This window comes from Eptesicus fuscus, chromosome 10 (assembly GCF_027574615.1).
Source record: "Eptesicus fuscus isolate TK198812 chromosome 10, DD_ASM_mEF_20220401, whole genome shotgun sequence".
Classification (NCBI taxonomy): domain Eukaryota; kingdom Metazoa; phylum Chordata; class Mammalia; order Chiroptera; family Vespertilionidae; genus Eptesicus; species Eptesicus fuscus.
Window position 1 is genome coordinate 7259538 of NC_072482.1, and position 256062 is coordinate 7515599.

Consider the following 256062-nt stretch of genomic DNA (forward strand, 5'->3'; position numbering starts at 1 on the left):
GGGAATGAATGTTGTGAAATAAGATCTCTTGCTAGTGTGAAAATTAGTTGGGTGTCTCGGAAGAGGAGGAAAACCTATCCTAGGGAAGGGCTTGGAGCAGGTTCTTTGAGAAAAGGTGGAACGGAGAGCCGGCGATCAAAGCCGCGTAGGGTGGGTCACCTGAGCCGCTCAGCCTAACCAACGACAGCCTTTCAAAACTTGTGACTGGGGCCTGTGGTTTGTGTTTATTTGCCCTTGGAGGACGCTGGGCTGGGCTGCATTTTTTTGTATTTAACAGTTAATGGCTGGTCGGATCCTCCCATGTTTTTTTTTTTGCTTTCGAGTCTTTGCTGCCCCCTGGTGAGCACCAGAAGAATGGCCCCTACTTTTTTTTTTTTTACAACCCAAAGTTTGTAAACAGGAATCACGTGGTCTGAAACCAGCTCTGCAGATCTGTCTACCTTTCCAGTGTGGGGAGGAAAGGGTGTGGGTGTCTGCCCCTGCACTCAGAGGGCGGGAGGAAGGCCTCCCAAAGGGCACCCTGACGTAGGATATTGTGCAAGTGCCCTCACCTACATCATATCTGAGATGAGAATCTCACCCTGGCTCCTGGGCAACCTTTAGTGCCGTTTAAGGTTTGTCTGTGGGGTACCTCCCCTGATGGTGCAGACATTCATCCCTTCATCCCCTGTGGGTGGTCCTGCCACATACAGGCCTCAGGCGCTGGGTCTTCGGCCAGACCCTTGGTTTCTTGGAGCAGCTTGTGAAGACTCAGTTTATGGTCTAGGCTGGTAGAGAGGTGGGTAATGCTTTGGGTTGGAGAGATGCCATAAGCTGCTTATCCATAAACTCCTTCAAGCTTAGGGAGGTAAATTGAGTTCACCAGCTCCTGAGGGAAGGGCCGGGTGCCTTTTGTTTTAGAGTTACTCAGCATACCACTCAGGTGCTTTGTGTTTTATTTTTGCTAAAAGCGTGTTTTCCTTCCTATTCCCTTGGCTCACAGGGACCCGAGTGTATAGTCCTCCAGAGTGGATCCGCTACCATCGCTACCACGGCAGGTCGGCAGCGGTGTGGTCCCTGGGGATCCTGCTGTACGATATGGTCTGTGGAGATATTCCTTTTGAGCACGATGAGGAGATCATCAGGGGCCAAGTTTTCTTCAGGCAGAGGGTCTCTTCAGGTAACTTCTGGGGAACCCCTTGTTGAAGAGAAGCAGGAACACAGTCTTTGAATTCTGGGGAGCTTCACTCTCCAGGATGTGGCCAGCCTCTGACTCCGAGTCCTAGGCCAGCAGTTCACCCTTGAGAGCTGACCCCCAGGAAGCCAAGGGCTTGCAGTTGAGCGTTCTTTGGGAGGTCAGAGGAGGGGCAGGTGTGAGACTAGTAAGAACAGACATCTAGTTTCACTGAGAGGTTGTTTAAAGGACCAACAGAATCATCCTGGTCCCTCAATGCCTGGCTGGTTTGCCAGGGAGGAAAACCTGGAGTGCTTGGCGAGCCTCTCCCTTAAATTAAGGCAGGCGCTAAACATTGTGGGCCCAGTGACCTCACCGGGGGTGGTGTTCAGATTTGTAAGTTGGTAGGTGAATTGAGTCACCTCCTGCTCACTGATGTCTCATCAAAATCCCTAGTCCTCCTCCTCGTATTTCTGATGAGTGGGTGTCGTGGGAAAGGCTCTAGCTATGGAAATTTGAAACCACAGATTTAAGAGGGGCGCTGTTTTTTTTAGCTGAAAGCAGACAGTTGGATCCAGATGTTAATATATTCTCACTAAAGAATGTGAGTTCTAGAAAGTATGTGGTCTCTGTTGGACCTCAGACTGGTGGGTCCCGGGGAAGGCCCTTGCATCACAAAAACAAACTGAGTCATTCATAACCTTCCTTGTTTCCTGCAGAGTGTCAGCATCTCATTAGATGGTGCTTGGCCCTGAAGCCATCAGATCGGCCTTCCTTTGAAGAAATCCAGAATCATCCGTGGATGCAAGATGTGCTCCTGCCCCAGGAAACTGCTGAGATCCATCTCCACAGCCTGTCGCCAGGGCCCAGCAAATAGCAGCTTTTCCAGCAGGTCCGCCCCTCCTGGCAGATGCTCCAGGGAGGGGAAGCTTTTGTACCAGTGACACTTCTCACCAAGCAGCACAGTGCTTGATACAGGAACAACATTTACAACTCATTCCAGACCCCAGGCCCCTGGAGGAGGCCTCGGACAGGGGAACAGAGATTCCTCTGGGTGTCCTAGGCCTCAATTCCTCGTAGATGCTCTCTCCTTCTCATAGGTGTGCAGCCAGCATCGCTGGACTCTGCAAAATCCCGGGGGTGGGGGTGGGGGTGGGGAGGGGGTGTGGGTCAGAACCCTGTCATGGAACTGTTCCCTTCACTGAATGCCATGATGGTCAGGTTAGGGGAAAACGGGTTGGGGTGGGATAGGACTAGCACCATTTTTTAAGTCCCTGTCACCTCTTCCTTGACTCTTCTGAGTGCCTTCTGTGGGGACTCCGGCTGTGCTGGGAGAAATACTTGAACTTGCCTCTTTTACCTGCTGCTTCTCCAAAAATCTGCCTGGGTTTGGTTTTCCCTGTTTTTCTCTCCCGTCCCCTTCTCCCCATCCTTCCTATGAAAGGTGCCATGGAAGAGGCTACAGGGCCAAACGCTGAGCCACCTGCCCTTTTTCTGGTCTTCCTTTTTGGTTTTTACGTAACCGTTTCAGAGCCAAGACCTCACACACACAAAATGCACAAACAATGCAAATCAACAGAAAAACTGTAAATGTGTGTACAGCTGGCATGATAGTGTACAAAAGGATTGTAGTTGATCTAATTTTAAAAATTTTTTGCCTTTAAGTTATTTTACCTGTTGTTTCCTTTTTTTTTTTTTTTTTTTGAAAGATGCGCATTCTAACCTGGAGGTCAACGTTATGTATTTATTTATTTATTTATTTGGTTCCCTTCAGCTCCAAGCTTCCACAGCTGCTGCCATAGTTTTCTTTTCCTCCTCTGACTTGGGGACCTTTTGGGGGAGGGCTACGACACTTGCTCTGTTCTTAGGGTGATGGGGCTCAGGCGGGACTGCTGCAGGCCCCTCTCGCCGGCTTACCTAGTGGGTGGGTGCTGTGGGTGACGGGAGGGGAGTTGCTGATTGTGTATATAGGGTAGATGCCTGAAAACCAGTTCTGGACAGCGTGCCTTCCGGATCCTCTGGGGCTGTGTTTGAAGCAGCGCGTAGCCTGCTGGTTTTATCTGAGTGAAATACTGTACAGGGGAATAAAAGATATCTTATTTTTTTTTTTTTTATACCTGGCATTTTTTGAATAAAAACCTTTTATCTTAACTTGTGGCTTCTAAGTGTTATCTATGCAGACATGCTAATGTGCCTTTATTAACCACTTGGTAAGTGTCAAAATCTAACATAGGAGGGAAAAGGGAACTTCAGCCTAAATCAGGTTCCTTCAACAGGACTTCTGGGGATAATCGCTTTTCTGAAACAATGTATGTATGGCCAAAGGCGGGGAGGCAGTCTTATGTGGACACATTTGGCTTGAGGGGCCCCGTGTAAAGTCCCAGTCTGTTTCTAATGCAAATCTAGAGTTTCTCTAATACAGCGCGGGGGGCCCTATCTCCCAGTTGCACTAGTCACATTTCATGAAATAGCTGCTTGTGACTAGGGGCCCAGGAAATAGAGGACATTTCCATCATTGCAGAAGGTTCTAGTGAGCAGGGCTGAGCTGTCAAACAGCCCTGTCCCCCACTAGTAAAACAGCATGAACCCTTGCTATATATTACAGTTATTGGAAAAACTAATTACTCTTAGTTTACTGATTCACGTTTCCTTCATATGCAGTGTGGGGTTTGGTCATGAGTAATGTGGATGAGGGGAAATGTGCTTTTTGACAAGCAGGATTTTCCCCTCCAATGTGCTTGACAACAGGTTTATAAACAATAGGTGCGATGTTCTTCAATTTTCTTCCATTATCCCTGGTTGAGATCATTGGGGTTTGTAGTATGTTGTTTCTTTGCAGGAATCTTTAAGCCCCTTATTCATTTATATATACATTTTCTTTTTTTCATCCTTACCCAAGGATATGCTTATTGATTTTACACAGAGTGGGAGATAGAGAAATATCCATTGGCTGTCCTCCCCTACCCCCATACATGCCCGGACCTGGGACAAATGCGAAACCCAGGAATGTGCCCTGACCAGGAATCGAGTCCCATGACCTTTTGGTTTACGGGATGATGCTCCAACCAGCCGAGCCACCCGGCCAGGGCCCTGTTCATTTCTTGAGTTTCGTTTAAACGGGATGGTAGATAAGACCATCCCGTGCAGGCAGGCCCGCTTTGCTGAAAGCACACTCCGTTTGCATAAGTATCAGTAAAGGTGGGCTTCTTGCTTACGAGCATCGGCAGCGGCTCTAACATCCCCCCCGTGGGTCATCTTGTCCCCTCCCCTTGGTGCACGCACACATCCTTTGGACACTGGCCAGGATGCTGTCTTATCAAGATGCTTGAGCGTCCAGGCTGTAATACCCACCACTTCTCACTGTCTACCCTTCAGCTTGGATTAGATCCCAAACCCTAGCTCTACCCCTGTGGCTGCAGGAGAGGAAGGAAGGATTTCTTGGTTCTGGGAGCTGATTTTCTAGGTTCCCCTTTTCCCTCCCTCCCCCCAACTCACAACCTCTTGGAGCACGAGGGTTGCATGCCTCATCCTTTCCAGTAAAGTTGACACGTGAACAATTAAAAATTGCTCCAAACTTGTAACGAAATCTAGTAAAGCCCCACCCTTGTTCCCCTTGAGTTTCTGGCAGTTCCCCATCCGCTATTGAGACTACTAAGGGTCTCTGAAGAAATACATATCATGCTTCTATTGGGTACAAAATACTAGGGGTTGTATAGGAAGGGTGACAGATCATATGTAGTCTCCTTTTTAAAGTCTAGTGTGGAACGGAAGTCAGATAACTAATATGACTGTGTGGCCACCAGGATATAGAGGGAGCAATCTTTAGGAGCTCACCTTGGGAATCCTCCTCAGTCTTTGAAGCCTACCACCACTTACTTGCATGCCTTGGACAAGGCACGCCCTCTGAGGCTAATCTCTAAACAGAGCTACTCCTAGATTGGAAGATTCTTTTTAAATAATGGGAAGATTGAGTTAAATATGAGAGTAGTTATGCAAACAAATACTAGCTCCCGCTTATGGGTGCAGACATATATGCAATAAAAGTACTAAGAAGTACAGGGCAATAAAGTCCCAAAGTCAGGATAGTGGTTATTACTTCTGGGGAGGAGACAGGGAGGTTGGGATTTTGGGAGGGATATCTGTAGGGGGCCTTTCAACTGTTTGGGCAAGCCTTCATTTCATAAGCCAGACGGTAAAGACGAAGGTGTTTGCATTATTCTTTTTATTTTTATTGAGTTTATTGGGGTGACATTGGTTAATAAAATTATATAGGTTTCAGGTGTACAATTCTATAATACATCGTCTGTATATTGTACTATTGTTCACCACCTAAAGTTAAGTCTCCTTCCATCACATTTATCCCTTCTTTACCCTCTTCTACCATTCTTTATTATTATTATCATTATTATTATTATCATTATTATTATTATTGATTTTTAGAGAGAGGAAGGGAGGAAAGGAGAGGGAGAGGGAAACATTGATGTGAGAGAGAACCATCGATCGGCTGTCTCCTGCACACCCCCTACTAAGGATTGAACCAGCAATCCCTCCATGTGCCCTGACTGGAAATTGGCTGCCCTCCCCTACCCCCATACATGCCCGGACCTGGGACAAATACGAAACCCTGACCGGCAACCTTTTGATGCCCAGGACGATGCCCAACCAACTGAGCCACACTGGCCCGGGTCACCCTGCATTATTCTGTATAGATTTTTTAATCTTAAATATTTCATGATAAAATTTTGTTTTATTATATTTATTGATTTTTAGAGACAGTAAGAGAAAGAGAAAAAGAGAAACATTGACTTGTTCCACTCACTTATGCATTCATTGGTTGACTCTTATAACTGCCCTGACTGGGGATCGAACCAGCAACCTTGGCATACCCAGGACAATGCTCCAATCAAGTGAGCTACCTGTCCAGAGCCTCACGGTAAAATGTAAAAAGTAATGAACAAATTAGTGATTATCACATAAGAGACAGTGCCTCCTTGGCTGAGGTGATCTGGGAAGGCTTCATGGAGGAGGCAACATTTCAACTGGACTTGAAGGATGAGCCTCCATTTGTTCGCCTGTAAATTGAACATGCAGATAGAGCAGAGGAATCCAGGAGGGCTAATGTTTTCCCCCATTATATCAGGGATCAGCACAGTATGGCCTGCTGACCACGTCTGGCAGACCACCTGGTTTTGTACGGCCTGCACACTAAGACTGGGTTTTACATTTGGAAATGGAAGAAAAAGTTCAAATGAAATTTTTTTGTGTGTGAATCCTTACCCAAGGATATTTTTTTCCATTGATTTTTAGAGAATGGAGGGGAGGGGGAAGGGAGAGAGCGAGAGAGAGAGAGAGAGAGAGAGAGGGAAAGAGAGAGAGAGAGAGAGAGAGAGAGAGAGAGAGAGAGAGAGAGAGAGAGAAACATCGGTGTGAGAGAGAGATATTGATTGGTTGCCTCCTACATGTGCCCCAACCAGGATGGGGATGGAACCTGCAACCCAGGCACATGCCCGTGACCGGGAATAGAACCCGTGACCTTTCTGTGTGAAGGCCGATGCTCCAACCACTGAGCAACACCGGCCAGGGCAGAATATTATTTTGTAACACATAAAGATTATATAAAATTCAACTGTCAATATTCATAAATAAAGCTCATCCAATTGTGAATTGTTTGTGGCTGCTTTAGTGCTGTAGGGGCAGAGTTGAGTAGTTGTGACCTTATAACTGGCAAAGCCAAAATATTTGCCATGTGGCCCTTTATAGAAAAACTTGCTAACACCTGCACTAGACCACGGTCTCTCTGATTCATTTGCATCTTTTTTTTTAACTTAGCCATAACAGCTAACACCAGCTTTGCCCATATTAATTTAATCTTACAACAAATCTCCATGAGGTAAATGCTATCATTTATCCCCATTTAACAGATGGGGAAGACTGAGGTGCAGAGCAGTTAATTCTCATGTCAAAAGTCACATACCTAAGAAGTGGCCAGGTCAGAATTTGGACCCAGGCAATCCATGCTCATTATCACTCTGCTAATTTGCCTCTTAACAAATATTTGTGAAGGTCCCTTCAGGGCCAGGATCTGGAGGTCAGGGCAGGTCTTCCCCAAACTCCAGAGAGCCAGGTAAGCAGTTCGATATTCACTGTTGGCTCTCGTGGGCTACCCTTCACTTGGGCCTGGGCAGGGCGGAAGAGTTGGAGGCGGCAAAGGGAGGAGAGAGGGGACCAGGGGGAGGGGTGAGGGGTGGGGCAAGCACACATTTCTTGTAAATGTTGCTCAGCTCCTTCAACTGCTCTGCTGGTTCTTGGAAACCCTTACCACAAAGGGCCTATCGAGAACAGTGTTGTAGCAGATATGGCCTCATCCCCCAGTTCACTTCCTGCCCAGCCTTGTGCTAGTAACCCCGATTGCAAAGAGCAAGGTTACAGTGACCCCCAGCATCGCTGTGGGAGGAAGTGCAAAAATAAGCAGAACTAGGGTCAAGCTGAGAGGACAGACTTTATTTTTATTTATTGTAACAGGACATATGATGCCCAGAATTGGACTAATCATAATCCTTGGTTCCTAAATATATTCTCACCCCTGGTCCAAGCATGGCCTGCTGTTATCATCATATTATGTTGGGTAGTGAGCCTACCACCCAGCTCAAGAAGCAGACATTGACAGTGATATCCATCCACCTTTACAATCCTCTCTTACTCTATCCCTTGCCTCCATCCGATATAACCTACTGTCCTAAATTTTGTTTAGCATTCTCTTAGATTTCTTTATATAAATATATTGATTTCAGAGAGGAAGGAAGAGGGAGAAAGAGATAGAAACATCAATGATGAGAGGGAATCATTGATGGACTTGTCTCCTGCATGTCCCCTACTGGGGATCGAGCCCACAGCCTGGGCATGTGCCCTTGACCGGAATCGAACTTGGGAACCTTCAGTCCACAGGCCGACGCTCTATCCACTGAGCCACACCGGCTAGGGTTACTCTTAGATTTCTTTAAAAAGTTTTTACTTTATAGGCATGTGCTCCTAAATTATATAGTGTTTAATTAGTTGTATTAGTTGTTCTCGAACTTTATAAAAAGGAGTATCATGCGTGAATGTAGTGATCTGGAACTTGCTCTTTCCACTCAGCATCATGTTGTGAAAATTCATGCACGTTGTAGGACTTGGTTCATTTTCACTAGAATATTCCGTGGTATGGACAGGCATTTGGGCTGTGGCCAGTCTTGAGGGGCCCCTTGGGTTAAGCTGCTTAGGAGGCCAGCATGCCCAGCAAGCTGTAGCTCTTGCCCAGTATCCCAGGGTGAGAGCCAGTGACTGTGTGGATTCCAGATTTCTCTTCAGAGCACCTACTATGCATAGGAGGCACCATGCCAAATACACAGAACTCCTTCTCCACGTGTGAGTAGACAGAACCAGGCTCTTCTCATCTGCACCCTTTAGGGTTCAATGTGGCGACAGCAAACAGGCAAGTGTCACAGCAAAGCAAAGGTCCGACTGCACGGGCTCCCCGTGAGATCCACGGCTCAGCCGTGACTGTTGTGTGTGAGGTGTGTGTCTGATGTGGTGTAGGGTGATGATATGGTGTGATGGTGTGTGTGTGTGTGCGCCCACATGTATCTTTGGTGTGTGTGGTGAAGCAGGGTGGTGTATATGCACTTATGTGTGTGTTGGTGTGCACACATAGTACAGGGTGTGTGTGTGTCGTCTGCGTGTATGATGTGGATGTGCTGGTATGCATACACACTCATTCTCGGGGCTACTACCTGCTTACCCCACCTGACTAAAGGCTCCTATGTCCTCACTTTGTGGCTTGGCTGCCTCCTTTTCCTACCTCTGCCCTGATTCCTCTGCCCCACTCCCTCCTCAACTCTCACACCTTATCTTCTTTCCGATCTCCAACTCAGATCCCTCCTCCGATAACCACCCACCCAATTCCCTTCATTCCCTTCACAGTTCCTCCTGGGGGGGGGGGGGTGCCCATGCCAACTGACCTTTGAGACCTCATCCTCAATTTGACCTTGCAAGCAAGCTTCATAAAACTGTTGGCCCCGCCCGCCTTGAAACGCCTCCCCTGGCTTCAGGACCCTAGGTTTGTCTTCAACTTCTCTGCCTCTAGCAGGAAACAGATGGCACTCTCAGACTGGGCGAGTGACGAGAGTGTGAAGAAGAACTCCTTCCAAGGGTGTGGGGCAGGTGTTGGGAAACCACGAGGGGCCACCACCTGAGGGGCCGAGCAGCAGCTGGAACGCAGGTGTGGGGAAGCCTGCCTGATGAGATCTGTGCCCTTCATCCCAGAGGCAGTCCGCCTGTGGTAACCCCAGGGAGCGAGCCAGAGAAATAAATACCCTGGCCTCCCCGCCCCTGATCTCCTCCCACGGCCTCCCAACTGGTGTGAGGCTTTCCCCAGGTGATGATATGCTGTGATTGTGTGTGTGTGTGTGTGTGTGTGTGTGTGTGCGCGCGCGCGCACAGACCCAGCTGGGAGTGACTGCAGAGGACAGGGAAGCCCAGCCCAGTGGCCGCAGGTGCCCTCTCCCAGCTCCACCGCACATCTTCTGCACGGTGGTTCCTGGAAGCCCAGCACAGACCCCTCTCCTGAGCTCCAGGCCTGGTGACCAGTAGCCTAGGTCCCGCTGCCCAGGGTCTCCCAGGAACTGAATTTCACTGGTGCCTGCAGGGCAACGTGAGGCCTCCAACCCGAGTTCCCACCCGCCACTGCTCACCTCTCAGTTCCACTCATGAAGTTCCCGAGAGACACGGATGCCCACAGATTTTCCAAGTGCAAGTAGTATTTTTAAAAACCACAAATGCTTTTTAGTATAAATAATGGTATAAAGTGAAATAAGTGATGTGATCTAATGCTACCACACCAGAGAGAAATACTCGTAGGACATTATATATATCCTCCTATATAATAAAAGGCTAATATGCAAATTGACTGAATGGCGGAACGACTGGTCGCTATGATGCTCACTGACCACCAGGGGAGCAGATGCTCAACGCAGGAGCTGCCCCCTGGTGGTCAGTGCGCTCCCACAGGGGGAGCGCCGCTCAGCCAGAAGCTGGGCTCACAGCTGGCGAGTCCAGTGGCAGTGGCGGGAGCCTCTCCTGCCTCCGTGGCAGCGCTAAGGATGTCCGACTAATGGCTCCGCGACATCCCCCAAGGGCTCCAAGACTACAAGAGGGCGCAGGCCGGGCTGAGGCCCCCCCCCCCCCGCTGAGTGCATGAATTTTGTGCACCAGGCCTCTAGTATATATATAATATTTTTATACATGTATATTTTCTTTATGTAATTTTACAGAGCAGAGCTCATATTTTTGTAACCTGTTTTCCCCCCACATTTAGCAATGTGCTATTGGAGTGTTTCCATTTCAAGAACTATAGATTTAATATGGCTATAATACAGATGTGCATTATTCATTTGTGTAATTTCCAATTTTCTACCATCATATATGAACTACTAGAGGCCCAGCGCACAAAATTCATGCATGGGTAGGGTCCCTAGGCCTGGCCTGCAATCAGGACGATCTTCCCCATCTGCCGGCAGCCGGGCCTGGTCCCTGCTGCCGACACAGGTAGCCCTCTGTGTGGGGGGCAGCCAGTGGGGCAATCGGGACCCTGCTTGCTCGCACCTGCCTTGGCCTGGCACCGCCTGTGTCCACCGCCACCCACCCCGGTTCCCCATTCCCCATTGGGGGATTGGAGCCTATGGGCTGGGGGAGGGACCAAGAGGTTGGCCATTCCTTCCCGCTCACCGGCACCACTCCCCACTGCTGGTTGCCCTCTGTGTGTGGGGTGACCGGTGGGGCAATCAGGGCCCTAGCTCGCTCGCACCCGCCTTGGCCTGGCACCGCCCGCATCCGCCGCCACCCACCCCCAGTTCCCTGTTCCTCATTGGGCGGTCAGAGCCTGTGGGATGTGGGAGGGACCGAGAGGTTGGCTGGCAGGCCTCATTTGGGTGATTGGGGCCTGCAGGCTGGGGGCAGCTCCTACGTTGAGCATCTGCCCCCTGGTGGTCAATGTGCATCATAGTGACTAGTCCTTCTGCCATCCAGTCGATTTGCATATTATGCTTTTATATATATAGACTAGAGGCCCAGTGCATGAAATTCGTGCACGGGGGTGTGTGTCCCTCAGCTCAGCCTGCATCCTCTCCAATCTGGGATCCTTTGAGGGATGTCTGACTGCCCGTTTAGGCCTGATCCCAGTAGAATCAGGCCTAAATGGGCAGTCGGACATCCCTCTCACAATCTAGGACTGCTGGCTCCTAACCACTTGCCTGCCTGCCTTCCTGATTGCCCCTAACAGCTTCTGCCTGCCAGACTGATCACCCTCTAACCACTCCCCTGCCAGTCTGATTGATGCTTAACTGCTCCCCTGTCAGCCCGATTGCCCCTAACTGCCCTCCCCTGCCAGCCTGGTCACCCCTAACTGCTCTCCCCTGCAGGCCTGGGTCCCCCACAACTGCCCTTCCCTGCAGGCCTGGTGGCTCCTAACTTCCCTCCTCTGCCGGCCTGGTCACCCCTAACTGCCCTCCCCTGCAGGCTTTATTGCCCCCAACTGCCCTCCCCTGCTGGCCATCTTGTGGCAGCCATCTTGTGTCCCCATGGGGGCAGCCATCTTGTGTGTTGGAGTGACAGTCAATTTGCATATTACTCTTTTATTAGATAGGATTCTGTTACCAGATAGGGCTTTGGGCAGAGATTAATTGTTGCCAATATCCATTCTCCTTTTCTTCCTTAGTAATAGAATCTCTCATTTTTTGCTGATCATATGATTTTCCTTAAGAACAAAGACTAAATTCCCTTGCAGCTAGCTGTGGACAAAAGACAAAGTTATGCCCAATGAAATGTAAGTAAAAGTGTTGCTCGAGCAGATTCCAGGAAAACTCCTTAGCACACCAGTAGGTGCCCTTGACCCTGAGAGGAAAGGCGGAGCTTTAGGAGGAGAGGGCCATAGGGTGGTAAGGAAACAGGAGCTGACAAAAGTGAAAAGCTCCCCGAGGCCACTCCATCGCTCTCACCTTGTTTTGTGACAAGTTTTTAATATTTCACTGGGGAAATATTTCCCCTCTTTAACTTAGTTACTTTTGGATTTTTTTCATTCTCACCCAAGGATATGTTTTTTTTATTGATTTTTAAAATTTTATTTTAGAGAGGAGAAGAGAGAGAGAGAGAGAGACAGAGAGAGAGAGACAGAAACATCAGTTGGTTGCCTCTCATACTTACCCCAACTGGGGATCAACCCACAACCTGGGTGTGTGCCCTGACTAGGAATCAAACCTGCCACCTTTCAGTGTATGGGAGGATGCTCCAACCAACCGAGCGGCACAGGCCAGGGTTTTTATTGAATTTTTTAGAGAGAGAGGAAGGAGAGAGAGGGAGAGAACCATCGATGTGAGAGAAAAACATTAATTAGTTGCCTCCCGGGGACTGAACCTGAAACCTAGGTATATTCCCTGACTGGGAATTGAACCCAAGACCTTTTGATGCACAGGATGATGCTCCAACCAACGGAGCCACCTTGCCAGGGCTTTGTACTACCTATAAGGGTGCTTTCATTGTATCTTGATCCCTGTGTCCTGCATGACACATCTCTCCAATTTTATAATACAAGTCAGTTAAAAAGTGAGATTTGCCTGGCCAGTGTGGCTCAGGCGGCCAGGGCACATGCCCGGGTTGCGGGCTCAATCTCCAGTGTGGGGCATGCAGGAGGCAGCCAATTGATGATTTTCTCTCATCATTGATGTTTTTGTCTCTCTCTCCTTCTCTCTTTCTCTCTGAAATCAATAAAAAATACACTCTTTAAAAAATGAGATTTAATATTAAGGCAATTCTCATTTACTTACATCAATTCATGGGAGAATTTATATGGTGATATGAATAATGTAAAATGAAAAAACTGGCCCTGGCCTGTAGAGGGCCCCCTGGGAAGGCACATGGACATTTCTTTAAATTGTCAACTGAGCCTGAGGCACTGGCAGAGTCGTGTCCCCGGTTACACACCCCCCCCCCCCCCAAGAAGGTGGGGGGTGTTATTCAGTTCTGACTTAACCTTTGTCCAGGTGTCGGCAGGGGCAGGTCTAGATATGTAAATCCAGGAATGCTGGGGCCTACTTAAGAATGCAAATAAGCTCCTTTGATCCTAAGTTTTGGTGTTACTTCCTGGATTTTTGGGATATAAGATAAACCTGCTGCATGGCTCAGGGTGCTCAGGGCCTCTCCATCAGAGAGAATGGCACCCACCTAGCTCCCAGCTTATAAATCTATTTCTGCGTCTTGCTCTCTTTCTTTCTTTAATTTCTTAATCCCCAGCTCCTCCACTCAGCAACCGGACCAGTTCCTTTTCCGTGATGGACGTGGAAAAGAGAGAAAACCCCCCACACTGGCCGGTGTGGCTCAGTTGGTTGGAGTGTCATCCTGTACACCAAGCATGTCGAATTCAAAGTCCAAATAACATGGTCTAAATAAACAAGGTTAAGCTTATGCGGGCCGCAAAAAAACAAAAGCTTCAATTTTCATAGAAATGTAGGTTTATTTCGATAGAGACACGCTGAATACAAAGGGCTGAAATAAATGAGTAATTGTTAACATAAAATAATAGAACATTTTAATAAAATTAATATTTTTTCTTGAACATTAACTTACCAGACACTGAATAACAGCAGAAATTAATAAACGTGACACAAATAAACCTATTTTCTTGTTCTCTGAAATATTTCCTGTTGCGCACACCAAACAAGTCAGTCCAAGACTAATGATGTGGCAATCGGCTGCTAAAATATTCGCTGCTAGTATTAGTGGAGAGAAATGGTGCGCCTGCGCGTAAGGCACATAAGGGAAATGAATGCAACACGATTATAGTAATCAGTCATTAGCGAATGTTGTAGTTCGTTATTAATAATTATGTATAATAGGACATTGTAAAAATTAAGTTACAAAATTTTTATGAAAACATTTCTTACATACCATTATATTGGCTGGGCTGCAAAAATATTCATTGTGGGCCACATGCAGCCCGTGGGCCATGAGTTTGACATGTTTGCCATACACCCAAAGGTCATGGGTTCGATTCAGTAAAAGCACATACCTAGGTTTCAGGTTCAATCTCTGGTTGGACTGGGAATGGGAAGCGGCTGATCAATGTATCTCTCTCACATCAATGTTTCTCTCTCTCTTTATCTCTCTCCCTTCCTTCCTCTAAAATCAGTTAAAAATAAAATAAACAATAAAATGAAAAAGAACTTAAAATGTTCTGAAATGAGTTCCTTAATCCAACATATTTTCATTGGTAGAGAAAGGAAGGGAATGAGCTTTTTTTAAACTAACTTTGTTGAGGGATAATTTACATCCACTAACTAACACCCGTGTTAAGTGCATGATCTGATGTGTTTGGACAATTGTACACACCTGTGTAACCACAAGCACTATCAAGATAGGGATTCCCAGCCCCTCCAAAGGTCCCGCCCCCACCGGCCCCACGCAACCCCTGATCCCCTTTCTGTCACTCCTGAGTAGTTGTTCCTGTTCTAGGATTTCACGGAAATGGTGTCGGACAGCGTGTGCTCATTTGTGGGAATGAGCATTTATTGGGTGCCTACCACGTGACAGACACTTTACCAGTGTACAATCATTTTTCGCTTAAAAATGAGAAAACCAGACTCAGAAACTCAATAATTTACCAAAGTCACATGGCCAATGAGTGGCAGAGAAGAATTCTGACTAAGTTCTCTCCAAGTTTAGGGTCTTTCTTTACACACCACACTGTCACTGCCCTTGGCTTTGTGCAGCCCTAAAAGATGAATATTTGAGGTGTGAGGTCAAGGTTTATAATCTCATGAAAAGGGGAGATTAAGGCACGTGGGACACCTGGAGTGTCAGGAGCCAAGAGTTGGTCAAAGGATTAACTCTGACCTTCAGTAAGTTACTGAAACTAGGCCCACTTCCTCTTGCCTGAGGACAAAGCATTCCTTCTGTAGCCGCCCTTCAACTGCCACACCCTTTATCTATAGTTACGACTTTAGCCGATTATCTAGGTCAGCCCCCACCCCTCCTAGGCATCCACCCTTCTAGAAATCACATATAAAGAACGCTGTAAAAATAAAATTTCGAGGCTTGATCAGAATCCCTTTTGTCTTGCCTCCATTCTTTGCGTCCCTTGTCTGTCTCTCATTCTCTTAGGTGCGCCGCCTCGGTACCCCCGTTAGAAGACCCCGCTGGCCGGGGCACTGGAGAACAGACGCGAGGATCCATAATAAAACGTTAAGGGTAACCAACCACCAACAATAACAAGCTGCCTGCTTTGTACTAGCAAAGAGCGACTGGAGGCTAAGAGACTGTTGGCTGAAGGTGCCACGCGGGTTGTTAGTGGGCAGGATTTCTATCGGCCACCCTCGGCATTTCCTTCAGACAGAATCATGAAGCGGGACTGGGAGCATCTGAGGTGGAGGGGGCCGGATCTCAGGTCTTCCTCCTTCCTGTCCAGTCAAACCTCTGGGGCACCTGAAGTTTAGAAAGTCAGTTGTTCCTTAAGAAGGGAAACGCAGACTCAGTCCCCTACTCCCAGAGCGGAAGCACCAGGAGGGCAGCGGGGATGCCTCAAGGAGTTTAAGAACAAGTACAATGAAGAAGAGACAGTTCTCCAGCCTCTAAGGGGTCGTGTTTCAAAAGTTTATCATGGGTTTGAAATTCAACACCTCTGCCCAGAGAACCTCGTTGCCAGTGGAGGTTGGGCTCTCAGATCCACATGCAAAGGCTGAGGCGACACGGAGCGGCTGAAATACCATGCAGCCGCGTGAGACCTCAGCCAAGGCAGTGGGCTGTGGCTCGCAGACAACCTGAGTTGTTGTCTAGACTGCTCTCCTACCTGCCACGGGGCTCGGCTCCGCCACATCCCTATCGCGTGGCATTCTGCCTTAGCCGCGTCCAGCCCCTTTCAAGACGGAAGATTCTTCCTGGCTCCAAGCTGAAATTCGTTTTCTGCTCGTCCCTCGCTTGGTCCTAGCTCCACTCTCTACCTCAACATGAATCTGATTGCTCTCCCGGGACAAGTCTCCAAGAGTTGATGGGTAGCTGAATCCAGTTTGGCTCAGTGGATAGAGCGTCGGCCTGTGGACTGAAGGGTCCCAGGTTCAATTCCGGTCAAGGGCACATACCTTGGTTGCGGGCACATCCCCAGTAGGGGGTGTGCAGGAGGCAGTTGATCGATGTTTCTCTCTCATGGATGTTTCTAACTCTCTATCCTTCTCCCTTTCTCTCTGTAAAAAATCGATAAAATATATTTTTTTAAAAAAAGAGTTGATGGGTATTCATTTTACTATTTTTTTCAACTTTTCTATATGTTTGAAAATTTTCATTTTTATTTATTAATTTGAGAGAGAGAGATGGATTTGTTGTCTCACTTTTTTATTCATTCATTGATTGCTTCTTGTATGTGCCCTGACCAGGGACTGAACCCCCAACCTTGGCATATTGGGACAACACTCTAACCCAGTGGTCGGCAAACCGTGGCTCGCGAGCCACATGCATTTCTTTGGCCCCTTGAGTGTGGCTCTTCCACAAAATACCATGTGCGGGCGCGCACGTACAGCGCGATTGAAACTTCGTGGCCCATGCGCAGAAGTCGGTTTTCGGCCTGGGCGAGTCTATTTTGAAGAAGTGGCGTTAGAACACTCAAGGAGCCAAAGAGCCGCATGTGGCTTGCAAGCCGCCATTTGCCGACCACTGCCCTAACCAACTGAGCTACCTGGCCAGGGCTTATGTTTGACATTTTTTATAATAAAAAGTTGCAGGACATTTGTGAAAAAAAAAAAAAATTACAATGTCTGTCACCTCAGCCTTTCTCTCTGAAACTGACAAGGATGAGTATAGTCATCAGGAAAAATGATTGGCCTCCTTGAAAATAATGTGACTACAAAGTGCCCAGGGAATCTGACACCTGTCAGAGAGAGAACATGGCAGACGCGCCAGCGGCTTCTTCTCCACTGAGTGAGGACAGGAGCCTAAGACAAAACCTGTTCTCTAGGATGTTGTAAGACCCATCTGAGACTATCTCAAAGAAATAATAGGGTGGGCCAGGCACATGGGAAGTGCTACTACATATAGTCAATGCTCGTTACTCACAGTAATGTCTATAAAGTTGCTGTGAGCACTGAATTAGTGAATACTGAGTCGCTGCTACAGGGGAGAGACAGGGTCTGGTCCCTGCAAGCCTCTGGTCACAAACCGTTTATGTGTGTTTCTCTTTAAACACATCTTATGTCATATACACTGAGTGGCCAGATTATTATGATCTCTGAACACATAATAAACTGGCCATTCATTATATATATATGGAGGACTCGCGCATGGGTGGGGTCTGGCCAGTCTGGCCAGGGGGAGGGGACATAGGCAGTTGGCCTGCCTGCCTGCTGGTCGAACTCCTGGTCAAGGGGACAATTTGCATATTAGCCTTTTATTACATAGGATATACACTGAGTGGCCAGATTATTATTCGTTCAGAGATCATAATAATCTGGCCACTCAGTGTATATGAAGTAAGTCTTCACTTAATATGGTTGATAGATTCTGTGACTTTAAGTGAAATGCTATAAAGAAACCAATTTTATCACAGGCTGATGGATATAAACAAGGGTTAAGTTCCTATGGCCTCTCACCTACAGTGTAAGGAAATAATGTTGAACAAAACTAGGAGGTTATTGTATTGTTGACCTATTCATGGAACTCCTGGCCAATCGCCTTACACCTTGGGCCCCAGGGAAGCTGACCTATCAGCTGTGTTGTCTCTGAGGGGCTGTCACTGCCTTCCTGGCTAGGAGCACTAGGTAGCACTCAGCACTTCATTTGAGGGCAGTTTTATGTATTTATTTTTTATTTTTATTTTTATTGATTTCAGAGAGGAAGGGAGTGGGAGAGAGAGAGAAACATCAATGATGAGAGAGAATCATTGATCTGCTGCTTCCTGCATGCCCCCGGCTGGGGATCGAGTCTGTAACCAGGGCATGTGCCCTGATCAGGATCGAACTGTGACCTCCTGGTTCATAGGTCGACGCTCAACCACTGAGCCATGCCGACCGGGCTGGGAGCAGTTTTAACAGCAACGTCACCAACAAAAAGCACAAACATGTGGGAAAAATGGCACAGAAAGGACACTTGTTTAGCGTATGAAAGCTGCAACCAGAAGGCAGCGGAAGCGCCGCTCGTCCCACCTTGTTCCACCTGCACGTGGGCACGTCGTGCGCTTCGGGGGACTCGGGTTTTTGGTGCTTTGCCCAGGTCTGCGATGACCAGGAAAGCACTGTGAGCATTGACGTTGGGTCACAAATAAACTTCAGTGAGAAGGCAAATTCACAAATATAGAGTTCATTAATAATGAAGATAAGTGTCCTTAGTGATGAGGGGTTTTTCGTTTGTTTGTTTGATGGTTTTTGTAATCTTTCTCTCATATACTTTTATTTCTTTGGAGAATCATGAGGTAGGCAAGGTAGATGGTCTTATCCCCGCTTTATAGATGTAGAGGTGACAAGACTGCCAGTGGGCTTTGTTCCAGCCAGGCCCTGGCGGCGTGGCTCAGCTGGCTGAGTGTCGTCTGGTGCACCCAAGTCACTGGTTCGACTCCAGGTTGCAGACTCAATCCCTAGGCGTGGGGAAGGCAGCCGGTTGATGTTTCTCACGTCGATGTTTCTCTCTCTCAAAAAAAAATAAAATTTAAAAAAGATAGTGTGATTATTCAAACCTACCCAGCTGCTACTCAATGTATTTTTTTTAAAAGAGTGGGCTCTATGTCTTTTTTCCCCCCTTTTAATTCTCACCCGAGGACATGCGCTTAATGACTTTAGAGAGGAAGAGGGAAATGTGAGAGAGAACATAGATCAGCTGCCTCCTGCACACGCCAAGACGGGGGATCAAACCCACAACCTGACGGGGAATCGAACCGGTGACGTTTTGGTGCACAGGACGATGCTCCACCAACTGAACCACACCGGCCAGGACCCTGGTACTCAGTTTGAAATCTTCATGTTTCCAGTCATCTAGACACTCAGTTAAGGAAGTAACTTTTTATGCAATTACTTATTTATATCAGAATGGACTCATGGATATTAATTTTATTCTATGGGTTATAAAATCCAATACTATTGTTGCCCATGCCATTTCAGCTTTGGCCATTGGGAGCGACTTCAGGTTGGTTCCTGTGTCTTTAAGGAGCTCCCGTCTTTTTCTGAGTATCTTCCTACTTGCTGCCACAGCAAGATGGGCCAGATTCACCCTGTCTTTCCTCTCCAGCCAGGACTCAACCACTTCTCCAAAGCACCGGGGCCTTTGATTGAGGGATGGTGTTTCCTGGGTCCGGGGGTGCTCATTGCTCCTGGGGAGTCACTGCCTCACAGCCTCTCAGGTCGGAGCTTGGACATATGTGTCTGCAGATCCAGGCAGGAGCACAGCTCTATGCTTACTTCAGTGTCCTTCATGATATCAGTAAGGAGCTTTTTATGAAGGTCGCTCCTATGTCTTTACAGCCTAGTATGTAGTAGGTTACAAAAAATATTTGCTGAATTGAATTGAACTAATTAAAAATGTAGGGAACAATGTGGTGCAGAAAAGTGTTGGGGGATTGAAAGAGAGAACAAGATAAATGAATCTGTGTCACCTGGTGGCACTGAGGAGCCAGGGCTTGATGATCAAGGACCAGCTCTGGCCACTGAGCCTCAGGACCTTGAACCAGTTACCTAACCTCTATGAGTCTGTTTCTCATCCTTAGGAAGACTCATTGGGCTAAGCGATCCTCACATTCCTTTCGGCTTGGGAGTACACATCTCATACTATCACTCACTTGCTTTAAATATCTTTGAAGGGCAGGCAATTTCTCTATCTTTTTAACCACAATCTACAGTAATAAATATAATTTACAGAATGAACTGGTATGGTTGTGTGTATAAACATATATATGAACACATACACATATATACATATACACATACACTGTGTGTAGTACGGATAGGTCTGAGATAATGTAATAAAAATGTAAGTGTGTCTTAAATAAAATAGAAATTAACTTCTCTTTCACATAACTTGCCTTCTCCTTTGGAGTCTGAGCGTGTGCTCTTCAAAGCTCGAACACCTTCAATAACAGCTTCCCTGTCCGAGCCCCAGGTGACTGCTCCAGCTCCCGCCATCATGTCTGTATCCAGCCAGGGGGAGGGGAGGGGAAGACACAAAGGAGAGCATGCCATTCCTCTCAGGAGCACAACCCAGCAGTGGCACACACCACGTCTGCTCAGACTCCGTGGGCCAGAGCTCAGCCACGTAGCCACACCCGACTGCAGAGAGCCGGGAGAATGTAGTCTCCAGCTGAGCAGCCAGGTGCCAGCACTTGGGGGCCTCACTAGTAAAGTGAACGGAGGAGAAAGGGTTGATGGAAAACTTGCAGCATCTGCCACAACATATAAGACTGAAACATTTGCACAAAATTGTACTTACTCTTAATACAAAAGCATTGGCTTTCTCTCTTTTAGTCTATTCCATTCAATTTCTTGTTCATTTTTTAAGTATTGGTCTTGACCTTCTAAACTGACTTCATCATACTCGGATGGATGGGAACCCTCCTGTTGAAAAACACTTTCCCTGAGCAAAGGGCAAACTCGTCCCCCGCACAGCCCGGTGGAGTCAGCTTCCAGGCAGCTGCTGTCCCTGCACTGCAGGACCCCTCTGAGCTCCCCCTTCCTGGACACACCACAGCATTGCCCCCCCCCCCCCCCCCCCCCCAACTTGCTGTTCCCTCCACCTGGAATGCCTTCTGCACAACACCTCCCCGCCCCCATACCCAAACTATTGGTCTGGCAAACCATCTTCATTGTTCAAAGCCCAACTGTGTCCCCTCATCTAATAGGCCTTCCCTCTGTCTAAGTCACCTGTAGAGTTGATCCACTCCTTATTACCCCACGTCCCAATTAATGTTCTTAGCGACCAGCTTCCCCGCCTACTCTGTGAGCCCCTCCAGGGCAGGACAGCAGGTCTCGCTCATCTTGGATCACCAGGCCCTTTGTCAAGGCCCAGCACAAAGTCCAGGTCCAATGCTCATTTTCTGAGTTGACCAGATAGACGACTTCTTTCGGAGGAGGGGAAGCCGACCCGATCCCCTTAGCCGGAGTCACCTCTACCTCTGCTTTGCTCTCCTAATGCTTTCCTTGTGCCTCACACACCGCCTGGTTGTGATGAACCGATTAGCTGAGGGGCCCTGGAGCCAGGCTGCCTGGGTTCAAATACCGGCACTGCCACTTCATGTGTGACTCTAGAAAAGTGATTCAACTTTCCCAGGCCTCACCTTCCTCATCTGTAAAGTAGGGAAAACAATACACTTTATCTCACGGAGAATTAGTTCATTCATTTGGAGCAATACCTAGTAAACGCTCCATCTATATATCTCCACTAGACTGTTAGTACTGGAGGGAAGTTTTACATCTCCCTCAGTGCGTTTTGTACAGGCCTTGCTCATGGTAGCGCTCCACACGTGTTGACTTAATTGGCAAGTCACATCCAGTATCGTTCCCATATCTGGCTACCCTGTGGGAATTGTAATAAAGAGCAGGTCAATGAACGCCTAGCCAAGTGTAACCAGACTCAGGGAAAAACAGCCAGAAGGAGCCACGCCTGCCACATCGACTCAAATTCTCTGAGCAATTCACCAGCGTGGCAGACAAAGAAACATGTAGACTTGCTTATCAAGGCTGCCAACACTTCTTTCACCACGTTAGAACTACCTGAGGTAGCAAGGGGAGATGTTTGTTGTTTTTAAATATTTTTATTGATTTCAGAGAGCAAGGGAGAGATAGAAACATCAATGATGAGAGAGAATCATTGACCAGTCGCCTCCTGCACACCCCCTCTTGGGGATCGAGCCCACAATCTGGGCATGTGCCCTAGACCGGAATCGAACCCAGGACCCTTCAGTCCACAGGCTGATGCTCAATCCACTGAGCCAAACCAGCTAGAGTGGGAGGGGAGATATTTTGTTATGAATAGGAAGTTGGCTCGGCCCTGGGAAACAGAGGTAGGATTAGATGGCTGCCTCTCTGTTTAACCGTGGGGTCTCCGAAACATGAGAGCTGGGTGTCCTAAACCCCATATCTTTGAGGACCAGCTACAGGAAACCAGAGGCCACCCCAGGTATTTGAGGCAGAACGGGACTGAATCTAAGGGATTGGTGCGGGTCTCTAAGAATGACTCCTGCATAATGCCATTGACTTTGCCTGCCAGGAGAGCTGCTGCCACTGCCCCCTCAGGAAGCTGGGGACCAGGGGCTCACCTTTGGGATTGTTGATTCCCAGAAAACACCACAAAGCCACCCAGGGATTGGGAAACCATGACCTTGTTGGCCAGCTGCAGCCAGTGCAAGAAGATGGCCTCTGCCTCACTTCCGCTGTCCCAGATCCACACCTACACCCAGCCTCTCAGGACCACAGCTGCAAGGGAGTCTGGCACATTTGGTTTTAGCTTTCCACCCTGACACAGAGGTAGATGCATAGGGGGGTTGTAAGAGATGCTGGACCCATCGACCCACCCCATGCCCTCGCTCACCCCGTGCTCCAGGCACTGGCTTTCTGACTGCTCTTAGAACACAACAAACTTGTTCCCACTGCTTGGAATGCCCTTCCCTCAGATCTTCCAGTCCTGTTAAGCATCACCTCCCCAGAGAGACACTCCTCATCGGAAGGCCTCCTAGAGGCCTGGGTCTTGGGCCCGCTCCGGAAACAGTCCATCACAAGAGGCTGGAATGATTAGGAGTGGCTAAGTCTCACTAGCTGAGCTAAAACTATATTGTATCACCTTGTTTGCTTTTCTTTTTTGCACCTATCAGTAGCTGAGGTTATGATATATATTTAGATGTTCACTTGCTTATTACTTGTCTGCCCTGTGTAGAATGTAAGTTTCATGAGAGCAGGAACTATATCTGTTTTCTTCACCCCTGTTGCTCCAACATCTAGAACAGGGCCTGATGTATAGCATGTGCTCAATAAACATTTGTTGAACAAACCACTGAGAGATAGAGATAACACCACACTTTGGACTTACCTCTGTTACTTCATTTATTATATAACATTGCAATTACTCCCTCACAAACCCCCTTCTTGATTCAAGGCCAAGATCACATCCTTTTTTTAATTTTTAAATATATTTTTATTGATTTCAGAAAGAAAGGGAGAGGGAGAGAGAAACATTAATGGTGAGAGAGAATCATTGATTGGCTGCCTTCTACATGCCCCCTACTGGGGATCGAGCCCGCAACCCAGGCACATGCCCTGACCAAGAATTGAACCGTGACCTCCTGGTTCATAGGTCGAAGCTCAACCACTGACCCACGCCACCCTGGCCACATCCTGGTTTTTATTTTTGTCTCACTTATTAGCATACTAACCAGCAAATAGTTGACAAGCCATGCATTTTGATAAATAAATATAGGGAAGAAGGCATGAATGCACATGTTTAAGAAGCATAGGCGTGTTTCAGGATGTCAGAGGAGTGAAAGGAAGATGATTATTGTATAAACACGACCACATGCTAAATAAAATCACTTCAATCCGGCCAGAAAACTCGAGATCTCGGATCGGAGGTGGGCCGGTGGGTGGGCTGAGGTCAGGGTGCCGGCAGAGGCTCAGCCTGGCAGAGGAAGATGCAGGAGCTGAGAAACTTTGAGAAGGAGCTGCCAAGTGTCTGTCTGCAGAAGTGATAGGATCTCCAGTTGACTGGGCACTTTTTTTCCCTAATTAATTTCAGAGCCGAAGGGAATGAGAGAGAGAGATAGGAACATCAATGATGAGAGAGAATCATCGATCAGCTGCCTCCTGCAGACTGGGAACCAGCCCACAACCCGGGCATGTGCCCTTGACCGGAATCGAACCCAGGACCTTTCGGTCTGCAGGCCGATGCTCTATCCACTGAGCCAAACCAGCTAGGGCGCCTGGGCACTTCTTACAAGTACTTCCTCCCAATCCCTCTGAAAGGCATCCTCTCTCCCCCTAATTCTCTGTCTGGAAAGGAAGAGGGCCTCAAGTCCCACTCTCCAGTTCATTCATAAAATACATCTTGTCAGTGTCACGCTGCTGGGGCGAGGGAAGCACCAAACATCCCCTTTTCTAAGGCGCACTCTTGTGTTGCCCCTCAGGGAGTCCATTTCTGAATGGAAAAGGCAGCCTTGGTAGGAGGCAAAAGGAGATTTGGAAAAAAACATGTTGACCTTTTTATATCTTTAATATATAAGTTATTTCTGATAATCATCAAATGATTGTCTAACTCAGCCTTCTACATGTACACAAACAGGCAAGCACACACATACACAAAAACACACAAACACAATGTACGTAAATAGAAACATCAATATACACAAACACAGGTAAACACACACAGTCAAGTGCACACACACTCACACATCAAGCCCTTGTTTAGGAAACAAAACGAATAGTCAGAGGGCATTTGCAAAGCCTATTTCCCAGGGAAGACAATCACAGCCCACTTATGGAAAAGACAATGAAGCATTTAAACAAGTTTCTGTTTACTGGCAGCTGGTGAGGAGACGAGAAGAGGCGAGGGGAAGGAAGCCGAGGAGGTTTCACAAGCAGCGGCCACGTGAAGGCTGTCTGGCCGGTCGGGTGTCGGCCTGTTGCCGCCGCCGCAGCCTGGCCCAGCCACAGGCTCTCCGGCAACCGCTTGCTGGGGGCAAATCGGGGAAAACGAGCAAGGCCTTAGCCCATATGTACAGACCAGTCGTCAGACCAGACCAAGAAAGAAAAAGAGGGCCAGAATAGTAGCAATCGACCGATGGGGGAGTTCTGGGGAAGGCAGCAGGGAAAATGAAATAAACAGACAAACATTTGTTTCGAAACCAATGGGAGAGGGCCACACAGAATGAGTGTCCTCCGCGGGACACGCTGCCCGGAGGCCCGGAGGCCGGGTGGTGGCAGTGAGGTGCATCCTGCTGAAGCCGTGGGAAAAGGGGGCCCTCTTCTCTCTGGGAAAGTTCGTGCCTGCTTGCTTCCTCTTGACAGCATCGTCCCCTGAGCTGGAACCTTCCTTCACCCTCAGCTGAGAGTTTACAGCGTGGCTATCCCAGGGGAATGGGCACCTCCTCAAGCCCCCACCTTTCCATCCTCCCTCCCTTCTCAGGGCTAACTCCCATCCTCTCCTAGGACCCGGCCTACAGGTGTCCTCCTCCAGGAGACTTCCCTGACTCCACCTCCAGGAGCGGAGACTTGTTCTGCGGCCCCAGCACCCAGCGCGCTGGGTAAAAGCGGCCTGAGTGACCCAGCGCCTCGGTAGGCGGGGCGCCCTGCGAAGGTGGCTGTGTCTTGCTCTCCAGGGTATCCCACACTTCCTAGCTCAGGGCCTGCAAACCCAGCGAGGCGGGGGAGGCTGAGAGCTGGGGCCCCACAGGCTGCGGCTGCCCTCAGCGCTGCCCCTCCCAGGGCCTCTGCCCTCTCCCAAAGGCTTTGTTTTAGGCCTGGGCAGGTGGGGCCGGGAGGTGAGGTGTTCCGAGTGTCAGCAGCTGATGCCAGGGAAAAGGACTGGGAAGGAATGGAATGTAGGGACAGGAAAGCGGAAATCAGGCCCCGAGGGTGTTTTCCCACGGGAGGCTCCAGAAATGAGGGAGAGGAGAAGGGAGCAGGAAGGGAAGGCTAAAGAGCAGCAGGGATTTGCCTCCCACTGTCACCGCTGTTTGGAAAACAAGGCACAACGGGCTGTTCGGTTCTGCTGAGGGTTTGTGTCCATTCGTTCCACAAATGTTTGCTGAGCACCTGCTGTGTGCCGGGTGCCGTTCCAGGTGCTGGGGAAGCGGCAGTGAAGAAGTATGGTGCTCGCTGGCCGGGGAGCGCAGCTGGCTAGAGCGTTGTCCCGATACACCAAGGTGTGGGCTCCATCCCTGGCCAGGGCACCCACAAGAAGCAACCAGTGAATGCATCCATAAGTGGAACAACAAATTGATGTTTGTCTCCCTCCCCCCCCTAAAATCAATATATAAAAACTAAAGAGAGAAATATGGTGCTTATATTTCGGGGGGGGATGAGGAATAAGTCAGGTGACAGTCCTTGTTATGAAAAAGTAAAGCAGGGTAAGTGGCCTAGAGAAGAATGAGGAGGGAAGGGCTGCTCCACACAGGCTGGTGGGGAGGCCTCTCTGATGACTTTGAGCAGGCCTCTGAAAGGGGCAGCAGGAAGCCAGTGGTCACCCAGAGTAAGTACGTGCCAGGCTAAAGGAACAGCGTGTGCAAAGGCCCTGAGGCTGGAGTGTGCTGGGTGTGTAAGAGGAACTGCAAGGAGGTCAGTGTGGCTGGGGCAGAGGGAGGGAGGACAGAGTAGCTAGAAAGGAGATTGGAGGGAAGACAGGGAACTGGATCGCTTAGCACGCCCTGGTAAAGACTCAGGGTTATTACTCCGAGAGCGGAGGAGAGCCGTGGTAGGACATGGTAACACAGTAGAGGAGACATGAGCTGACTGAGGGTTTTCAGCAGGGTCCCTGCGGCTGTGGGTGGAGAACTGGCATAGAGAGAACAGGGTGGCATGGGGACACCAGCTGGCACACTGCGGGGTGGGAGATGGTGATGGCCTGGGCTTGGGTGGTGGCAGCGGAGGCAGTGGGAGGTGGTGGATCTGCAGTGAAGATGAAGCTGGTAGGTTTGTTGGGGTCCAGCCACATTCCAGGGGAGGTGATGAGTGTGCAGGGCTAGTTGGGAATCGTGCACAGTTCAGGGGAGAGGTCCAGGCTGCAGATGCCCCCTGGGCCTTCGCACAGGGGCCTGGGCAGGAGCTGGAAGTGACGGAGACGGAGGGGAGAAGGGGACCAGGGACTGAACCCGGAGCGCTGCCACGTTTGGAGCTCAGGGAGGTGAGGAGGAGCCTGCTAAGGGGAGGGAGCGCGAAGGCAGCCCTGGTCGCCATAGGCCGAGGGAGGAAAGTGTTTGCAAACAGGGAGGGATCCGCGGGTCACAGCCACGGAGAGGTCCCGCCAGAGAAGGCTGAGAACTGAGCCTGGGATTGGGCAGGTGGAGGTCACCTACAAGGGCAGTGTGAGTGGAGGGAAGGGGTCTAGACAGAACGGGAGGCCGGGAAGTGGAGGCAGATGCTAACAACTTTGGAGAAGGGCTGGTGTGAAGGGGCACCCGCCTTGCTTCTGAGTCTTCAGTTGTTCTGCATCGGGCAGCTCGTAGTTCTGCTCTCCCTCTGCCTGTCTCTACACAGGTCTCCCGTCTCCCAACCTCCCACCACCTCCCCGGCTGGGACCAGCAAGTTACACTCAGTCAAGGCACAGCTTGTGAAACTAGGGTGGAACCCATACTATTAGTCCTCAGCCCTCAGCTTGAGGCTCCCTAAGTCCCAATTCAGCCATCCCCTGGAGGATCTGGCCACCCCCACAAACAGCACCAAGCAAAAGCTTACTGCTGACTGCCATCTGGTGGTCATTTTGGGAACTGGCCTGACTCCAACTCTCACAGGCAACGGGAGGAATTGAGTGAAGTGTTAGAACAGCACCATGGTTCGGGGGCGTGTGGTTAAATCAGTGTCCCTTGACTCCACTCCCAATATTTTTTGAAGGAAAGGAAATATCCTAAAGGGAGGTGCCCCCTTTTAAATCTTGGTAAAAGTAAGAGTGCTTCAGGGAACCAAATAGGACATTCGTGTATGAAGTCAGAGGATCTAGATTCAAATCCTGCTTTTGCTGCTATGTGACCTTGATCGCATCATTTAAGCGTCTTGGGTCTCAGTTTCCTCAACCATAACCTGGAAACCTTAGGGCTAAAACTACGCAAGGTGGTGAATGTAGGGAGAGCTCTCAGTAAAGGATGCTCTTCGTTAGTTAACAGAAGTGACACCCCAGCTTCCAATGCTTTAAAATAACGGTTCTCAACTGGGGGGGGGGGGGCACATCTGGCAATGAGATACTTTGTCACAAAGGTGGGGGGATCTAGTGGCATCTGGTGGGCAGAACATCCTACAGTGCATAGGACAGCCCTTTAGGAGACAGAATGTCAGTAGTGCTTAACGTGAGGAATTCTGGAACTTTCTGAAACGGGGCTTCCTTGAGCCACCATGGGGAACTGTTTTCTGAAAAGTCTATGGGAAGCGGATGCTGGCGCTGGAAAGGGGTTCTTTCCATGGCTACAGGCAGGAGCAACGCGAAGCTCCGCGTCACTGTGCCCTCCAAGGCGGCAGCTGCGAGCCAGCAAATGTGGCCACTGAAGTGGAAATGAAAGAAAATGTTGAAAATCTGGGCTGTAACGCCACAACCAAGTGCTCAGCAGCCACAAGCAGCTAGCGGACAGCACGGCGACGGAACATTTCTATGGGCAAGTTCCGGCGGACAGCGCTGCTCCCAGAGGCTCGGCAGAAGCGGGCCTCCCTCGGTGGAGACACACTGGGAAGCGAGGAGGCAGCGGCAAGCACTAGCAGGCACAGAGGCGGGATGTAATTTAATGCTAAAACAAGTCGCAAACACATGCACAGTCATTGGTCTGTGCCACCCTCCCTCCCCCAAGAATCACTCTTAAATGCGCAAAACTCAAGAACCCCGAAAAGGCAAACAGAATCAACAGGGAGCAGGCAGGGACGGGGGACTCCGCTGTTGGGGGCCACTGGCCCTCTCTCCCTGGCACCGTTCAGTTTAACTTGCGGTACATCATTCCCGGCGCGACAGGTGACCACGAGTCGAGTGTAGTGATGGAGGAGAGCCTGCGCCGGCTTATCTTGCTGAAAGTCTTGGGGTCCCTGTAAAGGTTGTAGGTGTGCTTGATAATAAAGGGCAGGCAGAAGAAGTGCAGGAGCATGCGGGAGATCTGGAAGACCAAGTGCACGTAACCCAGCTCCTTGAACTGCTCTTTGATGATTGCGTTGAGGAGGAGGACCATGGAGAAGCTGGTGAGCTCATAGGAGATGATCCACAAGGCATAGCACAGCAGCCCCTGGTAGACGTTCAGGTGGATGCTGTAGAGGAGGAAGGCGCTGACCAAGATGGTGATGGTGGAGAGGCTGATGCTGATGTTCTTTTTGTTGGTCAAGACCCAAGTGGCTATCACAGACCCGTCCATGTAGACGCTAAACCTGTCCTCGTAGCCAATGAACGTGAGCTCGTTCAAGTCAAAGATGAGGAACTGGATGGTGTTGAGGATGGAGAAGATGCCCACCAAAAGGGAGAACAGCTTGTCATTCATTTTGTACTTGTCTTACCAGAGCCTCTCCTGCAGGGGAAAGAAATCATGGAGATACATGACAATACGGCAGAGCCAGCCCTAAACAAGATCCCCGAACCGCTGGGCAAATGTGCTGCTCAGGGTAGTGATGGGATGTGGCCGGGCCATGGCGGGAGGGGCCGGGTTGTGGTCCTTGCTCTGACCTACCAGCTGTAGGTGACCATCAGCGGGAAAGCGGGCATTGCTGGCCTGGCATACTCCCCAGGGAGCCCCCAGCCCTGCCGCCAGCTCCTGTCTCTGCCATAATGATCAAGTCCCTGCTGGCTCCCCTCTAGGATGTTTGCTTCTCTGAGGTCAGAGACACATGGCTCCTCGAGGGCCCGAGGTCATCCCCGACCCTCCCCCACACACCTGCCTCTCCTCCCAGCCCTCAGAATGGAATTCCCCTGCTTTGCTCTCTGCGTCTGACCCAGATTTGTTCCAAGGCAGGGTTGAGCCAGCAGTGAGTGGAATGGGGGAAGGTTTAAGGGTCTGACTTACTTACTACTTCTCAGGCCAGGGTCATAGAGGTGAAGGCCCAGCAGGCAGACCTCCAGCTGCAACCTAGACTGGACCTGAACTCTAGAGGCCGCTCCAGCCTTTGGGAGAGGCCCAGAGCCCCAGCAGACCCGCTGAGGGCACACTGATTAGGGAGGACCCAAAGCTGGGGTAGGCTGGCCCAGTGCAACGTCCCTCCCAGCCCAGATCACCTTCAGAGAATTCCAGAGCAAAGCTCCCTCCTCTTCACTCCCAACTGGTGAGCCGCCACTGTGAGGGGAGAGGGAAGGGGAATGGTCACATGTGAGGGGGCTGCGTGCAGTCCCTGGGCTGAGCCTGTCCGATGGCTCGGCCTCTTTCTGAGGCGACCGGAGCAGGCCTCCTGCTCTGTCCTGTTGAGCAAAGACAGGCCACCATAAACTTCCCTCCAGCCTTCTCACTCACTCTATCAATTTCAAATTTTCTCTTCTTTTTTCAGTCAGTAGCATTTTTTTTAGTGTGCTGAAATATACATAACAAATTTTACCATCTCACCCTTTCTGTGTGTGCAATTCAATGGCATTCAGTACATTCACACTGTTGTGCAACCACTGCCACCACCCATGTCCAGACCCGTTCATATTTCCTGAGGAAAACTTTGTCCTCATCAAACACGGACTCCCACTGCCCCTCCCCCTGCCCGTTAACCATCTCTTCACTTTCCGTCTCCATGAATTTACTATGCCGAGTACCTCATAGTGGACTCACACAGTCTTTGTCTTTTTGTGTTTGGCTTATTTTACTTCGCATAATGTTTTCAAGGTTCATCCCAAATATGCTCACACTGTGTCCCCATTATCCTTCCACTCTGTGTGACTCCGACATGTAGTCCAGGATGCACGAACCGCTTGCTGCACCCAGGCCCTGAAGGGTCCCCGTGGGGTGGGAGAGTCCATGTCCCCCCGAGCCCATAGCTGCACTGATCCTTCCCTGTCCCCAACAGCTAAACCGCACCCCATCCCTGCCCACAGAGCAGCTTCCAGAGCAGCCACTACCCACGGGTGCTTTCCTGCACCAACCCAGATAGGGCCCCACACCACACAGGCGCATTATTGTGGCTTAAGCCTGGGTTGCAGATTTCAAGGCAATGTCTTTATCAAGCCCATTGTTTTCTCATCCCTGCTGCTCTAGCCTTGGTTTTGACCCTGTCACCTCCCTCCTGAATCACCGCTCTAATAACCGCCTCACTTCTCTTCTGTCCTGTTGGGCTCCTCTACATCCACTCCATATTCACTCATCAAGCAGCTCCGAGCATCTGCTCTGTGCCGGGCACTGAGCTTGGAACTGGAGATACACAGGTGAACATTCTAGTGAGGAAGCTAGACAGAGAAATAAAATGTTAAAAAGCAAACTTACAATGCAACCTGGGAAAAATGCTGGGATAGAGGCGACCCATGTCCTGAGATGTAACAAGATCTAACCCCGAGTGAGAGCCGGGAAGGCTTTTCCGGAGGAGGCAACCAGTGAGCTTAAAGAACGTGGGTAAGAACTGGGCAGAAAGGCAGGAACTGCACCCCAGCAAAGTGGACTACATCCAGGTAGGCCCAGAAACAGGAAAAAGCCATTTTGGAAACAGTAAGTTTGGTGTGGCTTGAGCAGAGGGGTCGGCTGCTTGCGTGGACAGAGGGTAGAGAAAGGAAGGGGCCTTTCCTGCCAGCTGCCCTGTGGAGGTTTCTCTGGAAGGCACTGGGGAGGCCTGGAAGGGTCTTGAGGGGTGTGTGTATGAGAGACAGGATCTGAATTGCATTTTAGAAAAGTATTTCTTGCTGGGACCGTGGGTCAGAAAAGGAGCAAGAGTGGAGGCAGGCAGAACAGTTGAGAAGCAAGTTAACAGAGGGATGTTGGGGGGAGTGACTTTGCATTTGGGGACTGGAGCTGTGGGAAAGGGAGTCTGGAATGAACACCTGGGTGGAGGGTGGCCCCTTCACTGAGGTGGGGAACCGGGTGGCAGGAGCACTTAGGATGCAGGTGGGGGAGATGAGGAGGAGGACAGCTTTGGAAATGCTGGGTCTGAGTTCCTCAGGGACATCTAAATAGGCACGTTTACTATATGAAGTCACCTCTGCCAACTCAGACAGAATCCGAGCATTTGCTGGATATAGGATTCTTGGTTAACAATGTGGTTATTTTATTTTGTTAATCCTCACTGGAGGATATTTTTTTTCCATTGATTTTTAGGAAGGAAGAGAGAGATGAGAGATAGAGAGAGATAGAGATAGAGAGAGAGATAGAGAGAGAGAGAGAGAGAGAGAGAGAGAGATTGGTTTCTTCCCATAGGTGCCCTGACCAGGACTGGGGATCAAACCTGCAATCCAGGTCCATGCCCTTGACAGAGAATCAAACTTGGGACCCTTTGGTGCATGAGCTGATACTCTAACTATTGAGCAACACCAGCCAGGGCAATAATGGGTTTTTGAAAGAACTTTATTTTTTTAAATATATATTTTGAGTTTTATTTACTGATTTGAGAGAAAGAGAGAGAGAGAGAAACATCAATTTGTTGTTCCACTTATTTATGCATTCATTGGTTGATTCTTGTATGTGCTCTGCCTGGGTATCAAACCTACAACCTTCACTATCAGAATGGTGTTTGGCGTTCTAACCAAATGAGCCACCCGGCCAGAGCTGAAACACTTTAAATAGGTTATCCTGCCATCTGGCTTCCATTGTTTTTGCTGAGAAATCAGCTGTTAATCTTATTGGGATTCCCTCCTAAGTGACGAGTCATTTTTCTCTTGCTGCTTTCAACATTCATTTTTCTTCTTCTTTGACTTGAGCACCTTTATTATACAGGGTTGTTTGTGGAGCCTTTGCATTTATCCTAGTTGGAGTTTGTTGAGCTTACTGGATGTAGGTTAGAGTTTTTCAATAAATTTGGGAAGTTTTAAGCCATTATTTCTTCAAATATTTTTTTCTGTTCCTTTCTTCTTCTTACTAACATTATACATATTTTGGTTGGTATGCCTAATAATGTCCCACATTCTTCTGAGGCTCTGCTTGTTTTGTTTCATCTTTATTCTCTGTTCTTTAGATTGCATAATCTCTGTCATCTACCTTCAAGTTTACTAATTCTTTCTTCTGCCAGTTTAAATCTACTGTTGAGCTTCTCTAGTGCATTCTTCATTTCAGTTATTCTACTTTTCAACTAAAGAATTTCCACTTGGTTCTTTTTATAGAATTTGTACGCCTTGATATTCTCTACTTAATGTGGCATTGCCATTACATTTTTTCTTGACTTTTTTAAAATCATGGTTTCCTTTAATTTCTTACTTTTATATTTTTTAAAATATATTTTTATTGATTAGAGAGAGAAAGAGTGAGACAGAAACATCAATGATGAAAGAGGATCATTAATTGGCTGCCTCCAGCATGCCCCATACTGGGGATCGAGCCCACAACCTGGGCATGTGCCCTGACCAGGAATTGAACTGTAACCTCCTGGTTTCATAAGTCGACACTCACCCAATGGCTAGGCTCCTTTAGTTCTTTAAACATATTTGTAATGGCTATTTTATTTTATTATTATTTTTTTTAAATCCTCACCTGAGGATATTTTTTCCATTGCTTTCCAGAGAAAGTGGAAGGGAAGAGAGAGAGAGAGAGAGAGAGAGAGAGAGAGAAGAGAGAGAAAATCAATGTGAGAGAGACATATTGATTGGTTGTGTCCCAACTGGGGTTAGGGAACCTGCAACCGAGGTACATGCCCTTGACCAGGAATCCAATCCACCACCCTTTTGTCCATGGGCTGACATTCTAAGCAGTGAGCCAAACTGGCCAGGGCTGTAATGGCTATTTTATTTTTAATTTTTTACATTTTAGTTATGCAATTATTTTTAAACCTTTATTGTTGAGAATATTACAGATGTCCCCTTTCTCCGCTCCCTGCCCCAGTTCCTGCTCCACTCCAAGTATTCACCACCTTATTGTCTGTGTCCATAGGTAATGCATATAAATTCTTTGGTTAATCTCTTCCCCCGCTCCCCCCTTCCCTCTGAGATTTGTCAGTCTGTTCCATGTTTCCATGCCTCTGGTTCTATTTTATTCATCAGTTTATTTTATTAGATTTCTTATTTGTTTAATTTTTAGATTCAATTGTTAATAGATATGTATTTATTGCCATTTTATTGTTCTTTTTTATTTCTTTTTCTTCTTCCCTCCTCCTCCTCCTCCTCCCCCACCCCCTCCTCTTCCTCCTCCTCTCCTCCTCCTCCTCCTCCTCCTCCTCCTCCTCCTCCTCCTCCTCCTCCTCCTCATCCTCCTCCTCCTCCTCCTCCTCCTCCTCCTCCTTCTTCTCCTTCTTCTTCTTCTTCTTCTTCTTCTTCTTCTTCTTCTTCTTCTTCTTCTTCTTCACTGATTTTAAGATTCTCTCTTTGTCTTTAGCCCTTGGCATTTTAATTATGATGTGTCTTGGTGTGGGCCTCTTTGGGTTCCTCTTGTTTGGGGCTCTTTGTGCTTCCTGAGCTTGTAAGTCTATTTCTTTCATCAGGTAATGGAAGTTTTCTGTCATTATTTCTTCAAATAGATTTTCAATATCTTGCCCTCTCTCTTCTCCTTCTAGCATCACCATCATGCAAATGTTGGTACATTTGAAGTTGTCCCAGAGGCTCCATACACTATCTTCATATTTTTGGATTCTTTTTCCTTTTAGCTCTTCTGATTGGGTATTTTATGCTTCCTCATATTCCAAATTGTTGTTTTGATTCTCAGAATCCTCTACTCTACTCTTGAGTCCCTGTAAATTATTCTTTATTTCAGTTAGTGCATACTTAATCTCTGATTGGTCCTTTTCCTTATCTTTGAAATTCTCATTAAGATCCTTGAAAGTCTCACTAAGTCCCTTGATACTCTCATTAAGATCCTTGATCAACCTTATAACCATTGTTTTGAGCTCTGTATCTAGTAGTTTGCTTACTTCTATTTCAGTGAGTTCTTTTTTTGGAGATCTCTTCTGTTCTTTCATTTGTGACATGTTTCTTTGTCTCTGCATTTTGGCTGCTTCCCTGTGTTTGTTTCTATGTGTTAGGTAGAGTTGCTATGTCTCCTGGAATTGGTAGAGTGGCCTTGAGCAGTATGTGTCCTGTGGGGCCTCCCCAGTCACCTGGGCTGGGCCCTCTAGGTGTGCCCTTGTGTGAGCTGTGTGCACAGTCTTGTTGTAGTTGAGCCTTGATTGCTGTCACTGGGAGGAATATACCTCTAGGCCAATTGGCTGTTAGGACCAGCTGCAACTACAGTGGAAGAGCTGCTGTGCAGGAGACACCCTATGGAGCAGGACTTGCTTCAGTGGGGCTTTAGTGCTTACTGAGTTTGCCCCTTGGGTGTGTTGCTTGTAGATATGTAGATTGTAATCTGGTATGGTCTGAAGCTGCCACCAGGTGCACTGGCTCTGGGGCCTCCTTGGAGGTGCAAAGTCAGCCCCTCCCTGGGGCCACCCAGCAAGAGCTACAGAATAACCTGCAGGTGGTTGCTACTGTGTTGGGCTTGGAAGTTTCCTGGGCGAGGCTAAGGTATCTCGGGCCTCTTTTTGATAGATATGGGGCATGCTGACACCAGCTGCTGCTTGTTTGAGAGATTTTATGAAAGTCTGCAACCTGAGCTAGGATAGGCCATTCATATGGAAAATCTGCTGCAAACAGCTTGGGTGGGGCTGCAAATTGGATTGAATGGGGTCTCAGGGAATCACCAGGGTAGAATAAACAGTGTCAGCCAGGCTGATGGAAGCTCAGATATGGCTGCCAGTCAGCTCTGCAACAGGGAAGATCTCAGCATAGAAATAATGAACCCTGTGAGCACCCCTGTCTGGGAGAAAGCCACCCCCGAGTTCTTGCTCCAGTGCCAGATAATCCAGTCCCTCCTCCTCCCACCCCACCCCCACCCCCATATGCCCCTGGATCCCCCTGAGCCATTGCCCCAGTGCTGGAGCTCAGAGGGAGGGAGTCCATGTAAGTTCCTGAAGGGGCCCTTTAAGAGAGACACCTGAGGTTCCAGCAGCCTTCATGTCACTCAGCCACATCCCACTGGTTTTTACAGCCCAAAGTTATGGGGACTTCTCTTCCAAGCTCTGGAACCCTGGGCTGGGGGTCTGGTGTGGGGCTGGGACTCCTTGCTCCTCACGGGAGGCCTCCACAACCAAGATATCCCTCCTGTTTAAAAAGTGCCACACGTGGGTGTTGGACCAGCCCGTTCTGCACCTTCACCCCTCCTACCGGTCTCGATGTGTTTTCTTCTTTACTTCTCTCATTGAGGACTTCTATTCAGCTAGATTTCAGGAGGTTCTGAATGATGGTTGTTCTGTATTTTAGTTGTAATTTTGATGTGGTTGTGGGAAACGGCGAGTACTGGTGTTTACCTATGCTGCCATCTTGGTTCTCCTCCTGTAATGGCTACTTTAAGACTTTTTCTATCAAAGCTGATATCTTGTCACTCCCACAGGCAGTTTCTGTTACTTGCTTTTTTTCTGGTGTATGGATCATACTTACTTTGCTGTTTCTTTGCATGTCTTATAATGTTTTATTGTTGTTGGGAACTGGGCATTTTAGATAATATATTGTAGCAGCTCTGGGTACTGAGACATCCCAACCATCCACCAGGTTTATTATTGCTATTTGCTTATTTACTTGTTTAGTAAATGGCTGTATTCTTTTAGTAAATTAAACCTCTCCATGCCTGGCTGGTGTTGCTCAGTGGTTGAGCATTGACCTATGAATCAGAAGGTAATGGTTCGATTCCCAGTCAGGGCACATTCTTGGGTTGTGGGCTCAGTCCCCAGTAGGGAGCATGCAAGAAGCAGCTGATCAATGATTGTCTCTCATCATTGATGTTTCTATCTTTCTCTCCCTCTCCCTTCCTCTCTGAAATCAATAAAAATATATTTAAATCTCTTCCCTCTCCAACCTCACACCACAGGGTATAAAACCTCTGATATTGCTTCTCAGGAAAGTGCAGTTTGGGTATGCCCACACCCTAGGATGACAGTGGTTTTGGGCAGAACCTCAGCTGTTAAGGCCTATATAATTGTTGGCTGATTGCTCTATTGTTTTTAATAATGTCCTTGGGCACACATTGCTCTACAAACTAATCCAATAAATTTTGAGCTCCTTTGAAGGAATAGTTTCAAAATTCAGTGTTTGGTCCTGGTCAGATGGCTTAGTTGGTTGGAGCATCCTCCCATACACCAAAAGGTTGTGAGTTTGATTCCTGGTCAGGAAATCAAACCAAGGTTGCTGGTTCAATCCCCAATTGGGGCACATGTGGGAGGCAACTGATCAATGTTTCTCTCCCTCTCTAAAATCAATAATAATTACTATATATATATCCTCCTCCGGTGAGGACTATAAGAAAATAAAATCAGTGTTTGATATTTGTTCTTCTCCCAGGAGGGCTTCTACCAGTGGTTTTCTTTCCCGTTCTCTCCTAAAAATGAGCTGGCCTACAGTTTAGCCTGTATTTTCCTTGGATTACAAATCTCCTCACAAATGCCTTTTGTCACAAACTTCACTATTTTTTTAGAGTTCCTTTAGGCTTGATCTTCTCCATGCTCTGTTGTAAATGAAGCCAGTTCCTTTGGGAAGAGAGTTCAAACTATCTGTTTTATGGCCTACTTCTCCCATGCCCCAGCCAACTCTCTGGGCCAGGGCTCTGGAACTGTGGGTAGGGACGATTGTCAGCTCTGTCTTAGTGACACTCCTGCTTTAGAATGTGAGTGCTCGTGAGGGAGAAAAGACAGTGGCTTAGGGTCTTCTTGGATTGCCTCCCCTGACATTGAAACCACCACCTTACAAACTGGGGCAAGGGCTATTAGGGCCCCAGTACTCTTAGCAGTGCCACATCCAACATAGTGCCTCTCTCCCTTGAGTAGGGGCTGGACAACAAAGGGAGCCCCACCTTTTAGCTTCAGCAACAGGCACATGAAGCTAGAGTCAGAAATGCCAGTGTCCTGCTCCTCCTGGGAAGAAAACCCTGACTGTGCATCAGGAAAGAGAGCCTGTGTTCTTGGCTGCACCAGTTGGGAGTAGAGTTTCTGCCGGTTGAGCAGGAAGAAGGAAGGGAGAAAGTGGTCTTGGTTCAAATGCCAAAGAATCTCACTTTTCTTACCAAATCTTTATTGATTTTCTTGAATAGATGTTTCTTTACTTACTGTGTAACCTTGGGACCATTACTAGATGATTTGTGTGTGCGTGTTTTGATAATTTTCACCAATTTCACTGGAAAGCAGATCCAGGGAGCTCCTCAGGCTGTCATACCATGCGGGAAGCCACCGCTTGCCAATACTGTCAGTGCACCAAGGAACGCAGAAGGCCGATGAACCTTGGGCATTAGCAGGGCTGACACTAAGCACCAAGTGTTGAGATAGTGGTGGCTCAAGGCAATTCCCTAAACTGATAATCCTTTTACTGTTTACCAAACTTTACCTTTGATATGCCTGTATGCATTGCTAAAGGGAAAATGTGTATTCAAGTAAATAAAAAACAGACCAGACAGAGGTCAGTGTGCTCTTCATGAAAGAGACACCTCCTGGCCCCCAATGCCTTCTAAATTCATATTTCTTGTATAGCATTTTCATTTGTGCATCAGCCCCTCCTTCAGATCCTGAACCCCACCATGCAGGTCGTGGCAATACCAGAAGTTGATTTCCCCACAATGTTTGTTGACATATATTTGGCTTTTAAAAAACACATATATATCCATTTGAATGCACTTAAAACATACATATGGAGGAAAGACAAAAAGAGGGAAAATGGAAGAGAAGTTTTATCATTTATCTGGACATGACTATTGGTATCTCATTTCTTTCATTAAAAAGAAAGCAATGCCTCCTATAATTTTGTCAATTATACCTCAATATAGCCACTTAAAAAAATTACAGTCAGTGAACCCTAGTAGCTATGATGTTTTGATATATCATGAATGCTTTGTAGAATATTGTCTTGTCTCTTTGTCACATATTAAGTCAGACTCATCTTTCAGGACATATCAAGCCTCATCTCCATATTAAATTCATTTGTAACTACTGCAATCCTGACTTCTTATGCAGACTTCCTCTCATGACCCCTTTATAGTTTCTTTTATTCACCTTAGTTCTCACAGACAGAATATCATAATTCTCCCCTCTTTGAGAAGGAAATATCTGAAATTAAGAAAAAATCCCCCTGTGAGAAGAAAATCAGGGTGGATTAAGGAAATACTGTGAATCAACATCTTGTACTTTTTATTTATCTTGTGCTTTATTTATCTTGTGCTTTTTATTGCTTTACTGCACTGCAGTAAAGGTTGTATACTCCAGAATGTTTATAATACCTTCTGAGGTACAAAGCCCCTAACTTCCCTCATTGGGCTAAAATCAAGCATCCTCATTCATATTTCAATGTGCTGTACTTTCTTCCTTTTTTTGAGTTTTCAGTAACCTGAAAGCTTCTGACATATATGGTTCCAGAAAATAAGAAGACCTGCCAAAAGTATACTGAGCCGTGTTTATCTCTTTTAGAATGTAATCCCCAAACCCTGGTTTGCATGATGTCCGTATTTGTGAAACGTATTTTAAGTAATTTCAGGAAGTTATACAACATGGCTAGTGTAGAACTCTGGTGATCTGCAAAGGGACCCCTGTGAGTATTAACTGACTAACACATATTAACCTTTTGCACTCAGATGTCGAGTGTGACTTGACACGGTTAGCATTGGTAGCAGCTCTTTTTATACTCTTTGAATGTATCAATAATTTGAAATATTAAAAAAATCCAAATAAATAAGTTTGTATGAAAAGAAACTCCAGTTTTTTACTCTACTGCCGCGCTTTGTAAAATCTGGGGTATTTAAAAAATTAAATCCCGAGTAGAATAAAGGAATCGAGAAAAAAGCTAGAGAGTGCAAAGGGTTAAAAGTAAGACCTAGAGGGAAGGTAGGGTGGGTGGGTGGGAAGGGATCAACCAGGAACTTGTATGCATATGTGCATAATCCATGGACACAGACAATAGGGTGATGGAGACCTGGGGCAGGAAGGGGGAGCAGGCTATAAGCTGTCCATGGGAGAAAAAAGGGGACATATATAATACTTTCAACAATAAAGATTTTTTTTAAAAAAGCAAGATCTGAAAAGATAAAGCTGTCTCTGACTAACTTAACTGCATCCCAGAATAAAGCTCAAGAATATATATAAGAATACAAAAACATCCAGTGCACAACCAGGCAGAAATCTCAATGTCTAGCATCCAATAAAAAAAAACAGCAGACATGCCAAGAAGCAAAAACTATGACTCATAAAGAGGAGTAAAATCAATTAAAAGCAATCCAGAATTGACACAGATGTTAGAATTAACAAAGATACTAAAACAGTAATGACCATATGTTCAAAAAATTAAGTAGACATGGAAAATATTAAAAAATTCGAGGATTATATACCATGACCAAGTGGGATTTATTCTTGGAATGCAAAGATGATTCAGTATATGGAAATCAATCAATATAATACACAACATTAACAGACGAAGGGGAAAGCATGTGCATTCCAGTTGATGCAGAAAAAGCATTTGATAAAATTGAACACCGTTTTATGATAAAAACACTCAACAAACTAGGAATAGAAAAAAACTACCTCAATATAATGAAGGACGTTATATCACAGTTAACATCATACTCAATGGAGAAATACTTTTTTCCCCTAAGTTTTTCACCCTAAGATCAGGCACAAGACAAGGATGCCCTCTTTTTCCACATCTATTTAATATAGTACTGGAAGTCCTAGCCAGAGCGATTAGGCAAGAAAAAGAAACAAACGGTATCAAAATTGGAAAGGATGAAGTAAAATGATCTCTGTTCACAGATGACACAATCTTATATGCAGAAAACCCTAAAAATTCCATCCGAAAAATGTTAGATCTAATAAGTGAATTCAGTAAAGTTGCAGGATTCAAAACCAACACACAGAATTCAGTTGTATTTCTGTACACTAACAATGAATAATCCCAAAAGAAAATTAACAAGTTTTTACAATAGCATCAAAAGGAATACCAGGTAGCATTTGAGATCAGTTTGTTGTCAGTTTGGTTCAAAGAAAAAACTCCTTTTTCAAAAATATACTGTCTTTTTATTGATTTCAGAGAGGAAGGGAGAGGGAGAGAAAGATAGAAACAATAATGAGAATCATTGATCAGCTGCCTCCTGCAAGCCTCCTACTGGGAATCATGCCCCACCAGGAATCGAACCGTGAACTCCTGGTTCATAGGTCGATGTTCAACCAGTGAACCACACTGGCCAGGCTCAAATAAAGTCTTATAAAAGTTCTCTATCGTCTGTAACAACATGGATGGACCTAGTGGGTATTGTGTGCTGAATGAAATAAGTCAAACAGAGAAAGACAAATGTCATATGATTTCACTTATATGTAGAATCTAAAAAAAAACATAATAAACAAACAAGCAGAATAAAGCAATTCTCTATAGGTTTGGATGTTTCTTACATTGGCATTTACTTGGTACAGTCAGAAGGAGTTTGAAGAAGCCTACCCAGGACCATCCTGTGGATCCCCTGGTGTAAGGTACACACAAGGGCCCACTGTGTCCCACCAGCCCCCCACTTCATAGCAGGTAAACTTGGGTGAGGTCCTCTGGTAATTCTGGCCCTCCTTGCTTTAAGTAGCAGCCATGGCTTTTTTGAGCTATTCTTAGAAAATCCTGGGGTGGATCAGTGTTAAGAAAACCCAGGGGTGGCTCGGGGGCAACAGGTTGCTGCTTTAATTTTGGCTTTTTAATTGGATTGCTTACTGAGAGACGAAATACAATCTTTGCTGATTAAATGAGACTGAAAGAAAAAGGACACTTGCTTCCCCAACTGGATAGTCAATGGGGTGCTGATATTTGTTCAAATCCCCAAATTCAGAGTGGTAAAGATGGGTGCCAAGAGTCATCCAGTGTGGTAGTGCAGCTGATCCCAGAGAAGCTGGCGGGAGCCATAGGGAGAAGGGCAGGACGCCCTGCAATGGGTTCACCCCGAGAGAGCAGCTGTGCCTTGGAAGGTGTCGTGGTTCTAGTGGCGTCCAGTAAGCTCTCACGGCCCTTGCTTGGGTGTTCTTAGGTGACTAAGAATCTTTGTGGGGTTGCCTGAGGGAAAATTTCCTCGAGGGCGTGCAGCAGTCCTATATGGATAGCCACCGCATTTGGTTTGTCTGGAGACATGCACGTGAGGAGTGGTTTTCCTAGATACTAGTGTGGGTTCAGACTCCACAGATCTCAGAATTAACGTGGGAAATCGTGCTTCTCAGGCCAACAAGGCCCGCCACAGTCAACCTCCCATTTATAGCTAAGATGACCAAGATGAGGATTGAAAAAATTTTGATTGATTAATTGATTGGAGAGAGAGAGAGAGAGAGAGAGAGAGAGAGAGAGAGAGAGAGAGAGAGAGAGAGAGAGAGAGAGGTTGATTTGCTATTCTACTTATTTATGCGTTCATTGGTTGCTTCTTGTATGTGCCCTGACCAGGGTTTAAATCTACAACCTTGGCATATAGGGACAACACTCTAACCAATTGAGCTACCTGGCCAGGGCAATGAGGATCTTTTGATACTTCTAAACTTTTGTGTGCACAAGTAGAAGAAGCCAGCTAAAAAATTAGGCAGATTGCATGGAAAACATATTTGTCTTTTGAAGATTCAAAAAGAGGATTTAGATAGATGGATCAACCTATAATGTCATTTAGGTGTCAACTCAATTCTTTTTTTAAAATATATTTTTATTGATTTTTAGAGAGAGGAAGGGAGAGGGATAGAGAGATAGAAACATCAATGATAAGAGAGAAAATCATCAATCAGCTGCCTCCTGCACGGCCCCCACTGGGGATAGAGCCCGCCAACCGGACATGTGCCTGATCTAGAGTATGAGACACCAAAGGTAGACAGCTATCCTAAGCCATCAACAAGGTCCATATACCTATGCACTCATATTGAACTCAGAATCCATTTTGTTTGTCTTTACCTTTCTGCTAATATTAGTCATAATAATAGTTATACTTATTCTTTGAACTTTTCTATGTGGTCCTACTGTTTATGATTCTAAACGTTTCTAAGATAACTGTTAATACTCTTTTCATGATTTATGTAAATGTAATACTAGATGCCAAATACAGAAAATTGACTCAGAAGGCAAACACTCAAATCATGATAATTCACAGGATAGAAATAATCAAGAGTGTTTTTTCACAGTGAAGATCATAAGACCTGACTGCCTTCCATTTACCTGCCCTTCCCTTTTTGGGGAAAAAAACCCGGCCTCAACTCAGATCCCATGGTTACAGTATTGTCCCATCCCTAGTGGTCAAGAAGACAATGTTGATATTGAGACCTCCTAGGAATGAGCCTTCCTAGCACTGTGAGAGAACACTGTCTGACCAAAAGGTTCGTCATCAATGCATCCTTCAGATTGGTCTATGGCAAGGGAGAACTGTGGAACTGTGGCAAAAAAAGAGATTCTGTGAAAAGTAACCTCACAGTGTAATTTCATTATAAATTCCTAACTGGGCAGGTCATGGGTGGTAGTCCCGCCCCAGGCATATAACTTTTTAGTAAAACGTTTATCTTTGCCCTAAGCAAGCCCTGTCCATTGTTTTGATGCTAGGTTAACAAACCTTTGAAACAAGCACCCACAAGAGAGTACATAATCTTATTAAATACACTGTAATCCAATCCCCACCTTGCTTTCTCCCATCCCCATGTAACATTCTTTTTTTTTTTTTAAATGCTCACCTGAATGTTTTATTGATTTTTAAAGAAAGGAAGAAAGGTGGGGGGAGAGAGAGAGAGAGAGAGAGAGAGAGAGAGAGAGAGAGAGAGAGAAAAGGAAGGAAGGAAGGAAGGAAGGAAGGAAGGAAGGAAGGAAGGAAGGAAGGAAGGAAAGAAAGAGAGAAACATCATTTGGCTCCTCCCTTACTCACCCGGACTGGGGATTGAACCCGAAAACTAGGTATGTGCCCTGACTGGGAATCAAACCTTCAACCTTTTGGTGTACGGGATGAGTACACCATGATACTCAACCAAATGAACCACACAGCCAGGACTCCATGTAATCTTCTTAATGATACCTTCTTAATTTCAAATACATAAGAGTGTAAAACTGTTATTATTGGGTATATTTGAGATCTTGCTCCTCAGCATATGTTATCAGTTTGGCTCAAATAAACTCATAAAATTTTATTTATTTATTTTTTATGTTTCTGTTAATCCTCACCTGAGGATATTTTTCCATTGACTTTTAGAGAGAGTGGAAGGGAGGGGGAGAGATAGAGAGAGAAACATTGATGTGATAGAGACACATTGATTGATTACCTCCCCCATGTTCCCTGACCAGGGCCAGGGATGGAGCCTGCAACTGAGTTACATGCCCTTGACTGGAATCAAACCTGGGACCCATCAGTCCATGGGCTGAGGCTCTATCCACTGAGCCAAACCAGCTAGGGCCATAAAATTTTTTTAAAAAGAATAAAATACTTAGAAATAAACTTAACCCAAGGAGTTGAAAGACTTGTACACTGGAAAATAGAAAATATTGTTGAAAGCAATTTTAAGAGACACAAATAAATCTGTACATGGACTGGAAGACATTGTTAAGATGGCAATACTACCTAAAGTGACCTTTAAAATCCATGTAATCCCTATAAAAACCCAACCGCATTTTTTTTAAGAAATAGAAAAATTAATCCTAAAATTTACATAGGATCTCAAGAGACCTCAAATAGCCAAAACAATCTCAAAAAAGGATGAACAAAGTTGAAGGCCTCAGATTTCTTGGTTTCCAAAGTATAACAAAACTATAGTAATCAAACAATATGAATGTCTGGGATAAAGGCAGGCATATAGAAGAACCATGGAATAGAACAGAGCTCAGATATAAATTCTTGCATATATGGTATTATGGACAAAATTGTATCCAAAAAATGCATATGTTGATGTCTTAATCCCCAATGTGACTATTTGAAGATAGGGCCTTTAGGGAGGTCATAAAATTTAAATGAGGTCATAAGGACGAGATTCTAATTCAATGGAATTGATGTCCTTATAAGAAGAGGAAGAGACACCAGAAAGTTCTTTCTCTCTTCACATGCACACAGAGGAAGAGCCATGTGAGGACACAGAGAGAAGGTGGCCATTTGCAAACTGGACGAGAGCTCTCAACAGAAACTGAATTTTTCTGGCACCTTGATCCTGGTTCTAGCCTTCAGAACTGTGAGAAAATAAATGTCTCTTGTTTAAACCACCCAGCCTGGTATTTTGTTATGGTAACTTGCGTAGACTAAGACATATGATCAAACAATTTTCAACAGGGGTGATAAGACCATTCAATGGGGGAAAAGGACAGTCTTTTCAACAAACAGTGCTAGGAAAACTGGATATCCACATGCAAAAGAATGAAGTTAGACACTTACTTTACACCACATACAAAAATAAACTCAAAATGAGTCAAAGACCTGTAGTAAGAGTTAAAACTACAAAACTCTTAGAATTAAAAATAGAGGAAAAGCTTCATGGCATTGAGTTTAGAAATGATATTCTTGGATATGACACCACCACCACCACCACCAACAACAACAAATATGTAAATTGGACTACATCAAAATTAAAAATTTCTGTTCATCAAAGAGCACAATCAATAGAGTGAAAAGGCAACCCATAGAACATGAGAAAATATTTGCAAATCAAATATATGATAAGGGTTAATATTCAGAATATATGAAGAACTCCTACAATGCAGCAACAACAAAGCAACCTGATTTTAAAATGGGCAAAGGACTTGAATAGACATTTCTCCAAAGAAGATATACAAATGACTAATAAACACATAAAAAGATGCTCAACATCACTAAGCATTAGTGAAATCAAATAAAAAATACAATCAGATACCACCTCATACCTATTAGGATGACTACTATAAAAAATAATAATAAATGCTAGGGAGGATGTGGAGAAATTGGAAATTTTGAGAATGTAAAGTAGTACTGCTGTAGTTGAAAACAGTATGACAGTTCCTCAAAAAACTTAAAAAGAGATTTATCATATAATTCAGCAGCTCCACTTTTGGCTATATACCCAAAAGAATTGAAAGCAGGGTCTCCAAGAGACATTTGTACAACCACATACATAGCCAAAAGGTGAAAGCAACCCAAGTGTTCATCAACAGATAAATGGATAAACAAAATGGGTTATATACATATAATGGAATCTTACTCAGCCTTAAAAAGGAAAGAGACTCTGAGCCATGCTACAACATGGATGAACCTTTAGGACATTATGCTAAGTGAGAGAAACCAGTAAAAAAGACAAATGCAGTTTGCTTCCATATATATGAGTCCCCTAGAGTAGTTAATTCATAGACACAGAAAGTAGAATGCTGGTTGCCAAGGGCCAGGGAGAGAAGAATATGGGTAACTGCTGTTTAATGGGTATAGAGCAGTGGTCCCCAACGTAGGGCACATGCCCCACAGGGGGGGCAATTTGATTTTTATGGGGGCAATTTGAGAATGAGTTATTAACAGTGAATTTTTTGCATTTCTTATAGTTCTTAGGGCCTCATATACAGTATATAAATATATATTGTGACATATTTATGCATTTCAGTTCTCTATTATATGTTTTGAAACTTTATTTGCTATTTTTTCATATCACTTCATATTATTATTTTTTAAACAATTTCTTGGTGATTTCTTCCTCAGTACTTCAACTATCCTTGTGTTCTTTTATTTTTCTCTTTCATGGATGCCATGTTCTTTGGAAGCTTATTTAGACCAAGTTAATGGCCTTTTAGGCTTCCTCCATGTGAATAGGACTTCACTTTTTGAATAATTATATGTCAAAGAGGAGGCATCAGGATTTTAGAGATGCTTAGGTGGGGCATGGCCAAAAAAAATTTGGGAATCACTGGTATAGAGTTTCAGTTTCAGTTTTGCCAGATGAAAAGAGTTCTGGAGAGCTAATGCATAACACTACTAACTCCACACTTAAAAATGGTTATGATGTTAAGTTTTGTTATGTTATGTATACTTTACCACAATTAAAAAGTTAAAAACATTATAATTTTATAAATTAAAATGAAATAATTTTTTCATACATAGAAAAGCCAAAAGAATCACACTACAAGAAATGTTAAAGGAAGTCCTTCAGGCAAAAGAAAAATGATATCAGAAATCTGCATTTATACAAAGGACTGTACAGCATGGAAATGGTAAAATATGGGCAAATATTTGATATTTTTCTTGTCATTTAAAGCTCTTTAAAAAATAATTTAAGCAAAATCAACAATGTAGGTTAAGGTTTATAACCTATAAAAGCAAAATATGACAACTATAGCACAAATAGGTGAGGAATATTAGAAGTTTTCTATTGTAAGGTTCTTATACTATATATGAAGTGGCATAATATCATCTGAAGCTAGACTCTGATAAGTTAAAGATGCACACTATCAACTCTAAAACAATCACTAAGCATTATCCTAATATATAAAAACCCAGGGTCTGTAACATCCAAAACGACCGAAGGCTCGACCGACTGAAAGTCAGTGCTGGGTTGCCATGGTGACTCAGTACTGACTGCCTGCTGCCGTGGGCACTGTGACCCAGCACTGACTGCTGAGGGGGCTGCAGATCAGGCCCAGAGAGAGGCCTGGACAGAGAAGCAAGGTCTGATCCGTAGCCTCCATGGCAACTGTTGATCAGCCCTTGCCTCTCTCTTTCTCTCAGGGCCTGGCCAGCAGCCACACCTCTCTTTCTCTCAGGTCTCCACTGAGGCTGCTGATCAGCCCCGCATCTCTAATTAGGCCCATTGATAGGCCCAAAGATGCTACTGGCATAGAAACCTACCAATCAGAATCAAATCTGGGTGAAGTGCAAGGAGCCAATGGCTGCCTAGGAGGCAGAGTTTTTGACACTGACTGGCATAGAAACCGACCAATCAGAACCAAATCTGGGTGAACTGTGAGGAGCCAATGGCTGCCTAGGAGGCGGAGCTTTTGACACTGACTGGCATAGAAACTGACCAATCAGAACCTAATCTGGGTGAACTGCAAAGGCAGAATCTAAGGTGGGGGCTGAGGAGGGGTTTTAAGGGCAACAGCTGTTTAGTATAAGGTGTAAGAAAGTGGTTCAATTTTTTAATGACTGGTTTGGCAGTATAGTGCATATGGCTAACTATCAGTCCAGATGTAGGGATTATGTATTTATTGTCTGCCAAGAGCATCTCCTCCTGCTGAAAAAGGCTCCCCCACCCCCCCCCCCCATTTAAGCAATCCTATCCTATATAATCTATCTATACTACTAAAAGGGTAACATGCTAATTAGACCAGGTCGACTGGCCATCTTCCAGATGTTCTACTTCCTTCTGGACAAAGCCATGGTGGTGGGGACCAAGGCAGAGGCCGTTAGGGGTGATTAGGCCAGCAGGGGAGGGCAGTTGGGGGTGACCAGGCCGGCAGGGGAGGGCAGTTGGGGGCAAGATCAGGCCAGCAGGGGAGGGAAGTTGGGGGCAAGATCAGGCTGGCAGGGGAGGGCAGTTGGTGGCGACCAGGCTGGCAGGGGAGGGCCATTAGGGGCAATTAGGTCGGCAGGGGAGAGCAGTTTGGGGCAATCAGGCCAGCAGGGGAGCAGTTAGGGGCAATCAGCCAGACAGGCAGGTGAGCGGTTAGGAGCCAGTGGTCCCAGATTGTGAAAGGGATGTTCCCGATTGGAGAGGGTGCAGGCTGGGCTGCACCAGGCCTCTAGTATATAATAAGGTCACAAAGGAGGTAATATGAAACCATAAGAAATATTAAATTAATCCAAAAGAAAGCAGAAAAAGAGAGGGGGGGGGGAAACAAAGAAGAGATGGAACGAATAGAAAACAAATAACAAAAGGACCACTAGCCCTAGCCGGTTTGGTTCAGTGGATAGAGTGTCAACCTGGGGACTGTAGGATCTGGGGTTCAATTCTGGTTAAGAGCACATGCCTGGATTGCAGGCTGGATCCCCAGTAAGGAGCATGCAGGAGGCAGCCAATCCATGATTCTCTCTCATCATTGATATTTCTATCTCTCCCTTTCTCTTCCTCTCTGAAATCAATAAAAATATATCCTATATAATAAAAGCCTAGTATGCTAAGTGTCTGGTCGTCCAGTCAGCCGTTCAACCAATCAAAGCGTAATATGCTAATGATATGCTGAGACCGCTCAACTAACTGCTCACTATGATGTGTACTGACCACCAGGGGGCAGATGCTCCGACTGGTAGGTTAGCTTGCTGCTGGGGTCTGGCTGATCGGGACTGAGTGAGATGGGCCGGACATGCCCTGGAGCCCTTCCATGGTCCCTCCCCAGCTGGCCAACCTCCCGCATCTCTCCCTAGTTCCAATTGTGCACTGGTGGGGTCTCTAGCCTGGCATGTGCCCTCTAACAATCTGGGACCCCTCGGGGGATGTTGGAGATCTGCTTTTGGCCCTATCCTGCAGACCAGGCTGAATTTGTGCACTGGGCCTCTAGTATATATATAAAAAGGACCACTAAATGTAAATTATCAAAATACTCCAATTAAGAGATCGTTAGGTTGAATAAAAAAAGCAAGCCCCAACTTTATACTGCCTATAATAAACATACTTTAAATGTCAAAATATAAATTGGCTAAAGATAAAAAGATGGAAAAACATATATCAAGTCAACACAAATCAAAAGAATTATGGAGTGGCTGCATTGATATCAGACAAAGAAAATTTCAGAGTAAAGAATAATCCCAGAAGGTCATTTCATCAGAAATGGGTTAATTCATCAGAAAGATGTAACAATCCAAAACATTTATGCACCCATTATAAAGTTTCAAAATACATGAAGCAAAAAGGGATATAATTACAAAGAGATCAAAAAAATTTACAATTATAGTCAGAGATTTCAATACCTCTCTCTCAGTGGTTAATAGAATAAGTAGACAGAAAATTAGAAAAGATATTAGATTTGAAGGATCTATCAATTAACTTAATCTAGTTGACATTTTTAGAACACTGCACCCAACAATAGCAGAATAAATATTCTTTCTATGTGCATGTGGAAGATTTATCAAGATAGAACATATTCTGAACCATAAAACTATTTTTTAATATATTTTTTTATTGATTTCAGAGAGAAAGGGAGAGTGAGAGAGAGATAGAAACATCAATGATGAGAGAGAATCATTGATCGGCTGCCTCCTGCACGCCCCCTACTGGGGATCGAGTCCACAACCTGGGCATGTTCCCTCGACCAAAATTGAACTCGGGACCCTTCAGTCCACAGGGATCCACTCTATCCACTGAGCCAAACCAGCTAGGGCCATAAAACTATTTTTAATAAATTTTAAATGATTTAAATCATGGAAAGTCTGATCATACTAAAATTAAGTTAGAAATCAATAACAGAAAGATTTCGGGAAAATCTTCAATATTGGAACAAAGTAGCACATTCATAAATGACTCATAGATCAAAGAAAAATTCAAGAGGAAATTAGAAAGTACTTTTAATTGCCTAAGAAATGAAAAAACAACATATCAAAATGTGTGTGATGGCATTAAAGCAGAACTTAGAGGAATTTTATAGCACTAAGTACCCATATTAGAAATAAGAGGTTGCCGAAACCGGTTTGGCTCAGTGGATAGAGCATCGGTCTGCGGACTGAAAGGTCCCAGGTTCGATTCCGGTCAAGGGCATGTACATTGGTTGCGGGCACATCCCCGGTAGGGGGTGTGCAAGAGGCAGCTGATCGATGTTTCTCTCTCATCAATGTTTCTAGCTCTCTGTCCCTCTCCTTTCCTCTCTGTAAAAAAATCAATAAAATATATTTAAAAAAAAAAAAAAAGAAATAAGAGGTGATTGCGGTGGCGAGGGGGGTGAGTGGAGGTCTAAGAGGGTATAGGGGGAATAAATGGTGATGGGAAAAAATAAAATTATAAAAAAGATCTTAAATCAATGACCTTAGCTTCTACCATAAGAAAATATAAAAAGAAGAGCAAATTTAACTCAAAGTAAGTAGAAGAAAATAATAAAGATCAGAGTAGAAATCAATGGAGACATAAGATAGAAAAAGAAAAGATAAAATCAATGAAACAAAAATATTGGTTTCATTAAAGCATCATAAATCTCTAGTCAGGCTGATCAGAAAAAAAAGAGAGAAACACAAATGAATATCAGGAATGAGAGCAATGATTTCACTACACATTCTATAGATATTAAAAAGATAAGAGAATATTATGAACAGCTTTATGGCAATAAACTCAACAACTTAGATAAAATGTATGACACAAACTATTAAAGCTTACCAAGAAAAAATAGTTAACTTAAATAAACCCATATCTTTTTAAAATTTTAATTTGTAGCCCTGGCTGGTGTGTACAGTGGTTAGAGCACTCACTTATGCACCTAGGGTCCCAGCTTTGATTCCCGGCCCCAGTTACCTTTAGGAGGTAACCTATCAATGTCTCCCTCTCACATTGATGTTTGTCTGTTTCCCTTCCTCCCTCCCTTCTACTCTCTAAAATTCAATGGAAAAAATATCCTCAGGTGACGATTAACAAAACAAAAAAAGAATTTGTAGTTAAAAACTTCCCACAAAGAAATTCCAGGTCCAGATGGCTTCAGTGCTGAAAATCCTACCAAACATTTATGGAAGAAATAAATACCAATTATACATAAACTCTAACAAAAATTAATAAGGACAAAATACTCCTTTCTATGAAGTAAGCATTACTGTGATACCAAAAATGAATGAAGACATTATAAGGAAAGAAAACTACAAATACCCCCTATGAACATATGCAACATTTTTAGCCCTAGCCGGTTTGGCTCAGTGGATAGGGCATCGGCCTGGGGACTGAAAGGTCTTGGGTTCGATTCCGGTCAAGGGCACATGCTCATGTGCGGGCTCAGTCCCCAGTAGGGGGCATGCAAGAGGCAGCCAATCAATGATTCTCTCTCATCATTGATGTTTCTATCTCTCTCCCTCCCTCTCCCTTCCTCTCTAAAATCAATACAAAATATATTTTAAAAAGGATAATCTCTTAAGAATTAGTGTTGGAACAACTAAATATCCAGGAGCAAAAAAACAAAAACAAAAAACAATCTCTGATCTACATCTCTCACTATATATAAAAAAAACTCAAAAGGATTACTGTATTTTCCCGCGTATAAGACGACTTTTTAACCCAGGAAAATCTTATACACCCAGTTGTCTTATACGCCAGAAAATACGGTATATATCTAAGTATAAGACTTAAAGCTATGACTTCTAAAGGAAACATAGGAGAAAACCTTCTTGACCTTGGGTTAGGCAAAGATTTCCTAAATATGATAACCAAATGTATGACCCATAAAAGAACAAATTGATAAATTGGACTTCATTGAAATTAAAACTCTCTGTTCTTCAAAAGCTGCCGTTACATGAATAAAAAGACAAGGCACAACATGAAAAAAAATTTACAAATCATATATCTGATAAAGGACTTGTATTCAGAAAATATAAAAAACTCCCCAGTGGGATATGGGCTAGGTGGAGGGGGCCAAAGGGAGGGAAAATGAGGGACATGTGAAATACTGTCAATAATAAAAAATATATGGTATATATTTTAAAACCACTCCCCAAATGTAAAAAAACAACCTAATTTTTAAAAAATGGGCATAAGAAAAAATAAAAATAAAAAATGGGCAAAAAATTTGAATGCTTTACTAAAAAAGATATAAGAATGCTAAATAAGTACATGAAAAGATGCTCAACATAATTTATCATTAGAGAAATGCAAGTTAAAGCCACAATGAAATACCAACATGTACTTACTAAAATGGCTAAAATAAAAAACTTATTGTGCAAGGATGTGGAGGAACTAGAATTCTCATATACTGCCATCTATATATATATAAAGCCTAAGCAACTGTTACGATGAAATGACCGGTCGCTATGATGCGCATTGACCACCAGAGGACAGACGCTCAATGCAGGAGCTTCCCCCAGCCAGCATGCCCTGATCACTGACAGGGCCTGCCGGCCAACATCCCGGTCCCTCCCCCAGCTGACAGGCCTGGATCACCTGATCAAGGCTGGGCTCTGGGGCTGGGATGGGGAACCAGGGGTGGGTGGTGGCAGACATAGCCCCTTTCCCAGGGGGACCGAGAATCAGCTCCCTCCTCAGGGCTGGTGGCCAATATCCTGGTCCCTCCCCAGTTCCTCTCCTTCTGCCAGCAGGCCCCGATTGGCCTGCCACCTGCCCACTGCAGTGGTGGTTGGCCCCTCTCCCTGGCTGGCAGGCCCCAATAGCCTGATCGGGGCCGGGCCCCGGGCTGGGACAGGGAACTGGGGATCAGTGGAAGCGGACATGGGTGGCTAGGGAAGGAGGAAGTGGGGAGGCAGGGAGGCGAGGCTCCTGATTGGCCCTGATCACTGGCCAGGCCTAGGGACCTCACCTGTGCACGAATTTCATGTACCGGGCCTCTAGTTGGGAATATAAAAATGATACAGCTGCTCTAGAAAAAAATTCCAGTTTTGAGATAAATGAAATCATAAGTCCATACAAAGGTTTGTGCACAAATGTTTATAGTGTTCTTATTCATAACTGCCCCAAACTTCAAACCAATAGATGTCCTTCAATGGGCAAATGGGTACACAGTGATACATTCATGCCATGGCATCTTACTCAGCAATAAAAAATGAACTATTAATACACACAATATAGATGAACCTTAAAGCATTAGGCTGAGTGAAGGAAGCCAGACCAAAAAAAAAGGAGCAATACTCTATGAATCTGCTTATGTAAAATTCTAGAAAATGCAAACTAATGTATAGCAAATCAGTGCCTTGTGGTGGGAATGGGGAGTATAGATGGGGAGGCAGGAATTATGAGGAAACTTCTGGAGGTGATACCTATGTTCATGAACTCAATTGTGGCGACAGTTTCACTGGGATATCCTTATGTCAATTATATACTTCAAACATTGTGTTATTATATGTCAACCAGAGTCCCAGTGCACGAAATTCATGCATGGTAGGGTCCCTAGCGGCTGTGCTGGCAGCCGGCTGGGACATCCCTTACCCTGGCTGCCTGCTGCCACTGCCGTCCGGGGCCTCCCTTTCCCCGCTGCCTGCCGCTGCTGGTCGAGACCTCCCTTCCTGAGGTTGGCCAGCTGGCCCTGCCCTCTGGTCAAACACCTGGTAGAACTCCCAGTCAAATTCCCGGTTGAGGGGATGATTTGCATATTAGGCTTTTATTATACAGGACTAGAGGCCCAGTGCATGAAAATTCATGCACTGGAGGGGATCCATCAGCCCAGCCTGCCCCCTCTCATAGTCCAGGAGCCCTCAGAGGATGTCCTACTGCAGCTTAGAACCACTCCTGGTGGGAGCGGGCCTAAGCCACAGTCTGGCCTCCCTCTGTGGGAGGCAACCGGGCTGATCAGGTAAAGGTACCCCACCGCTTCTGCTGCTGCCGGCCACTGTGGCTACCTGCCCTCGGCCCTCACAGCTGCCATGGCTTTGTCCAGAAGGACATCTGGAAGGACATTCGGCTGTCCGGTTTAATTAGCATATTATGCTTTTATTATTATAAACTAGTGGCCCAGTGCACGAAATTCATGCACTTGGTGGTGTGGGGAGGGGTCCCTCAGCCCAGCCTGCGACCTCTTGCAGTCTGGGAGCCCTCAGGGGATGTCTGACTGATGGCTTAGGCCTGCTCCCCCAGGAACATCCTTAGTGCTGCCATGGAGGTGAGAAGGCTCCTACCACCGCTGCTGTGCTCGCCAGCTGTGAGCCCTACTTCTGGCTAAGCAGTGCTCCCCCTGTGGGAGTGCACTGACCACCAAGGGGCTGCTCCTGCATTGAGCGTCTGCCCCCTGGTGGTCAGTGTGTATCATAGCAACCAGTCGTTCCACTGTTCGGTTGATTTGCATATTAGCCTTTTATTATATAGGATTATGCTTCAAGAAAGCTATTAAGTAAAACAAACACAACATAATGTCTAATGTTTGAAGTAGAAGTTTGCTCAATTTGTTTTCTATCCTGGCTTAAGCTACTTTTGACAGTTTTTGAACCTAAATACAAAGTGAAGTTTGTTCATCCATGATAATATGTAATCTTGTACTGTCTTATACTATTGACTAATTGATTCATAAACAGTAATTTAGTTTCTCTCACTAACCTGCAAAATCCTCAAAGTTAGGCCTCATATCTTATTTTGCATCCTCCTACAGTATCCAGACACAGTGGGAGACACAGAAAAGTTTAACCAATACCTTTTAATTAATTGTCTTTTGTGTTATTTGACAAATTTGGAAAAAAGGGGACTCAGAAAAGGAAAAGTGATTTTCTATTTTTATTCTTTTACTTATCTGGATGACATAGGGAGAAAAACAATGGCACAAAGCCACCCCAAGACAACAACAGTATCCTTTGTGCTTCAACAATCTAAGGTATAAATATAGATTTGCCAGTCCCAGGGTTAAATTAGAGAGCTATGGGTTGAAGGTTGATGAACGGATTGCCAGAGTGCAATTCAACTTTGTTTCATTCCCTTGCCCTCTTCATGTTGCCCAAAAAGATGGTAATGACCAGAAAAAAGAAGGAGCCACTCAAGGAGTGCTTGATAAATAACAATGACCTTTAACTAAACATCCTCAATGAACAGATGTTCCAGGTGTGACCCTAATCACATTTCTCTGCACAATCCCCAGAAAGAGTGGCAGTAGGGTCTCTACTTTCTGAATAGACGAAAAGGGAAGAGATGAAAAGAGAACTACCATGGAGAATCTGGGAGACCCGCCTCTCAAGAGAGAAAAGGGCCAAGGTTATCCATTCATTCTAGTGTCGGATATGGCTGATTATCTTTGATTTCCGCCGTGGGAAGTCTCGGTTGCTTGTAGAAATCCGTCTGCTGTAGGAAATGATAGTGCCCTGGCTATTACTCTTGTAGATTATCTGGGCATAAGTCATGACAAAGAAGATCCAGAAACAGTGCATGATTATACGGGACACCAAGCCAAACCAGCGCATGACTCTAACCTCTACAACGCCCGTGTTATTGGTGGTGAGGATTTGTATTACAATGTTCACGGCTTCATAGAAAAAGATCCAGATGATGTAGATCACCATGCCCTTGTACTTCTGGGCATATACTGAGTATATGAGCAAGCAGCTGATGATGATGGTGATGCAAGACAGGAAGATAATGATATTGAAACCCCAACAGGCGATGAAGTGACTTATTAGGGAACGTATCCTCCTGTCCCCTGGGTTAATGTCAGTGCAATTGCTGCTCCTTATGTACTTCTGCTCGAAGATGAGGTACATGTTGGTGGCTATGATAGTGAAGACCCCTGATAACACGGTGCCCATTTTGGCGGTCATCCCACACCAGTGTTTCGGTTTCATGTTGAGATTTCCTGTGAAGACAAACAATATAAGGGAGAATTCTGCTTTCTGCCAATGTGGCAAATTATCAGGGTTTCTGCCTCCTGTCCCAAAGGAAAAACAACTAAGTATGGAAACCAGGAAGTAACAACTCTGGGAAGATAGGAGATGGTTTAAAATTGATTGGAGTATGAAAGGGGAAGAGGGAGGATGCAGTCTGGCGGCAATGAGCAGGTAAATTAGAGAAGTGCTTCTCAACCTTAGAATCACCAAAAGTACCCAGGACCAGGTGCTACCCCAGACCAATTAGAACATTCTCTGGTGAGACCCACATACCAGCATTTTCCAAAACTTCCTAGTGATTTTCATATGTAACCAAGATTGGAAAACACAGAGCCAAAAAAGGATAGATTTGCCTTGGGCAAACATTGCTGTTCCCTACTGGGGAAAATTGGCTGCACTTGGCCAGACCTTTCCCCTCAGGAGAAAAATCAGGACAGCACAGTATCCTTGCTGGGGTGAGACATTGATGAAAACAGGTGGCTTTGAGCAATTACTCCTCCACTAAGGAACACAATGTAAGGTGTACTTTAAGGGAAATTCAGAGCCTTAGGATAGAATAGCCCTAGAAAAGAAAGAGCAATAATTAGCTAAGTGCAAGAAGTTAGGGAGAAAACCAACAATAAGAACAACAAAAAACAGGATAAGGAAAATAAATAGAACAGAAATCAATGAAAAATTAGAAGGATTTCTGATTGGTTAGGTTATTGGGGCCAATTTACTGCTAAAACACAACCAAAAATGGTGAATAAAATAGATTTAAAATAGTCTCAGAAGCACAGAAATGCTGTCAGGGCAGGAGGTAAGAGGTCAGAAGCCAAGATCTATAGGAGTTTAAGAGCTGGGCCTGGCCAGTATGGCTCAATGGTTGATCATTGACCTATGAACCAGGAGGTTACAGTTCGATTCCTGGTCAGGGTACATGCCCAAATTGTGGGCTCGATCCCCAGTAAGAGGCATGCAGGAAGCAGCCAATCAATGATGCTCTCTCATCATTGATTTTCTATCTCCCTCTCCCTTTCTCTCTGAAACCAATAAAAATATAAACAACAACAACAAAAAGAACTGGGATAGGTAAACAAGCATAAAAGTTAATTTTGCTCTGAGGATATTTGCCAATCTGGCAAAAGTTGAATTTCATTTATGAGAAAGCTTTGTGGAGTAAGAAGAAATGAAATCAAAGCTCAGGGTTCACACCAAGAAGGGGAGTCTATTAGAAGACCTTCCCTTTTTAGTCAAAGGGCTATGACTAAAGATGAATCAGAAGTAAACTTGCCTCCACAACTTTCTCTCAAGAGAGTCTATGGAAAGTTAACTTAGTATACTGAATGTGTGTGTGGGAAAACTCTTCTCAAGACATTGTTACCATAGCTAGTCTTTTGGCAGATTTGTAGCCCAAATTACATTTTAAAAACACACATTTTTAAGTCATAAATTTAAAGTAGTCCTGAACTAGAAGTGTCTCTAAGTACCCGGCAGAAGCAAACTCAAATCCTTTGTGTTGGTCCTCAAAGAATCTCCATCAGTCATTTTACACAGACAATGACTAATATACAGTAAAAAATAACCAAGCACCAAGGAACAAGGTGCTATAAGTGAGAACCAGAAGAAATAACAAACAGTAAAAACATAACTGCAAGAATACCAGATTATGAAAAAACTGGCCCGATGCATGAAATCTGTGCAAGAGCCGGCCTTCCTTCCCCCAGCTGCCGACACAGGCTTCCCTCTGGCACCCGGGACCCGGGCTTCCCTCATAGCCCCAGCTTTGTTTAGAAGGTCATCTGGAAGGACATTTGGTCTAATTAGCATATTATTCTTTTATTATTATAGATTATGATTATTACATTTTTTGCATTATTTAAAATTTTATTTTTGATTGTGGTAAAATATACATAATTTTACCATCTTAACTATTTTTTTCTAATTTTTATTTATTTGTTTTATTTATTTATTTTATTATTTTTTAAATTACTTTATTGATTAAGGTATCCCATATTTGTCATCAACCCTCCCCCCCCCCATTCCCATCCCAAACCTCCCCACACACATGCCCCCATCTCCCTGTTGTCCATGATCACTGGTTAGGCTCATATGCAAGCACACAAGTCCTTTGGTTGATCTATCTCCCTTGTCCCCACCCTCCCCTACCTTCCCTCTGAGGTCTGACAGTCTGATCAATTCTGTTCTTGTTCTTCAGTCTTTGTTGTTCATCATTTACCCTAGATGAGTGAGCTAATGTGATACTAGGAATACACTTATAGGAACTGAAAATGAGACAAGCAATAATGGTTATGCTGAGAGGCAAATGAATCAGTCTATAGTGAGTTTCTTTCTGGGCCAACAGTTTGTTTGAGTCCCGATTTCTATGTCCAACAGTTGTTTATGTGTACATAACAGCAATGATATTTCAGTTCTGGATGGTGGACAAATGGTGGTAATGCAGGTCCGACCCTCTCTGGTTTGGTCCTGGGCAATCTGCAGTGACGCACATCTGCTGACTGCTAGTATGGCAAGGCATGGTCAGAATCTTCCATCTCTGGATTAACTATTTTTTATGTAAAAATGTTTTTATTGATTTTAAAGAGAGAGAAAGAGAGAGGGAGAGAGGGAAACATTGATGAGAGGAAAATATCAACATTAACTGGCTGCCTCCTGCATGCCCCCTGCTGGGGATTGAGCCCAAAACCCAGGCATGTGCCCTGATCAGGAATCGAACCGGTTACCTCTTGGTGCATAGATCAACAACCACTAAGCCACACTGGCCAGACTACCATATTTTAATTGTACAGTTTAATAATGTTAATTATATTGATACTAGAGGCCCAGTGCACAAAACTTGTGCACTGGGGGGGAGGGGTCCTTCAGCCTGGCCTGTGCCCTCTCGCAGTCCAGGAGCCCTCGGGGGATGTCCAACTGATGGCTTAGGCCCACGCCCCACGGTGGGCGTGGGCCTAAGCCATCAGTCAGACATCCTTAGCACTGCCATGGAGGCAGGAGAGGCTCCCGCCACAGCCGCTGTGCTCGCCAGCTGTGAGCCTGGCTCAGGGCTTCTGGCTGAGCAGCGCTTCCCCTGTGGGAGCGCACTGACCACCAGGGGGCAGCTCCTGCATTGAGCGTCTGCTCCCTAATGGTCAGTGCACATCGTAGCAACTGGTCAGCTTGTCTTCTATCTGCCCCCTGGTGGTCAGTGAACATCATAGTGAGCAGTTGAGTGGCCTTAGCATATCATTAGCATATTACTCCTTGATTGGTTGAATGACCGACTGGATGACTGGACACTTAGCATATTAGACTTTTATTATATAGGATTGTTGTGCAGCCAATCTCTGGAACTTTTTTTTCTTGCAAAACTGAAATTCTATATTCATTAAACAACAATTCCCTATTTTCCTTTCTCCAAGCAAGCTTCTGCAACCACCGGTCTACTTTCTGATTCTATTAATTTTTCTACTCTGATATACAGAGTAGTAAAATGGAATAAAACTGTATTTGTCTTTTTGTTACTGGTTTATTTCACTTAGTATAATGTCCTCAGGTTCATCTATATTGTAGCATGTGTTAGAATTTATTTTCTTATCACATTTAAACAAATAAAGGACAATATTGAAAATATATATAGGAACAGGAAACCATAGAAAATAACCTCGCATATTTGAAAGAGAACCAAATAGAATTTCTAGAGATAGAAAACTCAATATCTGAAGTTAAAAATTCAGGAGGCAAAGTATTTGGTAGATTAGACACAGATAAAGTGATATTTACTTAATCAAAGGATAAGTCAGGAGAAATGTAGCACAGAGAAACAAAAAGATGGAAACTATTGATAAGAACTTTAGAGACATAAAGGATATAAGATGTTCTGACTCATTGGCCCTGGCTGTTTAGCTCAATTGGTTAGAGTGTTGTCCTGATAAGTCAAGTTTACAGGTTCGATCCCCTGTCAGGACACATAATCCTATCTAATAATAGACAAATATGCAAATTGACCATACATCTGACACACCCACAAGCCACGCCCACTATCCAATCAGAGCGAGTATGCAAATTAACCCAAACCAAGATGGCTACAGCCACAGAGAGCAAGGTTTCCTAGGTAACAGAAAGCCAACGTTTCCGCCTGCCCTTGCCAGGCCTAAGCCTCCACTCAAGCTACAAAGTTTCAATTATAGAAGGTAAACAAATTCAAACAAATGGCGGCAGAATGGAGCTTGAGAGAGCAGGCCAGGGTTGCCACTGGCAACAGGGGAAGCAAAGCTTTCCGCACACCCTGGCCGGGCCCACCCGCTTAAGGCAACAAAGTTTCAATTATAACCCCAACACAAATGGCTGCTGGCCTCCTTGGAGGGAGCCCCAGGCTTGGCTTCACTCCAGGCTACAAAGTTTCAATTGTAAAAGGAAAATAAATTCCAGATACCAGGGCCTCCACTTGGGTTGCCAGGGGGCGTGGCCAGCCTGCAAACCACCACAGGACCCTCGCTCAGGCCACCCCACATCCCAAGGGAACCCCCACCTGATCTGCGACGCCCTTCAGGACAAACCAGCTGGCCCCCACCCCTGTACCAGGCCTCTATCCTATCTAATAAAAGAGTAATATACAGATTGATCATCACTGCAACACACAGTATAACTGCCCCCATGTGGTAAAAGATCCTGCCCCCATGTGGACACAAGATGGCCACCACAAGATGGCCAGCAGGAGAGGGCAGTTGGGAGGCACCCGGCCTGCAAGGGAGGGCAGTTGAGAAGGACCAAGCCTGCAAGGGAGGGCAGTTGGAGGTGATCAACCCTGCAGGAGAGGGCAGTTAGGGGTGACCAGGCCGGCAGAGGAGGGAAGTTGGGGGCAAACAGGCTGGCAGCAGAGTGGTTAGGGGGTGATCAGGCTGTCAGGCAGAAGCGGTTAGGGGCAATCAGGAAGGCAGGCAGGCAAGCAGTTGGGAGCCAGCAGTCCTGGATTGTGAGAGGGATGTCCCAGATTGGAGAGGGTACAGGCTGGGCTCAGGGACAACCCCCCCTCTGTGCACAAATTTCGTGCACTGGGCCTCTAGTAAGAAATAACCAATGAATGCATAAATAAGTGGAACAACAAAGCAATGTTTTGCTCTCCCTCTTTCTCTAAAATCAGTAAATAAATTTAAACACACACACACACACACACACACACACAGCTCAGAGAAAGGGTGGGGGAGAGAGAGAGAAAGAAAGAGGGAGAGAAGGAAGGAGGTAGGAAAGTGAATAGGGTAGCGTATTTAAAAAGAGCTGAGGATTTGCACAACTGAAGAAAAACACCAACCCACAGATTCAAGAATTCTAACTGATTGCTAATAGGATAAATAAAAGGAAATCTACACCTATAGTACTCATTCTGTTGAAACAGATAGCAGACTTCCTTTTTCTATTCCTTAAAAAAGAAATCTCATAAAAATTTTGATTCCCATTGGTTTGTCTTCAGCAAAGACCATTAATTGTCTCCCAATATCCATTTCCCTCTTCTTACTTTTTCTTGTAGCTAGACACATGACCACTGGGCTAATGACTGCATTTCCCAGGCTCTCTTGCAGTTGTATGTAGCCATGTAATAAAAACTATGTGAGTGGAAGTAATGTGTGCCACTTTATAGTGCTATTCATAAGAGGATTAGGAGTGCTCTCACCGTCTCCTTTTCCTCCTTCCTGATTCTTGGCCATTTTCAGAACTGATCTTTGACCCAGACTCTGGAAGCCTTTGTTGAATATAGTAAACACCCGATCAGCCGTGGATCACTGTTACATGGTAGAGAAATAAACTCCTATCATAACTAAGCCACTGTCTTGTGGGGTTTCTCTGTTACAATAACTTAACCTGCACCATAATATGTCTAAACTTCACTTCATTGAAGCTAAATCCAACAAGGACTAGCAATCCACTGGGATCTAGCACCTCTCTTGACTTTCCCTTTTGAAGAAACCAGCAGGTTCTCCCTGTCCGTATGTCTATCTCACTAAGTTTATGGTTCTACTCACTATCCTATATACTAGTAATAAAAGCCTAATATGCAAATTGTCCGACTGGTAGTTCGACTGATCGCTATGACGTGCGCTGACCACCAGGGGGCGGCACGGAACATGGTGAGCATCAGTGATGTGGCGCTGGCAGTGGGTGGCAGTGGAGGCGCTGCCAGCCCCCATAGGCCCCAACAAGAGCGGGACGGCAGCGGGATGGCGGAGCAAGTGAGCGGGTGGCGCTAGGCCAAGGTGGGTGCAAACGGGGGCCCAATTGCCCTGCCAATCACCCTGCAGACGGAGACCAGTGGCGGTGGCAGGGAGTGGGACCACCACCTGGCTCCCAGGCACTGAGGGAGCTGGGCGGGGGAGCGGGGCGGGGTGGGGGGAGCGGCCCTGATAGGTCACCCTGCAGGTGGGATGGTGGAGCAGGTGAGGGGGCGGCACCAGGCCAAGGCAGGGTACCAGGTGGGTCTGCAGGGCTGCAAGGCTGGAGGCGCAAGGTGGGGCCCGATTCCCGCAGGCCACCCCGTGCACAAATTTGTGCGTCAGGCCTAAAGAGTCACAGGGTCACTATTGTCTTTACAATTAAATGGATAATAAACCATGTATTGTCTTAAATAGCTATTTAAATATTTTATACTTATAATAATCATCCTAATGGCTACCAATGGGGACATTAGAGTTAGAGAAGTTAATTAATTTGCCTAAAACTGTAATCTGGTCAGTGGCAAAATCAGGATTTTAACTCACATCTGTTGGATCCAAAACCAATCTCAACATTCAACCCACTTGTGTTTTGTCTGCCCCTGATATCTGTGAGTTCAGTAAACCCAGATCCTCCATCCATCCCAAAGTTTCTAACAAAGGGCCTTAATTAGAGCAGGTTCTTGATAAATATTGGTAATTCTTCCCCCACCATCTCTCATCTGACTTACCTGTTCTCAGTAACTCTGAGGACCATAATGTTCTTCTTTACTTTTTCTCCCTCTCTCCCATAGCTTCTCTCTTTTCTTGCCTTCCCTAGGTAATGTCACTCTTTCACATGGTTCAGTTGCCATCTCTACTGATGACTCCCAAACGCAGACCAGTTTTCTATTTAGAGGTCCAAACATGCATATTAAAACAATTTTGCCTCCATTTGGGTCCCCTGGACTGCTCAAACTCAACATGTCCCGAACTGAGCTTACAATTTCTCCCATCCTCACTCCAACCTGCTGCTATTCCAGTGTTTCTTATTTCAGAAAATGCTATCAGTATCCATCTACCCATTTCCCCATGTACCTTCCTCTTTCTCATCCCCTACATCAAAAAACACTTTTCATCTACTCTTCTCTCATATGAATCAGTCATTGTTTTTCCCATCTTCACTGCCACTGCCATCATTCAATTACCATTATATCTCTTCTGGGTTACTGCAACTAACACTTCTTGTAAAATTATAGTCTTCATATATCCATGAATGATAATATAGCCATGTTGGGAGTTTGGGAAGGCAGAGGGTATGTGTATAGAGGATAAGAAGGGTATGTGAATAGAGGATAAGAAGTTCTCATCCATCATGATGGGAAGTCAGTCAGTAGATAATGTCTAAAAATGATTAATTAAGAAATATAAAAAAGTATATAATTTAGAGATAAAAAGGTAACTCAGAAGGGTAATAGAAGAACTGAAAATGGTTGCCTGTGGAAAGTATGACTATGGGTAGAGAGAAGGAGCTGAGGGCTACTGTTTTTATCATAAGCCTTTAAATATTATTATTATATATACACACAATTTTAACAAAATTAAACTTCTGAAAATATATTATTTCATGAGTTCCTAATAAATGCAGATCATTGAATTAAACCCATTGGCTGCCTTTATGCTGATGTAGCTTTCTTTTACACAGTATCTGCTTAGCCTCAGAAATGGTTAAAGCTGGAAACCTGGAAAGATAGCTGGATAACTCTGCCCTGTGTTAAACCAAGAGCTAAGAGTGTTATCATAACTAGTAGTTGGTGATAGTGTAGTCTTTTTGATTTATTTGTGAAATTTCCTAAAAATGATACATTATTTCAAACATTTCACAGCTAGAAGTGATTCTGATTCCATCTTTGAATATTTACATTTGGGCTTCTTCACAGCCTACTGACTGGCTTTCCCAGAGTGAATGTCCCCAAAGGAGTGAGTCAGTGGAAGCTATATGGCCTTTCCTCAACTTAGCCTGAGAAGTCCCACTGTATCGCTTCTATTGCACTTGATTCTTCAGTCACCCAGGGCAGCCCATATTCAAGCGGCAGACAATTAGATTCTACCTTTTGTGGGAGGAGTGTTAAAGAATTTGCTGAGGTGCTTAGGATTCTGGTTATCCCAGTGGTCATGACCTAAGTTCCCACAGTTGCCAAGTTGCCCAAGAAGGCAAAAGTGATCTATTAACCTAAAAATAAAAAGTCTTTCAAAGTGAGAGGCAACAAGCATCTACTGAGATCAATAAGAATAGCTACTTGGGACACACGAATTCAGGCAGAAGCCCCTGTTTTAACATTCCAAAGATTTGAGGTATAAGAAGTGCATAGCAGCTCCAGCTCCATTTTAAAGTGTCTCATTAATGAACTGGCATTCCCCACCTCCCCTCCAATATTCCCCTTGGCTAAAACCACAGGTGCTCTATGTGCCCTACATCCATCATTGATTATTTGATGGTCAGCTCTCTAGCATGATTACAAGTCAGAAGAGGCAGGATCTCATGCAGCCATTAGCAAATGTGGATGTGACAGAGTTAGACCAGTTAATAACCAGTAAAGGAAAAAATCATAAGTATGTAATAGGTACTTCAATAAAGAATGGCTTGAGGATAAATAAACTGCTATGTTTATTCCCACAATGGGATTTTAAATGGTTGTTAAAATAACTGTAGTAACACACAACAATATGGATGAATCTTAGCAATGTACTAACAAGTGAAAAAAAGTACCAAAAGAAGATAATACAGTTAAAAACAACCTTAGATACATATTAAACACACATACACACTTTTTAGGACTAAATATAGATGTAATAAAACTATAAAAATCTCTCTATATAAAAGCCCAGGGACCAAATGGTGGAACAACCAGAACAACCAGTCAACCAGTCGCTATGATGTGCACTGACCACCAGGGGGCAGATGCTCAATGCAGGAGCTGCCCCCTGGTGGTCAGTGGGCTCCGACAATGGGAGCACCACTCAGCTGACCAAGATGAGCAGCGGTCCCACAGTGGGCTGATCCCTGCAGACCACGTCCCCCACCAGTGCACAAACCCGTGCACCAGGCCTCTAATTGTTTTATAAGAAAACTACATAAGGAAAGTAAAGAAATGATGAAGTTAGAATTCTGGGTGATGATCACCTTGGGCCAGGGGAAGAAGTGAGATAGGTTGGGCAGATAGTCTGAATTGAATTACTGATAATATCCTCATTTTATTTTGGGTAAAGAATTTGAGAGTAACTATTAAACTATTAAAAACTAGAAGCCCGGTGCACGAAATTCGTGCACGGCGGGGGGGTTGTCCCTCAGCCCAGCCTGTACCCTCTCCAATCTGGGACTCCTGGAGGGATGTCCGACTGCCCGTTTAGGCCCGGTCCTAGTGGGATCGGGCCTAAACCGGCAGTCAGACATCCCTCTCACAATCCAAGACTGCTGGCTCCCAACTGCTTGCCTGCCTTCCTTCCTGATTGCCCCTAACCGCTTCTGCCTGCCAGCCTGATCACCCCCTAACCACTCCGCTGCCAGCCTGGTTGATGCTTAACTGCTCCCCTGCCAGCCTGTTTGCCCCCAACTTCCCTTCTCTGCCAGCCTGGTCACCCCTAACTGCCCTCTCCTGCAGGGTTGATCACCTCCAACTGCCCTCCCTTGCAAGCCTGGTCCCTCTCAACTGCCCTCCCTTGCAGGCCTGGTCCCTCACAACTGCCCTCCCTTGCAGGCCGGGTGCCTCCCAACTGCCCTCTCCTGCTGGCCATCTTATAGTGGCCATCTTGTGTCCACATGGGGGCAGGATCTTTGACCACATGGGGGCAGCTATATTGTGTGTTGCAGTGATGATCAATCTGTATATTACTCTTTTATTAGATAGGATAGGATAGAGGCCTGGTACAGGGGTGGGGGCCAGCTGGTTTGCCCTGAAGGGTGTCCCAGATCAGGGTGGGGGTTCGCTTGGGGCATGGGGCGGCCTGAGCAAGGGTCCTGTGGTGGTTTGCAGGCTGGCCACGCCCCCCAGCAACCCAAGTGGAGGCCCTGGTATCTGGAATTTATTTTCCTTCTACAATTGAAATTTTGTAGTCTGGAGTGGAGCCAAGCCTGCTGCTCCCTCCGGGGTGGCAGCCATTTCTGTGGCAGTGAATTCACCTTCTACAATTGAAACTTTGTAGCCTTAAGCAGGTGAGTCCGGCCAGGGTGTGCGGAAAGCTTTGCTTCCCCTGTTGCCACCAGCAACCCTGGCCTGCTCTCTCAAGCTCCATTCTGCCGCCATTTGTTTGAATTTGTTTACCTTCTATAATTGAAACTTTGTAGCTTGAGTGGAGGCTTAGGCCTGCAACGGCTATGGAAATCTTGGCTTGCTCTGTTACCTGGGAAACCTTGCTCTCTGTGGCTGTAGCCATCTTGGATGGGGTTAATTTGCATACTTGCTCTGATTGGCTGGTGGGCGTGGCTTGGCTGGTGGGCGTGGCTTATGTAGCAGAGTGATGGTTGATTTGCATATTACCATTTTATTAGAGAGGATAACTGATACTATCCTCGCCTGTGTGGCTCAGTTGGTTGAGCATCATCCTGTGCACCAAAAGGTCATGTCTATCAGCCTTTCCATGATGGCCACGGGAGAGAGGCTGGTCCTGTTCCTGACACTAGGTTCTACATCTGGATTCTGAGGCACCCCTGAGAGCCAGAGGAGCCCCAGGAAAAACAGAGGTTGGATCTCCTTCTAACCTGGCAGTATCAGACCAATTTAATTAGTTTATGGTTTGTTTTTTTTAATGAAAATGGTTACTCTGTATATATACAAGCTTGATTTCTTAGAGACATAACTTCTACATTTTCTTATAAAACATCCATCCACTTAATAGAAAGCTACTAAGATAATTTATGATGTCTTCTCACACCCTTTTCCTTGACATGTTTATTAAAAAAAAAAAAAAAAAGTAAGATCTGACTCAGTCCTCTTCCTTAAGGAGTTAGAAATTCTATCCCTTGCTGGAGTCACATAGAACTCCCAAGTTCAGCAAATCTTGGAATCCTAGGGAAGGGTTTGAACTTTGTGTTGGTGTTATCACTGTGAGAAGTTTCACGTTCAAGCCTCAGTTGTCCTACAGCTTAGTCCCAAAGGCAATGGTTTATAGCTCAGTTAACCCATGCAGCTAACCCATTACACATCCTGTCCCTCCAGAGTCTGGGAGGGAGTCAAACACAGGTCCCAATGTGGGCAGAACCAGACACCTCTCCATTCCCTCAAGAGCAGGAAAATCCCACTTGCTGTAGGAGTTGGGATCCATTTCCTTCTCCCTCAACTTTTTTAAGTCAACACCCTCCCACTCACCCACATAATCTAGACCTCTGCTTTAAGAGCCTAGATTGTCCAAAACTCAAAATGGATAAATGACTTAAATGTAATTGGAAAACCATAAAGTGGAAGAGATGGGCAGTCCTTTTAAATCTACAAAGAGAAAATGCCTGTCATGCTTTGGTAGTGAATCAACAAGCAGGGAAACCAGCCCCAATTCTGAATGAGGTCATCGTGACAGTAAATCACATTGCTGCGTACAAAGTCCTCATGATCAGACTCTGATCCAGCTTTCCTGGGGCGTCTCTCAGCATTGCTTCTCATGTTTTCAATGTTCTCACTTGCTCAAACTTTTTTTCTCCCCTTCTCCAACTGGCTCACCCTTACTCATCCCTCAGCGTCATTTGAATCCTCAAAAAGGTGTCAGGGCTCTAGGTTGGCATCTGTAATTCTCTTGGCCTCTGTAATTCCAAGTGGGAGTGTGCCAGGAAGCTCTCCTCCATGTTTATCTCTTCCACAGGAAGGAAATAATTTTTCCAGAACCCTCAGCAGTCTTCCCCTCAGCACTCATTGGTTAGAACTGGGCCATGTGGCTACCCAGAGCTGCAGGGGAGGCTGGGGAAGCAAGTTCCCAGCAAAGCAGAGTAGGATTGCCATATGGTTTAGACCAGGGGTCCTCAAACTTTTTAAACAGGGGGCCAGTTCATTGTCCCTCAGACCGTTGGAGGGCCGGACTATAGTTTAAAAAAAACTATGAACAAATTCCTATGCACACTGCACATATCTTATTTTGAAGTAAAAAATCAAAACGGCAAAAACACCCGCATGTGGCACGTGGGCCGTAGTTTGAGGACGCCTGGTTTAGACAAATCATGATTTATGCCCAGACTGGGAACACAGTTGCCACACCTCTCTAAAAAATGAGTCCCCTTAACAAGGAAAGCGGGAGGAAATGGCTACTGAAGTCTACCATAGAGATCTTGCTCCATTAACTGTCCCTTCTGCTTCATTAACATGGCAGGAAATCTTATTATCTGTTTGTCCCTTCTTCCACAGACACACAACTGTGAGATATACACATGGTTGGCCATATGTTTGCTTTTCCCAGATTCTCTTGAAGCTGAGTGTGGCCATGTGACCAATTTTTAAGGATGAGTCGAAAGGGGAAGAAATAAATATAACCACCAAGGATTATGTAAAAAGTCATACCCTACCTTGCCCTCATCCTGATGGCTAAAATGTGGATGTGGTGGGAGGCCATGTTGGACCAACTGGGTGAGGACATGATGGGACATAGAGACAAGGAGCCCAGGCCCCTGAAAATTTCACAGAGCAGAGCTGCTACTCCAGCTTCAGCTTCTACATGAGAAAAACTTTAAACATCTATTATGTTTAAAACACTGTTATTTTACAGCCACACTTATATCCTAATAAACAGAACTCCCTCCAATGTCTGACTATATGCATGCTAAAGTCTCTCCCACCTCAAACAATCTCTCCCTTGACCCTGTTTTCTTCCAATTTCCAGTCCATCTTTCTCTGTTAGAGCAAGCAATAGATATCAACTCTTGGCTGATTTAAGCAGAAAAGGATTGTGGAAAGGGCTAGAGACATATTATTTATTGCCACAATAATGCCACATAAACAACCACAAAAAAACCTCAGTGGCATCTAACATGAACAGTATTTAGTTCACAAGTCTGGGTTTCAGCTTATGTGGGGCTGCGTTGAGCTGGGCTGATCTCAGCTGGACTTAACTCAAATGTCTGGGGTCAACTCCTGGTTAGCTGTAGAGCTCTGTTGATTTTGGCTGAGCTCATCCATGTATCTGAAGCTCATTTGGCTGTTGGCTGACTAGGATGGCCTCTGCTGGGATAACTCTGCCACATGACTCTCATCATTCAACAGGCTAGCCAAGACATGTTCTAAAGACAATGGCAGAGGACAGCAGTGAGAGTGCTTCAGATTGAATGTGTGTTTCCCCAAAATTCAGATGTTGAAAACTTAATACCAAAGGTGATGGTATTAGAAGGTGGGGCCTTTGGGAAGTGATTAGGTCATGAGGGTGGAGCCCTCCTGAGTGAAATTAGTGTCTTTATAAAAGAGGTCCCAGAGAGATCTCCTGCTCCCTCCACTATGTGAGAATACAGTGAGAAGTCAGCAGTCTGCAACATGGAAGAGAACCTTTATCTTATTTTTTTAAATATATATTTATTGATTTCAGAGAGGAAGGGAGAGGGAGAGATAGAAATATGAATGATGAGAGAAAATCAGTGATCGGCTGCCTCCTGCACGCCGCCTACTTGGGATTGAGCCTGAAACCCGGGCATGTGCCCTTGACCAGAATTGAACCCAGGATCTTTCAGTCTGCAGGTTGATGCTCTATCCATTGAGTCAAACCAGCTAGGGCTGGAAGAGAGCCTTAATGAGAACCTAACCATACTGGCATCCTGATCTTGGACTTCCAGCCTCCAGAACTATGAGAAATAAATTTCTGTGGTTTATAAGCCACTCAGTGAGTGGTATTTTGCAGTAACAGCCCAAAGGGACTAAGACAAAGAGCAAGCCCAATCATACAAGTGCTTGTCATACCTTTGCTTGTGTAAATAAATGGATATTTGCTAACATCCATTGACCAAAACAAGTCACAAGGGTGAGTTCAGAGTCAATATGGGAAGGTCTGACAAGATAACGGATGTAGGGAGAGGTGAAGAATTGAGTCCATTAATGCACTCAATCTACCACACCACATTCAGAGGTTTTGCTTTTAGGATAGTAGCCAACATCACACCACAGAGCTGGGCCACTGAAGACATTGTTACTGCCACTGATGAGCATTTGATGCCATGGTTACAGAGAGACCTGTTAGTACCAGACCCTGGGTGTTGCTGCCACGACTGGCACTGTCCACCAAAAGAATGGATTTTTTTCTGCTTCTGCTTCTTTGCATTGCAAGCTCCTCCTGATTCAAAGTCTATGTTGGGCAGATTTTATTAGCAGAGCCTATGACACATGCACATGACTTAGTTCACAAGGGAGGTTGGAAAAGTGGGGAAGGAGCTGGTATATTTAGCTAGAATACTGGGAGGTGGGCTCTGCTCCCCACAAAGTTTCATACAGTGGAAAATTGTCACATATGGAAAAGGGACTTATGTCATGAGCCACTAAAAAAACAAAAAACCAACAAAACAGAACAAGGAGGAAGAGGAAGAGGGGGAGGAGGGAGAGGAATATGCTAGTCTCTCATTCTTTTCACAAATAAGCTTCTTAAATACTCCTATCTCACTTTCTCCTCTATTTCACTTCTGTAATAATTATTGCCACACTAATAATGTAAAATTCAGTGGTTTACAAGCACAAGCATCTGTTTTTCTAGCTCGTGCTTCAGGATGACTGGGCTCGTTTCTAGGCTTCTATTGGGCATTTGTCTGCTCTACTCTTCTCTTGTCCTCCTTGGACCAGCAGCCCCCGCCGCCCAGGGTATGTTCTTCTCATGGTGAATAATAGGAGTACAAGAGATGAGTGGAACATCACTTTTGCTCACATTCCATTGGCAAGAAGTCTAACAGGGAAATATAATCCATCCACCTTCATGTACTGCAAGGTCATGTGGCGAGAAGGAGTGAAAATGTGAGAAGAATAATCCAGTCCACCACAACTCTTCATCGGCTTCTGACTCCACCGAGCCATTTGGGTCAACAATAACCCAATTGCCAAATCAAACAGACAGTTTCCTGTTTGGGGTGTCCGTTAAAGCTGAAATTCCATTATATAGTAAAGTAGGTGTTAAAAGTTTGACAAATTAGTTTACCTGTTTTTACTTATGTAGACACATTTGTGTAATTCAAATTAAGTATCCATGAAAAGTTTAATTTCACAGAAAAGTTTTCCATAGGCATTTACTGTAATTTTGAATTTTTGCTGATTAGGTCTAGTAAATGGATGCATTCACCAGTCACTGAGAGTAAACAAATGCACACAGCTGGGTGGCTTAGCACATGTGGCAACATCGGGGGCACATATTAAAACTACTGCAGAAAGTCACTCCACCAGAAAACAGAACCAATTACTGTGTGATTCAGTGTCATCACGTACTAATCATTCACTGAACACTATTTACAAGCAGTGACTCCTTAATTTAAATATGTATACTATAGTTGTAGATATGTAATATTTATGTATGTCGGTGAAATTACTACACGGCTTTTTCCAACATATGGCCTATTCACTAAAGTTTGTTGAAAATAACAGTGAATGAATAACAAGAAAAAAACACCTGTTAGTTTAATTATAAGCAAATCTTGTTAAAAGCATTTAAAAATTAACAGGGTATTAATTTTCACATATGAAATATGGACCAGAAATTTTGTCCATTAAATCCAAAGTTTGTTAAATTAAGGTCTGCAAAATCAAGGGTGTGTGCCTGGAATATAAAGATCCTCAATAAAAGCTAGTTGGATGGAAGCATTCATTTCTACTGATAGTCTGTCAATGACCTGGTGAAGTGCTTTACTGAACTGAGGCCAACCTTAAGTGAAATCATAACAGTTTTTATAGCCCTTTATCATCTCCAGGTGTTCCCCTTCTTTCATTTACCCAGTACCCTTCTCTTCTCTCTCCCTATCCTAATATCAAAATCTGCTCCTAGAGACTTCTTTTATATCAAAGGAGCACAAAACCAAGAGATGGGAAACCTGGGTTCCTGGTCATCTTTATTATTGACTAGCCTGACGGTCCTTGGGCAATTTCTTCCTCTCTGAGCTTTAGACTCCTCATTTGTAAAACCACTTTGAATGTCCCTGCCAATTATTAAGGGGCTCTGTAAGAATCTCTCTAGAAGGTGACACATAAGGAATTGCAACAGAGAAGGGAAAATGGGTGGCTATGGGCCAGGGATGGAGGGAGACCAACTCTCCTAGAACTGCTATAACAAATTGCCACAAATTTGGTGGCATAAAACAACAGCAATTTGATCTCTCACGTTCTGGAAGCAGGAATACCAAAATGAAAGTGTTGGCAGGGTCACTCTCCCTCTGAAGGCTTTCGAGGAGAATCTTTCCTTGCCTCTTCTGGGTCCTGGTGGCTTCAGGCATTCCTTGGCTTGTGGCTTCATCACTCCCTCTGTCCTCATGTTCACATTGCCTTCTCCTTTTCTGTCTGTGTCTGCTCTCTTATAAGGACACTTATCATTGGATTTATGGTCCACTGAGTAAACCAGGATGACCTCTTCTCAAAATTCTTAACTTAATTATATCCACAAAAACCCTTTTTCCAAATAAGGCAATATTCACATGTTTCAGGGATTTCAATGTGGACATATCTTATTTTGGTAGATCACCATTCAACCTACTATATACTTATTTGTACGTTTTGAATTAGTATCATGTACAAAGTTATGAAAGAAAGGAAGGAAAGTAGGAAGGAAAAAAGAAAGCTTATATGTAACTGAACAGGCACTAAAGTTTCTACTTTCCTGCCTCATGTTCAACCCAATTTTGTTCTTAAAGAACCTGGCTTTGAAACAACTCCCCACCTCCTGTCCCAATTTTTATTTACTGTTGAAACCATGTTCTAGGAAATGAAAATGGAACTCTCATCCCAAGCAGGTGGAATAAGGAAGTAATAAAACCATTTTGAAAAACAACTGGGTTCTATTTTGCAAAGTTTAATATATGTATACATTCCAGACCAGCAATTCCACTCCTAACACATCAATATCCTAGAGAAACCTTTCTACTTGTCCACTTAACCAGGAGACATGGATACAAATGTTCATAGCAGCAGAGTCCACAGTAGCACAAAACGTGAAACAACTAAATGCCAATCAATAATAACATGGATAAACTGTGCTATTTAGAAAAAGGAGTATTATACAGTAGTGAAATGACTGAACTATAGCTACACTCAATGACATGGTTAAATCTCAACACCATAATGTTGGTTAAAAGAAACAAGCAACAGAAGAATAGATACAATATAATATCATGAATATAAACAATATATTATTTATGGTTACAAACATAGCTGAAAAAACATAAAGAAAAACAAGAGGATGAGGACATCCAAGATATTGGCAAAGTAGGTGGAAGATACATTCACCTCCTCCCAGGACAAAAATGCAATTACAACTAAATTATAGAACAACCATTCTGAATAACCAACTGAAGATTAACTGAAGAGAAATATTATAACCAAGGATTTACAGAAGAAGACACATTGAGACTGGTAAGAAGGGCAAAGGGCTGGCCCTGCTCCCACAGGCAGTGGCTGAGGTTCCAAAGTGACTGTATAGCCTGAAAAGCTGCAGGGGGTTCCCCTGAGAAGTATGGGAGTCTCAAGGCAGGCTCCCCAGCCCAGAGCACCAGAGTTAAGAATTACCCACATAACATCTGGCTGTGAAAATCAGCAAGGATTCTGTCAGGGAGAGACAGAGGTTTGCTAGAAAAATAGGAACCTTTTTAAGGAGCCAACACACAAAATTTTGTTCAAAGCCTCCGGCAGATTGGTTAGGGTTAAAACTTGGGGGAGTGAGCCTGCAAATGAGGCATGTGCCCTTGACCGGAATCAAACCCAGGGTCCTTCAGTCTGCAGGCTGATGCTCTATCCACTAAACAAACCAACCAGGGCATCTAGGTGCCTTAAAGCAGTGGTTTTTAAACTTTCCAACAAAAGCACTTATTAAGAAATATACTTTAATTACAACCAAGTATACACAGAAACACATACACACAAATGTATAAGTCTATATAAAGTTGAAACAAAAATTTTACAGAACTATTCCTATCCACATGCATGCAACAACACTCTGATCTTTTCTATTCCTGTCTATTCTATTTCATTGAAGGTACCGGCCTTTAAATTTCAGACAATTCTCCAAGAGTTGACAAATTGTATTTTGAAAAAGGCTGCATTAGAGACGATTTTGTGCATGGTAATTGGAAAAGAATGTTAACTGGGCACTGTTTGAATTAAAAATAACTGGGCACAACAATTGAAGAATATTCACATACTGGAAAACGATATTGCATTTAAGTTGAGTAAACTAAAGCATCATGCATCAACAGAATGCTGAATGAAGAAAGCCAGTTGCTGAAGCATATGTACAGTGTGATGCTATTTTAAAGTTTCAAAACATGAAAAACATGTTGTTTATGGATATGCACATATGTCGTGAAAGTCTAAAACATGCATGAGAATGCTAAGCACACAACTCAGGATTGTGGCTTCCACTGGAGAGAGGAAGGGAAGGGGATCAAGGAGAGGCAAAAGGGGACTTTAATTGTACCATAAGATTTTTTGTTTTGTTTCTTAACCTTGTTTTTATATGTTATTTATTCTTTATTCGTTAGGGGTTGGCAAATTGCCACCTATGAGCCAAATCTGTTTTTGTATAGCCTGTTAGCTAAGAATGGTTTTTACATTTTAAAAAAAATTTATTGATTTTAAAGAGAGAGGAAGGGCAGGGGTGGGGAGGAAGAGAGAGAGAGAGATTGACTGATTTGTTGTTCCACTTATTTATGCATTCACTAGAGGCCTGGTGCACGAATTTGTGCATGGGTGGGGTCCGGCCGGCACGCCTCAATCGGGGCCTATTGGGCCGGGCCAGCTGTGGGGAGGGGATGCAGGAGGTTGGTCGGCTGGCCCTTCCCCCAATCAGGGTGGGGGGCAATCGGGGTGGGGTAGGATGGGGGGAGGGGCCATGGGCATTGGCCGGTCAGCCCTGCCCCCTGGCTGAACTCCCAGTCGAGGGGACGATTTGCATATTAGCCATTTATTGTATAGGACTAGTGTCCCGGTGCATGAAATTCGTGCATGGGGGGGCGGGTGTCCCTCAGCCCGGCCTGTACCCTCTCCAATCTGGGACCCCTTGAAGGATGTCCTACTGCCGGTTTACAGGGATCAGGCCAAAACTGGCAAGTCAGACATCCCTCTTGCAACCCGGGACTGCTGGCTCCTAACCGCTCACCTGCCTGCCTGCCTGATTGCCCCTAACCACTCTGCATGACGGCCTGCTTGCCCCCAACTGCCCCCCGCCACCAGCCTGATCACCCCCAACTGCCTCCTGTGCCAGCATGCTCACCCCAAACTTCCCCCCCACCGCTGTCCTGATCAACCCCAACTGACCCCCACTGATGACCTGCTCATCCCCAACTGGCCCCCCTGCTGGTCTGCTCACTCCCAACTGCCCCCCCCTGCCATCCTGATCACCCCCAATGCGCCCCCCCGCACTGGCCTGATCACCCACAACTGCCATCCCATCCTGGCCTGATCACCCACAACTGCCCTCCCCTCTTGGCCTCTAACTGCCTCTATCTCGGCCCTGCCACCATGGCTTTGTCCAGAAGAACGTCCGGAAGGTCTCCTGGAAGGTCTCCCAGTCTTATTAGCATATTATCCTTTTATTAGTATAGATAGAGGCCTGGTGCACAGGTGGGGGCCGGCTGTTTTGCCCTGAAGGCTGTCCCGGATCAGGGTGGGAGTTCCCTTGGGGCATGGGGCAGCCTGGGCGAGGGGCCTGTGGTGGTTTTCAGGCCGGCCACACCCCCATGGGGTGAGGGTCCCTGCCGGGGGGCGTGGCCAGCCTGGGTGAGGGGCTGAGGGCTGTTTGCAGGCTGGCCAAGCCCCCCCAGCGGGGACCCTCACCCGATGGGAGTGTGGCCAGCTGAGGGCCGTTTTCAGGCTGGCCATACCCACCGGTGACCCAGGCTCCCAGCCCCTCCTTCAATGGCGGCCAGGGCGGGCGGGAAGCTTGGCTTCCTCCATCGCCGGGGGCAACCCAAGCATCCTGCTTGCTCCAGCTCCATGGCCACCTCCATCTTTGTTAGGTTAATTTGCATACCCACTCCTGATTGGCTGGTGGGCATAGTGGAGTGATGGTCAATTTGCATGTTTCTCTTTTATTAATGTAGATTGGTTGCTTCTTATATGTGCCCTGACCAGGGATCAAAACGCACAACTTTGGCATACTGGGAGAACCCTCTAACCAACTGAGTTACCTGACCAGGCAGGGCTACATTTTTGTTGTTGTTGTTGTTGAAAAAATTAAAAGAAGAAGATTTTGTGAGATGTGAAAATTACATAAAATTTTCATGCCCACCAATAAAGTTTTGTTGGAACACAGCCACACTAGTTTATTTTCATATTGCTATGGTTGCTTTCATGCTTCAACAGCAGAGTTGAATAGCTGTATCAGAGATTGTAGAGCCTGCAAAGCTGATAATATTTACTGTCTGACCCTCTAGTTTGCCAGTCCCTGGTTTATTGTGTAACATATAGTTCACAATAATTTAAGAAGTAGTAGCATTAAAGAAAAATTCCAGAAATAAAAAGACGTATAATTCTACCATCTAACAAAATTTGATTATTTTTTTTCTAGTCTTTTTTTTTTTAATATATTTTATTGATTTTTTACAGAGAGGAAGGGAGAGGCATAGAGAGCTAGAAACATCGATGAGAGAGAAACCTCGACCAGCTGCCTCCTGCACACCCCCTACTGGGGATGTGCCCGCAACCAATGTACATGCCCTTGACCGGAATCGAACCTGGGACCTTTCAGTCCGCAGACCGACCCTCTATCCACCGAGCCAAACCGGTTTCGGCTCTAGTCTTTGACAAAACCAATATATTTTTATTGAAATCAGGCAAAGACATTGTGCATTCTGTGCCCCCCACCCCCGTGCATCATCTCATAAACATTTTTGATGTGCTATGTAGCATTCAAACTTACATATTTTAATGGCATAGCATGGTTCAAGATTACAAACCACACAGCATCATTTGTGAAACTACTACCTCATGTTTAAACTTTTATATTCCTTTCAGTTTCCTCCTGTTTATTATTGGTTACAAGGCAAGGAACATCTTTATACACAGAGCTTCACCCCCCTTCTTTTGATTTATTTTCTTAGAATAAATTCATAAGAAAGAAAATTAAAAATATATACATATATATTTGTATTGATCTCAGAGAGGAAAGAGAGGGAGAGAGAGAGAGAGATAGAAACATCAATGATGAGAGAGAACCACTGATTGGCTGCCTCCTGCACATCCCCTACTGGGGATCAAGCCCACAACCCAGGAATGTGTCCCTGACCGGAATTGAACCCATGACCCTTCTGTCCGCAGACCAATGCTCTAGCCCCTGAGCCAAACTGGCTAGGGCAAGAAAAAAAATTATTAATCTTCCCTCCACCCACCCTCACCCCCAAGTCTAACCACTCTCTACTTCCTCTCTTTACTCCAATAACTTCTTGCTTCTTCAGTCTTTTTTTTTTCTTTCTTATCTCTTTGCCTTCTATCATACAAGCGATCTCTCTCATTTGGCTCTTCCTAGTGTTTGCTTAGCTATCAAAAAAGCTCCCTTCTCTTAGATCCCAGCTTGACTCATCCCTTGGGCTGTCCAACATTCTGCAGTGCATTGTGAGAGCTGATTCTTGCTCTAATTTCTTAATCCTTCCTCTCATCACAAGGTCCACTCCACCCCCTTGCTGAGGTTAGAGTCTGCCAGTAGCTAAGTAATTGTTGGTAACAAGTCTAAAGGCTTTTTTCTCGATTCTATCTTCCCCATGGAGCTCATCCTCTGAAATTTCCTCTCTACTGTTCTTCAGGCCTTTCTTTCTTTTCCTGAAGGTCTTAGAACTTACCTCTTCCATAGAATTTTCTCTAAGAATTGGAATATACCCACTTCTTTTGAGTTCAGTTTAACCCACTCATAGCTCATCCCTTTTACTCTGCTTTGCCCTAACCTAAGTTGTTTTACTCTCCTTTGAGTGAATATGAACTTAAGGAAGGAAAAGTAAAAATTTGCAGGTGGACCACATTGAGAGTCTTCAATTTAAAGTTTCAAAATAACGAAACACTTGAGATAAATTCAAGAATTACAGGCCATACTGTTCTAGTAACAAAAGATCTACAAAGTGAGGTCCACAGAGCAGCAGCGTCATTGTCACCTGGGAACTTGTTAGAAATGCAAAATTTTAGGCTCCACCCAAAATCCACTGAATCAGAATCTAGGCTTTTAACATGATCTCCAGGTGACTGACATATATATTAAAGTCTGAGAATCACGTGTCTAGTGGTCCAGCAAATACCTGCCACTAGAGCCTCCATCAAAAATGTTCCAAGCACCACCTGGTAAACTCAAACTGATGAAGTTTACCTCTATGGGGCAGAGTTTGGGGTGAGGGTGATCTGGCTGCCACACCTAACACCCCTGTGATGAACAGGATTGACTCCATCGATCTCCTGGCTGGGTGGTGGCTTCTTTCCCTCATCATCCCAGGTACAGGTTCATTCCTCTAAAGCTACAAAGGGGTTTGAAGAGGACAATCTTTTCCAAAAGTTTAGGCAAGCTTCAACCAAGAGTATAGGCAAGCTTATAGAATCTTTGGTCAAGTGGACACATCCTACTGGAGGGTTAGAAAACATTTTCTGTAATCCTTTCCAACAAAAAACGGGCACGAACAACATAAAACCAAAAGATAATAATAATTTATACTCTCCATTATCTCACTCAATAAATATTAAGCGCCTACCATATGCCAAGCACTATTCTAGGTATTAGGGTTATAGCAGAGAACAAAACAGACACAATCCCTGCCTCAGTGAGTTTACATTCTGGGGGATGGAGATGGACAACACACAAGTACGTAATATAGCAGGCAGTGACAGTGCTTTAAGGAAAAATAGGGTGGTGGAGCCCACTATTTAAGACGCGTGGTCACAGAGGGCCTCCACAGGGTGAAGATACTTGGGAATATACCTACATGAAATGAAATCATCCAGGTACTTAGGAGAAGAGGAGGACATGGCTAACGCAAAGGCCTTGAGGTAGGAACACGCTTGGAGTGTTTAAGGAACAGCGAAAAGACCAATAAGTGCGGTTGGGGCAGACAGATTAAACAAGGAAGAGAGTGGAACCAAATCACATAGGGTCTTTAAGGAGCTTGGATTTTTAAAAAAATATATTTTATTGATTTTTTTTTTTAAAGGAAGGGAGAGGGATAGAGAGTTAGAAACATCGATGAGAGAAAAACATCAATCAGCTGCCTCCTGCACACTCCCTACTGGGTATGTGCCCGCAACCAAGGTGCATGCCCTTGACCGGAATCAAACCTGGGACCCTTGAGTCTGCAGGCCGACGCTCTATCCACTGAGCCAAACCGGTTAGGACAGGAGCTTGGATTTTATGGTAAGTGTGATTTTATGTCATTTCAAGGTATTGCACCTAGCGGAGTGATGTGCTCTGACTGAGAATTTAAAAGGCTCTCTCTGGCTGCTGTGTGGGGAATGGACTAAGGGGGCGGGAGTGGAGGCAGGGAGGCCTATAGGAGGCTGCTGTCAGGGTGTTGGTTGGTTTAGATTTGGGTGGTCATAGTGGTGGTGAGAGAAGTCACAACCATCTCAACTTCCCTGATAAAGTCTATAAGTCATTGCTAGATGACTTGAGTGATTTTTTAAAATCTTGGATGGGAAACTGGCTTAGATGTCGAAAACAAAGAAGAGGAATAATAGGGCTTCTTTGGGTTGAACACTGTTAACAGTATCCCCAGGGAATCTGCGTTATTTAACGTACCATAAAACATTAAGAAAAGGGAATAGTGTGAGACATTTTTTGGTACACAAATTATACTCTGCTTTCCACATGTGAACTAGCAAATCAACGGGGAGCTCCGCTGGAACATTTGTAAAGCCGTGTGAGGAGGCTAGGAAGGGACAGGTGACCTGCCACACGGACAAGTGTGAGACAGCTCACATGGTGGGAGACAGTTCTGATGACACCTTTAAGATAATGAACTCTGAACTGCCAAGTTGCAACTGAGGAAAGGAATCTAGAAGTCTCTACAGATTATTCCGTCAAGATATCATCAGATCTTGTAAAGTCCAAAATGCCAGTAATAAAGACAAAACATCTGCTTCAACAAAACCTCAGAAAACCCATCTTGGAGTTCAGTGTGTAGTGCTGGTCACTGTATTGCAAGAAAAAGAACAGCTAAAAAAAGAGCTAAAATGATGAAACGATAAGATTAAAAGGCTAAGAGTTTTTTTTTTTTTAAAAAAAGGATTAAATGCCCATAAAAGGTAACTATCTGAGACGAGATGAGATGAAAGTCTATAAAAACATGTAAGATCCAGGAAAAGTAAAAAAAAAGCCCTTTTCATACAATCCCATGATGGTGAAATTAAGGGGCAAAAGAAGCTGGAAAAGGGGAGTAATGCCTATGTAGAAAGAGGTTATTGGAGGGCATATAAGAGAAGGTCCTTTTTAGACAGGGGGTCCTAAATTGTCCTCCCATATATGAAAGGACACGTGTAGCTGTCAGCAGCATGGAGGACAAGGCCCCTCCGCAGTCCTTTGTTGGGACAGAAACTACGCTGGACTGGTGTGTGCTTCCTGCCCACGCCCTAATCCTGGAATATAACCACAGCAACTGGAAAAGAGCAAAAAACACAGTCATGACATTCAAAGCATTCAAAATGCTAACATTAAATCTCATTCTGAGTCAAAACTGGACTTAAATTCAAGAGTGAAAGATGTATAATAGGTTAATAAGAGAAATTCAGTCTGTTTGGGGACATATACTTAATCTTTGTGATTCATGACATGGAGATACACGATGTCCTCACAAGAAACGTTCCTTGGTAGTCTGAATCGGATGAATAAAATAAGAACATTTCCTGAATATTGTTTGTCAGCATCTGGTTCTCATAGTCAGAAAGCGGCAGTTACTGGTTGAAACAGGCGGTAGATCATTCGAATTTCACCCCCAGCACAAGGCCTTCAATAGCGTTCAATTAACAGAGAGACTTGCGATCCAACCGTTACTCACGTGAACCGTTACCAACCTCGGGCTATCGATCCTATGGGTCTTCGGTCACAGATTTAAAACAAACAAACAAACAAACAAACAAACACACAAACAAACAAACACACAAACTAACAAACAAAGCAAAACCCCAGCCAACCAACCAACCAACCAACCAACCAAACAAACAAACAAATAAACAAAAAGTCCCGGGTACAAAGGAAAAGGAAAAGCGGAGGCTAATAACCAGAGGTGTCGTTAAGTTTCAGGTCAAGACTTATGTATATAAAACATGTGCTCTCTTTTTCCAAACATATTAGATGCAAGGACCTCATTCCCCTCAAAAGAAAACAGTACCCCATCCTCCCCATGGGTCCTTTACCTGCTTCTTCCCCTCTCTAGCGGTGAGGAACTTTCAGCCCCGCCTCCCTGCTGTCCAAGCACCGCCTTCCCGTCCACCTGTGTGCCCAGCCCTTGACGTCACTGTTCGGCTTCAGCGGCCTACAGGATTCTGGCTCCTGATTGGTTCTCCCAACCACGGCCGGGCAGCCCACCAATGGCAGCGGCGCTGGATGGGGGCATGCCCACATCCAAGATGGCGCCCCCAGGACCTGGGAGCCGTTGACCGGCGGCGGGGAAGCGGCCTGGGTTGGCCCTCCGATTGCGGGATCCTGGGGGCATCTCGCCGGGTACCCCCCTGGCCCGCCTAGAAGGCCTTCCCTGGGCCCGAGCAATGGCGGCCGAGAATAGCAAGCAGTTTTGGAAGAGGAACGCCAAGCTGCCGGGGAGGTGAGCCCAGGACGCTGAGTGGAAGAGGGGATCGGACAAACCCTTCCAGATCCCAAGCCCTAAATCCCGCGGGCCTGGGGCGCCACCGACCCCGGGAGGCTATTTTGGCAGCCTGGGCTGGGGGAGCTGGAGCTGCTTGGTGGTGGCAGCGCAGCTGTCAGGCAGAGGAGCAGGCAGTGGGCTTCGGGGTGGCTGGGAGTGGGAGCAGACCGGATCTGGGGGCGGAGGGCTCGGGAGGGGCTGCCCTCCGCCTGGAGGTGGCTGAGTCCGGGCGTGAAGGAGTTGGGTGAGTAGCCATTCCCCGTCCTGGGTGAGGGGGGCCATCCCCAGACCTGCTTCTTACTTTAAACACAACTCCCTCTTGGGGGTCTCCACACGCACAGGTGGTGGTTTGCAGGAGGATGGCCCCTTCCCTACTCCCCCAATTCAGCACGTACGAATATTTTCCCTGGACTCCCTCAAGGTTCTGCTGGGAGCCTGGGACCGGCGGGAGGTGTGGGGGAGGTAGAGAAATGAGGAAAATTCTCAAGCTTGACCTTATTTCATCTTGAGTTGGCCCTTTCCCATTAGGAATTATTGCAGGGTGACCCAAGAATGGAGGTTATTTCTTTGACATTTTCTAAGGATTTGTTCAACCCCATGTGACTCCTTACCCCCATGCATTGTGATGTTCTTTTTGTGCAAAAATTTTTCATGCACTAAGTTTTTTCATTCTTCAGTTGTTGAGCTACTTCCTCCCCACCCCCTTTAGGTGTATGTTGAAATGCTTAGCAATTGTACATCCATCAATCTGCTGTTGGTTTACAGTTTCAATTTGCTTTGGGCAGAGTCCTGAGACGTATAAGGACAAGTGTATGTTTCAATTGTGAATTCAAGATTTCTGCCAGCTACAGTCTACTTGGTGATGAAATTCATGTTGTGCCCCACATGATACCTTTCCTAATTGATTCTGGGATAATCCTTTGAACTGTGGCTTTTTTTTTTTTTTTTTTAATATAGCAAAAGAGTAAAGAAGGTCAGTGTTGGCTATATAGCAGCCTTATTTTATTTAGGATCCTATTAGACATATGGAGAATAGAGTGGGAATCAGCTTTTAGTAATACAATATTAAAATAATACAAAGAAATGCAGAGATAGCTTTCAAATTAAAGTGCTGTGGAATTACAGTGTTAATATTAATGCTAAAGACTTCTATGTTTTTAGATAAACACCACTTCCTGCCAACTGATTCCTTTTCCTTCCTGATCTAGTGAGCTCTCCAGCCTCACTAACTGTTGTTCTCTGGGGTTTTCCATAGTGACATCATTAAATTTTGACATCCTAAGGTTATAAGCGGAATCAATGGGGAAACTGTTAAATGTGGGACATGGCATGGTATTTTGTGCCTATTGACTGCTAGTTGTTATTAACAGTCTTTTGTTTTCTGTATTTCCTCTTTTGGACTATAGGAATAGTCACCTTTTTCAAAGCACTACTTGTGTAAGATAGAAAGGGGAGGGTGTCTTTTTAGTTTCTACAGGTTTCTGGCTTCCTTTTTCATTTTGAAGAGGAATATAGAGAGGGAGAGGAGAAACCATTTGAGTTCAGAAAGACTTGGGGTATTATTTGGACTTTTACCTGTACAATGAGGGACAGATGATTTGCTCAATCTCTCTAGGCCTCAGTTTCCTTGTCTATGAAAAGAGGATAAAAATACTTTCCTCAGGGTTACTGTGAGGACTAAATTAAACACCCTGTTTGTAAAGAGCCAGGGACAGTGTTTATTTAGCACATTATAGCTGCTCAGTAAATACTGGTTATCACTATTACTGTTATTGTCAGAGCCAGTAAACATTTAAAAGAATGTTTCCCAGATCCTTACCCCAGCAGGAGGTATTTATATTCATTGTTTATCTTAAGGCATTAAAATGTTGCCACAATTCATAATAGTTTTTAGTACTTGCTTGTTGAAGGGGAATTTTATTTAGTTGTGTGCTTTTAGCAAGGAAGTCCCATGAGCCCCTGGTTGTGGGAGAAAACTACTTTGAGACGGTAAGTGCTTTGATTTAAGGAAAATATGAGGGCATTTTCTCAAGAATAGAATTTTTGCATTTGTACTCTTTCGGTCTGAGTGAAGAAAAACTTTCTCCTTGGTGGTAAAATGACATAGGTCGAGGTCCATTAATACCTAGAAGTGAAACTAGTTTACTCCTCTTTGCAAATTGAAAGGTAAAAATTCAGTGATGGTAGGTTACTTTCAGTTTCTTTGATTAAGATCTGTCAACGTTCATGATAACAAATAGGAATTTTATTTAGTAAAATAGCCTAAGTTCACAATGAATTAAGCATCCTTTTTCAAAACAGATTTACTGAGATATAATTCACATACCATAAAAATTCATGGATGGTTTTGTAAAACCATCATCACTAATTTCAGAACATTTTTACCACCCAAAAAGAAACCCCATATCTATTAGTAGTCACTCTCCATACACCTTCCCACACCCCAAACCCCTGCCCCTAGCAACCACTAATCTTTCTGTTTGATTTATCTATTCTATACATTTCATATAAATGGAATAATGTAATATGAGACCTTTCTTGATTTATTAAGCATGTTTATTAAGCATGTTTTCAAGGCTCATCCTTTTTATGGCTAAATAATATTCCATTGTATGGATATATCTCATTTTGTTTATCCATTCATCAGTTAATGGGCATTTGGGTTGTTTCCACTTTTTGGCTATTATGAATAATGCTATGAAATTCATGTGCAGGTTTTTGTGTGATTGTATGTTTCTCTTTTAACACATTGCGGATTAGTAGTTTTATTGCTAGCTTTACCCAGTGGCCAAATAATTTTCTATTGAATGAGTACAAAACGTTTTACATAAATGTTAAAGGCACGCTTTAAAATTAAATACCCATTGCATTTTGAAGTTATTTATTACATGTTCTTACAAGATAATATCTTTTTAAAGTATGATTGGCCACAAGCCTTGGAACAGAAAACACGAGAATTCTCGTGATCCGTCCACAATGTGTTAAGTATATGTAGCATGGAATTGCTGGGTCTTATGGTAACTTGATAGAATTAAACTTCTCTTTATTATATTTTATTATATTTATATATATATATATATGTTTATATATATATATATACAGAGAGGAAGGGAGTGAGAGAGAGAGAGAGAAACATCAATGATGAGAATCATTGATCAGCTGCTTCCTGCACTACACCCCCCCTACTGGGGATCAAGCTTGCAACCCGGTCATGTGCCCTTGACTGGAATTGAACTCGGGACCCTTCAGTCCGCAGGCCAACACTCTATCCACTGAGCCAAACCAGCTAGGCCTTGTTTTATTTTTTTAATTTTTTAATCCTCACCTGAGAATATGCCTTTATTGATATGCCTTTATATGCCCCGACCAGGCATTGAACCTGCAACCTGGGTATGTGCCCTAACCCGGAATCAATCCTGTAACCTTTTGGTGCAGGGGACAAAGCTCCAACTAACTGAATTAACTGAATCACCTGGCCAGGGCAAATGAAACACCTTTTTAAGTTCTCTGAGTTATTCATAAGAGCCCAGTGTACTTTTTTTTTATTCTTGATAGTTTTACAGATGTCTCCCATTTTCCCCTCCTTTACCCCCCTCCTCCCAGCCCTTACCCCTTCCCCCCCGCCCCAGGTCTTTACCACCCTATTGTCGTGTCCAGTGTACTAAATATATCAAGTAGTCCTGGGAAGATAGGAGGCAGCATGCACTATGTGGAAGCTTGCAGCTAGTAGATAAATCCTGGAGATCTAATGCACAGCATAGTGATTATAGTCAACAAAACTTTGAAGTTGCTAAGAGACTAGATCTTAATTGTTCTCAGCACAAAAAAGAAATGATAATTATGTGACATGGTAGAGGTGTTAGCTAACATTTTAGTGGTAATCAATTACAATATATAAATGTAGGAAGCCAATACATTGCACATCTTAAACTCCTACAATATTTATGTCAAAAAAGAAAAAGAAAGAAAGAACTTACTGCCCAAGTTCAAATCCAAGCTCTGCTACTTTCTACCTGTGCGACTTTGGGTAAGTTACTTAATCTCTGTGCCTAGTCTGCTCATCTGTAAAATGGGGGTAGAGTATTTAACCCATAAGGCTATTATGAGGGTTAAATGAGGTAATGCATAGAAAGAGGTACTCAATAATATTAGCTGTTATGAAAATGACTAGAGGCCTGGTGCACGAAATTCATGCATGGGGTGGGGGATGTCCCTCAGCCCAGCCTGCGCCCTCTCACAATCCAGGACCCCTTGGGTAGGGTCCCTAGGCCTGGCCGGAGATCAGGGCCTATTGGGGCTTTCCTTCCCCTGGCTGCTGGCAGCTGGCCTTGCCTCTGCCGCTGCCACTGCTTGCCATCTGTGCGGCGCTGCCCCCCCGCCCCCCCCGCCCCCGCCACCGGTTGCCTCCCTCTGTGGGCAACAGGTGTGTGGTGCGATTGCTTGGCTGGCCTGGGCCTCCCTCTGCGGGGCGATCGCTGGCCGGCCTGCACACCGCCACAGCATTGCTGGCCAGTGGCCTGGGCCTCCCTCTGTGGGGCAATCGATCGTGGGGCTCCACAATTGATCACCCAGCAGAGGGAGGCCCCACCCACCCGGCCAGGGTTTTGTGATTGATCGCCGTGCTGAGGGTGGCCTGGGCCTCCCTCTTTGGGACGATCATGGAGCCCCCACCCCCATCCCCTGATTGATTACCCCGCTGGCCAGTGGCCTGGGCTTCCCTCTGTGGGGCGATTGTGGAGCAATGGCAGGGCCCCCTGACCAGTCGCATTGCACCTGCCTTGGCTGGCCTGGCGCCAGTGTGTGTCATAGTGTGGTCGTCCAGAAGTTCGTCCAGATGGTTGTTCTGCTGTTCGGTTGTTCGGTTGATTTACATATTACGCTTTTATTATTATATACTAGAGGCCCGGTGCATGAAATTTGTGCATGGGAGGAGGGGTCCCCTCAGCCCAGCCTGCACCCTCTCCAATCTGGGACATCCCTCTCACAATCCTGGACTGCTGGCTCCTAATCACTCACCTGCCTGCCAGCCTGGTTGCCCCCAACTGACCCCCTCACCGGCCTAGTCAGTTGCACTATACTGACTGCCCCCCTTGACAGCCTAATTGCCCCCAACTGTCCCCCCTGCCGTCCTAGTCGCCCCCAACTGCACCCCCACCCCCCGCCAGCCTGGTCACCCCTAACTGCCCCCCCTGCCGGCCTGGTCGCCTCTTACTGCCCTCCCCCCCCGCCTGCCTGGTCACCCCCAACTGTCCCCCTCTGCCAGCCTGGTTGCTAACTGCCCCCCCCCACTGGCCTGGGCGCCCCCAACTGTCCCCCTGCCAGCCTGGTCACCCCCAACTGCCCCCCCTGCTGGCCTGGTCACCCCACGCAGCCTGCTGTTCAGTTGTTTGGTCGTCCCTCACTAACCCCCCCTGCTGGCCTGGTTGCCCCATGCAGCCTGCTTGTTCAGTCATTTGGTCGTCCCTCACTAACTCCCCTGCCGACCTGGTTGTAGGCAGCCATCTTGTGAGGGCATGAGGGTTAGTTTGCATATTACCTCTTTATTATATAGGGTAGAATAGTTGTAATCACAGTATGTCCTGTTTTTATTTGTTTTTCCCCTTGCTCTAGTTTCTGAAACTGGAATTGAAAAACTTTGATCAGTAGTGTATCTGGACCCCCCAATGAATCTTGGGTGGAAAAAAACCCCCAACCTATTGTTAATTAGGTAGAGGGTTTATAGAGGCACCAAGAAGCCTAATGTGGGACAGTTGTGGTGTCAGGTGTTCGTTAGCCATGAGGAGTATGCTTTTGAGCAGAGATTCTCAAACCCTATTGAGTCCCCAGGAGAGCTTATTAAAACGTGGATTGCCAGGCCCACTTCCAGAGTTTCAGATTCAGAGGTTGTAAGGGGGGACCTGAAAAGCTGAGCTTCCCAAGTGAGACTGCTCCTGCTAATCTGGGAGCTGCACTTTAAGAACCCCTGAGAAAAGAGTCCTGAATTGAATGAAAGAAACCTGAGTTCTAGTGCTGAAAGCTTTCGCCATATGGATCTTGAACAATTAACGCATTTCACACTTAACATGTCCAAACAGAACTTGATTTCCACATGTGCCCACAAAGCTATTCTCCCTCCCCCCAGCCCCGCTCCCCACAAAGCTATTCTTTCCATCTCACTTAATGGTCCCAACATTCACCAAGTTCCTCAGACCAAAAATCCTAATGTCTTTATTCCTCTCTTTCCCTTCCTGCCACCTCCAACTAATCAGCAAATCCTGTTGGCTCTTCAGATATATTCCGAATCTGAGTAGTTCTCACCACTTCTACCCCTACTGTCATGGATCAATCTGAGTCCTCTCTTGCCTGAACTACTGCTGTAGCCTCCTAATTGGTTTTCCTGATTCTCTTCTGGCTCTCTAACACCTCTCATTTATAGTGAGAATAAAATCCAAATTCTCTGAGTCTTCCAGGAACTTCATGGTTGGAAAAATAGGCCAAGTTATGGACTTTGATCTTTATCCCAAGAGCAGTGGGATGCCATTAGAAGGTTGATGGGGGCTGAGACACGATCAGATTTGCATTTATGAAAATACTAGAGGCCCGTTGCACTAAGAGATTCATGCAATAGGCCTTCCTTCTCTTGGCTTCCAGCACCGGTTTTCCTCCAGCACCCGGGACCTAGGCCTTTGCTCCGACCAAAGTCTGCCATCTTCATCTTTGCTGTAGACTCTGGCCAGTTTGTCTTTGCTGCTTCGCTGCAAACTCCGACTGGAGTCTGCTGTCTTCGTCTTTGCTGCAGACTCTGGCCGGAGTCTGCCGTCTTCGTCTTTGATGCAGACTCCGGAGTCTGTAGTCTTGTCTTTGCTGCGGCACTCCGCTCCTGTAGATCCCTTCACCCCCCGCCCTCCCTCTCATAGCAGGTGTCCTGCCCCACCTTGCCACTCCACGCCTGGAGCAGCTGGGTGGCTGCCATCTTTGGCCTTCTAATTTGCATACTCACTCTGATTGGCTGTGGGCGTAGCAGAGGTACAGTCAATTTACATGTTTGTCTATTATTAGGTAAGATCATTCCGGGTGCCCTGAGAAAAATGTCTTGGACCAGTGTTTTCAACATTTAGGGGTGGAGACACATGGTTGCTGTTTTGGGCGGGTTAATTCGGTATTGTATTGAAATATAGGATGTTTAGTATCTCTGGCCCTTGTCCACTAAATGTCAGGAAGGCCCACCAGTTATTAGGACAATTACCCTTCTCACCTGCACTTACACATTTCCAAACACTTGAGTCCCTCCACCTCCCTGACTCTTCCACCCACTACTGCACCTCTGCTGGGAATCAGAGTGAATATAGTTAGGGGGCTACTGCTGTTAGTAAAGGGAGAGGCTTAGACTAGGGCAATGGTGAGTAGAGGTCAAGATTGAAAATACCTACATGTAGCCTTGGTAAATTGCTGGATTTGGGGAGTGAGGGAGAAGGAGGGACTAAGGAGGTGTCACTCCCAGGTTTCTGGCTTAGGTAATCTGGTAAGACTTGGCTTAGAGAAAAAGCCAAATTTTAGGGCAAATTTAAATTTAAAACTCCATGCTTGATTTTCTACTTTATGAAATGAGAGGTTTGGATTAAGTGAGCTCTGAGGCCCTTACCAGTTCTAAAGTTGAGTGGTAAGTTTTAATTTATCAGTTCCAACTCATGTCACTCCACTCACAACCAGCAAGATTCCTAGTAAGAGTGGGAGAAGTGGGGGGTGCTGGTGGTGGGCTTTACTGTCTGGTGGGGGGGGGGGTGCCGGTGGGGGGCTTTTGTTTTTGAAAGTAGTGACTGAACGAACACTTTCAGCGCTGCTGAACATCTGAGTGTCATGAAATTTTAGAATTGACTCTGAAGACCACAGCTGGCGAGGAAACTGAGGCCAGAGAGGGGTGGTGGCTTGCCCCAAATCACACTGCAGATTTATTGACACCTGGTTCATGCTCTCTCTACTCCTGTTTCCCCTTCCCCCGCCCTCAATCTCTGCTAAGATTAAGACACCCTCTGTCAGAGCACCTCAACCATTCCAAGGGTGTGGACTTCCAGTGAAAAGATGCGGATGAGACTTGGAAGAGGAGCGACGAGCGTGAGCCAGAGCCTGGCTCATTTCCCATATTCTTATTTCCAATCTTTCTGGGAAGGGCTTTTCCCTCTTTTTAAGCAAAAGTGTCTGTTGTGGAGCATTGTCCCATACACCAAAAGGCTGCAAGTTCGATTCTTGGTCGGGTTTGATCCCTGGTTGGGGTGTGGCCTCTCTAGCGCCCCCTTCCTCTCTGTTGGTTTTTAATCAATTAAAAAACTACAACATATCCTTAGGTGAGGATTTTAAAAAATGTGTTTGGCCCTGGCCAGTGTTTCTCAGTGAATAGAGCACCAAAGGGTTGCAGGTTCAATTCCTGGTCAAGGGCACGTACTTGGATTACAGGTTCAGTCTCTTTCCCTCTCCCTCGCCCCCCACACCACCCTCCCTCCCTTTCACTCTCCCTTAAAAAAAAAAAAAGTGTTTGTTAAAGTCAAAGAACTCTTCTTAGCATTAAATGAAGTTGAGAAAAGTGTGTAGTCACTTGAATTATGTAGGAGCCTTCTCTATCATTTGGTCATTTTTTCATAATATTAATGAATCTGATAGTAGACTCGGTGTAATGGTCCAAGCCTGTTTGGGCAGGTACATTACATCCTGTCCTTAGCCTGGATATGTTTTACTAATAAAGTAAGTGAAGATACTAAATTATCACTGAAACAGTGTAGATCCCCCCCTTTCTGAAAGACTTGGATCACGTGGGTGTGTGAACCTGAATTAGATGCCAACACTTGGTTTCAAATTGGATAGTTCTATTCCCGTATTTGCTTTAGCTCATTTGTTAGTGCTAAGCAAACACCTGTTGATTTTTCCTACCAAGGTTTTTGCGCTGTTCCAACTACCTAAGCCAGGTAGGCCAGTACACTCTGTGGTGTTGGTTTTATTAAAGGGATTGATGGAGTTTTGACAGGGATTTTTGCTCTTTTGTCTCCGTTGCAGCATATCCTGTGGCATTCTTTGCTCTGCCTAGCCAATGTGGTTTCTCTGAGATGTGGCGTGTTTGCCTCTAGCTTTTAGGTCTAACTTAAAACAGAGGCCTGGGTTTTGTCGAGTTCCAATCTTCACTCAGTAAGTTTTGTTAAGTGCCTGCTGGTGTGTCGCCCTCTGCCCGGTGGTAAGGGAGTACAGACAGAGACATGCACCACCACTGCTCTTTAGAAGCTGAAAATCGGCTTGGCACCCTTCCCCTGTGAGGATGCTGTGTATTAGTGACTTTCCGGTTTTTCCACTAAGCATGTGTTACTTTTGTGATCAGAAAAACTTAAAAGTGGGGCTGGGTTAAAACATATTGCTGAGTGAGAAAAGCAAGCTGTAGAACAATACATACAATGTGCAATCTTCTGTGTGAAGTTTTAAAGCATAAGAAGTGCTGTATGTTGTTTATGGACACATGAATATATGTCAGAGTATGAAAACAGATGGGGAGGATTTCATACCCCCTTTAGGATATTGGTTATCTCATGGGGAGAGAGGGAAACAGGACTGGGGACTGCCATTGGGACTTAAGTAGTATCTCTCTAATGCTTTAATTTCTTTAAAAAAAGGAAGGAAGGAAGGAAGGAAGGAAGGAAGGAAGGAAGGAAGGAAGGAAGGAAGGAAGGAAGGAGGGAGGGAGGGAGGGAGGGAGGAAGGGAAGGAAGGAAGGAAGGAAGGAAGGAAGGAAGGAAGGAAGGAAGGAGGGAGGGAGGGAAGGAAGGAAGGAAGGAAGGAAGAAAAGAAAAGAAAAGAAAAGAAAAGAAAAGAAAAGAAAAGAAAAGAAAAGAAAAGAAAAGAAAAGAAAAGAGAAATGTGGCACTGGCCGGTGTTGCTCAGTTGGTTGAGCATTGTCTCATGCACCGAGAGGTTGTAGGTTCGATTCCTGTCAGGGCACATGCCTGGGTTGCAGGCTTGATTCCTAGTAGGGGGCGTGCAGGAGGCAGCCAGTTGATGTTTCTCTCTCTCCCTCTCCCTTCTTATCTCTCTAAAATCAATAAAAACATATTTTTAAAAATTTTTATTGATTTTTAGAGAGAGAGGAAGGAAGAGGGAAAGACAGAAACATGAGACAAATATCACATCATTCTCACTTATATGTGATGAGAGTGAAACATCCATCAGCCGCCTCCTGCACACCCCCTTCCTGGGGATCGTGCCCACAACGCAGGCCTGTGCCCTGACTGGGAGTCAAACCAGAACAATGCACAGGCCAGCACCCAACCAACTGAGCCACATCGGCCAGGCTAAAAACATATTTAAAATAATAAATGATAAATAATAAATAAATAAATAAATAAATAAATAAATAAATGGGTATTTCTTCTCCTGAAAGATGAGGTGAACACTGAAAAGAAATGTGACAAATGTTAACCTTTGTTAAATCAGAGTAATGGGTTCATAGATGTGTGTTATAGTTTTCTCTGTATTTTTATTTGTGTTTGAAAATGTGAATTATATGGTTTTTATACTTTTTTGGAGCATATATTTTTTTTAAGTTTGTGTCAGGGAGATCAGACAGCTAGCTATAAAATTAAGTAATATTTAAAGTAGGATTTATGATTGAGAGTCAAAATAAGTCATATATACAGTGTGCTGCCATTTATATAGTTTTTTCTTTTTAAAATATATTTTTATTGATTTCAGAGAGGAAGGGAGAGGGAGAGATAGAAACATCAATGATGAACTATCAACAATTATATATATAATTATGTGTGTGTGTGTGTGTGTGTGTGTATAAATATATATATGTATCTGTGTGTGTGTGTATATATATATTTAGAAACTGCCCTGGCTGGTTTGGCACAGTGGATAGAGCGTTAGCCCACGGACTGAAGGATCCTGGGTTCAGTTCTGGTCAAGGGCATGTACCTTGGTTGCAGGCTCGATCCCTGGCCCCAGTCAGGATATGTGCAGGAGGCAGTCAATCAATGTGTCTCTCCCACATCGATGCTTCTCTCTCTTCCCCTCCCTGTCACTCTCTCTAAAAATCAATGGAAAAATATCCTCAGGTGAGGATTAACCAAAAAAAAAAAACAACAACGAATGATGAGAGAGAATCCTTGATTGGCTGCCTCCTGCATGCCTCCTACTGGGGATCAAGCCCTCAACCTGGGCATATGCCCTGACTGGGAATCGAACAGTGAACTCCTGGTTCATAGGTTGACACTCAATCACTGAGCCATGCCAGCTGGGCTCATTTATCTAGTTTTTAAAACATGCAAAAAATACTATACATAGAAAATAAAAGCGTAAAAACAAAAACTGAGGCTGAAAAAAGCCAGATTCAATAAAATGGCTTCCTAGGAAGGAAGGGAAAGGCTTACTGGTGCTTCAGGCCTTTAATGCCTTAATTCCTATGTAGGTGTTGACCATAAAGAGCCTTGTATTATGATCTAAACCTAGTTTCTTTTTTAAATAGTTTATTTTTTCTATTGATCTACATATGCCTGCTCTTGTGCATTTACAATAGCTAAGATCTGGAAACAGCCCAAGTATAGATGAGCGGATAAAAAAACTGTATATATTTACATAGTGGAATATTATGCAGCTCTAAAAAAGAAGGATCTATTACCCTCTGAGACAGCATGGAGAGACCTGGAGAGTATTACGCTAAGTAAAACAAGCCAGTCAGAGAAAGGCAAATATTACATGATCTCATCTATATGTGGAATCTAATGAACACAGTAAACTGATGAATAAAATAGAACCAGAGGCATGGAAACATGGAACAGACTGATGAATCTCAGAGGGAAGAGGGATGGGGGGACAGGAGGAGATTAACCATAGAACTTATGTGCATATATGCATTGCCCATGAACACAGACAGTAGGGTGGTAAAGGCCTGGGGTGGGGCAGGAACCAGGTGGTGGGAGATGAGGAGGAGAAAAAAAGGCGGGACATCTGTAATACTCTCAACAATAACATTTTTTATTTTTATTTTATTTTTAAAAAGTAGTATAAGCCCTGATTTATGTATTTAGGGAACCAGAGAAGGCATGGGTTATTGGATGCTGGTGTAGGGTCAGAGAATGTCTCCTGGTCAGGGGAGTTGGAGGGGGTGTGGAATTTGAAGGGAATGTTTCAGTATGGATACACTTTTGAAAAGGGAGTATGGAGAAGAGCCTGATTTAGTAACTTAGGTATGTTTGGGAGGCAGAGTGGAGACCAGCTTGCTCTAGAGTTGAGTTTGGATTTGGGAGAAGAAGGGATGGTACAGGTGAATTATAAATGCCAGGAAATTGAGCACCTTAATTGCCAGGCTTTTAGTCTGTCTTAATTTAATCTCTGTGATCACCTCAGTTTCTCTTTTCTAGCTTCTTGCCTGTCCTTTTTGAGATTCAATAAACTAATTAATTATACAAAATGTTTGAGGTCTAACACTGTTTGGTTCAAGAATATGTTAACAGATTTCACTTGGGCTCTGATACCTTTGCTGATGAAATCTGTCATCAATCATGGTCTTTCTGGCTGTGCTGACATCTTTAAAATACAGCCCACTATGATTTTAAATTCCTTTTCAGCATAGTAATTGATGGTCTTTGGCCCAAAGCCTGCACAATTGGGATTGCTTTTTTCTGCATAGATTACTGACAAGTGGTAATACTCTTTTTAGGAGAGGATCTAAGGATCTGAAAATAAGGGGTCTTCTTTTTCTACCCAGTCAGCTAACCTAACTGGCCTGTTGATATCTTCTTGAAATTTATCCTCTGATCTTTATATTGTACTCCAAAGAGGCTTGTGAACATGGAGAGTTCAAGTGTACTCCTCTTAGAGTATTTGCAAATGTTAAAATACAAATCAGTGGCTCTTTTAGTGTTTTTGTTTAATTTTTGTTTTGTCTAAGCCTTTTCTCTGGAAGCCAAACTTTCACATTATTCTTTGATCCCTCTTATTTTCTCTCTCCTTTGCTCTGCCTAAGAAACTGTAAACACATTAAAGTTGCATTGTTTATATTTCTAGAGTAGTATATGAAATGGTTGTTTATAGACTACTTAATAACTGTCCAGAAAAGTTTAGGAGTAGGGAGAAACCAAGATGGCGGCATAGGTGAAACACCTAACCTGCAGCCGGGCACAACAATTTCAAAGGCACAACTAGAGGTCAGAACGGACATCGTCCAGAACCACAGGAGAGCTGGCGGACTGAAATGCCCACAGCTGGGGGGAAGGAGAAGGCCACGGGGACAATCGGGGGAGCCGTAAAAGCCTGAGGTATGGAGAAACTGGCGGAGACACGAGCACGCGCGCCTGCGGGGAGGATGGAGCCGGAGAGGAAGGGGCGGCTGACGGCCTGGCCGGCGTTCACTGGCAGGAAGGAGATAAAGGCTCCGGAGTGCGCTAAGCGCCGGCTCCGACTGCACTGAGCGCCAGTTCCGGGCGAAACCCTGGGAAGCCAGGCGCAGGCTGGGGGAATGAATCTGGGCTGTGGGGCGCAGGCACAGAGGAGCGGGGGAAGGCAGAGCTCCAGAGGCGCGCACGGGAAGGGGCGCAAAGGACGGACTGTTGCCTGCGCCACTGAACTGCCCTAGCGGGAAGGAGACATAAGCTCAGGACCGTGCTGAACCCCAGTTCCGACTGCACTGAACCCCAGTTCCGGGCGAAACCCTGGGAAGCCAGGCGCACGCTGGGGGAATGAATTTGGGCTGTGGTGGCGGAGGCACAGAGAAGCGGCGGCTCCAGACGCGCGCACTGGAAGGTGCGCAGAGGACGGACTTTTGCCTGCGCCACTGGGTGGCCCTGCTGGGAAGGAGACAGGGACGCCAGACTGCGCTGAGACCCAGTTCCAACTGCACTGAAACCCAGTTCCAGGCGAGAATCTGGGAGTCCAGATTCATTAGGGGAGGGACTGGACTGTTTGGCAGTGGGCGAAACTCCAGGGCGCGTTTCTCTCAGAGGTGTTTGCAAGGAATACAGAGGGACACAGACACAGGAGCCTCATAGGGCGGGGCTGACAGGAAGCCAAGGTTGTAGGCTCCACCCTGTAGCTCCGCCCCAGCCAAGCTGAGCAGAAGCTTTTTCCTGCTGAGTGCCTCAGGTAGTGGCTGACCCACACTGCATTGGAGACCCAGAAACGAGGGCATCTAGTGGTTGGTGGGAGATGACACCAGATTTCAATCACTTGCATAAGGGAGGCATTCTAGAGGCAGACTCAGTGAGCGCCAAGGCATTGCTGCATCAAGACCCGGCCCACAAACATGTCTCCTGCACAGCAACTCTTCCTATATGGACAAAGAGGGTCCTCACGGCCAATTGGCCTGGAGGACAATTCCTCCCAGTGACACCAACAACAATCAAGACTTAACTGTACAAAGGAGGACCAAGATGGAGACATAGGGCGGCAGCCTGATCGTTGCCTACCACAACAATATTGAGACTACGACGGGAGAGCAGAGCAGACACCAGCCAGAAAGACCGGGGGGCTGGCTGAGCAGATGCTCTACAACTAGAATAAAAGAGAGGGGTACGCAGGATGATGCTGATGCCGGTGACCCAAAGTCCACACTTTAAGAACTATGGCTCAGGCGACACAATGGTGGCCAGGAACGTGCTCGGCGCAGTTTCCCCGGCGGTCTCCGGCTGAGGGGACGGCTCCACTCGCTGCCGAGCACGGACAGACGAGCCCCTGGGAGACATGGGGTGGGAGACTCCGTGCTTGCTGACCTCCGAGTCCTTCAAGAATCTCAATGCCCCGAAGTGGCCAGGTGCGCACGCTCAGCGACTGGCCACCGTTGCAGACCCAAGGGCCGACGCAGCGACACCGGACCAGCCCACCGCCGGGCACCGGGCACACCGGAGCCTTGCCGAGCCCGCCGCCCAACGAGTTCTGCGGCAGCCGCCCTGGAGCTCTGAGAAAATGACCGAAGGAATTGCTGAGAGGGAATTGACCAACAGGAATTGGGATCAAGAAGACGAAACCCCGCTGAGACCCGAGTCCAGGCGAGCCTGCGAGCCTCTGGGCTCAGATGTGGTCACACGCCTCTGGGTCTAGGTGAGGCCTCACGCCCCTGGGTTTGGGTGAGGCCACGCGCCCCTAGGTCCAGGTGAAGCTGGATTCCGGGTTCGGGTGAGGCCATGTGCCCCTGGGTCCGGGCGAATCTGAACCCTGGGTCCGGGTGAGACCATGTGTCCCTGGATCCGGGTGAGGCCGCGTGCACCTAGGCCCGGGTGAGCCCAAGTGGCCCTGGGTCTGGGAGAGGCCAAGCGTCCCTGGGTCCGGGTGCGACCATGTGTCCCTGGAGCCGGATGAGGCCTCGTGCACCTAGGCCCGGGTGAGGCCACGTGCCCCTGGGTCTGGGAGAGGCCAAGAGTCCCTGGGTCCGGGTGAGACCATGTGTCCCTGGATCCGGGTGAGGCCTCGTGCACCTAGGCCCGGGTGAGCCCAAGTGGCCCTGGGTCTGGGAGAGGCCAAGCATCCCTGGGTCCGGGTGAGACCATGTGTCCCTGGATCCGGGTGAGGCCGCGTGCACCTAGACCCGGGTGAGCCCAAGTGGCCCTGGGTCTGGGAGAGGCCAAGCGTCCCTGGGTCCGGGTGCGACCATGTGTCCCTGGAGCCGGATGAGGCCTCGTGCACCTAGGCCCGGGTGAGGCCACGTGCCCCTGGGTCTGGGAGAGGCCAAGAGTCCCTGGGTCCGGGTGAGACCATGTGTCCCTGGATCCGGGTGAGGCCTCGTGCACCTAGGCACGGGTGAGCCCAAGTGGCCCTGGGTCTGGAAGAGGCCAAGCGTCCCTGGGTCCGGGTGAGACCATGTGTCCCTGGATCCGGGTGAGGCCTCGTGCACCTAGGCCCGGGTGAGGCCACGTGCCCCTGGGACTGGGAGAGGCCAAGCGTCCCTGGGTCCGGGTGAGACCATGCGTCCCTGGATCCGGATGAGGCCTCGTGCACCTAGGCCCGGGTGAGCCCAGTGGCCCTGGGTCTGGGAGAGGACAAGCGTCCCTGGGTCCGGGTGAGACCATGTGTCCCAGGATCCGGGTGAGGCCTCGTGCACCTAGGCCCGGGTGAGCCCAAGTGGCCCTGGGTCTGGGAGAGGCCAAGCGTCCCTGGGTCCGGGTGAGACCATGTGTCCCTGGATCCGGGTGAGGCCTCGTGCACCTAGGCCCGGGTGAGCCCAAGTGGCCCTGGGTCTGGGAGAGGCCAAGCGTCCCTCGGTCCGGGTGAGACCATGTGTCCCAGGATCCGGGTGAGGCCTCGTGCACCTAGGCCCGGGTGAGCCCAAGTGGCCCTGGGTCTGGGAGAGGCCAAGCGTCCCTCGGTCCGGGTGAGACCATGTGTCCCTGGATCCGGATGAGGCCGCGTGCACCTAGGCCCGGGTGAGCCCAAGTGGCCCTGGGTCTGGGAGAGGCCAAGCGTCCCTGGGTCCGGGTGCGACCATGTGTCCCTGGATCCGGATGAGGCCACGTGCACCTAGGCCCGGGTGAGCCCAAGTGGCCCTGGGTCTGGGAGAGGCCAAGCGTCCCTGGGTCCGGGTGCGGCCATGTGTCCCTGGATCCGGGTGAGGCCTCGTGCACCTAGGCCCGGGTGAGCCCAAGTGGCCCTGGGTCTGGGAGAGGCCAAGCATCCCTGGGTCCGGGTGCGACCATGTGTCCCTGGATCCGGGTGAGGCCTCGTGCACCTAGGCCCGGGTGAGCTCAAGTGGCCCTGGGTCTGGGAGAGGCCAAGCGTCCCTGGGTCCGGGTGAGACCATGTGTCCCTGGATCCGGATGAGGCCTCGTGCACCTAGGCCCGGGTGAGCCCAAGTGGCCCTGGGTCTGGGAGAGGCCAAGCGTCCCTCGGTCCGGGTGAGACCATGTGTCCCTGGATCCGGGTGAGGCCTCGTGCACCTAGGCCCGGGTGAGCCCAAGTGGCCCTGGGTCTGGGAGAGGCCAAGCGTCCCTGGGTCCGGGTGCGACCATGTGTCCCTGGATCCGGGTGAGGCCTCGTGCACCTAGGCCCGGGTGAGCCCAAGTGGCCCTGGGTCTGGGAGAGGCCAAGCATCCCTGGGTCCGGGTGAGACCATGTGTCCCTGGATCCGGGTGAGGCCGCGTGCACCTAGGCCCGGGTGAGCCCAAGTGGCCCTGGGTCTGGGAGAGGCCAAGCGTCCCTGGGTCCGGGTGCGACCATGTGTCCCTGGATCCGGATGAGGCCTCGTGCACCTAGGCCCGGGTGAGCCCAAGTGGCCCTGGGTCTGGGAGAGGCCAAGCGTCCCTCGGTCCGGGTGAGACCATGTGTCCCTGGATCCGGGTGAGGCCTCGTGCACCTAGGCCCGGGTGAGCCCAAGTGGCCCTGGGTCTGGGAGAGGCCAAGCATCCCTGGGTCCGGGTGAGACCATGTGTCCCTGGATCCGGGTGAGGCCGCGTGCACCTAGGCCCGGGTGAGCCCAAGTGGCCCTGGGTCTGGGAGAGGCCAAGCGTCCCTGGGTCCGGGTGCGACCATGTGTCCCTGGATCCGGATGAGGCCTCGTGCACCTAGGCCCGGGTGAGCCCAAGTGGCCCTGGGTCTGGGAGAGGCCAAGCGTCCCTCGGTCCGGGTGAGACCATGTGTCCCTGGATCCGGGTGAGGCCTCGTGCACCTAGGCCCGGGTGAGCCCAAGTGGCCCTGGGTCTGGGAGAGGCCAAGCATCCCTGGGTCCGGGTGAGACCATGTGTCCCTGGATCCGGGTGAGGCCGCGTGCACCTAGGCCCGGGTGAGCCCAAGTGGCCCTGGGTCTGGGAGAGGACAAGCGTCCCTGGGTCCGGGTGCGACCATGTGTCCCTGGATCCGGATGAGGCCTCGTGCACCTAGGCCCGGGTGAGCCCAAGTGGCCCTGGGTCTGAGAGAGGCCAAGCGTCCCTGGGTCCGGGTGAGACCATGTGTCCCTGGATCCGGGTGAGGCCTCGTGCACCTAGGCCCGGGTGAGCCCAAGTGGCCCTGGGTCTGGGAGAGGCCAAGCATCCCTGGGTCCGGGTGAGACCATGTGTCCCTGGATCCGGGTGAGGCCGCGTGCACCTAGGCCCGGGTGAGCCCAAGTGGCCCTGGGTCTGGGAGAGGCCAAGCGTCCCTGGGTCCGGGTGCGACCATGTGTCCCTGGATCCGGATGAGGCCTCGTGCACCTAGGCCCGGGTGAGCCCAAGTGGCCCTGGGTCTGGGAGAGGCCAAGCGTCCCTCGGTCCGGGTGAGACCATGTGTCCCTGGATCCGGGTGAGGCCTCGTGCACCTAGGCCCGGGTGAGCCCAAGTGGCCCTGGGTCTGGGAGAGGCCAAGCATCCCTGGGTCCGGGTGAGACCATGTGTCCCTGGATCCGGATGAGGCCGCGTGCACCTAGGCCCGGGTGAACCCAAGTGGCCCTGGGTCTGGGAGAGGCCAAGCGTCCCTGGGTCCGGGTGCGACCATGTGTCCCTGGATCCGGATGAGGCCTCGTGCACCTAGGCCCGGGTGAGCCCAAGTGGCCCTGGGTCTGGGAGAGGCCAAGCGTCCCTGGGTCCGGGTGCGACCATGTGTCCCTGGATCCGGTTGAGGCCTCGTGCACCTAGGCCCGGGTGAGCCCAAGTGGCCCTGGGTCTGGGAGAGGCCAAGCATCCCTGGGTCCGGGTGAGACCATGTGTCCCTGGATCCGGGTGAGGCCGCGTGCACCTAGGCCCGGGTGAGCCCAAGTGGCCCTGGGTCTGGGAGAGGCCAAGCGTCCCTGGGTCCGGGTGCGACCATGTGTCCCTGGATCCGGATGAGGCCTCGTGCACCTAGGCCCGGGTGAGCCCAAGTGGCCCTGGGTCTGGGAGAGGCCAAGCGTCCCTCGGTCCGGGTGAGACCATGTGTCCCTGGATCCGGGTGAGGCCTCGTGCACCTAGGCCCGGGTGAGCCCAAGTGGCCCTGGGTCTGGGAGAGGCCAAGCGTCCCTCGGTCCGGGTGAGACCATGTGTCCCTGGATCCGGGTGAGGCCTCGTGCACCTAGGCCCGGGTGAGCCCAAGTGGCCCTGGGTCTGGGAGAGGCCAAGCGTCCCTGGGTCCGGGTGCGACCATGTGTCCCTGGATCCGGATGAGGCCTCGTGCACCTAGGCCCGGGTGAGCCCAAGTGGCCCTGGGTCGGGGAGAGGCCAAGCGTCCCTGGGTCCGGGTGAGACCATGTGTCCCTGGATCCGGGTGAGGCCTCGTACACCTAGGCCCGGGTGAGCCCAAGTGGCCCTGGGTCTGGGAGAGGCCAAGCGTCCCTGGGTCCGGGTGCGACCATGTGTCCCTGGATCCGGGTGAGGCCTCGTGCACCTAGGCCCGGGTGAGGCCACGTGCCCCTGGGTCTGGGAGAGGCCAAGCGTCCCTGGGTACGGGTGAAGCCAGATCCTGTTTCCGGGTGAGGCCGTGCGCCCCTGGATCCATCCGGGTGAGGCTGGGTCCCAGGCCCGGGTGAGACCACGCGCCCCTTGGGTAGGGGTGAGGCCACGTGCCCCTTAGTCTGGGTGACGCCGTGCCCCTGGGTTCGGCCGAGACCAAACCAGAGGGAGTCGGACCTCCATTACCACCATTTGTCCACCATCCAGAGCTGAGGGGTCAGTGCTGACATGTACACATAAGGAACTACTGGACATTGAAATTGGGTCTCAAAAGAACTGTTGGTCCAGGGGGAAGCTCGCTACAGATTGATTCATTTGCCTGTCAGCATAACTATTATTGCTCGTCTCACATTCAGTTCTTATTAGTATATATCTAGTGACATATGATCTCGCTCATCTAGGGGAAATGATGAACAACATAGACTGAGGAACAAGAACAGAACCAGAAGCAAGGAGGCATCGATCGGACTATCGGGCCTCAGAGGGAGGATAGGGGAGGGTAGGGGGAGGGTGGGGGGAGGGGGAGAGTTCAACCAAAGGACCTGTATGCATACATATAAGCCTATCCAACGGTTAAGTTCAACAGGGGATTGGGGCATGCGTGGGGAGAGGGGTGGGATGGGAATGGGGGGATGAGGACAAATATGTGACACCTTAATCAATAAAGAAATTTAAAAAAAAAAAAAAAGTTTAGGAGTAGAGATTTTTATAGCTAAAAAGGTAGGGAATCCTATATAATAAAAGCCTAATATGCTAAGTGTCTGGTCATCCAGTCGGCCATTCAACCAATCAAAGTGTAATATGCTAATGATATGCTAAGGCCACTCAACCACTCACTATGACGTGCACTGACCACCAGGGGGCAGACAGTCAACCGGTCAACCAGTTGCTATGACCTGCACTGACCACCAGCGGGGAGATGCTCCGACCAGTAGGTTAGCTTGCTGCTGTAGTCTGGCCTATCTGGACTGAGTAAGATGGGCAGACACACGCAGCCCTCCTGCGGTCCCTCCCCGGCTGGCCAACCTCCCGCGTCCCTCCCCGGCCCTGATCGTGCACCTGTGGGGTTCCTTGGCCTGGTCTGCACCCTCTCGCCATCTGAGCTGAGGGACTCCCCTCCCACACCCCACACCCCCAGTGAATGAATTTTGTGCACAGGGCCTCTAGTGTATTCATAACTAAAGATCTGTTCACAAGAACATTCCCTCTGGAATCTTAGTAGAAATCAATATGAAAATGATTAAATTGGCTACATTTTTATTTAAAAGCAACTTTAGGATCACATCAGTGATGTCAATAAGGTACCTGGTAAACTTTTTCTATTTTCTAAATGTTGGGTAAGGAATAAATTACAAAAATGGGAGGTAGATAGAAAATCATTTCTTGGGCACTGAGTGTGTCCTGGGTAGCATTTTAACATTTGCAAATCAAACTCACTACCTGCTAGTATTATCACCTGCCAGGAATTGTGTTAAAAGGGCTTTTTGCACATTGTCCCATTTAAACCTCCCAATCCTCTCAAGATTGCTTAATTTATTTCTTAAAAAGGTGATACATGTACATGATACTAATTGAGAAAGGTACAAAAAGGTTTGCAGTAAAAACTAAATCTCTTTGCCGCTGGGTCCTCCAGTCATCCAGTTCCTTTCCAAACCACTTGCTACTGCTATCTTGTGTATTCTTTCTGAGATACGTTATAAGTACATAGATCTAACTTTCTGAGATACGTTATAAGTACATAGATCTAATTCTATGTGAATATGTGGATATGCTTTATGTTAAAGTTTTTTTTACAAAAACGGTGGCATGGCCTGGTGGTGTGGCTCAGTGGTTGAGTGTTGACCTATGAACCAGGAGGTCATGGTTTGATTCCCAGTCAGGGCACATGCCCGGGTTGTGGGCTCAATCCCCAGTAGGGATATGCAAGAGGCAGCTGATTAATGATTCTCTCCCTCTCCCTTCCTCTCTAAAAATCAATTTTAAAAAAATTAAAACAAACAAACAAAAATGGTGGCATGTCCTGGCCAGGTGGTTCAGTAGTCCTGTACACCAAAAGGTTGCAGGTTCGATTCCAGGTTGGGGTGAGTACGGGAGGCAACCAACCGATGTTTCTCGTATTGATGTTTTCTTCTCTCTCTCTCTCTCTTCTCTCTCTCTTTCTCTCTTCACCCTCTAAAAGTCCATAAAATCATATTCTCGGGTGAGGATTTAAAAAACAAACGGTGGCATATTATGCATACAGTTCTGCATCTTTTTTCAATGAATGTTTTAGAGTTTTTCATGTCAGTGGATATAGAACTACCTCAATCTTTTTAACAGGTATACTATAATTTATTTAACCAGTCCTCTGCCCTCTGTTAATATTAATTCTCTTTATTTTAATAGGTAAGTTCAGTCCATTTACATTTATTGTAATGATTAATGTACTTGGCCTTAGTTCTATTTTTAATATTTTCTTTAAAATTTTTTCACTCTAAGGACTGTACATGCTTTGAAAGGTGGGTGTGCATGTGTATATTCTGTTAATTTGGAAAGCTTATCCTTCTATCTTAGTGTTTGTGTTTATATATATAACTTTATACCATATTTCTTCAGACAATATCTATTGACTCCTCTCCACCAGGAGCAGTGATAAAATTAGTAGTTGTATTTCCTATCCCCTCCCCACCTGTTTTTATTTGGCTATGTTATTTTTCTTAGGTTTATTTTATATCTTAGAATATACTTATGCCTCTATTACTTGAGCTATTAGCCTTCAATATCTTTTGAGTCTTTTCAGTAAAAGATGAGGAAATCATTGTACACACTTATTCTTCTACTTTTACTTCTATCCCACTTTAACATTTGCCAATTACTATTATTTTTATATTCTCTTCTTTTTTTGGTATATAATTGCTATATATATATATTTTTAATTTTATTTTTCAATTGCACTTGACATTCAATATTATTTTGTATTAGTTTCAGGTGTACAGCATAGTGGTTAGACAATCATATAATTCACAAAATGATCCCCTTAATATTTCAGATACCCACCTGGCATCCTACATAATTATTACAGTATTATTGACTATATTCCCTGTGCTGTATTTTATATCCTGTGACTGTTTTGTAACTACCAATTTGTACTTCTTTTTTTTTCTTACTGTTGAAAGCATTACAGATATCCCCTTTTCCCCCCCATTGACCCCCTCCAGCCCACCTCCACCCCCAATTTGTACTTCTTAATCCCTTCACCTATTTCACCCAATCCTCTGGCAGCCATCATTTTGTTCTCTGTATCTGTATGTCTGTTTCTGTTTTGCTAGTTCATTAATTTTGTTCTTTAGATTTTGCATATGAGTGAAATTTGTCTTTTTCTGTCTGACTTATTTCATTTAGTATAATACCCTCTAGGTCCATCCATGCTGTTGCAAATGGTAAGATTACATTTGTTTTTATGGCAGAGTAATATTCCATTGTATATATGTACCATAACTTTTTTATCCACTCATCTATTGATGGGCACTTGGGTTGCTTTCATATCTTGTCTATTGTAAATAATGCTGCAATGCATATATCTTTTGAATATATTTTTTTCTATTGATTCTTAGAGAGAGTAGAAGGGAGGGAGGGAGGAGAGAGAGAGAAAGAGAGAGAGAGAAGAGAGAGAGAAACATACATGTGAAAGAGACACATCAATTGGTTGCCTCCTGCACATGCCCCAACCAGGGCCAGAGATTGAACCTGCAACCCAGGTGCATGCCCTTGACCGGGAATCAAAACCAAGACCCTTTGGTGCATGGGCCAACACTCTACCACTGAGTCACACTGGTATATCTTTTTGAATTAATGTTTTGGGTTTCTTCAGATATATACCCGGAAGTGGAATCACTGGGTCATAAGGCAGTTCCATTTTTAATTTATTGAGGAAACTCCATACTGTTGCCCACAGTGGCTGCACCAGTCTGCATTCCCGCCAGCAGTGTAGAGGGTTCCCTTTTCTCCACATCCTCGCCAGCACTTGTCATTTGTTGATTTGTTGATGATAGCCATTCTGACAGGTGTGAGGTGATACCTCATTATTGTTTTAGTTTGCATTTCTCTGATGATTAGTGACATTGAGCATTTTTTTATGTCTCTTGGTCATCTGTATGTCCTCTTTGGAGAAGTGTTTATTTAGGTCATTTGCCCATTTTTTAATTGGATTGTTTGTTTTCCTTTTGTTAAGTTGTAAGGACTTTCTTTTTTTTCAAGAGTAGGTTACTATCTTTTGGGGCTGGATTGGATACAGTTATTGGAGGTGACCTGTTTCTCAAAGTTCCTTCCAATTTGTGATGCAGGTGACACTCACCCATCATTTTTAGTGTCCTGACAGCCTCTTCCCTTTTTTTTTGCTTTTAGCATCCAGCCTGTGTATGGAGCACAGCACCCTCCTCTGGACCCTCGGCTCACCAAAAAGTAAGTTGAGTTGTTTTTCCTTTCATTTGAGTACTTCTTTCATCACCCCCCCAGCACTCCCCTACCTTGTTGAAATGACACTTTTCACTTTGACCTTTTCTAGCTTCTCCTCTGCTCTCTTTTGGATCGGAAGATGAATAATTTTACCTCTAAACAGTCTGTTATTAAGTGGGAAATTAACTCACTTAAAAGATTTCTTTTCTACATTGGTAGTAGACATACAGGATATCCAAAAAAAATGTATACACACACTTTGAATAATGATAAAGGCAGTGTTTATTAAAATACATTTATGAGCATAACCAATGGACACAGTTGGAGGGTGGGGTGAGGTGGGGTGAGGGCATGTGCTGAGGGTTGGGGGCAGCTGGGGAGAGGTCAATGGGGGGAAAAGGAGACTTATGTAATACATTAAACAATAAAGAATTTAAATAAAAAATACATTTCATTTTCAAAATTGAGCTATCAGCTATTAAAGTGTGTATACATTTCTTTGAGACACCCTATGTAGGATTTGATGTTGGATTCTCTATTCTGGTGAAAAAGTCTTTATTGATTAACTATTGTCCTGAAATTGGATGATTGAGGGCCTCCTTCAAGCAAGAGATCTGGTTTCTGGGGCTCCTGGCTTCAGAACATAGATAGGTCGACCTTTTGTGCACTTGTACCCTGAGAATTAGGGCACAAAGAATATAACTCTAGGGCTGGCTTTCTTCTCATCCTCTTTCTGTTTGACACATTCAAGGAAACCCAGCCATACAATAGAACTAAAAGCTCCCTAGAGACTATTTCTGTAGTAAAATTCTAATAAAGTATTTTCAAACACATAGAGACCCTAGCTAAATCCAAGATGTATGGATGTGTATCAAGACCCCTAAATATCACTTTATCACAACTTTCTCTAATAGGCCAACTCAGCCACAATGAGAATATGAGTCATCTTCTCAGATTTTCTAAGAACTTTGGCCTCTATCTTTGAGTATAAATGTGGTACCTTTATACTTAAATATTAGTATAAATATTATTTCCATTAAGTATAAATATTAGTTTGTAGTAAAAGCTGAGAGCTGCAGGAGACCTAGGTTCTCATCCTCCTAGGGCCTGTGAAATAATATCCACCCATTCTTCCTTCACAGTCAATGGGGAAGTAAAGATAATGTACATTAAAGTATTTTGAATACCTAAAAAAGTGCTATATCAACTATACATTACTAATATTTTATTTTTTTATTGATTTTCTAGAGAGAGAAAGGGAGAGTGAGAGAGAGAGAGAGAGAGAGAAACATCAATGTGAGAGAAAAACATCATAGGTTCCGCAGCCTGGCTGTGTGCTCTTATCGGGAATCGAACCCGTCACCTTTTGGTGTATGGGATGATGCTCCAACGAACCGAACCACAATGGCCAGGGCTACATTACCAATATTTTAATATTTAAAAAATAACTTAGTGTAATGTATGGTGAACTTTCTGTAATTCAACCTGGTCATGTTTTGTTTTTGTTTTTTGTTTGTTTGTTTTTTGCAATTTGGCCAGTATGTCGAAGTACAGTCTTACTTTGGAAGTATGACTGCTGTTATTTTCTATAAGACAGACAACTTTATATCAGAAACCACTGGACTGTAAGCTCTTTGAGGGCAGGGGCTTTGTTTGTTCACCACTTTACTCTTCAGACTGGGAGCAGCATGTGGCACATAGTAGGCACCGAGTAAACATTTATGGAATGAAAGAATGTAATCCTTCACTTAGACAGTGGACTTTTCTTTCATGTTTCTTAGTGTGTACTTTGTATTAGCTCTTAAGGAGAGCATGTTTTCTGTGATATTTCCATTAAGTAGAATGAATTCTATTTCCTGGTTTTACCAACAACAGACTACCTGGTCTTTGGCTAGTAAAGCAGGCACTGTGGATTACCTACCCAACAGTCTCTCCTGGCCCTGCTTTTTTAAGAACCATAATTTTATTCAGCTATTAATAAGGTGACAGTATACTTAGAGCAGGTATCTGGATTAGTTTACGTCTTTTACAGTAATTTCTGATAATCCCAATAACTGGTCTATGGTGACCTCATTTCATGGACTCTGGCCAATGAGACATAAGAAAGTCCCCTGAGGGAGAGTTCTTGAAAAGATTTCTTTTGATCTGGGAGAGATTATTTTGTGAAGAAAGCCTCTTTTTGCCTCTGCTCACATTTCCTGCTTTTGAATGTGGTAGTGTGAAACTAAGATGCAGAAACTATTTGTAACTGGAGGGAAAGAGCTAGAGAATTGCGGAGACACCAACCAGCCCTGACATTGTGGTCTTTATCACTTAAGCATCATAGTTGAAAATTTAGTTCCTTGCAGCCAGTTTTGTTCACAACTAGGATTTGTTGATTAGTAATAGATCCATTCCAGTATATTTTATTTTATTATTTAAAATATATTTTTATTTATTTCAGAGAAGAAGGAAGAGGGAGAGAGAGAGAAACATCAATGATGACAGAGAATCATTGATTGGTTGCCTCCGGCATACCTCACACTGGGGATCAAGCCCACAACCCCAGGCATGTTCCCTGACTGGGAATCGAACTGTGATCTCCTGGTTCATAGTTCGACACTCAACTACTGAGCCACACTGGCCAGGCCCAGCATCTACCTAATGAAAGAGTAACATGCTAATTGACCGAACCTTTGTGGCGCCCATCAGCCAATCAGGAGTGAGTATGCAAATTAGCCCAACAGAGCTGGCAGGTTAATTTGCATATGTGGGCACTGAGCAGCCAGGGGCAGGGCGGGATGCTTGTGTTGTTGCCATGGTGACAACGCAAGCGTTCCGCACCACCTCAGCTGCTCTGGGCCTCTGGGCAGCATGGGAAGGTGGAAAGGCGGCTTCAGGCTGGAGGGGAAAGGCGGCTCTGAGCAGGAGCAGAAAGGCAGCTCCAGCCAGAGCGAAGGTGGTGCCAGCAGCCAGGGGAAGGAAGGCCCATTCTTGCATGAATCTTCATGCATCAGGCCTACCCATACATAAGGCAGTGGAGTGTACTATCCCACTTTATGCTTGGGTTAAAGTCACGATACCTTGTCTGCACCAGTCATCAACTGTGTTTTCTCTGATTCTGTACTTAAGACAGGTCAATCATTCTGTAATTTGTCTAATACTACACTGTTTTACTGATATGGCTGTTCACGTGAGTAGTATCACCATATCCCAAACTGCCAAGGCCAGCTTTATATACTCTTGTCTTCCACCTGTTAGTGATGTGATATAAAACCATGAGTGTTTTAACTGATCAGCAGAGTTGCATTCATACTTTCAATAGAGGTAATCACCTAGCTCTGCAATTTGGAAGGAATATAATTGTCACTGAATAAATCGTGTCCCCTTTTCATGCACGTGGTGGTTTGGTATTAATAGTCTACAACCTGAAACAACATCTAGGTTTGGATCATTTTACAATTCCAGATTATTATAAAACATTTATTGTCCTTATTTTAGTACCTTTGCTGGGACATTTTTATTACTTTTCCCACTATATGACTATTGTTCCACTTCAGACTGCCGTTAATTGCTGGGTGGTTAATCGCCATTACAGCAGAAACCTTTACATTGGGTCTTCAATCATCCAAACGTCATGAACAAGTAACATTCCCGTCTGTGTGTATTGACTTCAATTTGCCAAATTATTACCAATAGTGGTAATATTGCCTGCAATAATTTTTATAGCTCATATAAAACTACTGTTATTGCAGAGTGGCCCCATTGGCCACTTGATGGCAGGACAAGCTTCTAAATTTATTGTTCTCTGACTTGATATCATTGTTCCAAGTATAAGGCTGGTTCACACGGAGCCACACTAGCTATTGTGATAACTGGATTCATTTGATTGTTAGTAAATCCCCCACTTGCTTCACATCCCTTACCAATATCAAACATTATTTTTCTAAACAAATTTGTATCGTATTTCTATTGCGTGAACAGCCATATCAGTAAAACAGTGTAGTATTAGACAAATTACAGAATGATTGAACTTTTGTTTCCTAACCAGTATAACCTGTAGCCACTCCTTTTCAAAATATCTGTAGGTGTCTGTGTTAACACTGAAGAAGTTATTCTTCACCAGACGACTACATTTCTCTCAAATGTGCCATTTATTATGTTTTTTGTGTTTTCGTTTTACCCGCACTTCTTGAATTGCTTTTTCTTTACTACTTACTAGCTCCATGATCTTGGGCAAATAACTTGGAGCCTTAGTTTCCTCATCCATAAAACAGAAATAATAAGACTCAGCTCACAGAGTTGTGAGGATTAAATGAGTATCTATGAAAATGCTTTTTAAACTGTAGTTTGGCACAGTTGTGAGGCGGTATGATGGAGATGTCTATCTGAGGCCAGTTCGGTTGTAACTTTGATGTACTTCTGTTTAAATAATCTTGGTTAAACCTTAAGACACACTGTGGCGCCGAAACCAGTTTGGCTCAGTGGATAGAGCGTCGGCCTGCGGACTGAGGGGTCCCGGGTTCGATTCCGGTCAAGGGCATGTACATTGGTTGCGGGCACATCCCTGGTAGGGGGTGTGCAGGAGGCAGCTGGTCGATGTTTCTCTCTCATCGATGTTTCTGGCTCTCTATCCCTCTCCCTTCCTCTCTGTGAAAAATCAATAAAATAAAATAAAATAAAATAAAATAAAATAAAATAAAATAAAATAAAATAAAATAAAATAAAATAAAATAAAATAAAATAAAATAAAATAAAATAAAATAAAATAAAATAAAATAAAATAAAATAAAATAAAATAAAATAAAATAAAATAAAATAAAATAAAATAAAATAAAATAAAATAAAATAAAATAAAAAAAAATAAAATAAAATAAAATAAAATAAAATAAAATAAAATAAAATAAAATAAAATAAAATAAAATAAAATAAAAATAAAATAAAATAAAATAAATAAAATAAAATAAAATAAATAAAATAAAATAATAAAATAAAATAATAAAATAAAATAAAATAAATAAAATAAAATAAAATAAAATAAAATAAAATAAATAATAAATAAAATAAAATAATAAATAAAATAAAATAAAATAAAATAAAATAAAATAAAATAAAATAAAATAAGACACACTGTGGCATTATTATACCTTGGGCTAGATATAACTTAGTTGGGATCATGTTAAAATGAGACCCCCAAGCTAGAATTACCTGGATTGATTTTTTACTGGGACTGCTGGAGTTCAAGGAAAGAGAGACATTTCTCCTCCAATGACCACACCCCTAGAAGTGACTGCTATCCATTCTAACTACCGACATGCACAGTCTGTTTAGTTATTCCTACCAGACGAGAGCTAGGGCTATCAGCGTGCACACTGGGAGCTATGATAGCTATGCTGTTACGTGCTCAGTTTGTGTGGCAACTCCTCTTCCCAGGCTGCAGATCCCACTAGGCCTCAACTCTCCCCTCCCGTTTTTCTAGGTGGAGTAGTTCAAGAGCATGCGGGCTCTGCAGTGAGGTGGGCCTGGATTTGAACTCAAACTTTGCTGCCTGCCCAGGACCTCAGTCAGCCTCAGTTTCCTTATCTGTAAACTAGAGGCCCAGTGCACCGTAATCGTGCACTTGGTTGGGGGTCCCTTAGTCCAGCCTGTGCCCTCTAAGCCGGCAGACGGACATCCCCCGAGGGGTCCTTAGTGCTGCCGCAGAGGCAGGAGAGGCTCCCGCCAGCACCGCTGCACTTCCCAGCCATGAGCCCAGCTTCTGGCTGAGTGGTGCTCCCCCTGTGGGAGTGCACTGACCACCAGAGGGCAGCTCTCGCATTGAGCATCTGCCCCCTGGTGGTCAGTGCGCGTCATAGCAACCAATGGTTCTGCCTTTTGGTCGATTTGCATATTAGCTTTTTATTATATAGGATGGAAATAATAATAATAGTACTTATAGACTTATGGATGAGACTTAATAAGAAAATAGGTATCCTATCTAATCAAGAGGGAATATGCTAATTGACCATCACTCCATCGCAAAGATGGCTGCACCCACAGCTGAGGCCAAGTTCCCATAAGGAGCCTTAACAAGCAGAGCAATCAGCAGGGACCTGAGGCTATGCTCTCCCCTGCCCCTGTGGGGCTTGACAGGGGACTTCAGGCTGTGCCCCCCACCCAGCAGGGCTTGACGGGACCTCAAGGTGCGCTTCCCGTCCTGGTGCTGGGCTAGGGGACCTCAGGCTGCTCCCCCCGCCCCAGTGCCAGGCCAGGGACCTCAGACCACACCCCCCGCCCGGCGGGGCTTGACAGGGGACCCCCCAGTGCTGAGTCAGGGGAACTCCGGCCGTGCCCCCCACCAGGTGGGGCTTGACAGGGGACTTCAGGCCGTGCCCCCCATCCTGGCACCAGGCCAGGGGACCTCAGACCGCACCCCCTGCCCAGCGGGGCTTGACAGGGGACCTCAGGCTGTGTCCCCAGCACCAGCACCGGGCCAGGGGACCTGAGGCTGTGCCCCCTTGCCGGTGGGGCTTGATGGGGGACCTGAGACTGCGCCCCCTTCCTGGTGCTGGGCCGGGGGACCTGAGGCTCTGCCCCCCCCCACCTGGCAGGGCTTGATGGGGGACCTCAGGCCATGCCCCCACCTGGCGGGGCTTGACGGGGGACCTCAAGGCATGCCCCTCGCCCTGGTCTGGGCTGGGGGACCTCAGGCCATGACCCCCCATCCTGGCGCTAGGCCAGGGGACCTGATGCTATATCCCTTGCCTGACGGGGCTTGACAAGGGTGGGACTAGCTGGGTCTAGATCTAGCCCAGGGGAGCAGGGAACGGCTGGGTCTGGGTCTCACGCGATTTTGAGGCACATGCGGGGACTTGACTCTGGGTCCCATGGTGCATCCCAGACTCTGACAGGAAGAAGGTTTTCATATACATTTTACTACTTTTCTTTCATCTCTGACACTTCTATTATAGAGAAAGGGCAAATAGCAATATTAAATTATTTCCTCTAATTAATCCCCTTTTAATGTGCACGAATTTCATGCACCAGGCCACTAGTATGTAAATATTAGCCCAGAGCCTAGCACCTAGTAAATAGCCCATAAATGTTAACCATTATGTATGCATGAACTTATATTATCCCCTCTGGAGAGAACAAAATTAATGAACATGGGATATCTTCAAAACCTTAAATGTTCCAATCATTATTGCTGGTCTGCAGAGTTTTCTGCTTTCTCTCGGTGTTACACGTGACACCTTCATTCTTGCTCTCCTCTTTCATTCTGTCCTCAGACTCCCACTGCTCTAGCTGATACCAACTGCTTTCTCCACAAAGGCCTCTGTTCTCAGGACAGAGCTGTTTTAACTGGTTAGTTGAGTTTTGGGTTTTGTGGGGTAGGTAGACCTAAAATAATTTCTAGCAGTCTCAAAATGGTCTGCTTTGAATGTCTCATGTCTTTCTCACAGGGAATGGCAGCCTTTCCTCTTTGTTGTGTGTGAATAGGTCCTTCCTGTTTCGATTTGCAAAGCCTTTACTAGTATTTGCGTAAATTCCAATTTTTAATCTAGTTCACTTGTATTGAATCTTCACCTGCTTCAAAAAATATAATGAAACTAGAAGCCAGATGCACGAAGATTTGTGCTAGAATGGGCCTTCCTTTCCCTGGCTGCCGGCACCACCTTTCCACGCCGGCCCGGCCCCGGAACCACCTCTTTCTGCTCTGGCCCCACCTTCCCACATTGCCCAGAGGCCCCGCACCGGTCACTTGGCGCCTGTGTATGCACATTAACTCACCATCTTTGTTGGGTTAATTTGCATACTCACTCCTGATTGGCTGTTGGGAGTCACGAAGGTATGGTCAATTTGCATTTTTCTCTTTTATTTGTGTAGATACTTTAAATGTATAAAAAGGTATAAAGGAAAATATAGCAAAATATATGCATGTTCCCAGCACTCAGCTAATTTACCTCCTTTGTAGAGGAAGCTCATTGTCTGTTAGAACCTGACCCTCAGTATGGCCCATTTCTGGGTGTAGATTGTAATCTAGTCCAAGTGTGCATATGCTTCACCCAAGGTTAGACTTTAGCATCCAGTCAGTTGTTTGACCTGAGTTAAAATTCAGCTTCTTAAATCGATGGTTTATTTAAAGAATTCTCAAAATATCAAGAGGTATTTAGGAAACATCAAACAGAAAGGAAAACAGTAGTTAGTTAACCTTGTGATCCAGAGTGCTCCATATCACGCTGTTGGATTTGTTATGTGCAATCCTGAGGTACACTTAGCCACCAAGGAGGAAAGCAGCAATAATAACCACGTGCTCCTATACAGTATTTTATTGGTGACAGAACTTTCTTATACATCTGTCCATCTGTTCCGGACAGTGGAGCCTCTGCGGTTGTGGCTCCTGGACCCTTTTACAGAGGAGAAGCAGCCATAATGATGAGGCTGGAGCAGGCAGCCTCAGAAGGTCTGCAAAGGAGTCATTTGCCTTCTGACTCAAGTGGATTTAAAAAAAATTGTTTTTTGTAGTCCTCCCTCGAGGATATGTTTTCATTGATTTGAGAGAGACTCATCACTGTGAGAGGAAAACTTGGATATGAGAGAGAAATATCGATCGGTTGCCTCCCTTACAATCCCAACCAGAGATCGAATCTGAAACCTAGGTACGTGCCCTGACTGGGAATAGAACCTACAACCTTTTGGTGTATGGAACAATACTCCAACCAACTGAGCCACCCAGCAAGGGCCCCCATGGATTTTTGACATGCAGGTATTTGCACTGCATTGCCTCAGTTTCATTTTCTTTGATTTGGACTCTCGTTCATTTCCACTTATTCAGTTAGTAGGTTTATAAGTATTATTACTTTGGGGATTGATGAAAGCCAACAAAACATTTATTTCCCACTGAATAATAAAAATTATATGCTCAGTTTAGGAAACATGAATAATTCAGAGGAGTATAAAAATGAAATTAAATATCACCTGTAATTCCATAACCCAAGAGATAAGCACTCACTGTTAGCATTTTGATATGTTTTCTTCCTGTATTTTTTTTTAAATAAAGAGACCATTAAAATATATAAATTTGGTTCCATTTTTTACTTTCTTTAGATTGTTTTCAAGATATGATTTTCACTGGCAGTATACATTCCATCTGGTGGCTGAACCATATTTATTTCATCATTTCCAATTTCTAGATATTTATGTTATTTGCAGTTTTTAGCCAAAATAAATAATACCACCCTGGCCAGGTGGCTCAGTTGGTTGGATAGTAGTCCCATACACCAAAAAGGTTGTTGCGGTTTCAATCCCCTATTTGAGGCAACCAATCGATGTTACTCTATCACATCAATGTCTCTCTCTCTCTCTCTCTCTCTCTCTCTCTCTCCCTCTCTCTCTCTTTCTCTCTCTCTCCCCCTCTCCCTCCTTCCTCTCTCTCTAAACATATCCTTAGGTAAGGATTAAATCAATAACACCATTATAAACTGTTTTAGGTCATTTTTGTTTGACTTCTGATTATCCTATATAATAATAGACAAATATGCAAATTGACCATACCTCCGACACACCCAGAAGCCACACCCACAAGCCACGCCCACCATCCAATCAGAGCGAGTATGCAAATTAACCCAAACCAAGATGGCTACAGCCACAGAGAGCAAGGTTCCCTAGGTAACAGAGGAAGCCAAGCTTTCTGCCAGCCATTGCAGGCCTAAGCCTCCACTCAAGCTACAAAGTTTCAATTATAGAAGGTAAACAAATTCAAACAAATGGCAGCAGAATGGAGCTTGAGAGAGCAGGCCAGGGTTGCCGCCGGCAACAGGGGAAGCAAAGCTTCCCACACACCATGGCCGGGCCCACCCGCTTAAGGCAACAAAGTTTCAATTATAACCCCAACACAAATGGCTTCGGGCCTCGGAGGGAGCCCCAGGCTTGGCTCTGCTCCAGGCTACAAAGTTTCAGTTGTAGAAGGAAAATAAATTCCAGATACCAGGGTCTCCGCTTGCGTCCCAGGGGGCGTGGCCCACCTGCAAACCACCACAGGCCCCTCGCGCAGGCCGCCCCATGCCCCAAGGGAACCCCACCCTGATCAGGGACACCCTTCAGGGCAAACCAGCTGGCCCCCACCCCTGTACCAGGCCTCTATCCTATCTAATAAAAGAGAACTATGCAGATTGCTCATCACTGCAACACACAATATAGCTGCCCCCATGTGGTCAAAGATCCTGCCCCCATGTGGACACAAGATGGCCACCACAAGATGGCCAGCAGGAGAGGGCAGTTGGGAGGCACCCGGCCTGCAAGGAAGGGCAGTTGGGAGGCACCCTGCCTGCAAGGGAGGGCAGTTGAGAGGGACCAGGCTTGCAAGGGAGGGCAGTTGAGAGGGATCAGGCCTGCAAGGAAGGGCAGTTGTAGGTGATCAACCCTGCAGGAGAGGGCAGTTAGGGGTGACCAGGCCAGCAGAGGAGGGAAGTTGGGGGGCAATCAGGAAGGCAGGCAGGCAAGCAGTTGGGAGCTAGCAGTCCTGGATTATGAGAGGGATGTCTGACTGCCCTTGGGATCGGGCCTAAACGGGCAGTCGGACATCCTTTGAGGGGTCCGAGATTGGAGAGGGTATAGGCTGGGCTGAGGGACAACCCCCCTCCGTGCACGAATTTCGTGCACCGGGCCTCTAGTATTCTTATAGTTAGAGATGAACCATTTTAAGGCTCATAGTGTATATGTTCCCAGATTGTTTTCCAGAAGGTTGTACAACATATACCTCCACCTGCAATGTTAGAGAGCTGGTCTCACTACATTCTGGTCAGCTGAAGAGAATACATTTTTAAATGTTTGCTAAGTTAGTGGGTAGAAAATGGTATCTTGTTTTTATCACATTTGAGCTGTTACATCTTGTAATGTCGTGTTCTCTCTTGTATTCATGTGATATATTTTCCTTTACTCTGTGTGAGACTAATATTTGCAGATAATGCCTCAGTGATATCTTACTTCTTCCTTGGTGTTAGTAACAGGGACATTCCTATGAACTGTATGAGTTATCAGTCTTATTTATCAATGTTAATAACAATTATCTTTCAGAATAAATATTGGACTCATCTAGGGAGATGGGGTGGGTTATTAGACCACCCACCTCTATCCAAAGGAAGAAACATCTCCTGGAAATGGGGCACTTCTGCTCCTCTGGCCCAGCGTTTCACTCTAGAGTTTCCCTGCCTTCCTGGGGAAAGCAGGGAGACTTTTTAATGTTTTTACCCATTGCATTCCAGTCCCCCAGCGTAAACTTACAGAAGGCCATACTCTGTTTCCCTATTTGGGGTATGAGGGATGCTATGTAAGACTGAGTTAGAAATGTCCCAACCACAGTCCCCTGGAACTGGATTAAGGGCACCCAGACCTTAAGCAGGAGACAGAGGAAAAGTTCAGGGAAGTAGGGAGATTCTACATGACTCTTAGGGCTAGGCTCTTTTCTCAATGAGTTAATCTAGTGTTCCCCAAATCATGATTTTTTAAAAATCATTTTCTATATTACTATTTACATTAAAAAACTCATTTTATTTATACAACTAGATTTTTTTAAAAATCTTATCATTTCTATAAATGGAAAACCAATACTGTTTTCCAAAAAAAGAAAGTAACCTTAAAAATAAACAGTGAAAAATTAGCCCAGCCACGTGTGACTTAGTGGTTGAGTGTCAACCTATCAACCAGGAGGTCACGGCTCGATTCCTGTCAGGGCACATGCCTGGGTTGCAGGCTTGATCCCCAGTGGGGTGCATGCAGGAGGCAGACAATCAATGATTCTCTCTCATCATTGATGTTTCTGTTTCTTTCTCCCTCTCCCTTCTTCTCTGAAATCAATAAAAATATATTCGTTAAAAAAACGAAAACAATCTTAATTAAATTATAAGCCAGGTCCTATTGCTTTACAAATATGTCAGTTCTGACACTGCCCTCACTTTTTTAAGAAAAAAAGTCTTATAGACAGACTAGGATCAAACTGAGACCATCTCCTCACGGCTAGCAGACGGACTTTAACAGAATAAAAAAGGACGACGTGTTCATTTTGGAATTCAATGTTTAATGCTATTTATGGTCTACTTGAAGTTACCTCTCTTATTCTAACAGTAGTTTATGTCCTACTCTAAGGAGTAGTTTAGGTTATGTTGCCATAAGAAGTTAAGTCTAAAATTTCGGTGGGTTGACACACAAAGTTTAGTGGATTAGGGTGGGAGTGGAGGGCAGGCTGTGCTGCAGTACTCACGCTTTTGTCCAGGCTGAGGGAGGCGCCGCCATCTGGAGCCTCCTCAGTTACTGTGGTAGAAGAAAGTGTATAGAGAACTCACACTTGTTCTTTTATGTTTAGGCTTAGAAATGATCTGCTCACTTCTCTCCTCAGCCCCTTGGCCAGAACTAGTCATGTGGCCTCACCTAAGTGCCAGGGGACTGGGAAGTATAGAGGAGCACATGGAATAGCTGGTGAACGTTGCTGTCTTCCTACATCTGCTGAAGCATTGGGCTGGTCTAGATGCATCTAGATGAGGAATGGATATGGGTGTTTTTTGTTTGAAGAAGGTAATGATGGTGTATGCAATCGCTTGTAAAACTATTAGTACTACGTTAAGCAAGTGGTGAGATGTGCCAGACCATTCCTTGGTAATAGTGTCTCTTTTCTTAAAGCTTCATTAAAGAACGGTCAAAAGTCAACGCAGTTCCTCTGAAGAATAAGAAGGCCTCCAGTTTCCATGAGTTTGCCCGGAATACCAGTGATGCTTGGGACATTGGCGATGATGAGGAAGAGGACATTTCACCCCCTTCTTTCCAAACTCTGAACTCAAAAGTTGCTTTGGCAACTGCAGCTCAAGTCCTGGAAAACCACAGCAAGCTGAGGGTGAAACCAGAACGGTCCCAGTCAACAACATCCGACATTCCTGCCAACTACGTCATAAAGTCCAGCAGTGATGCCCAACTGTCCAGAAACTCCAGTAAGTCCATCCTGCTTACCTCCATAGCCTCGACTGTTTTAGCAGAGTTCATTTAAAATAAAAACATTTTTTCTTTAGGGCATCACTCAGATTTTCCATTGGATGGTAAATAAGCAAGCTCAAGCCTAAGGTATGACATCAGTGAGCCTAACTGGTCATAAGCTGTACTTGTTCCTCCCATCTGGGTGGCTACCTGGCCCTGTGACCGGAGGCTTCACTTCCTGACACTCAGGTGTTGCCTGCCAATCTCTTCTTTCTTTCCTGTGCTGGGGTCCAAAACTTTGATTGCTTCACATTGCTTTAGGCCTGGTTAGGTTGAAGAATATTGACTAATGTATTTAAGGTTTGGTGCTATTGGTTGGCCTCCTCAGGGTGGGGAGCAGCCACTAACATAGGTTGTCTCTCCTGTTCCTGAAGGCCCTGTGTCCCAGCTGCCTGCCCATCAGGGTGGGGAGCAGGAGGAGATGCCCCTCTGTGTCTCTTCAGGAGGCTTCAGTAGCTGGTTGAGGTGATGTGGCTTTATCAGATATTGGGAGACTCTCAGTGTGCACTTTTTTTATTGTTAATCATCACCCTAGGATATTTTCCCATTGATTTTTAGAGAATGGAAGGGCGGGGAAGAGACAGAGAGAGAAACATAGATGTGAGAGAGACACATCAATTGGTTGCCTCCCACACTCGCCCCAACCGGGGATTGAGCCTGCAACCGAGGTTCATGCCCTTGATTGGAATCCAACCCGAGACCCTTCAGTCCTCTGGCCGGCACTCTATCCACTGAGCCAAAACGACTAGGGCTCAGTGTACACTTTTAAATGTGCATTGCTGTATTTAATGTATCCCTAATGGGTTTTATGGGCACCAGTTATTCTGAGCTAGAGAGGGAAGTGCTGTCATTTTAGTGAAAGTTAAAACAGCTGACTGGTAAAGGGTGAAAAGGAAGTAGAAGAATGCAGAGCCCTGGAGCATGTCCTGGCTCAGGTCCTAAGAGAACTTCTTTCACAGTTTCAGATTAAGCATGTGGTCATGAAATTAGCCTGGAAGGCCTTAAAAATCATTCCCCAGACACTTTCCGTAGCTGTTCTGGGCCCCAGCTTGAACCTTCGGTGCCAGGTGCAGGCGGGCATTTAGTGTTGGTTGACCAGGGGCCACAGCTACAGACAGTGTCTGTGCACCGTGGTTGAAGTGTTCTAGTGTGAGGAAGAGCCCTCCACGATCCCTAATGAGCTACCTTTGTGCAGCCAGGACACCCTAGGGCCTTCCCTTTATGAATCTAGCATCTGTCTGTCAGTCGCTGCTGCCAGACGTGCACGTGGGCCTCAGCGCTGCAATGTGAGCCAAGTACCTGCGGCCCTTGTTCCTGTAAACCTGATGGTTGTGCTGGTTGTCACTCTTCACTGGTGATTCTTATTGTGACTTAAGCTTATAAGGCCCTGATATAGAAAGAATGTGAAACGTCATGAAAGCTCAGCCAGAGTTTAAAACAGTTTTGTTTGGGATAGTAAAATAAATAAGGGTTTGGGAATCAGAAAGATCGAGGTGGCCTCTCAGCTCTCCCTTGTAAATTACTTAACCTCTCTGAGCTGCAGTTTCCTCATCTGAGGATTAGTAATAAATTAATCAATTCCCACTGTATGTTGTAAGGATCAAAGGAGAGGTATGTAAATGTGACCAGCATGAAGCCTTATGCATAGTAAGCACTCAATGATGTTAGTCCTATACTGCTTGTTTCTCCCACCTTACCGTCTGATGTAGAAATGTCTAGAGCCAGACAAAGAGTTCAGCTAGAGTTTAATTCTGCTGGGATATGCCATTTTAGTCATATCCCAGCAGAATTAAACGCTGGGAGACATGTGCAGCCACCAAAAGTGGGATTGCTTTCGGCCAGAGCGTCTCACCCCATGCAGGGCACATTGTGCGCCAAGAAAGGGTGAGAGTAGGGCCAGGGACACCAGGGCAGCGGCGTGGGGCTGGGTTTCAGGAGAGCCACCTCCTTGCATTGCAGTGTGCTTTATGGTGTGGTCGTTTCTTGTGTGCTCTGTGATGTGGAAAGGGAAGGTGAACACGTGTTGCCCCAAAACTCATTATTAGGCACCAAGAAGAGTTCCAGGTTGGGGAAGAAAGAAAACATTAGTTTGCCATCAGGGGTTGCCAAAAATGTTCTCGAACTTGTGCAGCATCTGAGTCCCCATCTTACCTAATAATAGAGAAACATGTAAAATTGACCGTACCTCCACTACGCCCACAGCCAATCAGAGTGAGTATGCAAAATAACCCAACAAAGATGGTGGTTAATTTGCATACATATCTGGGTCCCAGGAACCTCCTCGACACCCAGGTCACTCCCAGCCGGCCATCAGGCAGAGGCTTTAGGCTTGGGAAGAGGCCGAGCCTGCGATTGGAGGTGCAGGGAGCGGGGGGGGGGGGGAGGAACCCCTTCCCAAGCATAAAGCCTGGGGTGGAGGCTTTAGGCTTGGGAAGGGGCTGAGCCTGCGATCGGAGGGAAGGGGAAAAAAATCAATGGAAACATCCTCAGGTGAGGATAAAAAGAAAAATAAAGAAAGAAATGTCATATCCTATGAAAGACACATCTTGAAAATGCTTAAAGAAAGTTGTCATTTTCCATGGTGAAGGGACTGGAGTCCCTGTTGATGAAAATACCTTGGCGGCTGCCGTGACTGGCAGTGGCTGCAGCAGCAGGGTGATGGGGCTGGCACCTTCCCCTGATCAGCCCGGTTGCCTCCTGCAAAGGGAGGCCAGACTGCAGCTTAGGTCCGCTCCCAACAGGGAGCGGGCCTAAGCCATCAGTAGGACATCCCCTGAGGGCTCCCAGTATGTGAGAGGGGACAGGCTGGGCTGAGGGACTCCTCCCCAGTGCACGAATTTCATGCACCGGGCCCCTAGTTAGCACATAAGATGCCTTGTACGTATGTATGATAAAAAAACGCAGCCCATCCTCTGGGCAGAAGAGTTGAGCACAGCTGGGTTTCCATCCCTCGTGCCCATAAGCTGGGCACCCTGGGCGCACAAACGGTGCTGCTGAGGCTCGTGGAGGAGACCATACTGAGCAGTTAGGTTACTCAGAGTCCATGCTCTTCACACAGCCCGTCTCTTTCTCTTTCGAATTATCTCAGGTGATTCATGCCTAAGGAATGCACTCCACAAACAGCAGTCACTCCCAATCCGACCCATCATCCCCCTTGTTGCCCGGATCTCAGACCAGAATGCTTCTGGGGCACCCCCAATGACTGTCCGGGAGAAAACCCGCCTAGAAAAATTCCGTCAGCTTCTCTCCAGCCACAACACTGACTTAGGTGAGTCCCCGTGAGCCCTGGGCAAGATAGGGCCTCTTGGTGACTGGAATTCTCAGAGCCCTGGAAGCTATTGCTCTTTATTCTTCCTTCTTTTACTTTTCCAGCATCTCCTGATCTGGTGCCCATTGCAGTGACATGCAGGTATTAAGTCAGAAGTATGTTACTAGAAATTAGGGACCAAATTAGGTGGGACTGGATTCTGTGGCCTGTAGACCATAGTGCAATTATTCTGGCGTCGGTCTCTCCCACCTCAAGGCGATTCTATTGAAATCCACACTGGTCTTTCTCTTCCCCTCTAACCTCTGAGCCCTGACTGGATCCCTGCTGTAGAGCGTGTCCTTGGCACTTTGCTGCTCGGGGCTGTTGTTTTGGGCTTTCTCCTGGTGCTTGTCAGTAGCTGGTGGTGGTGGTGATGGTGATGATCATTTACTGGAACGGTGGGAGGCATCAGACCATACTGGCTGAGGTTTGCTTTAGGGCATTTGTAGGAAGAGCTCAATCCAAGGAGCTGTTATCTGTTTGCAGATGAACTGAGGAAGTGTAGCTGGCCAGGTGTTCCCAGGGAGGTTCGACCTGTAACGTGGAGACTCTTGTCGGTGAGTTCTACCCCCTGTGTAGAGCAGTGTGAGCCTCACACGGCCCTTCTTACCCGATGAGGTTAGTGTGGGCACATTAGTCTTACTCCCTAGACTTCTCTAGTCCTTCTGGAGATGACAGAACTGTGGGGCTGCAGTCCTGTGTCTGTGCACGCAGACACACATTCTGGAGAGTTTATTTTAACCCACATGGAAGAGCACACGTTGGTTACCACAGGCGCAATCTCATGTTCTCAGCACCAGGGAGGAAGAAGAGAGTGAGGCCTGGGCGTCCTCGCGCTTGCCCCTGTGCTTCGCTCCTTTTCCGGAGGAATGACCACAGTGGTTGACACCCACTGTGCGACTGAGAAGAGCTGATGAAAGGGCCTCCCTGCCAAGCCTGCGTAGTCCCACTTTCACTGAGGGCAGAACACTGGCCAGCACTGTAACAGGAGCACTTGGCTTTCCTGAGCCCGTAAAATTCCCTCATTCTTCTAGCAAGGATTTACTGAGGGCCTGCTGTTCACCAGGCACGGCGCCAGGTGCCGGGAGGGTATACAAAAATGAATCGGCCACAGTCCCTGCCTGCCAGGCATTCACTGTGGAATGTATTGCATGAGTATCTGGGAGAGGAAGGGTCTCCCTCCTGGCTGCTCCCTACCCCCAGTCCTGCAACCATGAATCATTGCCTCTGCCATTTCTAATTAAGTTCAAGAGCTGTGAAGAATAGATTGGTGAGAACGGAAGGAGAGCAGGAGGTGTAAGAATTGGGAGTGGGATCTAGACCAGAGACAACAATGGAAGTTGGCCTGGAGCTTGAGCCAGGAGGGAGCTGCTGCCAGAAGTTCTGTGTCTGGACATTGCAGCTGCTATGTCACAGATTCCATTCAGCTTCCCAAGCTGGTAATTCCGAATGCTAACATGGAAAAGAATACTTACATGGCACATACTTACATGGCACATCACTGAGATTTGCCGTAGACACGACCGTCTCCCTGTGATTCTCAGAAGTGTTGCCTTGTACACACATAGCCCTCAGAGTCCTGACTTGGGTCCGGTTCCCCCCACCTGACCTACATGCACTGCTCTCTGTGCTAGCTCACCAGCAGTGCAAGCTCTAAGTCCAGCACAGGCTACAAGAGGAAATAATCCTGGGAACACTGGCCTTGGCTCATCTGCCCACATATGGGTCTCACTGAATGAGGGAAGGCAGACACGGTGGCCGAAACCAAAATGGGACCCACCCTTGTTTTCGTGGCAGTTTTCCTTCCATTTCTCTGATAGTTTCCAAGTCACTGCTCAGACCAAAATAAAAATTAAGGATTCCTCCAACCAGCATCTGTCCCCATCTGACTAGCCGTCCTGTCCACAGGGCTATCTCCCAGCCAACACCGAGAGGAGGAAGCTGACCCTGCAGAGGAAGCGGGAGGAATATTTTGGCTTCATTGAGCAGTATTATGACTCTCGAAATGAGGAACATCACCAGGACACCTACAGACAGGTACAGTTATCACCTGCTGCCCTTTGCTTGCTAGTCATAATCTTAAGGTGTGTCTTCTGGGAGTGCTATCAGGGAACAGATTTCCCAAGTCTTCAGGCTATGGTGTGCTGCTTAGGAATGCTATTTATTCCTGGGAGTATGCAGAGTAGGTTTGGGGGGTCTGGGAAAAATTAGTCCCAGAACTGCTTTCCCTTTTTCTAATTCAGTAGCTCTGGTTTTAATCATTTTAAATAGATTCCCTCACCCCTACTCCCTCACCCCACCCCAGGCCAATGGCAGTGCTTCTCAAACTTTAATGTGCATACAAATAACCTAGGATTTTGGTGAAATCGTACTTAGGGATTATGATAAAATGCACATTCTAATTTAGTAGGTCTGGGGTGAGACCTTCACTTCTAATCAGCTCCCAGGTGAGGCCAGCGCTACCGTTCCACAGACCTCATGCAAGTAGTAAGGATTATGGGGCACAAGATGAAAGATGCGTTCACTCACGAGTGGTCCAGTCCCCCTGGACAGTGCATCAGTGCCTGGTTAGCACCCATGCCTCTCTGTTTGTCTGTAGGAGTTGTCGCCATCAGCAGCCTTGGCAGGGAGCGTTCCATCATTCCTCATAGTGGTCCCCATGCCTGTGGGAAGGTGGAGGGGGAGAAGAGCAGTCTGGTGGTTGCAGAAGAGGGAAAAGAGGGGAGGCAGCTGTCTACAACAAGCCCTAAGAACGGAAGTACCCTCTGCCGCTGCCAACACAGTCCTTACAATTGTTAGACTGGGCACTGGGGAATCCGAGGCCCAAACCCACTTAGTGCCCTCTTTGGAAACAGAAGTCAGAACTTGCGGTGCCAGTTACTGAAGGTCAGCTCCCCCAGTTTCCCCCTCTTCTGCACAGTGACTTCAGGAGCAGGTCCTTCTTGGTTCCCTGTCCTGGCACATTTTTGCAGCTGTCAGAGCTCTTACCGGTAGTTCCTGGAAACTGCTGATGACTAAGATTTGGAAAGAAGGGTCCACATTTTGATCATAACTATTAAAGAAGTGAAACAGACTTCAGAGCAATAGGAAGTTAAAGAAGTGAAACAGACCCCTGAGCCCGGCTCACAGCTGGAGAGCACAGCAGCAGTGATGGGAGCCTCTCCTGCCTCCGTGGCAGCGCTAAGGGTGTCCAGCAGGGGGATCTCTCAAGTGTGAAGCCTGTTGCTATTTGTGATAAGTGGTTTTGGGGGGAGTTTTCCTCACTGTTCAGTAACCTGTTGCTATTGTGGAAACGTATTTGAGATGGACAGGTTGGTTTAACTAGACTTTTTTTGTATGTCAGTTAGTTCTTTCTAAAGATAAATTGTGCTCTCACTCTTACTCCCTTGACACTAGTTCTTATAAGAAAATAACATCTCAGAAAAATAAGGTGGCATTTGTGTTTGGCCATGGCTTCTCTTTTTCAGATCCACATTGACATTCCAAGGACGAATCCTCTCATTCCATTGTTCCAGCAACCACTTGTACAGGAGGTGAGGGAAGTACTTAACGTTCTCAGCCCTTCTCCCCTCATATTTCTGCGGCCCCTGTTCTGTGTGGATGGGTGCTGGAGCCTTCTCCCTAACCACGGCAGGTTTACAGCTAACGTGGTGTACCTGTGTGCAGATGTGGAGCTGTGGCCCCTTCCGAGCACTTTCTTGTGTATTCTCATGTTCTCTTCCTAACAGACCCTTGGGCCAAGTACTGCTGAGAGTTTAAGGGGCTTGCCCCCAGTCTTGAGGCTACCTGGTGACAGAATGAACTCTAGAGCCCACATCTTAGAATTCCTAGTCCGGTGTTTGTTCTGCTTTATCAAGCTGAGATAATGATTTTGATTTTTCTTATTATTGTAAATATACGTAACGAAACAACCATCACCACCATCCATCTCTAGAACTTTTTATTTTCCCAAATTGAAACTGCCCCCATCTATCCTATCCTATATAATAAAAGGCTAATATGCAAATTGACCAAACGGTGGAAGGACTGGTCACTATGCGTGCATTGACCACCAGGGGGCAGACACTCAATACCGGAGCTGCCCCCTGGTGGTCAGTGCACTCCCACAGCGGGAGCGCTGCTCAGCCAGAAGCCCTGAGCCGGGCTCACAGCTGGAGAGCACAGCAGCGGTGGTGGGAGCCTCTCCTGCCTCCGTGGCAGTGCTAAGGGTGTCCAACTGCCCGCTTAGGCCCACTCCCCATGGGCCTGGTCTGCGGATATCGGGCCAAAAACGGCAGTTCGACATCCCCCGAGGGGTCCCAGATTGTGAGAGGATGCAGGCCAAGCTGAGGGACCCCACTGGTGCACGGATTAACTAGGCCTCTCGTTAAACAATAACTAACTCTATTCCCCAGCAGCCACCATTCTACTTTCTTTCTCCATGAATTTGACTCTCAGTACCTGTAATAAGTGAGATCATACAATATTTGTTCTTTGGTGTCTAGCTTATTTCACTTCACATAATAACTTCAAGGTTCATCCATGTTATAGCATGTGCCAGAACTTCCTTCCTTTTTAAGGATGAATATTTCATTATATGTATATAACATATATTATTGATCCATTCATCTACAGTCGACAGTTCATAATGCTGCTATGAACATGGGCAGGCAAATATCTGTTTGAGTCCCTATTTCAATTTTTTTTTTTTTAATCCTCACCCCAGGATATTTTTCCCATTAGTTTTTTTAGAGAGTGGAGGAAAGGGGGAAAGAAACAGAGAAATATTGATGTGAGAGAGACACATCAATTGGTTGTCTCCCACACGCGCCCCAACCAGGGCCAAGGATTGAACCTGCAACTGAGGTACGTGCCCTTGACCGGGAATCGAACCCACAACCTTTTTGGTCTGTGGGTCAACACTCTAAACCAGCCAGGACCTGTTTTATACTCTTTTGGGTATGTACCCAGAAGTCTCTACTGGGGGAACCCTCATGACTTACCAATAGCATCAAGAAGATTTAGAGGTTGACACGATTATTTTACCTGTAAGAGCTAAGAAGAAGCTAAAAACCCATTCAGGATCCCTCTGTGTCTCCCGTACAGTTTCTTACAAATCAGCTCTGCTTATTCTCCATTTTAACTTGGGGACGTTCAGATACTTCTACCTGTGCATGTTTACTCTAAACTTGGAGACAGGGGAAGTAGCTTGTAAAAAAGGCTTCTCCTAATAGTGCAACCTGAATACAAAGAAGGAAAAATCAAACTGTAGTCTTTTCAACTTTTCTCAAATCACCTTTCTGTCTAGCAGGCTTTAGTCCTGTTTTTTCTTTTCTTTTTAATATGTTTTTATTTATTTCAGAAAGAGGAAGGGAGAGGGAGAGAGGGAAACATTAATGATGAGAGAGAATCATTTATCGACTGCCTCCCATACACCTCCTACTGAAGATGGAGCCTGAAACCCAGGCATGTGCCCTGACTGGGAATCAAACTGTGACCTCCTAGTTTATGGGTTGACCCTCAACCACTGAGCCACACCAGCTGACAAGTCCTCTTAAATAGAGTAAACTGCTAACCAGGGAGCAGAGAACGGAGTAACCCTGAATACTGAAAGACTTGCTTTGCAAACCTGAAAGGCACGTCGGCATTAACTAAAATAAGTCAGAATTACCCACACTGGTAGAAGAGATGTAGAAAAACCTTCAGAGGTTATCCTCTCCTCTCTGCAAGACCAGATCATCCCAGACTTGTTCCATAGTGAACATGCCATGGTCTCCTGTGGTAACCAGAATACTATTCAATTTCCACCTCTTTGACATCTTCACTGGTTCGGGGTGAGTGTGTCTGCATTGTCCCATCCTTCCTGTAGAGGACTGGCCAGAGTTAAAAGCAGTCCCCAGGATTTGTGTATTCACAAGGGGCTGGAAGTGTGGAGTATAGGCCTGGTTAGCCCTTCAGAAGGACTGACCTGGAGGAGCTTTTAACAGAGACATCCAGACAGACACAGGCCACAGGATGTGTGAGGAGACAGACTGGGGTAGATAATCCTTGGCATCTTCCTGAACATGGCTGGTCTAGCTTGACCTACAGTTTCTAGTGTCATTTAGCAGCAGAGAGGAAAGAATGTAGGTTGGCCCCCATTAGAGTGTTGGGTCTAACACAAATGAGGACACTTTGCCCTTCCCTCAGCCCCAGAGAGCAAGTGGGCACGGGTAGGGCAGAGGCAGAGAGGCCAGCGCCTTCCACCCAGGGCTCTGTTCTCACTCCTGGAAGTGCAGGAGTGTTGACAGTGGGAGCGTCTCAGCTCGGCCAGCTGGGAGGCAGGCTCAACACATGTCTATAGATTCCTGGTAGAAGAGATTCCTCCACTAGCTACCCTACTACAAACCATACAACCATTTCCTTTTTACCTTTCTCCCTGGGAGCTTTTTTGTCCCTCTGCCTGACCTCTGAGAGGGCCTCTTCAATTTGCCCCCAGAGCCGACTCTTTGGGGCTCTGCAAGCCCATGTGCTATGGAGGCCCTGTAGTCTCCTGTCCCTCTGTACGTCACCAACACCTCTGTCACCCTCCGTGTGATTCATGGAGACATGGACAGTCCATGTTGAGCCCAGGAGCTGTGGTCAGTGGGATGAAGCCAGGGAGTATTAGCAGGCTGAGAGAAGATGGGGAAAGCTCAGGGGGCCTAATGGAAGCAGAGGGGAGTGTGCTGAGTGGGACAGGGCCAGACTCTGTGACGGGACCATAAAGATCTCTTCTTTCTCCCATCCTAAGCCTCTGGCCTCTTGTGGCTAATATGCTTAACCCCAGAGGCTTTTCCATGGAGGCTGTGGCTGATTTCTCTGTTCTCAGATTCCCAGCTGTAGTAATCCATAGAATTTGATTTATTTAACTCCCTATCCCTAGCAAATGTCTGGGTTGCTTCCTGATATATGAAGTGACTTCCTGCATTTATCGTCTATCACTAGATCTTTTTCTGTCTCAGCGGGGAGAAAGGAGAGGGTGGTAGAGAAGGTATTTCCTATCTACATCCTGTAATGACAAAAAGGATTTAGCAGAAGCATCAGAACTTAGATGTTTTGAGTAACGACATCCTGAATCAATGACATCATTGTGAACCTTTTTCTAAGCCGTTGGGTCACTCCCGCCCCCCAATTTAATATCATAGTGACTAGATACTGAAAAGACAAAGGGAAAGAAGTATTTACCTCTACTTAAAAACAATTAGTGTCTTAGAAATTTTATATTCCTACTAGTGACCCGGTACACGAAATTCGTGCACATTAAAAGGGGATTAATTAGAGCAAATAATTTAATATTGCTATTTTCCCTTTCTCTATAATAGAAGTGTCAGAGATGAAAGAAAATTAGTAAAATGTATATGAAAACCTTCCTCCTGTCAGAGTCTGGGGCACACCAAGGGACCCAGAGTCAAGTCCCTGCCCACCTACATGCACCTCAAAATTGCATGAGACCCAGACCCGGCCGGCTCCTCCTGCCCCCATTGGGCTAGATCCAGACCCGGCCAGTCCCACCCTTGCGGGCAGGGGGCGTAGCCTCGGGTCCCCTGGCCTGGCACCAGGACGGGGGGCGTGGCCTGAGGTCCCCCAGCCCAGACCAGGGCAGGGGGCGTGGCCTGAGGTCCCCCAGCCCAGACCAGGGCGGGGGGCGTGGCCTGAGGTCCCCCAGCCCAGACCAGGGCAGGGGGCGTGCCTTGAGGTTCTCTGTCAAGCCCCACTGGGTGGGGGGCGCAGTCTCAGGTCCCCCAGCCCAGCACCGGGAGGGGGGCGCAGTCTCAGGTCCCCCGTCAAGCCCCGCTGGGCAGGGGCGCAGCCTGAGTTCCCCCAACCCAGCACTGGGGGTGCACCTTGAGGTCCCCCGTCAAGCCCTGCTGGGTCGGGGGCATGGCCTGAGGTCTCCTGTCAAGCCCAGCCAGGCAAGGGGGCGCAACCTCAGGTCCCCTGGCCCAGTGCTGGGGCAAGGGGGCGTGGCCTGAAGTCCCCTGTCAAGCCCAACCTGGTGGGGGGTGCAGCCTGAAGTCCCCCAGCCTGGTGCCGGGATGGGGGGAGCAGCCTGAGGTCCCCTAGCCCAGCACCAGGACAGGAAGCACACCTTGAGATCCCCCGTCAAGCCCTGCCGGGCGAGGGGTGTGGCCTCAGGTCCCCTGGCCTGGCGCTGGGGCGGGGGTCACAGCCTCAGGTCCCCATCAAGCCCTGCTGGGCGGGGGGCGCGGCTTGAGTTCCCCCCACCCAGCACTGGGGGTGCACCTTGAGGTTCCCCCGTCAAGCTCCACTGGGTGGGGAGCACGGCCTGAGGTCCCCTGTCAAGCCCCGCCAGGCACGGGGGCACAGCCTCGGGTCCCCTGGCACAGTGCTGGGGCGGGGGTGCGGCCTGAGGTTCCCCGGCCTGGTGCTGGGGTGGGGGGTGCGGCCTGAAGTCCCCTGTCAAGCCCCACCTGGTGGGGGGTGTGGCCTGAGGTCCCCCAGCCTGGCGCCAGGGCAAGGGGCGAGGCCTGAGGTCCCCATCAAGCCCTGCTGGGTGGGGGGCATGGCCTGAGGTCCCCAGCCTGGTGCCAGGGCAGGAGGTGTGGCCTCAGGTCCCCCAGCCTGACACCAGGGCGGGGGGCACGGCCTGAGGTCTCCTGTCAAGCCCTGCCGGGTGTGGGGTGTGGCCTGAGGTCCCCTGTCAAGCCCCACAGGGGCGGGGGAAGGCGTAGCCTCAGGTCCCTGCTGATTGCTTGTTAAGGCTCCTTAAGGGAACTTGGCCTCAGCTGTAGGTGCAGCCATCTTTGTGATGGAGTGATGGTCAATTAGCATATTCCCTCTTTATTAGATAGGATACTTTATCTTGTAGTACTTAAAATATTTTCCTAAAAATTCTGCAGCAACTTTAAGATGAATTGTGAGGTAGGTAAATGGAGGGAGGGAGTGTATCCCCATGGTTTAATAGTCATGTCTCTTTCTTTCCTAGATCTTCGAAAGAATTCTATTTATTTGGGCCATCCGACACCCTGCCAGTGGGTATGTCCAGGGAATTAATGACCTGGTCACTCCGTTCTTTGTCGTCTTCCTCTCAGAACATGTGGGTAAGAAGCATGAGTACCAAGTTGAACAAGCTATTGTTCTTTCTCATCTTTGGTCTGTTTGTTCTCCCCGAGTGCAGCCAGTAGGCCTGTCTTGCTGAGAAAGGACAGTGACTTTAGAGTACACAGCTAAGCCTATTTTTTGTTGTTGTTAATCCTCACCCAAGTATATTTTTTTCCATTGATTTTCAGAGAGAGTGGAAGGGAGGGGTAGAGAGAGAGAAACATCGATGTAAGGGAGACACATCGATTGGTTACCTCCCACACACACCCCAACCGAGACCAGAGATGGAGCCTGCAACTGAGGTATGTGCCCTTGACAGGAATCGAACCCGGGACCCTTCAGTTCGTGGGCTGATGCTCTAACCACTGAGAAAACTGGCTAGGGTCACAGCTAAGCCTATTTTAATAGCAATAGCAGCCTGAAATTTCTCTCTTGAAATGGTCGCAAATCTCATCTAAAAAGACCTGCTTTGTCACAAGAATGACCAAATTGATATGTTCTGTAATAAACAGATGGTTTGATGGTTTATTTGAAGTCGTTTTAGGGTTATTTTGAAGTTGTTTGAAACATGCCCTCATCCATGAAAGCTGGAATTTTAGATTGTATATAGGACTTCCCACTTTGGTTCACATGCTTTTTTTTTTCCCCCAAATCCTCACCCGACGATATTTTTCCCATTGATTTTTAGAGAGAGAGTGGAAGAGAGAGGGAGAGACAGAGAGGAACACATCAATTGGTTGCTTCCAGCATGCCCCGGACCAGGGCCAGGAGCCTGCAACTGAGGCACATGCCCTTGACCAGAATCGAACCTGGGACCCTTCAGTCCTCAGGCTGACGCTCTATCCACTGAGCCAAACCAGCTAGTGTCACATGCTATTTTTCAGTGGCAGGATGTAGACATGTAGAGGGGTAGGTTGTGAGAATCTAGCTCACATTGGAGGTAATGGAATGGACTGAGGCACTCACCACACCTTGATTTCTTCCCTTCCTCCTCCACCTCTTACCCACTGGATTCCTGTCACTTTGGGTAGAGTGATTAGATGTCACGGTGGCAGTGCAGCCCAAGCCTCCTCCCTGGTCAGGCCTAAATCAGGCACAAGTCTTGAAAGGATTTGAGGATGCTCCTCTTTTTTTGGTTTCCTTAATCACTTGTGCTTAGAGGTTCAAAGGAAAACCCATCTGTCATGGCCTGATGCTTTGTTCTTTTAGTTAAAGAGAAGCTCACAGGGAATCAGAATATTGAAAAGGTTCTTAGAAAAGCATCCATTCAATCTGCTCACCTCACAGATGGGTTGTAAGATTCTCTGCCTTCTTACTAGTGGCAGAACTAGGACTAGAACTTTTTTTTTTAGACTTGGAATAAGGGGTAAGGGGGTGGGTAATTGTGGTTTTTGGAGGAGACCATTGTAGGGGCCAGGAGAGTAATGAGAAGTGGACTAGAGTGGAGACCCTTGACATGGGAGGGGCTAAGAAACATCTCACTTGATTTGTCCTATTCAGGTTTTCTGAAAGGACTTAGAGGGATGGTGTTTTAGTCCCCATGAGGCAGTCTCAAAAAGTAAGACAACATGAGTGAAATAAGTCAGACAGAAAAAGCTAAGAACCATATGATTTCACTCATGTGGAATATAAAACTGAAACTTCAGGGGGAAAAACAAACAAAACTGAAACCTATGAATACAAACAGCAGAATGGTGGTTGCCAGAAGGAAGGGGGTACAGGGTAAAGGGAGTCCTAATATGAGGTGACAGGAGAAGATTTGACTTTGGGTGGTGGCACATGGTACAATATACAGATCTTGTAACATAGAATCCACACATGAAACCTGTATGTTCATGTTGACCATTATCACCCCAATCAATTTAATAAATAAAAATATTTTTAAACGTAAGACAACAAAATGACATCATCCTGGTTCCCCTTAATTAGCAGCAACCAGGGCAGAACTGGAGTTAGAGTGGAAGGTCACTCTTGCCAACTCTGTCAGGTGAACCTAAGCAGAAGCGTGACTAGTAAAATTTAGCCACCAGAAGTGTATAAATAAAGCTTTTGCTAGAGGACTTCTCATTTTCCCCTCACATTAATAGGTCAACTATTGGAAGTAGCTTAATTCTCGGTGTTTAATTTTTTAAGAGCAATGCAACTCATGGGATCTTTTTGGTTGCTTCTTGCAATTCTTTGATAGATAGGACTGCATTCTAATCTTGGTATTTGGCTTGTCAGCGCCCCCTGCTGACCCACCGTGTTTATGCAGTGCAGCGTGGGCTTCTGTGGCAAGCCTTCCATAGCTGTTTCGCCTCTGCAGCACACTTCAGATTCCCTTCTCCTAGACCTAGGAAGGCGGGGCCCATTCATTTTTTACTAACATTTTAACCATGTTATGTTTTAAGTATATGTAAAAGTAGGTAAAATAATAGTACAAATCCCCATATAATTATTACCCAACTTCAACAGCCAGTCTTGTGTCATCTGTACCTCTGTTCATTCTCCATCCCCTCAGCTTTGGGAGCTGATCTCAATATCAAGCATCATATTTCATCAATAGATATTTTCATATGTATCTCTAGAACATAATAATGAAAGAAACCCACAGCCATAATGAAATTATTACATCTAAAAAGTAATAACTCCTTAATATAATCTCATAGACAACAGTATTTAAATTTTCCTGATTCTCATAAATATATTTAACAGTTTGAATTAGAGTCCAAATCAGGTCCACGCATTCTAGTTGGTTGATACATCTCACCTGTTCCCATCCGTCTCTCTTCCCTTAGGATTTTGTAGGGTTAGCCCTTGTTTTTCCAGTTTCCAAACCTAGGGAGGGGCTTTGCCATTACCAACCAGGAATGTCACCCTGATTTTTAAAGCACTTTATCATTTGCAAAGTACTTTGACATACCTGATTTCATCTAGTAGGCCCCAGGCTCTCTCTTTTTAAAAATCAATTATCTTTCTTTTGTTGTTGTTGTTGTTATTTCTTCTTGATTTTTAGAGAGAAAGGAAAGTGGGGGGGAGAGTAGAACATTGATGTAAATGGGAAACATTGATCAATTGCCTCCCGTATGTGCCCCAAGAGGTATCAAACCCACAACATTTTGGTGTACAGGACAACATTCCAACCAACTGAGCCACCCAGCCAGGGTCCAATATATCTTTAAGGTAGGTGTATCAGCCCATGTTACAGGTGGGAAATCCAAGGTTCAGAGATTTAATGAGCTTTTAGAACTCAAACCCAGGTCTTTTGACCTTAATACCTGTGCTCTTTATATGACGCGGTGGTATCTCATTTCAGATATACTTGTCCTTGGACCTCAATAGCTCCCTCTACTCCATTCTCTGCTCCAAAGCAGGTAGCAAGCACATTTCTTATTGCTCTCTGCCTTTAAAAAAAATTGCAGTAGAAGTACATGCTCATTAAAAAAATCAAAACAATTTAGAAGTGTTATTACCCTCCCCCCACCAGAGATAACTACTATTATTGACCTTTGGTGTATATTCTTCCAGAACTTTTCCTGCGTGTGGATAGACCTGCTTGTACTATTTTTCTTTGTTGCGGTTGGAAAAATGGGATCAAACTACCCATATTTTTCTGTATCTTGCTTATTTTCATTCACAAACATCATGGCTTCCTTTCCAAGTCTGTACATATAGATCTACCCCACCTCATCATTTTCATAGTATTCATGAATATTTATTTTCATAATAAGACTTTACTGTAGTTTATTTAACAGTTCTTCTATAGAAGGACATTTAAATTATCTACACTTTTTAACTGTTAAAAATGACATTGCAATGAATATCCTGTACATATTTCCTTGTGTTTTTGAGTTCACGGATTCATGCACATTGAAAGGAAAGTAATTAGAAGGTGGCTGGACACGCCCTGGAGCCAACCTTCCGTGGCCCTCCCCGCTGTCTGGTGTCTGTGGAGTGAGCGGGGTCCCTCTGGCAAGTGGGGTTCCTTGGCCTGGCCTGCGGGGATCGGGCTGAAACCGGCTCTCCGACATCCCCCGGGGGGTCCTGGAGTGCAAGAGGGCACTCTGCAAAGTTGCTGTCTTACAGGGTGTGGAACGCAAGCACAAGTGTGCAGTAAACCAGATTCGGGGCCCTGCCCCGGCAGCAACATAACCCAGGGCCGAAGGTGGAATTGCTCAGCCCCGCAAGGAATCGAGCTCCCTCCTCTCCAGTTTTGGGGTGTGTCACCTGAGAACTGCTGCTGCCAAGTCACTGCAGCTTGCTAGCTCCTGCATTGAGCATCTGCCCCCTGGTGGTCAGTGCATGTCATAGCGATTGGTCAGATGGTCGAACACTTAGCATATTAGCTTTTTATATATATAGATTTACTCCTTGAGCTCTGATTCTTTGCATCTAGTGAGACACTCTGCTGGGCAGCAGGCCACCTTTTAAACACACAGAGTCTTCCAGAGCACACAGGGCGGATCAAACATCAGGAAGGGACACTTAGAAGTCTTAGCAAGGCTGGCGCAGCCATCTCCAGATGTCTAAGCTCCGAGTGTCAGAGTACAGTTAGTACATGGAGAGCACCCCTGAGCCTTTTCCATGGTTACCCATCTTTACTTGGAGGGGGAACAACAAAATTATAATAGCTGCCATTTATTTACATGTGAATGCTTACCATGTGTGGACTAAAGCCTTGTTAATCATTTTATTTAATCCTCATGATAATCCTGTGAAGTAGGTACTATTATCCCCATTTTATAGATAAGCCAGCTAAGGATTAGAGAGGTTAAATAACTTTCCCAAAGTCAGATGGCCAGAATGTTTGGGAGCCTTTATTTAAATACAGTTCACTTAGCATATTTTTGTTTCATCTATATTGTAGCATTGTCAGTACTTCATTCCTTTTTAGTATTCAATAATATTTCATTGTGTGACTATACCACACTTTATCTGCTCATCAGTTGATGGATATAAATTATGTTTCAAAGAAACAAAGCATATAGATTTCTCGGCAGCCTCAAGGCCTTTCTTGGACAAAGATACAACATTGTGGCCTTCAAGAATAGTTCTCTTCTCTGAGTAATAATCCTTCTCTTATCCCCTTCGCTAATGGTACCATATCCTAATAAGGCAGCTGCTAGGAAGGTTTGTGCTATGACCTCTGTGATATGATGCTCCCTAGGTCAGGAGGCCTGAGTATCCTATGCTCAGGGATCAGGCCAGGCAGCTGCCCTCGGCCTCCTGTGCACATGTCACCAGGCAACCTCAGCCCACTGCCCATCTCACTGAGCTGTAGCATGGAGGATCTGCCCTGGTAGGGCTGTGGGACCCACTTGCCTCCCGGACATTATTTGGCCTCTCTACTAAGACCTTCCCCATCTGTTCTCTGTCACTTTCATAAATTAGTACCTGAGCTTGCTTCATGCTTTGTGTCATGTTTTCTATAAAATAGTTGAAAACAGATCCAGACACCCTCTGAGTCGATAGAGAAGTTGTCCATACTAGCCTCGCCCTCAGGCAGCTTCTTTCTCTGACAGAAGCGGGGCCTCTGCGGATAAGCCCGTGTCTGGGTCCAGGGTGACTATGATCCCTGAGACTGCAGAATACCTCTAAGTCTGTAATCTCTAAACCTTTGGACTTAGACGATATTATTGAACATATTAAGTTAACATGTAATTGATAGTGAGGTCATCACCAAAATAAGCTGCTTAACAGCAACTACTTAAGTGACACATATGAGGAAATCACACAGGGGCTCAGGGCGTGTCCTGTTTTCAAAGGAAGAGACAAGCCTGATTTCTTTCGCTGCACATGGGCCAGCGTGGAGCTACTCCCTCTTCTCTGCGTGACGCAGCACAGGAGCGTTTGCATTTCAGGTTGTTGAGAAGCACAATGGCACCGGAACTCGCCGAGGGCAGGCTTTCCCCTACTTCTCACATGCACCTGGTTCCCTGCGTGACATTCCCACTTGTCATGGATGCCCATCTAGGAAGGGCTACATGTGGCAGGGAACTCCAAACACCTTAAGTACCTTACCCAGGAGAGAAAAGCTGCTTTCTCTCACATTAAAGGTCAAGAGGTTAGCAGTACAGGGCTTACACGCTGCTCGCAGACATCAGGGGTCCAGGCTCCCTTCTCTTGTTCTACATTCTCAGCGCGTGGCTTCCTTCTCGTGACCCAGCGTAGCTGTGAGTTCTAGCCGGGGTGGAGGAGAAAGGGAGAAAGGCTTGCTCCTTCGCTTTAAGGACACTTCTGAAGTACGTGATGCTTGGGCTCAAGTCTCTTTCGTCTAAACTTAGCCTTATGTCTGTAACTGTCTGCAAGTGCAGCTGGAAAACAGTCTGTATCCCACGTGGCCAGTACCCTTAGGGGCCCTGTCACCAAGGAGGAAGGGGGACAGTTGTTTGTGGACAGCTGGCAGTCCTTGCTTCCCCTTGGCTCCTGAGATGCAGTGTTTGACTCCTCTCCTCCCCATACCCAGCCACCCCTTCCCCTCAGCAGCATTTCTGTCTCTTAAGTCAGAAATGCTAAGAAGTGTTGGTAATTCTTTTTTCTCATTCTTCATATCCAGTAAGTTACAAAGCTTTGATGATTTTATGTGCTAAATATTTCTGGAAGCTGTTTCCCTCTCCATTTATCCTATGACTGGTCTAGTTCAGGCCTGGACTGCTGAAATGGCCAAGTGTGTTTCCTCATCTCCAATTACATCCCCTTCAAACCCATCTTCCACACCATTTAAGCACACACTTGCCCATGTAGCTCCTCTGCTTAAAGCCCTTCAGTAGCATCCTATCACCTACGGGTGAAAATGTCCAGGTTCTCTAGCTGTTGTCGTGCTAGGCCCTGGGTGAGCTAGGCCCTGGGTGAGCTAGGCCCTGGGTGAGCTAGGCCCTGCATCACCCCTTAAGCTCAGCAGTCCTGCATTGACATTTTAAATCATTCCTTGTTCTGCGCCATCCTTTTATCCCCTAGGCTAATCCTTGTGCTCCTTTAAGACTCCCCTTCCCCCTGGAAGCCTGTGCTGAGACTTCCCGCCGGCCCCCACCCCCCAGTGGCACGCTTTCCGTAATAACCCTTCCATTGCAGTTGTAGCGCTTTCCACAATGCAAGTTACTGTTTGTGCTTCCCTCCTGCTCTCTGCCACCAGACTATGATCCTTTGAGGCCAGAGACTGTTTATAAACATCTTTATATTCCCAGTGCCTTCATTTTGTCTCCCAAATATGCATTCCACATATCTAGAGCAATGAGAGAATGAAAAGATTGTGAGAACTTTGCAAGATGTCCAGGAATTAGTATGGCTTTGCTGGGCTTGGCCACTGGAGGGCAGTGAATCACATCCAATGCTCCGGTACTGTGCTGGGTTAGCCAAAAGTTCTCCCTGCTGAGGGCTGGAGATGGAGAACCATCACTCCTCAGCAGGTTTTTATTGAGCACCTGTCCTGGGCTAGGCGCTGGGGGTGTGCCCATAAACAAAGTGGCAAAAATCTGCCGTTTACTTCTAGTTATTTATTCAAGGAAAAGGAAAGCTTATCATCCTAAAAGGCTGTACAACAATATTCACAGCAACTTTATTCATATAGACAAAAATTGTAAACAACCTAAATATCTGTTAACAGGAAAATGGATAATCATACATTGGAAAAGTACTCAGCAATAAGAAAGGACAAACTACTGATTAAAGGCAACAACATGGAAGAAACCACGACCAAACCATTATGTTGAACAAAGAAAGTACACATTGTGTGGTTTCATTTACGTAGAGTTTAAATGACCTGTGGCCATGGAAACCAGAACAGTGCTTGACGGTGGAGGCTGCCTGGGAAGAGGCCTGGGAAACCGTTGGTGATGGCAATGCTCTCTATTTGGACGGGGGCATTTTTGCACAGAAGCCTACATGTGTCAAAACAGAACTGTGCACTTATATGTAGTCAGCTGTGTGTAAATGACATGTAAAAAGAAATCCTTTCCTACAGAAACACAACAAATAGAAATGTAGGTGTTAGTTGGATTGTGACGGTGCTACGGAGAAAACGAAGCAGGAAAGGACGAGGTGTGCCGTTGGGGACGGGCGCAGGCTTTAAGCAGGAGTGAGCCAGGTCACATTGCGAAGAGGATGTTTGAGCAAAGCCCTGAAGGAGGCAGGGGGCAGGCCAGTTAATTTTTGATAGTTGCCTCAAAATTTCAGAGAAAATAAGTTAATATTAAACGCCCCACATACTGCCATGTCTCGCTCCTGGGCTGTGGGTTATATTGCAGCCCCCAGCTCTCAGTCACTGGGAGGGTTCATTGTCCACTCACACCCGACTCTGCATGTGGTCCCCACCCTGCCAGTCCTGTTCTTCCCTGTCTGATGGGGTGTGGATGCCAATGATAAAACTGGAAAAACTAATGGTGGGGCTTCCTTATTGCCTTACGAGGACATTCCCTTTTCCTTTTTTAAATGTGAACTTTAGCCCTGGCCAGTGGGGCTCAGTTGCTTGGAGTATCATCCTGTGCTCTGAGGGGTCGTGGGTTTGATTCCCGGTCTGCGTGCATACCCGGGTTGTGGGGTGGAGGAGGGAGGCATCCGATCAATGTTTCTCTCTTGCATCGATGTTTCTCTCCCTCTTCCTCTCTCCTTGTCTCCTTCTCCCTTCCTCTCTCTCTAAAATCAATTTAAAAAGGCCTGTCCTGGGTTGAGGATTAAAGTTTTGAAATGTAAACTTTACATTGCAATATAACATACATATTTTAAAGTACATGTATCATACATGCACAGCTTGATAAATTTCCGATAAATAACCAGCACCCATATCAGGACATGGAACATTTCCAGCACTGCAGAAGTTACCTCGGGTTCCCGCCTAGCCCCCCCACCCCAGCAAGGAAAGCTTCTTTAGTCAGTTTTGCCTATCTCTACACCTGATCAATTAAATCATGCAGTAAGGATATTTCATTCTCTATTCAATGCTATTGGTCTGGAGGGAATTGGGGGTGGAGCTGATGCTGAATTTGTTAGCGCTCACCCTATTGGGACTCTGACCCTTTCCTCAAGATGCCTCCTGGCCCCTCTTCACAGCGAGGCAGCCTCCCCTGTGACAGGCAGCTGAGGGCTGTTAGAGGCTCTTCCCAGCAGTGGACGTGGATCTGGAGCCAGCCAGTCAGAGTGCGGCGCGAGCTGCTTTCCGCTGGCATTTGAGAGCAGTGTGTGCCTTTGGTGGGGTGCCCAGTGTTGAGTTTACTATCATGGAGGAGGGAAGACTCCAAGGTCAGTTGTGGCTTGTCGTCTCTGGGCTGAGACCTAGCCTGCTCTCCCTGGCGCGTGGCACGAGGGATGTGTGCATGCTTGCTCACTTGCTCCTTCACTCTCATCCAACCCCAAGAATGAGTGAGAAGTTGACGGAGGAGAAACCCAGGTAGCCAACACATTCCAGATGTGGGAGCCTAATGAGGAGCCTCTGAGCAGCTGACCTTGGCCTCGGGGGACCAGGACTTCCCAGAGCTCGTTCACATACACTGTGACACGCCGCCCATCTCTTGGGGGATCTGTGGGCAGGTCCTCGAAAGTTAGGTGTGTGCTGGACCTGCTCTCCTTGCCCCCGTAATCTGAATACGCAGAGTTTGGGCTCATATAATTTCATGTAGACAAAAATTGTAAACAACCTAAGTATCTGTTGTAGGACTGGATCCTACAGTCAGAACCAAGAGGCCCAGTTAACCAGCAGCCTCTCACGTTGGCTAAATAAGAGTAAAAGTAATACAGAAAGAGAGAAAATTTGGTGGTATTTTGTTTTAATTCGTTTTACCCAGGGTGTCATGACACTGGGTAGTGTATAGCCAGAGCCCATCTGTTAGTCTGAGTTAATGTCCAGCTTTTAGTCACTACCCTGATTGACAGGCACAGAGTCAGGAGGGGCTCCAGGGTCAGTTGCTTCTCTGTGTCTTTAAGACAGCACATCTCTCACACAGTTTGGTACGTGATTTTCGTGAAACAGAGCCTCCTCCCTCTAGACTCTGCTCTGTAGGAACCTCAGAAGTCTTTCCTCTGACCCCCTCCCTGGGAGAGACCAGCTCTGCTCACTCTCCTTCCTCTGCGGTGGCTTTGCGTTCCTGTCATTAGCCGAGGGCCCTCACCCTCTCCATACTGAGGCTTGTGATGGCATCCTTGTCGCAGTCGCTGCCGTCACATACCTGCCTGAAAGTACTAAACAAATAATACCCAGCGTACATTTTCATGGCAGTTGAACCACTTAAAAATTATTGCGTACAGGAACTGCATGAATTCCTTGACACTTTCTCTTAAAACTTTTTGGATGAAAAATGTCAGTTTCTGTTTTATGAGATTCTTTAGATGTATGGCCGAAAAGATTTACATTTTCCTTTTCTCAATTAGTTTACTTTTGTCATCAGAAAAGATGTAAGCTATCCTTATGAGTTTACTTTAGAAAAAACAAAGACAGGACCCAGGTGGGCCAGAGGCTGGGGAGAGACCCCACCTGCAGTGGCTGCCGGAATCCGGCCTGCGTCAGGCTCATCTTCTGACCCGGCAGCCAGTGTGGGGTTGCCCAGTCCCGATGGCTCCTGGGAAATGCCTAGAGCAGTGAGTGCACAGGTTCCTCTTGTCAGTTTAAGCAAAACCAGCTTTTCCCCAAAGCTGTTGAGGAGCTTGAGGTGTGTGTGAGGCTGATTTTAGGCCAAGACTTGGAGTTCTCAGAAAAATAAACATTTGACAGGAGTCAGAACTCAAGTACATTTTATCAGCTAATAAATGGGCATGTTCTTGGCAAGCCCACAGTGGGCAATTTGATTTTTATAAGGAGCTTTGGGTTTCCTCTTTTTGGATGCTTTGCCTCCTAAAATAGCCATAAAATATTCCTTAAAATCTCATTCCCACCAGTTTGAGTCCTGACTGCTGTATGTCTCTAACAACCGAAGACACTGTCCTCATTCGAGACTGCGTTGCTGGCATGGTTTCCCGTTCCAGCTCAATTAGATGCTGAATTTCCTCAAGTGGGACGTTTAATGGTCCTTCTGAACAGACTGTTTATGCTGAATGAGGCCCTTCAGAGAGCTGGGCCTCCTGCCTCTGCTGCTTTTTGCTGGTGCCTCAGCTCACAGTTTTTGACTGAATGTGTGAATTTTATCCTCCCAGCAGGCAGAACACTGCAAATAAACTCTGCCTGCTCTCGAAGTGCTGGTGAACTGTCCCACTGCCTGCAAAAGCGAAGGGCTAAAGGGAAGGCCTGGCACAAGGGCAGAACATGGGGAAACAACGGCCTCGAATCAGTGCCCCCTAAGAGGGCTCAGCATCTGTCTGTTGGTCCCTTTGCTCCCTGGACAGACAGCTAAACATTTGGAATTGGCAGTTACCAAGAGTGGCATCTTGCCAATGTAAGACCCCATGTTGTTAGAACTTCTCCTTAAGACCAAATGGTGGAAATGGAAACTTTGAAAATTGACTTATTTTTAAGGTACATTTTGGAATTAGGTTAAGTTTGGACGTGACTAACAGGAATCCAAAATAAATGAGACTCTGAAAGCAACAAATGAACAAACAAAAACTCATAGACACAGACAGCAGTATGGTGGCTACCAGAGGAAGGGGATGGAGGCCAGGGAAGGGGGTTAGATGTATGGTAACAGAAGATTTGACTTCAGCTGGTGGGCACACAGTGTAATATACAGATAATGTATCAGAATTGTACACTTGAAACCTATATAATTTTATTAACCAGTATCACCCCAATAAATTTAATTTAAAAAAACTGAGGCTGAAACCAGATAGGAATTTATTTATTCCTCATTTAATAACAATAATACAAGCTAACATTTACATAATGCTTATTTTGTGCCAGGCACTATTAGCATTTTTATATATTAACTTACTTAATCCTTATAATATCCTATGACACTGGTAGGAAAGACCACCTTAACAGATAAGGAGCTAAGGCTCAGAAGGTAAAGTCGTTTGCCCAGAGCCACATAGACGGTGAGTGTGGGAGTCGGGTTTGAGCTGGGCAGTCTAGCTCCGGAGTCCATGCTCTGAATCAGCGTGCTATTCTGTCTGACAAAAAGCCACAGGTCGCCAGGGCTGATACGGCGTTGTGTCCCCGTCGTTGCCAGGGGCCCAGGCCTTTCTTCCTTGTCACTCTGCCACGTGTGACATGTCCGGCGCAGTGCTCTGCAAGTGTAGAACGCCCACCCGTGGCGGGAAGGAGCTTCACAAGCCTGGGCAGCACCGATCCTCCTGTGGGCACGTGTGTGAGCAGTGGCAGTGGTTTTGCCCTGCGCCCTCCTGTGGCTTTCCCTTTTGTCTGACAGCGCACTCATACAGAGGGAGGTCTGGGACGGTTAGCGTGAGCACTGCGCCCTCTTCTGCGCTGCTGTGAGCCTGGTCCTGGAGAGGTCTGGCTGTACCGGGGCCCAGCGCAGCTCTCACCGGGTGGAAGGGAACAGTTTCGGGGAGTGTTTGTGGTAGTGGGAGTTGGAGGCCCCTGGATACCTGTCCCGGGGGAATGGACACGTAAAGTGGGGAGGCACACGTGGGGAGTGAAGTAGAGTGCGTGCAGCCACACGCCAGGCCTTAGAGATGAAACACAGAGCAAAGAGGGCAGGAGATTCTGAGCTGGGTCTCAGAGCCCAGGACCACTTAACTAAATTAATAGTGTATATATGGCCACCCCCCAAAATACTACATAGTAAGTGTTAAGTTAGGGGAAATCCTTTCTTGGAAGGATTTTTTTCTTAATATGATTTCTCAAATGGACCTTTATGTATTATCTGAAGTCTTCCTTTCTGCAAGCTTTCTTTATTCCTTTTTTTTTTTATGATAAAAGTAGGTGTAGTCAATTGTTAGGTCTTTTTTTTTCTAAAATAGTATCTATAATAATAAAAGCGTAATATGCTAATTGGACCAGACATCCTTCTGGATGAAGCTGGGGCTGAGAGGGAAGCCCGGGTCCTGGGAGCCAGAGGGAAGCTGGTGCCGACAGCCAGGGGAAGGAAGGCCTACTCTTGCATGAATTTCGTGCATCGGGCCTCTAGTCTATATATATTTTTTCCTGACTATAAAAATTATGCTTATTAGAGAAATTTTGAAAAGTCTAATACAGCTTAACGAAACTAAAAATCCTTTATCCCTCCCACCTGGGGAACATATCCTGTAAACCTTGGGACGTATTTTGTCTTTCCACTGTGCTGTGTCAGCACATGTAAATATTGTATGTACAGTAAGTGGTTGAGAGTATTCCATACATAATTCTGTACCTTGCTTTTTTCCCTAACACAGTGACATCCTTTCCCAAGTTATTACCAATTCATATTAAGCTACATCTAAAACTATATCATGCCTATGGTGTGCCAGGCCCTGTTGTTAGCTTTTTATATGTATTAACATATATTTACATGTGTCTGCACTTCAAGTTGGACTTCTAGGTTGTTTCCAGGGTTATAGCTTTTCTGATAAAACACTTCCCCTCCCCAAAGGGTTTCTGCAGTCTTCAAAGTCCATTTAAAAATGCTGTTTATAGCCCAACTGGTTGGCTCAGTGGTTGAGAGTTGACCCATGAACCAGGAGGTCACAGTTCAATTCTCTGTTACAGCACATGCCTGGGTTGCAGGCTCCATCCCCAGTAGGAAGCGTGCAGGAGGCAGCTGAACAATGATTCTCTCTCATCATTGATGTTTCTGTCTCTCTCTCCCTCTCCCTTTCTCTCTGAAATCAATAAAAGCATGTATTTTTTTTAAATGCTGTTTATACAGGAGCAGAATCTGAGAGTTGTTACATGTTGTCTCGAGGAAGTTCAGTCATAGTTCTGGGCAATAATTCTCATAAGTGGAAGGGCTGGGTTCTGAATAGTTTTGTCCGATGCCTGTGTCTCTGCAGTTCCAGGGCTGCAGTGAATGTCCTACTTTCAGACAGGGCTTGTGGGTCTGAGGAGAGAAGCCATCTTTGGCGTAGAACTCAGGGCCTCTTTCACTTCCTTTCTCTCTAAAAACAATAAAAAGATATTTTAAAACAAAAAAAACAAACAAAAACAACACATTAAAAACTAAAGCCCAGCTGGCATGGCTCAGTGGTTGAGCATCAGCCTATGAACCAGGAGCTCATGGTTTGATTCCCGGTCAGGGCACATGCCCAGGTTGTGGGATCCGTCCCCAGTAGGGGGCGTGCAGGAGGCACCCGATCAACGATTATCTCTCATCATTGATGTTTCTATCTCTCTCTCTCTCTCCTCCTTTCTCTCGGAAATCAATAAAAAATATTTTTAATTTATTTTTTTAAAAACTAAAAATAAAACTGAACTATGGGGCTATCTGATCCCAGCTGCTCTCACTACATATGAGTGAACTGGACAGCTCACTGAATTCTGAAATCAAGTAATTTTTCTAGATCATGTCCAGGGGGCTGGGTCCATAGCTCATTGAACATGAGGCCTGAAGTATCTTTTTCTAAAACGGAATGAACAAGTGCAGGGGAAGAGAAAGATACTGTGGACCCAGTGGACTTGTAATGCGGTCCTCGGGAACTCTCCTGGGCCTCGCCCACCTGACCGGAGGAGGGCAGGCCCCGCCCCTTGGCATCAGGTCCTCCTGGCTCTCCCTGGCCCCAGGGTCCTGTTGAAGATACTAGACTCTATCTTTCTCTCTCCATTTTTTAGAGAAGACCTCTGGACTCTCTCCACCTTTTGTTTTACAGAAGAGGATGTGGAGAACTTCGACGTGACCAATTTGTCTCAGGACGTGCTGCGCAGCATTGAAGCCGACAGCTTCTGGTGCATGAGCAAGCTGCTGGACGGCATCCAGGTGGGCTGGGTCTGCCCTTGCACGCCCCGTCCCGGGCTCCTGCGGGCCTCTGGGTTCCTTGCTGCTCTTTTGCATCAGACAGCCCCCAACCCAGCACGGCGCCTCCTCTTGTGGTCCATCCATCTCTGCCTCTTTCATTAGCTTTACAGCTTTCAAAAGGCAATAGTCTGGCGTCCCCTGCAGTCTCAGGAGGTCTCTCTGTTGCCCTGGCTTTGTCGTCAGAGCACGCCCGTGCCTCCTGGGCCATGGTTCGCCTCCGCAGAGCAGGGCTCTGTTAGGCTTCCCAAACTGCTGCTCTGTAGACCCCTCTGTTCTCCCAAACACCGGCACCGGCTTTGGAAAACTGCTTGTGCCTTTGCGTGTGTTTCTGTGAACTTGAGGTGGTAGCACAGCTGTGTGAGTCCTGCTTATCCTGGGCTCTGTGTCATTGGCAGGATAACTACACCTTCGCACAACCAGGGATCCAGAAGAAGGTCAAGGCGCTGGAAGAGCTGGTCAGCCGGATTGATGGTAGGTTCAGAGGAGTCCTCTCGCAATAGCACACACGCGGCTGACACAGCACATTATGCACGAGTCCCTCCTCAGCCCCTTCCCAGTGTGACCCTTTCCCGTGTGCTCTGTGCTGCTGGCGCCCCAGCATCCTTCCGCATCTCAACAGCAAGGCGAACCCTGCTGTTTGCTCAAATTATTTTCTCTCCTTAGTTCTCTGTCACCAAGTTCTATCAGTTCTCCTTCACCCTCTCTCCTCAAGTCACCCTTTCTTCTCCATTGTCCTAGCTCTGGGCCAGCCATGCCTCCTCCAAACCTCTCCTCTTACACACCTGTCACACAGCTGCCTCTTGCGTAAGCGTTCTGGTCGCATCCCTCTTCTGCTCTGGAACCGCCGGGGCTCTCCCTCGCTTTCAGCAGCAGCTCTGTAGGCTGACCTGCCCTCCAAGTGGTGATGGGCGGGACTTGAGGCCCTGACACAGGGCCCTCAGGCCTGGCTGCCCCCCAGCAGGACCTCCCACAGCTCCCGAGACCTGTTTGGGTGGCTCTTCCTGAAGCAGAATGTCCTTGACTCTGGCTTGGAATCCTGGAATGTGAGGACTAAAAGGCAATTCAGGGAGCCCTGCTCTGACTGATGAAGAAACTGCGGCCGGGGAGAGGTCAGAGTTAGGGTTCAGAAGCACACATAGAGCCTCACAGCGAGGCCTGTAGGTGGGACCCGCAGCACCAGTCAAGCTGCAGAGCTTCTTAGGACGTCACCAGTTACGCACCAGCTAACAGAGCGCGTTTCCTGGTTTTCCCAGCCGTGGTTTTCTGCTTCAGCTAAGCATTGCCCTTCCCCCCACATAGAAACTGGGTATCTTTCACTCTTCTTCCCAGGTTCCCAATTTGTTCCACTCCACCTTCTTCTTTTTTTTTTTAATAAATGTAATTGATTTTTTATTTATTTGTTTATTATTTTTTATATATCTTTATTGATCTCAGAGAGGAAGAGATAGAAACATCAATGATGAGAGAAAATTACTGATCAGCTGCCTCCTGCATACCCCCTATTGGGGTTCGAGCCTGCAACCCGGGCATGTGCCCTTGACCAGAATCGAACCTGGGACCCTTTTATTCCACAGGTCGACGCTTTATCCACTGAGCCATACTGGCTAGGGCTATTTATTGTTTTTTAAAGAGAGAGTGGAGAGAGAGGGAGAGAGAGATAGAAACATTGATGAGAGAGAAACATCATCGATTGGCTGCCTCCTGCACTCCCCCTGCTGGGGATCAAGCCTGAAACCTGGGCATGTGCCCTGACCAGGAATTAAACCAGTGAGCTCTTGGTGCATGGGTTGATGCTCAGCCACTGAGCCACACTGGCCAGGCCTCAGCTTCCTTTTATGACAGCATTTCTATCTTCCCCACTCACGTGTTTATTTACAGTGGTTTCCTCTACGTCATGTGTGGATGCTTTTCCTCTTATCGCCCGGACCCAGCTGTTAGCCCTGCGGTGGGGCCCGCATGAGGGTCTCTTGCATCCCTCACCTGGATTCTGGTGCAGGGCGCGTGCGCAGGGGTAGGCGCTGAGCCGGCTGACACGACAGAGGCCGTGGTTTCTGCCACTATCTGCCCAGCCTGTTTTTTTCTCCTCACACATACATGATAAATAAAGCTACAGTACATTAGGATAGTGGATGTTTAAGTGCATATATCTTTATTCTTTCGATTATAGAAGTAATATTACAAAAATTTAAATAATTCAGAAAAACACAAAATAAAAAGTAAAAACCTTCCCCCTTCCTTAAATAAATAACCCACCAGAAATAACCATTGTTAATAGTTATTCCTTCAGAAATTAAGTATCACATGCCAGGTGCTACTGTAGTCACTTTTATTTTCTCATTTTATCGTCTCCCAAACTTTCTGAGATGTGGGTGATTATCCCCGTTTTATAGGTTAGGAAACTGAGGAGGATAGTGGTATAAAAAAAATTCTATGACGTATTATTTGAAGGGCTGTCATGGAAAACAGGGATCAGGATTGTTTTGGGGTTGTTCCACACGGACGCCAAGGGTGGGAGTGGGGGGCGCTGGCTTCTGTGGAGTGTGTCGAAGCACTTCCTGGTGAATCACTTAACTCCAGTGGAGGGGCTGCCTTGAGTGGAGTCAGCGAGCCTCTCTCACTGGCAGGGCCAAGTCCCTGCTGCCTGCCATCTGTCAGGGAGGCTGAGGAGGAAATCCTCGCTGGCGGGAGGGGGCCAAGGTGACCCCCGTTCCTTTCCATTCTGCCTCCTCCTCTGCTGAGTGATAAGGTCAAGCAGCCAAGTGAACCGTGCGTCTCCGGTTCTGTGGCTCAAGCAGCCCTGGGAGGGAAGAAGGGCGCCTCAACTGTCACTGTGGGATGTGACAGTGGTCCTGAGTTACCTGTCAGTGCTGCTGTGTGTGAGACGGTGGAACCAAACATAAAGGACAGTCGGACGCCAGCGTGACGCTCTGCCTGGGTTCCCGGGGAAGGGGTGAAAAGAAATGGAAATTGCCTTCTTGGCTCCTGGACTTTTCCAGGATCTGACCCCCCAGGTTGTGCCCGGGGCCAATGACACTTCCTGTTTCAGAGCAGGTACATAATCACTTCAGGCGGTACGAGGTGGAATACCTACAGTTTGCCTTTCGTTGGATGAACAACCTGCTTATGCGGGAGCTTCCCCTTCGCTGCACCATCCGCCTGTGGGACACATACCAGGTATGAAGAGATCCCCTCCCTCTCCACGCCAGACTGTCCCGAGGCGCCCTCTCCCGGCCTGGGGTGGAGCGGAGCTGCTCAGGAGTCCCCACCTCCTTTCTGCTTCGGGGTCTGCCTGAGCCTCACAGGCAGGGCCTCTGCTCAGCCTTTTCAGGCCCCCGTTTGCCCAGCCACGAAAGGGGCGCTGTGCTACGTTCCCACCTTGCAGGCGGACTGGACCCCAGAGGACTAGCGCCAGCTCCTGGTCAGGGCTTGGAGACCTAACTCTGTTCTCTGCCTTCCCAGTCTGAGCCAGAGGGGTTCTCCCACTTCCATCTCTACGTGTGTGCAGCTTTCTTGATCAAGTGGAGGAAAGAGATCTTGGATGAGGAGGACTTCCAGGTGAGTGGACAGGCGCTCGGCCTGGGCTGGGGCTGGGCGGCAGGTGGGAGCTTCCCGTCAGTGGGGCTGGACAGGCAGAAGGTGCCCAGCAGGTGCCTGGCTGGGAAGGGGGAAGGGGAAGGGGTGCTCAGAAGAGGTTGCCTCTCCCAGTTGGCAGCAGTCATAGGGCCCAGCACCCTTCAGTATGAAAGGGTCTTAGTGCCAGAAAGGCTGCTGCAGACCTGCTGGGCAGGCCTAGGAGACCTCATTCAGGCCCTGACAGGCATTTGTTCACTGCCTGCCACGAGCTAGGCACTGCTGAAGGCAGAGGATACATTGAAAAGTAAAACAGACAGACATCTCTGTTCTCATGGAGCTCACATACTAGTTGGGAGAGACTTAGAATAAACAAAAGCAGAGTAAGTTAAAAAGAATGTTAGAGGGTGAAAAGGTAAATTTTTCTAATGTAGGGCAGGATAAAGGGGTTATTAGGTAGTGGGGAAGGGGTAGGTTGCAATTTCAAGTTAAGTTGTCAGGATAGGGTCACATTTGAGCAAAGACTTGGGAAGGGGAGGGAGCCAGCCCTATGATCATCTGGGGAGGAGTATCCAGGCAGAGGGAACAGCCAGTGCAAAGGCCTTCAAGCAGTGCATGCCTGCCGTTGAAGGAATTGGGGTGGTGGCGGCGGGGGGTGGGAGAGGGGGGGCTGGAGCACAGTGATCCAGGGGAAGAGTCGGCAGAGGCGAGGCCAGGGAACTTACAAGGGACAGCTCACCGAGGACTTTGCAGACTGTAGGACTATGGCCTTTCTCTGAGTGGAAGGGGAGCCGTAAGAAGGTCTTGAGCAGACAAGGGACACGATCACTCAAGGGATCGCTCTGGCTTCTCTGTGACTGTGGGCGTGGGTGAGGGTGGGGCAGGAGGCCACCCAGGAGGCCATGGTGGTCCTCCAGGTGAGACATGAGGGTGGTGTGGACCTGGATGGTGGCAGTGAAGGTGTGACAAGTGGCTAGAACTCGGAGATATTTCACACGTAGAGCCAACAGGGATTCCTGATGAATCAGGTGTAAAGTATAACAGAAAGAATGAGCAGTTTGACTGCACACTTTATGAGAAGGTGGCAGGGAACAGGTTTTCGGAGGAAGATCTGGAGTCCAGTTTTGGACATGCTGAATTTCAGCTACTGTTAGACATCCAGATGGAGATGTAGGATAGACAGATCAATCCATGAGTCTGTGCTAGACATGTATGTTTAGCAGCCTTCGGCTAGAAGGCCTGAAAGCCAGGGTGGTGGATGCGAGCCTAAGGAAGCGAGTGTGGACAGAGGGGAGACGAGGACCTGGTCTTTCGCGCACTCTCCTACACCAGGAGGCCAGGGAGAAAGGTGGGCGGAGCAGAGGAGGGAGAGTGGATGACCAGTGAGGGCAGCGGCCTGGAGGCCTGGGTGCAGGGCAGATGTGAGGTGGTGGGATGCTGGCAGCTGCTCCAGAGGCTTGGGGACTGACTGACGAGAGATTGCCAGGCTCTGAGGTCGGCAGAGAGGAAGGCCTGGAGGTTTTCATGGTCGTTATCTCTGGGACAGTAGTGGGCTTTTGTTTGTCTGCTTTGTACATCTCTGAACAGAAGGTTATTTTTTCCAAATGGGCATCTATTTCTTCCAAAAGCAGGGGACGAAAGCCAGAGAGGGCTGAGTGCTTTTCTAAGGTCTAATTACTAACCGAGGTGTTGAGTTCTCAAGAGCAGAGCGTGGCCATGTGCTCCCGAGCAGGCCCGCTCTAATTGGTATTAGGTGGCCAAAGAGCAGGAACCTGCCCAGCAGGTAGATGGAAAGACAGGACCCGACTTGCCCAAAAGGACTTTGGAAGAAAAAGGAAAGAGCAGCTTCTGTGAGTAGATGCCAGCTGTGGTGCCAAGGCTGCAGGAGCTGATAAAGAGCCACAGCTCCCGCCAGCAGGCAGCATATGTGGCGTCCGGGATAAATGAGCACCAGGGGCCGCAGTGGCCGTGCGCTGGGTGAGCTCTCCATTTTGATAATGTGGTTGAAGTGGAGCAGGATATCGGGAGCACGGGATCTAATTTAGTTATCCCGAGCCAGGCTCAGAGGGCCTTGTCACATGTGATAAAAGCGCTTCCCAGATTAGCCCGGGGGGTGGCAGGGATTCCTGGAACGGCTGTTAGTGATTCACAGTATCGACAGAGCACAGGGTAATAGTCTATGACTTTGAAACTGTGTTAGACACAGAGATGTTCTTTCCTGGGTAGCCTATTCGATTATCTGATGGATTTGAGGTCTTTCTGCAACAACCCTCAGAATAACAATGGAGCTTTTGTCTGCCGCTGTGTTAACACGCAGTTCTTCTCGGAGAGGAGTCCCACCTCTTTCTTTTAGACCAAATAGAACAGGCGATGGAACTGGATAGTCTGCACGGTTCCTCCCAGCCCCACAATTCTATAATTCTGTGAATAATAAAAGAAAAAAGTGGGTCTGACTGTGTTAGGATAGACAGGAGGTGTCCTTCAGGAGACGAGCACGGCGCAGAGCACAAGAGCATTGTGTCAAATAGTGAGACCCTGGCCCGTGACCTCCGCAGAGAACAGGGCTGCCTGTAGTTAAATCACTGCAGGGGGCGCTCTGTCGATGAACACGCATCCCAGAGAGCCAATGGCCCAGCTGGGAGGGAAGTTTTAGGGCTACAGCTGCAGTGACTCGAAAGGAAACCCGATGAAGTCACTGCGGAGGTAAAAGTTCAAGTTGTGGCGGTTTCAGCAGACCAGCCCTTGGTCACCCTTAGAGAGCAGGGAGGGAGCCGGCGGGGAGGAGGGCCAGTGCAGGGCGTCTAGAACAGCACTACGCCAGTCTCTGGAGGTGGTCTACTTAGGTCAAATCCTAGCTCTGCCGCTTTTCTAGGTTTGCAACCTTAAGAAGTAAATTGGTGTTCGATACCTCAGTTTTCTTACCTGTAAAACGGGGTAAGAGTACCTGCCTCGTAGGGCTATTATGAGGATTATACAAATAATGCACATGACGTGGGTAGAATGGTGTGCTGCGCATATAGCCCTCCAAGCAGTGAGCTTACTGTCATTATCACTGGTCCCTGCAGTGTTCTCCTGAGTCTGGGAGCAGTGAGGCAAGACAGAGTTTAGCACCCAAGTCTGAGTGCTTTTAACTTACCTGAGTAAACAGGCTCTGCTAATCCTGGTGAACAAATGGGGCCGGAGAGGAGGTGCCAGAGGGTGCAGGGGGAGTGGCTATGACCATGGGGAAGAGAATGAGCAGGTCCCCGACAGCATTGGCACATGTGCGAGATCCTCTATTTGACTCGCTCCATCGATGGCGGGCCCACTGACTCTGGGAGGACTGAATGTAGTAGAGCAAGTCCATGTTCAAGCGGGCAAGCCAAGATCACAGTGGCCGAAGCCTTCCCGCCCCCCATCCTCCTGCAGCATGGCCACCGTTATTGGCCTGTCCGTCAGGGTCATCAAAGCCCATCAAGGTCAAAATTCTGGTCTCTTCCCCGGTGTTTCAAGATGCACATTACCCAGGGACCCATGCCTCCGAGCATGCAGAGAATAAGAAGTGTACGGATAAGGGGCGGGTGGACCTGCCCTCGAGAATGGCCACTTGTTGGAGGTCGTAAGTTAGTGTCTATTGGTCTGCTCCAGAGCTGGCTTTTAGTCCCCAGCTCCCCCCAGGACTCATCACCTTGTTTTCTTGAATCAGTGATGATGAGAAACTAACACTTTGTATTTTGTAATAAATCCCTAATCTATCTATCTATCTATATCTATATCTATATCTATCTATCTATCTATCTATATATTTTTTTAAAGATTTGTACAGAATAGAGTAACCTCCAGGTAGCCTGGAAATGATATGGCTATAACATTGTATCTACTGGTCACCCTGCAGTCTAAAAAGTCATCTCGGGACAGTATGTGTGAGAGCCCGAAGAGCAGGATACCCCACAGAGATGTCAGGGCAGGTGTCTCAGAACTGATTTCAAGGGGACTCAAAGGACCAATAATCTAAATTCCTCCAACGCTGTAAAACGGGAATTGGCAAGGAAGTTACCTTGGCCTAGCTGATGACTCTAAACCAAAGTAGCAGCTGGCCTCAGAATCCTGTCCTTTCATCTTATGGAAAACCTTGGAGAGATTCCCATTCTGAAAATGTTTTTTGTAGGACACAGATCAGAGTTATTAAATGGAACAGTGCTAAGCCCATGGGATGTTTCAGGCCTAAATGACAACTAAATGTAAAGAAATCCCTCGAACCAGATGGCATCCACCCACTACTTCTGCAGGAACTTCTGTTTGGGATCCTGGAATGTTGCCCAAACAGATATCCAGTAAATTGCCCGTTTGCATCCAGCCCAGAAGAAGGTTCAGAGAGAGCCCTGGGGCCGGGTGAGAAAGGATGTAAACAGAAGAAGCCCTTGAGGGGGACTCCACGGCCTTCTCTGAGGGGAGACTTACCAAATGCACTGCTAGGTAATCCAATGTTGGAGAAACCAGTGAATAAGTTTGGCTCTCACAAAGTTTACATAAAGGACACGTTTTTGAAAATTGAAACCAGGGGAATTGTTTTGCTACCTCACTGGTTTTCAAAACAGGAAGGATTTGTTTTAAAGTACTTATTTGACTAAGAAAGTATATTTACATGCCTGAATACATTTACAGTTGCAAAGTGTGTTCCAGTATTGCTAAGTGATTCTTAACACAGTATCTTATTTAATAGTATATATTTTATGTGGCCTTAAGGTCTTTTGCTGTCAATTATTATACATCCTATTTTGGTGGTGCTTGGCTTTTACACTGAGTAAAATTAATCAACTATTCAGATTTCTTTCAAGCAGTCTCTGCTATGACTTCTTTTCTTTTTGTTCCTTCTACATTATGCCCAGTTCCCTCTCACTCCAAAGCAAGTAGTATGTAGAATAGTGGTTATGAGCACAAGTTCTCACTCATAGATTACCTGGGTTCAGATCCCAGCCCAGGATTACTCTGACCCTGGGCAAGTTCCTTAACCTCTGTGCCTCAATGTCCTCATCTGTAAGATGGACCTAATATGTATCTCAGAGTGTATGTGACGCTGAAATAAGTTAATACAGAGTACATATGAAGCATCCACGGCTCTGCCTGGTATGTAGTAAGTGCCCGGCATGTAGTACGTGCTACCATTATAACAGTTATTATCCTAGATTTATCCCTCTTCATCTGCAATTCTTACATCTATTGAACATTCTCTAATGGGTTTTCCCTGTGCCTTTTCCTCACCAAAGTCTCTTTGTTTGTTACCTACTATCTCTTCTCCCTTGGCCCCTTCCTTACCTAATTGTCACCCCCTCTGCCCATCACGGCCCTGATACAGCTCAAATTACTCCTCTGCTGTATTTCTTTTCCTTTGTGATCTGTGGGTTCTCAGCAGGTACCTGAGCCAGAACCTCTTCTACTCTTTCAACCATGTTCAGTTTTTCTTCCGTGAAAGCCGTTGCCCCTTTCCATTAATTTGGAACCGTCTCTGCTGCTTGCCCCACAAGCTGCCTTCTTGTGCAAACAAGTGCAGTGTTTCATCTAAGCATGTCATACTTAGTGTTCCCATGAGCTGGCTTTGTAACAAATCTTCAGTGGTTCCCAGCCCAGTGTCTCCTCTCTACCTCTAGCTAAAAGCACCTGATTTGCGATTAACACCTTCCCACTGTTACAGCACTACGATGGGAGTGCATGCCTAGGCATGGCCACCAGGTGGCAGAGTGGTTCCTCACACCTAAGCCTCACTGCCCTTGGGGGAGGTGAGGAGTTGTTAAACCAGTCTCTGGAGGGAGGAATACTGGTAAGGGGTGGAATTATTTCCAGGTTTCTGGAAGGTTTCTAGCAAGGCTAGAAGAATTGGAAATTACTGGTAGCTCTTATCCCAATGAAGAATCGTCTTTTCTAGAAAGATCATCCCTTTATTGGTTGCTTTTGTTTATCAGTTGTATGAGTATGTAACCACTATAGAAAAATTTAAAATACCAGTATGTAAAAAGGAAAAAATTAGGTACCTGATATCTTACCACACAAAGGTGATATATTTCCTTCCAGACATTTCATTATGCAAATCTATATGAATAAATACATATTGTATGTATGTAATTGTTAATTAAATCATTTTGTATACTTTGTTCTGTAACCTCTATTTACCACTTTACAAAATATAGTGGTGTTCTATAATGTCAAGAAGTATAGATATACATAATTTCCCCAAATTTGTATTTTTTTACACATTACATGAGTACATGCTTGTGCAAAAATGTTGAAAACATGAATAATTTGGCTGCAGGGTATTTTGTTTTATGGATTTACCTTCATTTATTTAATAAAAGGTCACTCTCTGTGACATCTAGGGGTTGCCTTCCTTGGGATCTCAAGTGTGCTTTTATTCCATCAAGAGCTTTTTAGTACCTCTAGTGCAGTGGTCGGCAAACTCATTAGTCAACAGAGCCAAATATCAACAGTACAATGATTGAAATTTCTTTTGAGAGCCAAATTTTTTAAACTTAAACTTCTTCTAACGCCACTTCTTCAAAATAGACTCGCCCAGGCCGTGATATTTTGTGGAAGAGCCACACTCAAGGGGCCAAAGAGCCACATGTGGCTTGCGAGCCGCAGTTTGCCAACCCCGGCTCTAGTGGAACCCCAGACCTGGTTGCCTGTTGGAATCACTGGAGACATTTGTGAAAAGTGTGCGTTGCCGGATCCCATCCTAAGTCTTTAGAATCCAAAACTCCAGGAATGAGGCGTGGACCCATGTGTTTCTAAGAGTTCCTGCATTTGCTTAAGCTCTTACACTGGTTGGATGGCAAGTGGGATGATCACTTGAAGTCCTAAGTGTCTCATCGAGTCTCCAGGCCTCCTGGTGCCTGTGTTCTGGGTGAGGATAAGCAAATGTCATTCCTTCAGCTCAGGGCTGGTTTGGAGTCAGTGAGGTATGTCTTCAAGAAATAGGATAGCACCCTAGCCAGTTTGGCTCAGTGGATAGAGCATCAGCCTGCAGACTGAAGGCTCCCAGTTTCGATTCCGGTCAAGGGCACATGCCTGGGTTGCGGGCTCGATCCCCAGTAAGGAGCGTGCAGGAGGCAGCTGATCAATGACTCTCTCATCATTAATATTTCTGTCTCTCTGTCCTTCTCCCTTTCTCTTTGAAATCGATAAAAATATATTTAAAAAAAACAAAAAGAAATAGGATAGCGACTTGGCCTCACCCAGCGAGTTGATTGAAAGTGAGAATGAGATTCTATGCCAACAAAAAGCAATAAAAAAAGTTTTCCAATGAATTAATTAAGTTAAAAATTAATATTAGTGCCATAGCCGGTTTGGCTCAATGGTTAGAGCTTTGGCCAGTGGACTGAAGGATCCCAGGTTCGATTCCAGTCAAGGGCACATGCCCAGGTTACGGGCTTGATCCCCAGTGTGGGGCGTGCAGGAGGCAGCCTATCAGTGATTCTCTCTCATCATTGATGTTTCTCTCTCTCTCTCTCCCCTCTCCCTGCCTCTCTGAAATCAATTTTAAATATATATATTAAAAAAAATAAGATGGTGGGGAGAGTATGGGCAGATAGAGAAGCAGGTAGACTGATTGCTTTCTCTTGTTCCTCCTGTGGGTTCACCACCATTTTGACTTAAGGCTTCAAGTTTTCTTCTCAGGTTTGGAGATCTCAGGGACAGAGTTACAATTAACAAAGTTTGTTTAATGATAGTATTCAGTGCTGGTGGAGATCTGGGAAATGAGCATTTTTCTGGAATGCGTTTTCTGGATGAGTGTTAAGTACTTTTAAAACATTCATGCCCTCTGACATAGTAATTTCATTCCTAGGACTTTAGCCCAAGAAAATAGCCTAATATATGGCTTTATGCATAAGGCTGTTCATTATAATTTCATTATAGTGAAAAAAACAGAAATAATCAAGTGCTCAAAACAGGAAGATGTAGAATAAATGATGGTACATCTGCATCATGGAAAATTGTTTGGCCATTGAGAATGTCTACAAGGAGTTCTTAATATTAGAGGAAATGCTTATGATAAACGCTAAATAGATTCAACATTGCATAGAGAAACTATTTCAACTGTGTAAAATGTGCAGAAAAAGGACTAGAAGGAAATATGCCAAAACATTTCAAAATAGCTTCCTCTTGATTATGAAGTTACGGATATTTTATTTTCTGCTTTTTTACTTTTTACTAAACAAAACTTCCCCAGAATGTGTATTAAGACTTTATTGTAAAAATTAAAAACAAAGGGCTTGAAAGATAGAGAAGTATAATGAGAAAGTGAAAGTCTCACTTCCCCAAAAGTAACTGCCTAGCCCTCTAAAGTTTTTATACACCAATATAGGTTTTCTGAAGTCTTTATACACATATATACATATATAAATTATAAATATATTCTGTTTTCCCATTTACCTAAGTGATACTACATTATATGTATTTTCCTACAACTTACTCTTTTTTCCTTCTAAAAATGTCTTAGCTATTTTTCACCTTGGTGCATGGAGTCCTACTTCATTTGTTACAGGTGCTGCCTTGTATTTCATGATATGGATAGCCACGGTTTATCTAACTATTCCATACGGAAGGAGACTTCTCTGGTGCCATTCCCGCTATTGGGAGCTGTGATGCAGTGAAGACCTTTATACAGGAGTGTGAATATTTCCTCAAGAGAGGGACCCAGACATAGAGTCCCAGATCAAACACCATGTGTGTTTCTGACTTTGTTATACACGGCCTGTATTTGTTAACATGATATAAACTGTCCTGTAACCAAAACCTTAGAATAACAGTGGCTTAAAACAAGATAGTTGTTTACTTTTCTTTGCCTCGCCGTCTAAGTGTAAGCAGCCCAAAGCTAACACAAGGGCTCCAAGCCTCTTCTGGCTTGTTGCTCTACCATCTTCAACACGTGGCTCTAAAACCTTAGGGTCTGAGATGACTGCTTCCACTCCTGTGTTTTACCCATTTTCTAGGAAGGGGAGAAAGAAGGAAAGTTTAGGGCAGAACCCAGACTTAGTCAGAACTTCATCATATTGGCCATACGTTGCAGTGATGTGTGGACAGTATGATAAAGGCAGCCAAGTTTCTTTTGCTGAAAGAAGAAATCTCATAAAGACAGGCAAGACCTTTACACTACAAAACATTGCTAAGTCATTGCCTGTGGGTGGGCCATCAGCATTCTGTGCATTGCCGGGTCACAGCGCCCAGCCATTTGTCTATTTTCTTACTGATATGTAGGCACTCTTTGATTATGGATATTAACCTTCCGTCTTTTACAGGTGTTATGCATATTTCCTTATAGTTTGTTTCTTATACTTTACTAGAGGCCCGGTGCACGAAATTCATGCACAGGAAAGGGGGTGGTGAATGTCCCTCAGCCCAGCCTGCACCCTTTCCAATCTGGGACATCCCTCTCACAATCTAGGACTGCTGGCTCCCAACCACTCGCCTGCCTGCCTGCCTGATTGACCATAACCACTTCTGCCTGCCAGCCTGATCACCCCCTAACCACTCCCCACCAGTCTGATTGCCCCTAATGCCCTCTCCTGCCAGCCTGGTCACCCCTAACTGCTCTCCCCTGCTGGCCTGGTTCCCCCCAACTGCCCTCCCCTGCAGGCCCGATCACCCCCAACCCTCCTCCCCTGCCAACCTGGTCCCCCACCAACTGTCCTCCCCTGCAAGTCTGATCCCCCACAGCTGCCCTCCCCTGCAGGCCTGGTCGCTCCCAACTGCCCTCCCCTGCCGGCCCGATTGCCCCCAACTTCCCTCCCCTGCAGGCCTGGTCCCCCCAACTGCCCTCCCCTGCAGGCCTTGTCCCTCCCAACTGCTCTCCCCTGCTGGCCTGGTTCCCCCCAACTGCCCTCCCCTGCAGGCCTGGTCGCCCCCAACTGCCCTCCCCTGCAGGCCTGGTCCCCCCCAACTGCCCTCCCCTGCAGGCCTTGTCCCTCCCAACTGCTCTCCCCTGTAGGCCTGATCACCCACAACTGCCCTCCTCTGCTGGCCATCTTGTGGCGGCCATCTTGTGTGTTGGAGTGATGGTCAATTTGCATATTGCCTCTTTATTATATAGAGAGGCAACCAGGTGCCTCTTGACACATTAAGGTTTTTATAATTATATGTAATCAAATCTCAGTATGTTTATGGCTCTGGGGTTTGTGTCTTGTTACAATTACTTTCATTATCAGAAAAATAACAAGAATGTCCAGTTCAGAAAGAGAGACAGAGAAAGAACTTGAAGCAGCAGCAAGAGCATGGGTAACTACCGAGAGAACCTAAAATCTCACATTCATTTTTATTCCAATATCCTCTTTAATAGCGGTCTCCCTGGAGCTGTTTGAGGGACCTGTGCTTTGAAAACTAATAGAGTTTAGATGGGTGGAGTTTTAAAAGAAGATGGGTGAGGACGGTCTTGGAGAACAGGGCGGAGGAATAGGGTGATTGCAAGTAACATTGTATTGTGAGAAAAGTGTCCAAGCAGAAGGATATGTAGCAGTCGCCTATACTAGTAAATGTTTTTGGTTTTCTTTTAAAGGAAGCAAATTAAGTTACTAACAAAAGGAAAATGGTTGAGTAAATTATTATAGCCACATGACAATACTAATATTGAATGTAATCATTTCTGAAGGCTGCATGGAAAAACATGATAATTATAGGTAAAAAAATATATGAAATCCTAATTATGATTACAACTATTTAAAGAAATATGCATGTGAAAAGACTAATAAGAAATACTTCAAAAAATTAGGGAGATGTTTGGATGATTATTTTTCTTTTTTAAATATCTTTATTTACTGTTGTCATTCTGTATTTATAATGTTTTTAAAGAGGCAGGTGTTAGTGGATTGGAAAATCAGCAGAGGCTTTTCAATGCTTCCTAGGGCGGGAGGGCCGTGTGCTGCTTGGGAGGAGGGAGGCCCCGCCCGTTAGGATGTGGGGCAGAGAAAGAAACCCGTCAGGGCCTGCTGGTCCATTGCTCTGTGGTCCCGGGATGAGAAAAGTCCTTTCTTGTATTTCAGGGTCTCCTCATGCTGCTACAAAACCTACCTACGATACACTGGGGCAACGAAGAGATCGGGCTGCTTCTCGCCGAGGCGTACAGGCTCAAGTACATGTTCGCCGACGCCCCCAATCACTACCGTCGATAGGTGCTATCTCCCCATGGGGACCCAGACTGCCCCCATCTCTGATGGCAATCTGATCACTGTGGCCACTGTGCGAGCCGTGGACTGGACCAGGAACCACTCCTGCTGTAAAAAGCTCACATCCGCCGCCCAGGTCTTAACTTTCTGGCGTGCCTATCCACCACTCCATGTCTCTGGATGGGTCTCCTGGACCGCTGTCAGTATTCCATGCCACGTGCATGGGCCAGCTCTGGGAGAGGACTGAAAAAGAGGTACAGGGTTGTCTGCCCCTTTAAAAGAAACTGGAGAAACGAAGGGGAAGGCTCAGGGTCTTAACTTACATTGGACTTGCTGTCTCTTGCCTCCCAGCCCCAACTGATATTGTTGCTTTTTGTGACATAGTTTGATTTGATCACAGGTCAGAAACGCCTTATGTTTTCAAAATACTCCTAGCCCCTCTCCCCTGTCCACAGTTCCTAGCCCTTTACCTGCTGCCCTGGTCTGAGCCAGTGAGGGGCAGCTTTTTAAGACCATTGTTCTCAGATGGAGGAGACACTGATGCTTATAACTCTGGGAAGAGCCGGTACCCAAGGGCTAGGGATTTTATTTTTCCTTTTCTCACTACTATGTGAGCGTGCGTTTGTGTTCATGGGTGGGTATGCCCACTCAGCATTTAGTTACCTATCTGAATTTCTTTGTCCAGACGAGCCCATCACACCAGCTGGGAAAGGCCCCAGCCGCCAAGTGTGTAAGCGTCCCTTGAGAAGGACAGGGCAGGGGAGGAAGAAGGGTCTTTTTACCTCTCCAAATCCTTTTCCTTGATGACCCGCTCCAAGATATTATGTGTAAATTGTGTTATTATGTATATGGGTACAGATGTACAAATATATGTCCTCTTTGTAGCAGATATGATTTTATATTTATAATGCGCATCCACTTGTGAGAGCAATCCGGCTCCCTAGCGCAGGGGTTGGTTTCTGGATGCCCTCCTGTGCGGGCGGGAGGGAGTGGATCTGCTGGGGTGGGCTGTGCTGAGCGGATGGAGCTGCTTTGAAACCAGAGGCAGCCGTGCCGGGCATCAGTGTTGTAGTTGTTTCTCCTCCCCTCTGCCCCACCTCCCCGGCCCTGGGGGAGCCTCTGCCTTGCTCCTTCCTGCCTTCAGTCAGAGCTCCCCCCTTCACCCCTAGCCTCCCAGAGAGGACCACGGAGGCAGAAGCCCTTCTGCATGTTTTTAGCCCCTGCCTTTCCCCCAGAATGGGGGACGGCTTTTGTTTTTACATTTGTAAGTCAGCGTTGTATTCAGGACAGAAGCTGTGCCTGACGGTCAGTGCCAAGGAGAGGGGTTTCCTGTGTGTCCCTGGGGTTTGGGCTCTCCTCAGAGAGAAGCATTTGGTGTCCCCACCCAGCTCACGAGATGTGTGACCCCAGTTCCTGTTTGGTGTTTGGTAGTGAAGTGAGGGTGGTGGCACGCAGCTGTCATCTTGGGGAGCCAAGCAGTGTCCCAGTGGGTGACACCCTGGCGTCTGCCAGCAGAGCCACCCACAGACGCCTTGTTTCTCATCTGGAGCTGTTTCTCAGGCATTTTCCCTAACCCTGCGCCCGCCCCGCAGTGTGCCTCAGTCCCCTCCGCAGAGCGGGCCCGGGGCCCAGCCTCAGCTGGACTGAAGAAAGACTTATGTTCCCAAGTGGTGGTTTTATTTTTTTAGTTTTTATGTTTGTATGGGAAATTGTGGGTAAAGTGAAAGAATTGTAAATAAAGAGTGGATTTCCTCCTCCGCTGCTGATTTTTCTTCCGTGGATTTGTGTAACCTGGAACCTAAGGAGTCCCCTTTTCTAGTTTTTTTCCCTGTTGATTCTAGTAAGTGTGGGGATGAGCCTTCTGTAAGGCAGGCAGGGGACATCAGCAGGCCCACTGTGCCCCACCTCGGGGAAGGACGCTGGAAACACACTGAGTGGTCACGTGGCTCCTAATGGCTGATAGAGCGCCTCGCCATGTGCCAAACGGGGACAAGCACTTTACGTGGACTAACTTGTCCGGAAGGAGTTAACTTGTCCATCAAACAGTGTTTTCCCACCAAACCATTCAGAACTGTTCAAAGACTGGCCCTCTATTTAGGGTCTTCATTAAGGTTTCTTCTTTCTTAGTTGTTGGTTGGTTTTTCTCTTAGTAACCTAATTCTAGAAAGTCAGCTGACTGCGTCCTTACATACAGTGTAGATTAGAATCGTTTCTTCACCTGGAACTTCTTCCTAGGGCTCATTTGAGAGTGTTTCTTGGTTTCAGTCATTAGAACTAAATTCAGCTATATGTAACAAAAGCCAAAAATAACTGGTTTAGCCCAGCCAGTGTGGCTCAGTGGTTGAGCATCAACCTATGAACCAGGAGGTCACGGTTCGATTCCCTGTCGGGGCACATGCCCAGGTTGCAGGCTTGATCCCCAGTAGGTGCTGTGCAGGAGGCAGCCAATCGGTGATTCTCTCTCATCTTTAATGTTTCTATCTCTCCCTCACCCTTCCTCTCTGAAATCAATAAACATATATTTTAATAAATAACTGGCTTGCACAACATGGGAATTCTCCCTCACGTAAAAGTCCAAAAGTAGGCAACCCAGGGTCATGTGATGAACTTTTTCACAAAGCCTTTAGCAACCTGGACTTCTCTCGGTCTTCATGGTCAAGATGACAAACTAACACTCTAGCTACTGCATCCACTTTCCAAGAGACAGAATGGATTAAAGAAGGGACAAAGAAAGAAACATAAGAAATGTGCCAGTAGTGTTATAAGGAAGGTTCCAGAAAGGTACCCCATAATAACTCCTCTTAAGACTCACAGGTCAAAACTCAGTCCCATGGTAAGTCACCCTTAGTTGCAAGGGAGTTTGGGGGATTAGTCAATTCAGGCAGCCATGTACCTGGCTCAAAATCAGGATTCTATTACTATGGAGGAAGGGGAGAGCAGATACCAGGATCCAGGTAGCAATCTACAATTAGAACTTAAGGAGAGTTGAAAACAAAGACCAGACTTTCCCATAAGCATATAGAGGGTATCTGACTTTGAAATTCAAGTGACTGTTTACAGTTAACCTTGGAATTTAACCATTATCATAAAACATTGACAGTATTTCTAATTGATATTGTTTGGATTTGGGGCCATTAAATGTTCCAGAAAAAAATAACTATTCTGAATTAGTCTTCATTCAAAATTCTGATTTTCACTTATGTAGAAAGTCGAGCATTTTTCTGAAATATGTTTGGTCATGATTAGAAAGTTGATGAAAATTTGAAAAGTAACTCTTGCATACTCTGACCTACAGTGGACCTAATGTTTGTGTAATCTAAATCTCTACAGTTCTACTTAAATAGGCCCCACCTCGGCTTGTATTCATCTGGGAAGGGATAGTGACAGATTACTCAAATAGTGAACTCATTTGCTCCTGAGGCAAGAGCCTCTTGCTGACAGCATTCGGCTTGTCTTGAGTTGGACTTCGCATGTCCAGCATCTTTGTAAAGCTTTAAGGATTGGAGTCAGAAACTAAGCTAAACCCCAGTAACTGAGCCCTTGATGTCTCTTCTTAGGACTTCCAACACTCAGTTCCCAGCTGGAGACTGTCCGAAGGGACGGAGGTACAGTGACCACCGGACCGAGAAGGTATCTTGAGACCAGAAAACGAGGCTGGCAAGTCCATTGGTTATAACAGAACTTGTTGTAGAGTAAGTTACAGGAAGAATGGGTCAGAGTGGAGGGTGGCCCCACAGTCTGTTCAGATAATCACCGCTGCTAGACAGCTGTTACAGTAAATGTTTATGGTATAGCCGAACTACTAATGAGCCACAAGACAAAGGGAGCATACCTCCTGGTGGTCTTATGATGGAAAACTGCTTACAATTGACACCAGCACCTACTTTGATGTTTATCTCAGTTGCTATGCCATTCTGGCCTTTTACTGACAGGAATCTCTATGGTTATAGTGTATAAGCTTATAGGACACAATTAATCATTAACCATAAGGCTTGGTCCTGGCTGAGACTATCAAGGTCAGGTTCAGAACATGGAAATTCTAAAGAAAGGGGTGCACAAAGATGGAGTCAGCGTTGGTTACATCTATATCTATACAGAGACAGTGTTGGAAGCTGCCATAGGTACCAAATAGAGGCTTTTAGACTCATGATGAGAAAAATGAAATTAACACAGAATCAGAACAGTTTATGGTCTATGTGCAGTTAATCATTTAAAAAATATATATATTGATTTCAGAGAGGAAGGGAAAGGGGGACTGAGCCTGCAACACTCAATCACTGAGCCACACCGACCAGGCTATCCTCCTATATAATAAAGAGGTAATATGCAAATTAACCTTCATACCCTCACAAGATGGCTGCCTACGACCAGGCCGGCAGGGGGGTTAGTGAGGGACGACCAAACGACTGAACAGCAGGCTGCGTGGGGCAACCAGGACGGCGGGGGGTCCATGAGGGATGACCAGGCTGGCAGGGGGGCAGTTGGGGGCAACCAGTCCAGCAGGGGGGCAGTTGGGGGCGACCAGGTCAGCAGAGGGGGGAAGTTGGGGGCGACCAGGCCAGCGGGGGGTGGCAGTTAGGGGCAGCCAGGCCAGGGGGGAGTGCAGTTGGGGATGACCAGGCTGGCAGGGGGAGCAGTTGAGGGTGATTAGGCTGGCAGGGGGGACAGTGAGGGGCAACTAGACTGGCAGGGGGGCAGTTAGGGGTGACCAAGTCAGCAGGAGGGAGCAGTTAGGGGTGACCAGGCTGACAGGGAGGGGGCAGTTAGGGACGATCAGGCCGGCACACAGAGGATCGGGCCTAAACCAGCAGTCAGACATCCCTGGAGGGTCCCAGATTGGAGAGGGTGCAGGCTCGGCTGAGGGGAATCCCCTGTGCATGAATTTCATGCACCAGGCCTCTAGTCCTATATAATAAAAACCTAATATGCAAATAGACCAAACAGCAGAATGACCGGTCGCTATGATGCACACTGACCACCAGGGGACAGACACTCAATACGGGAGCTGCCCGCAGGCCCCAGGCCAGCCAAGGTGGGTGCCAACAGGAGCCCTCCCGATTGCCCCGCCAGTTACCCCTCAGAGGGAGGCGACCAGCAGGGGGGAGAGGGGGGCAGGGTTGGCCGGCGAGCAGGCAGCACCTGGCTGGCCAAGATGGGTACCAGCGGGGATCCACCAATCACCCCACCTATGGCCCCACAAATTGGCCCTGATCGCCGGCCAGGCCTAGGGACCCTACCCATGCATGAATTTCATGCACCGGGCCTCTAGTAGTTAATATTTTATCACTTCAAGTAAAATGTAGAAGACTTACAACCACATAGATCCTTTTACCATCCCCTTTTATATTATAGTTACATGAATTATGTCAACATACATTGAAAACCTAACCAGATACCGTTATCCTTTTTGCTCTCAATTGTTACATATTTAAAAGAACTAAGAGGATACAGTTACCATTCGTGTTTCTCTTTCATTCCTTAAGTTTTCCTCTGCTGTTATTACCCTTCAACCTAAAAAACTTTCTTGAGCATTTCTCATAAAGCAGGTGTGCTAACAATTCTCATTTTCCTTCATCTGAGAATTATCTTGACTTTGCCTTCAGCCCTGTATATATTTTCTCTGGGTATAGTTATTTTCTTTGGGCACTTTAAAGATGGTCCACTGTCTTCTTTCTGATGAGAATTGTAGGACAGTTGGTGCCTGGAGAGTTAGAGAATTGGTTAGTGTGGACGCACACACGCATGCACACACACACACACACACACACACACGCATGCACACGCGGTGTCAGAAGTGTGAGTAGAAGAAACAAGAGTTGTTTTTCTTTCAGGTTTTTCTCTCAGAGTTTTGCTGCTTCTGCTACTGGGAAGCTCCCCAACTGGGGCCTACTCTCAGCTCAAAGCTGTGAGAGAGAAAAAGAAGGAATTTGAGAAATGCACCCATACAGATAGCTTCTTCAAGTTTTAACTCACCTGCCACCTTTGCCTGCTTGTTCACTTTTCAGAGTTCTCAGCTAGTTGTATTTTGACCTGACTTTCCCGTTGTATTTAGTGGCAGAGAGAGGCTGCAGGGAGCCCGCTCCATCCTGCCTAGCACCAGAAATCCTGCAAACGCTGTGACCACAACCTACAGTAGAAAAGACATTTTACACTGAGCCCGGTACACAGACACAAATATGAGCAACATTTCACAATACTTCCTTCACTATGTGCGGTGGCCTCTGACCTGTCCTGTTGTATTCCTTGTTTCAAAAATGCTGGGTGTTATCCTGAGCTTGAAAAACACAGCTATAAACATTATTCTGAAATGGGAGAGAGAAGCCTGCTACCAGTGGAAATAAACTTAAGCCCATTTTAACAAATGCTGAATCACAAATATAGAGATGATAGTGCAGTAAATTTCTGAGTCTAAAAAGTGTGACGAGAATTACATTATAACCTTATGGAACTCAAGGTTCTCCGTGTAAGAAACACTCCTACCTCCCGCCCCTCCTTCCCCAGTCCTGGGCAAAGGAAATGGAGTGAGGGACCTTTGTGATTTTTATAGTCCAAAAATAGCCAATTCAGAGTGGTGTGGTTTAATTGTAAGTCACCCCAGGCCTAATTTTATATTAGGCACTGATACCTGTATTGCAAAAATTAACAGCCTGAGGCCAATTCTGCAGTGAGAGGAAAACAAGGTAGTATACTGATACCTAATTCCCACTGCCTTCTTCCTCTCCCTCTTGCCTTCCTCCTTCCCACCTTCTTCCTCCTCCTCAATAAAATCAGATGGGTAGCCCGGCAGGTGTAGCTCCGTGGTTGAGTGTCAACCTGTGAACCAAGAGATCATGGTTCAATTCTCGGTCAGGGCACATGTTCGGGTTGTAGGCTCAATCCCCAGTGTGGGGCATGCAGGAGGCAGCCAATCAATGATTCTCTCTAATCATTGATATTTCTATCTCTCTCTCCCTCCCCTTTCCTCTGAAATAAATTTTAAAAATATATGTTTTAAATCAGATGAGTAATAAATATTTGAACTGGACACTGATATTTATCAAGTTAAAGGATGTGAGTGCTTAAAGAAACAGGGCCCTGATCACAAAGGAACGAGCTGGTTTCCTACAGGACTGATTTCAAGTACCTCTGAAATGTTCACCTAATTACTGATTACAGATACCTCCAGAATATAATAAACTTGATGACTCATTATAAGTACTTCCAAAATATCATAAACTTGATTAAAGGTGCCAGAAATATCTTCTGACTTTATACTTGAAATCCTATGTTTACATAAAATATCACTCAGCACACAATCTGTCCAAAGCAGACGGTCCCTGTTCCCCTCCTCACCTGCTTCTGTTTTTCTAAAACATTTCCCGTTAAATAAAAGACATCTTTTCCTAAATCCTTCAGCAGAAATCTTACATTTGGGGGAAGGTGGAAAAGAGACGGTGGTGGAATAAATGAGTAAGAGGAAAGGTAGAGTGAATGAGAATGTGGAGTCATCAGCCTCACCTTCCCCCCACCACACACACACACAGTAAGGCTGGGTCACCCCATCTGGTCACCCTGAGTCTAGGGAATCCACCTGTGCCCTCACTGCCCACCCTACCCCCAAGGTGTGACTAAATGCAGTGATATATTGAAAACTTAGCCTGTGATCTCAAGAGAGTCCTTAAGGAGAAACAACAGGGCTTTGCTTGAGGTGCTACATCAAGACCCCTTTCTTCTCTGCTCAATCTTTTGAAAAGATAATGAAAAAGTTCCTGAATTTGAAAAACACAGCTCATCTTTATTGAACGTCACGTAGACAATCACACTTGAAATCAGTTGGCAGAGCAGTGCCCCCAAAGTGGATTGTTTCATCCTTTTCACCAACTGTGTTTGGTTTACACATTTTGAAAAACTCATCTTGCTTGGAGATAGGTAATAAAAGAATTTAAAGTTTATTGAAGGGATTTCTACTTTATAACTTCACCAATTTAAAGGGGAAACATCCTGTATTCGTGTCTCTTAGATAAGAAAACATAGAAAAGGGTAGGGAGATAGAGTTTGTACCCCCAGGAGGAGGCTTCTGCAGAAGCGGACACTCCATTCGCCAACAGTAGCTAACAATAATTACTGGGTACTTACCATGTGCCACTCATAACTATCTTACAGGAATTAACCAAATGAATCCTCAAAACAATCCTATAAGGTAAATGCTATCCTTATCACCCTCATCTTATAAATGGGGAAACTGAGGATTGGAGAGGTCAAGTAACTGGCTCAAGGTTTCGTATCTAGTATGTAGCAGAGCTAGGATTTGAGCCCAGGCTCCAGACTCCATGCATCTCACTACCACACTCCAGTGGCCTCCAGTTTACTGCTGACTTGGGAAAGGGCTGGCCTCACACAGAACCACACAGCGAGCAAAATGTGACCATTTGTACTCCATCTTTTTCCAATGAGAAAAAGAAAGGAAATGGGAGAGAGGGAGAGAAAGGGAACGCTTTGTCATGATCATCACTTTCATTCTTTAACTTGACTTCTACAGTCTTCCAGAGACAGCTAACTCACCACTAAAATCCATGATGTTAGAGTTGTTTTCCATGATATAGAGTTGTTTCTGGGAACTGGCTGACCAGCCAGGGACTACATTTCCTGACCTTCCTTGGATCGAAGTGGGGTTGTGTGACCAGTTCTCTCCAATAAAATGTAAGCAGCAGGAATATATGTCACTTCTGGGACAAGACAGTTAAAAAGTAGGTGTGCCTTTTCCCGGTTTTGCTCTCTGGATGCAAAGGACTCCGAGCCCTGGACAACAGAGAAGCCACAGGATGACAGTAGTTGAGTTCCTGAATGACTTAATGGAAGGCTGTCCACCAGCCAGGAACACTGCACTGAATAACTGCGTGAGTGAAAAATAAACTTCTACTGTGTTAAGTCACTGAGATTTGGGGTTTGTATATCGCAGCAGCTAGTATTACCATAGCATTAAGGCAGACAACCAGTGACTGTTCAAGGGTCCCCCACCCCACTTTTCCTGTTCCAGTTCCTTTTTGCTACATAACAAACTGTCCCCAGACAATGGCTGAACACAGCTCTGTGGGTCAGGAACTCAGGGCACAAGAGGGATAACTTGGATCTACTCTACAATGTCTGGGGCCTCAGCTGGAAATGTTCAAAGGCTGGGGTGATTCATGGTCAGGGTGTCATCCAGGGGCCCCTTCATTCCCATGTCTGGCAGTTGATGCTGGATGAAGTTGGGACCTCAGTTGGAACTGTTGGCCAGAACATCTACATGTGGCCTCTTCCATGTGGTTCTTTCTGCTTCCTCATGGTGACTGGGTTCCAAGAGCATCCCCAAAAGGCCCAGTGAAAACTTACCTTTGATGGCGTAGCATCCCTTCTCCTGAGTCACATACTCATTTAGATTCTTGCAGCTTGAGGAGTGTCAAGTCACATTGTAAGAGCATTGGGATGGGTGATATTCTTGTAATCATCTTGGAAATTAATCTGCCACATTTTCTTTCCATATTTCTCTCCTGCTTTCCTTTTCTTCTTGCCCTGTGCTTCCTCCTCTTCTTGTCATTTTCCTTCCCCATCTCCCCATTCTTTCTAACATTCCTTAGTTCTGTCCTGTTAACATTGATTGAGCATGTGCAATGAGACATGTCAGATCCACAGGTACAGGTAACACCTCCTTCCTTTTCTGCATCCTGTTCTCTTTCCCAGGTATGGCATCCCAGCTTAAAGACCGCTGCTAGATTGTAATGAGTGCTGCCTCTGGGGCTAGGTAGAGCCAGGCTCACAGCCCTGGCTTTAGTCTCCTGTACTGCCATTTACTAGTTGAGTTACATTCATTCATTCATTCAATAAAAATGTCAGGAATACAACAGAAAACAAGACTTAACCCTTAAGGAGCTCCTGGTAAGGACATCTTAGGCAACCCAGGAGTCTCAGGTTCCTCCTAGGTAAATGGGGATATCTTGCAGGATGGTAGTGAGGATTAAAGTAAAATACACTGAATGGCCAGATAATTATGATCTCTGAACACATAATAATCTGGCCACTCAGTGTATATCCTATATAATAAGAGGCTAATATGCAAATTGTCCCCTCAACCAGGAGTTTGACCAGCAGGCAGGCCGGCCAAACACCCATGTCCCCTCCCCTTGGCCAGGCTGGCCAGACCCTACCCATGCACGAACTCATGCACCAGGCGTTCAGAGATCATAATAATCTGGCCACTCAGTGTATAAAAAGCATGTAATAGGTACTCAAAACGGTACCTACTAATTCATTGTAGAACTATTTGCCATAGCAAAAGACTGGAAAGAACCAAACTGTTTATCAATAAGGGACTGATTGAAGCAACAATGGTACATCCGCGCCATTGAGTAACGTGCATCTGTAAAGAGGAAGCAGGAATATATGTATACACTGCTATGGAGTGCTCCAAGATACATTGTTAAATAAAACAAGCAAGATGTGGGAGTGGGGTGGGGGTGGGGTTGAATAGATGAAGCACAGGGATTTTTGTAGGGCTTAGAAACTATTCTCTGTGATAGTATAATGTGTGACACTATGCATTTTGCCAAAACTTATAGAACTTTACATTAGAACTTTAATGGTACTTAAAATTTTAAAAATCATTCATGAGGTCAAGGGATCCCAGATAGAATGCAGACTTTGACAAAAGAATCTAACCATATGAAATAATCTCTGAAAAGGGTGGGGAAAAGGTGCCAATCCTATTTAAGTAACTCTGGAATTGAGTGAACTCTCTAAGACTAAAGTCAAAAGACCTGCCGTAAGCAGTCTGCTCAGTTGTTAAAGATGTTTCCTGCAGGTGTATGAGTTAACAGTTATGTAGCCACTATACATGTGTACTGGAATGATAGTTAAGTAAATGAATGGCCGATAGTGAGAGCCAGGTTTCTCACTCTTGGAGTGCAAGGTTACAGATAAGCAATGGGATGACTGGAATGATCCAGGTGGCAGCTGGTATTACATTAGAGTTGTAATACGTCAGTATGCATACATTTAGCTTACACATTGAAATAGATAGATGTATGCAGTATATATGTATGTACTAGTATGTATATTTATGTTATTATATACATAAATATAAATACATACATACATAAATATTCATAGTTATGTGGATATAGAGCGGTTAGTATTCATTGACACATATTTTTCCTTGCACTGTCAGCTGAGAGAGCCTATATACAATGACATTCCATTGCCAGCAAGCATACCTAGTGCCCAGATCTTGGTTTCTAATACCATCTATATAATAAAAGCCTAAGCAACCATTACGGTGGAATGACCAGAATGACCAGTCGCTATGATGTGCACTGACCACCAGGGCACAGACACTCAATGCAGGAGCTGCCCCTTGGTGGTCCGTGCGCTCCCACAGCGGGAGCGTCGCTCAGCCAGAAGCCTGGCTCAGGGAAGGCAAGCGCAGCAACGGTGGCGGGAGCCTCTCCCACCTCCACGGCAGCACTAAGGAGCAGCAAGCCAAGCAGTAAGGAGCAGCGAGCAGGCAGGCAGTAAGGAGCAGGCACTCTCGGACTGTGAGAGTGATGTCTGACTGCCGGCTTAGGCCTGCTTCCCCCAGGAAGCGGGCCTAAGCCGGCAGGTGGATATCCCCTGAGGGGTCTCAGACTGCGAGAGGACACAGGCTGGGCTGAGGGCCCCCCACTCCAGTGCAGGAATTTAGTGCACCGGGCCTCTAGATTTCCAAGAAAAGGAACCAGAGGTCCTTGAAGAAATGGCCAATTCTAGGTCTAGAACATCTTGTGCCAGAAAGTAAGGAACTGCTCAATCAAATATATGATGGGAGTTATGTCTTTGGACAATGTAGCTATAGTAGGAACAATCTGAGTAACAAAATAAATGAAGTGGTATTGGATTATAACCCAAACTATAAAATAAATATCTATGAGTCCATATTGATATAAATATATAATTTGATGAATAAATGGGGGAGAAGAGACAAATCTCTTATGCAGAAGAATTTCAAATGACTTAGTGGAACTCCTTCTGAAGTGTGGGCTGTGCACAATGACTTCTTTTCACAGAGCACATTATGGGGAAGGGGGAAAGAGCAACTTTACACACCTAAGCCACGTGATTGAGCTTAATATCCACAGTAAGCATTTGTGTTGAAAGCTTGTAATCTTAATATGATCTGATGAGAATGGCATTTTATCTTTGTGGTCTTCCTCCCCAAAACCTATAGTCTTAGTCTAATAACAAGAAAAAGTCAGACATCCCAGTTGAGGGACATTCTACAAAATACCCAGCCGGTACTCCTCAAAGTCATCAAAAACAAAACAAAAAAGTCAGGAACTGTCACAGCCCAGAGGAGCCTCAGGAGACAGGCCAGGTAGATGTCAGGGTGGCTTCTAGGCCCTCTGGCTGATCCTGGAACAGAGCATAAGGCGGGGTGCAGGCACCGACAGACACCCATGCACAGCTTAGGGAAGCATCTGTTAGAGGGAGCAGTTATGGTACCCACCAATTTTCCTAGCCCTTCGTGACATCACAGGCCAAAATTCTTGATCTGACAATGCCACACAGATTGGTTGTAGCCATGGTTAGGAAATTGGGTTCTGGAAACAGACTTCAATTGGAATCCTACTCCGCCACTTAATTTTTACTTTGAGAAGACTTCTAAACCTCTGTGTACCTCTTTTCTCACCATCCCTAAAATAGGAATTATAATTGTAACCACTATCATCATATTATTCGTGAGTGGCAAGCAAATAAGATAATGTAGGGAGCTTGGCCCAGTTGTTGGCACTTAGCTCTCAATAAATGTTAGCTACTTACTATTATACTTTGTATAACTTACTTAATACATGTCTTTCTTCCCCACAGAATTTGAGAAAATCATTAACCAGGTATTGGAAAATTGAAAAGACAAAAGGAGACATTGAGTTATCACAGAGATACTCACTATAGGGAGCTGCTACCACATTATATTGGAGAATCAAAGTAAGAACTTGGAAGTTTTTTTGTTTTTCAATTGACAGCTTTATGCCCTAGCCAGTTTGGCTCAGTGGATAGAGCATTGGCCTGCGGACTGATGGGCCATGGGTTCAATTCCCAGTCAAAGGCAGGCACCTTGGCTGCAGGCTCAATCCCCAGCGCTGGTGGGTGCGGGAGGAGGAGGTGGGAAGGTGGCTGGAGGGAGCTAACCAATCAATGTGTCTCTCACATCCACGTTTCTCTCTGTTTCTCCCCCTCCCTTCCACGCTCTCTAAAAATCAATAGAAAAATATCCTTAGGTGAGGATTAACACACACACACAAATAACAGGTTTATTAAGGATAATTTACATACCATAAAATTCATTCATTGGAAGTGTATGTATGTTTCAATGACCTTAGTAAACGTATACAACTGTGCAATCATAACTACAATTCAGTTTTAGAAAATTTCTAGCACTTTCCAAAATTCTCTCAAGTCTATTTGCACTCCATCTTGGCTCCCACACCTAAGCCTCAAGTAACTGATTTCTTATTTTGTTTTGCTAATTCTCCCTGTATTTTTAGAGAGAGTGGAAGAAAGGGGAAGAGGGGTGAAGAGAGTTCGAGAGAAACGTTATGTAAGAGTTGCCTCCTGCGCCTCCACCGGGGCCAGGATCAAACACACAACCCAGATATGTGGCTCCTGATGGGGATCAACCCACTACCCTTCCTGTGCTGGCCACCCTCCAACCACTGAGCTACACTGGCCAGAAATCTATCTGACTGAATAGATTTTCCTAGTGTGAGTTTTATTTAAAAAGAAGAAATCCAGTAAAAGGAAATCATGCAAAATATATACCACTTAGGAACAGACTTAACATTTTAAAATTATCACAAGTTTAATGTTTAAAAGTTGGTTACAGTTTTATGGAAATCGTCATGAAGCAAATGTAAAAAAAAAAAGGAAGGAAGGAAGGAAGGAAGGAAGGAAGGAAGGAAGGAAGGAAGGAAGGAAGGAAGGAAGGGAGGGAGGGAGGGAGGGAGGGAGGGAGGGAGGGAGGGAGGGAGGAAGAAGGAAGAAGGAAGGAAGGAAGGGAGGAAGGAAGGAAGGAAAGAAGGAAGGAAGGAAGGAAGGAAGGAAGGAAGGAAGGAAGGAAGGAAGGAAGGAAGGAAGGAAGGAAGAAAGAAAGAAGAAAGGAAAGAAAAAAAGAAAGAGAAAGCAGGAGAGAAAGAGCCGCAGCCGCTTTGACTCAGGGGATAGAGCAGAGGCCTGGGGACTGGAGGGTCGATCCCCAGGAGCCAGCCAATAAATGACTCTCATAGTTGAAGTTTCTCTCTCCCTCCCTCTCTGAAATCAATAAAAATATATTTGTTTTTTAAAAAAGAGAAAGGAAAGGTGAGAAGAGGTTCCAGTTCAGTGCGGCTAGAACGGGGGGTAGGGCGGCGTCTAGGAGGGGCGAGGAGGGTGCGCCTCCAGAGTTGGACGACCCAACACCCGCGCCGCACTCAGGGCGCACCTGCGGGAGTCCGCCTTCCTCCCGCGCAGGCGCAGTGGCTCCGCTGGCGGCGGGGGCGGGCTGGGCGGGAGTTCGCGCCCATCGCGAGCGCAGAGCGATTGCTTCTGCCTGTTGTGTGGCTGTGTTGTCAGAGAAGCGGCGCGGCGCGGCGGCCGGAACCCGGCCGGGGGCTGGCTGCGTGCTGACCGAGGGCCGGGGCCGAGGGCCATGGGGGACCCCGGCTCCCGGGCTCGGCGGGAGCGCCCCGGGGGCCGCAGCTGGTGCCTGCGGCGCGTGGGCATGGACGCCGAATGGCTGCTGCTGGAGGACGGGAGCGAGGTGCGCGGGCCGCGGGGGAGGCGCAGGGGAGCCGGGGGTGAATGGGAAGCGGTGGGAGCGGGACGGGAGAGGCGCCGGGCTGGGGAGGGAGACGGGCTGCGGTGCGTGCGGCTGAGGGGAAAGCGGGGACCCTGAGGGGGGAAGGGCCGGAGGCGAGCCGGGAGCCCAAGCCGGGAGGAGCCGGGCAGGTGGGTGCAGAGGACGTGAGGACCCGCTGGGTTTGGGGGAAGGAGGCGACTTACGGGGGACGGGCAGCCCCAGTTTGGGTCGCGCGGAGCCCTGCGCGGGCGGCGGAACCGTGAGCCCAACTTGCGCGGAGAGCGTGAACTTTCTCTAGTTTATTTTGAAAACAGTTGCGAGTTTTGAGTCAAATCGCTCAAACTTTAATGTAAAAAAGCCTTCTTTTCTAACTCCTGAGGGGAATGGGCGCGGTGGGACGGGCCACGATTCTCCTGTGAGACTCGGTGCTGCCGAGCGGGACCCCGAGCTGGGTCGTGACCGCGATTGGGAAACAGCAGGAGCTGCTGATGCCTTTCCCCAGGGCGGCCATAAGTGCAAAATAAAACCCCAGGGGAGGGGAGGCAGTTCCTCCTGGAGGCCGTTTGGAATGTGGGGTTCTAAGGAGGGCGAGGAGGAGGGAGGAGGGAGGCGGGGCAGGGACCAGCTGGTCGGGACTGGAACCTTTGGGTCTTGGAAATAATTTGTATGGAAGACAAAGAAGTCTTTCATCATTACGTATGCATGTTTAATTAGATTTTCCTATCAACTATAGTCTCAGTTCAGTCTTCCAGGTACTTATTGAGTACTTACATTGTTTAGTGTATTGTAAGGGAGCCAAATAATAAGGACTTCTGCTCTCAAGGCGTCTATGGCTGAATGAGGAAAAAGGATTTTACACACAGTAAAGCGGTGTGAGAACATTGAGGCAGGCATGAATGATCAAGTGCCAAGATGTGGATTGTTTAGTGATGTCTTAGAGCAATGGTTCCTCAGTGCAGAGGAGGGATTCAGGTCCAGCCTTAAATGTTGCTAGCTAGGGTAGGGGTTTTAAAGGGTTACCTGCATGCTGTGATTTGGAGAACATCGGAAGACACTTCTGCCCCCAAATCCCTCTTCTCTCCAGGTGTCAATACCCAAGAGTCCACATCAGGCATTCATCCTTTTAGAGAATGCACATTTACCTTTTCCTGCACTGCCCTTTCCAAAAATCATATGCCTTTGGGAAGTTTCACAAATGAAGATTCCAACACCTGAATAATAACTATATTTGCATAGTGTTGGGGCTTTCGCATAATTACCTCATCTGAGCCCTACACGTGTACTATGCTCCCACACACAATTCTGTAAGGTACTTGGAGGTCAGGTGTTAACTCATTTTTCAGATTAAATTGCTGTGGATTAATTTATTACTTCTGAATAGCTTGGTAATACTGGGAGTCTAGATGAGGGAAGGGGAGGACAGAAAGAATTAAAACACCTGCAGCCAAGGCAAAAGACCTAAAAAGCATTCCTATACATATTTTAAACTGGTGGATCATTTTGTGTGGGGTCGCTGTCTCTGGGGAGAGGCCCACAGATGCCAGAGTGAATGGCGAAAGCAGGTAGGAGGATTGGCTTCTCACAGTCCTGTGTGGTGGAGAGGCCTGCCAGGCCTGGATGTATTCAAGGGTGGGGTGTCTTAGGAACTATTTGGAGCATAGCCTGCAGTATGTATGAAGAGAGGCCTGAGTGAAAGCCAAGAGGTGAAGTCTTACTTATTGTAATAGTCCCAAACCATAGCACAAGCTGATGTGCATATGACTTTAAGAGGTATGCTGATATCATTTAATTATAACAGCAGTGTAAGGTCAATTTCCTGCCTTCCTAGTTCACTTCACAGTCTCAGATTTCACAGATTAAATGATAAAACAAGGTTCCTCTAATTTCACTGTAGGGAATACTGTAGTAAATTGTCTGCCTGAATCTACGTCTTTAAATTTCTTAAACCAGAGCATTTTTTGAAAAAACAAATTAGAGAGATTTATTGCAAATTATCTAGTTTCCTGGTCATATAAGTATGTAGGCCTTTGGGGAAAATCATAGTATCTTCTTCTTTTCCTTGTTCTTTCTTCTCTTGTGTTTGATTTTCACAAAACTTTTTGCACTGAGAGGGTTGGAAAAGGGAAAGGATGGTTCTAGAATACATGCTGGTCATCTGGGAAACGGGAGCCATTCCCAGGAGGAAAGCGATAGGATTGGTGAAGGCGGGTAAGGACAAGATAATCTTGTAGACCAATGATCTCAGTAAGCTCAAAGCTTTGCAAAACTGTTGCACAGCAAATAGAAACAACCCCAACATAGGAGCTGGTAGTTTGTTGGCACTCAGTTCCCACTGGAAATTTAGTTTTGTGTTAACAAATGATGCTGGGATATCCTGATAAGCTCACTTCAGGCTGTTGAGCCATGGTTTACTAATGTAAATTTTAGGGCCAGTGAAGAGAAGGACCAGAAAGAGTGTTTCTACCCGAGCTGGTTTAGCTCAGTGGATAGAGTGTTGCCTGCAGACCAAAGAGTCCCAGGTTTGATTCTGGTCAGGGGCAGTACCTTGTACCTCGGTTGCAGGCTCCTCCCCTTCCTGGGCAGAAGGCAACCAGTCGATGTTTCTCTCTGTCTTTCCCTCTCTCTTCCACTTTCTAAAAATCAATGGAAAAATATCTTCAGGTGAGGATTAAAAAGAAACAAAAAGAGTGTTTCCTTCCTTTTCTAGATCCAGAGTCTGTAGGAGGCAATTTCAGAAAAAGAGCACTCATTTCCCTTTTCTGTATTACTTTTTCCAGGCTACTTATAATGGCAATATGGCTCTCCCCTCAAGTATTAAAATGGAATATGGAATACTTTGTTTTAGAAATAAAGCTTCCTAAATGGGAATTCTTACTGAATATGGTTGATGATAAATCCTTAAATATTCAATTTTTAAAGGATATATACATATATTAATTCAGAGGAACTTCTATAATTAATGGATTTTAAAAATATGTATATTTTTTATTGATTTCAGAGAGGAATGAGAGGAAGAGAGATGGAAGCATCAATGATGACAGAGTCATTGATCAGCTGCCTCCTGTATGCCCCACACTGGAAATTGAGCCCACAACCCAAGCATGTCCCCCGACCTGGAATCAAACCGTAACCTCCTGGTTCATAGGTCGATGCTCAACCACTGAGCCACCACAGCCAAGCCAATTAATGGAATTTCTGACAAACCATCAAAGAACTGCAAAACTTTGGACTTAAGGTTTTGGTCGAAGTGGTCACCACAAAATATTTAAGGGCAACAAGTCAGATTTTAAGAGTTCCTGACTGCTTGTTGCTCCATAGTTTCCAGTGGTTTAACCCAGTTTCCAACTTCTGACCTAAAAAGCACCCATTTTAGAATCTGGGAGGACAGGATGCATAAGCAAGATCTCTTTATTACATTCATTCTCAGACATTTACTGAGCACCATGTCAGGTACAGAAATGCGGTGGTACACAAGACAGATAAGGTCCCGGCTCATGAAATTTATATTCTAGTAAGAGGGAGACAGAAATAAATAAAACGAGCAAGTTAGTTTGGATTGTGATAAATGCATGCTAATAACATAAAGGAATGCAATGGGGTAGGATGGAGGCGGGTAGGGAACAGGCAGCAACTTTTGATAGGGTAATCAGGGTTGGCCTCTGAGGAGCTGAAAATTGAAAGATGAGAAGGAGCCCATATAAATGTCTGAGAGAATTGTGTTCTAAGCAGAGCCGGACAAGTGGAAAGGTGTCGGTGAGTGTTTCTGATCATGGTGTGAGATAAGACCAAAGAGGTGGAGTAGATTAGGACATTCAGGGCCGCATGGGCTATGGAAGGAAGTTTGGAGACTTTTAAGGAAAGAGGAAATGATCTGATAAAAAGTTTTTACATTACCCCCAGCTGCTGTTTGAAGAATAAAGTTTAAGAGGACTAATGCAAAAGTAAAAACAGCATAACTAGAGGAAGCCAGGTTGTTTTGACTAAGATAGTGGCCATAGAGATAGAAGTGAAGAGATATAGGACATACTAAATTACAACTAGTAGAATTTGCTGATGATTTGAATGTGGGAATGAGGGACAGAAGAATCAAAGATAGCTCCTGAGCTTTGGGCTAAGCGATGATTGGATGATAGTGTCAGTTACTGAGGTGAAAGTCTGTGGGGAAGAAAAGATGGAGCAAGGAAAGTCTTTTGGTCTTTGAGGGACTGAGGAGGACAGGCCTGATCCTGAAAGATTTTCCAAAGGAGCAAAGAGGGCAGCTTGTAGAAAACCACAGACCATTTGGTGTAATGTTCCCAGGTAAAGTGTGGTGTGGGCCATTAAAGAGGTGGCTTGTGCTGTAAGAAGAATAAGCAGGAAATTCCAAGATCTCGATCTCAGAAAAATTACATTTTCTTCCTCAACAGGGTTATTATGAACTAGAGTGGTCCATCAGGAAAGTATGGTAGATGTCACTTGGGGGCCCCTTTGCAAGCTTTTCCAGGGGCTCTCATGCTGTCCTTGTGGATAAGATGGAAAGTATGCACTTGATGCATAGACTTTGGTTGAATTACAGCTGGTTGAAGGGTATATCCAGAATGTGTGGTAGAATGTCTACTAGGCATTCCTGAGAGCTTTGTCTTTGGCTACGTCCTCTTTCAATCTTCTATCTGTGTCTTGAATGAAAGTACACAGGCATCATATTCGTTTGGTGAAAGGAATGTTGAGTTTATCTGATGGCAGATTAAAAATTCATAAAGGTCTTGACAAGCTCATGTGATAGGTTGAACTAACAAGATGAAGTTTAATAGGAATCAATGTAAGTTCCTTCACGTGAGTACAGATTTACCAACTAGTCAAGAGACGTGACTTCGCATGCAATTCTTGGGGGAGGGTCAGACCAATAAAAATTTAATCATTCCTAAGCCTTAGGGTACATTGTGTGATAGATCTGCTATGAATGCTAATGCAATTTATATGCTCCAGTGATGATATTTAGAACTTGGAAACTGATACTTGGATTCAACTGTGTAATAGAAATTAAGTTTGTTTTTCTTATAATGGCATCCGGGAATAAAAATATACCATTAAGATAGTAAAAAGAGACTCAAACCTATGCCATGAGAGTTAGGTTGAAGTAACTGGGAACATAGGGCCAACAGAAGAAAAGATTTGATAGGCACTATAGCTGTCATGTGGGAGGGGAATTGGAGATTTTCTGATAGTGCCCATGGCAGAGCCAGGGCCAATGGATGGAATTTATAATGAGAAAGATGCCAAGTCTGAGCCATTAAAAAATTGGACAGATTGTCTTATATAGAAGCTGTAGTTCTTGGCAGTGGTTAAGACTAGTTGATGAGGGTGTATAGAAAGAATTTCTCATCTCAGAGTCCCACCAACCCTGACGTTCCATGAGTAAATGCATTCAGCTGTCTCTTCTTGTCACAGCTTCTTGCCTTTTTCTTCTTGGTGGCTCCATGGCAGCTGAAGGAGGATAGCTGCTGAGCTGTGTGGGTTTCATGGGAGTCTGTTTTCATGTCAGGACATGTGTACACCACTGGTTGACAAGATTGTCAAAAGGACCTCCCTTTTCAGCACAATGGTTGATGGTGTCTCATATTGTTGTTGTCTTCCTAGGTGACTTTAGGGAGAGGACTTGGTGTCACATACCAACTGGTATCAAAACTCTGCCCTCTGATGATTTCCCGAAACCACTGTGTTTTGAAGCAGAACATGGAGGGCCAGTGGACAATTATGGACAACAAGGTAACGGGAATCCATAAATGCCAATGACTTTCATTGTTTTTTTGTTCATTTTTAAATTGCTTTTTTTTTGTACAGATAATACATGGTATAAAATTTAAAGATTCAAAAATATATCATCTCCCCTAACCACCCAGTTATCTTCCCCAGAGACAACCACTTGTGTATGCTGCCAGAGATTAGATTATGTCAAAGTAATTTCTAAGGACTTGAAGCTAGTTACTCTGAAATGAACACCTGAATTGCGGCAGTAGGTTTGCTCCAGAAACTAGACTAAGTTATTGGAGGAATTGGCCCTTTGTCACTTGAAGGGAATCTAGTGAAGATTTTTGTTTGAGGATTAACAAAAATTAGATGAAGTTAAATGGTTCTGAAATGAATTCCTACATGTAAAGAGGATTATCCCCACACCATCAAGCAATGCTGGGGACACCAGCTGGGTGTCCTACAATTCTGACACTGTCTACCTATCTCCATGACGATGGCATCAAATCCCACAGGTAAAGGGCTCAGCTCTACAAGCCCATCCTCCACTTTGGATTCCAATCGAGAGCCCAGGTTAACACCTGTGCTTCTGATCAACTAGCTATAGATTGGAGGTTCCAAAGACCCCTTCCTTGGACTTCAGATACCAGTTGCAAGTCCAGGTTGTACTTGTACTTCTGACCGGCTGGCTATAAATCAGAGGTTCCCAAGACCTCCTTCCTTATGGATTGAATTAATTAGCTAGAGTGACTCACAGAAACATTTACTTACATTTACCAGTTTATTATGAAAGGACTAGAGGCCTGATGCATGAAATTTGTGCATGGATAGGATCTCTAGGCCTGGCCGGCAATCAGGGCCAATCAGGTTCCCTGCTTCCCGCCTATCCGCCTCCTCCTTCCCTTGCCACCTGCGTTCCCCGCCTCCTTGCCTCCTTCTTCCCTCCTTCAGCGTCCTGCCACCACCGCTGGTCACCCATGTTTCACACCACCCCCTGGTGGTCAGTGCACGTCATAGCGAGCGATTGAGCTCTTGGTCGAACTCCCGAGGGAACACTTTGCATATTAGCCTTTTATATATACAGATAGGAGGGTTTCCGGTTAAGATGGTACATAAATATGCATAGTACCTATATCCTTCCACAACCACATCAAAATTACAACTAAACTACAGAACAACCATCATTCAGAATTGCCTGAAATCTAGCTGGATGGGAGTCCTACAACTAAAGATAGACAGAAAAAGCCACATCCAACTGTGGGACTGGCTGGTTCATACCTGTGTGTGGCAGATAAAAATCAGGAGGGATATCTCAGCCACAAAAGTCTCCCCTTAGGAGCAAGGGGTTCCAGCCCCATACCATGCCCCCAGTCCAGGATTCCAGTACCATGAAGAGAAGTCCCCACAGCTTCTGTCTGTAAAAACCAGCAGGCATTGTGACTAAGTGACACGGAGGTTGCTGGAGTCCCAGGCAGCTCCTCTTAAAGGGACTGTGCATGGATTTACTCAGACTCACCCGCTCTGAGCTCCAGCGCTAGGGCAGCAGCTTGAAAGGCACCAGGAACATACAGGGAGGAACTGAATTGTCATCAGGGCAAGAGCTAGAAGGGCAGCTTTCCCCCAGACAGAAGTGCTGGCAGAGGCCTTTGTTCCTTTTCTGAGCTCTATCCCAACAGAGCCATATCTGAGTCTCCATCAACTCGCTACCACTGCTTCCCATCTCCCTTCCCGTCCTGTGATTCCCTGAGACCCTGCCCCACCACTCAAACTCTTTCCGATGGCTTTTCTATACGAATGGCCTTTCTTGGCTCATGCTTATGTTCACAGCTTGGCCTCTCCTGGGCACCTCCAAGCCCAGCACAAGTAGCAGCCATCTGCAGATTTCTTTGTAGCTCATGCTGCGTGGCCCCTGACCTTGACCTGCACCTCCCAGGAAGCCCCAGAGCCAGCATACCCAGTGGACAACTTCAGATCACCTCAAAGTATCTCTACAACAGCATACTCAAGGGGTGGACTCATTGAGTACCAGAACCCTGCTGATGTAAGTCCTGCTCTGAAGAGTAGGCCTCTGCACAGCTGATCTTCAGTGGTGGTCACAGCCAGTCCTTGCAGTCAATCAGCCTGGGGAAAAAATCCCTCTCATTGATGTGCCAACAGTAATGAAGGCTTAACTACAACAGGAGGATGTACACAGCCCACTCCTCTTAAAGGGACTGTGCATGGATTTACTCAGACTCACCCGCTCTGAGCTCCAGCGCTAGGGCAGCAGCTTGAAAGGCACCAGGAACATACAGGGAGGAACTGAATTGTCATCAGGGCAAGAGCTAGAAGGGCAGCTTTCCCCCATGGGTGCACCTGGAGTGCCCAGCTTGTGTGAACAGGAAGCTGTGCCACTGGTTCCTATAGGACACTTGCTATATTAGACCACTCTCCCAAGCCTGGGAGACATAGCACCTCTACCTAATACATAGAAACAAACACAGGTGACTGCCAAAACGAGGAAACAAAGAAATACGTTCCAAGTGAAAAAACAGAACAGAACTCCAGAAAAAGTACTAAACAAAATGGAGACAAGCAATCTATTAGATGCAGAGTTCAAAACACTGGTTATAGGGAGGCTCAATGAACTTAGGGGAAGAGTAGAGGAACTTAAAGAGAGCTTCAACAACATAAAAAAGGACGTGGAAACCATAAAAAGATCCAGTCATAAGTGAAGGATGTACTAACTGAAATGAAGAATAATTTACAGGGAATCAACAGTAGAGTACATGAAGCCAAGAATCAAAACTGATTTGTTTTTGTTTTGTTTTTAATGTATTCTTATTGATTTCAGAGAGAAAGGGAGAGAGAGGTAGAAACATCAATGATGAGAGAGAATCATTGATCAGCTGCCTCCTGCATGCACCCTACTGGGGATTGAGCCCACAACCCAGGCATGTGCCCTTGACCAGAATCAAACCTGGGACCCTTCAGTCCACAGACCAGTGCTCTATCCACTGAGCCAAACCAGCCAGGGTGCAGTGATTTGTGATTCAGAAAACAACCAATCAGAGCAGCAAAAAAAAAAAAAGAATCCAAAATAAATGAGGATAAATGTAAGGAGCTTCTGGGACAACTTCAAGCTTATCAACATTCTCATCATGGGTGTGTCAAAAGGAGAAAAGAGAAAACAAGAAGTTGAAAAGCTGTTTGAAAAAATAATAGCAGAAAATGTCCCAACCTATTGAAGGAAATAGACATACAAGACTAGGAAGTGCAGAATCACAAACTGGATAAACCCAAAAGAGGCCCACACCAAGACACATCATAATTAAAATGCCAGAGGTTAAAGACAGAGAATTTTAAAAGCAGCAAGAGAAAAACAGTTAGTTACCTACAAGAGAGCTTCCATAAGACTGTCAGCTGATTTCTCAACAGAAACTTTGCAGGCCAGAAGGAAATGGCAAGAAATATTAAAGTGATGAAAAGCAAGGACCTACAACCAAGATTACCCAGCAAAACTAGCATTTAGAATAGGACATATAAAGAGCTTCCCAGATAAGAAAAGGCTAAAGGAGTTCACCACCACCAAACTAGAAATGTTAAATGGTCTTTCTTTAAGAAAAAAAAGGGAAAAAAAGATTAAAAATATGAACAGTAAAATGTCAATATATATATACATATCAACAATTGAATCTAAAATAATAATGAACAAGCAGAACAGAAACAGACTCATAGATACAGAGAACATTTTGATGGTTGCCAGATAGCAGGGTTGGGGGGATGGATGAAAGAGGTGAAGGGATTAAGAAGTACATATAGATTTTTACAGAATAGTCACGGGGATATAAAGTTCATCATAGGGAATATAGTCAATAATGTTCTAATAACTGCGTATGGTGTCAGATGGGTACAAGATTCATTGGGATGATCACCTGAAACTAATATAAATATTGTATGTCAACTGTAATTGAAAAATAAAAGATTTTTTTAAAAAAGGATATGATAAGGGATATAGATGAACATCCACTTGGAAGAGATTGTAGGGCAAGGTGTGTGGGAAAGAGCGTGGAACTTTCATGCCTGTCTGGGTACACCATTCTCCCAGCACCTCCATGTGTTCACCAACCCTCAGAACCTGTCCTTTTTTGGGGTCGGGGGTAGGGGTGGGGGGTGTTAATGGAAGCTTCATTACAGAGGTGTGATTGATTAAATCATTGGCCATTAGTGATGACTTCAACCTCCAGCCATCCCCTCCCAAGAGATACAGGAGTGGGAATTAAAAGTTCCAGCCTCCCTGGCAATCAGCCCTCATTCTTAGGTGACCTAGGGACAGTCCCAAAGTCACCTCATTAACTTAACAAAAGACACCTTGATCTCTTATCACTGCTTAGGAAATTCCAAGGGTTTCAGAAGCTTTGTGCTAGAAACGGGGGTGAAGTCCAAATATATGCTGCTGCTTATAATTCACAATATCACAAGTGTCCTGCAGACCTGCCCAGCAGCCTCCTTTTTCATGCATAAAACTGTTAGATTTAAGCTGTTGGAGAAAGTACCTTCCTGCACTGGGTTAAGTTGAGTTGGCACTGTGTTGAAGGAGAGGCTGTATAAATGCTAAGTAAATTGGTTCAGCACTCTTGGCAAGACACTGTGAGAAAAGAAATTGGCACTGAAAAGGGGACCTTAGAGATGATATGGATCTGAGGCCCAGAGAGAAATTGATTTGCTCAAGGCCTTCTACATAACTGGTTGAGTGAATAAGCCAGGGCTCAAACTCAAATAAGTCTCTCACTATGCCCCATTGTCAAATACTAGTGAAGGACACAGCAGTTTGCTATCCTGGCTGCGTGATTTAAAATAATCATAACTATGCATATCTATGACATAGCTGCAAAGTTTTAAAGTCCCTGCAGTAGCTTATATCAAAACTTAATCCTTAGGGAAAGATGTTTTTCTTATCAGAGTTGGGTATTTGAGTAATGGAGTTACAGTATTATAGAGATGGTTGTCTGCTGCTTCTTTCCTTGATGATGTACGACACAGATGTGTTCCATTTATGGGATAGCGGATTTTGAGGGGTTGGGAAGCCACCAGCTGACTGACTTGAGTGTTCCTTGACAACCTCAGGGACATAGAGGCAGCCTGTGACAGCAACAGATACGGCAGTGCTCCCGGGTTGCTCTCCGGTTTGCTCTGTACCCTTCTTCTAGGGCTGTTTTCATAAGTCTCCTCTCTCAAGTCTCAGAGAGAAGACAGAGGGAAGGTGGGCGCCTGATTCTTCCAAGTGTTTCCTGGTTTAAGCCTCTTAGCTTTGATGCAGTTGGTGAGGTAACTGAGTTATGAAAAAAAGCAATGACTGGTTGTTTTTGATGGAGCAACTCTTACCAGTAAGCCCCTCCCCCCCTTTTTTTTCTCTCTTAACAGATGCTCCTTTTCTTTTGGCACGGAGCCTTATCAGCCTTCTCCTGATGAAGGATTTGAATTTTAGGTGCAGGATATTATTGTTATATCTCAAATCTTTTGCCTAGTCTTTTTAAGAGGTAGATATTACTAGTAATTCAAAACTCAGAACTACATTCTATCTTCAAAAAATGATCTCTCTTATATGCTGGAATGGCCAGACAGGGAAAGCTTAAGTACAGGTACAAAAATTGCAACAATATCAATTCTAGTTTAAAATTAAGTTAGAAAAAAAACAACCTTGGAGGACTGCTTATTTTGCCTATGAAACATGTGGATGGTTGTAGTTATATAAATTTCAGTTAATTTAGTAGCTCTTCAGACAGTTCATCCTATCTATTGGTATCCAGCTGTTTCAGAAAATTTGTGGTTTCAAAGTCACAATCTGAAATGCTTTGGTGGGTTTGCTTATCTCTGGTCCTAGAGACTCAGACATATCGTTTGAGCCTTTCCCATTCTTCCCCTCCTATCACTTTGCTGTTTACCTGCTACTTGGTGATTTCCGCTTTGGTCCTTCTGTAGGTTCTGGCATTTAAAGTCTCCGGTGAGTTATTCTGTGTGAACACGCCTTGCTGCTTGGTCTTCCAGCAGCTAGAGCAGTGGTTCTCAACCCTGTTTTCAGTTGTGTCCTTACCTGGGTACTTCACAAAAAAATACTGGTATCACATCAAAATTACGAACTTCTGTTCATCAAAAGACACCATTAGGAGAGTAAAGACAAGCTCAGAGTGGAAGATACTTGCTACACATAACTGACGAAGGACTTATAATTGGATATTTACAGGACTCCAAATCGTTAAGAAAAAGAAAAATAACCCATTTTTATAAATGGACAGGAGCCAGACACTTCACAAAATATTGTATCCAAATGTTCAACATCCATCAAAACTTGTTCAGCCTCATTCATGATCAGGGAAATGCAAATTAAAACCAGGATGGAATAGCACTACACACCCACCAGAATGGCTAAAATTAATACTGAATGTGCCAGGTATTGGCAAGGATGTGGAGCAGAAGTTGTCTGGGTAGAAGTGTAAGTTGGTACAACTATTTTGGAAAGTTATTTGGCATTATTTATTAAAGTTGTACTTATATATACCCCTTGACAGTATATTTAGTCATAGGGAAATAGCCCAGATGTCCATCGACAGCATAGTGGAGAAATAAACTATGGAATGTTCTTACAATGAAACACTATACTGTAATGAATGTGAATGAACTGCTGCTATATCCAACAACACAGATAAATCTCACAGGCACAGGATGAGTGAAAGAAGACAGACAGCGCGGGCACTGGGCCGGTGGGGGCTTGCCCAGGGTGGGAATGGCTGGGGGAGGGGGTCAACTGGGGAAAAAGAAGACATATGTACAACTTTAGACAATAATAAAAAAGGAGAAGACAGACACCAAAGAATATATATTATGTAATGGCATTTATTTAATGTCAAAACCAGAAAAATTAATGTGTGATGTTACGCCAGTCTAATAGTCACCTGATGGGGGTAGGAGGAGACTTCGTGACTAGAGAAGGCAAAAGGAGGATTCTGGGATGCTGATAAATGTGGGTTAGGGTATTTTTGTTTGTTTTTTAACTTTGTGGTATTTACACTGAGATGTTCACATTGTGGTTAGTCACCTAATTGTACATTTCTTATTTGTGCACTTTTATGGTTGTATGTTATGTTTCAGTGAAGCATTAAAAATATTGACTGATACACACCAATTGGAATTGCTGAAATAAAACAATACCAAGTGCTGGTGAGCCTGGAATCGTAAGCATTGCATGTGTGAATACAAAATGGTACTGTCACTCTGAAAAATAGTCTGGCAGTTTCCTGCAGCTAAACATACACTTACCCAGTGATTCTGTTTCTTGCTATTTACCCTAAATTAATGAAAACTTAATGTTCTCAAAGAAACTTGTGTGTGAATGTTTGTAGTAGCTTTATTTAATTATCAAAAACTTGGGGAAAACAACTAGGGAATGGATAAACAAACTTGTACACCCATATCTGGAATACTAGTCAGCAATTAAAAATACCAAACTATTGTTAATGCAACAACGTTGGCAAGTCTCAAAGTCATTGTGCTAAGTGAAAGAAGCCAGGCTCAAAAAGGGTATATACAGTGTGATTCCATTTATACAACATTATGGAAAAGTTAAATCTACGTAGGTAGGGCAGAGAACAGATGAGTAGTTGCCTAGGAGTTGGGGAGGGGTTGGCTGGAAAGGGTACTGTGACATGATCCAATTATAGACTAGATGCATCCTATATAATAAAAGGCTAATATGCAAATTGTCTCCTCAACCAGGAGTTCAACCAGGGGATGGGGCCAGCCTGCCAACCGCCCTCGGCCCCCCCTCCCCCACCCGGCCCGCCCCCAATCAGCCCCAATCAGGGCGGGCCGACTGGACCCCACCCATGCATGAATTCATGCACTGGGCCTCTAGTCCTACCTAATAATAGAGTAATATGCAAATTTACTGTACCTTCGCTACACCCACAAAGCCACGCCCACCAGGAAACCTTTGCAGGGACGCTGGGTGTGGCTGAGCCCAAGGCCGGGAAAACCTGGGGCGGAGGCTTTCCCGGCCTTGGGCACCAGCGGGGAGCCTGCATGGATCGCAGGCAACCACGGGGGTCGGCTCCTATGATCCGTAGCAGGGAGGCTGGGGTGCAGCAGAGCCAAGGCCGCCCAAGCCCCGACCCTGAAAGAAAGCAGAAGGTGGTGGCCACAGCCAAGGCCTGGGTCCCCGGTGCCGTCAGAAAACTGGTGCAGGCAGCCAGGTGAATGAAGGTCTATTGCACGAATCTTCGTGCAAACAGGCTGCTAGTTTGTATATAAACCTGATGCCTAGTTCCAGCCTCAGACTGTTAACTCAGTCTGAGGGCGAGACTCAGGTATTGCTATTGGTTTCAAACTTTTCCAGTTGATTTCACTGAGTAGTCAGGGTTGAGAATCGCTGAGCTACATAAGTCTTCTGGAAAACTCCAGGAGAACATTGCCTTTTGACTTTAGGTTTCACTGTCTTCAACAGCTGACTAAAAACACTGGACAGAGGTTGAGCATCAGGTGAAGTAATTATTGTATAGGGGGGTGTGCTGTCCCACCTTTTCCCACTGATGGCGAAGAGACATTAGGCAGGCTGTTGTTATCACTTTGCTGCTGCTGACATTGTTCAAACTGGTGATTATGAAAACAATAAGAAAGGCTTGAACAGAGTTTGATTTATTTAAACCATTATATTTGAGATTATATTCTGGGCAGTACTTTATTGTTCTTATGTAGCCATGGTATTTTCATCCTTTTCTGTAGTCACCTTGTGAATAGACCTGACTCAGGGCCGTGGTCCCAATTATACCACTAGGTGTCACCAGGAAGTGATGAATGGGTAAACATAGAAGCATCTGAAGATAAAATGTGATGGGGAAATGTGAGAGCTTATTTTCCAGGCCTAAAGGGCTCTGAAGGAGGCACCTTAATGCAGAGGATCTAGTGGAGGGCTGCAATAATTGTTGAAAGTTTTCCCCAGCTTTTTAGGGATTCCCTGTTCTCTCTAGTTTAGGCTGCTTCTGTGACTTTTCTTTATTTAACCTTATCTTTGCCTTTGAGGTTTTTCTAAAATGTCTGTACCTTGGCATTAGGTGGCCTTCTGTGTCATATTACTTTTCCTGAAACCTTTTTCCTAAGTATAATCTATTCTGATATAAAACTTTTTAAATTTAAATTATTTATTGTTGAAAGTATTACAGCCCTAACCGGTTTGGCTCAGTGGATAGAGTGTCGGCCTGCAGACTCAAGGGTCCCAGGTTCGATTCCAGTCAAAGGGCATGTACCTTGGTTGCGGGCACATCCCCAGTAGGGGGTGTGCAGGAGGCAGCTGGTTGATGTTTCTCTCTCATCGATGTTTCTAACTCTCTATCTCTCTCCCTTCCTCTCTGTAAAAAATCAATAAAATATTTTTAAAAAAGAGAAAGTATTACATACGTCTCCTTTTTCCCCCCATTTACCTCTCCCCAGCTGCTCCCGCCCCCTCTCCCCCGATATAAAACTTTTAAAATAAATTCTTCTGACCTCCATTCCCCTCCTGTGTTATTTTCTCACATGTTTTCAGCAGAACTCATCAGTCCTCATAGTTTCTGAAGCTGAATATGAATAGAAAGGTTGGGAGAAGGTTAGCCAGATAAGCCAGGTTAGACCCAAGGCAGTGGGTTAAAGCTGGTCTTTCTGTATATATGTATATACTAGAGGCCCGGTGCACGAAATTCATACACTTGTCGGGGGGGGGGGAGGGGTCCCCTCAGTCCAGCCTATGCCCTCTCACAGTCCGGGAGTCCTTGGGGGATGTCCAACTGACGGCTTAGGCCCGCTTCCCCTGGGGAGCGAGCCTAAGCCATCATTCGGACATCCTTAGTGCTGCGGCGGAGGCGTGAGAGGCTCCCGCCATCGCGGCTGCGCTCGGCAGCCATGAGCCGGCTTCTGGCTGAGTGGTGCTCCCCCTGTGGAAGTGCACTGACCACCAGGGGGCAGCTCTTGCGTTGAGCGTCTGCCCCTGGTGGTCAGTGTGCATCACAGCGACTGGTTGTTCCGCCGTTCGGTCAATTTGTGTATTAGCCTTTTAATTATACAGGATAGCTATGCTCTGCTTTCTCTCCCTCTTTCTGCTTGAGCCAAATAATATAAAGCCAGAAACAAGGGTCTAATATCAGAACAGAGCTGAGATCCGATCTCTATTGCCCTTCATCCTCTGTACCTTGTGGTCAAGCCCCCATATCTCATATTTGGGTTAAACAGGTAATTGTTGTAGCTAAAAGTAGGTAGCTGTAGTTACCAACACAAACATAAATCTTAGTACCAGTTCAGCTGTGGGCTTCATCTCTGGCCTGTCCCCCAAAGTTAAGTCCTCGATATGGGTTAAAATGCCCACTTGTTTCTTTAAACTCTAAATTCTGCATTCCCATTTGGCATCTCTTAGCTAAGCCAGCTTCACATAATATCCCATTGCATTTATAGGCTGTGCTTTTATGTGCCCTTGTGTTTTGCTGTCTACTATCAGCTGCTAAACATTTTCATGTCTTCCAATTTTGCTCTCTGTATATTTACCTTGCAGGATGCTGAGCATAGAATTGAAATGATGGTTGATAAATCAAGCCATATCATAGTAATAGTAGAGAGCACTTATATAATGCTTACCATGTGCCAGACACGTCTCTAACTATATTACATATGTTATCTCATTAAATCCACACAAACACCATGAGGGAGAGACTATTATTATTTTCTGTTTTATAGACGTGGTAACTGAGGCATAGAGAGGTTAAGAAACTTGCCCAAGTCCCACAGTTGGTAAGTGATGGAGCCAGATCACAAACTTGGGCAGTCTGACGCCAGGGTCCATGCTCTTAACTCTGAACTATGATTTAGTTATAACCATAAAGCATTTATATATGAGTCACTGTGCTAAATGTTTTACATGTATTTTCTCACTTATTCCTCACAGCAATCATATGAGATAGGTACTGTACCAGCCCTTTGTTACAGACAAACTGTTTAAATTGCCGAAGGCCCTGCAGCTAATAAGCCCTGTAGGTTAAGAGCCCAGATCTCTCTGAGTCCAGAGCTCCAGCTCCTCACCACTCTGCCCATGGACCTCTCGTGCTGTTAAGCGGATCAGATCTCACCTGCGGTTTGACCCCAGGACAAGTGTTGGCACTCTTTTTTTTTTTTTTTTTATGTGTACTGGAAAGTGCTCTGCTCACTCCCCAGTGTGTTCCGGGGGCACATGCAGAGACGGGGCTTGCTTGGCTTTCCTGGTCAAGACTATCCTTTTGAGCTTTATCATTAGATGCCACTTTCTTTACGCATAGCCGTTTTTTCAGTCCTGGGTCAATAGGAGCTATTAAATTTCATTTTCTTTCAATGCTACTGCATTTATTTGAGTAATTCATCTACTAGTAATAAGGGATTCCCGCCTGTTACACAGGCCGTTCTCTATGGAGGCATGAATGTGAAATACAGGTAAAAAGCCCAAGTGCTGTTTGAAGAATGCTGTTTCTAAGGATGGTGGTTTATGAACCTTTCTTTTCCATTTGTTCTCAAGGGTTTTCCTTCTGAAAAGGCTGAAGGTTTTGTAGCAGCAGGGGAGACATTCCATTAAGAGGAGGAAAATCATGAAGCTTATTTTGTCTTTCTTTCCCTTTTCCCAGAGTCTGAATGGCGTGTGGCTGAACAGAGTACGTCTAGCGCCTTTAGAGGAGTATTCTCTCCATACGGGAGACCGCGTTCAGCTTGGGGTGCCTCTGGAAAATAAGGAGAGTGCAGAGTATGAATATGAAGTTACTGAAGAGGACTGGGAGAAGATGTATCCGTATCTTGCCCCAACGAATGATCAGATATTGGGGAAAAACAAGGGCTTGAGAACTAAAAGAAAATGTAGTTTGGATGAATTAGAGGGTCCTGAAGCTGAAGGCCCCTCACACTTGAAATTCAAAATGAGTAAAGTGTCTTGTGAACCTGGTCAACCACTGAAGTCACGCGGGAAAGGTGAAATGGCCAATGGACCCTCTGAACATTTGGAACCTCAGGTGACTTCTCTCGAGCCACGTGAGAACACCACAGGGGCTCATGTTTTCTCTGGCCCCACCAAAGTCCTGGCGCTGCATCATAACAAGCAGAAAGCCTCAAACCCGTCAGTATCTCAGAGCCGCTTAGAGCTGTTCAAGGTGACCATGTCTAGGATTCTGAAGCTCAAAACACAGATGCAGGAAAAGCAAGTAGCTGTTCTGAATGAGAAGAAGCAGACCCAAAAAGGGGACTCAAAGAATATTGTGCAAATGGAGCAGGAACTGCAGGATTTACAGTCTCAGCTTTGTGCAGAGCAGGCCCAGCAGCAGGCCAGAGTGGAGCAGCTAGAGAAGACTTTCGAGGAAGAGCAGCAGCATCTCCAGGTACCACACGGGAGGGAAGGGCACGAGTGCCTCTCAGGGTGGGCAGGCCTTGGTGAGCCTCTGGATCAGGGACCTAATGCTGAGCGCCAGGGACAGTAGATGGAATGGGAACAGAAAACTTCGAGGTAAGAGAAGGGGGTGAGTCAGAGGTTAAGGCTTCAGTATGATCAGGTCAAGAACCAGAGCCGGGTGCCAAGATGGGGTAAGGTGACTGGCAGAGCCAGCCCCAGGTTGTAACTGATCTCAGGATGTAAAGATGAGGCATTTCAGAACTGAGGTAAATTCAGGGGGTTGGATGAAGGTTCAACATGCCACAAACCACAGTACTCTCCATTTAAACCAATAGCTGTCCTCATGAGTTTTGTGTGTTTTGTTTTGTTTTTGTTTTTTGTTTTTTTGCTCTGTAATCAAAGCCAAATCAGCCCCAAGACAGGCATAGGCCAATTGGTTACTCTGCCCTTGATGTACCTGTTAGCTTGTTAGCTCTGTACCGAACCTAGGAAGTGGGAGGCAAAAAATGCTTTCTTTCCATCCTGAGCAGCCAGCGTGGGAGGAAACAGGTCCACCATGATGCAGTTGTTGGGTTGAATGATAAGCCACCTTCCACAGTGCCTTTAGCAAGGAGGTAAAATAAAGACTCTCTTAGCTGTGTCAAGATAAGGTCAAATGTGTCAGCCCCAGTCATTTTCTTAAATGACAAGCTGTTACAAAAAGCTTCTAGGCTAGAGCTGGTCCTTGCTCAAAACATCAGTTCCACGGGTTTACTCCCACCTACTTGCTCAGGTAATAGTGAATGTCAAGACTTCTCCACTGTTGACTAGAACTAAGACCAGTGAGGGTTGCTGTGAATAAGCTTTTATCTCTTGTTTACTTTGTTCAGGGCAAGGAACAACCAGTAGTGTTCTCTCATTTCTGAACAATTGATCAGTTTCATTCTAATCTCTCGTCCCCTAGAACCAGTAGATTAGCTCAGGCCATGGATTAACTAGGTCTTTCCGAGGGGACACACTGCTATGAGTACCTTTTTGCAGCCTGGACTAAGTTCTTGAAATTGACAGAGGGAGGTTTATCTCTACATATGTGCTATGTGCCGCCATTCCTGCAGCAGAACTCTCTGTAAGGCAGTGGTTCTCAACCTTCCTAATGCCGCGACCCTTTAATACAGTTCCTCATGTTGTGGTGAGCCCCAACCACAAAATTATTTTCGTTGCTACTTCATAACTGTAATTTTGCTACTGTTGTGAATCGTAATGTAAATATCTGTGTTTTCCGATAGTCTTAGGCGACCCTGCTAGCGGGTCTCAACCTGTGGATCACGATCCACAGGTTGAGAACCGCTGCTGTAGAGCCTAAGACCATCAGAAAACACAAATATTTACATTACAATTCATTAACAGTAGCAAAATTACAGTTATGAAGTAGCAACGAAAATAATTTTATGGTTGGGGCTCACCACAACATGAGGAACTGTATTAAAGGGTCGCGGCATTAGAAAGGTTGAGAACCACTGCTTTAAGGGCTCATGTGTTCAGGAATTGAGTGACTGTTAATATTTGTGGCTGTTCTGGCATGTTTGAAGGAATAGCTGTGAAGTCTTTTTCATACCAAAATGGTAAAGAAAAGCCAAAGGACTTGTTAAGAAAATTTCTCAAGGTAGGAGAAGCTCACATATAAATGGCTCATAGTATCTAGTCCTTTATTTATTGGTTGGATTTCCCTCTGCCACAAGCCCTAGGGATTTATTCTACCCCGATTATTTGTTCAGAAGCTCATTTAACCCTTCCTGCTTCACACAGATGCTTTCTTTTCTTTTAAGCACCCATGTTGCCTGGTACTCTGCTTGGGTTCAAGTGGTTATAAAGATGCTTAATAAATGTGTCATACCTATAAAATAATCATAACAGTTTAAGTCAGTATATTTAAATTAGAGAATAATTTTAAGTTGGCATATTATATGGATAGATAATTCTTTAAGGAGGGAAGGGCCCAGAGGTTCTGTGGAAGGTGCTGGTCATAGGGTAATGATGATGTGGAGGGCACCCTGTCGAGGGGGTGGCGGAGGAAATACAGCCTAAGTTCAGGCAAGGGAGGAGGAGCCGTTCAAGGCTGGAAGTGGTAGAGACTCAGTGTGAGAGATGGAGGTGCCCGAATCAAGGGGAGGAACCTATGAGTGCTGGCCTGGGCATGGTGCTTAGATAGTAGGCAACTCAGAAGCTTTCCGTTAACATCCTTTGGGGAGTCACCACATTTGTGGGAAATTAATCCAGAGTAGTTTCTCCAGAACAGCCTGAGTGGTGGTTTAAAGTGACAGCCCTGAGGCGAGCAGTGTTTAAGCAGTTAACTCTTCTTAGATCCCTTGCTGCCGACAGCTTGAGTAAAATGGGAAATTTTCCACCTGCTTCCTGCCCCCTGTTGCTTCCAGATGCTCATGCTAGCTGGTCTGCTCTGCTTGCTGCTGGATTTTGTTGCTTGTTTCCCTCTCTGCCAGGAAACCTTCCATTTTGTTTTTGGTTTTGCAGGGTTTGGAGAAAGAGCAAGGAGAAGAGGACCTGAAGCAACAGCTGGCCCAGGCTCTGCAGGAGGTAACTTAGCTCTTGCCATTGTGGGCTGTGGAGTGGGGGCAGCCAGGCTTCTCATGGCCACTGGCTGCCTCTGCTGCTTAGCGCACACCTCTGCGGCACCTCCACTCTAAATAGAGCAGGTGACAGCTGCTCACACCATCAGGTCGGAGACTGGAGCCTCACAGACATGCCAGACCTCAGCATGAAAACTCACATCTTCATCTGAGCAGAAGCTGCTCTGGTGAAGGTGGAATGGAGCCTGTAGCAATTGGGAGGCTCTGGGGAAGTGCTGCACCTCCAGGAAGGTGAGGACAGCAGAGGGGAATCGTGAGCCATGCCTTGGCCACCACCAAGGCCTGCAAGGCCTCCATTCTGTCACCGATCCCGAGCTGAAGCTGTCCAGAATCCATTTGAGAATGTTCCAATTAAGCATTTTAGGTCAGGTCGAGAATGTGCAATTTAACAGTCAGCAAAACATACTGATTTACTGAAAAGGCAGGGCTCACAGGAATAAAATTCTAAAAGATAGCTTGTATTTTATTTTATTTAACTTGATTACTTTTCTCATCTGATTATTTTTATCAATTTTTTTGCATCTTTAAAATCTGTTTTGTCTTCTATGTGTTAAAAGTAGTAATCTGTTGCAAGTTTAGTCGGGTTAGTGGATGGTTCGTCTCCTTGAGAAAAGTGAGTGATCACATTAGAGTTTGTTTAGGATAATTGATCCTTACAGCTCTTTTATTGCACGCCTACCTCCAGCCTTCTTGCAGTGCTAACAGTCACATGCTATTAAAAGCTTGGGAGGTGCCTGCCTTGATTCCTTGAGAGGTGCACAAACAGCTTTGGGAAGGACTAGGTGAAAATTCAATTTGCTTGGAATTTTATTTTCTAAGTTTGTTTATTTTCTAGGGTGAAAGGGTAGGCATGCTTCCCATGTAGAGGATTATTAAGTTAATATTCAGATACTGTTTTGAACTTGACTGGAAAAGAGTAAGGTTCTGCTGCTTGGAAATCCCTGAGGGATCACTGCATACTCCGCACCCACAACTCCTCACCCTCTCCTGAGACAGACAGGAAAACACTGTCATTCAGCTTGAGGTGCCGGGCCAGTCTCCACTCATTAGCCTCAAATGGGGTGCTTCTAGGTCATGGTTTTACGCCAGCAAGCCCGGGGGATATAGCTCTCTCTCAACTGAAACATGTTGGTTTTTCTGGAACTGCTCTTTTTCATTTACCAGATCATTATAACAACTGGGTTTACATAAAGGTTTACAACTTTTCTGAATGCTTTCCTATCTGTTACTAGTGGCCCGGTGCACGAATTTCGTGCATGGGGAGTGGGGGGTGTCCCTCAGCCTGGCCTGCACCCTCTCCAATCTGGGACCCCTTGGGGAATGCCTGACTGCCGGCATCAGGCCTAAACCAGCAGTCAGACATCCCTCTCGAAATCCGGGACCACTGGCTCCTAACCGCTCACCTGCCTGCCTGCCTGATCTCCCCTAACTACTCTGCCTGCCGGCCTGATCACTCCCAACTTCACCTCCTCCCCGCCAGCCTGATCGCCCCCAACTGCTCCCCACTGCTGGCATGCTCGCTCCCAATGGACCCCCCCCCCCACTGGCCTGATCACCCCCAACTGCCCTCTCCTCCTGGCCTCATTGCCCCTAACCGCCTCTGCCTCCGCCCCCGCCCCCACCACCATGGCTTTGTTCGGAAGGATATCCGAAAGGTCTCCTGGAAGGTCTCCTGGTCTAATTAGCATATTACTCTTTTATTAGTATAGATAGAGGCCTGGTGCATGGGTGAGGGCTGGCTGGTCTGCCCTGAATGGGGTCCCAGATCAGGGTGGGGTTCCCCTTGGGGGGGCGGGGCCGGCCTGGGTGAGGGGCCTAGGGTGGTTTGTGCAGGCTGGCTACACCCCCATCAGGGTGGGGGACCCCACTGGGGGTGGTGCCAGCTTGAGCGAGGAGCTGGGGCAGTTTGCAGGCCAGCCATGCCCTCATGGGGTGGGGGTCCCCGCTGGGGGGCGTGGCCAGCCCTGGGCGAGGGCTGAGGGCTGTTTTCCAGCTGGCCACATACCCTTTGGGGTGGGGGTCCCCGCTGGGGGGCGTGGCCAGCCTGGGCGAGGGGCTGAGGGGCGTTTTCAGGATGGCCATGCCCCCGTCGGGATGAGGGTCCCCGCTGGGGGGCATGGCCAGCCTGGGTGAGGGGCTGAGGGCCATTTGGGGGCGGTTTGCAGGCTGGCCAAGCCACCGGCTTTGTCCGGAAGGACGTTTGGAAGGTCTTCTGGTCTAATTAGCATATTACCTTATTATTATTATTATTATTAACACCGATATGGAAGAGGTACCTGTTTTTCTATTTTATAGATGAGAGAGTTACAGCACATCTAATTAGTGGTCAAAATGAACGAATACCCAGGCCTTCTGATATAACTGCTTTTCTCAGGCGATCACACATTTTAAAGTTTCTTTCTTGAGTAATATCTTTTTAGAAATACTTACCTTTACTTCACCTTTTCAAAAAAGGATGGTGAGGTACTATTTAAAGATAAGCTACACTTAAGCACAGGGAGTTCAGAAATTAGGTTTCATAGAAGTGGAACCACTTGGCACTCATCTAGGCAGTTAGTCCCCATGAACAAGCTGTTAACCCTTGGGCACGCCAGGATCCAGAAAATGCAGGCAGGGTTTAGGCAGGACTGTCTTGTGCGGGAGTAGTGTGTGATATGTAGAATAAATAGGTTAAAGGCCTTTTTAATTTCAATGAAAATGAAATCCCCGAATCCCATTTCTCCCTGATTATTTCTTAAAAGCCCACTCCCAGTGCTGGGTAGCCTCAGAGTTACTTATTAGTTCTTGAGCGTTGGTTTTTAGAATCACTTGGACGGCTTTTATAAAAACGCACATTCTGGGCCCCCAGCAACATCTGCAGAATCAGACTCCCTGGAAGGCAGTTCCTCAGTTGATCTGGACGGCCACCGAGACTGGGCTGTTTCCAGAGGGATTAATAGGTTTCATGGCCTCCCTCCTGTTTATTCCCTTCCCCCCAAAAAAAAGCAGCAGGTAAGTGTCCTGAAGGAACAAAGGCATTAATTTGTAATTGCCAGTCCATCGATCTCTTGAACTAACGCCACTGACAGAGGGGGAGGGGGGTAGCTGTGTGTGTGGCTAAAAGGAGGGATGCAGTGGAGCTCGTCTTGAGTGTGTATCTGCTATGCTTCTGCAGCATCAGGCTCTAATGGAAGAGCTAAACCGCAGCAAGAAGGACTTTGAAGCCATCATTCAAGCCAAGAACAAAGAATTGGAGCAGACCAAGGTACTAGAAAGAAGATGAAGGTTTAGAATTTGGTTAGTATGTGCAACTCAGCATTTTCAACAGTGCAAGGGTTGCTATGGTGAATGGTGAGAGAAGAGAGTATGTGGCTTTTCCCAGCCTCAGGGGAAATAATCTGTAAAATTACTCGGGCCTATAGAACGTTCTGCCTGTAAGACAACGTCTGTTTCCTTCCCTCATTCAGAAGCGAAATGCCGCGGATAAGACACACTTGCTGCAGTCTAATCCATTGTCTAGGGTAGATGCTCCCTCAGTGTGTCCCACTGACACAGGCTAAGGGGTGTTGTAATCAAAGTTAAAAGGAGTTCATCCTCATGCATTTATGTAATTATTTCCCACATCAAATCAGTAGAACTCTTAAGTTCGGGGTTATTAACTCAGGTGCCCACCGAGGTCAGACTGGTAATAGAAGTGAGTAGTGGCCTGTGAGGACGAGGCGCACGGGAAAGGAGCCTTCACCTCCACCCCAAAGAACAACTCTGCTGCAGCCAGTTGTTGCCATCCAGAAATGCGAGCCCAGGGTTGTCAGATCTGTTTTCCACAGAAAAGGGAAATCCAAATGTTCACATAAAATATCCTAATTTTAAAGTATTGGCAACAAGTTCAGTTTTTTGTTTTGTTTTTTAATGGCCAAACTAAACCAATCTGTAGGCTGGATCCAGTCCACAGGCCATCAGTTTGCAACCTCTGACCCCAAATTACTGCCTGAGCCCGTCTGCATCTCGCAGCCTGCGCCTCCTCACAGACAGCCCCGGAGCAGAGCACAGACAGGAGGAGACTCTCTTCACTTGCCTTATCCTCTGTTAAAATCACAGAGTACCTTCTTTCCCAACCTCCAAGAAACCAACCATCTTTTTAAACCCAGAATTCATAAGTGTTCAGGGAACTTGACTCTAGTTAGAAATGGACCCAGACCTTCTTTCCTGTCGTAAGGAGTCTGACAGTCTTTGCTTTGATTAGAAGAGAAAACGAAAGATGAAATATGAGCCTGGCCAGTGTAACTCAGTGGTTGAGTGTCAACCTGTGAACCAGAAGGTCACGGTTCGATTTCCCATCAGGGCACATGCCCAGGTTAGGGGCTCCATTCCCAGTAGAGGGTGTGCAGGAGGCAGTCAATTGATATTGTTTCTCTCTGGATGTTTCTATCTTCCTTTCCCTTCCTCTCTCTGAAATCAGTAAAAATTATATATGTATATTAAAAACAAAAAGATGACAAATGAATCAATTATATTCCCTGAATGTCATTTCCTCTCTCCCTCCGGGGCTCCTGATACTTTCTTTTTGGGGGATGAGGTGCTAACTTAAATAAATGACGCTTCAAGGGCACACACCTAGGATGCTCCCTAAAAAGATTGTCCACGGCGGTTTGACCTCTTGCGGAAAGCATGGGGAAATTGCCCTGCAGGCCTTGCAGGAGTGGGAAGTGGCAAGCATAGAGCTTGGGGCCTGACACCCTTCCAGCCTCCAGGAAACATAGAGATTATCCCTATTTTATAGAAGAGGCAGCTATACAGAGCACAAGGGACCTTATACACTAATTCAAACTTCTGCCTCTATGGACTATTCTTTATGTCTTCTGTTTTGTCCAGTGAGTTTTCATTTTGGGGGATAATTTTTATTATATCCCCTCTGAACTGCAGTTCACTGTGGGATTCTAAATGTCTCATTCTGGCCTTGGGTGTTGGTGGGGTTAGTATACTGCCTTCCGTTTTTCTCATTTGGTTAATGTAGGGAAGGAGACAGAAACTACAATACAAATACTGAAAAATCGGAGAGAGGAAAGAAAGGAAGACAGTGCCCCCTATTAGAAACCAGTTCTGAGAAAGAGTGCTCCCTGGGAAATGCTTTGTTCTCTGTGTTGCTCTGCCAGGATGAATTTTTAATTTAGAATCCTTCTGGATCCCACTCCGGATGATTAGCTCTGCTCCCTGTCCTGTTTTGCATTCTCGTTGGTCCTCCCGAATGACGGGCAGGTTGGGTTGTGTCTTTGCAGGAAGAGAAGGAGAAGGTGCAAGCACAGAAGGAGGAAGTTCTTAGCCACATGAACGACGTGCTAGAGAACGAGCTCCAGTGTATTATCTGTTCAGAATACTTTATTGAGGTAATTATGAACAGTGGCTCCCTCGCGCCTGTCACTCTCCCGACCCTGGGAGCTCAGCTGCACAGGCTGCTGCTGCCATAGGGAAACATTCGGAAGAGCTTTTTCTTGTGGGAACTTCTTGTAGCTGACTTCAAAGTGATGTCTAGAGGTGGCCACTTCTCATTTGTTTTTGTAGTCTTCTTTAACTTTCCTGTCCCTTTTCCTATTTCCTTTGTTCTTGAGTATTTACTTGATATAATCAATATTTTTAACTGCAATACAGCCTTTCTCTCACTTGTTGGGGAGAAAACAGAGCCACGTGGCATTAGTTTTTGAAGAATCAGAATAAAGCTGCTCAATAAAGTTACTCCTCACTATGAATGGGCGTGGTACTGAGAGTGGGCATGCGGCACAGCCTTTAAACGGGGCGGTCATGTCATTGATGTCCGGGCCCTGGGAACTCAGCACACGTGGAACATGTTTCAGGGACTCCGAGGCCTTGTGAAAATGGAACAGCTCTCTCCTACGTTACCAATAGTTACCTGTCATATTTTTGCACAGACTCTTATTTTCGCATATTGTACCATTTGTGACCAGTTCATCTTATACCACAAGTTTAAAATCAAGTTTTTAAATGACAGTGCTTTTCAGCTTCCTTTACAGAGGAAGTCACATACGGCACCGCTTCCTTTTTTCTGGTGGTCTTTATGAGGTTGAGTCTACTAGCCCCCTAAACACTCTTCTGAGCAGACCTGTTTCTTTTGCTCTGGATCCACTTTGACTTCGGGTCATAAATTTCCCCATAATTTCTAGTCATTTGATTCGGGTTTACAGAGTCTACCAGGGGAAGACAGGAAAGGGGCCTTGGAACAGGGGGTGGGTTAGCCAACCTGGGGCTTCTGCACAGACAAACCAGACTGGCACCGTGGCCTGTGTTTTGTGTCCTGCATATTGCCTGACATTTTCTACTGGTCACCTCTTAAAGCCAGTGTTGGAAAGAGGTTTCCTTTTAATCAGACAGCTTTTAGTGCTGTTTATAAGAATTTACCTCCTGTAGTAAACAGATTGTCTCCTAGTTGGCCTTTGGAACATACATTATTTCTGTGTCATTTGTCACTGCCATCCTAAAAGCAGGATGAAGACTTTTGAGCCTCAGAAAAGTTGGGTCTTAGGAGACATACATAAACAGGAGCAATGAAGATAATGGTTTATATTCTTGGGAATGAAAAGCACGGCAGAAATGGGACCACTGGTCTGCTCAGCGGAACCCCTCACATGACAGAGCTCCTCTGCTTCCTCCCTTTTCACAGGCTCAGTCACTCAGGCTCAGGCACTGGCAGGGAGCCCATTACAATTTTTCCATTCCCCCCTTTTTCTTCAGTTTTTTTAGTTGCCTTTTACATGTATTTTACTTTTTTAGTTTCTTTTGAATAGAGAGGACTCCTCCTACCATCCTATATACCGAATTTTCTGTGTGTATTCACTCCCCTTCCTATATTAAATTTGAGGTTCTAATTCCCCATTAGCAAGACACATATTTGTTTTCCATAAGAGAATTAGTGATGTTCTTGGACCAAACATTCACTCGCTTACTAGTCCCTCCGGTGTCCAATGATATTTGTTTGCAAGGTAGCTAACCCATGTTGGCAGTGGCCTAAGTTGGTGGCACCAGACAGACAGCCTCCTGGGGCCTGAGTCTATGAATTTAACTTTTGAGAAAGAAAATAAATCATCTAACTTGTAGCTTAAAATTTCCCATCCCCTGCCCAGCCAGGGTTGCTCAGTGGTTGAGGTCAACCCATGCACCAAGAGGTCACTGATTCAATTCCCAGTCAAGGTACATGCCCTGGTTGTGGGCTCAATTCCCAATAGGAGGCAGCCTATCAATGTTGATGTTTTTCTCTCTCTCTCCCTTCCTTTCTCTATAAAATCAATAAAAACATTTTAAACATTTTCCAGCCCCCACAATGGTTCTGGTACCTTTTTGTAAGCTCTCTAGAAAAGATTATGGTTAAAAACCCACTTGGTCTTGCTTAGCTTTGAGATCACACCCACCCTGGGAAAGTTAACCTGACAGTTCTGATGTGTGTGTTCACATTCCCATTGCAGGCTGTCACCTTGAACTGTGCCCACAGTTTCTGCTCCTATTGTATCAATGAATGGATGAAGAGGAAGGTAGAATGTCCCATTTGTCGGAAGGACATCAAGTCCAAAACCCCCTCCCTGGTTCTGGACAATTGCATTAGTAAAATGGTAGATAATCTGAGTTCGGAAGTAAAAGAACGACGAACTGACTTAATTAAGAGACGAAAAGGTAAGTGGTTATGTACAAGGTGAGTGCCCTCAATGAAGCACTTACTGGTTGGGGAAGAGAGTCAGATGAAGAAGATGTGGAAGAAGGGGACAAGTAAAGGAGTTAGAGATAATGTGTGAGAAAGAGTTGAAGTAGCATTCACTCCCTTATTTGAGCACCGGGAAAGGGGGGGCTTAGTGTATGTGCCTTGGTTATGGGGGTAAAAGATGTGATTAGAAACAGATGGTCAGTCATTTTGCTGTATTGGTCACTAGATGGTGCTGTTGTTCAAGACAGTTTAGTTCTGTCCAGGTGTAAAAACCCTTGGGTTGGGTATACAGTCAATTATAAATCAGACGTGTACAAGTCAGAGATTCACAACTTGAATGCCTGAAGGAAACACATATACAGGTTCTCTCTGTGATAGTCACAGCTTAATTACACAAATTGGGCATAATGTTAAACCAGAGGCAGATAAGTTTAAGCCTGCCATGTTATCATTGAGGGTGCTAATATGTTTACCAGCAAGTCTCCGAGTTGGAGGGAATTTGGTAAAGAGATTGGGGAAGGGATGGGTGAATTTCCCTAACGAACCAGGCTTCCATCGTGGACTCCTGCTTATTTAACGAGTGACCTCATCACCCCTGCTGCCTGCTCTGCTGAGGGTTGCAGAGCTGCTCTGCTTACGACTTGAATGGCCTTTGGCAAAAGGATATGTCCTGGGGCAAAGCACCAGGAACTTAATGGATAAGAAGTTGGTTGTTGTGCAGTGATGAGTGCATAGAAGCAGGGTGGACTTGATCATCACTAAGTCCCTTTAATAATCTAGTGTAGCACTGCCTCATGAGAAAGCTGCAGAGCCTACGTGCTGTGATACCAATTGGCTGCACATAAAGGCCTATCAGAGAAGAGTCAGGAGTTTGCTGCCATTCCAGGTACTTCCCACCACCTGGCCATGGGAATCCATATTGATGTGTACCTTTGGATGTACCTTTCCCTAAGTTCAGAGAAGCTGAAGCAATAGGATCTTCCGTCCACTGCTTCCTTTCTCCTAGCCCTCCAGCAGATAGCAGCCACTTTGAGTAGGGCCAGGAATCTGATGCTGATTTGCAAGCAGCTGTGGCATGAGACACCCTCAGGGGTCAGCTACAGCAGAGGCAGCGAGCCTGTCAGAGTGCGCAGGGGCGGGGGGGGGGGGGGGGGGGGGGGGGTGCGCTGTGCTGAACAGGAGTGTTCTTGAGCCTGTTAACTCAAGGAAAATATTCTGTCCTGTGCCCCGTTTAAAGCCCCTAGAAATTGTGTTTTACCTCCCAGGAGCCATTGATTCTGGCAGAATCCCATCGTTCCTCCTCTCCACCTCCCTCCTCCCATAAGCATGTACAGGAACACTGTACTACAGGCCAGGATACAATGGTCACTGAGGCACCGTCTGTGGGGGAGGTAGAGAGGGACGCAGGTAGTATGACAAATTCTACAACAGGGCGCTAGGAAACTGCCGAGAAGAGGCACTCACGTCGGCCTGGGCAGGTGGAGTGCGGGAGGAGCTTCACGGAAGAAGTGCCTTTTGAATGAGTTCAAGGTTCCCTAAGGGGCAGCTTCCCCAGCAAAGCACAGGTTTGAGAAGCAGTGTCTTGTTCCTAGCAGTGCCCCCTCATGTCCACACCAGGTGGAATGTCTTCGTGGTGCCGAGCAGCGGGTCCGCTGGGGCGTTGCGAGTGCCTTCTGTTTGCTTTCCTCTTTCCTTTGGGTGGGAGCAGGGACCTGGGCACCCAGAGCTGACCAGGCCCAGCCTTTGAGCTGAAGTGTGCTGGGACTGTCAGCAGGGGGAGACACCAAAGTACTTTCTTCGTCCAGCCCATTGAGTAGGTTTCTTCTCGAAAGTTCAAGCTCAGTGGATAGCTTCATGCAGCATTGGAAAGGGAAAGAATAGCCAACTCCCTTTTCTCTCCAAAGGCTAAAGAGGGTATCTCTACCTTCTGGTAACCGCAGAGCTGCACCGGAAGCCGATCGGCCTCCCCTGGTGGCACGGCCGAGGCGGTTCTGGCAGCCGCCTGGGTTTCTGCAGTTATCACAGTGCGTGCAGCTGTGAGGCTTCCTCCAGAGACAGCGAAGCTCTGCGGCCTGGCTAGGGAACCGTGCCGAGCATCCGCAGCTCCGCCGGTCTGCGGTGTGGGATTTAGCGAAAGTCTCATTTCAGATACCAACCTTCCTTGCCAGCAGAAAGCTGGTTTAATCCCCAGTGCATGGGAACTTTAAAAAGGACCAAACTTAGGCTCTGGGAGCTCGGGTTGGCAAGCCTGTCATTGTCAAAGGGCTCTTTTCCTCCTGCAGGGGTGGCTCTCAGCACGAGTCCCGAGAGGGAGACCCGCCTCTCTGGCCCCGTGGGGCTCATCCCACCGAGAGCAGCCCCACCTAGGCCTCCCTGGCTGGTCCTTGTCTTCAAGTTCCATGTCCCTTGGGAGGCGCAGTGCCTCCTGACGGACGAGCCATTGGTCCCTTGGAAACTCCGGGTGGCCAGATGGTAGAGGAGAGAAAGAGAATATTGAAGCAAGGGTGCTCTGGAGCTGGGGCAGATCAGGAGCATCAGTAAGTGCTGGCGCGTGAGTAATTGTAACTGGCCCGGAAGCTGTTTACCCCCTGCGGAGGCTCCCTCCCCTGTTACTCCGCTCTCCAGTGTTTGTTGACGAGAGTGTTAACATTCCCGCTTTTAGCTTTCCCCAGCAGTTTCTCTGGGTTGGACTCAGAAAAGAAGAAAGCAAATTTTCTAGAAATAAAATCCTGTTGGTCCTTTAGGACAGTGATTTCCAGTCCAGGGGCTTTTTCAAACCACATTCCCCAGCTCCCTTGATACTATCATATTGAGCCGAGGCTAGTGAGAGTGCCATGGCCTTCAGGTGAGCTGAGGTGGGGAGAGGTTCATGAGCCACAGCTTTCCGGAATCCAGAGGTTGAGGGTCTCCAGGAAGATCTGCCCAGGTCACACCTCAGCCAGGTCAGACATGAGCCGCTTCCGGTAGCTAGCTGGAGGGTGGTCCAGGCATGGGACGCAGGAAACTGGCAATCTCTGAAGAGAGTGCCTGCCTGCCACCTGGCAGGCCGTCCCTGATATTGCCATCATCCCTTGCTGAAAGAGAGCCCAGTAAAGGTGTGTGTGGGGAATGGCAGAGTTGACTTCATCCAGAGAGAATACTTGTTGGCAAGTACTTTTAATCCACCCAGTCAGGAGGGTCTATGCATGAAGTCAGCATGCCTATCTGGCATAGGATGGTGTTTATCTAAGGGACATAGCTCTCAGCAAGGGTAGCATGGGGTGGGGTGTCCACCTGCATGCATCCAAATAGTGTATAACACTGGACTCTAAAAAGTTTGACTTAAGAAATTTATCTTTTGCAAAATTGTCATGGGGTAGAAAATCGGCAGGCTTATTTTTAGAAGTTTTTTTTTCTTTATAGTCCAGAACCACCCTCCATTTTTTGCCCCTCCTTTTATATATATTTTTCTAAATTGAGATTTTTTTATTCCTCTCCTGAGGATATATTTTTATTGACTTTTAGAGAGAGAGGAACAGTGGGGGGGTGGAGAGGGAGAAAGGGGAGAGAGAGAGAAAGAGAGAGAGAGAGGAACATTGATCGGTTGCTTCTGTATGTGCCCTGATGGAGATTGAATCCACAGCTAGGTATGTGCCCTGACCAGAATCAAACCCGAAACCTTTTGGTATTCGGGACGATGCTCCATCAAACTGAGCCACCTAGCCAGGGCTTTTTTCTTCTTTTTTTTTATTGTTGACACTATTACAAATGTCCTCATTTACCCCCCTCTACCCAGCCCCCACACCCTCTTCCCTCTGGCCAGAACCACACTGTTGTCTGGGTCTGTGGGTTATGCATATATGTTTCTGGCTAATCCTTTCATCTTCTTTCATCTAGCTCCCCACTCCCCTCTGACAGCTGTCTGATGTTCCATGTATCCATGCTTGTGGTCTATTTTGTTTGTCAGTTTATTTTGTTCATAAGGTTCCACATGTAAGTGAGATCGTATGGTATTTGTCTTTCTCTGACTGGCTTATTTCACTTAGCATAATACTCTCCAGGTCCCTCCATGCTGTCTCAAAGGATAACAGATCCTTCTTTTTTATGGCTGTGTAGTATTCCATTGCATAAAAGTACTATAGCTTTTTGGGTTTTTGTTGTTGTTGTTGTTTTAAAATATATTTTATTGATTTTTTACCGAGAGGAAGGGAGAGGGAGAGAGAGTTAGAAACATTGATGAGAGAGAAACATCGATCAGCTGCCTCCTGCACACACCCCCGCCCCTTACTGGGGATGTGCCCGCAACCAAGGTACATGCCCTTGACTGGAATCGAACCTAGGACCCTTGAGTCCGCAGGCCGACGCTCTATCCACTGAGCCAAACCGGTTAGGGCAGTACTATAGCTTTTTGATGTACTCATCTGCTGATGGTCACTTGGACTGTTTCTAGATCGTGGCCATTGTAAACAATGCTGCTATGAAGCATATATTCTTTCTGATTAGTGTTTTGGGATTCTTAGAATATATTTCCAAAGTGGATCACTAGGTCAAAACGCAGTTCCATTTTTAACTTTTTAAGGAAATGCCATAGTGTTTTCCACAGTGGCTGCAGCAGTCTGCATTCCCTTTTCTCCACATCCTTGCCAGCACTTGTTGTTTGTTGATATATTGATGGTAGCCATTCTAACAGGTGTGAGGTGATACCTCATTGTTGTTTTAATTTGCATTTCTCTGATGATCAGTGACTTTGAGCATTTTTTTTTCATGTCTCTTGGCCATTTGTACATCCTCTTTTGGAAAAGTGTCTATTCAGTCCATTTGCCCATTTTTTAAATTAGGTTGTTTGTCTTTCTGGTGTTGAGTTGTATATGTCCTTTATATATTTTGGAGATTAACCTCTTATCAAATGTATTATTGGTGAGTACAATGGGTTCCTTTTTCATCTTGTTGATGGTTTCTTTTGCTGCCCTCCTTTTTTCCTTCCCTTCTCCTCCTCTTTTGTCTCCTGTTGTTCTTCCTTTCCTTGTCCCTTAAGTGGTGCCTGCTTCGTTGCCCTTATTGGCATCTCAGATTGCACAGTTGAGGCCCTGCTGGCTTGGCTCAGTGGTTGAGCATAGACCTATGAACCGGGAGGTCACGGTTCAATTCCCAGTCAGAGCACACACCCGGGTTGCAGGCTTGATCCTCAGTGTGGGGTGTGCAGGAGGCAGCTGATAATGATTCTTTCTCATCATAGATGCTTCTATCTCTCTCTCTCTCTCTTCCTTCCTCTCTGAAATCAATAAAAATATTTTTTTAAAAGATTGCACAGGTGGAAGGGACAAGGGCAGCATGGGAACTGTTCACCCAGTGACGCAGGTACTGTGATCTTAGAAGTCAGCTTCTAAGATATGAATTGGAATAATGGAGTAGCCATCAGAGTCTCCGAGCCTCGCATTTCTCGTTGACTCTGTAGTCCTTGAGGTTTCTGGATGGTCTCCTTCCATCTGGAGGTAAAGCCTGTTCTGACTAGTGCTCTGTGGTGGAGTGTCTTCTCCTTCACCAGAAGCTGCCACCTCACCGCAGGCCCCGGACAAGCTTTCACAGCTTAGGGGTTGTGCCTTCCTACAATGATGATCTCTCGGGGCACCCCAAATGCGTACATGGCTGGGTTTGAGGGAGAGACCAGGCTGGAGAAGAGACCAGGCTGACCTTTGCTTACCTGCCTGCAGAGTCAGGAACTCTGGTGAGCACCGCCCACCAGCACCACCACCACCACCACCACCACCACGTTGTACTGAGGGCGAGACCAGTGCTTGCTGGCCAAGGCTTGCCCAGCAGCCGGAGAGAAGGGCCCAGGGGAGGAACCTGAGCGCACGCGAGAGCTTCAGGAGAAGTAAGTGAGCAGCTCCGGTCGGCGGGGGTCCAGCAGGAGGGACTTCCCTCACGTGTTGCTGTTTTCCGCAGCAGAAGTTCCTCCTGGCTTTTTTGGTTTTGTTTTCTGTAACGATAAAACAGTTCTTTTGGCTCCCTAAAAAATGGATCCTCTCTTCCCGCTAACGTGCACCTTTAAATTGGCTTTTCAGACAGACTTGCAGGAGCCTCTTACTGTGGGAGACCGTTGTGTGAATGTAGCGCAGTGTCACTACCCAAAGCTGCTCCTCCGGGAGGGGGGGGGGGGGGGGGCGGGGTTCCTTAGTCCCGGCACTTACGGCGAGCAGCGCCGAGTATTTTTAGAGCAAGCTCAGATAAGTGGGTGTTCTAGATGTCCATGACCCGTCATGGAAACCGTTTCCTCCTGTCCTTCCCCCACAGAACCCCGTAGGATTAGGTCCATCACCACTGAGGCATCTGCATCAGCTGCACTCTCTCCTGTCCAGGGGCCTGTTGCTGTGGCTCCTGTTTCTGGCCAGGGCTCCTGCTTGAACAGCCTCCTGCTTTTCTACCCCGGAGAGTTTGGACCTTTTTTTTTTTTTTACTTTTGGCCCATGAAACCTGAACCAGAACCAACCCCAAAGAATCTGCTCTTCGCTTCCTTCCCCTGGGCCTTTCCTCTTCCTTAGTACCTATTGTCAGGCGCTGGAAGGAAAGTGGGCGGGCACTGCAGCCTGCCCTCGTGGAGCGGAGCTTTCAGTCCGATGCAGGGCCTGGCCGGTTGTAGTAACGCCACAAGAGAGATGAATGGTGCTAGGCAGAGGCCCAGGGACGGCAGAGAAGTGAAGGGAAGTGGAAGGGGGATGGTGCGGATCACCGGCAAAGGGGCTAAAAACAAGAAAGCAGGGAGTGCTGAGGGCTGACACAGTGCTGAGTGGCGGGGCTGCGGAGTGCTGGAGAGCGGGTTGAGCAGTGAGGCTGGTGGACCGTGAAGGGTCCCCTGGCCTGTCCGCAGATTTAGACTGGGCCGTGGAAAACTATAGAAGGTTTTGGGTGGAGCTGTGACTGTCCATGTTACACTTTTCTGGATAGGTCAGTGGTGCTGCCGTGGAGATGATACATGGTGAGGGGGACAAGAACAGAGGCAGCGGCTCTGGCCAAGGATGCTGGCTGGGCCAGAGAAGTAGCAGTGGGGATGCAGCGAGTGGCTGGGCTTGCGCAGTGGTACAGAGGGTAGAATCTGCACGTTTGTGGAGCTGCTTTGCTGTGAGGAACGAAGGAGCTCAGGTGCGGATCACTCCGGTTTCTGTCGGGCAGTGGGGCGATGATGGTGCATTTGCTGAAATAAGGTGCAGGTTGTCAGGGAGGTGAGTTTAGTTGTAGACTAGTTGTTAAGACCAAAGTGAGTTGAGAGTGCCTGAGGGCATTTGAATATGTGGACCTGGAGCCCAGAAGAGTAGATTTGAGGATCCTGTCTGGGTGGTCAGAGCCCGGAGCAATGCCAGCATGGAAGGTGCGGGTGGTGGAAGAGGTGGGGAAAGGGGGCGTGTGGGACAGGCAACAGAAGACATCGGAGTGGTGTGCTTTGAGCCTTCCTGACCCCGCCCTCAGCCCTTATTACATTCTAGACATCTCCCTGTTTGTTTATTTCAAATACTTACAATCTGAAATCGTATTTGTTAGTGTGTTCTTGCCCCTCGATTTGTAAACAGGACAGGGCTGTGTCTGTCTGTGTGTGGTCTGAGGCCTGGGGGAGTGTTTGGCAGGTCTCCAGTGAATGCACATTATGAGTGGCCGGGAGCTGAGGGGTGGGCGGTGTGGCTGCGGCTGAGAAGGTGAGGACGGAAAGGTGCCCTTTGGACAGAGCAGGCATCGTGGGGACTGGCCAGGTCAGCAGCCAGTTTGCATTGAATTGTAGAATGAGTATGGGCTAAAGTAGACAAGAGTAAGTTGAACAAGTTCTTCAAAAAATGGGCTACAAGTGTGGGAGCTACCTAGAGAAGGCCATGGTTGGGAAGGACGTCAGGGTAAAGGAATTTTTGAAGACATGAGAGATTTTAGCATGTTCACTTGCTGATTGGAAGGAGCCTGGAGAGGAGGTGCTGGGGAGCCGGGACAGTGGACAGGGACAGTTCCTAGGAAGGCGGGAGGGAGGAATTAGTCTTTAAAAGCAGGAGGGTACATCTAGAGCACAGAGGGAGGAATTAGTCTTTAAAAGCAGGAGGGTACATCCTGTTTCCTAGAGAGAAGGGGACAATGTGGGAGGACAGGCAAGGAAATGTGCTTAAGAGAGTCAAGAGCATTTCTTTGCTGTGGCTTCTGCATTTTTCTGTGAGCTGTCAGGGAGGCCCTTAGCTGAGAGGAAGGGACATGCATGGTTCTCCCAGCTCTCCAAGGCTGCCCATCCCAAGGCCTACCACCTCGAAGGCTGCCTTGAAGTGGGAGAAAAGTAACTTTTACAATCCTTGCAATCCTACCAAAGTGTTCTGGACCTCAGTCTCAGGGAAGGGGGTTTCCTTGGTGGCTGTCTTGTGCCCTCAGGATAGGCCAGGATTCCTGCTTCTCCATGAGGAGGCAGAAGTCATTGGAAAAGACTGGAGGCCAGCAAATAGCCCCTCCCACCCCACCCTCCTGGGTGTCGGAAGAACGCCCACCTCTCCCTCCAGTCACTGTGGATGCAAGTCCCTCCTTCCTTCAGCAGATACTTATTGAGGGCCAGCTTTGTGCCAGGCACTGTTCCAGGTGCAAGGAATAGAAAGAGAAGTGAAAATCTAATAGTACTATGGAGAAAAACAGCAAGGCTTGGGAGTGATGGGGAGAGCGTTGGCAGTTTTTGCTGGAGTAGTCAAGGAAGGCGTCACCAAGGAGGTAGCATTTCAGTAAAGCTCTGTAGGAAGTGGCCGCTGCACTGGGGGAGAGTGTCCCACAGGGAGGGACTAGAAGGAGAGTGTGCTTGGGGTTGCTTGGAGTGTTGGACGAATAGTAAGGAGGCCAGGCGGCTACAGTAGAGTGAGTGACCGGGAGAGGAGGTGAGGTCAGGAGGTGGGCAGGAGGCAGGTCGTGTGGGCCTGATAGGCCATCGGAAGGCCCTTGACTTTGCTCTTACTCTGGGGGAAGTAAGGAGCGGGCTTTGAGCAGAGTGACATGATCTGACCTGTTTTCTCTTTGCAGGGGCTGGTCTGTGGGGAAGAGATGGAGGGTGGCAGTAAGGAGGCCAGAGAAGGCACATGCAGTTCATCTTCTATTTCTCCTCTCCTTCTCTCCAAAGCAGAGAGATTGTTGTGAAGACTGTGCTGCAGGGGCCGTTGAAAGACTGCCAGGCAATGGAGCACGGGGGGTCTCGAGGCTCCTCTGTGGACTCTGGGCTGCGCCGGGACAGAGCGTGGGAGAACCACGTGGGACAGAGTCTAAGTAGGAAGTTGTCCGTCACGAGCCTCCCATGCTGGCCAGCCCGCTGACCGTCATCTGAAGCATCCTGTACCCACCGCCCTGCGGCTTCCGGGTACTAGACAGCTCTGCCTCACTGCGTGTCGAATGGTTATGTAGTTCCGTTTGCTCTTTTACATTTGTTGTTGTTTTGTCACTGTTTTGGTGCCTCTGCTGACCTTTGTTCCGGACAGCTTGAATGTACCCCTGTGGCTGCCCCTGACACTAAGGCGGCCTCTATTTGAGAGGATGGCACACTCCTTGTGAAAACAAGATGTCGTTTCCTGGAAATAAAATGTAAAACTTAACAGTTGCTCGGCTGGGCTTTGGTGTATTTGTCTTCCTTCCCTTCCAGCTCCCAGACAGTCTCACAGGCAAACACTGGCAGCTCATAAATTGCAACCAAGGAAGCGACTGTATCAGGTGATAGACTCGGGGAACGTCAGCCCCAGAAGCCAGGCCCCAGGTCATGGCCATCGCAGATGGGCTCTGTGAAGCCCCTGATGTTGCGCTTCCTTTTCATTCCAGAGCTGGGGCACTGCTTCCCTGGCTTCGGGATGAGGTGGCTTCCCTCCCTCAGCTGGGGTTTGGAAGTAGTTTCCAAGTCTGTTTTACTCAGTGTCAGAAAACACGGGTGATGCTTTTATGTGTGTGTGTTTTAAAAAAAGTAGAAGTCATCTCTCTTGCTACCTCCTAAGCAGAAAGAAAACTAGTTTGAAATTTGGGAGGTAGAAGCTTGGGAAAACCTGTGGTACCCTTGGTTACCAGTGATGAGAATGAGGGACAATACAGGAAGGTGAAGGGTAGTCGTTAGAAGTAAGGAGATGTTAGTATTGTGAACTGCATTGTGTCAGGCAGTGATTTGCTTCTGGGTGGAAAGGGATTTCTCCTTTACCTTGTTATGCCGACCTGGAGAATCGCTCTTTGTCGTTTTCATAAAGGATTGGAAGCTCATTGACGGGACAACTTTTAGGCTTGTAGGTTTTCTGCTTTGTTGAGTATACTGTGAACTGGGATACTGGAGTCCCTCGTCTTCAATTCCGCCTGTCTCGCCAAGTGTACTGATTGACTACTGGTTTAGTCAAGGAAGAATAAATAAACATAGAAAACAATACTACAAAAACATCCATCATAACCACATGGTAAAAATTCTGGAGAAACAGGGAAAAGGAGGAAAGATTATTACCATCTTGATGTGATAATCTCCTGTTTATGCTGTATATGTACAGACAGTCCTCGGGTTACGTCACACTCTAAGTACGACGTTTCGTGGTTACCTCGCCATCTCCCATTTATTTATAAAAAAAAAAAGTTCCGTCATTTCGACGTATGTACATATGTGCTTTATGTTTTTTATTATTTATTTACCACAAGTAAAGGTCAGGAATTGTTCTCTCTCTTTTAATTTATTTTTTTTACTGTGTCACTTCATTACTGCTGTGTATGTGCTCCATGTGAGTGACGTAGGTGCTTATGTAGGTGGGTTCCGACTTACAGCGAAAATCGCATTACGTCGCTGTAGGAACGGATCTCTGACGTAACCCGAGGACCTACTGTATTTTGTTTATGTGATTACATGGGCATATACTAGTATAAATGTTGACTTATTCTTTTTTTAATTGATTTTAGAGAGAAGAGGCAGGGAGAGAGAGAGAGAGAAAGAGAAACATTAATCAGTTGCCTCCTGTTGGGGATTGAACCCGAAACCTGGGTATGTGCCCTGACCAGGAATCGAACCTGCCACCTTTCAGTGTATGGGACAATGCTCCAACCAACAGAGCCACATCAGCCAGGGCTACTTAATTCATTTTTTAAGTTCACATATCATAATCACTTTTAAGAGTAGAGATATACTTTTTAAAACATTTTTTGTAAGAGTTTATTTAAGCCAAACTGACAAATGCCAGGGAGCAAGATCTCAAATGCTCCCCAGATACACACTTGAATGGGCGATATGGTCACGTGGTTTGAAATGGGAAGTACAAGAGAACCCAGAGTGAAAAGCCTGTCCGTCTGCCCCGTGACCACTTCCCTGCACGGAGGCGGAGTTCCCACTTCCCCGTGTGTCCTTCCAGAGATCGCCTCTCCACAGGCAGATACGCATGTGTGCTCTCTTCCTTTCTTCTGCACAACTGGTCATAAACTGCACATTATTCTTACCTTGCTTTTGGCGATGACTCCACGTCAGTACCTGAGGAACTTCCTCTGTCTTTGTTACAGCTGCCAATCATCCCCTTGTGTGTTTGCACCATAATTGTCTTTCCAGTCTGTTTGTGATCTAGGTTGCTTCAAACCCTTGACTCTTTTTTTCATATAGCTCCCAAGAAAGTTCTATTAAATAAATCTCGGAAGATATCCTTTTAAGTAAAACAACAAAAGTAACGACACAAAGTATATATAGAACCCATAAAGTAAAGAAGGAAAATCTGGAAACCCACATGCTGGGAGCTCTCCCTTAAAACCAATGCGCCTCCTATCTGTTTCTTCGAAAAAAGATATACAGATATAACTTTCTCTAAATGTTTGTTAGGAATAGTCTTGTAGGTCTGGTTCCATGATAGTCTGTAACGTAACTACTTCCACCTGAAGGCCCAACAGTCTGCACTGAAATAAGAATGAAATCAGTTAGGCTTCCACAATTCCACAAAACCCATTGCCCGGGTAAAATTGATCTGCTCCCCACCATCCAAGAAAAAGACAGCGCAGCCGCCACTTTGTATGAGCAGCCATTTACTTTGTGACGAGAGATGGGCTGGAGAAAATGAACTTCAAAACTATGTTTCATTGCCCTGAAATTATGTTGGGTGCTAGAAAACAGCTATGGGCACATGAGCTCTTTGTTGATAAGGCTGACGGGCTCTTAGGTAACGTTGTTTATGCTTTCCGTATTTACATATCCCACTTTGAGGTCCTCACACTTGTCTCCTTGCCCCCAGTGGTGATGGCAGCCACCCTCCAAGGTCCCGTGGTGACTGACACGAGCCACAGGACACCCATACCGAGGACCAGTGCGTCCACTCCTCACAGGACAGGGCTGCAGTCAGCACCCTTATACACATGTCACCAGAGCAAAGATCTCAGAGAAGAAACACCTGGACGCAGGCGGAAAGCCTTCTGCAGGACTGACCCTCCTCTCCCTGGGCGCCTGGACACAGTGACTGGCACCCTCTCCCTTCAGAACACCGCATTCCTCTCCAGTGAGCCACACGGGTGAAGAGTGAGCTCTTGCCCTGGCCAGTGTGGCTCAGTTGGTTGGGCATTGTCCCATGCACCAAAGGCTTGCCGGTTCGATTCCCAGTCAGGGCACATGCCCGGATTTCGGGCGCGATCTTGAATTCCAGCCCTGCCATTTGTAACTGTGTGGCATTGGGCAAGTTACTCAACCTCTCTGAGTCTCGGTTTCTTTACGTCTGAAATACTCAGATGTGCTATTGTGAAGGCTCAAATAATTTTTCCAGTTACTGCACTGCTCAAAGCCAAACCTGAGTGTTCTATTTTTAAAAGACTCCAACCAAAAATTAACTCCAACTTTTGCATTATTTCTCTGAGCTACAGTATGTTCTTTCCCTGGAGAGATTTCTGATATTAAACATCATCTACATTTTGCTTGCCTAGAAAAATACATGGTAACTTCTGCCTTGCAGCACCAAACCACAGTATAGCTAAGCCCCACCACTGTGCAGAGGGCTCTAATTAGAGGCATGTTCTCTACCACAGGGCTCTGAGAAACTGGGTAAAGAGGGTTTGTTTCAGATTCTGGCTTTATTAAGCAGATGAATGCGCCAGCACGCTCTGTGAAGCGCTTTGCAGTGAGTGGCAGGTGTCCCATATCCATCTGATTACGTTAACCTAGAAAGGGCCTGCTCTGCCTCTAGGCGAGCTTCATCCCAGCAATCAGTCTGCCAGGGCAGGGACTCTGCCCTTTGTGGGTTGGGTAGCTGGATACCCATCCTCTGTTCTTCTGATTGGAAGCTGCTGGGGTTTTTTTGGTTTGTTTTTTTAAGAGAAAGACTCAAATCCGCTCATTATCTCCAGCCCTTCTCTTTCACTACTTTTTCCTCCTCTGAACAATGATTCAGGCAGTCACCATAGCTGCAAGTGCCTGGGATGGCAGCTCTCGCCAACTGCCTGTTTGCTTTTGACAGCCTGACGGGAGAGCACCTTCCCACTGCCGATCTAAGGATAACCTAGGAACTCGCTGGAACTCTCGGTTTAAGAGAAGGCACTTGCATTGTGGTCCTAACCTAAGAAGACGAGGAGAATCCTGGAATGACTGTGCCTTGCCCAGAAGTGCAGGCTTGTTATCCTGTCTTGAGCAGCTTGCTGCTATTGGTTACAGTAGCCCAAGGGCTTGCTCTTCTGAACACCAAGTAGCTTCTTGCAAAGAAAGAAAACTTCCCATGTGGTCAACCCTTCCTGATTTTTCCATAAATGGGGACTGAAGCAATAGAAGTAGGGGCTCCTGGGGAGAAGATGGGATCTGGTGCTGATGGAAAATAATGAGCTGCTTTGTGCTACTGATTATGCAGTGTATTTATTGATTTCAGAGAGGAAGGGAGAGGGAGAGAGAAATTGAAACATTAAGGATGAGAGAGAATCATTGATTGGCTGCTTCCCGCACTCCCCCTACTGGGGATCAAGCCCACAACCCAGGCATGTGCCCTGACTGGGAATCAAACTGTGATCTGGTTCATAGGTCAGCGCCCAACCATTGAGCATCACCAGCTGGGCAATTCTGCAGTTTAGAAGCGCACAGTTTATTGAGCACCTAAGGGCTGGGCCTGTAGTAGGTGCTCAATAAATACTCAGATGCTAGAATTCCTTCGTCTGCAGCATCCCCAAACAGTACCCACGATGGGTTATTGGAGTTCATTAATCCCCAAGCAGTATAACCCAGATTCCCAATTCAGATCCAATTTTCATACCCACTATCCCTGCTGTCCACTTCCCTTCAGTTCTGCGAATACTTTCATCTGGTGTGAATTTTTTGTCATATAGCGGCCAAGTTCTGAATTCTGGATGTTTCAAATAAATTCAATTCAGCAATGGTTTTTGGTTGCCCATTCTTTACTAGGCACTATTCTAGGTGTTTAGGGTATGGCATCTAACAAACAAAAAAGGTATTGTGAACCTCCTTTCTAGTAGAGGTCAAAGGTCAAAAGCTTCCCACAAAGGTTTTATTAGATTCTATGGGAGTGGTTCATCAGTGTGTCCTCACATTCACAAACTCCAGGCCACACCAAGATGTAAAGCCGGCATCTCACACCTCCAGGGCCTGGGGTGCCCGAGCCTTCTCAGTCTGCCGCCCCTCTCACCTCCCCTTAGGATGTAGGGACCAGCTCTCTGGAGATGAACTCTCCTGGGCCTCTACTCAGCTCTCACCAGGGGCCTTCAAGGCATCCCTGAGGCAGTTGGGGCCCTCAGCATGGAGGATAGGCCCCCAAGACCCCCTCCTCACCACACAAGAACCCCGAGAGTCCTGTGTATGCCGGCACCAGGAGCCCCAGACCGCAGGGAGCCTCAGGTGACACGCCAGCGCGGGGAGACAGTCACGTGTTTCTGCAGTGAATATTGACACCACCCCTAACTTGGTGATGGATGGGACTGGGCAGGTTGTCAGGACATTCTAAAGCAAATGGGTTTGTCACCTCTTCAGCTCATTCTCTTCCTTTCACAAACTCAGGGTAAGCCTGGGACAGTGAATGTTCCAGAAGCTAAAGGAGGTGAGAGACAAGAGGGAATGGAAGGATCTCCCTGAAATATTAGGGAGGAGAGAGAGAAGTACTTCCTGAACCTCACCCTCTTGCAGGCGACCTGGCTCACAAGCAGCTCCCTCAGAACACACATACCACACATCTTGAAATCCAGGTCTTGGACAGAATGCACAGGTATTCAGGCCTTCCCTCTTCCCAAAATCTTTCAGTTGCTCTCTAAATAACCCCTGCTCATTGCTCTTTCCCTCTCTAATCCATTTTCCACACCTGATAACGTGACTTTCTGAAATATATGTTAGATTATGTCTCAGCCACCTATGTCTCTGCTTAAGCCAAATGATTTAAAATTTCTAAACCTTGCCCGGCCGGCGTGGCTCAGTGGTTGAGTGTCAACCTATGAACCAGGAGGTCACTGTTCAGTTCCTGGTCAGAGCATATGCCTGGGTTGTGGGCTCAATCCCCAGTGTGGGCGTGCAGGAGGCAGCCAGTCAATGATTCTCTCTCATCATTGATGTTTCTATCTCTCTCCCCTTCTCCTTTCCTCTCTGAAATCAATAAAAATATGTTTTTAAAAATTCTAAACCTCAGTTTTCCCATCTGTAAAATGGGGATAATAACACCTACCTCATGGAAGTTGTGCAGGTTAAATGAAACTGTAGCATAGTGCCTGCACACAGAAAGAGCTCGCCAAATGTTTGCTGTCATTAACATGGTTGATAGTGCAGAGAACTTAGGTTGCCCACACTGCAAAACAACCCTGTAGTCTAGAGGCCATGAGCATTGGCGGGGGAGTCAGACATACCTGAGTTTGAATTCCTGCTCTGTGTTACCATCCATATGAGCTTGGGCAAGTCAATTAATCTATCTTCTAATTTCCTTTCCAGAAAAAAAAAGATAATGAAGTATTTCCTGCCAGGGTTTTTGTTAGGATGAAATGAAATAATGTGTGCACATCAGAATTAGGTTAGGCTAATCCAGGGCCCTGAAAAAAGCCCCTCCCCCTTTCAAGAAGCTGAATGGAGGCTCTATTGTTATTAAAGACTCCGGGTTCTTTCTTTCTCCTTTACCATCTTAGTGGTTGCCTAATAATCCAAGACAGCAAGGACCTGGGAAATTCTAAAACTTCCCAGAAGCTCTAACAACGTCTACTTATACCTCAGGAGCCAGAACATAGTATATGGTAACACCTAGCAAGGGAGGCTGGGATTATAGGTTTTCACTTGACAAATTGCCATCCAGAATGAAATAGGGTTCATCATGTAAGTGAGGCTTCTGCCAAAGCCACATGAGTGAGATTGGAAGTGGATCTTCCCGCCCAGTCAAGCCTTTAGTTGGTTGTAGTCCCGGCCAACAGCTTGACTTCAACCTCATGAGAGACCCTGAGTCAGTAATTGAGATAAGCTGCTTCCAGATTCCTGACGCTCAGAAACTGTGAGATAATAAGCATTGTTTTAAGCTACTAAATTTTGGGGCAAGTTTTTATGCAGCAATAGATAATTAATACTGTGGGCAACCAATAGAAACCATAGCTATTTTCATATCACATTCAAGTTGCTGTAGATATTTCAAAATATTATTCCTACTCATAATTACCTCAGAATTACAGTATTACTAGGTCTACTACTAATAAAAAATACATAACTACAGTCTTCCATCTACTTACATTTGTGTGATGCAACTGGCTAACCATTGGGCAACTCTGCACTTAGTAATTGATGTGTTTCTCACCTTGATAACTCAGTTATCTTTGTGGCTTTCCAGGAATTCTATCAAAAAAATTTTATTGATCCAACAAAAGAGGGTGAGTTGTTTCCATTGTTGGTTCAAGTTTTGCAAACCAACAGTCCAAATGAGAATTCTTCTCTCCATTAGGCAGCTTGACCTTTTGTAACAGGAACAAGTGTGCAGTCCAGAAGGGTGGACTAGGCAGCTTCAAACATGTCTAATGGTTGTGTTAACTATTACAGGATGTTATTTAAGACTAGAGGCCTGGTGCACGAATTCATCTTGGTGCACGGGTGGGGTCTGGCCAGCCTGCCCTGATCTGGGCTGAGCCGGCCAGGGGGAGGGGCCTCAGATAGTTGGCTGGTCCCGCCCCTTGGTCAAACTCATGGTCAAGGAGACAATTTGCATATTAGCCTTTTATTATATAGGATAATTTATGATTAATAATAGATGATAAGGAAATTATAGAGTTACAAGTTCTGTGAGTAGCAGAGGTTCTGTCTCTGACTTTTCCCCTTGAACTCCCTTTTTGTACATTGTCCATGTTTTGAAATAAAGGTATGAACAAGCAATATGTTGTGCAGGTAGTATTTGTATATTATTTTTCCTTGTAAAATAATGAGCATTTAAAATAAGAAACGTGAAGGCAGGACTCCCAGCTATGACCAAGTAAAGAGAACAGCATAGCCTTTCTCCAAAAAGAAACTAGTGACAAAAGTAATAGTTGACAAACAAAAAATTGGCAAAAATAACCATTTCAGCTCCCCAGGAACCAAACAAATTCATACAATTTGAGAAGCATTTATGTTTGAAAAACGGCTGAGCTTCAGGTAAGAATGATGGGAATCTGTGGCGGCGTGGCCCGTGGCTGCTCCATCACACTCCTCTGCTTATTTGACACACAGGTTCTAAATTTGGGGGCCATAGGAACCAGCAACTCCTGTGCTGGGACCAATGGGAGCTCACCCAGTTTGGAGCAGTGAACAGTGACAACCTCAGAGGCAGACAAGTGAGGAGAACCAATGGCTCTACTAGCGTGAGGTTGTAGTCTTGGTTGGGGCATGCATGTCCTGGGTGGAGGCTGCATACATGCCCAGAGGAGACCAGAGAGGGCTCAGGTCAGTGCCACACGCCTGACAACTCTGCGTCATGTGTATGTGCAGAGGAGATTCAAAGGGGCCCAACAGGAAGTGGAAGCTGGATAAAACTTGAAAATGGCCTAAATGTTGAACGTACTCCCCTACCCAGACATAGATCTACCGGGAGAGCACAGAACACTTACTGGCTTCAGGTGGTTGATCACAACCTCTGACCAGTGAGTAACCACTAAGCTACACAGACAAGGGACAAGAAATAAAAATAAGAATAAAAAAATAACAAAACAGAACAGAGACATCAGCAGTTGCATAGTACAGGAGAGGCAGATTTCATGGATTTAGCCCAGACGAGTTATTAAGCAGAGAAATAATAAATAAACAAAAAACTGCAGTAACAGTAAGTAACCTTTGGGGAGAGGGAATTAGAATCCAGAGTTGAAGCAAGAGATCATCCAAAGTGTTTAATTTCTCAACAACAAAATTACAAGATACACAAAGAAATACTCAAGAGGAAAAAAAATCAGTCAATATAAATAGATTCTGAGTGACCGCAGATATTGAATTTAGCAGACAAAGACTTTAAAAGGTCTATTTTAATTATGTTCAAAGAACTGAAATTATGTTTACAATGAATCAACAATAGAGATTCTCAATCAGGAGAAAGAAATAGTAAAAAAGAAGAAGAAGAAGAAGAGCCGAAGGATATTCTGAAGTTCAAAAATATCCCCAATAAATTTAAGTAAAATAATTAACAATAAATAAATAAATATATAAAACAACGCAGTACAGTTGACCCTTGAACTATATTTTCAATCGCAAACTGCCCCCTCCTCCCAGTGTGGGCTGTGTGTACTGGTCTGTTGTAGTTGAGCCTCTTTGTTGTTGGCACGTCAATAAGAAGGATTTATTCACAGGCTGATTGGCTGCAGGTACCAGCTGCACGAACTGGCTGTGACCACAGCAGAAGAGCTGTTGTGCAGGGGCCAACCCCATGGAACAGGACTCACTTCAGTGGGGCTCTAGTGCTTGATGAGTTTGGTCCTTGAATGTCTCGCTCTTGGATGTGGTTGGATGGTGCTCTGGCATGATCTGAAACTGTCCACCAGGTGTGCTGGCTCCGTGGCCTCCAGGAAGGTGCAGACCAAGATCAGCCACTGCCTGTGCCCTGCTCGGGGCCACACAGCATGGGCTACAAGTAGCAACCTGCTACTTGTGCTGGACTTGGAGGTGACTGGGAGAGGCCAAGTTGCAAACCAATGGCCAAATGAATTTTGACAAAAATACAAAATACCATTCAATGGGGAAAAGGACAGTCTTTCCAACAAATGGTGTTGGGAAAACTAGATATCCATATTCAAACAAATAAAGTTGGATCCTTACCTTACACCAGCTGCAAAAATTGACTCAAAATGGATTCAACACCTAAATGTAAGAGCTAAAACTATAAAACTCTTAGAAGAAAATGTAGGGGAGAATCTTCTTGACGTTGAATTTAGCAATAATTTTTTTTGGATATGACACCAGAAACACAAGCAACAAAAGATAAATATATACTTATTCGACTTTATTAAAATTAAAACCTTTAATGCATCAAAGCACACTATCAACAGAGTGAAAAGGCAATCTATGGAATGGGAGAAACCACTTTTAAGTCATATATCTGACAAAGGATTAACACCCAGAATATATATAGAACCCCATACAACCCAACAACAAAAAACCAAATAACCCAAATTAAAAATGGGCAAAAGAGCCCTAGCTGGTTTGGCTCAGTAGTTAGAGCATCAGCTTGTGGACTGAAGGGTCACGGGTTCGATTCCAGTCAAGGGCACATACCTAGGTTGCAGCCTCAATCCCCAGCCTCAGTCAGGGTGCCTATGGGAGGCAACCAGTCGATGTGTCTCTCTCCCTGTGATATTTCTCTCTGTGTGTCTCTCCCTCTCCCTTCCATTCTCTCTTAAAAAAATAAAAAAAGAAGAAGAAAATAGGCAAAGGACTTAAATTGACATTTCTCCAAAGAAGACCCATATATGGCTAATAAGCACATGAAAAGATTCTCAACATCACTAATCATTAGGGAAATGTAAACAAAAACAATGGAGTTGAGATATCACTTTACACCCATTTGGATGGCTATTATGGGAACACACATACAATCCCCCAGAAAATAACAAGTGTTAATGAGGATGTGGAGAAATTGGAACATTTGTGCATTGGTGCTAGGGATTTAAAATGGTACAGCTCCTATGGAAAACACTATGGCAGCTACTAAAAATATTAAACATAAAATTATCATATCATCCAGTAATTCCACTTCTGGGGAAAGACCCAAAAGAATTGAAAGCAGGGACATGAACAGATACTTGAACACATATTTTCACAGAAATGTATTCATTATAATCAAAAGGTGGAAGCAACCCAAGTGCCCATTGATGGATTAATGGATAAACAAAACGTGGTATATACATTCAATGGATTATTATTCAACTTTAAAAAGAAAGGAAATTATGACACATGGTACAACAAAAATGAACCTTGAAGATATTATGCAAAGAGATCCAGTCACAAAAGGACAAATATTGTTTGATTCCACTTATTTGAAGTACCTAGAATAAGCAAATTCATAGAGATAGTAGAATGGTGGTTTCAAGCACTGAGGAGAAAGTAGAATGAGGAGTTATAATTTAACTAGAGGCCCAGTGCACGAAATTTGTGCACTTGTGGGGGGAGGGGGAAATCCCCTCAGCCTGGCCTGCACCATCTCACAGTCTGGGAGCCCTCCGGCCTAAGCTGACAATCCAACATCCTTAGCACTTCCGGGGAGGCGGGAGAGGCTCCCGCCACCACAGCTGTGCTCACCAGCCATGAGCCCAGCTTCTGGCTGAGCAGCGCTCCCCCTATGGGAGTGCACTGACCACCAGGGGGCAGCTCCTGCATTGAGCATCTGCCCCCTGGTGGTTAGTGCGCAGCATAGCGACCGGTCGTTCCACCATTTGGTCGATTTGAATATTAGCCTTTTATTATATAGGATGGGTAGTAGAGTTTCAGTTTGGGAAGAAGAAAAGTTCTGATGGTTGCACAACAATGTGAATGCACTTAATGCCACTGAACATTTAGAAATAGTTAAAATGGTAAATTATATGTTATGTATGTTTTACCACAAAAAGTATAAGAACTAAATTAAAAATTCATTAGAAGGACTTAACAGGAGATTCTAAATGATACAAAAAAGAATCAGTGAACTTGAATATAAATAAGTGAAATTACCCAGTCTGAAGAGTAAAGAAAAATACATGGTGCTCAGAGATCTGTGGGATAGCATCAGCATACTAACATATATCTAATTGTTGTATCCAAAGGAGAGGAGAGAAAGAGAAAAGGACACACTTTTTAAAAAGAAGTAATGCTCAAAAACTGATGAATCTACATAACCAAGAATGCAACAAACCTTGAGTAAAATTAATACAAAGAGATCTGCACCTAGACACATCATTGTCTAATTGCTGAAAGACAGAGGAAATCTGAAAGCAGCAAGAGAAAAATGCATTACTACAGTTGGCTGACTTCTCATTTGAAACAATGGAGGCCAGAAGACAGTGGGATGAATGAAAAATTCTAAACCAGCAAAACTGCCCTACAATAATGAAAGTAAAATACATTTCTAGATAAAGACAGATTTGTTGTGATTGGGAAGTCATTTAGACTGAAAGGAAGTAACACCAGAAAATGACTCAAATCCTTGGGAAGAAAGGAGGAGCACTACAAATGGTAAATATGTGAGTCAATATGAAAGAATGTATAAACGTATTTTGCTAATTTCTTAACTATCTTAAAAATGTAAGATTATTATTATAAAGCAATTATTGTAACATTGCATTACTGTGTGATATTACACACACACATACACACACACATATGTGGTAAAAACTTTGTGACATCTGTCAATGATATATAAAACAGGAACCATTATTTCTAGGAAAGTATAGAAAGCTATTCAGTGTCAAGTGCAGCAATAGCCAGATACTTGGTAGGTTACAATTCTTGAGCTACTTACTGCAGCTATAATCCATATGTCTATCTGAGGACTGAAAGTCATTAAATGTGATAAAGCCAGATAAAATATAAGACTTGTCTTGTTTTATAGTATACACTAGAGGCCCAGTGCACGAAATTTGTGCACGGGTAGGATCCCTAGCAGCTGCCGGCCGCGGGCTGGGGCCTCCCTTCCCCTGGCTGGCTGCCTGCCACCACCCCCTGGTGGTCAGTGCACGTCTAACTCCTGGTCGGTCGAACACCTGCCTGTGGAGACAATTTGCATATTAGCCTTTTTTTTTATATAGGATATTTCTTGAATATTTTACTTAGCATACAAATTATTTATTTTTCTGTAGGTTCATAAAAACAATTAAAAACTATTAAAAAGAGAGTTTCAAAAGACACTTGGAGCATTAAAATAAATAACATTAGTAAGGTATAATGACCTAATGCTGCTATAACCATATACATACATACATACATACATACATACATACATACATACATACATACATACATTAGGGAGAAGTTTTCCTTCTTACTTACAATTGAATGCCAACCACTAATGCAGAAGGAATGATGGCATTAGAAATCCACAATTCAGCAGATATCTTAATAAAAATTGGTTCAGGCAAGAGTCATCATTGGATGCTAAAACTAGTTGGTGAAAGCTTGATGAGGCGCCAAACATTTACATAGTTTCAAACTACTTGTTAATTGCAAAGGGAAAATAGGAACTTTACAGCCTGGCCAGGTGACTCGGCTGCGGCATCAGTTGGTTTGGTTCCGCATCAGGGCACATACCTGGATTCAACTCCCAGTCAGGGCACCTACAGGGGGCAACGAATCAATGTTTTCTCTCTCTCTCCCTCTCTCTGTCTCTCTCTCTGTCTCTCTCTCTCTCTCTCTCTCTCTCTCTCTCTCTCTCCCTCTCTCCTTTCCTTTCTCTCTAAAAATCAATAAAGAAAAAACATATCCTTGGGTGAGGATTTTTTTTTAAGAAGTTACTTCAAGCTGAGAAACTTGACAGGCACACCCATAAACAGATAATCAAAGTTACCATCATACTGATAGGACAAATTGACTTACGCCCCCACCCCATAAGAGGGACACAGTATCATTTCTATGTAACCTTGACAAAGGTACAGAACTTCAATTTAATTATGAAGAAACGATAGACAAATTGCCAACTGAGGAGCATTCTACAAAATGCCTCTTTTAAAGTGTCAAGGTTATGAATGGCAAAGATTTAGGAACTATTCCAGGTTAAAGAAGACTGAAGAGATGTTACATAATTTGATTATGACACTGGATTGGTCCCTGGATGGACCAGACACTTCTTCCAGTTTTAATGAGGTATAATTAACAAATAAAACTGTAAGATATTTAAAGTATATAACATGATGATTTGATATACGTGTACATTGTGAAGGGTTTCCACTCATGAGTTAACACATCCATCAACTCATGTATTTAGCTTTCTGTGTGTGAGAACATCTAAATTCTACTCTCAGCAAATTACAATTATACAATATAGAGTTGTTACCATGTTATAATTAGATCCTCAGACCTTATTCATTTTATAACTGACAGTTTGTGCCCTTTTACTAATTAACCTCTCCCTGTATCTCCCACCCCCCAGCCCACAGCCCCTGGCAATCATTTCTCTACTCTTTCTATGAGTTCAACTGTTTCTTTTTTTTTCTTCAGATTCCACATGCCCTTCAGATTTATCTATGTTGTTGCAAATCACAGGATTTCCTTCTTTTTTTTAAGACTGAATAATAGTCATCTAAATATACACTGAGTGGCCAGATTATTGTGACCACCCCATCAGTACTTCGTTGGGCCACCTTTTGCCTTCAATACTGCAGCGATTCTTCTTGGCATTGACTTCACGAGATGTTGAAAGGTGATGCGAGGAATCTGACACCATGCCTGAGGAATAGCACTGTCCAGTTCTGTGAGATTTGATGGTTGTGGAACCAGCTGCCTGATGGCTCTTTTAACTTCGTCCCACGAATGCTCAATTGGATTGAGATCTGGTGATTGTGGGGGCCACCTAAGCAAGGTAAAGTCTCCCTCATGTTCTTGAAACCACTCCTGCACAATACAAGCACCGTGGCATGGCACATTGTCTTGTTGGAAGAAGCCATCTCCATTGGGATACGCCATCAACATGATAGGATGAACTTGATCAGCAACGATACTTAGGTATGTTGTGCTATTCAGACGTGTTCCACATGAATTAAAGGGCCAAAATCATGCCAGGAAAACATGCCCCAAACCATAACACTGCCCCACCAGCTTGAAGGGTTGTACTCATGCATGTGGGGTACATGCTTTCATGCTGTTTCCACGAAATTCTCACTCTGCCATCAGCATGATGCAACTGGAAACGTGATTCATCGGACCACATGACTTTCTTCCAATGCTCGACTGTCTAATCCTTGTGTTCCTGTGCGAATTGGAGACGTTTTATCTTGGTAACTGCAGACAGCAAAGATGTCCGAACAGGCCTTCGGCTTCTGTATCCCATACAATGCATTATACAGCTAATTTGCCTATAAACGTCAGGTGGTCATAATAATCTGGCCACTCAGTGTATATATTTATATACCAAATATAATACTGAATAATAGTCATCTAAATATATATATATATATTTAATAATAGTCATCTAAATATATATATATATTTAGATGACTATTATTCAGTGTTATATTTGGTATATAAATATATATATATATATTAGTAGCCCTGTGCACAAATCCGTGCGCCAGTAGCTCTCTACGGGGCCTGGCTGCTCTGCACCTGCTGCCCAGAGGCTCTCCACGGCCCAGAGGCCCATTCACAGCCAGGCACGGAACACTTGCCTTGTCACCCTGGTGACAAAGCAAGCATTCCGCCAGGCCGCTCTCGCTGCCCGCTCTCAGCAGCCGTTCCCCCCTGGACTGGGGAACTCCAGCGGGGCTGAGAGGATTGGGCGCCGCCATCTTTGTGATGGAGTGATGGTTAATTTGTATACTACTCTTTTATTAGATAGGATATATATATACTAGAGGCCCAGTGCACGAATTTGTGCACAGCTGGGGTCTGGCCAGCCCAGCCCCAATCAGGGTGGATCGGGGCTGGGCCTGTTGGCTGGAGGAGATAGCAGAAGGTTGGCCAGCCAGCCTGCCCTGATCAGGGCCCAATCAGGGCCAGGCCATCCAGGGGGGAGGAGCTGAGGGTGATTGGCTGGCAGGCCCCGCCCCTGATTGGGGTGGGGTCGATTGGGGGCAGGGTCAGCTGTGGAGAGGGCCTATGGACAGTGGGCCAGCCGGCTCTGCCCCCAATTGATGTTGGGGAGGCTGATCAGGGGCCGTGCCAGTGGCGGGGAGGGGCTTTGGGCAGTAGCCACTGGCCTTGCCCCTGATTGGAGTGGGGGAGCCAATCGGGGGCAGAGCTGGCTGGGGGAAGGGGTGCAGGCCGATCAGGATGGTGGGGGCTGATTGGGGTGGGACTGGCCAGGGGGAGGGGCCTTGGGTGGTTGGCTGGCCGACCCCACCCCCTATTGGGGTAAGGGAGGCGATTGGGGTTGGGGCCAGCCAGGGAGAGGGTCTGCAGGCTAATCAGGGTGGTGGGGGTCCATTGGGGGTGGGGCAAGCTGGGGGGAGGGGCTTCAGGAGGTTGGCTGGCTGGCCCTGCCCCCTATTGGGGTTAGGGGGGATGACCAGGGGTGGGGCCATCCAGGGGGAGGGGCCGTGGGGGGGGTTGGCTGGCTGCCCTGCCCTTGATCGGGGTGGGAGAGGCTGATTGGGAGTGAGGCCAGCAAGGGGGAGGGGGCCACAGGAGGTTGGCTGGCCAGCCCCACCCCCAATTGGGCCAGTTCGCTTGCTGCAGTGGGCTTCATAACAACTGATTGTTCCAGTCGATACAGCATTCTGGTGACTGGCTTTTTATATATATAGACAGACACATATACAGGGTGAGGCAAAAGTAGGTTTACAGTTGTTTATATGAAAATAATACAATAAATAAAAAATAATAATACATGAATAAACCTGGTGTTTCACATACCCACAACTGTAAACCTACTTTTTGCCAATGTGATATATCACATTTTATTTATCTATTCATCCAAAAATTATTTACTATAAAGGACATGGGACAATTAGTGAAATATAAATAAGGTCTGCAGATTAAAGTATATAAATGTTAACTTCTTTTTAAAAAAATATGTTGTATTGATTTTTTTACAGAGAGGAAGAGAGAGGGATAGAGAGTTAGAAACATCGATGAGAGAGAAACATTGATCAGCTGCCTCCTACACACCTACTGGGGATGTGCCCACAACCAAGGTACATGTCCTTGACTGGAATGGAACCTGGGACCCTTCAGTTTGCAGGTCGACGCTCTATCCACTGAGCCAAACCAGTTAGGGCTCAATGTTAACTTCTTGATTTTGATAATTACCCTGTGGTTAAGTAAGAGACTATCCTTTGTTCTTATAAAACACTTTAGTATTTAGGAATAAAGAGGTATCATGCCTACACTATACTTTCAAGTGGTTCTTAAAAGCAATATATATTTCTACAGAGAGGAATATGTATGTGTGCATGTATGAAATGATAATAGAAAGAACTATGTATATATAGAGATATGTGTATGCATAGAGAGAAAATTATAAAGTGAATGGGGTAAAATGTTAACAATTGGGGAACCTAGTCAAGGGTATATGGGAATTCTTTGTATTATTTTTGCAACTTTTCTATAAGTTTGAAATTATTTAAAATAAGTAAATTGAGTCAAATGTTTTATTTTAGCTTTATTTTATATCTTTTTATAAACCCCCAATTTAAAGTGAAATGTCAAAGAAAAGGACAAGTGGTGAAAACCATGTATTATATTGTTTTGCTTGCATTATTGAATGTGATGGAACACAAAAGCCAGAGTGGGGTGTGTGTGTGTGTGTGTGTGTGTGTGTGTGTGTGTGTGTACATTAATGTGAACTGAATATGATGCTGAGCATCTCACAACTGCCCAGCCTGAAAGGGCACCTGAGTGAGATGTGTCTCCGCCCCTCTCTCCATGTCCCTCCTGTTTCCTCTACACATGCTGATGTCATCAAGGAAGAATTCTTATTTCGTGAGTCATTTTGGAAACTACAAAGGCTCTGAACATTTTGGAAATGGTAACATTATTTTATGCCAAAGAAAACCGTCATATTTTGTACTTGAGGGAGCCCCTGAGGTGCTTGGTAACTCATCTCGTCTTACTGTTTCATGAGAAAGGACGCTTTCCATGGACACGCCTCACACCAACAGCAGACTCTCCTACAGCCCTGGATCCTAGAAGGAAGAGCAGCTTTGTCAACAGCCGTGAAGGTCATCAGCTTTATCAGAGCAGATCCTGACTCAAATGCATTTTTAAAATTTTTGTAAAGATAACAAGAATCACATATGAATTCCTGCTCCACCACACAGAAGTTCGCTTGCCTTCATGTAGATTTGCCTTCAAACGCCTTTTCAAACTAAGGCAGAAGTTTTACTTTAACTGAAATTTTGAAAAGAAAGAAAGGAAAATCCACTCGAGAGATTATGAGAAAAGGCACTTTATTCCTGTATTGGCTTACCTAGCATATACTTTTAACAATGAGAATGAGTTAAACCTTTCAGTTCAATGTTATGAAGTCAACATTATAGATACTTCTTTGAAAATTAAAAACATTTTGGTTAAGTGATGGAAAGGGGCAAAACTGGAGTATATGCTTTTCTAAGATGCAGTTGTAATGCAAAATTCTGTCTATTTCTTTGAAAAAAAATCTGTAAATTTCTGGAACACTTCAGAAGTCTTTCAAAAGCTATTTCTATCTTGATGACTTCTCAGTTGAAGCACAGATGTGCAATTCATTTTTTTCTGATTTAAACTGAATCAAAAAGATGTTAAGATGTAGACCTAACTGAAGATTAATTCATTAATCTTAGAACGAATAAATACAATTGGGGTTGCAACTCAACATGCTTGGAGAATTCTGATATTCCTTGAGGAAGGATTATTCTTGCCTTGATTAAAAAGAAGTCTAGCCGAAACCGGTTTGGCTCAGTGGATAGAGCGTCGGCCTGCGGACTGAAGGGTCCCAGGTTCGATTCCGGTCAGGGGCATGTACCTTGGTTGCGGGCACATCCCCAGTAGGGGTTGTGCAAGAGGCAGCTGATCGATGTTTCTCTCTCATCGATGTTTCTAACTCTCTATCCCTCTCTCTTCCTCTCTGTAAAAAAATCAATAAAAAAAAATAAAAAAGAAGTCTAGTCCTAGCTGGTTTGGCTCAGTGGGTAGAGCATCGGTCTGCGGACTGAAGGGTCCAGGTTTTGATTCTGGTCAACGGCACAACTGGATCCCCAGTAGGGGGCATGCAGGAGGCAACCAATCAATAATTCTCTCTCATCATTGATGTTTCTACCTCTCCTTCTCACTTCCTCTCTGAAATTTAAAAACAAACAAACAAACAAACAAACAAAAAACCACTCTAGAAGCTTTATCCCATTTGCAAGAGTAGAACTTTCTGAATACATGAATTGGGATTTTCTGACCAATGCTTCTCACCATCAAAATAAAAATAAAAAATTGGTTAACCAACAAAACATGCATGTCAAAAGACCAACTCACAATTTGGTGTTCTTATTTAAGCTAAATAACAGCTTTTTCACTATTTTTATTCATATATATGATAATTTTTTGAGGTAAATTTTACTTCAAGTGAAATTGTTATGGAACAAAGTTTGTCCACCTGGCGCTAGCAAAGCCAAACACTAAACACCGAGAATTGCAGTGGACAAATATTGGCTATTTTATTATGAACAGTGCCACCCAAGAGAACAGCAAGCTAGTCCTCAAAAGCCCGAACTCCCTGATCCAGGGTTCCGGGTGAGTTTTTTAAAATATATATATATTTTTTGTTGATTTCAGAGAGAGAGGAAAGGAGAGGGAGAGATAGAACATCAATGATGAGAGAGAATCATTGATTGGCTGCCTCCTGCATGCCCCCCACTGGGGAACGAGCCCACAACCTGGGCATGTGCCCTAACTGGGAATCGAACCGTGATCTCATAGGTTGACACTCTACCACTGAGTCACACTGAAGGGGAATATAAGACAATTTGGGGGCGGGGGGCTAGCAATCTGAATCTGTGCCAATACCAGTATTCTGATGCACATTCTTGTTAGCCTATAATTAAGTCACTGCGCCTTCCTTAGGCAATAATCTGTTTTCCTAAATACTCCCAGTGTACAAGGGCCATAAACTAAGAATTTAACAGCTTAGCCAGAGGGGAGGTCACTGACACCACCCAGGCCAGGCCTTTAGACATAATCTTACTTCCCCATTCTAACTGACTTAGGTAGGGCTGCGAAAGCCCGCCACAAAAGCCCGGAAATTAGGAAACAAAGAATTTAGGAATATATAAGGAGTAATCTCATTGTATTAGGTGTTCAGGCTTTGGATCTTTGAATGCCCTGAGCCAGCAGTGCTGCTTTGAATAAAGGGTTTTTCCTGAATCTTCTGAGTGCCCGTTGTGTGTTTTCCGGACGCCTGGTAAATTCTGCAACAACACCAGCCAGGCCAGGCAAGTTTTTAAGGATTCTGGGGAACAGGTATGCAGACGTGCTGCAGGGCAAGTTTTAATGGGAGGACCTTGGAGCGTGGTCATTGTGGTAAGGGCGCCAGATCTTTCTGGACAACAGACCCGCTGCTTCTGAAAGGTTTCTGGTGTTAAAGTTCTAGTTATGTCCCGATCCTTTGGTTCCGTGTGTGTGTGTGTGTGTGTGTGTGTGTGTGTGTGTGTGTGTGTCAGGATGAGACTTTGGTTCCTGGTGCAGCCGAAGGTCAGACTTCTCCCCCGGGGCATGCTTGGGCTGCATGACTTGTGACTTTGGTCTGTCATTTCTGAAAAACAACTCAGCACGTGGTTAAACAGGAAGGGCCATCTTGAGCCGGTTCTGTAGTTACAGCATCACAGATGTTAAGTGAGCAGTTCCATGAATTCTGACAATGTATGTCCCTGGTAACCACCAAATCAATCAAGATACAAAACATTTCCTGCACCCAGCAAGTTCCCGCACATTTTTAAGTCACTTTTCTGAAGTCCCTTTAGGTTAGTTTTTACTGTTCTTGAACTTCATGTAAATGGAATCATAGATATGTACTCTTCTATGCTTGGCTTCTTTTTTTGCACATATTACATATTTGGGATGATTATAAATAAAGCTGCTATGAGCGTTCATGTACAAGGCTTTGTGCGCATGTGCTTTTACTTCTCTTGTAAATACGTAAAGGTGAAATTGCTGGGTCATAGAGTTGTGTGGGGAAAATCTGAGGGGAGCTGTGAGACTAGAGGAGGAGGCTGACAACTCGATAGTTACAATAAGAGTTGATTAAAGGAACTTACATATGAGGCGCGTCCCAGGCGGTGGCAAGATGCCACGGATATCCTCTGAATGCTCAGCAGGCGATAAAGGGTATAGAGGACAGGACAGGATGGATAAGGCACAGCCTGCCCTACATCAGGGGAAAACACCAATCATGCTCACCCAGGGTGGGGCGAGGGCCGGGTCTAGAAACCAACACAAAGCAGCCTGCTGTGGGTTTGGGGAGGGGTAGATCAGCCAGTTTTTGACGGGATTTAGGGAAGCAATCTGTGTTCTGGCAGGACCCGCAGCTGTCAGGCAGTAGCCATGCTACGGAATAGTCTTTACAAGGTGCGTGGTTTTTTTTTTTTTAATATATTTATTGATTTTTTACAGAGTGGAGAGAGAGGGATAGAGAGTTAGAAACTCGATGAGAGAGAAACCGATCAGCTGCCTCTTGCACACCCCTTCTGGGGATGTGCCCGCAACCAAGGTACATGCCCTTGACCGGATCGAACCTGACCCTTGAGTCCGCAGGCAGACGCTCTATCCACTGAGCCAAACTGATTTCGGCCAAGGTGCGTGGTTTAATTTCATGAGAATCTACCACACTGACTTCCAAGCAACATATGAGAGTTCTGACTGCTCTGTACCCTTATTAACATTTGGTTTTGTCCGTATATATAATTTTAGTGGATGTGAAATGGTACATCATTGTGGTTTAATTTGCATGTTCTTGATAGCTAACAACATATAGTTAAATTGGCTCTTTGGTGTATAGTTCTATAGGTTTTAACACATATGTGATTTAATCACCACCACAATCAGGGTACAAACAGTTCCATCACCCTACGCCAGTGGTAGGCAAACTCATTAGTCAGCAGAGCCAAATATCAACAGTACAAGGATTGAAATTTCTTTTGAGAGCCAAATTTTTTTTCCCTTTTTAAATATTTTATGTATTTATTTGTTTAATCTTTATTGTTGAAAGTATTGCATATGTCCCTTCCTCTCACCACCACCCCCCGCCCATTGACTTCTTTTTTTTTTTTTTTTTTAAATTTCTTTATTGATTAAGGTGTCACATATTTGTCCTCATCCCCCCATTCCCATCCCACACCCCTCCCCATGGATGCCCCAACCCCCTGTTGAACTTAACCATTGGATAGGCTCATATGCATGCACACAAGTCCTTTGGTTGATCTCTCCCCCCTCCCCCCACCCTCCCCTATCCTCCCTCTGAGGCCCGATAGTCTGATCGATGCCTCCTTGTTTCTGGTTCTGTTCTTGTTCCTCAGTCTATGTTGTTCATCATTTCCCCTAGATGAGCGAGATCATGTGTCACTAGAGATATACTTATAAGAACTGAATGTGAGACGAGCAATAATAGTTATGCTGACAGGCAAATGAATCAGTCTGTAGTGAGTTTCTTTCTGGACCAACAGTTCTTTTGAGACCCAATTTCAATGTCCACCAGTTCCTTATGTGTACATGTCAGCACTGACCCCTCAGCTCTGGATGGTGGACAAATGGTGGTAACGGAGGGCCGACTCCCTCTGGTTTGGTCTCGGCCGGACCCAGGGGCATGGCTTCACCCGGACTCAGGGGCACGTGGCCTCACCCAGACCCAGGGGGCGCGTGGCCTCACCTGGGCCCGGGACCCAGCCTCACCCGTACCCAGGGGCGCAAGGCCTCACCCGGACCCAGGGGTACATGGCCTCTCCCAGACCCAGGGGCGCGTGGCCTCACCCGGACCTAGGTGCGCGCGGCCTCACCTGGACCAGGTACCCAGCCTCACCCGGATCCAGGGGCACACGGCCTCACCCAGACCCGGGATCTAGCTTCACCTGGACCCAGGGTCGCGTGGCCTCACCCGGACTCAGGGGCGCGTGGCCTCACCCAGACCTAGGTGTACGCGGCCTCACCTGGACCAGGTACCCAGCCTCACCCGGATCCAGGGGCACACGGCCTCACCCAGACCCGGGATCTAGCTTCACCCGGACCCAGGGTCGCGTGGCCTCACCCGGACCCAGGGTCGCGTGGCCTCACCCGGACCAAGGGTCGCGTGGCCTCACCCAGACCCAGGGGCGCGTGGCCTCTCCCAGACCCAGGGGTGCACGGCCTCACCCGGGCCCGGGACCCAGCCTCACCCGGATCCAGGGGCACATGGCCTCACCCGGACCCAGGATCCAGCTTCACCCGGACCCAGGGGCGCGTGGCCTCCCCCAGACCCAGGGGTGCGTGGCGTCTCCCAGACCCAGGGGCGCGTGGCCTCACCCGGACCTAGGTGCGCGCGGCCTCACCCGAACCCGGGACCCAGCCTCACCCGGATCCAGGGGCACATGGCCTCACCCGGACCCGGGATCCAGCTTCACCCAGACCCAGGGGTGCGTGGCATCACCCGGGCCCGGGACCCAGCCTCACCCGGATCCAGGGGCACACGGCCTCACCTGGACCCGGGATCTAGCTTCAACTAGACCCAGGGGCGCGTGGCCTCACCCGGACCCGGGATCTAGCTTCACCTAGACCCAGGGGCACGTGGCCTCACCCGGACCCAGGGGCACATGGCCTCACCCGGGCCCGGGACCCAGCCTCACCCAGATCCAGGGGCGCACAGCCTTACCCGGACCCGGGACCCAGCCTTACCCGGATCCAGGGGCACACGGCCTCACCCGGACCCAGGATTCAGCTTCACCTGGACCCAGGGGCACATGGCCTCACCCGAACCCGGAATCCGGCTTCACTTGGACCCAGGGGCGCGTGGCCTCACCCAGACCCAGGGGCGTGAGGCCTCACCTAGACCCAGGGGCGTGTGACCACACCCGAGCCCAGAGGCTCGAAGCCTCGCCCGGACCCGGGTCTCAGCGGGGTTTTGTCTTCTTGATCCCAATTCCTGTTGGTCAATTCCCTCTCAGCAATTCCTTCGGCCATTTTCTCAGAGCTCCAGGGCGGCTGCCGCAGAGCTCGTTGGGCGGCGGGCTCGGCGAAGCTCCGGTGTGCCCGATGCACGGCGGCGGGCTGGTCCGGTGTCGCTGCGTCGGCCCTTGGGTCTGCAGCGGTGGCCGGTTGCCGAGCGTGCGCACCTGGCCGCTTCCGGGGCGTTGAGATTCTTGAAGGACTCGGAGGTCAGCAAGTGCGGAGTTTCCCACCCCATGTCTCCCAGGGGCTCGTCTGTCCGTGCTCGGCAGCGAGTGGAGCCGTCCCCTCAGCCGGAGACCCCTGGGGGAACTGCGCCGAGCACGTTCCAGGCCGCCATTGTGTCGCCTGAGCCGTAGTTCTTAAAGTGTGGACTTTGGGTCACCGGCATCAGCATCATCCCGCGTACCTCTCTCTTTTATTCTAGTTGTAGAGCATCTGCTCAGCCAGCCCTCCGGTGGTTCTGGATGGTGTCTGCTCTGCTCTCCCGTCGTAGTCTCAAAATTGTTGTGGTAGGCAACGATCAGGCTTCCGCCCTATGCCTCCATCTTGGTCCTCCTTTGTATAGTTAAGTCTTGCTTGTTGGTGGTGTCACTGGGAGGAATTGTCCTCCAGGCCAATTGGCCGTGAGGACCCTCTTTGTCTATATAGGAAGAGTTGCTGTGCAGGAGACATGTTTATGGGCCAGGTCTTGGTGCAGCAATGCCTTGGCGCTCACTGAGTCTGCCTCTTGAATGTATCCCTTATGTGCGTGGTTGAAATCTGGTGTCATCTCACACCGACCACTAGATGCCCTCGTTTCTGGGTCTCCAATGTAGTGTAGGTCAGCTACTGCCTGAGGCACTCAGCAGGGAAAAGCCTCTGTGCTCAGCTTGGATGGGGCGGAGTTACAGGGTGGAGCCTACAACCTTGGCTTCCTGTCAGCCCCGCCCTATGAGGTTCCTGTGTCAGTGTCCCTCTGTACTCCTTGCAAACACCTCTGAGAGAAACGCGCCCTGGAGTTTCGCCCGCTGCCAAACAGTCTAGTCTCTCCCCTAATGAATCTGGATTCCCAGATTCTCGCCTGGAACTGGGTTTCAATGTAGTTGGAACTGGGTCTCAGCGCAGTCTGGCGCTTCAGCGGCACAGGCAACCTTCCCTCCGCTGCGCACCTTCCCGTGCGCACCTCTGGAGCTCTGCCTTCCGCCACTCCTCTGTGCCTCCGCCCCCCAGCCCAGATTCATTCCCCCAGCGTGCGTCTGGCTTCCCAGGGTTTCGCCCAGAACTGGGGTTCAGTGCAGTCGGAGCTGGTGTTCAGCGCAATCTGGAGCTTTTATCTCCTTCCTGCTAGTGAACGCCGGCCAGGCCGTCAGCCGCCCCTTCCTCTCCGGCTCCGTTCTCCCCGCACGCGCGCGTGCTCGTGTCTCCGCCCGTGTCTCCATACCTCAGGCTTTTACGGCTCCTCTGATTATCCTTGTGGTTTTCTCTTTCCTTCTAGTTGTGGGCATTTCAGTCCGCCAGCTTTCCTGTGGTTCTGGATGATGTCCGTTTTGACTTTTAGTTGTATTTTTGAAATTGTTGTGCCCGGCTGTAGGTTAGGTGTTTAACCTATGCCGCCATCTTGGTTTCTCGAGAGCCAAATTTTTTAAACTTAAACTTCTTCTAACACCACTTCTTCAAAATAGACTCACCCAGGCAGTGGTATTTTGTGGAAGAGCCACACTCAAGGGGCCAAAGAGCCGCATGTGGCTCGCGAGCCGCAGTTTGCCGACCATGGCCTTAGGCAATCCCTCATGGATCCCGTTTTGTTTTATGGTCAAACCTTCTCCCCATTCCTAACTCCAAACAATTAGTGATCTATTCTTTGTCCTTTTTTTTTTTTTTTTTTTAATCTTTTTATCCTATGCTCCTTTTGTCTTTTCCTGAAGGTCATGGAGATGGAATTATACAGGGTGTAATCATCGGAGCTTTAATTTTTATTTATTTATTTATTTTTTAATTTTTATTATTTCCTCCCTATGCTTACTTATTTGCTCTTCCTTTGCTAGTTTCTTAAGGTAGAACTTGGATTGTTGAGTTGTGACCCTTCTTCTTTTTACTTTATTATAAATATATTTTATTGATTTCAGAGAGGGAGAGGGAGAAAGAGATAGAAATATCAATGATGAGAGAGAATCATTGATTGACTACCTCCTGAACGCCCTCTACTGGGGATCGAGCCCACAACCCAGGCATGTGCCCTTGGCCGGAATTGAACCTGGTACCCTTCAGTCCACAGTCCAAATGCTTCTGATAAAAGCATTTAATGCAATAAAATTTACCTTTAAGCATGAAGTAGTTGCATCCTACAAATCTTGACATGTTGTATTTTTATTTTTATTTTGTTAAAAATATTCTCTAATTTCTATTGAGATTTCATTCTGACTCATGGATTATTTAGAATAATTACAATAATTTCCAAGTATTTGGAGATTTTTTCATTAGATTTCTGTTATTGATTTCTACTTTAATGCCATATACTCAGAGAACTTATTTTGTATTATTTCAATTATTTTAAACTTGTTACGTTTGTTTTGTGATCCAGGATGTGGTCTACCTTGGTGCACCTGTCTATTTGAAAAGTATGCGTATTTTGCTGTTGTTGGGTGAAGAGTTCTACAGTGTCGATTAGACACAGTTGATTGATGATATTGTTCAATTTGTCTATATCCAGGCTGATTTTCTGTCTACTGTTATACTGGTTACTGAGAGATGAGTTTTGAACTCTCCAATTATAATTGTGAAGTTGTCCATTTCCCTTTCGTTTCTGTCAGTTTTCTCTTTTATTTTTAAGCTCTGCTGTTGGGTACACACATAGTTAGGATTGTTATGTCTTCTTTTTCTTTTTCTTTAAAAAAATGTTGGTAGTATTACAGATGCCCCATACTCCCCCGTTTGTCCCCCTCAACCCAGACCCTGCCCCACCCCAAGCCTTTGCCACACTAATGTCTGTGTCCGTGGGTTATGCATACATGCATAGAAGTTCTTTGGTTAATCTCTTCCTGCCCCCATCCCCTCCCTTCTGAGATCTGTCAGTCGGTACCATGTATCCATGCTGCTGGACCTATTTTGTCCATTAGTTTATTTTGTTCATTAGATTCCACATATAAGTAAGAGTAGCTGTTATGTCTTCTTGATGAATGTATCCTTTTATTATTGTACAATGTCTCTTTTTATTCTTGAAAAGTTTCCTCACTCTGACATCGATTTGACTGATATTGTTGTAGACCTTTCAGCTTCCTTTTGATGAGCTTGGTATATCATTTTTAAAAACGTTTATATATATATTCATTTTAGAGAGAGAGGAAGGAAGAGGGATAGAGAGATAGAAATATCAATGAATCAGATGCTTTGATCCCACCAAAGATCGAGCCTGCAACCTGTGCTTGTACCCTGACCAGGAATCAAACCGTGACCTCCTGGTTCATGGGTCAACACTCAACAACTGAGCCACACCAGCCGGTGTATATCACTTTTTAATCATTTAAATTTTAACTGACATATGCCTTTATATAGGTGGGTAAAAGTAGGTTTATAGTACTGAGTAGGTGAAACAGTTTATTCTTTTATTATTTGTTGTTATTTTTAACCTACTTTTGCCCACCCCTTTATTAGGTGAGTTTTTACAGACAGCATGTAGTTAGTTCCTGATTTTTATTTTTATTTATTTTTGTTAATCCTCACCTGAGAATATTTTTTCCATTGATTATTTAGAGAGAGTGGAAGGGAGGGAGGGAGAAAGAGAGAGAAGAGGGAAGAGAGAAGAGAGAAGAGGGAGAGAGAGGGAGAGGGAGAGAGAGAGAGAGAGAGAGAGAGAGAGAGAGAGAGAGAGAGAGAGAGAGAGAGAGAGACATCAATGTGAAAGAGAGACATCAGTTGGTTGCCTCTACAATCTAGGTACATACCCTTGACTGGGAATTGAACACGAGACCCTTCAGTGTACGGGGAGACGCTCTAAGCTCTGAGCAACACCAGTCAGGGTGGTTCCTGATTCTTAAAAATCCTTTCTGACAAGCTTTGTCTTAATTGGTATGCTTAGAGCATTGATATTTACTATAGTTATTGTTAGGTTTGGATTTAGGGCTGTCATTTTATTTTGTTTTCTATTTATTCTCTCTGTTTTTAATACCTGTTTCCTCTTTCCTGCCTTTTTTGGATTATATAAAAATTTAAAATATTCCATTTTAATTTATCTAGTAAGTTTTTGACTATCTCTTTGAGTAGCTTTTAAAACTAACATGATTTATTTTAAAATAATAAATAAAAATGTATCTTCTCAGCTGCTTCTGACCTGGTTTTCTGATTAAGAAACAGACAAATATGAGAGCAATATAATTTTCAACTCTTTTTCTTTTGTCTATTCCCAAAATTAATTTGAGGGAACATTTACTGGTGCCATACATTTCTTGGTGTGGACTCCATTTATTGTTTAGTGTCCTTTCTCTAGCTTGAAGAACTCTTTTCATTATTTCTTTTATTGTTGTTGTTCTTGTTGGGCCACAGGTTTTACTTTATTCCCTTTTACATTCAATGTGACTTTGTATTAGTTTCAGGTGTACAACATAGTGGTTAGACAATTATATACTTTACAAAGTGGCCCCCCTAATATTTTAAGTACCCACCTGACACCATACATAATTATTACAAAATTATTGACTATATTCCCTATGTTGTAATTTACATGCCCAGGACTATTTTGAGGCTACCAATCTGTATTTCTTAATCCTTTCACTTATTTCACCCAGCCCACCAACCCCTCTTTCTTCTGGCAACCATCAGTCTGATCTCTGTACCTGAGAGTCTCTTTCTATTTTGTTTGTTCATTTTGCTCTTTAGATTTCATATGTCAGTAAAATCATATGGTATTTGTCTTTCTCTGTCTGGCTTTTTTCACTTAGCATACTTTGTTTTGGTCTATTTATGCTGTCTCGAATGGTAAGATTTTATTCTTTTTTACGGCCAAGTGGTATTCCATTGTGTAAATGTACCACAGCTTATCTATCCACTTGTCTATTGATGGACACTTGGGTTGCTTCTTTATCTTGGTCATTGTAAATAGCATTGCAATAAACATAGGGGTGCAAATATTATTTCGAGTTAGTGTTTTGAGTTTCTTTAAATATATATATCCAGAAGTGGAACCACTGGGTCATAAGACATTTCCGTTTTTAATTTTTTGAAGAACTCTCATACTGTTTTCAATAGTGGCTGCACCAATATGCATTCCCAATAGTGTATGAGGCCTCCTCTTCCCCAGATCCCTGCCAACACTTGTCCTTGAAGTATTTCTTGTAAGGCAGGTATGATAATGACAAATTCTCTGATTTTTCTTATCTAGGAATGTCTTAATTTTTCCTTCATGCACCCCTCCCCCAGTTTGTTTGTTTTCATTGCTTCCCTTCTCCCCCTCCCATCCCCCCCCCCCCCCCCGCTTAGTTTTTCTGGATATAGAATTTTTGGTTGACAGGTTTTTTTTTCATTCAGCTCTTTGAATGGCATCCCACTGCCATCTGACCACCATGATTTCTGATGAGAACTCAGCTGTTAATCTTATTGAGGGTCCATTATGACTCCATTTAACCTTAATTATCTCCTAAATGCCCTAACTCCAAATACAGTCACATTGGGAATTTTGGCTTCAACATATGAATTTTGTGGAACACACAGTTCAGAAGCCCATTACAAGCCCCAATGAGTGAAATTTTCAGATCAGTTATACTTTTCAAGTTTAATATTTCTATTGTATTCTTTTAAAAATAGTTTCTATTTCTTTGTTGATAGTCTCTATTAGGTGAGACATTGTCCTCATACTTTCTTGTAATTCTTCAGCTATCATTTTCTTTAACTCATTGAAAATATTATAATAGCTGATTTAAAACCATTGTCTACTAGGTTCAGCTTCTGGACTTCTGTAGGCACAGTTTCTATTGACTATTCCCCCCACTGCTTCCCACGTATGGAGCATACTTTTTATCATTTCTGTGTGTGTTGAACACTGAATATTTTAAATAATGTGGAAATCATGGATATAAGACATCCCCCTGTAATCAATGGAACAGTGGACAGAAATCAGCAAGGATATAGAAAAACTGAACAATGTCATCTATCAACTTGATCTAATTGACAATTGTAGGACATTTCATCCAACAACATCAGAATACACATTCAAGTACAGTTTGCCTTTGTTGCTATTTTTTAGTGATTTTCCTGAACTAATTCTGTAAAGTCTATATTCTTTGTCATGCATGGCTACTGAAGTTTCTGCTTGGTTAGCTTAATGATCAGCTAATGACGAGATGGATTTCCTTAGATGCCTTGAACCAATACACCTCCAAGCCTTTGTCGAGAGTCTGTGTGTAGGGATATGGCTTCAATGCTCTGACAGGCTGTTTACAACTCTGCCTTTGTCTTGTACAGAGCCTCAAAGTCAGTCAGAGGTGAGAGACTGGGGCCCTCTGAGGTCTTTCCTGGGCATGTACATAGCCCTGCACGTGCATGTGGCCTTCTAAATACCTGGCAATATTTTAGGGCTCTTCAGAAACTTCTATGGGCAACTCATTCCCAGATATTTCTTTTAAGGTTTTTGTTAGCTCCAGTTGGTAATGCTGCTGCAAGCAGCTGCAATATTAAACAACTGCCACTGATTAGTTTTGGCAATGCCTTTCCAATAGCACTTTTTGCACAGAGTGACCTCTGAGTCAGGTAAAATAAAGACAAGCTCTGAGAATGGAGCTTTTCAGTTGAGCTTCCAGACAGGTCAAATAGTGACATGTCTTGGGGAGGGGTTTGGGGAAGCTTCAAGCTTGTTTTGTGCTCTTTAATGGCTACTGGCTTTTTTGAGCTCACATAGTTGCAAGGTTGTTGGTTTTTCTACCATGGACCTGGTGATAAGGAGATAGGATTGAGATACTACAAAGTTCTTACTGAGAACATTTTTCTTGAAGAAACATTCCTTGGATTGTTGGAAGTCTTTGGTTTATTTCCAGAGTTCTAAAAAAGTTGATTTTGACAATTTTCATTGCTTTTATGGAGAACTGTATTTCAGAGGTCTTTACTCTCACATTCTAGAAGTTGGAATTCCTAAATCTTTTTTTAAAAATTGATTTGAGAGAGGGAGGGAGAGGGAGACAGAAATAGAAGCATCGAAGAGAGGGGTGCAAACCCCCTACCAGGGACTGAGCCCACAACCCGGGCTTGTGCCCTGACCTGGAATTAAACCGGTGACCTCTTGGTGCATGGGTAGGTGCTCAGCCAACTGAGCCACACCAGCCAGGCCCTAAATTTTTTTTCTAAGAAGTTGCTCTTGGGATTGCAATACAGGCATACCTCAGAGATTTTGCAGGTTTGGTTCCAGAGCACTACAATTAAGCAAGGCATAATCTTTTTGCTTGTGGAGGGTCTTGCCCTTTCTTTGTAAAAAAAAAAACCAACACATATGTGCCCTGACCGGCTTGGTTCAGTGAATAGAGTGTCGGACTGCAGACTGAAGGGTCCCGGGTTCGATTCCAGTCAGGGGCATGTACCTTGGTTGCGGGCACATCCCCAGTGGGGGGTGTGCAGGAGGCAGCTGATCAATGTTTCTCTCTCATCCACATTTCTAACTTTCTATCCTTTTCCCTTCCTCTCTGTAAAAAATCAATAAAATATATATTTTTAAAAACCACATATGTGCCGAAACCGGTTTGGCTCAGTGGATAGAGCGTCGGCCTGCGGACTGAAAGGTCCCAGGTTCGATTCTGGTCAAGGGCATGTACCTTGGTTGCGGGCACATCCCCGGTAGGGGGTGTGCAGGAGGTAGCTGGTCGATGTTTCTCTCTCATGGATGTTTCTAGCTCTCTGTCCCTCTCCCTTCCTCTCTGTAAAAAATCAATAAAATATATTTTAAAAAAAAACAACACCACATATGTGAAGCGCAACAAAGCAAAGTGCAATAAAATTATATATATTTAACTTTTCACAGTCTATTTAGAATTAGTATTTTGCAACTTTAAGTATAATACAGAAATCTTAATACCTTATAGGTTCTTTTGTCCTACCCCATTTGTTGTAGTTGTCATATATAGTATATCTACATACATTGAAAATTCTATCAGACATCCTATATAATAAAAGGCTAATATACAAATCGACCAAATGGTGGAACGACCAGTCACTATGACACACACTGACCACCAGGGGACAGATGCTCAACACAGGAGCTGCCCTCTGGTGGTCAGTGTGCTCCCACTGGGGGAGTACCCCTCAGCCAGAAGCTGGGCTGACGGCTGGTGAGCCCAGCAGCGGTGGCAGGAGCCCCTCTTGCCTCTGCTGCAGGCCTAAGCCGGCAGTCGGACATCCCCCTAGGGGTCCTGGACTACAAGAGGGTGCAGGCCGGGCTAAGGGGACCCCCAGTGCATGAATGTCATGCACCAGGCCTCTAGTTGTTATATATTTTGCACTCAGCTGTCATGTATATTTTAAAGGAATTAAGAGGAGAAAATTATTTACCTAGATATTAAGCATTTTTATTGTTCTTTCTTAATTCCTGACATTTCTGATGGGAAATCAACAGTCATTCTAACATTGAGGAGAGAAAAACATAGATCATCTGCCTCTTTAATGACTACTGGCTACTATGTGGGGTGCATAGTTTTTCTCTAGGTGTTTTCAAGGTATTTTCTTTGTCTTTAGTTTTCAATTTTGTTTTTAGTTTGGTTATTATAGGTTTGGGAATAGATTTCTTTGTGTTTCCCCTTTTTGGAGATGGCTGAACTTTAAGTTTATGTCTTTTTCCAACTTTTGGAAGTTTTCAACAATTATTTCTTTAAATGTTTTTTCTGCATCAAATATTTTCTTTTTCTCCTTTCCTTCTGAAACTCTGATGACATGAGTGTTAGACCTCCCCTGCCATAGATTCTTGAAGTTTAAATTTCCCCCTCATTTTTACTCTTTGTTGTTCATATTTAATACTTTCCATTGATCTATCTTCAAGTTCAGTGACTTTTCCTCTGTCATCTCCATTCTGCTCTTGAGCCCATCTAGTGAAATTTTTGTAACTGTGTTTTTCTATTCTAAAATTCCCATTTGGCGCCGACGTTGCCTTGCCATACTAGCAGTTAGCAACTGTGCATCACTGCAGGTTGCCCAAGACCAAACCAGAGAGAGTCGGACCTGCATTACCACCATTTGTCCACCATCCAGAACTGAAATGTCAGTGCTGACATGTACATATAAGGAACTGTTTGACATTGAAATGGGGTCTCAAAAGAACTGTTGGCACAGAAGGAAACTCACTACAGAAAGATTCATTTGCCTGTCAGCATAACCATTATTGCTTTTCTTATTTTCGGTTCTTATAAGTATATTTCTAATAGCACATGATCTCACTCATCTAGGGGAAATAATGAACAACATAGACTGATGAACAAGAACAGACCCAGAAACAAGGAGGCATGGATCAGACTGTCGGGCCTCAGAGGGAGGGTCAGGGAGGGTAGGGGTAAAGGGGAGAGATCAACCCAAGGACTTGTGTGCATGCATATGGGCCTAACCAGTGGTTAAGGACAACAGGGGGGTGGGGTATGCATGGGGAGGGGTGTGGGATGGGAATGGGGGGATGAGGACAAATATGTGACACCTTAATCAATAAAGAAATTAAAATAAATAAATAAATAAATAAATAAAATTCCCATTTGGTTCTTTTTATGTTTTGTTTTGTTTTTCCTCTTATGATACTTACTATCTTTCTACTCATTTAAAAAGTCTTTACTCCTTTTTGGATTATGATTATAACTAGAGGCCTGATGCACGAAATTTGTGCACGGGGGCAGTGGGGGGTGTCCCTCAGCCCAGCCTGCACCCTCTCCAATCTGGGACCCCTGGAGGGATGTCCGACTGCACGTTTAGGCCCAATCCCGCCCATCTGCGCACACAGCCTCTCCTGAGCCGGTCGTGATGCCTGGATAATTTGCATATTACCTGTTTATATATCCTATCTAATAAAAGAGTAATATGCAAATTGACCATCACTCCAACACACAAGATGGCTGCCCTCATGTGGACACAAGATGGCTGCTACAAGATGGCCAGCAGGGGAGGGCAGTTGTGGGCGATCAGGCCAGCAGGGGAGGGTAGTTAGGGGTGACCGGGCCAGCAGAGGAGGGCAGTTGGGAGGAACCAGACTTGCAGGGGAGGGCAGTTGGAGGGACCAAGCCTGCAGGGGAGGGCAGTTGGGGGGGACCAGGCCAGCAGGGGAGGGCAGTTGGGGGGTCCAGGCCTGCAGGGGAGGGCAGTTAGGGGTGACCAGGCCTGCAGGGGAGGGTAGATGGGGGGGAGGACCAGGCCTGCAGGGGAGTGCAGTTAGGGGTAACCAGGCTGGCAAGGGAGGGCAGTTAAGGTTTACTGGGCCAGCAGGGGAGGGCAGTTGGGGGCGACCAGGCTAGCAGGGGAGGGCAATTAGGGGTGACCAGGCCTGCAGGGGAGGGCAGTTAGGGACAATCAGGCTGGCAGCGGAGCAGTTAGGCATCAATCAGGCTGGCAGGGGAGTGGTTAGGTGGTGATCAGGCTGGCAGGCAGAAATGGTTAGGGGCAATCAGGCAGGCAGGCAAGTGAGCGGTTGGGAGCCAGCAGTCCTGGATTGTGAGGGATGTCTGACTGCCCATTTAGGCCCGAACCCAACGGGCAGTCGGACATCCCTCTAGGGGTCCCAGATTGGAGAGGGTAATGGCTGGGCTGAGGGACACCTCCCCCCCCATGCACGAGTTTCGTGCATCAGGCTTCTAGTATAGATATAAAAGCCTAAGCAACTATTTGTCTGTTCGACCATTTGACTGTTAGCTATGATGCACACTGACTACCAGGGAGCAGACGCTCAACGCACAGGCATGGAAACATGGAACAGACTGTTGGATTTCAGAGGGAAAGGGGGAAGGGGGAGGGTGGGAAAATTAGCCAAAGATCTTATACGCATACTAGAGGCCCTGTGCATGGATTCATGCACCAGTGGGGTCCCTTGGCCTGGCCTGTGGGGACCATGCTGAAACCGGCAGTCAGACATCCCCCGCGGGGTCCTGGATTGCAAGAGGGTGCAGACCAGGCTGAGGGACCCCACTGGTGCACAAATTTGTGCACCAGGCCTCTATATATATCTTACATTCACCCATTGATAGACTCTTGGGTTGCCTCTACCTCTTGGCTATTGTGAATAAGGCTGCATTGAATATGGGTGTATAAATATTTCTTTGAGATCCTGCTTTCAATTCTTTTGAATATATACCCAGATGTGGAATTGCTGGATCATATGGTAATTCTGTGTTTGACTTTTTGAGAAACCTATATACTGTTTTTCATAGTGGCTGCACCATTTTTATATTCCCACCATCAGTACACCAGGGTTCCAATTTCTCTACACCATCACCAACACTTGTTATTATCTTTTTTTAAATAGTGACCATCCTAATGGTATAAAGTGATATCCCATTTTTTTTTCAAGCCTATTTTTTTTATTGAGGTATTATATGTGTACATATCTTACTATTACCCTCCCCCACCCCACACCCATTCATGCCCTCACCCCCCAGAGTTTTGCGTCCATTGTTTATGCTTATATGCATGCATACAAGTCCTTCGTTTGATTTCATAACTCCCCCACAAGTGATATCCCATTGACATTTGGATTTGCATTTCTCTAATGATTTGGGATGTCGAACTTATGCTTTTTGGCAATTTGTATATCTTCTTTGGAAAATGACTTTTCAAGTATTTTGCCCATTTAAAAATTGGGATATTTGATTTTGTTCTTATTTGTGTTGTATAATAGCTATAATCAAAACATTTATCTCTTACAAGATACAAGGTCAATATACAAAAGTCAATCACTTTCCTACATACCTGCAGTGAACAAGTGGAGTTTGAAATGAAAATCAATACAATTTACATTAGCACTCACAAAAATGCAATACTTAGGTATATAGCTAATAAAATATGTATGTGTATAAGATCTACATGAGGAAAACTACACAACTTTGATGAATGAAATAAAAGATGAAATAAATAAATGGAGAGACATTCTATATTTATGGATAGGAAGATATCAAGATGTCAGTTCTTCCCAAATGCATCTATAGATTTAATGCACTCCCAATCAACATCCCAGCAAGTTATTTTGTGGATATAGACAAAGTGGTTCTAATGTTGATATGGAGAGACAAAAGACCCAGAATAACCAGCACATTATTGAAGACTATCAAAGTTGGAGGACTGATACCACCCAACTTCAAGACTTTCTATAAAGCTATAATGATCCAGACAGTGTGGTATTGGCAAAAGAATAGACAAGCAGATCAATAGAACAGAACAGAGAGCCAAGAAATAGACTCTCATAAATACAGTCAACTGATCTTTGACAAAGGAGCAAAGTCAATACAATGGAACCAAGATAGTCTTCTCAACAAATGGTACTAGAATAACTGGATATGCACATTCAAAAACACTAGTCTAGACACAACCTTACACTAAATTTAACTCACCCTTCACAAAAAAGGGATAACAGACCTCAGTGTAAAACACAAAACTATAAAACTCCTAGAAGAGAACATAGGAAAAAAACCTAGATGACCTTGGGTGTGATGACTTCTTAGATAGAACACGAAAGGTATGATCCGTGAAAAAAATAATTTATATGCTAGACATCATTAAAATTAAAAACTTCTGCTCTGTGAAAGACAATGTCAAGAGAATAAGAAAAGTCAAAGACTGGGAGAAAAATATTTGCAAAAGACACATCTGATAAACAAGTTATCTAAATATATATAAAGAGCCCTTAGAATGTAACAATAGAATTACAAACAACCCAAGTAAAAATTGGACCAAATGCCAGCCAGGTTGGTGTTGCTCAGTGGTTGAATGTCGATCTATGATCTAGGAGGTCACAGTTCGATTCCTGGTCAGGGCACATGCCCGGGTTGTGGGCTCAATCCCCAGTGGGGGGCATGCAGGAGGCAGCCGATCAATAATTCTCTCTCATCATTGATGTTTCTATCTCTGTCTCCCTCTCCCTTCCTCTCTGAGATCAATAATAAATATATATATATAAAGAACGTGTGTTTTTAAAATATATTTCTTTATTGATTTCAGAGAGGAAGGAAGAAGGAGAGAGATAGAAACATCAATGATGAGAGAGAATCATTGATCGGCTGCCTCCTGCACACCCCCCACTGGGGATGGAGCTCAAAACCCAGGCATGTGCCCTTGCTGGAATCGAACCTGGGACCCTTCAGTCCACAGGCTGACGCTCTATCCACTGAGCCAAGCCAGCTAGGGCTAAAAAGATATATTTTAAAAAAACGGACCAAAGACCTTTCAGACACCTCACCAAAGATGAAAAGATAGTTCATATCATATGTCATCAGGGAAATTAAAACAACAACGAGATACCACTACACACCTATTAGAATGGCCAAAATCCAGAATGGTGACAACACCAAGTACTGATGAGGGTGTGAAACAACAACTCATACACTGCTGGTGGGAATGTGAAATAGTACAGCCTCTATGGAAAACAGTTTCTTATAAAACAAAACATACTCTTACCATAGGGCCCAGCAATTGGGCTCCTTGGTACTGTATTTACCCAAAAGAGCTGAAAAACTTACGTCCACACAAAAACCTGCACGTGGATGTTTATAGCAGCTTTATTCATAACTGCTACACTTGGAAGCAACCAAGATATCCTTCAGTAGGTGAAGGATAAAGAAACTGTGGTACGTCCAGACATTGGAGTACTATTCAGTGCTAAAAGGAAATGAGCTATCAAGCCATGAAAATACTCGGAGGAAACTTAAATACAAATCACTAGTTGAAAGAAGCCAGCCTGAAAGGTTACCTATTGTATGGTTTCCACTGTATGACTTCAGGAAAAGACAAAACTGGGGAGACAGTGAAAAGATCAGTGGTTGCCAGGGATGGGAGTGGGGAGTAATAAGTAGGCAGAGCACAGAGGATTTTTAGGGCAGTAAAACTACTCTGTATGAAACTGCAATGGTGAATATATGTCATTAGACATTTATCCAAATCCATAGAATGCACACGTGTAAACTGTGATGCGAACTATGGGCTTTGGGTGATAATGATATGTCAATGTAGGCTCTTCAGTTGTAATAAATGCTGATGGGAGCTGATGGGAGCTGCTGATGGGAGCTGCTGATAATGGGGGAGGCTGTGCATGTGTAGGGGCAGATAGGATGTGGGAAATCTCTGCACCTTCCCCTCCATTTTGTTGTGAACCTTAAACTGCTGTATAAAAATCAAGTCTTAATAAAAACAAACAGAAACAACCCTTTCCTAATTCCAAAATATGTGCCCTCAAAAGGTTAGAGTCTATTGATTTTCTTTTACTTTAAAAAAGCAATTAAGAAGTACAAATTGGGCCCTAACTGGTTTGGCTCAGTGGATAGAGCGTCGGCCTGCAGACTGAAGGGTCCCAGGTTCGATTCCGGTCAAGGGCATGTACCTTGGTTGCGGGCACATCCCCAGTAGGGAGGTGTGCAGGAGGCAGCTGATCCATGTTTCTCTCTCATCGATGTTTCTAACTCTCTATCCCTCTCCCTTTCTCTCTGTAAAAAATCAATAAAATATATATTTAAAAAAAAAAAAAGAAGAAGTACAAATTAGCCCTAGCCAGTTTGGCTCAGTGGATAGAGAGTCGGCCCACAGAATGAAGGGTCCTGGGTTCGATTCTGGTCAAGGGCATGTACCTGAGTTGCAGGCTCGATCCCTGGCGCCGGTCGGGGCCTGTATAGACACATGGATATTCCTTTCTCTCGCTCTTCCCCCCCACCCTTCCACTCTCTCTGAAAGTTAATGGAAAAATATCCTCAGGTGAGGATTAACAACAACAACAAAAGTACAAATTGGGCCCTGGCTGGTTTGGATCAGCGGTTAGACTGTCGGCCTGTGGACCCAAGGGTCGCTGATTTAATTCCCAGTTAAGGGCCCGTACCTCAGTTTCAGGTTCCATCCCGGGTCCCAATTGGGGCGTGTGCAGGAGGCAACTAGTTGATGTGACTCTCTCACATCAATGTTTCTCTCTCTCCCCCTCCTCCCTTCCTTTCACTCTCTCTGAAAATCAATGGAAAAAATATCCTCTGGTGAAGATTTAAAAAATAAGAAGTACAAATTGACAGTTACAAAATGTGAAGTACAGCTTAGGGAATACAGTCAATGATGTAATAACTGTATATGGTGTCAGGTGAATACTAGACTTATTGGGGGGATCACTTTGTAAGTTATATAAATGTCTAACCACTATGCTGTACACCTGAAACTAATGTAATATTGAACAATAATTTTTAAAAAAGGTTGAACATTTCCTGATTCTTTGTATATTGAGTAATTTTAGATTTTTTCTTGGACATTTTGAATATAACGCATGTGACTCTGGGTCTTGATGAAACCCTACGGAGAACGTTGATTTTTTGGTATGGGTTTTGTTTGTGTGTTTGTTTTCACAGGGAACTGACCCAGTTAGGTCAAGCCACAAATTCCGCCCTACCTTCTGTGGGCTGTGGTTCTAATGGACTGTGGATGTGCACCATGGTTATCTGGTTACCTAGTGACTGCCTTAAAGACTAGGTGAAAGTGAATCAGAGAAACAAAACAAGAAACACCAGGCATTCCCGCCCCCCCCTATTCCCGCGCCACCTCCCCCCCCCCCCCGCCCACCCCCATCTCTGACCTATAGAGCCCACTCTGTTGCTTCTCTTGGAGCTTCCTATGTGAGCCTGTAGCACCGTTTTAGGTTTCAAGCTGCCTTTCTGTCTGGGCAGGGAGATACCAGAGAGGGAAAATCAGGGAACTCACTCCTGATTTGGTGGTTATTTGACCTCTGGTTTTCATCCCCAGTAATCCTGCTACCATTTACTTTTCAGAATCTTCACGTAGGTGTTCCTAAGGTTTAAAGTGCATTCAGTGAGAGAAATGGGATGGAATGTGTTTTCTCCATTTTGACAGGACTTAGAATCATGTTTTTCCTTCTTTTTTTGTTTTTTGCTTGTTAATCCTAACCTGAGGATATGTTTTCTATTGATTTTCAGAAAGAGTGGGTGGGAGCAGGGGAGAGAGAGTGTGAGAGAGAGATGTGAGAGAGAGAGACATGGATTGGTTGCCTCCTGCATGTACCCCGACAGGGGCCAGGGATTGAAACTGAAACCCAGGTACTTGCCCTTCCCCGGTAATCAAACCCCACGACCCTTGGTACAAGGGGTGAGGCTCTAACCATTGAGCACACTGGCCAGGGCTGTTTTTCTTTTTATTATTGGGTATTATATATTTTTGGATATAAGTGATTTGTCATATATATATATATATATATATATATATATATATATATATATATATATACACATTAGAGGCCTGGTGCACGAAATTCATGTTCGTGCACAGAGGGGGGTTGTCCCTCAGCCCAGCCTGTACCCTCTCCAATCTGGGATCCCTCTCACAATCCAGGACTGCTGGCTCCCAACTGCTTGCCTGCCTGCCTTCCTGATTGCCCCTAACCGCTTCTGCCTGCCAGCCTGATCACCCCCTAACCACTCCGCTGCCAGCCTGTTTGCCCCCAACTTCCCTCCTCTGCCGGCCTGGTCACTCCTAACTGCCCTCTCCTTCAGAGTTGATCACCTCCAACTGCCCTCCCTTGCAGTCCTGGTCCCTCTCAACTGCCCTCCCTTGCAGGCCTGGTCCCTCTCAACTGCCCTCCCTTGCAGGCCTGGTCCCTCTCAACTGCCCTCCCTTGCAGGCCGGGTGCCTCCCAACTGCCCTCTCCTGCTGGCCATCTTGTGGTGGCCATCTTGTGTCCACATGGGGGCAGGATCTTTGACTACATGGGGGCAGCTATATTGTGTGTTGCAGTGATGAGCAATCTGCATATTACTCTTTTATTAGATAGGATAGAGGCCTGGTACAGGGGTGGGGGCCAGCTGGTTTGCCCTGAAGGGTGTCCCGGATCAGGTGGGGGTTCCCTTGTGGTGTGGGGTGGCCTGAGCAAGGGGCCTGTGGTGGTTTGCAGGCCGGCCACGCCCCCTGGCAACCCAAGCAGAGGCCCTGGTATCTGGAATTTATTTTCCTTCTACAATTGGAACTTTGTAGCCTGGAGCGGAGCCAAGCCTGGGGCTCCCTCCGAGGCTGGAAGCCATTTGTGTTGGGGTTATAATTGAAACTTTGTTGCCTTAAGCGGGTGGGCCCGGCCAGGGTGTGCGGAAAGCTTTGCTTCCCCTGTTGCCGGCGGCAACCCTGGCCTGCTCTCTCAAGCTCCATTCTGCCGCCATTTGTTTGAATTTGTTTGCCTTCTATAATTGAAACTTTGTAGCTTGAGTGGAGGCTTAGGCCTGGCAAGGGCAGGCGGAAAGCTTGGCTTCCTCTGTTACCTAGGAAACCTTGCTCTCTGTGGCTGTAGCCATCTTGGTTTGGGTTAATTTGCATACTCGCTCTGATTGGATGGTGGGCGTGGCTTGTGGGCATGTCAGAGGTATGGTCAATTTGCATATTTGTCTATTATTAGATAGGAAATATGGTGAATATTTTTCAGTCTGTGGCTTGGCTATTACATTTCTTTTCTTTTTTATTTAAATATTTTTTTTATTGATTTCGGAGAGGAAGGGAGAGGGCAAGAAAGATAGAAATATCAATGATGAGAGAGAATCATTGATCAGCTGCCTCCTGCACACCCGACACTGGGGATCGAGCCCACAACCTGGGCATATGCCCTGACTGGGAATTGAACCGTGACCTCCTGGTTCATAGGTCAATGCTCAACCACTGAGCCATGCCAGCTGTGTCCTTATTCAATTTCTTATTGGTGTCTTTTGATGAGCAGATGCCTTTCATTTTGATGAAGTCTATTTTACATTTTTTTCTCCTGATTAATGCTTTCTGGGTCCTGTGTAAAAAATCTTTGTATATCCCCAGTCTGCAAAGTTATTCTCTGATGTTCTCTTTTTTTCACTTCTTTTCCTGTTTTATTGAGATACTAGAGGCTCGGTGCATGAAATTTGTGCACAGGGAGGGTGGTTGTCCCTCAGCCCAGCCTACACCCTCTTTTATCTGGGACCCCTAGAAGGATGTCGACTGGGATTGGGCCTAAATGGGCAGTCGGACATCCCTCTCACAATCCAGGACTGCTGGCTCCCAACTGCTCACCTGCCTGTCTTCCTGATTGCTCCTAACTGCTTCTGCCTGTCAGCCTGATCACCCCTAACCAGTCCCCTGCCAGCCTGATTGATGCCTAACTGCTCCCCTGCCAGCCTGTTTGTCCCCAATTTCCCTCCTCTGCTAGCCTGGTCACCCCTAACTGCCCTCCCCTGCAGGCTTGATCGACCCCAACTGCCCTCCCTTGCAGGCCTGGTCCCTCCCAACTGCCCTCCCCTGCTGGCCATGTTGTGGTGGCCATCTTGTGTCCATATGGAGGCAGGATCTTTGACCACATGGGGGCAGCCATCTTGTGTGTTGGAGATGGTCAATCTGCATATTACTCTTTTATTAGATAGGATAGAGGCCTGGTGCATGGGTGGGGGCTAGCTGGTTTGCCCTGAAGGGTGTCCCAGATCAGGGTGGGGGTTC

The 256062-nt window shown here is 45.9% G+C and overlaps 5 protein-coding genes and 1 pseudogene across 11 annotated transcripts in view; 3 read left to right on the plus strand and 3 right to left on the minus strand.

Annotated features, from left to right (window-relative positions):
* The window catches only part of PIM1 (Pim-1 proto-oncogene, serine/threonine kinase), a 4184-nt gene extending 1893 nt beyond the window's left edge, over window positions 1-2291 (plus strand). The window contains exons 5-6 of the mRNA XM_028161204.2: window positions 983-1159; window positions 1873-2291. Coding sequence (XP_028017005.2) covers window positions 983-1159; window positions 1873-2030 — 335 coding nt within the window. The 3' untranslated portion in view covers window positions 2031-2291. The remainder of the gene's footprint in view (window positions 1-982; window positions 1160-1872) is intronic.
* Window positions 2292-28596: 26305 nt separating this feature from the next.
* On the minus strand, window positions 28597-82074 carry TMEM217B (transmembrane protein 217B). 2 transcript variants are annotated; one of them, XM_028161203.2, is made up of 4 exons: window positions 82003-82061; window positions 31095-31225; window positions 30080-30137; window positions 28597-29378 (listed from the first exon to the last, which is right to left on the minus strand). In XM_028161203.2, exon 4 carries the CDS (start codon window positions 29349-29351, stop codon window positions 28800-28802), a length of 552 nt encoding a protein of 183 aa, XP_028017004.1. In that variant the 5' UTR covers window positions 29352-29378; window positions 30080-30137; window positions 31095-31225; window positions 82003-82061; the 3' UTR covers window positions 28597-28799. The 2 variants fall into 2 exon arrangements, with proteins under 2 accessions (XP_028017004.1, XP_008150250.1); XM_008152028.3 differs by lacking the exon at window positions 31095-31225 and having other exon boundaries at window positions 82003-82074.
* Window positions 55253-56279, minus strand: TMEM217 (transmembrane protein 217). The gene has a single exon (XM_008152027.3). The coding sequence runs from the start codon at window positions 56277-56279 to the stop codon at window positions 55710-55712; it is 570 nt and encodes a 189-aa protein (XP_008150249.1). The 3' UTR covers window positions 55253-55709.
* Window positions 82075-82233: 159 nt separating the features above from the next.
* Window positions 82234-162818, plus strand: TBC1D22B (TBC1 domain family member 22B). Its single transcript, XM_008151957.3, has 13 exons — window positions 82234-82409; window positions 106169-106225; window positions 118853-119157; window positions 122289-122468; window positions 122994-123064; window positions 124416-124544; window positions 125975-126040; window positions 131455-131569; window positions 146214-146320; window positions 146755-146830; window positions 149406-149533; window positions 149819-149914; window positions 160939-162818. The coding sequence occupies exons 1-13, from the start codon at window positions 82354-82356 to the stop codon at window positions 161065-161067; spliced, it is 1515 nt and encodes a 504-aa protein (XP_008150179.1). The 5' UTR covers window positions 82234-82353; the 3' UTR covers window positions 161068-162818.
* Window positions 162819-174001: 11183 nt separating this feature from the next.
* Window positions 174002-213555, plus strand: RNF8 (ring finger protein 8). Of its 6 annotated transcripts, none has more exons than XM_054722212.1 (9): window positions 174002-174036; window positions 181502-181630; window positions 193261-194001; window positions 196521-196583; window positions 199791-199880; window positions 201892-201999; window positions 204088-204292; window positions 210011-210174; window positions 213421-213555. In XM_054722212.1, exons 2-8 carry the CDS (start codon window positions 181562-181564, stop codon window positions 210148-210150), a joined length of 1416 nt encoding a protein of 471 aa, XP_054578187.1. In that variant the 5' UTR covers window positions 174002-174036; window positions 181502-181561; the 3' UTR covers window positions 210151-210174; window positions 213421-213555. The 6 variants fall into 6 exon arrangements, with proteins under 6 accessions (XP_054578187.1, XP_028016993.2, XP_054578185.1 ...); XM_028161192.2 differs by lacking the exon at window positions 174002-174036 and adding an exon at window positions 175673-175846; XM_054722210.1 differs by lacking the exon at window positions 174002-174036 and adding an exon at window positions 175673-175846 and having other exon boundaries at window positions 213424-213555.
* A 2538-nt stretch (window positions 213556-216093) lies between these two features.
* LOC114235283 (TM2 domain-containing protein 1-like) lies at window positions 216094-216928 on the minus strand (annotated as a pseudogene).
* Between the last annotated feature and the right edge of the window lie 39134 nt (window positions 216929-256062).

Coding starts and splice junctions, on each gene's coding strand:
- RNF8 (XM_028161192.2), top strand. CDS start 175,736: ATGGGGGACCCCGGCTCCCGGGCTCGGCGGGAGCGCCCCGGGGGCCGC. Junction 196,584..199,790: donor TGGCCCAGGCTCTGCAGGAG/GTAACTTAGCTC, acceptor ATGCTTCTGCAG/CATCAGGCTCTAATGGAAGA. Junction 199,881..201,891: donor AAGAATTGGAGCAGACCAAG/GTACTAGAAAGA, acceptor GTGTCTTTGCAG/GAAGAGAAGGAGAAGGTGCA.
- TBC1D22B (XM_008151957.3), top strand. CDS start 82,354: ATGGCGGCCGAGAATAGCAAGCAGTTTTGGAAGAGGAACGCCAAGCTG. Junction 82,410..106,168: donor AACGCCAAGCTGCCGGGGAG/GTGAGCCCAGGA, acceptor TTTTGCTTTTAG/CATCCAGCCTGTGTATGGAG. Junction 124,545..125,974: donor ACCAGGACACCTACAGACAG/GTACAGTTATCA, acceptor TCTCTTTTTCAG/ATCCACATTGACATTCCAAG.
- TMEM217 (XM_008152027.3), bottom strand. CDS start 56,279: ATGAAACCGAAACACTGGTGTGGGATGACCGCCAAAATGGGCACCGTG.
- TMEM217B (XM_008152028.3), bottom strand. CDS start 29,351: ATGAATGACAAGCTGTTCTCCCTTTTGGTGGGCATCTTCTCCATCCTC.